The sequence below is a fragment of the Mastigoproctus giganteus genome, chromosome 4 (genome assembly GCF_048544385.1).
Source record: "Mastigoproctus giganteus isolate SK-2022 chromosome 4, ASM4854438v1, whole genome shotgun sequence".
NCBI lineage: Eukaryota > Metazoa > Arthropoda > Arachnida > Uropygi > Thelyphonidae > Mastigoproctus > Mastigoproctus giganteus.
The window spans coordinates 222,820,862-223,091,468 of record NC_143578.1 but is presented as its reverse complement, the minus strand read 5'-3'; the positions used below and the strand labels follow the sequence as shown (position 1 = coordinate 223,091,468).

Below are 270,607 nucleotides of genomic sequence, written 5' to 3'. Positions count from 1 at the left end.
AAATTAGGAAGTACATGAACCTAAGAAATGAGATCAAGGAGATGTGGCATATGCAAGAAGTATCGACCATCCTGATCATCGTGTCAACCACCAGTATGGTACCAAAGACTCTACATAGCAGCAGCAGCAGCCTAGCAGCAATAGGTCTCCCAGAGAACACTTACAAGAACTCCAGAAAGTTGCAATCCTGAACACCTGTAGGATAGTCAGAGATTTCCTCGACCAACAGTAACACCAGACATTACAGGGACCCTGTGTACTTGGTAGCAATACCCGTCACGGAGTGGAATCCCCCAATCAGGAGAAATAATAATAATAATTAATAATAATAAAAGCCTTCCGTTTTTATTGAGGAATTTTTTAATCATCATTGGGAGATGGGAGAAGCATATTTGTGGACTACCTACAGCTTTCTCAGTTTCTCCAATAAGCAGATATTAAAAATTAAAAAAAAAAAAAAATTATTTTAGAGGTTAAAAAATAGAGGTTAAAATTGTTGAAGAGACGATTAAGATTAAGATGTTAGATAATCGAATATCTGATCAATTTCTGCCATTTGAGGCTAGAAAAATTATCCAGTGTGATATAAAAAGCCGAAGAGTTCAAAAGTTTATTAAAAATGAAATTTGTAAAATAATCAGAGAAGTTTACCTCAATATAGTACGCAGAACACTTCCGTATGAGATACTCTCCAGAAAATGTTTTGCAATTTTTTCGTTAAAATTCTTTTAATTAATTTTGCTATTTTTAAATTGATTTTTAATTGTGTTAAATTGATTTTTAATTGTCGTAAATTGAGTTTTATTGGGTTAAATTGATTTTTAATTATTTTTTAATCTAATGTAAGTTTTTCGTTTTATTTTTAATCTAATGTAAGTTTTTCGTTTTATTTTTAATCTAATGTAAGTTTTTCGTTTTATTTTTAATCTAATGTAAGTTTTTCGTTTTAATTTCTGGAGAGTATCATACGGAAGTGTTCTACGTACTATATTGAGGTTAACTTCTCTGATTATTTTACAAATATTGATATCAACGTAGAATGTACTGAGCATTACAGCTCTGGTTCATACTATATAAAAATGAAATTATAGATTTTTTTTATTCGACGGCTAAAAATTATTTAGAAAATTGGTCGAAACCCCTAGAACAATTCCAATTCTTAAACTGGATGCTAATGAAAAACATTCCAAAATAGGAGGATATAGAAAGCAATCATTTGAAAAAAATTGAAATGAAGTTTGATGAAAATTTATTATATGATCAGTTTGGAGTTTTAAAAAAAAATGCCATAAACAAAGTCGAAAATAATAAAGAATGTTCTATACTTTTTGTTCTCAGTTTTTATTCTTCAAAAAGTATAGAACTTGTTCTATACTTTTTTGCTCTATCCACAGAGCTTAAATTTACAATAGCTGGAGCAAGAACTGTTGAATAGAGTAGAGAATATAGAAATAATTAGTTAGCTCCAGGATGGCAATTTGAAGCCAAGCCCGACAAAAACGTTAAAAATAGACGGTACTGAAGCAGAGAATACAATGTACCAGAGGCGTGCAGTCCCGAGGGAGCCATGGACACGGGCACCAACGTTCAAGGGGCGCCTGAAAACCTGAAACTTACATACACATATGAAGAAAATTTTAAGGAGGGCGCCAAACTGTAATTGGCACCCAGGCGCAACATACCATAGGAACGCTCCTGCAATGGACTGATCACTAATGAGCGTAATAGATTAGAGAGAAGTACAGTTAATGCAATTATTACATGTGTTTTTAATTTGAGGGACGTAAACTGCACAGATTTTAAGAACAAAATTAAAAATAACAAAGATCTGTTAAGTGCTCTGCTAAATATATTAATAAAAAAAAGTTTTCATATTTATTGCATAAATTTGTTGTTCAAATTTAAGAATTGTATTCTGTCTTTGTCAATTCTACGTTTTGAAACTAAAAATGAAAAAAAAAAAAAAAAAGTATCTTTTTTATTAAAACAAAATTCCCCCACATTTTTTTTCCGACAGATGGACCCCCCCCCCCCCCCGATAACATCACCATAACGTCAGTGTCTCGGTTTTGTGTTCTTCTAATATGGAAACCCTAATAATAACTCTTAGCTTGGACTTTCATCAGCTCACAAAAGCTCTTACGAAGCTCTTTCTTGCTGAACATAAAGGGAAGTAGCGTTTAGGGGATACAAACTTAAAACAAATTGTTAATAAATAATATTTCACAGTTTCAGTTGTGTGAACAAATTACAGTATTATCATTGTACAAGTAAATCATATGTTTTCTTTGTGTTTTCATATTTTTAACGAGCCAAATGTCCATAACAATACATGTGATAAATAAGTAACAGATCATTTGCACTGAGATATCGTTGACACACCTGTTAGGCACATTGCGAATTCGAGCAGCACGAGCTAGATAAAGGAAAGCCTCCACACTCAAACGTGTAATCGTCATCCAGTGGAGGCTGTTTACGGACTTAGATTAGATTTAGATAATCTGCATCAGAACCATAAGTTGCATGCCAAGATAGCAGTGTGTACAAGGAAAGATTTAAATAAAAACCGAACGAACATATATTTCTTAAAAATCAATTTTTTTAAAAGTACGACACACCGCCCATATATCCAGAGTGATGAGTAAAGAATAACTTTTATCTTATGCACTAATAAAAAATTAAAAATTAGAAAAATTAGAAAGAGTAAAGTCTAATTTATACCTTATGCAAGAAATCTAACATTAGCATTGGCATTTGTAGAGGCACTTGAAGCAAAAGAAAGCAAGCTGATACAGCATCAGCCAAAAAAATAAAAAAAATAAATAAAAAACCCGCTTGCCATTACACCCATCCATTCGCTCTAAAAGTTATTATTGTTATTATTATTATTAGCCATATAGTGCAAGGAAACCTCAGGCATATGTTACACCAGCCAAAAAAAATTTGACTTCTCTGAGAGAGAGAGAGAGAGAGAGAGAGAGAGAGAGAGAGAGAGAGAGAGAGAGAGAGAGAGAGAAGTAGGAGGGAATCACCAAAATTGAGAAGAATGATGATATCCAGCTCAGGGCCCTGGGTGTGCCAAGCCCACACTTGCAAGATGTGAGCCCCTGTAGTTTTTGGTCCAGTTCTTCCTTCAATTTTTTTTTAAAATATGAACTTCCACAACGACAGTTGGAAGTTTGTTCCAGAAATCAACTACCCGCAGCCTAAAGGCAAATTTCCGCACGTCAGTATACGACTGGTTTTCTCAAATTGAATTTATGTCCCCCTCAGATTCGCAATATGAGCAAGAGGAAGAATCCCATTGGCATTGAGCCTACAAAAACCATTCAAGGGCCTATACACCTCAATCAGATCACCTCTGAGGTGTCTAGTCTCTAGACGCTGTAATCTGCAGAACTTAAACCTTTATTGATAAGAGGACTCCTTCGTTCCCCTCACCAATCTTGTAGCCCTTCGTACATGCCCAAGCAACTTTACATCCTTCCTAAAATGAGGCCTCCAGACCTGTATTTAGTACTCAAGGCGTGGCCTGACCATTGTTTTATACAAAGGGATAATCACCTCCTTATCCATGCGAGCAAAATTCCTGTATATCATTGAAAATACCCAATGACCTGCTCTGGCAGCCTGTCTGCACTGCTCTGAAAACTTCATATCTTACTGCACAAATATCCACAAGGCAGTGGCGGGTTGTCCTATAGGCAAAAAAAGACATCTCCTAAGGGCCTCGATCAGATGGGGGGGGGGGCTCAAAAATCATGTTACAAAAATTCATTGATGTTTTTTTACTAATATTTAAAAATTTTTTAAACTTTTTTCTTGGAAACTGAACTTTCTACCTGCCAAGGTCAATGAACTTTACTTGAAGAGTAATTTGGAAAATAACGTTTCTTTCAAAAATGGTTTTACTGATTTTGATGAAATTTTATATTGAGTTCTTATGTCATATAATTTGTTTGTTTTATTGTCACAATAAAATTATATTGAAAATGTTGTTTATTAGATTTTTCTTTACATAGTGCCCCTAAATTCCAAATTGTCTTGGGCGCTATAGATGGGAACCCAACTGGGAAGATATAGATGGGAACCCAAATTCCATTTTGCCTTGAGTCCAATGAAGGTATAACGTGCAAATACCACAATGCCTTTTTCATAATCTATTACCCTGAATGTAGTACCACAAAATTGGTATATTTCTCTGGGGTTATTGCTACAGTATGCAGTACTTTGCATTTGTCAATGTTAAACTTAAGTTGTACCTATCAGCCCATCTGCCCAACTTTTCAAGATCCTATGGCAGTAGCATACTATCATTAGTGTCATTAACAACCCTGCCAACCTTCGTAACATCTGTAAACTTAGATATTAACCCCGATATACCATCATCAATATCATTAATAAATACAGAAAACAACAATGAGGCCAACACTGAAACCTGTGGGACTCCACTAATAACATTACTCCATGAAGGGAAGTGCCCATTGATTAGCACTCCCTGTCTTCTCCCACTCAACCATCCTGGTATCCATTGCACCAACTTGCCCTTAATGACATATTGTTCCAATTTGTACTAGTCTTCCATGTGCAACAGTATCAAAAGCTTTCGTGAAATCAGGAGCGGATTAAGGTCGGTTGAGGCCCCGGGCGCAGAAGAAAATATTGGGCCCCTTAAAAAAAAGAGAGAGACGGGGAAAATAAAAATACATGTTAACCATTTTTTTAAATAAATAAAAAATATTATGTACTATTAATGTTTTATTTCCAATAAAATTTGAATATAATATATGTATAATATAATTAATAATAGCATAATAATAATAATCACAAAGTTTTGAACTAATATGTTCAACTAATTTGTTGAGATTTTGCGTGGGCCCTTCAGAAGTCGGGGCCCAGGGCGCGCGCCCGGTGCGCCCGCCGTTAAATCCGCCTCTGCGTGAAATCCAAGTACTGTACGTAGAACACTTCAGTATGATACTCTCCAGAAATTAAAACGAAAAAAATCGAAAAACTTACATTAGAGTAACAAATAGTTTAAAAAAAAAAATTAAAAATCAATTTAACACAATAACACTCAATTTAACACAATTAAAAATCAATTTAACGCAATTGAAAATAAGAAAATTAATTAAAAGAATTTAACGAAAAAATTGCTAACGATTTTCCTTCCTGAAGTTGCCAACGCTTATCGACCATATCTGTTCAAAAAATCCCCCATAATTATGTGTATCGATAGGTTATACCTGGAGAGAAAGGAAATGAATGAATGAATGAATGAAATAAATAAATAAATAGCTTGTCAGCAAAAAGCATTGTCAGCATCAGGAAGAAAATTCATTAGCAATTTTTTCGTTAAATTCGTTTAATTAATTTTTCTTATTTTTAATTGCGTTAAATTGATTTTTAATTGTGTTAAATTAAGTTTTATTGTGTTAAATTGATTTTTAATTATTTTTAAACTATTTGTTACTCTAATGTAAGTTTTTCGATTTTTTTCATTTTAATTTCTGGAGAGTATCCTACGGAAGCATTCTACGTTCTATATTGAGGTTAACTTCTCTTATAATTTTACAAACCAAATTAAGAAATATTACAAAAAAAAATTAATAGCTCATTAACTTAATAATAAGCGCCATAAGCATCACCTAATTTGAAAAGTAACATAAATGAAAACAGTGTTTACATATAAAAAAAAAAAAAAAAAAATCACGAATATGGAAGAAGCCCAATAAAGACATCAATGCAAAGAACCTCTTTGAGGGAAACTGGTGCTAGTAACCTTAATTTTAATAATTTTCATGTGATGATATACACTGGTTAAAGAAAGTGCATCACCTAGGAATTTCACATTTCTAATCCTTTTTTGCGATGGTTAGTACATTAATATTAGCATCACAAATAGAAATATAAACAAAAGATATTTATTAATAGTTAAGGCAAAGCTAAGTACTATTTGATAGGTGCTCTCAAAATAGGGGCAAAGGTTGATGACGTTGTAGAGCGAATATCATCTTTTAAGGGCACAAAAGGTGATATAGTTGTACACGTTGGCACTAACGATATTAAGAGTAGGAGACCGGCAGAATTACTTAACAAGTACAGGTCACTGTTGAACAAAAGCCGAGAATTAGGGTTGAATTTGAAAGTGTCTGCAATTCTGCCCAGACACGATAGGAGGGAGTACATGATGAGAGCCTTGTCGATCAATTCGGCCCTGGAAAGATTGTGCAAGGCTCAATGGGTAGAATTTTTTTCAGCCTGGACTATACTTGTTAACAGGAGGGATTGCTTCTACAGGGATGGGATACACTTAAATAGAAAGGGTGCAAGAATATTTGCTGATGCTATCGAGGCAGTGTTAGGTGGGTCGGAAAACTGCTAGCTTGGGGGGAGACAAAGACCAATAGATTGACAGTAGCCACTGGCAGAGGTGAAAGAGATTCTTGCACTGCTTCTATTAGAATGAGCAGAAGCCTGAAAAACAAGATGCATGGTATTTCAGAGACTGCTGGGAGCCATTGCGGTACAAGTAAACACATGGGTTGTGTTAGGGTAGCTAAGAATAGAAACAGGTGCAGGTATACTTGCGTGTACACCAATGCTAGGAGTTTAGTAAATAAATTTGATGAATTTGAGGTATTGCTCAAAACATCAAAGGCAGATATTGTTGGGATATCAGAGACGTGGTGTCACACAGATATAAGGGATGCAGAAATGCAATTTGGGGAGTACAACGTCTACAGAAAGGATAGACAGGATAGGAAGGGGGGAGGGGTTATGCTATTAGTTAAGAAACACATAAAAACCAAGGAAGTGAAGCCAGTCGACATCGCTGGACAATACAGTGTTGAGTCAGTTTGTTGTGACATAAGCATTGGGAGATCAAAATTGAGAGTAGGAGTGTGCTATAGGCCTAATGACTCTGATGAGTATAATAAGGAACTGTACAGGGAAATAGAGTGGGCCAGTAAATCAGAGAGTCTTATAATGGGAGATTTTAATTTCCCAGATATTGACTGGAATTTGGTGGCTGGTTACTCACACACTAGCAGGGCTTTTGTGGATTTATTGGATGATTGTTTTCTACATCAGCATGTTCGTGAGGCAACTAGAGGGAGTAATACTCTTGATTTGATTATCAGCAGTGATTCTTCATGCATTAAGAATCTGCAGATAAATGAACCACTAGGTGGCAGTGATCACAGTGTGCTGAAGTGGGATTTACTGAAAGAGGTAACTACCATTAGGGATAAAGGGAAGGGTTATTGCTTCCGTAAAGGCGACTACGATGGACTGAGACAGTATTTAAATTCTATACAGTGGGACCAACTGATGATGTTACCAACAGCAAATTCAAAATGGGAAGCATTCAAAGAACTTATCTTGGAAGCTACTAGGCTTTACATACCAACTAAGAAATATTGTTCAAGGTTTAGGCCAAAACGGATGTCAGATGAACTAATGAGGCATATGGCAGAGAAGAAAAATGCATGGGATACTTACAAATTAACACATGACACAGAAGCCTATGATAGATACAAGTTGATATGCAACCAAGTTACAAAGGAGGTTAGGCAGGCGAAGGCAGATTACGAGAAATCCTTGGCAAGGGATGCAAAGAAAAACAGCAAAGAGTTCTTTACTTATGTAAACTCTAAAAGGAAGGGGATGAATCAGATTGGTCCACTTGATATCGATGGGTCAACTGTTGATGATCCTGCTCAGGTAGCTAACAAACTAAATGAATATTTTGCATCGACATTCACACATGAGGAGTTATTCAGCAAGGGGAATGCCAGAGGTGTATTCAACTCTAGCAGTAAGCTACAGAATCTTGAAATAACTGGGAGTAAAGTGGAGGAGAAACTGTTGAAGATAAACACAAGAAAGGCACCCGGGGTGGATGGGATCTATCCAGTTATATTAAAGGAGGCAGCAGAGGAAGTAAGCAAACCCTTAGCCATAATTATGAGAGCTTCCTTGGACTCAGGGGAGGTACCCATAGACGGGAAATGTGCAAATGTGACCCCAATTCACAAAGGAGGATCAAAGGCTGACACAAGTAATTATAGACCTGTGAGCTTAACTTCTGTTCCAGGAAAATTAATGGAGGCACTGATTAAAGAAGCACTGCAGGATCATTTAGACAAGACTTCAGTTATAGCTCAGACACAGCATGGTTTTGTTAAGGGGAAGTCTTGCCTGACCAACTTGATTGGATACTATGATGCAGTCACAAAAGAACTGGATGCAGGGAATAACTTTGATATTATATACTTAGATCTTAGAAAGGCTTTTGATACTGTTGCACATGGAAGACTGCTGCACAAATTGGAGCAGTGTGACATTGGAGGCAAATTGCTGCTATGGATAAAGGGGTGGTTGAGGTGGAGAAGACAGAGAGTGGTGATCAATGGACACTGCTCATCGTGGACTAATGTTATTAGTGGAGTCCCTCAGGGCTCAGTGTTGGGTCCATTATTGTTTTCTGTATTTATAAATGATATTGATGATGGTATATCAAGCTTAATGTCCAAGTTTGCAGATGATACAAAGGTTGGCAGGGTTGTCAAGGACACTACTGACACTATGCTGCTGCAACAGGATCTGGAAAGGTTGAGCAGATGGGCTGAGAGGTGGCAAATGAAGTTTAACATTGACAAATGTAAAGTACTACACATGGGAAAAAGCAACCCCAGAGCAACGTATCAACTCTGTGGTACTACACTGACAGTGGTAGAGAATGAAAGGGACTTGGGGGTGATTGTGCAGGCAGATATGAAGTTCTCTGAGCAGTGCAGACGGGCTGCAAGAGTAGCTCATGGAGTATTGTCAATGATATACAGGAATTTTTCCAGCAGGGATAAGGAGGTGATTATTCCCTTGTATAAGGCAATGGTCAGGCCACACCTAGAGTACTGTATACAGGTCTGGAGGCCTCATTTCAAGAAGGATGTAGAGCTGCTGGAACGAGTACAGAGAAGGGCAACAAGATTAGTGAATGGAACAAAGGGGTGCTCTTACGAAGAAAGGCTTAAGTTTTGCAAATTACAGTGTCTGGAGACTAGGCACCAACGAGATGATCTGATAGAGGTGTATAAAGCCTTGAATGGTTTAAGCATGCTCAATGCTGATGGGATTCTTCCTCTAGCTCAGAAAAATCACCTGAGAGGGCATAAATTCAAATTGACGAAAGACAGATGTAGGATAGACGTGCGGAAATTTGCCTTTAGCCAGCGGGTGGTTGGTTGGTGGAACAGACTGCCATCCCTTGTGGTGGAGGTTGATAGCCTAAATAAGTTTAAGGCTCAGCTGGACAGGTATTTTGAACGAACAGAGGGGTGAAGTGGAAGTGGGTTTCTTTTTTTTTTGGCTGATGCTGCATAAGCTTGCTTTCTTGCATCAAATGCCTCTACTAATGCTAATGCTAATGTTATTCCAAAATGAGCATTTGCAACCTTTATACAATGGTTTTGGTAAACACAAAAATTATGGTTGAAATCTTATTAGAAGTTCTCAATTTGCTTGTTTATCATTTTAAATGGAAAACAAAATGAAAAGTTCACCAAGTGCAAACTAATATTTAGTTGAACCGCCTCTGGCCCTGATGACAGCAGAACCCCATCGAGGCATATACAAAATCAATTTCTGAAGATAATAAACTGATAGTTCGTGGTTCCAAACACGAATTATGCCTTCGTGAAGTTCATGAAGAGTCTTTCGTTTCTTTCTGGCAACTGCAGATTCCACACGATGCCAACAGTTCTCTATAGGATTCAGGTCCGGGCTGTTTCCTGGCCAGCTAAGAGTTGTAATTTAACTGTTCTTCCAACCATTTTTTTCACCTGTAACAAATGTAAACACATTACTGTCGAACCTCTAATGCAGAAATGAAGCTAAAATAACTACATACTTACACTTTTCACCTGTTGACAAGGAGCAGAGTCGTCCTGAAATGTGCAGTTACTTAGCAGGTTGAAATGGTCTCTAATGGTTGGCAGCAATTTGCCTTTCAATATAGCCATTGGCATTTACGGAACCTTTTAAAAACTGCAGGTGATACGAAACGCACCCTCGTATCATTTGACTGGTAAGGAATTTCACTATAGACACCATACAGTCTGGATGGTATTCTTCATCATGTCTATGGAAAATCGTTTGTCTCCCATCAAGCCAATGGGGGTTGAATTTCTTCTCATCCGAAAAAATAACTGACTTCCACTGCTTGGGAGGGGGGAGCATTTGACATGCTCCTTATACCAAATTAATCGGGCCTTTTTCATTTTTTTTGTGTGAGAAGTGGGCTTCTTCTTAGGACGACGGGCTACAAGTCCAATTTTGAAGAGGCATCTTCTGACTGTTACTGCACTTGCTACCAGTCCTGTATGTTCTTCCCATTCTCTTTTCAGCTCAGAAGAAGCTTTACACTTTTTAAGGCATAAGTTCTTCCAAACGCGGTCCTGTTTTGGTGTAGAGACTCGTTTGCATCCGGTTCTTTTTTTCCTATCAGCAAAACCAGTATTCTTGAGTTTAGAAAGAAATCTACTCACTGTCGACTCATTACAAGACACTATAAGCAATATGATGGGAAGAAAATCCTTCCTCACGAAAAGAAACAATAGCACTCTTTCTTCGCCGCATGAACTGCACGTAACTCCTCGACATCCTGACACAAGCAAGGAATGACTGCAACTCTTGCAGAGCGTGCTTATATAGCTGAAAGTAACAGCCGATGCAGTATTACATCATCACTTACGCGTGTAAATCCTATCTGATGCAATCAGACAATTATAATTTTAAGGGGTGATGCACTTTCTTTGAACACCAGTTTAGCTCCCTTTAAATTGCATATCCAATATCAATAATTCTGTTCAACAAAAAATTCTTTGAATTTGTTTCCTTTCTTAAAACAGGGAAACTTTACTAATTTTGGGTCGAGAAAAACAAATATGACTTCAGACATTTTTTTATTAGCTCTAGATTTTGAGATACAGTATTTTCGTTCTTGTCTAAGAATATAGTTATTTCGGTAGTAGTCGGAGTGAAAAGTAATATTAAAACAATTTCATATTTGCATTTATTTGATACAACATAAATCAGTTGTTTTCAATTAAAATGTAAAAAAAAAAAAAACAAGAACACAAGAAAAGTGCACAGGAACCGAAAGTACCTTCTCAAAATGTGGCCTATTCGTGATAGCACCTTTAGCAATAGCATTAGTAGAAGCATTTGATGCAAGAAAGCAAGCTTATGCAGCATCAGCCAAAAAAAAAAAAAAAAAAAAACCACTTCCACTTCACCCCTCTGTTCGTTCAAAATACCTGTCCAGCTGAGCCTTAAACTTATTTAGGCTATCAACCTCCACCACAAGGGATGGAAGTCTGTTCCAACCAACCAACTACCCGCTGGCTAAAGGCAAATTTCCGCACGTCTATCCTACATCTGTCTTTCCTCAATTTGAATTTATGCCCTCTCAGGTGATTATTCTGAGCTAGAGGAAGAATCCCATCAGCATTGAGCATGCTCAAACCATTCAAGGCTTTATACACCTCTATCAGATCACCTCGCTGGTGCCTAGTCTCCAGACACTGTAATTTGCAAAACTTAAGCCTTTCTTCGTAAGAGCACCCATTTGTTCCATTCACTAATCTTGTTGCCCTTTTCTGTACTCGTTCCAGCAGCTCTACATCCTTCTTGAAATGAGGCCTCCAGACCTGTATACAGTACTCTAGGTGTGGCCTGACCATTGCCTTATACAAGGGAATAATCACCTCCTTATCCCTGCTGGAAAAATTCCTGTATATCATTGACAATACTCCATGAGCTACTCTTGCAGCCCGTCTGCACTGCTCAGAGAACTTCATATCTGCCTGCACAATCACCCCCAAGTCCCTTTCATTCTCTACCACTGTCAGTGTAGTACCACAGAGTTGATACGTTGCTCTGGGGTTGCTTTTTCCCATGTGTAGTACTTTACATTTGTCAATGTTAAACTTCATTTGCCACCTCTCAGCCCATCTGCTCAATCTTTCCAGATCCTGTTGCAGCAGCATAGTGTCAGTAGTGTCCTTGACAACCCTGCCAACCTTTGTATCATCTGCAAACTTGGACATTAAGCTTGATATACCATCATCAATATCATTTATAAATACAGAAAACAATAATGGACCCAACACTGAGCCCTGAGGGACTCCACTAAATAACATTAGTCCACGAGGAGCAGTGTCCATTGATTACCACTCTCTGTCTTCTCCCCCTCAACCACCCCTTTATCCATCTCAGCAATTTGCCTCCAATAGAGAGTTGTTCAGTTGTACGGCTGTGTGTCTTTGTTGCTCCGGTTAATCAGTTAAATTAACAGAATTATGCTCAGGTTTATATGATGATTTTTATGTTGGTGTATTCCTAATTTGATGCTGAACAAGAGGATATCCATTGTGTGGCGACCTGGACATCCAGGTATTTATTATTTATAGTTTTCTTATACTGCAAAATTTGCTGTTTTTTCTACTCACGGCTGACCAGAGATACCTATCGCTTCCGGCTACAGGTCAAGGTCAGGGAAATGCGCTGTGGGTTTGTACTTGCGGTCAAGTGATCATGGCAACACACGTCGTTTACTGCCTCCTAGCAATTATCCACGCCTCGTACAAGCGGATTTCTACATCCAACAGTAACAAGTCTAGCCAACTAAAATAAGCCGTAATTTTTGACTTATTTTGTATCTGATCGGTAAACGTATCACTTGGAATACGATAAGTAGTTAAGGCAACTACTAAACACAATTGTAAACTCTTTTCCAGCCCACTACTCGTAATCCTTTTATCTGCGCCTAAAATCTGAAAATGCCTTTAAAGCAAGATCACCCAAATAATGAAAGCTGTGTAATTTGTGGAATTGTTCCGGACGTAGCTATAAAATGTACTTCCTGTCTCAAGACATACGGAAGCGAATGTCTCGCGTTGGACCTAAAGAGGCTCGGAAAGCAGCGACGGAAAGTTTGGCAGTGTCCCCACTGTAAGGGAGAAAATTATATGCATTCACTCGGAACAACTGGTGAAACTTTTAACGACGTTAACCAAATTTCGGATTCACCTGAGCACAGGACCCAACCCGAACCTGAGGTAGACACGGAAAAATTGACATCGCCAGATGCACATGTGGAATTGACACCCGACTCATTACAGGAAGAACAAGACCATTCAGATCTCATCATGCAAAAATCTAGTAGCTCCCAACAGGATAACACCCTATCAACAGAGATCTCCGCAATAATTAATCAAACATCACTCGAACACAGTCCACTCCTGGTCTCGCTCCTCACAAATATTGAGACAACTCTATGTATAAAGCTGTCGCCAATTCATAATATCCTCGCAGACCTACTGCTAGAAAACAAGCGACTACGAGAACACAATGAATGCATACACAAAACATTGGAGGTGTTGCGGAAAAATTTTGAGGACCTGAAGCAATCGGTTTGTGATCTTGCTGTTCAAACTAACCATCATGAGCAGCAGCCTCCGGACGAACACTTTCACGCGAAACCGAGAGCTCCTACCCAAACCACCCCATCTTTATTACCACTTGACCCCTCTCCAGCCCCCATTCTTACAACATGTGAGTCTGAAGTTGTGTGCCCTGGACGTAGCACTAGACCAGTATATATTGAAATCACAGCAGATGCCAACGGATACTCAGGAAATACTGCCTCACAGAAGACCCAAAGAATTCATCAGGAGCAGAATCTGCCAAATCGCACCTATTCGCGATCACAAAACTCACATATGGGGTCCTCGCGCTCAAAACCGGATAATGCTTTGGCTGCTGAAGTACATCGCAATTGTAGTTCCGCTTCAAACAACGTGAGAGGTAACCATTATGCAGGGACTACGATTGCATCTAATGTAAAGACCCATAGAGACACTACAACGTATGCAATGATTGCAAGCCAACGAACAAAAGAACAAACACTGACCCGTAATCCAACTGTAAAGGAACTGAGCCCCAATCTTAAAGTTATTGGAACCAATTTGCACTTCAGCAAGATGCAAATTGCGAACACTGGAATGATGAGCAAGCGGATCCGTAATGTCTTCATTAGTAGGCTCTCCCCTGCTACCACAGCTGATGATGTGGAACACCTTCTTGCTGCTTTCAAAATGAATGGTAGAGTCACCAAGCTATCCACAAAATATCCCACCTACGCCTCCTTTAAGATCGATGTGGCTGATGCAGATTTTGAAGCACTCTTCAATCCTGAAATCTGGCCTGCTGGAGCTCTTGTTATGCCATATCTCGGGCATAAAGGGCAGCGATATAGAAGTAATGGAAAGGACTCCCACCAATGGTACCCTGATTCATAGCAATCCCAGATCTCGTTACCGCAACTAGAACCACAGACACGGAACACCAATATGCCGATCCCTGTGCTCGTCAGTCCTAGACACACCCCGCTGAATCGAGTCGTGCCATGTCAGAGACCACCTGTCCGTATCAAAGTACCTACAGTACCTGCCTGCACCATATTTTATCAGAATGTGCGTAGTCTTAGGAACAAGCTTGACACTATGGAGCAAATTCTGCTCCCCGGATATTTTGACCTGCTCGCCATCACCGAAACCTGGCTCAATGACGATGAAGAATTCCTAGCAGCAGCTGCCCCAGCTGATTATGGGGTCGTATTCACATCTCGGATTGCACGCAAGGGTGGAGGCGTCGCAATATTTTACAAGAAATCCACTTTCAAGCTATTGGATAATAAATCCAGTAACTCCCCTAACTATGAAGCAATCCTCGTTACGTTAAGATACAACTTCGTGACGTTTGACCTCTGTGTGGTGTACATACCTCCAACGCCTTCCCCGCAAATCATCCTTGAAGTTTCCAACTGGATAATCAATCAGCTGCATCCCACAGCCTCTCACGTAGTTTGTGGTGATTTCAATTTACCTCCTCAGCTATCTAATATGAAAAAGGATCTTCTGGCACACTTGAGATGTGCTGATCTACAACTTATTAATGAAGCTCCAACCAGGGGGAATAACCTCTTAGATCTAGTTCTAGCCTCTATCCCTTGCACCCTTGATTACATTGCAGAAACGTCATTCGACTCTGATCATGTCCCAATACATGTGACTGCATATCTGCCAGCCCCCAAATTAGAAACCAGAAGGACAACAAAAAAGGTTGACATCACTAGCCCCAACTTACTTGACGTAGATAAGTGCATCAGAGCCGCCTCTCTCATTCCCTGGGTGGCCTTAGAGACTTGTGACCCAGAAATAGCTGTGAACATTCTCACAAACTGGATCAACACGGTTGCCAAATATGCCGCCTCTAAAAAAATCACAATCAGTCCATATACAAGACTTTGGTGGAATTCAGAACTCAAAATGAGTTTCCAGCTGAAGCAACAGCTCCATCGCACATGGAAACAGTCGCAAAATGTCAATGATCGCATCGTTTATTCTAGGGCACGGGCTCAATTTAATCGCATGAAATCTGAGGCAATCAAATTATATGTTAACCGAGATCTGGCTAAAGGAAAAATTCCATACAAGAAAGTGAAGGCGCCTCCGTAGCCAGGTGGGAAGGAACAGCAGTGCGTGGCACACGCTTCTTGATTAGACCGGGGTTCGATCCCGTCACCACCAAATACGGAGGATGCGGAAAGGTCATGGAATGACCACCGCATATCCCGGAGCAATATGGCCTTAGTTGCTAATGCTCCTAAAAACCAAATAACAACAACAACAAGAAAGTGAACCTTCATTTTCCTCTGCAATTTGATCCTGAATTGTGGCTCGATTTCGTCACAAGATTTAATCGTAATCCTATGCCAAACTCAGATCTGGCTCTACTAACAGAGCCCACCCAGCAAGAAGTGTTGAGCACCATTCAGATCACAAAACAACAGCTGATCGTCGCCATCAATTCTCTACCTGCCTCGTCAACCGCTGGTTATGATGGAGTTCCCCAATTCATGCTCAAATGCCTAAGTCCGTACATTATTCAGCCACTTTTAATTATTTTCAACCAGTTACTCTCGAACCAGATTTTCCCACAGCAATGGGAAAACTATCTTATCAAACCTTTAGCCAAAGTTCAGTCGCCATCGAAACCTAAACATTTCCGACCCATCTCCAACTCCTCCAGCCTGCTGCTGAAGCTCCTGGAGAAGACCTTACTCCCGATCCTCACCAAGCAGATCATGCCCAGTAATCCAGCCCAAATTCACTACTCCCTTCCAAACAGATCAACGATCACAAATCTGCTAGCCACAACGAATACTATCTTGTCAGCATTCGAGAAAAGGCACGAACTAGCTGTGACTTACTTAGACATTGAGGCTGCATTTGATGCCGTCCAAGTAAACCAACTACTCACTCTCCTGGAATGCCACTTCCAGATCACAGGGAACATATTATGCTTTCTCTCCTCTCTTCTGAATAACAGAGTTATAAAGCTTCATACAGGAGATCGCACCCTTACTAGATCCGTCACCGCAGGAGTCCCACAAGGAGGGGTCCTTTCCGGCCTTCTGTTCTCATCTATTATCTTCCCACTGGTTGCACATTCTCGATGTCTACTGAGCTATGCAGATGATATCAAGATACTGACTCCCATCATCCCTGGTCAAGACCTTAATCTGGTAAAAACGGAAATTAACAACACTCTCACTGCAGTCACATCTTACCTCTGCCAGTTCGGGCTCAAGATCAATCCTGCTAAGTCCGAATTCATGGTGTATTCATTGAAGCAAACTCCTTCTTCTCTCCAGCCTTCGGTCGGCAACATCCTCATCCCAATTGCATCCAGCCATCGTGATCTGGGCGTTGTATTCGACTCCAAACTTCGATTCAACGCCCACATAGACATGCTCCTCACACGTGCTTCAAGACTTCATATCAGAGATAAAAAGACAACCGTGAGGTACATAAGAGCAATCATCTTTCCACCTTTACTCTATGCTGCTGAAATTTGGGCGTCAGCGGCACCATCAATAAAGAAACCACTCTTTGCCACAGAATTCTGGCTCCTAAAGTGGGCCAACAGGAAGCACAACCTTCCAGCTCTGATTCACACCACGCAGCTTGCCAACTCTCTCGGGATTCCACGGCTTCCCACCTTAGTCGAAGACCAACGCCTCCTAGCAACAGTCAAGATGATAACAGGCATAATCGCAACACCTTCATTCTGGGATACCTGTGGCTGGAGGATCCCCCCTGCTGCCCTTAGGGCCAATCCCGAGCTCTACTCGCATTCAGCGCGACTCCATCTCTCGGACAGGTTCCTCCCTCAGCAGATGTTCAAGCAAACCCAGGCACTTGACGCCGACCTGAACAAATTCGCTATTGACCGGACTTACAGGAAAAAAATTATGTCTAGTAGGACTAATCTGCATTGACATGTGTACCTTGCATCTGTTCCTGTCTGATTGAGCTGGTGCTCTTATCTCGATGTTAAGTCAGCTCAATCAGACCTAACTCTCGTAAGGAGTTCTCTCCTTTTTTAAAATATGTTTACTTTTGTAAAATTACCTGTTTTTGTAAATTAATTGTTCTATTTTCCCGGAAGTTTCGGTAAGTTCTACAAATGTAAACCCCTGGCTTTTTGGCCGTGAAGGGCATTAAAGATTATCTCTCTCTCTCTCTCTCTCTCAATGTCACACTGCTCCAATTTGTGTAGCAGTCTTCCATGTGCAATATCAAAAGCCTTTCTAAGATTCAAGTATATAATATCAAAGCTATTCCCTGCATCCAGTTCTTTTGTGACTGCATCATAGTATCCAATAAAATTGGTCAGGTAAGACTTCCAATTAATAAAACCATGCTGTGTCCGAGCTATAACTGAAGTCTTGTCTAAATGATCCTGCAGTGCTTCTTTAACCAGTGCCTCCATTAATTTACATTGGAACAGAAGTTAAGCTCACAGGTCTATAATTACTTCTGTTCCTGGAACAGAAGTTAAGCTCACAGGTCTATAATTACTTGTGTCAGCCTTTGATCCTCCTTTGTGAATTGGGGTCACATTTGCACATTTCCAGTCTATGGGTACCTCTTCTGAGTCCAAGGAAGCTCTCATAATTATGGCTAAGGGTTTGCTTACTTCCTTTGCTGCCTCCTTTAATATAACTGGATAGATCCCATCCACCCCGGGTGCCTTTCTTGTGTTTATCTTCAACAATTTCTCCTCCACTTTACTCCCAGTTATTTCAAGATTCTGTAGCTTACTGCTAGATTTGAATACACCTCTGGCATTCCCCTCGCTGAATAACTCCTCATGTGTGAATGTCGATGCAAAATATTCATTTAGTTTGTTAGCTACCTGAGCAGGATCATCAACAGTTGACCCATCAATATCAAGTGGACCAATCTGATTCATCCCCCTTCCTTGTAGAGTTTACATAAGTAAAGAACACTGTGCTGTTTTTCTTTGCATCCCTTGCCAAGGATTTCTCGTAATCTGCCTTCGCCTGCCTAACCTCCTTTGTAACTTGGTTGCATATCAACTTGTATCTATCATAGGCTTCTGTGGCATGTGTTAATTTGTAAGTATCCCATGCATTTTTCTTCTCTGCCATATGCCTCATTAGTTCATCTGACATCCATTTTGGCCTAAACCTTGAACAATATTTCTTAGTTGGTATGTAAAGCCTAGTAGCTTCCAAGATAAGTTCTTTAAATGCTTTCCTTCGTTTGTCGCTTGTATTCCACTTCCAGTGCATCTCTTGTTACTGTCCAACAGTAGTCAGCAAGCATAGAAGCGTTGCACCTACCCTGATGTCTTCTTTCCATTGCTGAAACGTCTTGGTGGAATCGCTCACCGTGCTCGTCACTCACTGCGCCAGTTGTCAGGGAAGAAGTCCAGATAAGAGTCGAGAAAGTGGATTTTCAGCGACATGTTTTATCAGCCTGGTCTGTGCTTGTTAACAGGAGAGACTGCTTTTGCAGGGATGTGATACACTTAAATAGAATTGGTGCAAGAATATTTGCTGATGCTATCGAGGCAGTGTTAGGTCGGTCGGAAAACCGTTAGCTTTGGGGGCTACACGGACTAATAGATTAACAGTAGCCTCTGGCAGAGGTGAAAGTGATTCTTGCACTGCTTCTATTGGAATCAGCAGCAGGTTGGAAAACAAGATGCAGGGTATTTCAGAGACTGCTGGGAGTCATTGCAGTACAAGTAAACACATGGGTTGTATTAGGGTAGCTAAGAATAGGAACAGGTGCATGTATACTTGCGTATTCAACAATGCTAGGAGAGTTTGGTAAATAAATTTGATGACTTTGAGGTGTTGGTCAAAACATCAAATGCAGATATTGTTGAGATATCAGAAACGTGGTGTCACACTGATATAAGGAATGCAGAACTAGAATTTGGGGAGTACAATGTGTACAGGAAGGATAGACAGGAAGGAGGGGTTATGCTATTAATTAAGAAACACATAAAATCCAAGGAAGTGAAGCCAGTCGACATCGGTGGACAGTGCAGTGTTGAGTCGGTTTGGTGTGACATATGCACTGGGGGATCAAAATTGAGAGTAGGAGTGTGTTATAGGCCTAATGACTCTGATGAGTATAATAAAAAAAACTGTACAGGGAAATAGAGTGGGCCAGAAATCAGAGTGTCTTATAATGGGGGATTTTAATTTCCCAGATATTGACTGGAATTTGTGAGTTGGTCATTCACACATTAGCAAAGCTTTTGTGGATTTATTGGATAACTGTTTTCAACATCAGCATATTTAGGAGGCAACTAGAGGGAGTAATCCTCTTGATATGATTTTCAGTAGTGATTCTTCATGGGGTAGAGGTAGAGGGAAGGGTTTTTGCTTTCGTAAAGGCGACTACGGAGGTCTGAGGCAGTATTTAAATTCTATACGGTGGGACCAACTGATGATGTTATCAACAACAAATTCAAAATGGGAGGCATTCAAAGAATTAATCTTGGAAGCTACTAGGCTTTACACACCAAATAAGAAATATTGTTCTAGGTTTAGGCCTAAATGAATATCAGATGAACAATGAGACATGTGGCAGACAAGAAAAATGCATGGGATACATATAAATTAATGGGTGACATGGAAGCCTATGATAGATATAAGCTGGTCTGTGACCAAGTCACAAAGGAGATTAGGCAGGGAAAGGCAGATTATGAGAAATCTTTAGCAAAGGATGCAAAGAAAAACAGCAAAGAGTTCTTTACGTATGTAAACTCTAGAAGGAAAGGGATGAATCAGATTAGTTCACTGGATATGGATGGTTCAACTATTGATGATCCTGCTCAGGTGGTTAACAAACTAAATGATTATTTTGCATCTACATTCACACATGAGGAGTTATTTAGGGAGGGGAATGCCAAAGGTGAATAAAATAACTGAGTGGAAGGTGGCGGAGATATTGTTAAAAAAGGCACCCGCGGTGGATGGGATCTATCCAGTTATATTAAAGTAAGCAGCAAAGGAAGTAAGCAAACACTTAGCCATAAATATGAGAGCTTCCTTGGACTCAGTGGAGGTACCCATGGGCTGAAGATGTGCAAATTTGATTGGGGTCACATTTGCACATCTCCAGCGCATGGAGATCAAAATGCAACACAAGTAATTATAGATCTGTTAGTTTAACTTCTGTTTCAGGGAAATTAATGGAGGCACTGGTTAAAAAAGGCACTGCAGGATCATCTAGACAAGACTTCAGTTATAGCTTGCACACAGCATGGTTTTGTTAAGGGGAAGTTGTGTGATCAGTTTGATTGGACACTATGATGTAGTCACAAAGGAACTGGATGTAGGGAATAACTTTAATATCATATATTTTATCTTAGAAAGGCTTTTGACACTCTTGCACTTGAAGACTACTGTACAAATTGGAGTAGTGCGGCATTAAGGGCAAATTGCTGCTATGGATAAAGGGATGGTTGAGTGGGAGAAGTCAGAGTGGTAATCAATGGACACTGCTCTTCATGGACTGGTATTAGTAGAGTTCCTCAGGGTTCAGTATTGGGTGCATTGTTGTTTGCTGTATTTATAAAATGATATTGAAGATCACGCTTAATATCCAAGTTTGCAGAGATACAGTTGGCAGAGTTGTTAATGACACTGCCAGTACGCTGCTGCAACAGTATATAGAAAAGTTGAACAGATGGGCTGAGAGGTGGCAAATGAAGTTTAACATTGACAAATGTAAAGTACTACATATGGGAAGCAGTAACTCCAGAGTAACGTTTCAACTCTGTGGTAGAGAATGGAAAGGACCTAGGGGTAAATGTGCAAGCAGATATGAAGTTTTCTGATCAGTGCAAACGGTCTGCAATAGTAGCTCATTGTGTCTTGTCAATGATATACAGGAATTTTCTAGCAGGGATAAGGAGGTGATTATCTCCTTGTATAAGGCAATGGTCATGCTACACCTTGAGTACGGTATATACAGGTCTGGAGGCCTCATTTTAAGGATGTACAGATGTTGGAACGAGTACGGAGAAGGGCAACAAGATTATCGAATGTAAAGAAGGGTTGCTCTTACAACAGAAAGCTTTAGTTTTGCAGATTACAGTGTATGGAGACTAGGCACCTGCGAGGTGATCTGATTAAGCTGTATAAAGCTTTGAACATTCTAAATGCTGATGGGTTTCTTCCTCTTGTTCAGAATAATCACCTGAGAGAGCATAAATTCAAATTGAGGAAAGACAGATGTAGGACAGAAGTGCGGAAGTTTGCCTTGAGCCAGCGGATAGTTGATTGGTGCAACAGACTCCCATCTTTTGTTGTGGAAGTTGAGAGTCTAAATAAATTTAAGGCCGAGCTGATTGATATCAGAGGAGTGAAATGGGAATGTTTTTTTTTTTTTTTTTTGGCTGATGCTGCATAAACTTGCTTTCTTACATCATATACCTTTTCTAATGCTAATGTTGCAGCCTACTTGTTAATTTTCTAATTTGTTCACAGTCTCAACATAGTTAGTAGCTCTTCGGTTTCCCAGCAAGTCATGCACAACACTTTTAAAGGCTTCCCAAGCTGTGTTCTCATTACCCTGGAAGACTCTCTCAAAATTTTATTTTTTTCTTTATGCCAGCTTTTCTTTTATGATAACCAAGTTGGGTACCTGTAAAAAAGTGCAAACCTCTTTGGTGATTAAGCATATAAAGAATGAGACATTATACAGATTTAGGGATTGAAGCCACATTGTTTTATTATTATTGTTTTTTGTTAGGCTCAAAGATTCTCAGCATCTTGCATTATAAGTGCATACAATTGTATTATGATGGAATAGTACTGTATTTTATATCAAAATTATTTTTTGCATTCACTTCCATGGTGTACATATCATAGTACCCAATGAAATTGGTCAGACAAGAATCTCCCCTTAACAAACCTTACTGTGTCTGAATTATTACTGCAGTCATGTCTAGATGATCCTGCAATGCTTCCTTAACCAGTAACTCCATTATTTTCCCTGGAACAAAAGTTGAACTAACAGATCTGTATTTACTCGTGTCAACATGTGATCGCATTTTGTGAAATGGGGATACATTCGCTGGAAATCTCGCCTGTATCCAATTATGCTCTCATAATTATGGTTAAAGGTTTGCTAATTTCCTTTGCCATCTCCTTCATTATAAGCGGATAGATCCCTTCCACCCCACGTTTCTTGTGTTTAACTTCAACAATTTCTCCTCCACTTTGCTCTCATTACAAAATTATTTAGCTCCCTGCCAGAGTTTGATAAACCCCTGTCATTCCCCTCTCCGAAAACCTCCTGATGTGTGAATGTAGAGGCACAATACTCATTCAATTTATCAGCTACCTGAGCAGGATCATCAACAGTCGACCATCGATATCAAGTGGATCAATCTGATTCATCCCCTTCCTTCTAGGGTTTATGTAAGTAAAGAAGTCTTTGATGTTTTTCTTTTCATCTTTTGCCAAAGATTCTGCCTTCTCTTGCCTTGCCTCCTTTGTGACTTGATTAGAGACTAGCATATATTTACCATAGGCTTCTGTGTCGCCTGATAATTTATATGCATCCCATGCATTTTTCTTCTCTGCCACGAGTCTGATTAGCTCATCTGACTTTCATTTAGGCCTAAACGTTCAATGGTATTCCTTATTTGGTATGGAAAGCCTAATAACTTTCAATATTAGTTCCTCGAAAGCTTCCCATTTACAATTTTCTGTTAGCAACGTGATCAGTTGGTTGCACTGTATAGAATTTATGAACAGTCTGAGACCACTGTAGTCACCTTTCCGAAAGAAAAAACCCTTCCCTTTACCTCTGATGGTAGTTACATCTTTAAGTAAATCCCACATCAGTACAATATGACAACTGATGCGGAATTTACTTCGTGTACTGATGTGGGATTCGTTTACTTCCAAATTCTTAATGCATGCATAATCACACCTAATAATTACGTACTTCTTCTCGTCGCCTCTCGGAAATGCTGCTGTGGAAAACAATCATCCAATAAATCTGCAAAAGTCTTGTGAGTGACCAACCCATAAGTTTCAGTCAATATCTGGAAGTTTAAATACCCCGTTATAAGACATTTAGATTTACTGGCGCACACTCTATTTTTCTGTACAATTGTTTGTTGTACTCATCAGAGCCGTTAGGCCTATAACACCCTCCTCCTTTGAATTTTGCTTTCCCAGTGTTTATATCACATTAAACCAACTGAACATTGCACTTTTCTCCTATGGAAACTGGATGCACTTCCTTAGAATTTATGTTTCTTAACTAACAGCATTACCCCTCATTCTTGCCTGTCCTATATATTCTTTATGTACTCCACAAATTCCATTTTTTTTCTGTTTCTATTGGTATGACAACATATCTGATACCCCACAAAATTCGCCTGTACATGTAATTGCTTGACCAGCGCTTCAAATTGATAAAGTTTATTGGTGTACATGCTGGATGCATGTACACCAATGCTAGGAGTTGAATAAATTCTTGTACATGCATCCAGCATATACACCAATGTTTTCATCCAACAAAAGCCTGCTTTTGCCAAATGAAAAACCCTGGGTTCCAGGGTTAACCTTTCTGTCTACGCCTGAGACCGACTAACAGCCATGGCTGTTAGTCGGTCTCAAGCATAGACTTCGAATTCCTATAAAAGGCATAAACCAAAATGCCTATAAAAAGTTCCTTGCGTCAACAGAATTCGAACATTGGCCTTTTTCACCAGGTGTGGGATGGACAGTGATGATACCACTGTGCTACACACGCAGACAAACTGTTTCCATAGTGCTGAGACCACACTGCATGACACATTAAGCCAACGTGCCACCTCCACTTGTGACTGCCCAGCTCCCAGTCGTTCAATGGCCCACCACAGAGCCATGCTGAGGGTGAGGCGAACAAGGCTCTTGCCTCAGATTAAAATCTGAAAGCTAAAGAAAGATTAAATAATTGCCAACGTGCCATGTTTAATGGTAGCAAACAATTTTTCATTCTTGCCTCAGTTACTAAAATGGCTCGGCACGGCCCTGGCCCTCCATGCCAATCATTTAAAACGACGACGAATTGCTATCCTGAGTACTGGAGACATGGTTATCCCACTTAGGAAGCCAATAAACAGAAATGATGTGGTCACAGCTCGTGTTTTTATAGGCGTAATTTCCGTAATGTGCGGCTCTGTATGGTGGTAGATTGATTTTTATTGGGTACTCGAAACTTGCATGGCAGGATGCATATTATATCAAATAATGGCCTTCGGCGACACCATTCAGAATAAAATATTCAGAAAAAAACATTTCTTCTATTAATTTTGCCCATTAGTGTAACATTAGCTTGTACTCACAGAATTTACAGGTGGAAATTGATCATGTTCTATTTATTTTGTGATTGTTGTAATGGAGTTTTATGCACGAGTAATTTAAATCATTTTGCTCCATATCCCAGGTGTGCCAAGCCCATACATCTGGTATGGGCTTGGCACACCTGGGTCCTGAGCTGGATATCATCATTCTTCCTTTTCTTGGTGATTCTCTCTCTTCACGGTAATCCAGAAATTTTTTCTGGTGGTGCAGTGTAAGCCTCAGGCTTCCTTGTACCATACGGCTAATAATAATAATAATAAATAAAGGGGGCACGATGGCCGAGTGAACAAACACGGGTTGAATCACGCCTTGGTGGAAGCGAATGCGGCTCTATTATACGAGAGACCGATATAATTATAATAAAAAAAAAAAAAAAAATCGCGAAAGTTGCTCTATTGGACTTACCTTTCCCAATGGCAGAGTGACGGTTGGCAAGACCTAAAAAAAAACATTGGACATAAGCCGAAGTTAAACAAGTCCATCTCCATAGTTGGGTGATGTCTCGGAGAAATATTAATCATACTGCATCATGTGTGGCGCAGGACAGTCACTTGCGTTCAGGCCTTAGGCATAGGGTCGGTTCGAAAAGTAGGATACGGTTTCCCGAGCAAGACAGTGGAGCAAGTGGCGGCCCCCATATGGCTACCTCAAGAGAAGGGCAAGACCATCCAGACTCACCAACTGGAAGTACTGAGCAACTGTGCCAGTGACCAGACAGGACGATGCCAATGCATGAAGTGGAGAATCGAAATGAATACGTACATTATGCGAGCATACTAGGAAATAACCAGGGTAGAGACCAATGGAACGATTCCTGAATATTCAGGTCACCAAACACGATTAGTGGACCAAAGAAGGACCATCATCACGAGGAACCTAATAGTTCCTGCCAGCTTGGAAAAAATCAAGCAGAATGTGAGCGATCAACTACAAAGAACAAAAAATATGGAACCAGAGGAAAAGCAAGAAATACAACCCACAGTAGCTAAAGTGGAGAGACGAAGTCATGATATCCAGAATAGAAGACGAGTGGAAGGTCCTAACAAAATTCGAAGGATTGGACCCAATAAAAACCCACATACCTAAGTAGAAACCAAATAAAATCCTGTGGAGTTAACAGACCACCCCAATTGGCAAAGAATGCCACATTACTTTGACAATGGTGCAACGCTGGAGGCTGTGTGGATAGCCTCCAGCGTTGCACCATTGTCAAAGTTAGAAATTTGTTGGAAAGGTGAAGAGTATCCTCAAGAGAGACAGCGTCCACAGCAAATTTGAGAACTCGAAGAACTACAAGGTCAATCCGATAGCGACAAACTTCCTAGGAGCAACAATGGGGAAATGGAGTACCACCATTAAGGTCGAGAACATCACAACCAGACCAATCCCCATCAGCAGAGGAATCTTTCAGGGAGATGCTCTGAGCCCACTGTTGTTGTCTAGTACTCAACCCGCTATCCACTATGCTTAACGGCAACAAGTATGGATACAATTTCAAAGGAAGAAAGAACCTGAACACCTTCACCCACCTGATGTATATGGATGACAAGCTCTATGTGGCAACTAAGAAGCAACTCCAGATCACTGAAGAATTCAGCAAGGACATCAGGATGGAATTTGGTCTAGACAAATGCAAGACCTACTCTGCACCACGGAAAATTAGTCGGCCGAAACTACAAGCTACTGACTGGTAAAGAGATCGAAGCTATGACAGGAGAGACCTACAAATACCTAGGGATGATGCAGGCTGAGCAGTTGGACCACAAGGAAATCAAGAAAGTGCGACTGAAAAATATCATCAGAGACTCATAAGCCTGCTGAAAGCAAAATTGAACGGAGGGAACAGAGAGGGTTAAAGCTGTAAACACCTATGCAGCTCCAGTAGACACATTCGGGGTCATAGATTGGACTAACACTGAGCTAGAAGATATCATGCAAAAGACAAGGACAATGATGACCAAGAGTCGCCAACAACCACCCGAAGTCAGCAGAGGAGAGAATAACAATACCTCGGCAAGAGGGAGGAAGGGGCCTGATAGACTTGACAGAACAGAAAACAGCAAGTTAACCTGAAGGATCACTTCAAGAACGCAGCACCACTCCACCAGGAAGATAGATAAGTGGTATACCCCACGCAACCTAAGCAAGGAGCCCCCTGCCCAGACGGTACAAGAAACGAAGCTAGAAAGATGGGCAAAGAAGACACTACGACTTCCATCACGATCACATTGCTTCCAATGCATGGCTCACAAGAGGCACACTCTTTCCCGAGACTGAAGGATTCATGTTGGCCATCCAATACCAGGTAATTAACATCCAGAAATTATAGAAAATACATAGCAAAGGAGCCCGGAATGTCAGATGACACATGGCCTCAGAAACGATCCAACACATCACCACGGGGTCCAAGGTGATCGCCCTGGCTACCTGGTCGTGTCTGCGAGTGTACTCACAGATAGCCGGGATAATACATCAGAAGCTAGCAAGGAAATACCAGTTATTCAAAGAAAGTGTACCGTACAAGTACTGGGATCGTGCCATAACAGATACGACAATTCCGCACAACTACTGGACATAACCCTTGTGGATAAGAAGGAAAAGGCTACCTACATGATTGACATAGCGGTGCCGAACACTAGCAGTGTCCAGAAAACTCGTAAGGAAAAAATTAGCAAGTACACTAACCTGAGATCAAGATGTGGCATATGCAAGAAGAATCAACCATCCCAATCATCATGTCAACCATACGTATGGTGCCAAAGACCCTACATAACAGCCTAGCAGTAATAGGTCTCCCAGCGAACACCTACAAGGAACTCCAGAAATTCGCAATCCTGAACACCTGTAGGATTGTCAAAGTTCCTCGACCAACAGTAACATCATATATAACAACCACCCTGTGTACTTGGTAGCAATACCCATCACGAGGCGGAACCCCCAATCAGGGAGAAATAATATAAGAGCAGTAATTATAATAATAACATCCCTAAAAATTGCAAGTTGTGTGTTCAATTTGTTGGAATAAAGAGCCAAGTTACCTGGAAAAAATACCATGCTACCCTTGCCTGAGTCATGTGGTGAGGGGAAAAAAAACCCGTAAAAATTGCACGTGTTATTGAATTGATTCAAAATTGGTCTTTTCCACTTGTGAGGTGACTATACTATCTGTGCTACCAACATGCATATCATAAGCAGGATTTGGAAGAATACATTTTATAAATGGCATTGTTAATTAGTAAAACACAAAAATTTTAAAGGATACTCTTCTGCTCATCATCAGTCATGACTTTCAAGAAAAAAAGTTTTCCAACATGACACTGCACCATGCCGTACTGCATGTAAAGTTATATTTCCAGCATGACTCTGTACTTTCACGGTTAGCACAGTTTGTGGAAGAACCCGAGTTCAAGTCCTGTCCATGATGTGAGGAATTTTAATGGGCCCGAGTTTGTTGATCTCAATCATGGTTTCCCCTGGAAACTCGGGTTTTTTGTCCAGCAAACAGAAAAGCGACCAAAGAACACAAGCAATTTACAAACTGTATATGATGCAATGTGGCCGTAATCATTGATGCTCCTATAACCTTATTACTATATTTACATAATCGTTTAATATAATTTCTTGCATGCTAGTTAATTTTTTTAAATTCATTTTATTTTTTTTATCTTTAGGTAAAGTTGATGCAAGACTTCAATATCTGACAGTCATCATGGCCAGAAAATTGTCTTGATCTGAACTTAATTGAAAGCTGTTGGGGTATTATGGGGCAAAAAATTGTTACTAAAAAGCCATCAAGAAGATAACATGGTAAGAAATCATTATTCATGCCTGATACTAAGCAGTTACATTAATATTCTCCATGCCGTACAGGTGCAAGCCAGTAATTAAAGCATATGGTGGGCCAACAAAACACTAATATCTGCTTTGGAATATTTAATAGTATCAAACCACATCTGCTGCTGGTATATTTTTTCCCATCTTATTACGGTCACATAGCCTATAGTATACTTCTCTGGTTATTTGTAAATAAATGTCTAAGTAGTTTTTTTATTTTCATATCAATTAAGTGGCAGCCTATTTTTAACCATCACTAAATTTTCTTGCAAAAAGAGCCTTGCAATTGAAATAATTGCCTCTCTCGCATCAAATTACATCAGTGTAGAACAAATTTGAGGCGATAGAGGCAATTATTTCAATTGCAATGCTGTTTTTGCAAAAAAATTATTTAGTGATGGTTAAATAGGCTGCTAGGAGATTCTTCCAATATAAAAGGCAATGGTTAGGCCACATCTTAGTTTACAGGCCACAGCATACAGGCATGGAAGCCTCATTTTTAGGATGTATGAAGTCTGCTAAATAAAGAATGATCATAATTTTTCATGAACTGTACTGCTTGCTGTTTTTGAACTGAGGAATTTAAGGCCAAACCAAGCTGCATCACATAGCAACAGTGAAGTTGACTTGTGAGCAGTGTGTTCTTGGCAATCAGTCAAAGTGTATGCCCATTCAGTTTCAACTACATAACAATAGATGTCACATGCAAGGAAAAGCATGCCACTCTGAAATTTTGTTTGTCTCAAGATCACTGGAAGCATATGAAATTTTTGGAGGCTTATGGTGAATCTACACTTACATATAGCACAGCTCATTGGTGGTTTAGAATGTTTAAAGATGGATGTGATTCAATCACACAGATCAGCGGTGCTGGAGTTCCACCCACTGCTGTCACCACAGAAACCATAAACACTACTTCTGTGGTCATGAGAGAAGATTGTCATATGACATAAGGCAACTGGCAGAGATATTGAGAATATCAGTGGAAAGTTTATGGTAATCTTTTTGAACATTAAAGGAATGGTTTACAAGCATGTTGTGCTCTCATAGGGCTGTTATGGGATCTTACATGAAAACCGTACGGCACTTTGTGGGTTCATATTCATCGCAAATGATCACAACTGCACTCAGGCAGGTGGATGTTGTATCGCAAAAATGCGAAACCTTATATTGCTCATACTGTCATCGAGTACTTAGCGCTAATGTCCTTTTCCCCCTCCACCCTGCAATTTTTTATTTCGTTATTGGAAATAATTTTTTTTTCCTCTCCAATAATGCGAGATAAACAGTTCTATTCATCAGAAGTTGTAGATGATTCTTAAACGAACGTAAAAAAATGGCAGGCTTTTGAATGGGAGAAATGGAGTAACTGAATTTCATCAAATGGGGACTATTTTGAAAAGACCATTAAAATATGAATGATTAAAAAAAGGTATGTTGTGGGAAAAAATTATGATTATTTATTGAACAGCCCTCACCGATCCTTAAAAAGCGATGCAGAGAAGAGTATGTTTAAGTCACGGTCAAAATAGCACTCTTGACGTGACATTCATTAGTAAATTGCATTATCTGGCAGTAGACCTCACTGAAGTTTTAAAAGCTTTAAATTTATTGGGAAAACTAAATACTGATGGCATCTGCATTCTTTGTCAGATAATGCACATAAGTAGACACACAGCTGCTACAGCCGAGTGGTCAGGTACGAAGTTGCATAACCTCGTGCCTGACCCCTTGAGTGGCCAGAGTTGAAGCTCATGACTACTAAATACAGTGCTGTTTCATGTATTCTCTATCTTATGAACTCCCCTGACCGTGTCGTCATCCAGGTGTATAAACAGAAAATTTATTTTATAAATCTGAAAAATTTGGTTGAAAGATGGATGCGAGAAAATTTGCTTTCATCCCGAGAGTAATCAACTGTTAAAACAAACTTCACAGTGTGGAAGTAGGCACTATGAATAAATTTATGGAAGGAAATGATATGGTTAGGATTTTTTTTTTTTTTTTTTTTTTTGGCCAATGCTGTCTAAATTTGCATCATATCACATGTCACTACTAATAGCATAAAGGGCAAACAATCCTCAACTCCACAAACTCCCAAAAGTGAAAAGACGGTGAACATTAATGGACAAGAGAACCATAATTGCATTCTTATTCTAATATAATCTCAACCTAGAAATATTCAAGTTTTAGCATAAATGATATCTAAAATGTTGGAACACTAATTTTAAAACTGATTAATTTAAAATATAAAACTCATAAGAATAAATCTGTTGTAAGATAGAGATGTTGACAGAAGAGCAAATAAAAATGGAATAGATTGGAGAAATGTAAAGCCTAAAATGTATCTTAATTTTTGAATCAGCACATTAAAATCTGAATTAATTCTAAATAAAAAATAATTTTATAAATAAATAATTTTACACTAACTAGTATGACAGAATCAATCAGAAACAGCAAATATGAATTAATCTGAATGTTAAATTATTTTATAATGAAAATAATTTAATTCTAGCAGGATTTACTTACAAACCAAATTAAATAGTATGAAAGAGAGCTGTGATGCCCAATACGTTTTACGTTAATACAATATTTGTAAAATAATAAGAGAAGTTAACCTCAGTATAGTACTGTATTCTAAAAAATGACTATTCAAATAATTCCTTCACAATTTCTCTTTTATTTTTTTAAAATCACAAAAAATGTAAAATTTATTCAATACGAACAACTTGCAAGAGTTTCTGAAATAGTGCTTTTAAATTCTGGAAAACATTATGGGCTATTGATAATGCCATTGATAATATCCCCCATGATAATGCCAGGCAACATACCAATGCCTAACCCAATTATATGTGGACTGACACACTCTAAACAAATGAAAACTGAACTCTCATTTGATGAATTCACCCAAAGCAGAAAATCTCTCAAGTATTACTCCCCCATGATAATGCCAGGCAACATATCAATGTTTGCACTGAGGTTGTTGAAAAATCCAGATATCAGCCAGATCTTCTCTGGTCAGACTATCATCTCTTTGGGTACTTGAAGGAACTGCACTGACATTGTTACAAAAATGCACAAACTAGCAAAGAGGAAGTCTTTCACAGAAAAGAATACTTGCTATTGTTCAATGCAAGAAGAAACTGGTTCAGAAAGATTGGGGCTATATTAAAAAACACAACTCTCAGTACAAATAATTTTTAATCTCGCTTTTTTTAAATTATGTGAAAAAGATTAAGAGACTACTTTCTGATTATCCTTTTACTTCCATCACAATTTCACCATTCTTTCTTTATGATATTAATAATGAGAATATAAAGCAGAAAAAAAACCAATTCCAAGAATCCTTTTTGAACACTGTCATTTATTGTAAAAAATAAATAAAAAAAATGAATAAAATAAAATAAAAAATTCAAATAACTTGACTTTTTATTTTTGCTAACTTGCTCTGACTTGAACAAGTCAGAGTCAAACAATTCTGTTTGCTCAGGAACCATTCACAGTGCTTTCCCACAATTGTTTTCTGCCACACTATCTATTAAAGTTGAGAAGAGTCTACTGATTAAGATAAAAGTATGCCACAAAGTTGGCAATATCTTGTATAAGATTTCAGGTGGATTAAAACAGATCCACACTTAATGTTGTGGCAGCAAACAGTATTTTATTAAAAAAAAAAAAAAAAAAAAAACATGTTTAAATTATCATAACATACTGTAATAGATATTTTTGCTAAGGTCTCACTCTCTCTCTGTATTATCTAACTACAAACAGGCATATTTAATTTCACAAAAATTGGCGTGCTTATATTGCAATGTGAAATAAGATGGCTTTAAACACAGAGAAATGTCTACCTACCACCACTCCAAAGTACAGGAAACTGACAGTCTGTTATCAAGCAGAATAATTGTTGCTGTTTGATCAAGCATATTGAAGCAATTTCACTACAGTTTAAAATATATATGTAAATTCTGTGCATCTGATTATTATTTTTTTTGATAATTAACAAATTAAATGAGATAAAAAAACTTTATTGAATAAATATTGGAAAGAAAAAAAAAAAAAAAGAATCTTTACCAAAAATAAAATTATTTTCATTTATTTCACTTGTATTTTTAAGTTAAAACTACTTCCAACAGTGCTGTATTAATTGAAAAAGTTACCACAGAATTCATTCTTATTTGGACATATCACCTAAAGGTAAAAAGATCTATATACATTCATATAACTATTTAAGGAGTGTTCAAGACACACAAGCAACAGCAAATTAGAAATCATTTCTAAAATGCATATGCTGTGAAAACATGCAGTATACTTTCTAAGTTTCCGAAAAGATGAATTCTGATTAAAATTGCAAATATTCTTAGTTATTACAAAAAATGTTATAAATGCTAATGACTAGAAGCTTTTAAAACTGTTAATAGGTTCAAGATCAATTATATATTTAAATATGAATAAAAATGGTCACTGCATATGTGCTACAATAAGAATGATGGTGATAAAGAAGATTTAATCTATACCAACAGTAATAAAAAATGCAAATGTAAGTTTACACGTGTCTGTGAGTTGATATAAATACACATAAATAAAGACATTTGAAGATAACATCTAAAAAGTACAATCAATTTACCATATTTCCATTTCTCAGCATATGGTATTTTACACTGTCCTTATTCAAACAATAAAAAGTAAAACAAGAAAAATAACACTGCCCAAAAATACCAAATGTACGTTATTACACTGTCTTTCAAATGTAGAAACATCTGACAAAGAGCAAAAAATTTGTACATTCTTATTTATGCAGTAAGTTATTCTGAACTCTAGTGCGAAGACTGTGGATCACACTGTAGTAACCTAACAATTGAGGGATCACTTTTGGCACCTTCAACAAATTCTTCCAAGCTGAGTTTACCATCCATATTCTTATCCATCTGTCGGAATATTTTGTCTGTACGCTTTTCAGGAGTTGATTCATCTTCTGGCATTTTCATAACAGATCCTACCATTTTGTAGATTGCCTAAAAATATATATATCAAATACGGGTAAAGCAATTCTTAAAATAAGAAAACTAATTTATCCAAACATTAATTAAAATTTTGCAGTTTCCTGTGATTTAACATGGCCTTTAATATGGTAGGGTCATTACGCTTTAAAATTTTAAACAATTAAATATAAAAATATTTACAATATAACAAATGGAAAATTTTAGGTTTTATCCTTAACCTCTTTTAGTAGTGTGCACGTGCGTACATACACACTGCTAGAAAGGCAAGTGTGTGAGATGGAAAGGGGGGGGGGTGAGAGAGAGAGAGAGAGAGAGAGAATTGAAAACTCCTACTATATGATGCTCAAAAATATGTATGTTAAGCTGCATAAGGTGTTTCTGATCCGAAAACAAAATAAGCTAAAAGGTTAATCTGAAAACAAAATAAGCTAAAAGGTCATTTGCTGCATTGCTCTGGCTTTCTCCTGGTCAACATCAGAATATTCCAGCATATTTGGCAGTCACGGATCTGTACTGGCTTGCTGCCATTCAGATTAACAAACAGCAGCTGATTATCGAGCTCTCATCCTTGTGGGCTACTGATGTAAAGGCTGTGAACAACCATTTTCGCTTATGAATTGAAAAAATAAATATTATTCCTGGTTTATTAATGAGCACTAGTATGAAGCTTATATTTTAAAAGTAGAGATCCATAAATGTGTTGCAGATACTCAACTTCAGAAATCCCATTAAGCTGATTTTAATACAACTGTCTATAGTTTAACATTAATAGTGTCTCACACACACACACTAGTAACATACAACTGATGTGTTAATTGATTTTTCATAGGTTATAATAATTTGAGAAGTATGCTATCAAGCCAGTGTTAGGTGGGTCGGAGAACTGCTAGCTTGGGGGTGGGAATATACAGACTAACAGATTAACAGCTACAGACAGAGGTGCAAGTGATTCTGCATTTACACTAGTGAAGTTGATGAATTTGAAGCACTAGTTTAGTTATCAAATGTGGAATTGTAGGGATATTGAAAACAAGGTATCACTCAGACATAAGGGAGGCAGGTTTAAATATGCACATGTAAATATGTATTTAAGTACAATGTGCACAGAAAGGATATAGCATATGGTGTTACAGGTCTTGCAGCCCTGAAGGTTCTTCCCAACTCTGCAATGATCTTTTGTGATGCAATACAGACTCTATAAAGGACAGAAAACTGTGCACAGTGTAGTCTGCGTAGTGTAGTGTTGGTCAGTTGTTCATCTGGCCTTTTTGCTGTTGGACCCAATTATCCCTTTATCAACAGCAATAAATTGCCCCCTAATGCCACACTGTTCCAATGTGTACAGTGGTCTCTTATAATATGGTACAGTATTAAAAGTTTTTCTGAAATCTAAGTACATGACATCAGAATTAGTTTTTGCAGCCTTTCCTTTGTTTCTGCATCATAGTATAAAATCTGATTGGCAGGACGAGATTGCCCTTTAAATGCATGTGTGAGTGCATAACTGCATTTCTGTCTATGTGTCATGCATTACTTCTTGACCCAGTGACTCCATTATTTTAACTGGAACTGAAGTCAAACTAATAGGTCTATAATTACTCACTTCACCCTTTGATTCACCCCCCGCCAATGAATGGGATTGACATTTACATATCTCCAATCTACCATCCACTGAATTCATAATAATGGTAAAAGACCTGCTTACCTCTTTGCTGCTTCTCTTAATTGAACTGGATAGATTCCATCAGCTACAGGTGCTTTGTTTAATTTTACTTTCAACAGTTTCTCTTCCACTTTTCCCCCAGTTATTATAAAATAATTGGGCTCATAGTAAGAACTTAATATACTTCTGGCATCCCTATCCCAAAAAAATTCCTTATGTGGGAACATAGGTTTAGCTGGCTTAATCTTTTCTCTTGTAGCCTGTCTAATACTTGGGATAGAAAAATCAGTCCGCCAATAAATCCACAAAAGTACTGCAATTGTGTGAGTAACCAACCCTCAAGTTTTAGTCAATGTCCACGAAGTTAAAAGCCTCCATTATAAGTTATCCTGATTTGCTGGCCCACTTATGTTACACCAAACTGAATGAACACTGCATGGATAACTCATGTGAATTGGATGTACTGCCTTGGATTTTATATTCTCCTTAACTAACGGCACAACTCCTCCTCTCCTTTCTAAACACAGTATTTCCCATATTAAAATTCTGCATCCAATATGATTGAGTGACACCATGTGCCCAATATCCCTACAATGTCTAAATCTGATGACTTGACAGTTCTTCAAATTCATTTACTATATTCCGAGCATTAGTATACAAGCAAGGATATGTTAACTTGTTTTTGCTTTTAGTAACTTTACACATCCCATGTATTTGCCAGGCAGGCCCATGAAGATCCCAACAGATTTTTTGTAATCTGACACCTTACTTTTCGGGATACTGGATGTCTTAATTAGAAATACTGCAAGAATCACTTTCACCTCTGCTTGCAACTGCTGTTATCTATTAATTTGTACCTCCAACGATAGCAGTTTTCCAACCAACCTAACAATGCCTCACTAGCATCAGCAAACATTCTTGCATTCCTTCTATTGAAGGGTATCCCATCCCTGTAAAACCAACTTCTATTAACAAGCACAGAATTGCAGAACTTTGAAATTTAATCCTAACTCATGACTTTCTCAACAGTGCTCTGTACTTGTTTAGAAAATTCTCAGATCTACTCTTAAATATCATTGATGCGTGTACAATAGTGTTTCTCAACCTTTTTTTAATTATCGCCCTTAAAGGGCTTTTTTAGACAATGTTTTTCCTAATTGCCCCCATGAAATTTTAAACAAAAAATACTTTATACTTACTCCTTTTATTCAATGGGCTCCTTGAATCTGATGCTTCTTAGCTTCAATGTTCAGTATGATGTTAGTAAGTTTAATTCTAATGTCTCCTCTTGAACATGTATCAATTCTGTTTATTTCCAGTGTTAATATTTTATGTATTGAACTAAAACCATTTTCAACCATATAAGATGTTGGAAAACAAAGTACTTTGGCAATTTCAGACCACATTGTTGGATAGTTTTTTTTGATCCCACAACAGCCATTCCACCTTTTTCGAATTTATATTTGCATTCTTCGTTACATTTTACTTCAATGAGTGCTTGAATTTCTTCACTAACAAACCCAAAATCACATCCAATTGGATCTAACATCCTGGCTTCACTTCAAAAGAAAATAAATCTGAAAATCTATTTTTCATTTCACCTTTTTAATGAACACAAATGATCTGAATAATTCTCAAGATCATTCTCGGTGAGAGGAGATTCATTGATTTCAGCTTCACAACTGGGTCGTCATGACTGCAATACTAGGGTACCTGCCCACCCACTGATGATAGGCCAATAGCCTTGAAACATGTCTGGGTGGTGGTACTCACTGAGAATAAGTAACAATAGTCTTCTCTATTAGTGAAGCGTTACTTATTTGAGGTAGTGCAGTATCATGGCAACTCGTCGTGAAGGCAGAGCACAATATGAGAAAGAGCAAATAATGCCCACAACAACTACTTTGTAGTTTTTTTAAGAGTGTCTATGGTGTATCTAAACACTGATATTATATAGATACTAAACTCTTAAAGTATTATGCCATGTGCATTTAATTATTTTAAATTGATTTCAGCTAACTCTTGCATACCACGAAATTGTTTTCTCATTAAATTGATTTAAAATATTTCCAGTTTTTCACTGAAGGCTTTTAATATGCATTTGTAGTCAGTCTATCACCATAATTAATTTCCTTTGAAGTTGAAGTGACACTTAAAGTTTTCAAAAAATCCAAGCCATATAGTATAAGTTGTTTTTGTGTTTGCTGATCTCCTTTGCTAAATCTGTCTCCTACATTTTCTAAAAAAACGAATTATCGTACTAAAAGGGTTTACAAATCTTGTTAGACAGTTTCCTTTAGAAAGCCATCTGACTTCTGTATGTAAAAGAAGCCTCACATACAGTTCTTCATTATGAACACTAAATTTTCTGAAAAGGCGATCATATTTGCTATGTGACTATTTTATTGATGGTTTTAATAATTATACTGAGAGATTGATAAAGAAATGGGCTAATATTTTTTGCAACCAGATGATGTCAGTGCACAATGCAGTGTAAGAACTTCACTTCGGGACATACTTCCTTTAGGTGGGCTATAAAACCTTTGTCTTCCAATAGCACCATCATTGGAACAGGATACCTACTTTTCCAATGGTACTTGTTTTTCATCAAACCATGTGTTTACAGCAGCAAAAATGGATGCTCCAGTACAGTCAGATTCTATAGATTTTACAAACAACATCTCTTCTTGCACTGGAAGGGCCTTACCTGTGGATTCATCAATCTGAATAGAAAATTTCCTCCTTTTCAGTTTGTCAATTAGCTGTCCTTCAATGTTAACTTACATCAATTCGTTTTCGAATTGAATCATTGCTCAACAGCAATGCTTTTAAAATACTGGAAGGATTTTGATGCATCACTGTTGAAATTACAATCTAATGCAGGTGGTATAAGTCTCAGCAACTGTATGAGCACTACCAGTTTTTGAAATGATTTCTGCAATTTTATTAAATACAATCATTCCATTGTCATTTGTTTGTGTGTTCTTAAATAAGGAAGTAACAGTGTTACACTGCTCAAAATTCTGTTTTAAATTTTTAAAATATTTGATATGTTTACCAACTCTAACAGGATGTTTCCTTTTTAAGTGATCTTAAAGTCTTGATAGTTTCATAGCCTCATTTGTAAAAGAACAATTACACATAAGATGCATAGGCTATCTTGAGTCAAATGGGCTTTTAATACAACCATAAAATGGATATCTGGATATTCATCCAGATACTGTTGACACTTTCTTTCCAGGACTTGACATAATTGATGATGGGTTGAATAACTATAAAGAATTAAATAATAAAATATAAACTATTTTTATTTAGCGCTCATAGCCCATGTCACTCACAAAAGCACTGTGGATCAAAAATAAACAACTTCCACAAAGAAACAATAAATCAATATTAATTGTCACTTAGAAAGTAGAAACAATAGACTGAAACATTTCTTCATCCCATCCATGCCTTATATAATGACCAATGAAACAAAAGAATATATAAATAAACCACGTTACGCCTGCCATGCTGCTGCTGCTGCCAAGGTCACAGCTGTCAGAAAGGTGCAAAAGGCAAGGATTTCGGAGACATTACCTCTGAAAGCACTTAGGCATTTAATGGCTATGAAAAGCAAAGGTGGCTGAATTTAATCATACCCACTATCTTCCTTTTATCAAAATTTCTCACTCACTGCTAATATATTATACCTATATGTTAAAAATCAGTTGTCTCAGGGGTAAGATATGGAGGTGGCGCGGACACGACGAAGCGGTTGTTTTAAGTGCTCCTGATTGTCACTCGATTTTTTTACTATAAGTGAATGTTTAAAGGTTTTCACATGTTGCAGCGCAACGGCCAAATGGTTCTACCTCTCCCAAGGTGAGTATCTCCCGGATCCGTTTATTCTAACTCTTTCAAATTGTGTGCAAGTTAAATTGAACCAGGCATGTTCTGCAGTGGAAGATCTTCATTTTCAGCAGTTCGGATTTTTGCCTGCTGGATTGCAGCCCCAGTCAAGGTCAGAGAGGAGTGACAATCCCCCCCACCTCAAGTGAAGTCTCTTAAAGTAAACATCATAAAAGAGTCCCGCCGTAGGGTGAAGCGACATACAGCATTAGTCACAAAGCCCTTGCACAGTTCCTAATAGAAAAGGCCCCTTTGTGTTCCTGGGAAGCTCTGACGATCCTCCCCCATACATATTTCTGTCGTCCAAAATGTCAGATTATAGTGCTTCAATAGCCGAGTTGTCTGGAGAATTGACTTTCTCTGAAGTTCCAGACACCAGTTTCAAGGAACCTCTAGCTATGTTGGAAAAAACACTGGAAGACAAATTTCCCCCTATTCAAGGACCTTTAAATTCTACATACATTTAACGATTCTCAAGATTGTGAACAAACTGGTAGTGCAGTTATTCTTGACTATCTTTTTGGATTAAAAGCAAATATGCTTGATGTTTTTATAGAGGGCTCTACTGTGACACCTCTTATGGTGTCACAGTAACCTTTCCATATTGTTCCATATTGGAACAATATGGAAAGGTTAGTGATAGATCTAACTATAGAGAATAAAAAGTTGAGAACAAAATTAAATCTTAATGTTGAGAGGAAACAACAAAATGTCTTGCCAACCGTTTTGGCTCCCACCTATGTGGTGTGGTTGCCTTAGGCACTGGCAAACAATCTCAGAGTGATGTTAACTTACCGGATGTTCAAACAAAGTACGTACTCATAGTTAAAGCAAATGCAGATAGTAATTGTAAAACTAGTGAGGAAGTTAAAGCTGAAATTTCTAAAAGTCTTAAACCTGAATTTAAAAAATTAAAGATTAAATCAATAAGAAAAATAAGAGAAAAGGGAGTTCTAATCGAAACCGATAACAGCAAGGATCTAAATAAGCTTAAATCCTGCCCTAAGTTCAAGGAGTTAAAATTTTCTGTGCATTCTCCTAAAAAATTAAATCCAACTGTCATAATATATGACATACCTAAAGATGTCAATGACTCTGATTTTCTGGAGGACTTATTCAATAAAAACCTTGTGGATCATGGGATATCCCAAGAAGATTTCGAGTCTATTAAGGTTCATTTTAAAATCAGGTCTCGGAACAAAAACAATCAACATTGGGTTCTTGAGATCCCAAATAAAATTAGGAAAGTGTTTTTGGCTTCAAATTTCAAGGTTTTTATTGGATGGTCTTCCATGGTATGAAGGATTTTTTCACAGCATCATGATGTTTTAAATGTCTTAGCTACGGACACGTGGCTAAAAACTGCCACCAATCCGAGTTTACTAGCGAACATTGCAGTGACCTGGGTCATCAAATTCAAGACTGTCCTAAAATGGAGGAATTTGCTGTTTGCTCAAATTGTCAGCTGTCGCATAATTTCTTCCAAACCCTGTTACGGTTGGTGACTGGGGTAATGCCAGGGTTTGGGCTACCCTGGTGGTTGCTGATCCCCTCATTACTGTAACAAAAATTTCTAGTCTTTGCTCCACACATGCTGCATGCGCATGCTTGGAAGGCTGTTTTGGAAAAAAATTATGTGGTTTCTTTGTATGCTCAATGTAGTCAGGCAAGGCAGGCCATAGAGCCATTTCTAAATTACATGGAAGACGTTTTGATCTGTTTATCTGGTTTTCCTGTCATTTTTATGATGGATGCTAATGCTCACTCCCAGCTTTGGAATAGCCCTACTACAGATTCTAAAGGTGAGCTTTTGGAGGAGCTTATTCAGTCCAATAACCTCACTCTGTGGAATACCCCAGGCCATCTGCCTACTCTTGTTTCTTCTCTGGGTCAATCTTATATTGACATTACCCTTTCAAACTCTACTCTTGGTTTTGGCATTTCCAACTGGCTTAGCCATACTTCGTGGTGCTCGAACGACCACAACGTCATCACTTTTATGATCAGTCTAAGCAACAATCCTAGGGTTATCAGGTGCTGTTTTGACTTCCCGCGGTTTAAGACAAAACACATTGATTGGAATATCTTTGATGTAAAGATTCATGAGCTTATTTCAGAAGAAATAATCGTCCAACTTGGCTCGCTTCCTGCTGATATGCAGGTTTCTAAGTTTCAAGAGATTGTAATCACTGTCTGCGAGTCCAATCTAAAAAAGAATGAATAGTGTTTTCATGGTGGACCCCAAATCTCACAATTCTCAGAAGAAACTTAAAAAATGCTCGTTGTAATTTTCAGAGAGCAAAGAGAGCTAACAGGTCCAGAGATGAGATTGACAGACTTGGTGAGTTGTATAAATCCAATAGAAGGAGTTATTTCAATACCATTTTCCAAGAGAAGAAACTTGCTTGGGCAAGGTTTGTTCAGCATAACATAAATGAAGATCCGTGGGGATTATCCTACAAACTTGTTACTAACAAGGTTCATCCCGGCGATGTTCTTTCTTCTATTATTGTAAATGGTAATGAAATCCTGGACTGGAGTTTGTCAATTAATGCCATCTTGGATGGCTTGCTCCATGAGGACACTGCCTCCTGTGAAAACACCATCCAAACTACAATTAGATTAGATCATTTATCATACCAAGGGGCCCAAACCGAAGCTCCTTTTATGAATACTGAGCTGGAATCAGCTATCTCAACCTTAAGGGATGGTAAATGTCCTGAACAGGATCTCCTTGAGGTTTCTGTACTTAAAAAAAGATTTGGGAAAAATTGCCCATTAATTATATTAAATCTTTTAAATGCTTGTCTGTCTTCGAGATTATTCCCACTGGCTTGGAAACAGGCTAGACTTAAACTTCTGCTTAAGTCCTTTGACAAATCCTCCAATGATCCGGCCTCTTACAGGCCCATTGCACTGCTGCCCATTCTTGGCAAAGTCTTGGAAAAATTAATTGTTTCTCGTCTTCTAAATTACTATTTAGACAGAAACCTAAGTTCTCCACTTCAATTTGGCTTTACACATGGAAGGTCTTCTGTTGATGCTATTTGTCAGGTTTTGAGTTCTGTTCAAAATTCCAGTTCTAAATATGTCCTCGGCCTCTTTATTGATTTCAAAGGAGCATTCAACACACTGTTTGGTGGCAGAGTGTCCTGGCGATGTCCAGAGAGGCCGGGGTCTCTGCTCCTACTTACTGTCTCCTTTCAAATTACTTTGATTCTTGCAGCATCACAGTTTCCTCAGGATTCTGCTCTGTCTCCAGATCTGTTTCTAGGGGCTGCCCTCAGGGCTCTGTTCTTGGCCCTGTGTGCTGGAACATGGTCCTTGATAGGTGGCTCTCAGTTGATCAAGACAACATCCTTCAGATAGCTTACACAGATGGCCTTGCTATTCTGATTTTTGGTAATTCCCGCCGAGAGCTAGAGTGCAGAGCAAATGAAGTTCTAGAGGACTTGAATATCTGGTGTCAAACACAAACTTCAAATCTCGACTAATAAAACAAAACAAAAAAAGGGCTCTCTTGATGTGAATAGACCACCTGTTATTAAGTTGAATGGAGAAATGATTAGGAGTACTCGGCAGCATAAATACTTAGGAATTTATTTTGATGACTGTCTTAATTTTAATTACCACGCAAAATACGTTCTTCAGAAAATAAAAGCTATGACCTATAAAATGACTGAAATTACCAGGAGTACGTTTGGTGTAAAGAAATCTTCCATTAAATTACACTACTCTTGTATATTAATACCAACTGTGTGTTATGCGGCTGGGGCCTGGGGATACAGAATCAGTAACTCCCATGTTCAAAAAGATCAACTGAAGCTCAAAGATTTTCTTCTCGCTGTAAGTAAAGCTTGTCGAACTGTCTCTACAGCTGCTCTCCAGGTCCTCAGTCATCGACTGCCAATCCAATATGAAGTAATGTTACACTATCTTTTATATTGTAGAAGAAAAAATGTTCCTGCGATTGTAAATGGAATTACCTCTACTCTGCCTCTACTTTGGGTAGGGAGACCTTTAAGTTTTTTCCCGAGGTCGTTGATTACGACAAGAAAATGGACTGGTTCAATCCTGGCTTATACGTTATGTTTTTATATACTGGTCATGGCAGTCTTAACTTTAAATTGTTCTCACTAGAATTAAGTAACATTCCTCTCTGTAGTTGTGGTGCTCAAGAAACTGTTGAGCACCTCATCTTTCACTGTCCCCTGTACGATGATTTAAGACTGGACTTTCAACTTCTCACAAATGTATTTGACTGCTCTGAACTGCCAAGATTGGTTAACTGTTTGGAATATTATACTGCCTTCTCCACCTATGCAGAGAAATTGTTTAAACAGAGAAAGAATTCTTACTCCTGAGGTTCAGTAAAATGCTAGACTGCTTCTGTTTCTTTGGATTACTCTTACCTGATGTATTGATCAGTCTGCTGGACTCCGAAGCTCAGTATTCATTTATGTATCATCATTGTATATAGTCTTTTTATGTACCATCATTGTATATAGTCTTTTATGTACCATCATTGTATATAGTCTTTTATGTACCATCATTGTATATAGTCTTTTTATGTATAATTAATCATTGTACATAATTATTATAAATTGTACACAATGTATAGACTACTTTTAGTGGCGAATAGGGGAAACCCTGGAGCACGCCAAAAAAATAATAAAATACTTTGACTTTGTCTCAGGGGTAAAGAAAATCCAATGAGAGAAATTAAATATTAAGGAATAAGACGTCGTCAATAAAGGTTGAACTTGAGGGCCACAAACCATTGTAATACCCATGATTTTTTTGCCCCCCAAATCCAAATTTTGTCCCCATTGAGAATCCCTGGACAACAATATCACTTTATGTGCCTGCAAAAGATGGTAGCTGCATTACATCATCATCAACTTTGCTTCCCAACCAGCTCCATTCCTCTATCCTTTTTACACAATATATTTTGTTTTCCTGACAATGGATTCACCAAGAATAGGTTGCTATTCTTGGTGAACCTGCGGGACCAGAGATCTTGACATTGAGAAGAATGTTGTTGTCTGATGTTCAAGTGTTGAGTTGAGCCGCTGAGTGCTTGATGGGGTTCCTCAATTGCATTACTTACTCCAATAAGCAAAGTGGTGAAATCCACCACTTTGTTTATTGGAGGCTTGAAGTGGTGGAACCCATGTTTAGTCTAGAGCTAAGTCCCAGTCAACCCTCCCCTATCTCTTCACAGACATTCTCTCAGATATGCGCCAGACAAGCTGTACTTGCTACCCGGGAGTCTAAAACGCTGATGGAACTGATATTCGGGTGACACTCAAGTCAAGTGGACCCCATTTCGGCGAAGTCCGGACGGTCTGTGACAGCCAAATCCTCTGCTTGAACCTTCACGATGGTGGGACTGTTAGTAATCCTGGGTATAACCTCCATGCACAAGTACATGGTGGGTGACCACCCAGGTGTGAAACAACGTAAGCAGGGGTCGGGGTGTGGCGCCCACACCACATGGAGAAACTCCACCCCTCTATGTTACCAGGCAGTACTAGGTGGTAGATGACTCTCATCACCGGTGAAATCCACCACTTTGCTTATTGGAGGCTTGAAGTGGTGGAACCCATGTTTAGTCTAGAGCTAAGTCCCAGTCAACCCTTCCCTATCTCTTCCATTATGTAGTATGATTGATGACTTTTGAGGTTATGATGAATGGCGTGGCGAGATCCAATATTCCTTACATTTCGAGGGTACAGCTCTAAAACGGTGTTCGCAGGCCGGCCGCTAGTACTATAGTACACCAGACCGAACCTATTGGCAACTCTCTTGGAAGCTTTCGGATCAGCTAGTGTATAATTTTGCTACCTCTACTCTGCCAGATAGTGACTGGAGGGAGTCCGAGTAGTGTGTATGCGGGGAGCATTGTTGAGGCCACGTTATGTCAAGGATCTGGGTATATTCTTACCACGTGTACGCCATATCCAAAAATTTCATTACTTCATACAGCATGTCCCACCCACCTTTTCTTACTATTGAATACACCATGAATTGTCAAAATAATAGAGCAAGCTTATCTGCGAAAAGGTCTAAACCTCCCAAGCACTTCCTAATTCATTTCACAAATATACGTGGTCTCAATTCTAATCTCAACGATATCCATTTCCACTTGCAGTCTGCCAAACCCCATGTACTTTTTCTGACAGAATCTCAGTTATCCAAATTATTCGCTGTATGATTCCTTTCACCTCAAAGATGGTACTTGTGCATATGTCCATTCTGATATTCCCTGTCAGAGGGCAATTTGGAATCTCCTCTGGCTTAAAATCTCTCTACCTCATTGTGTCAAATTCATCTGTTATCTCTACCGTTCTCCCAACTCCACTAATCACTTGGAGCTCTTTGACTTTCTCTCTTTGCAACTTGACTTTCTCCAGTCCAACTTTCCTAACAGTGAGGTAATTTTCCTTGGTGATTTTAATGTCCACAACTCCAGCTGGCTTCCGTTTTCTAGTCACACCGACCCAGCAGGTCGAGATGCTGAGGCTTTTGCAATTACTAATGACCTAGCACAGATTGTTCATTTACCTACAAGAATACCGGATAATCCTAATCACACAGCCAACACGCTTGATCTTTTTCTCACAAACAACCCTTCTAAGTACACGGTTGAAGTGAGAGGTCCTTTAGGCACTTCAGATCACAACTTGATGATTGTCTCTTCTCCAATGGAACCTTTATCTTATGGCTACTCCTAACCTCGTGTTGTTTGGCATTACAAGAATGCAAAATGGGATGACCTGCGAGACTTCTTTTCTTTGGTCAGATTACTGTTTCAAAACTTCTGATGTCAACGTTTGCTCAGATCGTGTCAGTGAAATTATTCTTACAGGAATGGAATCCTTTATCCCACACTACACTTTAAAATCTCGTCCTTTATCTAAACCTTGGTTTTCCAATAATTGTGCTAAGGCTGTTCAAGAGAAGAATGTTGCATATGGTAATTGGCTTGTTTCTAATTCTTCAGTTTCATTTTCTGCCTACACCAAAGCTCGCAACAATTGTAAAGCAGTTATTAATCAGTCCAAACTAGAGTTTGAACAGGCTAAGAGTAGAAAACTTGCTTCTTACCCTAATGGTAGCCGAGCATTCTGGCCTCTTGCCAAAGCTATTGGCCACAACTTTTGCCCATCTCTGATCCCACCTCTGTCCAAACCAGATGGTTCTGTTGTCACTTTAGCCAAGGATAAAGCTGATCTGCTAGCATCCCATTTTTCTTCCAACTCATGTATTAATGATCTTGGTAAAACTCCTCCCACCATTCCCAACACGCTCCATTCAATGCCTCCTGTGGTCTTCCGTCAAAAGGATATCAGAAGGATCCTGAACTTACTCCTATTCTTTGCCGCCCTTTTTCACTTTCTTATTCCAAAGGTGTTTTTCCTTCTGGTTGGAAATTTGCTCATATTCAGCCAGTTCCTAAAAAGGATGACAAATCCCTCCCATCGAATTATCGTCCCATTGCAATTACTTCTACTCTTTCTAAAGTAATGGAGAAATCAATTAACCGCCAACTCTTAAACTACCTAGAAACTTTCCTTCTGATCAACGATCGCCAGTATGGATTCCGCCAATGTCAATTCACTGGTGATATTCTGGCTGATGTTACCCATTTATGGACCAATTCAATGGAAAGGTTCGGTGAAACACAAGTAGTTGCTCTTGACATCTCAAAGGCTTTTGATTGTGTTTGGCATAAAGGTCTTCTAAACAAGCTTCCATCTTTGCCAACTGTTTTTAGTAATTGGTTATCCAGTTTTCTGTCTGATCACTCACTGAGGGTGATGGTAGATGGCTCTCTGTCTTCTAACTTATCCACTAATGCCGGTGTCCCCCAAGGTTCAGTTCTTTCCCCCCACTCTTTTCCCTCTTGTATATTAATGAGCTTCTTCCATTGACTGGAAATCCTATCCATAGTTTTGCCGATGATAGCACATTGCATTCCACTTGTCCTGCTCAATCAGCTTCATCTTCTCGAAAATCTGCTACCAATTCTTTAAATACCGATCTTCAGGTAATTCTCCAGTGGGGCAAAGACAACATAGTTGATTTCAACCCTTCTAAAAGTCAGTCTTGTCTTATATCTCGCAAAAAGGATGCTTATCTTTAGTGACACTCCGATTTCTAGGCAAAATGATATACCTCTTTTGGTGATTACCCTGACTCCTAATCTCTCTTGGCACAAGCCCATTACAAATATTGCTTCCTCTGCATCTAAAAAATTTGGTTTTCTCTTTCGCTCTCGGCGTTACTTTTCTTCCAAACAGCTGCTCACTCTGTATAAATCGCAAATACGCCCTGCCGTGGAATATTGTTCCCACATTTGGGGTGGTGCCCCCAAAACCTCTCTCAGGCTTCTTGATTCCATTCAGAAGAGGGCAGTTAGGTTAATTAATGATTCATCTCTAACAGAGTCTCTCCACTCGCTTTCTCATAGAAGTACTGTTTCTGCTGCATGCCTCTTCTACAGATACTTCCACGGGCACTGTTCTTCTGAATTGGCTTCTATAATTCCCGCTCTCTCTTTCAAAACAGTCCGAACATGTGCCGCCACCAGCCAACATTCATTTACTGTCCAACTTCAAACCCACAGAACCAACTTTTCATCTTCCTCGTTTATTCATTCAACTGCCGTTTTCTGGAATAACCTTCCTTCATACGTATTTCCTGAAAATTACAATCTACAGAAGTTCAAGTCCAATATCAACAAATATCTTCTTTCATCTTCTCAACCTCCAACCCAAGCATGGTACTAAGTACTATAGGTTCTAATACCTCTCGTGTTTGGGGTTCACATAAAAAAAAAAAAAAAAATTCCTTCGAGGGCATCAACCCTGTTCTTCAATCCCTCATGAGCCCATCGGAACATCAAATTTGTGCTTAATCTTCTCTTGCTCATTACAACAAACATACAAAGGCATCCTTTTGTTGTATCATGTGTGGTTCCAAGTAGCTTTCCAAAGAGGCAACAAGCAGAGCACATAAAATCCTGATTTGTTAGAGCAGCATTTCCCAAACTTTTTTTAGTTACGGAACACTTTTCATCTCACTATATATTTATGGAACACAAGCTTAGCGGGAGCCAAAGAACTGTTTGCTAATATTTTATTACACATGATGCATTGTGCATATTTATTTCCAACACGAATAAAGCCGAAATTCAAATAACTGTCATCATACTTTCATTTTGGTCTTTTTTTAATTGGTTCCTGCTTTTTTACTTCAGAATTTTGGGGAACAAAAGGTTATGATTGTTCATCCTCACTTTGAAGTGTGACAATATTGTGTTTTAAAGTTCCTTTTTTCAACCAAAAATCCATTTATTTATTTTAATAATAATATTTCGAAATACTGATAATTATCAAAAAAAAAAATTTTATACAAGGAAGTGAGTTTAGTTATGATATCGGTTTGCTTACCCCTCTCTGTCAATCTGTGTACTCCAGGCTAAATCGCATACGAATGGCATATTAGACCACTACATTGCTACTTTTTCATAGATGTCATTACCTCCATGCAAAGCCCGCCCACATAAAGTGTTCTGCAGTCTGTTTGATTATTAGTCTATGCCAGTATATTTATAATGGAAAAAAAATAATAATATTAAAAATTATAATGATATAAAAGTGGTGAATGCTACAATATGCAAAATTTGTTTATTTTTTATTATTATTATTTTTTTAATTATTAATTACCATTTTTCACAGAACACCACTTGTTCACATCTCACGGAACACAGTTTGGGAAACTGCCGTGTTAGAGAACTGTTGTCAGCAGTTCCTTCCCATGGCAAAGCTTTCCTGCTGCTTACCTTTCACTTGCTGCTCTAGTCTGCGGCATGATTCTAGTCTACATTTAATTTTAGAATACTGCATGAAATTAAGAGATAAAAGAACAGGCAACCCCCGTATAACACAGTACTCTACAACATGGTTTTGCTCTAACACGATAAATAGTGGAAATCCTTGCACAGCACGATACTTATATAACATGGTTTTGCTCTAACATGGTTAGAGAATTTTGGCAAACCTCACATAACATGGTATTCTTGAACATTTGTGTGGAGAAAACCCTACTATTATTATGTTGGATGCAATTTTTCAACTTTTCCATTTTTTTTTCTGAATCCCCACTGTTAAAACTCATTACATCAGAAAATTTACAGTGGATTTTGGAAAAAATTATTCCAAATCTATTGAAGTGATGGAGGCATGGAAACATTTCTCAACCCTGGACTGTATTGGAATCATTACTTTATCGCTCAAAGAAACAAAACCGTCAACATTAAAACCGTGTTGGAAAAACATATGGCTAAGTCGGTAGGAGGGAGAAGGTCTGGTGATATGACTACGAAAGACATTCAAGAGTTACTGGAAGAAAAGAGGCTGGCGAAGCAGATTTGGTGGAAATGGCATTGGAGGTAAACTAAGTCAATTCAGAGGATGAGAGCACAGATTAAAATTCTGAAGTTCCAAATTTTTCATTAAAAAGCATATGGGAAGGCATAAAGTTAGCCGAGCAATTAGAATCTTATTTTCTGAATGCAGATCCTTCGACTGAGAGGAACACAAATTTCAGAAGGGAGCTTCAAAAATGCTTAGCTTCATACCATGCAATTTACAAAGATCAAGCAAAATCAAACAAACCCAGATTACTGATTTTTTAAAGAGAGCAGAAGATCTAGAAAATCTAGATGATGCAGAAGAAAGTTCAGAAGGTGAAGATATTCTGCAACAGAGAAGAGGCAGAAAATTAAATGAACATACATTATGACATATGTTTGTAAGACATTTGTATCAGTTCTTACTATTTTTAATAAAAATTAAGTTTCCAATAGTTATAAATGATGTTTTTACGTTAGCTTTTGGAACGTAATCCCCCCTTTTGTACTGGTGCTTAGTCCCATATAACACAGTTTTGCACCACACGAGATTTTACGGGAACCTAACTACCAAGTTATACAGCGGTTACCTGTATAATAACATTATACTATTTTAAGTTAATGTACTATTAGTGATTAAGTCCACAAACTACTTAATGAAGTTTATGGGCTTAATAAAACACTTATTAATATTACACATAAGACTAAAAATTGTGATTATTTTGTTGTTATATCAATATTATAATTGACTGTATTTATATTGATATTATAACAATGGTGAATATATCATTCTTAAATCGATGCAGTAGCAATGGCAGATTGCAACTTTTACTTTTCAAGAAATTTCGAATACTAAGTAAAGAACAAATTAACCAACTTTATCATATAAACACAAGGCCACTAATAATTTAAAACAAAAATACAACTAAATCAATAATTTTTAAGGAATATAATAAAAAAAATATATCCAGCCCTCAAAAAATAATCTGTTCACTGTAGTGCTACTTGGAGTTTGTCAGATACACAATTGATGTTAGTTTTCAGACTTTTACTTTGAGCATGGTTACTGTGTTGTGCAGCATTATTTAATATGAAAATGTTGCTGGTCATGTTTGGAATTTGAGAAATGTTGTTAAGTATTTACATTATATTATCATCATCATTATTAAAAGTACAGGTCAATGTTGAAAAAAAGCTGTAAATTAGGTTGAATTTGAAAGTGCCTGCAATTCTGCCCAGAAACGATAGGAGGGAGTATACGATGAGAGCCTAGTCGATCAAATCGATGCTGGAGAGATTGTGCAGTCTCAAGGGGAAGAATTTTTCTCAGCCTGGTCTGTACTTGTTAACAGGAGAGACTGCTTCTACAGGGATGGGATAAACTTAAATAGAAAGGGTGCAAGAATATTTGCTGACGTTATTGATGCAGAGTTAGGTGGGTCGGAAAACTGCTAGCTTGGGGGGAATACACGGACTAATAGACTTAAATATCTATTAGTCCGTGACTGCCAGGACTGCTGGGAGTCATAGTGGAACAAATAAATACATGAGCTGTGTTAAGGTAACTAAGAGTAGAAACAGTGCATGTATATTTGCATGTACACCAATGCTAGGAGTATAGTTAATAAATTTGATGTTCTGGAAGTGCTAAGACATCAAAGGCAGATATTGTTGGGATATCAGAGAAGTAGTGTCACACAGACATAAGCAGTGAAGAATTGGAATTTGGGAAGTACAATGTGTACAGAAAGGATAGACAGGACAGGAAGGGAGGAGGAGTTATGCTATTAGTTAAGAAACACATAAAATCTAAGGAAGTGCATCCAATTGATGTTGGTGGACAATGCAATGTTGAGTTTGTTTGGTGTGACATAAGCACTGGAAAAGGAAAAATCAGAGTAGGTGTGTGTTATAGGCCTAATGACTTTGATGAGTATAATAAGGAACTGTACAGGGAAATAGAGTGGGCCAGTAAATCAGAGAGTCTTATAATGGGGGATTTTAATTTCCCAGATATTGACTGGAATTTGTGGGTTGGTCGCACACACACTAGCAAGGCTTTTGGAGATTTATTAGATGACTGTTTTCAACATCAGCATGTTTGGGAGGCAACTAGAGGGAGTAATACTCTTGATCTGATTATCAGTAGTGATTCTTCATGCATTAAGAATCTGCAGATAAAAGAACTGCTAGGTGGCAGTGATCACGGTGTGCTGAAGTGGGATTTACTCAAAGAGGTAACTACCATCAGAGGTAAAGGGAAGGGTTTTTGCTTTTGTAAAAGTGACTATGGTGGTCTGAGAGTATTTAAATTCTATACGATGGGACCAAGTGATGATATTACCAACAGCAAATTCAAAATGGAAGCATTCAAAGAATTAATCTTGGAAGCTACTAGGCTTTTCACACCAACTAAGGAATATTGTTCAAGATTTAGTCCTACATGGATGTTGTAATAGTAGTAGTAGTGGCATGTGATGGAAGAAAGCAAGTGTATATGATGCACTTGCTTTCTCTTGCAGCATCAGCCAAAAAAAATTTACAAAACAATTCCCTCTAAATGTTTGTCCAGTTCCTCCTTAAATTTATTCAACCTATCAACTTCCACAACGACAGATGTTTGTTCCAGTAATTAACCGCTGGCTAAAGGCAATATATATATATATATATAGTTTGTATTATGAATTGTAATTTTGTTTATAGTTATATTATTGTAATAACTATCATATAACATATTTTTTTAATATTAGATATATATGTATATATACAGAGAGAGAATTGGATCTAACAGGCAGAAAATTGAGTAAGGGTGCCACAAAATAAAAGAAATTACTTAGAGGTGCCGCTATTAAAAAAAAGTCAAAAACCACCACCCTAATGGATAAGTGCATAGATAAACAGAAGAATAAGGGAAGGTCCACCCTACAATGGGCCTCTCTCAAATTGGGCTCACTGTTCTGATCATATTTTTCTAGATTTTTTATCCCTTAAATAGGCAATTCTAGTTTCTAGTTTTGTTTCTGTATACTATGGATTATGCAAGTTTAATTCTTTAATTTATGTTTACAGATGCTATGCGACAATGTAATCTAATTTTGGAGTGTATATATATATATATATACTGAAAAGTAAATTGCCCTAATGGATAAGTACATAGTAGTAGTAGACAATGTGATGCAAGAAAGCAAGCGTATGAGTTTATGTAGCATCAGCAAAAAAAAAAAAAAAAAAAAAAACACAATTTCACACATCCATTCCCTCTAAAAGTTTGTCCAGTTCCTCCTTGAATTTATTTAAGATACCAACTTCCACAACGACAGATGGAAATTTGTTCCAGCAATCAACTACCCACTGGCTATAGGCAAATTTCTGCACATCTATTCTACAACTGTCTATTCGTCTGGTTTTCTATTCTACAATAGATAAACAGAAGAATAAGGGAAGGTCCGCCTTGCAATGGGCCCCTCTCAAATTGGGCTCACTGTTCTGACCACATTTTTCTAGTTTTTTTTTTTATCCTTTAAATAGGCAGTTCTAGTTTGTGGGCAAAAAATAAATAAACAAACTAACAGAAATGGGGATATAATAGAGTTGTTGTTGTTGTTGTTGTTATTTGGTTTTTAGGAGCATTAGCAACTAAGGCCATATTGCTCTGGGGATATGCGGTGGTCATTCCCTGACCTTTCTGCATCCTCCCTATTTGGTGGTCACGGGCTCGAACCCCGGTCTAATCAAGAAGTGTGTGCTATGTGCTGCTGCACTGCCCACCTGGCTACGGAGGCACCATATAATAGAATAAGTGGATGGGGGGGGGGATAAAAAAAAAAAAAAAAAAAAAAGCAACAACATACAGGCAGTTCCCACTATACAAGTTTTTGCTTTACGAGTTCCCGGGTTTACAAGTTCTTTGTTTCAAATATCAAGTATCAAAAAAATCGAAAGAATGAACATGAAATGCAATAAATAAATGTTAATGCTAAATTCATAAATACGGCATTTTAAACCACATGCATAGCTGTAAATGCAGTACTACCGTGTGTGCGTTTGATTAGGCAGACAAGCGCGTCTCAATAACTTGCATAACATACAGTTACCACGCTGACGTTACAAAGAGTAGTTATGTTGCTTTTCATTTAGTGCGCAGCACATGCTTCTTGATTAGACCAGGGTTTGAGCCCATCACCACCAAATACGGAGGATGTGGAAAGGTCAGGGAATGACCACCGCATATCCCGGAGCAATATGGCCTTAGTTGCTAATGCTCCTAAAAACCAAATAACAAACAAACAACAGCTTTTCATTTATTCTGTCTTGTAGAGCGCACTAGAAAAGTTACTACAGATTTGAAAAATGCTTATGCATGCTATTGTGAAATTTATAAAGAAAACAGAAGACCATCTTGAAAATAAACTACTCTTGAAGTGCTTCTGAAGAAGAAGACGACCCCTTGTTTCCAACAAAAGAGTGCCGAGCCAACAATGAGTGATGAACCATCAACGAGTGTGCATTTTTATAATTATTATTATTAGCCAAAAAAAAAATTTTCTGAATTACCCTGAGAGAGAGAGAGAGAGAGAGAGAGAGAGAGAGAGAGAGAGAGAGAGAGAGAGAGAGAGAGAGAGAGAGAGAGAGAGAGAGAGAGGAAGAGTCAGAAGTAGAAGGGAATTACCAAAAAAGAGAAAAGAATGATGATATCCAGCTCAGTACCCTGGGGGTGTGCCAAGCCCATACTCACCAGATGTGAGCCCTAGTCGATGATGATGAAGAATAAACATTCTTTAACATTTCTATGACATAAATAATTTCTTTATTATTATAATTTGCTTTAATTTCAAGGTTATTTTTTCATTTATATGGATAAACAAATCATTGTTTAAGCATAAACTATTATTTTGTTGACCTTTATTTAACATTACTATGGTCAAATTTCATTGTTGAGAATGTAACCTGTTTTTAACATTATGTCTATGGGAAATAAACTGCTTTACAAGTGCACGATAGGATTAAATTAACTCTTAGTCAGGAACTGCCTATATATATATATATATATATTAGGGCTTACAATACCGAGATTCTGGGATCCTGGTCATTTTTTTCTAGTATTCAAATTCCAGTATTAATACAAAAATACCGGTTTTTCGGTACTAATTTAAAAAATAATTATCCATGATTTATTCACATAAAGGTTATAAAATCAACAATAAATCATTAATACTGCTGAATTTGCACATGATGGATTGTTATACACAGTACACATGCAACGAAACCTGAAAGCGTCAAGAAACTGTAAGACAAAATCTTACAAATATATTTCTCTTAGTAAGTATAGCATGTGAAAGTAAATACAGAAATATTTCCATTAGTGGCAGTAGGCCTGGTAGTGCAATTAAGGAATATGGTGAACAGTGTTATGGCAGATGCGCAAGGGTTAAAATTAAAAGCTTTTGAAAATAGTTTAATCCCTCTATTACACTGCTACTTGAGGATGCAAGACTCAGTGCATTTTGGGAAAGGGTGTCGGTATGGAGCAGTTCAAAGGTATTGTGATCTTGAGGAAAAAGATGAACGCATTTCGTCGTGTGGGAAAAATATTCTGTTTTTCCCACCAAAGGAAGAAGAGCGAGTTTAAGGAATAACACTGTGATTGGGTCAGGTGTAAATTAGATAGGGGGAGATATGTAAATGCATGCAAACCCTTCTGCGGTTTGCACATAAGCTTGCGTATAAAAAGATAGTACAAGGGGCGATTGCAACTTGCAATCAATTCAATAAATAAATAAACGAGAAGGAAATAAATAAGGAGGGGTTGCAGACTTCCAGTGGTAGTTCTGGGTTCAGTTTGGGTCCAGTTCTGGGAGTGTCCATCTATATAGTGAAGGGTTCCGCTGGGCATGTTTCTGTGCTAGAAGTTAATCCAAAAGTTCAATAATAAGCCAGTCAGATAGTGCCCTGGTTTCTACTACTGCTGTGGTAATTTCCTTCAGTATTAACAGAGAACTGTTCTCGAAATCCTGAAATAAGACAGTACTGGAAGAGCTATACAGCAGAGATGCAGAGTTCAACTAAGAAGAGAGAGAGAGAGAGAGACATCACCGACTCCGTGGAAGGAACCCGCACAAAGGAATCCCACCGTGAAAGAGAAGGAAGACAAGTCCTCTGAACTGTGTTGTTTTGGAAATGGTACTTAGATAAAGTGGGAGATTATTTTAGAGTAAAATAAGAGTTTAGAGATTATCGGAACGAACACGAGAAATAAGGAAATGTTTAGTATTGAGTTGGTTTATTGGTTGAAGTTGTAAAGAAAATTCATACTGCTAAATTAAGAGAGATTACATGGAATTGTTAGCATTAAGTTAGCAACTTATGGATTACTGCTGTCAAGAGAATTGATATTGGTGATTAAGACTGAATTAGTTTAGTGTTTGAAGCTGTAGAGAGAGTTGATGTTAATTGAGAGAAATTTTATGGAAATAATAGCATGTATTAACAGATTAAATGATTTTTTTTTTTTGATTTGGTAGTTGTTGGCGCATCGGCTTCTGTGGCCATATTGCACCTCCCAAGGTTTTTGCAGTACTTTGATCCAAGCCCGAGGCGGGAATCGAACTCGCGACCTTTGGGTTGCCGGGCAGGTACTTTACCCACTCGGCTGAGATTAAATGAGAAAAATGAATAGATTAGATGTAAATGAACACCAGTTATTATATATTGTAAGTATATTTGTATGATAAATGACTTTTGTTTTATATTTGTGTCATTGCTCTTGAGAAACTGACAGCTCACATGTAATATATATACTCGTGTGTGTGGGGGGGGAGAATATCCCCCAGCTCCTGGAAATTCTCATTTTATAATGCAGTCAGGTAGCTTGTGGGGCTTAGTGCTTGAGGGAATTGCTGTACGAAAATCATAACAATGGCCACTGATGACGATACTAAGGTACAAGGAAATAAAAATGAATAAATAAATAAATACTCCCCCCACAACTTAGATTTGGTTTCCTCACCAAGCTTAACTGTTAGACCTTTTCTTTCGTTAATACGGATGTAGTGCCATAAAAAGGCAAAAAGGTAATATATTTTATTTTTGATAAAAAGGGAAAGATTTTTTGAAAATGAGGGAATAAGGGGGGGGGGGTCAGAACTGCAACTCGTTTACGACTATCTCAGTACAAAGCACCAACCAGCACAGAATCCAAAAGGACATTTTCTGCTACTAATTAAATATGTACCAAAATTAGATCCAGTTTAAATGATAACACTATTGAGTTACATAAAAGCTCACTTTATTTATTTATTTTTTGTTTTCAGTATGTTTAATAATTTTTGCTAGAATATTTGTTATTGTAATAAAAGTTCGATTTAAAACAAAGTAATTACTCGTTTTTTCCTTACTTTATCGCACCTAATTGTCATCAAAATTTATTGCGAAAAATGTTTTTTTTTTGGAATGGTTTCATAAATTAAAAATACCAAAATACGGTATTAAGATTTTGACTGGTATTGTGAGCCCTAATATATATATATATATATATCTATAAACAGATACAGTTCAATAAATTTTAAGCAATGAAGAATGGGATAACATGTAAGTCCTAATGAATAAGAGTTTCAATTCAGCAACAAAAATGAAAAGGATAAAAATTAAATTTTATAATAAAAACAAAAATAGATCTCAGAAGTGTCGCATAACAGTTGTGTTCCATTTGGGGCACATGCAACAGAGTTAATTTTCTTTCTACTGAAGATTGGCTATAGGAATAGCCCAAATCATATGAACGTTTTAATTTAAGTTTAATGTTTTATCCAATATTACAAACTGAAACCTTATTTGAAGCTAAGAATGCAGTGAAATGTCCCTCCTTATAGACAGAATTATACCTGCATTAAAAAGTATATTCTTTAATGAAAATTTCAGAAGTTAATCAAAATCATGTCTGACTAAAGTTCATGTAGACTAAATTAGTAATTAAATTCATATTAAAAAAAAAATCCATATTTTAACATAACCAAAAGAAAATTGAGTTTACAATAGCATTTAAATAAAAACTATATTAGAAAATACAAATAAATACTTACAGTTACAATTTCAAGCATTTCCTGCCGTGAAATGTAGCCATTGCCATCTAAGTCATACATGCTGAATGCCCACTTAAGTTTTTGTTCCAGTCTTCCTCGGGAAGTCACACTTAAAGCACATAAGAACTCCCTAAAGTCAATGGTACCATCGCCATTTGCATCAAACGTGCGGAAGACATGCTCAGCAAACTTTGATGCATCACCGTATGGAAAAAAATTTCCATATATTTTTTTGAACTCATCAATGGTAAGATTTCCACTAGGGCAATCCTTTAGGAATCCTTTGTACCATTCTTGTATTTCTGCATCTGTAAATTCTGTATTCTGACGGAGATCTTCTAAAACTTCAGGCTTCAGCTTACTATTCTGTTTGCCCATTTTTTTTTTAAACAAGTGTTGTCAGATCTGTATTTGCAGTTTAGGGCAGCAATATCAATGGCTTTCCATACACTGTAAAAAAAAAAAAAATATATATATATATATATATATTTACAAAAACCAAAAGAAAATGTTATAATAAATTTAGAATTCTGACAAGTTTTAAGTCTACTCTATAAAGAAATGAGCTAGGTAATGAAAATAGTATGTTTATTCAAAATGCTCTCCTTGAAGACTTATTACATCATCCAACTTTCTTATATAAGTCACAAAACATCCTTTTTGTTCTGCACTCCAATTCTATATCAGAGTGAATATTGATTCTTTTCACATATTTTTCCAAAATGTACACTTATTTCTTTAATTTTCCCATCACTGTGTAAGCTTTGTGAGTGCTCATATTGTCCTGGACAAACAGGCTTATTTTGAATGTTCTTCTTCTTTTGTATTTCAATTTTTCCTTCAAACAATCTGCAAAAACACAATCACCTTTTTCCAGATAGCCTTTCATGATTATTACTGGTTTGGGTTTTTTTTTTTTTTTAGAAGCATTAGCAACTAAGGCCATATTGCTCTGGGGATATGCGGTGGTCATTCCGACCTTTCCACATCCTCCGTATTTGGTGGTCATGGGCTCGAACCCCGGTCTAATCAAGAAGCGTGTGCTATGCACTGCTGCTCCTGCCCACATGGCTACGGGCGATGATTATTACTGATTTTAGTATTAAATGATAAGAGCCTTTTGGTGGATCTCAGGACCTTGTAGTTCTTGTGTCACAGTGATCTGCATGTTGTCACTCCACAGAATGTTATTTGGTTTTAGGATTGTAGTTAGGGTGCTAACTTTTATCCAAGTTATAATCTGATTCAGTAAGTAAAAAAGTAAAGTGCAGCCATTATCAACCCACTGCAGGACGGAAGCCTCCTCAACAATTCATGCTGAGGGAAATGGACCATAATCTGCCACACTGGTCCAGTGCAGGTTGGCAGATCGACCGTATTCAGCAGTCAAGGGCTTGAACCCCGGTCTACTCAAAGAGCATGTGCTATTGCACTCCTGCTCCTGACCACTCGGCTACGGAGATCTTTTTACTACAACTCCAAAATAAAATAAAATGGCTTTGGTCACTTCAACCAAAGGAATGATTTTGTTCAGTATTCGAATATTAGGTGCATCACTCAGGAGTTTTCTCATGTCTAAATTATTACAAATGATGCTAAAACCTAGTTCATATCATGCACTATGACAATTGGCACACAGATATTTTTTATAGCTAAATAATGCATATTTAATATTTTTGACATTTCTTTGTATTAGTGATGGATATAATCAATTATATACAAATTATTTGTTTGTATATGTTGTTGTTGTTTGGTTTTTAGGAGCATTAGCAACTAAGGCCATATTGCTCCGGGATATGCGGTGGTCATTCCCTGACCTTTCCACATCCTCCGTATTTGGTGGTGACGGGCTCAAACACCAGTCTAATCAAGAAGCGTGTGCTACGCACTGCTGCTCCTTCCCACCTAGCTATGGAGGCGCCTGTTTGTTGTGTGTGTGTGTGTGTGTGTGTGTGAGGGCTGTTCAATGAAGAATAATGATAATTTTTTTTTTTTTTACAACATAACTCATCTATATGAATGTTTTAATTCATTTTGCTTCTTTTCAAAGCAGTCCCCCAGTTGATGAAATGCACTTACTCCAAAGTTTTTGTCATTTTTCAAACACATGGTGGAAGCCATTTTTTTTTTACATGCATTTGAGAATTGCTTCTGATGCCTTTACAACTTCTGACAACTGGAAATGATTTCGTTGCAGCTCCCACTTTAACTTTGGAAATAATAATAATAATAATAATAAAAAAAAATAAAAAAATCACAGGGTGCAAGGTCAGTGCTGTAGGGTGGAAAAGGAACACATCTGACATTAATACTGGCTAAATACTTTGATGCAGTGTGAGAAATGTGAAGCTGCACTTTGTGTTGATGAAGGTGAGGTGGATGCCTATCTGCCTACCTGCATGCAGTTGTGGCATTTGCAATGAATGTGATCCCACAAAGTTCTGTAGTAAGGTCCCATAACAGTCAGTATGACATGGCATAACATGCTAGTAAACTACTTCTTGAATGTCAAAAAAAAGAGATGACCACAACCCCTTTCCTGCAGAAGCCACAACTTTTTTGGTGTTGGCAATGATATAGACATCCAAACAGAGCTTTGTTGCTTACTCTCTGAGTTGAAATGATAAAGCCACATCTCATCTGCTGTTATCACCTTATGGAAAGCCTCGCCATCTTCAGTAACCATTAATTGCAGCTCATGATAAACCTCCATACAAACTTGCTGTTGCTCAGGTGTGAGTAGTCTTGGAACCCAGTGTGTACAACCATATGCAAATGGTCATGGAGAATATTGTATGTGCTTCTTATTGCCAACTGTCTTACTGTTATACGACTACAGAAGTAGTGTTTATATGACAGCAGTGAGTGGAGCTGCAGAACTGCTAATTCTTATGATTGAATCACGCCCATCTTTAAACATTCTAAACTGCCCGTGAGCCATGCTATATGGAAGCAGAGATTCACCATAAGCCTCTTTTAATATTTCACACTTCAGCTGATGTTTTCTTGAGATGGAAACAAATGATCAAGTTTATGCCTGTTCTGCTTCACCTACATAACAGAGTCCATTGTTATGTAGGTCAAGCCGAGCAAGCATTAACTTGACCAACTGCTAGGGTCACAAATTCAGCTACATAAATATGTGGTGCATCTTGGTTTGGCCTTAAATTCTGCAGCTCAGCTAGATATAGCACGCAGTATGGTTGTTTATGAAAAATTATGACCATTCTTTATTGAACAGCTCTCACATATAGTGCTGTTCAATAAAGTATCATCAGGATGCCACCCCATTTCACCATATATACTGAGATAGTGACATGGGGTGGCACCCTGATGAATACTGTTTCACATATATCAGCCAGTTACCTATAAGTGTAAGATTATTATAAAATTATATTCAAGGATAAGGTTAGTATAAGAAAATATTATTAAACAGTATCAAAAAAGACATGTTATACATACACAAGTACTAACTTTATATTCTTCATTCATATACTCTTCATTTTCCTCCAACTACTTTTTTTCTACACTCTGGGCTATAATAGTTTATGGGGGCTGGACTGTCTATATCTATCCAAATTCCTTACCTAATATTGCTTCTTGTTAGCTAAACTGCTATACCATTGCCTGTGACCCACAATATATATATATACACACACAAAATGAGCATAAATACATAATACTAACAAGATCTGTTTTTGCAGCAAGGTGCAAGATAGAACTAGTAGATATACCCAATAATAGACACCACATATATATACAGAAAAATCTTATATACAGAGAGAGAGAGTATGTGCACACACATGTACTGCCTGAGCAGTAACAGCACTACTTTACCTTTAATTTTAATAACATCAGATAAAGTCCCTCCACTGTCATTTTTTCCCTTCTTCAGTTTTCTTATTTTCTTGTCAGTTAGTAATCATTTGATTATGCTTATCACTATTTGTATAACACAAATTCAATTATTCAAAACTTCAATTGTACAATTATTTTTTCTTTTATATTTTGCTCTTATTCCCCCTTCCAACTTCAATCAAAGAAATTGACATATTTAATACTTAACTGCAAGAAATGAAATTTCTTATAGTTAAATATTATAATACTCAAATGTAAGATAAGTATTATAATAAAATAATGAGTATAATAAAATTATGATTCCACTCATATAAAGCTTTATGGCCACTTTATATAAATCAAATAATTTCACCTATGTTACTTCTGTGCAATATCAACCACGTTGATAAGATGCATAAAAACTTTACTAGAAAAAAGAAGAAAAAAAAAAGCTACAAATTTACCATTACATAATCATCACAAATAAAAATTTATACAGTAGTGTTTTTTGTATATTTCCCCCTCCTGCAAATTCTTTATGCATCACATCAAGTGTGATAGACTTATACAGATCATCTACCCAGCTTGCATGGATTTTTCACATACACATCGAACTTTTGTTTCTTTGATATATCATGTTCTTTAAATATTTATTTGCAGCATCATGCTACATACAAGTCTGGAGGCTTCCATTTAGGAAGGAAACAGAGTTACTGTAACAGGTACACAAAATGGCAATAAAGGGGTTCTCTTATGAAGAAAGCCTTCAGATTTTGCAAATTGCAGTGTCTGGAGACTAGTTACCTGCGAGGTGAACTGATTAAAGTGTGTTTACGGCTTTGAATGGCTCAAACTCAATGTTGATGGGATATTTCCTCTTCTTCAGACTATGCACATGAGGGGGCATAAATTCAAATTGAAGATCATTGCAGAATATATGTGCAAAAGATTGCCTTAAGTCCGAGTGGTTGATTGCTGGAGCAAGCTTCCATCCATTGTTGCAGAAGTGGATAGTTTCAATAAATTCAAAGAATTACTCATTACTTTTGTTTATTTCTAAAGAATTAAATTAGATATTATTACTTTGGCAATTAAATTTACCTCAATGTTTTACTACTGCAAAAAATTAACCCTTTAATCTTTTTATAAATTTATTCTGCTATGGAATTATTCTCTCTGTTTAAAGGTAATGTGATTTATATTATTTGGATGTGAGTAGAATTGCTCCTCAGAATACAAATACAGTTTATGGCATGCATCAGACTCACAATTTATGCACACACAAGTAGCTGGAATGATGATGATGCATCAGCCATTTTAAATCCACTGCAGGATGAAGGCCTCTCCAGCAACTTTCCAGTTCCTTCTGTTTTGTGCAATGACTATCCATTTACTACCCACAAACTCATGAATTTCATCAGTACATCTCCATTGTTGTTTGTTTGTTTGTTATTTGGTTTTTAGGAGCATTAGCAACTAAGGCCATATTGCTCCGGGGATATGCGGTGGACATTCCCTGACCTTTCCGCATCATCCGTATTTGATGGTGACGGGCTCGAACCCCGGTCTAAATCAAGCAGCGTATGCTACGCACTGCTGCTCCTTCCCACCTGGCTACGGAGGCGCCCTCCATTGTTGTCTTCCAGGTTTACTTCTGGCTCCTCTTGGGTACCATTCTGTTATTTTCTTAGTCCATCCGTCATCATGTCTTCGAGCTATGTGTCCTGCCCAAGACCATTTTAGTTCTTTAGTTTTGATAAGAATGTCCTTTATTTGAGTTTGCTGCCTAATCCATGTGTTTCTCTTCTTATCCAACAGTCTGATTCCCAATATAATTCGTTCCATTCTTCGCTGTGTAGTTCTCAGCTTCTCTTTTGGTGAGCGCCCATGTTTCACTTCCATAAGTCATGGTGGGGAGTATAACATTGGTTCATTATTTTACGTTTCAGACAAATTATTATTATTATTATTATTATTATTAACCATATGGTGCAAGGAAGCCTGAGGATTATGCTGCACCAGTCAAAAAAAAAAATTCTGAGTTACCCTGAGAGAGAGAGAGAGAGAGAGAGAGAGAGAGAGAGAGAGAGAGAGAGAGAGAGAAGGAAATCACCAAGAAAAGAGAAGAGAAGAGAAGAATGATGATATCCAGCTCAGGACCCTGGGTGTGCCAAGCCCATACTCACCAGATGTGAGACCCTGGGGTTAAATTGGGATATTGCTCCTCAGTATGCGACTATATTTCCTGAATGCTATGCATCCAAAATTTATTCTCTTGACTTCCAGCCATTTATCATTATTACAGCTAATGACTTGTTCCAGATAAGTATATGACTTCACCTTTTCAATTACTACTCCTTCAATCATTATATCCCTTTCTGTGGCATACTTGTTCATCATTACTTTTGTTTTAGCCATATTCATCTTTAGTCCAAAATCCTTACCAACTCTTCATAACTGATTAAGATTTTCCTCTTATTTCTTTGGGATCATGGTTTATGATCACAATGTCATCTGCAAATCATAAATGGTTTAAGTACTCTCCATTCATATTGACTCCTTTCTGCGACCAGTCTAATCTTATGAAAGTTTCCTCAAGGGCAGCAGTAAAAAACTTCGGAGATATTGTCTCCTTGTCGAACTCCTTTCTCAATTTTAAATTTGCTACTGTCTTGTCTAGTCTAATAAAGGAGGTAGCATTCTCATATATTTTCTTCAAAATCATAATATATGGGGTATCTATGCCTTTTCTTTCCAATGCCTGAAACATTGCCTTATGCTGTATGAAGTCAAATGCCTTTTCATAATCCACAAATGCCAGGCATAATGGTGTTTTATATTCATTTGCTTTCTCCATTAGCTGTGACATTACGTGAAGGTGATCCATAGTTGAGAATCCTGTCCTAAAGCCAGCTTGCTCTTTCAGTTGATTCTCATAAAGTATTCTTTCTAATCGGTTAGTAATGATCCTTGTGAACAACTTGTAGATGTGGCATAACAAGCTAATTATAATTGGTGTATAATTTCCAATTTATCTCCTTTCTTATGCAGCAAAACTATGATTGTGTTATTCCACTCCCTAGGCATCACACCTTTTCTAATGCATTATGTGAAGAGTCTTGCCAGTTTTTGTGTCATGTCTCTTCCTCCCAATTTTAACAACTCTACAGTAACTTCATCTTCCCCCGGGGCTTTCTTGTTCTTTATTTTCTTCAATGCATGTTCTACCTCATCAGGAAGGATATCAGGTAGGTTTTAAGTGTTACTAATTTGTAATCCATCTTCCCCACTGCTAGCATTATTCCCTCATTCCTTGTATAACTCTTTATAGTAGTCTTCTGCTATTTGAATCATGCCTTCTCTGCAATTTATAAGTAACAACATCACTATTCTTCAGTTTCAATGTCATTTGTCTTTCTGTATTACTGTTCATGGCTGCTGATTTAAATCCTTTGTTTTTCCCTTAATGCTTGTTCTACTTTTCTTGTGTTAAATTTTCTTATGTCCTCTCTGAGTCTCTTTCTAACGGCTTTGCATAACTCAGTATACTCAATTTTCTCCTTGTCAGTGTTTTTCTTGCTCTTCATTTGTCGTCTTTGGTTCATCATGACAAGTGTTTCTTGACTAATTTTTTCTTCTTTGGATTTCTTTTTCCCTATAGGTTTCTTGGGCTTTATCACTTTCAGAAAGTTGTAATATTCCTTTCAGAAAGTTGTAATATCTTGGTCCTGAGCAGTCTGCAGCACCTCAAACTTGTTCTTAAGTTCCAGTACATACTGCTTTTTCTCCTCTTCTGTTATCTCAAAGACCTTTGTATTATTTACTCGAGTCAGTTTTTTCTCCTTTCTTTTCTTACATCTATATCGTGTGCATCTTACCATTCTGTGATCATTCCAACATTTACCTTGTTCAGGACAGTAACATCATTCACGATATATCTTCTGTTAGTGAGGATGAAGTCTATTTCATTAGTTGTTAATCCATTTGGGCTCTTCCATGTCCACTTTCTGTTCACCCTTTTTTTTGAAAAAAAGTCTTCATTACTGACATTCCTCGAGATTCTTCAAATTCCACAAGTCTTTCGCCTCTTTCACCAATTTCAAAATTTCCTATAGTTCCCCCTTTCTGTGCTGTTTTGTCTCTTTCCAACCTTAGCATTGAAGTCCCCCATAATGATAGTGTAGCGAGTTTTCTGTTCATATAGCAGACTCTCGATTTCTGTGTACATCTCTTCAACCACTTTATTATCATGGCTCAATGTTGGTGCATAAATCATTATAACGTTTAGCTTATACCTCTTAGAAATCCTGAGTAGTAGTCAGGATTGATGTCAGGATCGATGATATTCCAATTCATATTTTCTAATTCCTTTTCCAGCTCTAATATCCTGTCTTCACCGATGAGTAATCTTATGTTGTAACAGGCCAAGTTCAGTTTCTGTGCATGGCAGCCTGGTCGTACCCAGAGATTCTTAGCACCCTCTGCTTCCACTCTGATCCTCTCGCTGCCGTAAGAGGGGGAGTGAAAGCCGCTGGGGACTGAGGGCCATTTGTTTCATCTTACTGTCATGTGCTGGAGGGTTTGGTCTTTTCCCCTTCATGCTGACCAGGCATCTTGAAGAGAACCACTCTACATGTTCGTTGCCACCTAAGTGATGTAACAGGGCTTACCATCTTATCATCGCGAAGGTGTGCATGAGTGGATTTTAGGGACGCAGGCCAACTGGACTTCTCTTAAATCTTCTGAAATAGAAAGATATTGGATCCATCAGTGTTTTAGACTGAGTGTGTGATAACACACAGAATGCCTGTTCCCCTCTAAGCCCCTTGAAATGATCAATTAACTCCAAGTCAACCATGAATGTTTACATATCTTCTTCTCACTTCATAGAAGACAGAAGATATAGTTCATCAAGTAAACCCTCAGTGCAACAAGCATTACATGATGTAGAGCTCCAGTGCAGACGAAATGACTTGGCCGGAGCTTGCATTAATTCAGTAAGCCACACCACTACAGTCCCACCTCCAGTGATGATGTTGCTTTGTTATGCTACGATACAACTGCATAAAGGAAATCTATAGTTTCTGCCTACATTACCCATAAATTCTTGAAGCTTCCAAGAGTGCATTTGATGGTTTGTAGAGTTAAACAAATGCCAAAAACATCAACAGGAACAGTGAGGATGATCAACCGCAACCAATCCTGGCTCTTTCTTCAGGATGGTGTGGTTTGGATTTTGGTTTTTTATGGTGCAAAAATGCTCTCTTCAAGAACTTTCTGCTGCTGCCTTTCCACAAAAAAAGGAGGGGCTACACCCATCAGATTTCCCAGAACAGCAAGAATACCCTCTCCCACTACCTCAAGAAATGAGGAAAGAGATTTACAACACCAATTATAACCAGCAGACAAGGTAATCTACTCAAAGTGATTCACAAACTGTTCCAGTGACTCATCATCCACCACTTAATAACTAGTACATGTAATATGCCTTTCTAAAATGAGTAAAAGCAGATGCTGACTGTACATTCTATAAGATGCAGTTTTTTCACATAGTTTACAAAACAATGCACAATGCTGTAATGTTAAGAGATAATACAACCCTACCAAACTGTTTAACTATATTCAGTCACTTTTGGCATTTTCATTTGTTGCAAAAATAGAAAATGAATGACTACTGTAGTAAAAGATGATGGCACTAAAGTAACAAATCACCAAGTCAGCTTGACAATGATCAGGAGTATCATTCATCATCAGTCAAGTGGCATGAAATAATGATAAATAAATATAACATTGCATTTGCAAATACTGATAAATAAATACAACATTGCATTTGCAAATACTGATAAATACAACATTCCATTTGCAAATACTGATAAATACAACATTCCATTTGCAAATACTGATAAATAAATACAACTTAATAAATATTACTTAATAAACATAACCTCAAAAAAAAAAATCCTTTTTTTCCCCCCTAGATTTCACTGGAAAATCAGAATGCTGGTTCAAGTATATGAGACAAAAAAATACGCAAAATAATTCAGAAAAAAAGGCATTAAACAATAAAAAAAACAAAACAAAGGACATGTTTTCCAGAAAATATGCATTTATGGCACTTTGTATGAACAACTGAGCTTTAGTAATAGCAGCTTCAGATAACTACTTTTTTAATAATATAATTACAACCAATGAAAGAAACAAAATAGGACCCAAAATGTTTAGGACGTTGATATCGTAGTATCAACATACCAAATTTCTCAAGTTAGTGCAGATTTTCTCTTTTCACAATACACAGTGAAGAGCATCAAGTTCATAGCTATTTCAAAGGAGAGCAATAACAGATCAAGCAGAAACAAGTTCCTTGATTAGTTTCCAAAATGATTTTTTTTAATATATTCAACAAGCAACAAAGCAACAAAAAAATTAATCATAGAAATAAAGGAAACAATAAAGCCAAACAAAAGGGAATCACAAAAAACGAGTTTACATACTCAGAAGATGAATGTGTTGGGAAGTTTACGATGAAGATGGAGTCTGACATTATTTATATATATTGTAGTCAATAACAATTTCACTTAATTACATATCTACAACTTTCAGTAAGTTCTTCCAAATAAATAATGAAAACAATGAATGCACATCATTATGAAATGAAATGAAATAAACTTTATTCAAAAATATGTCATAAGGGGTGGGTGAAATTTCAGTTTCAACTGAGTAGTAGTAGTCTTCTTCACTTTCTTCAGGAAATAAATTCAAATTTTTCTGCATTCTAAAACTGAAACGGGATCAATGTTCTAGTGTTTAATTCTGTAAGCATTAACTCATCTATATTCTGTTAGATATCACCCTCCAAGGCAGGTATGGAAAGTACTTTCTGTGAATGGAAGCCTGCTTATTTCAGCCTATAATAGAGCTTACTGCAATGTATTTCTACTTTATATTAAAGTACACAGATAAAGAACATCATGTCAGTGATTTCATTAAACAATTTATTACACAAAAATAAAGAAAAAAAAAAGTACAAATAAATTAAAGTGATGAAACCAAACATAGGTTGACTAATTTAAAGATAAAAAACATAGTATAAAATATATTTCAACTGTAAATTTTTTCTCCAGTCAATCTGTTGTAAAGCTCATTAGAACTTCAGTGAAAAAAATCATTTAATGAGGTAATTTAAATTACACAATTTTAAAAGAAATTAACTCAAGGCACTACAATTAACATTAGTACAATATATAATTTATTAATAAAGAATATTGTCTTTTAATATATTCTTCATGAGGAAGTAACAAGAAAAAAAAAAGCCATCAATTATACAAGTGAAATGGTGAGCTTGATTAATTCTTATAAAATGAAATGAATATGAGTTTGAATGTAAATCTTATGAAAAACAGCAATAAAAAATGATTACTGTAAAAACATTCTAGGTATGTATTCTAAGTTAATCATTAAAGGTTATGATATAGAATAATCAGTATTAAATAAGAAAAAAAAACTACACATCACACCAAGTTAAAGTTTTAATTGGTGAATGTGACAGAGAAAATGTTCATTCCAAAATAGCAATACTACACTATTACAGATAAGGAATAGATGTGTGTGACAGAGTTGGTAAGGCACTTGTACATGTCACACTGATCCTGACAAGAGAACAAGTAACTTACTCTTAGTACAAGGAATAAACTACAATGCACTATTCTAACTAGGGATCCATTAATTTATAATAACAAATTTCCATTTAAACTCTGTATAGCCACCACAACTTCATTTTAACTATTTTACTACAGACAGACAAACTAGCTACAGTAGTCAACAAGAAGGGCAGACAACTTTTATGGCAGCATGGTCTATATTTCACAATATGCATATCAGTGCTCATGTATATTACCACTAGGACCACCTTTTTACTGCAAAAATATAAGGTGTGCTCACAAAAGTTCAGGGACTGATTTTTACCTTGAAATTGCACTATTGTGGTGAGTTTTGACAAGGTAACATGTTTGTTGACTCATCTAGTTAATAGTAAAGATTGAATCACCCGTTCATCTGCAGTCAGTCTAAATCATCACACATTGAATAGTGGGTATTTTAAGTTTTTCCACATTTTAAAATGAATGATTTCACATCAACTTTTGTTTCAAATTAGAGAAAAGTACAACAGAAATCCAAAGCTTATTAAAAACAGCTTTTGAAGAGGATGTTATATGTCATCTGATGATTACAGCAGTTCATAAAGTTTAAAGAGGGCCAATGAAAAAGATCCTTGCTCTGGCTGCCCTTCAACTTAAAAAACCAAGAATTCAACTGGTCATGTTCATGATCTGCTCAAGAATGATATGTTTAACTATTCTTAAGGGTGGTAGTGAAACTGGTATATCTTATGGAATACGTCAATCAATTTTAACACAAAATTTGGGAATACAACACATTTTAGCCAAGTCTGTGCCTCATCTTCACACGATCATAGAAAGTGTTGAGTTTTTCGACATCAGGATCTTCATCAATGTGCAACTGCTGATCCACACATTTTCTTCCACTACTGAAGTATCGTGGGTGTATACCTGGAAACAAAGGTCCAGTCCTTTCCTTCTCAATGGAAAATACAGTCCCCTCTCTAAGGTCCAAAAAAACAAGACAATCATGATCAAATATGAAGGTCATGCTTATGTTTCCAATTCACATGGCATTGTTCTGCACGGTCACACAATGAACCAGGAATACTACAAAACAGTTCTACAGTGATCGATTGATGTTCAGTGCATTTTAGGGAATTGGTGCATGCATCAGGAAAATGAAATTTCCCCTTGAAAGGTAACAGGTTTGCAACAATTGGGAAAATTGAAAAAATCAGAATGTAACACAAGAACAATTAGTAAATAGCACCTATCAGGCTTCCGGATGTTGCTGAAGAATTGGAATCAATATACAGTGTCAAGGAGAGACTACCTTGGAGCTCTATCCAAATAGAGTGTAAGCTGCATCACTTTCCAAATACCAATCAGTTCAGTCCCTGAACATCTTGTTCACACCTGATGTACATATAACGCTGGAAATAACTCTTTTGCATTACAATTTACATCTTGATGTCTTTTGTAGGTTTAACCAAAATAAAAATTAGACTAAATACACTTACATGCTTGTGGTCACGATGTTCTTTAGAAAACATAAGTATTTCCCCCTTTATGCAGCAGATGGGCACTTTCTGATGCAGGACTGCAGGTAATAGAACAGATTGGCTGCAAGTAAATTTAGTCCAATTTTTTTTTTTTTTTTTTTTCGTTATTCTCCAACCAATATTAATAGGGAAATCTTATCAAGGTTGCTATTTTCTAAATAATAAATTATTTTGTTTATTCTTGAGATGGCTAGAAGGGTTTAAATATTCAGTGATTCGCAGGTAGAACTTGAATGATGAGCAGCTAGAATTTCCTAGCTGTCCTTTTGCATTTTATATATAATTATTTGTAAACTATATGTAAATTACTTCTATAAATTAATAGATCTCTAGTTAATACAAAGCACTATAGTTGATCCCTTCGTGGAAAAAAAGCATGCCCCTCATCTCTCAATTTAAAAATTACTCTCAGTACAAGTTTCAACTGGTAAATATTACACAGAAAATGTAAACTTCAAAACAGATTATTTGCTTATGAAGTTAAAGTACATAAGCAACAAAGTTGGCAAGACACTTTTGCAACAACATTGGTAAGGCACTCATGCAACTAAGATGTATACTACTGGTGCAATATTCCCAGATATCAAGTGTTTTACCACCAAGTCTTCAGGCTGTGTCAAGGCCCCAATTTAAAAGCTCAGACTGTGCTAGCATTTTTCCTATTCCAAATTTCAATATTTATGCTAAGAATAGACTCCCCCAATTCCGATAAGTGGTATTAATACCTGAATTACTTCCAATATGATCCAATAATCTTGATTACTTCAATGGACTCAACCACCCATTATCCTACTATAAAGTACTTAAAATGTGATTGGTTGACAAGGTTAACTCTGTTCTCGACATGCAAGGAGAAAAGAGTTTGCTTCCTTCTTAAACACACAGAATTATTTTCTACAGACACTGTTAAAAATATTATATGAATAGTGGGAATCAACATCTTTCCTGAATCTGTCACTAAGAGAAATAAAGCCGGTGTACCTACCTTCTTTCTTTATTCAGATTACCCAAAATTATATCATATTATCAGTAGTGCCAGTATCTTTACTTCGCCGCATCTAGTGATTAGCTTAATTCTACATGGAGATGGCAGTCCTCTGCACCTTGGATACTTACCTGGACATAGTTTGGCACTAAGAACTACAATACTAACGTGTCTCTCTGCCATTCAGTATTATATTTCTTCCAATATATTGTCCAGTATTATAGTTTATATTTTTTGTATTTTTTTAATATTCTTCAAAGGAAAAAATACTCATCAGAAAAGTCTGACCTTTGTCTAGTATTACACAATTCTCATGAGGACAATGTTTAAACATACAACTTCTTTTTATACTATTATACAAGCAGAAGTGTATACTTGCCATTTGCTGTAATCCTATTTTCCATACTGTTTTGTTTGAAGTAACATTTCAAATTAATATTCATCAGCAAGGAACATTTTTACCCCAAAACACTACAAAATGTTCAAGAACCTTAGATGCGTGGGTGCCTTAACAACTGCTAGCTGTTTATATACTTCTAAATGGTTATGAACAGCAATGTCAATATACAATCACCATTTTGAAGCCAAGTTTTTTTCCAAAATATTTGCCAACTGCAACTTGTAGTCAAAGTATGCTAATTTTATTTCTCTTTTATTGGAAACAAATGTTTAACAGAATTTGTATAGTTTTATATTATATCTAACTTACTATCAAACTTTCTATATGGATGAAAATTCAGACTAAATTAACTACTTATTTTACTTGAGCAAACTTCATTTAATTTCAACAAATGCAGTGTTCTCAACAGTGAAAATAAGATTTAAAAATGTGTAGTAACAGAAAACTTTGTAGTTATAAAAATATATAATAGAAGTTATATAAAGCTAGATCATTCAAACATTAAAAATTTGAGTTAAGATTAACATTTTGCAGTTTTAATTTATAACAACAGATATGATCTAAAGCTATTCAAGTAGCAATCCCTTCTGTTCAAAAAGTAAGAAGGAATTGATAAAACTTTTTATATACAAAAATTTTTAGCAGACATGAACATGAATAAAAATTAGGAATAACTGACATTACCTTCAGAAAACATTTACAAAATTCCAAAAAAGTGATTTTATAAATATTAAGCTGTTATAAGATAACTGCATTTGGTATATGGGTTAAATATTTTAAAAAACTTTGTCAACATTTTTTTTTTTTTTTTTTGTGGGAAATATTCAAAGAAAAGAAAATATTCTGTCTATAATGCAAGCTAGGATAAAAAAAATTCAGGACTGAATTTTTATTTTAAGTATAACATTCAATAATAATAATAATAAAAAAACCCATGGCTATTTACACATTTTTCCATTGGTTATATAATTACAAAAAAAAACAAAAAAAACCCACACTTCTTAAAAGTCTCTTTTTTGACAATTCTTCAACTCTGTTCATTGTAATTGTGCCAATTTCTGCTTCATTGGAAAAGAAAAGTCTCATTAATGAAATCTTTGGTTTGATTAAAAATAAAAACTGGAATGAGGTCATGTAAATAAGGTTGCAAGACAGTTCAGTTGTAGGGTGACTGGAAAGGTATTCAAAATATGTTACAATGCCCCTGCTCAAAATGATGAGCAGGAGCATTGTCATATAATTTTTAATTTTTCCTTGCCCACAGATTAGGTATCCTTTGAAATGCAGCACACAAGCACTTAATGAAGTGAAGCATATAGTCCTATTAAGAGTATGGCCTGCTGATATAAAATGATTTTTATAATCAAAAAATAATTCTAGCATAACTTTATTTTTAGATCTAACACAATCCACTTTTCTTCTTCTTGGGGGAGATGGAAGACTTCTGAGGATTGACGTTTTACCTACTGATTGTAAAGATAATGCTATTTTTTCATCTCTCATTATTTTTTTCAGAAATCTTAACAATAACAAACTTAAACCAGTTCTTTTCCAAGTTCAAATCTTGTTTTTGTCCAACTTGCTTTTAAAAACATGGGGACAAAGTATCTGCATAATCTTTTCATGTTTAAAGTAACAGATATGATGGCAGGGCAACTATCATATATTACAATCTTTCAAGCTGGAATATCATAAGATGGCTAGGAAACTGCCACATGATATTCCAGCTTGACAGACTTATGCCTTCAATTCTTATTTGATTATTGGGCTGAATAATGCATGTGAGACAAATTTGTCATTTTATGACATATAAGGTCTCCTACACCTTGCATCATCCTCAATGATGATCACAGATTTGAATGGTACAAGTGCATCAAAGATGGTACCCATCTTTGATGTACTTGTACCATTCAAATAACTTACCCCTTGATAAAGTTCTTCTTCATATGCTTCACAATAATTGTTTCGATAGTCTACGAGGATGATTTTCTCAACAAAATCAGCATCATAAACTATCATAACACAGTTTTATAAGTCCTTTGCTAATTTTTTTTTTAGGAGCATTAGCAACTAAGGCCATATTGCTCTGGGAATGTGCGCTGGTCATTCCCTGACCTTGCCGCATCCTCTGTATTTCGTGGCTCACAGGCTCAAACCCTGGTCTAATCAAGAAGCGTGTGCTACGCACTGCTGCTCCTGCCCATCTGGCTATGGAGGCACCTTCCTTTGCTAAGAAAACAACATTATAAAAAATTATACAAAATTTGAAATTGTGGCAACAAAAGACAAATCTTTGCACAGGTGCACCTAAAACAACAGGTAATTAAAAATAATAGACATTCTAGACTACAAAATAAAGCTTTTCTTATTTATTCAGAAATTTTTAACAAATTCAGTCCTGGAGTTTTAATCCTACCTTACTACCAAATAAAGTACTACTGTAATACTTTATTTGGTTTTAAAATAACATTCAATTTTACATTTCACACCACCTTGCCAATGCAGCTTGCTTGATTAAAGGCATACATACAGTTCTGCAAAAATGAAGGCGGTATAATTTAAAATTAATCTGTTTAGTAGCAAATAATGAAAATACTAAGGCCCCTGGATTCTAATGCTCAACACCAGGTTGAGTATTAATGCCAAGGTGCCTTGGCAATCATTTATCTTATTATGCAACAATGCTCCTTTTACAGTATCTCTCTCTTTCTTGCATTGCACAGAATGAGGGGGAGAAGAATAGTACAGATTGGTTATGACATGTTGAATTATATCTACCGAATAAGTCACGTACACTTATATTTTCGTTTAATAAAATCGTGACAAATTGGTTTCACTACTGTCCGAAATTTAATAGATGCTGCCAAAGATGTAAAAAGGTGAATCCACTGCACAAACGTATCCCTGCTCCCCTATCTAAGCTTAGTTTGCTTCAGTTTATTGTTGTTTTATGGCACATTGCCCCACCCCATCTAACAAAAGACAGTAAAATAATCCAAATCTTTAAAAGTTATTTTTTATGCTAAAATCAGAAGGTATAGTCTTTCCATGCCTTTATAAAGATTCAGTGGTTGGACGTTAACCAGTGCACATGTACAGCATATTGCCATACTCGATTGTACATGGTGGCTGTACATTTCAGAATTATTTCATAGCAGGCTAGATTTTTTTTATTATTTTTTTTTATTTTGAATTATTTATTTAATATACTAAACTGCAGTTAATATACAGTTTGAATTCATATAGTCACGAAGGTTAGTTTATTTCTGCACTTAGTTAAGTATTTATAAAGCTACACCTTAATAGTTAGAAGGCTTTTATTATTGCTAATTTGATGGGAATTTCGTAACTTCCATTCGGTAATACCTTAAATTTACTTCACTAGTGATTAAAGTTTTGTTAAGAGTTTAATTTCTCTAATAATCAGTTAATTTAAATCCTGTAATATATCGTAAATTTAAAATTTCTAAATATTCGAAAAGCTACAGCTTAATATTCAGATAGTCCCTGTAATCAATATTTTGAAGGGAACTTCATAACTTTCGGTAGCTTCAATATAATTAGGGAAGGACTATATTGTTAAAATACAGTACAGGCAACCCCGAATAACACAGTACTTCTACAACACAGTTTTGCTCTAACACAATTGATAAATTGCAGCAATCCTCGCACAACACTGTACTTAAATAATATGGTTAGAGAATTTCAATAAACCTTGCATAACAGGGTATTTTTGAGCTTTTGTGCGGAGAAAACCCTGCTATTATGTTGGATGTAATTTTTCAACATTGCCACACTTGTTGACTCGCTAGTCAAAAAAAATTGAGAAATCCCTGTATTTATTTTGTTGGGAAATCCCCATGTTACGTTCTATGCAATTGAATTTGTGCTTGTTGAACTTGTGGAAAAATCTAGATTTCAAAGTTTTATTACTATTGGACAGCAACACCAAGCCATCCAAAAAATTTAAGTCATCCAAACGTTGAAGTTATGTTCCTACCACCACAGTTGTACTAAGTTAATACAACTTCTTTCATTCAGCCAAGGCAATTATTGTGAAGCATATGAAGAACTTTATATATCCACCGTTAAAACTCATTACGTAAGAAAATTGTTACAATGGATTTTGGAAAAATTGATTCCAAATATACTGAATTAATGGAGACATGAAAACATTTCTCAATTGTGTACTGTATCAGAATCACAGCTTTAACACTGAAAGAAGTAAAACCGTCAACATTAAATGTGTGTGGAAAAACGTATGACCAGAGTCAGTTCATTCAGGAAATATGGTCGAACCGGCAGAAAACGGAATCAGCGCAATAGTAGAACTTGTGTCAGTAGGAGGGGAAGGTTTTGATGATATGACTACTGAAGATCTCGAGGATAACACAGTTAATAGAATCGCCCTCCTCCCCACACTGGGTGGAAAAGACCCGAGTTCAAATACCATCAATGATGAGAGGAATTTGTATGGGTCGTTTTCACAACATGGCTGAGTTAGTCAGTCTCGGGCGAAGGTAACATGGTTTTTTTCCCTGGAAATTCAGGTTTGGTTTTTTGTCCAGAAAAACAGAAAATTGACCTCAGAACACACGAAATTTATAGAGAATACACACAGAGTAACATGTCGCCCTAGTCGCCTATGCTCTTAAAAAAATAAAAAAAGATATTACTGAAGATGTTCAGGAATTACTGGTAGAAAAAGAGTCTGGTGAAGCAGATTTGGTGGAAATGGCATCAGAGGTAAAACCAAATCAATTCAGAGGATGATAGCACAGATAAATTCTAAATTTAAAAATTTTAGACTAAAAAGCATATGGGAAGGCATAAAGTTATCTGAGCAATTAGAATCTTATTTTTTGAATGCAGATTCTTAAATGAAAGGAGCCCAAAATTCAAAAGGGAGCTTCAAAAATGCTTAGTTCCATACGATGAAATTCACAAAGATTTATCAAGCAAAAGCAAACAAAGTTTGCAGATGATACAAAGGTTGGCAGGGTTGTTAATGACAGTAATGGCAGTGTGCTACTGCAACAGGATCTAGATAATTTGGGCAGATGGGCTAAGAAGTGGCAACTGAAGTTTAACCTTGACAAATGCAAAGTACTGCATATGGGTAGAAGTAACCCCAGAGAAACGTACCAACCGTGTGGTACTACACTTAAGGTGGTAGAAAATGAAAAAGACCTGGGAGTAATTGTGCAGGCAGATATGAAGTTTTCTGAGCAATGCAGACAAGGCTGCCAGGGCAGGTCATGGGGTTTTGTCAATGATATAGAGGAATTTTGCTAGCAGGGAAAAGGAGGTGATTATCCCTCTGTATAAGGCAATGGTCAGGCCACGCCTTGAGTACTGCGTATAGGTCTGGAGGCCTCATTTTAGGAAGGATGTAGATTTACTTGAGCGTGTACAGAGAAGGGCAACAAGATTAGTGAGGGGAATGAAGGGATCCTCTTATCAAGAGAGGCTTAAGTTCTGCAAATTGCAGTGGCTGGAGACTAGGCACCTGCGCGGTGATCTGATTGAGGTGTATAAGGCCTTGAATGGGTTCAGCACGCTGAATTCTGATGGGATCCTTCCACTTGTTCAGATTACGAACCTAAGGGGGCATAAATTCAAATTAAGAAAAGACAGATGTAGATTGGATGTGCGGAAATTTGCCTTTAGCCAGCGGGTGGTTAATTGCTGGAACAAACTTACATCTGTCGTTGTGGAAGTTGATAGGTTGAATAAATTTAAGGAGGAACTGGACAGGCATTTGGAGGGAATGGTGTGATTTTTTTTTTTTTTTTTTTGGCTGATGCTGCATAAGCTCATACATTTGCTTTCTTGCATCACATGCCACTCCTACTACTACCTAGATTATTGATTTTTTAAAGAGTAGAAGACACAAAATCTAGAATCGTGTATTTTTGTTAGCTTTTGGAACGTAACCCCTCCTTTTGTACTTTTTCTTAGTCCCGTATAACAGTTTCACACAACACGACATTTTATAGGAACCTAACTACCATGTTATACGAGGGTTACCTGTATATTATCTTTCTATATATTATTGACTATATATTGTATTTTCTTTCTAAAGTTAAAATTTTACCTTAATAATGGTTGCTACAAGATCCACTTACAATACAAAGTCCAAAGATATCGTGACCCAGACAGAAATGTCTGCAAGCATTTCTGGTGTAAGTTATGAGTTCATCATTTGTATAACCTGTGGAATGTATTCTAAGGTTGGTCAGTGGCAAACCTGGCTTAAATGACGATTCTCTTTGCACCTGATGTCAGGTGGAAATTAGAACTTGGTGCATTATGAGAAGAATTTGAGTCACTGAAGAAACGAGTGCTTACCTTAGAAATAAATGTAACAGAGAGCTTGTCAGGAACTCAAGTAGCTTATGACTTGTCAAGTGATGCACCCTCGATTTAAGTACCATAAATGAATAGTCAAGTTAGTTAGTTAGTTATTTGGTTTTTAGGAGCATTAGCAACTAAGGCTATATTGCTCCGGGGATATGCGGTGGTAATTCCCTGACTTTTCCGCATACTCCGTATTTGGTGGTGACGGGCTCGAACCTGAATAGTCAAGTAGTAAATAGTCAAGAATGTACACTGTTCTGGTTGAAGGTGAGCTAGTTTTATTGGAAAATTCTATTGTCAGGGAAACAGGTAATATTTTTTGTAATAAAGATAGCTGGATCAGAACCAGGGTATGTTTGCTGGGAGTCACAATTGATATTACCAACAGACTGTCAGATTTTAAGGTGGGTAAAGAGAGCATTATTATTCATGTGGAGATTAACAATATTAAATGAACACAACCTGACCATTTCTTGGATAAATATAGGACCATGCTGAAAAAATGCCATGAGTTAGGTCAGAATGCACGTGTCTGCAATTCTGCCCAGACACGATAGTAGGGATTACATGCAGAAAGCCTTGTGGATTAACTCGAGACTTGGGGGAATCTTCAAAATTCTAGGAGGGAAATTTTTTATCAGCATGGCACACACTTGAAAGTAGAAGGAATATATTTTGTAGAGATGGTATTCATTTGAACAAAGGTGGTGTAAGGATTTTTTCCAGTATTATCAAGGATACCTTTATAAGGGTTCAAGGAAACTGATAATTAAGAGTGGGGGAAGGATAATATAGATCTATGTTTATTTGATGATATGGACCAAAGTATTGCTTCCACTCACGTCAAGAATTCTTGTTTGTTGCCACAACAGCTGATGTTGGCACGATGTTCTGAGGGTAGCAACATTTCAAATGAGCAGATGAGAAAGATAGGGGAAATAAGCCTAAATAACTCAAGGGGTGTGCCAGGAAAGTAAACTATTGAAGAATAGAAATTTTACATAATGTCGGGAGTGATGTCAATAAACTGTCTGAATTTGAACTCCTGATTAGGACAACTAATGCTGACATAATACGGCTAACAGAAATGTGGTGCAACCTCAAAATTGGGGACGACAAGCTCCATTATGGTATGTATAATGTATTTAGGAAAGATAAGAGGGTGGTGGTGGTGTCATGCTTCTTATCAAAAGCAAGCAACCTGAGTGTAAAAACAGCTTTTGCTGAGTCTGAAGTTATGTCTGTGAATACAGAATCTGTGTGGTGAGAGTATGCAGGAATTAAGGGTATAATGAGAGTGGGAGTAACCTACAGACCAGAAGATTGAGAAAAATATGCCAAGAGTTTTTACATGCAAATGGAATAGGCAAGCAAGCACAAATGCCTTATTATATATCCTATAACCAATGACTGGAATAAGAGGGAATGAAACACATGTTGGAGAAAAATTTTTCTAATAAACTAATGATTATTATTTGTACCAGCACATCAGAGGTGTGAGAATATTCTTGACCTCATCATTATGTATGGAATATGAAGAAAGATAATGCAGTAATTAAAGATAAAGGCACAGGTTTTAACTTCAGAAGAGGGGATTTTGAGAGTTTAAGGCACTATATGGCATCTATTAACTGGGCAGATTGGAGAGCAAGAACAAATAAGCTTGAATTATGGAATACTTTTAAAGCAGAAATCACAGAAGCCATGAATGCATACACACCATTAAAAATGTCGTGCAGGCTGGTCAAACTGAGCAAAAAAAGTTAGTATGGGACAGTTAAAGAGTGATGAAAAGTACTGAAGCCTACAACAGCTACAAGCTGATTTATAATAGTATCACAGAAAAAGTTAGGGAGACCAAGGAGGTGTATAAAAAGCACTAGCTAAGACTGCAAAGAATGGGGACAAGCAATTTTTCATGTATATGAATACAAGGAAGAAAAAAGCAAATCAGATCAGAACTTTGTGCACTGGGTGTGGAAAAGTTGTTGTTTGTTATTTTGGTTTTTAGGAGCATTAGCAACTAAGGCCATATTGCTCCAGGATATGCGGTGGTCATTCCCTGACCTTTCTGCATCCTCCATATTTGGTGGTCACGAGCTCGAACCCCGGTCTAATCAAGAAGTGTGTGCTACGCACTGCTGCTCCTGCCCACCTGGCTAAGGAGGCGCTGTGTGGAAAAGTCTTGGGTAACCCAGCTGATGTTGCAGATGAATTGAACAGGTACTTCCTTCATGCTGAGAGGAGGCTGTGCAAGTGAGGCTGAGTCATACAAAATTAGTGATTTTCAAATTACAGATAACTGTTTATTAGAAAAACTATTGAGCATAAAGGAAAGTAAGGCTTCTGGAATTGATGGCATATACCCAATAATTTTGAGGTAGGATGCCAGGGAGTTTATTGAACCACTGAGGTTAATTATGAACAGTAGAGGAAGAAAGGGATATGGGAGTTATAATATGGGCAGATATCTGAGCTTTCTGAGCAGTGTAAACAGGAAAACCCATGGGCTTTCCTGTTTACACTGCTCAGAAAACCTACTCAGACATCATGGACTTTTCTAGGCCAGGAAAGCCCATGGTGTCTTATTGATGATTTATCAAACATTATCCTGTAGAGATATGAAGGTCTAGTCCAACTGTATAAGGCAACTGGGAGTTATAATAGTGTTCAAGTACTGCCCAATCTGTCCCATTAATAGATGCCACATAGTGTTCAAACATTTGGAATAGTGTTCAAGTATGGAGACCTAATCTGAAAAAAAGACATTGAGCTTCTTGAAAGTGTCCAAAAATTGGCAACTCGAATAGTGAGATCAGCAGAAGGGTGACCATATGAGGAAAGACTCTGTACCTGTGCTAGAGAGCTTGGGAACTAGGCACCTCAGAGGTGACCTAATTGAGGTTTATAAAGCTCTGAAAGCGGTTAGTAAAATAAACAAAAGCAGAATTTTCAGTTATAGGCAATTTTAGAACTTTGGGGCATAATTTTGAATTACAGGGGAAGAGGTTTATACTAGACTGTAGGAAGTTTTCTTTTAGCCAGCGAGTCATTGATTGTTGTAACAGTTTGCCTTCATAGGTAGTTGAGGCTGACAGTTTGAATAAATTAAATGGTCAAGTGGATATTTACCTATGTGACGAGGAATCAAATAATTTGTATTTTCTTATCTACTCGGTCCCCTCCCAGAAAAAGCCTGTGATTTCCTTGCACTATATGGTTATTACATTTACTATTTAACAATTTTAGTCAGAAATGTATTTTGCAGCCATAATATAAATCAGGAGGTGGTGTGCAAGCTGTTTCCATTCATTCTTAAAGCATAGTTAATTGAAGAAAACATTTATAAAACTGGTAAGGGCTGGTTGAATAGATTTAAAATCTAGGGAGAAGCCGCAAGTTCAGATCAAGGAACCGAAACTTTCAAAAAAGAACTTGTTAAAATTATTGAAGTGGGGTATTGTGTGTTATACTTCTCAACAAGTTTATAACATAGCTGAAGCAGGACTTTTGTGGAAACGAACTTCTAAAAGAAGTTTCATATTGAAAGAAGAAGAAAAAAAACATGCCAGGTTTCAAAGCGGCGAAGGATCGGGTGACTTCATTGTTGGGTGGTAACGCTGCGGGGGATTTAAAATTAATACCCCTTTTAGTTTATTTAGAAGAGAGCCAACCCAAAATCGACACATTTTTCATGATTAAATTCATCAATTAAATTAAATTAATTAAAATCAATTTAGATCAATTAAATTCATGATTTTAATTGGAATTTTAAGTTTAATTTTGATACGTAATATAAGTATGTAATGCAGAATATTTTATATGTACAAATATTTTGACCGACATTTGTGCATCTTTTCACTACTGTTTATTATTGATTAGGAAATATCCTATGGCACCGACTGCAACTTACAAATACATGTTACCTTATGGGAATGCGGCGCTCTCTTAGCGCGGATTCACTTAGCACTCTGTTTTTCCGGAACGAATTATCAGTGTTAAGCGAGGGTCACCTGTACTCTCACAATTTCTGAGAAAACCATGCACACAGCACTAAAAAAACTTGACTCATCAGGCACACTTTAAAAAGAAGAGTGAGGTGGCCGAAGACAAACGTTGAAAGACAGAAACACAGAATTACACCAGATTGTAGAAAATCACATTCGACGATTTCCCAAAGTCAAATCCCATTATTGCGGGGCTAATACAACAAGAGAATATTTACACTCAGATTTGTCAATAAAAAAGATGCACCACATATTAATTAAAGAGCTTAATGTTTCGCCTAACAATGCTCCAAGCTAAACACTTTACAAATCTGTGTTTAAATCTATGAATCTCTCATTTCATCGTCCAAAAAAGGATCAATGTAGCCTTTGTACTACCTTCAGAGATGGTTCCATAGAAACAAAAGATCGCTTAAGAGAGAAAAATGAAAGTCAGATTGCTGAAAAAGAAACAGTTCGAAAATTTAAAAAAAGAAGAAAACAGCTTCAGAACATAATACTCAAATTTGTGCTTCATTTGACTTACAGCAAGTAATAATATTTCTGCCTATTTCTAAAGAAGGAGCAATATTTTACATAAGACGGCTCTCAGTATATAACTTTACTATTTATAATATTGCTTCCCGTGACTGTTATTGCTTTACATGGCCTGAAACAGAGAGCAAACATGGATCAGAGATTGCTACAGCTCTCACCATATACTTAAAAGAATGTGATTAAGCGGAAGCCGACACAGCTAACCTTTATGCCGGCGGATGTGCAGGGCAAAATAAAAATTCCATAGTTGCTTCTGCCCTGTTACATTTTTAATAACTCCTCAAATTTATGAGACATATCATTAAAATTCTTTGCTCCCAACTACTGACAAAATGAAGGAGACTCAGCACATGCCCTAAAAAAGGCCGGTGATGTGTTTCTTCCTACGCAGCTATACCCTATCATGAAAATGGCAAGACCTTCACATCCTTATAATGTCTGACTGTTAGAATACCAAGATTTTAAAGACTTTTCTCGGAAGATAAAAGTACTTTCACTTCGAAAGGATAACGAAACCGATACATCTCTAAACCGGACAGAAAAGGCTGAGTTTAAAGTACGAAAACAAAATCCAAGTACAATTTATTTTAAAATGAGTCACAGAGATGCATCATACAGGTCCATTACCTTAAAAAGAACCGAAACAAAATTCTTAAAAGAAGATGTATCTCCATTAAACCAAAGTCAAATTAAAATTTCCAAACCTAAGTATCAAGATTTACTAAGTCTTTGCTCTAGTCAAACTCCTATTGTAAGGGTCAAGGAATATAAGGAGTTTTATGAAAGACTGCCCCACGATTAAGCTTCATGGAAAAATATTTTCATCTAAGTTTCTTTTTCAATTTAATATTGTTACTTCATTTGAAACGATTCGGCGTAAATATTGTAAGCCTGTTTTTTTAGTAGTACTGCATTAAATAAAGTTTGATTTAGCTTTGTCTTTTTTTAAAGTTATTATTATCTATATCTATACTAATAATAAAACTGTAGCAAGCCGGCAGTCTGTAATTTTTGAATTTCAATTTCTTCTTAAACCGATTTCGATGCAGGGTACCTTAGAGAGCCCCACTTAACATACAGGCTACTTAATATCAATCCACGTAATGAAGGAACTAAGTAACAAGAAAAAAACAGGCAGGCGAAGTTGCGGGTGGTAGCTAGTTTAGTTTATAATTTGTTTTATTCATTAGAAACAATTAGGCGTAACTATATATTCATACCTGAAACCCTGAAATTAGGGCCTCACAAAGAGGCGTATCTGACAATGAAGGCTTTTTTTTCAGTAAAAAGCCTCAAATAAATTAATATTTTTTGGGCTCTTATTAGTCCCTCAACCTTTAGGAATAGTTCTTTATGCGATTTATTAGTATTCATGGCTTCATTACTAGTGCATGTAGTAAAATGAGCAACAATCAGGCAAATAAATTGGTTTTTTTGCTCTCCCGAAAAGTTGCTAATAATGAGATACACCTGTATGTGTTGTAGGCGACGATATGTATATTAATATGTGCAAATCATTTATCCTTTCTCAAACCATTAATCTGAAACACAATCATTTCTAAAATACTCATTCTTTCATTATTTTTAAAATAAATAAATACAGAAGATGTATTATAATTTATATTGCATAAAAATAACACCTTTTCATTATCAGCACAGCCACTATTATTATTATTGGGTATGATAAATTTTATAACTGAATCTGTTACTACAGTAGAACCTCATAAATCCAGCATTCAAAAATCCAGAATTATCAAAAATCAGGTACTTTTCAAAAAGTGCACTTTTAAAACTTTTGCCTTGGTTAGCCTATCCTGTCATTTTTGCTTGAACACACCACTCACTGTTTCCATACAGGAAAAATTACAGCAGTCATTAAGTGTCAGTTTTGAAATACAAACCTTGATTACTTTTGTGGCTTAAATTAATATTTATGCAACTGCTTAAGCAGCAGTATAGTATAGTGAAATGACACACTAATCCTGAATGTGAAAAACTGGATGCTTTGTATTTGCAAGATTTAACTTATATTTAATGAATTTATTAAATATTGAGTCAGTCGAGTCCAAAATTTCTAAAGTCATCAAAAGGCACAAATTCCAGTGAATTTGTCTCTTTTGATGACTTTAGAATCCAATTTGCACACAGTGAATCAAGACACACCCAACTGTCAGCTGACCAGTACATATTGCAGGGGTGGCCAAACCACAGCTCGCAAGCCACATGTGGCTCGTTGACATATAATGTGCAGCTTGCAGAAATATGTTAGCTGAGCTCCTTTTTGCATTATAATTCATATAAAAGGTAAATAAAATATTTTCAAAGCTTTATAATTATTTACCGGGTATAAACTGAGAGTCCAACTGGATTAAATATATTTAAGAATTTAAATCCTAATTTTAATGCTAGATTTGAGTCAGGAAAAAAAAAATTTGGATTAAAGAAATTTTGGATTAGCCAGGATTACAGAGGAATTGTGCTAGAGAATCTCAGTAATCGCACAAGCCGGTGCTGACAATGTTAGTTATAGTGGGCATGGCTTGTGACTGCATGTGTGGCTGTGTATTGCTGGCAGTGAAATTAGCGGGGTGGTAGTGTGATACTGGGTGCTGTATATTTTGGTTGTGTTGCGTGTGTTGAGGCTTATTGCTTCTTTTCACTTTAATTTTTTTAGAAGTGTCTATGAAAATTTTGTGAAGGAAGATGGCGTCATCAAATTGTTAGAAGCGAAAGTATGACGATGAAAACAGAAATTTTAAGCCAGAGTGGGTGGAAGATTTTGAATTCACTATTAAAGGAGGTAAACCTTTGTGCATCATCTGCAATGTGTTACTCAGTCGTTACAAAGCCAGTATGAAACAAATCACAAAACCTTTTTGTCTGATTATCCACCTAAATCAGAATTACGGAAAAACAAGTTAACTGTGTTAAAATCATTACTATATAGCCAGCAGGCACTGTTGACAACGTCAGTAAGGAAGCCGATACAACGACTGAAGCTAGTTTTGTTATGTTATGGAATATTGCTCATGCTAAACACCCATATTCTGATGGCAAATTTGTTAAGAAGAATATAGCTGAAGTTGTTGCAGTGTTAGATCCAAATAACACAAAACTTCAGCAACTAATAGCACAAACACCAGCTTCATCTACACTACACAGAGGCTTATCTCCCTGATCAGTGCTGATGTTGCAGGCAAAATGCAAAATGAATTAAAGAATTCCTTTGCATTCAACTTAGTTTTTGACGAATCTACAGACATACAAGACAAAGCACAACTGGCGGTATTTGTTCATTATGTTTCCTCTGATGTAACTGTAAAAGAATAGATGTTGGACTTAGTGGCACTAAAAGAAAATTTAGTGCCACTAAGTCCATTAATTTGACATTAAAAATGCACTTGACAGAGCCTTAACTTCCACTGAATACACTCAGTGTTGTAACAGATGGAGCACCTGCAATGGTGGGAAAAAATGCAGGATTAATTGCACTTATGAAAAGTGATCCAAGCTTTCCAGAGTTTCTCCCTGTTCATTGCATTATTCATCGTGAACACCCGGAAACCAGATACTTCAAGTATGAAGATATTATGAAATCTGTTCTTGAAATTGTCAATCAATTTGATATGGTCAAATGGGAAGACCCACTGAAAGTTCAAAAATTTTATTGGAGCTTTTTAGATAAACTCAGTGATGTCTCTTTCTATTGTATTGTGAGGTTGATGTCAATTAGTAATGCCTTGAGTAGGTTCATGGATCTGTTGGTGCCTATTATTACTTTTCTTGAAGAAAAGAAAAGTTTCTATCCTCAATTGGAAAATGACGAATTGATGCAAGATCTAATGTTCCTTACTGATATAATGAATCATCTACAAAGTCTCAACTTGGCACTCAGGGGAAGGATAAGATTGTTTCTGATCTTACTCAAACAATTTTCAGCTTTCAGAATAAAATCAAAGAGTTTTTCAACGAGACATATTGTCAAGAAACTTCAGTTACTTTCCCAATCTCAAAAGGAGAGTAAATACATTCCCTGATATTGAAAAAAAAAAAAAAAAAGAAGACCACTAACTGGAGGAATACAAAGATAAATTACAAGGACTGCTTGATAATTTCCTTGACAGGTTTAAGGACTTGCAGAAATTGAAGCCCTGCTTCCCCTTTCTTGTAAATCCATTCATGATTTATGTGATCAATGATGGTTGTCCAATTCTCGAACCTGCTGTGGAAATGGAACTAACAGAATTACAGGAGGACCCGAGTCTAAAGATGATCGGTAAATCCCAGTCTACAATTGAGTTCTGGAAGCAAGTTCCAGAAATAACATATCCTGAACTGAAGAAAACCAGTGTGCAACTCATCTCAATTTTCAGCACAACATACTGCTATGAATCACTGTACCCTGTAATGAAGTTTGTGAAGTCGAAGCATTGTATAATCCTTACAAATCAACACCTGACGGAGCTAATTCATACAGCCTTAACAACATATCAGCCAGAATTTAAATGACTCACAGCCAAGATGGAAACACACAAGACCTCTACTAGCAGTAAATAGCTTGATAATTGTAGCAATGTCTGTTTGTCATAAAAATACTATGATAAGACTATAATTTTGTAAGGTGATATCTGATTAAAATATCTATAATTTTATTGGTTTACATATTTTTCTCCATGTTTTGACTGGATATTTACTAAGACAAATAAATATCATTAAAAATATCTGTTTTTACCGCTTTTATTTTTGGCAATCTCATTTAATGTTAATGATATGCAAATCTGCATATTTTTCTAAGATGTTTCCCTATTAAATACGCTCAATATAGTTAAAACCATAATCAATCAGAATATTGAAAACATTTGGTATATATTGTGTGTACTTTGTGATTACTGAAACTAATACAAATTAACAGTTTAAAAACTACACACATGAATAAATATTATGTACATGTATTTCTTAATATTTATATAAAATTTTTGTAATAAAATGTGCATGTAACATTTGTTCACATCTTGCGGCTCTCAAACATCTGAAGTTTATTGTATGTGGCTCTTACGTTAAGCAAGTTTGGCCACTCTGACATACTGGTTCATGTTACAAATTAGTTTTTACAGTTATGTTCAGTGGGGCTACCAGAAAATCTGGGGACCACAGCAAATAATATGGAGGTTTAATGGATATTTTATATACGTACTTTACAAGCTGAATTAGACATAATTTAAAACTTTTGAAAGTACATTAAAACAGGAACCTCCTTGTACAAATCCTCCGCATGGACTAATATTATTAGTGGAGTCCCACAAGGTTTGGTGTTGTGCCCATTGTTGTTTTGTATATTTATCAATGATATTGATGAATGTATATCAGGCTTAGTGTCAAAATTTGCAGATGATACACAGGTTGGCAGGGTTAATGACAGTAATGGCAGTGTGCTACTGCAACAGGATCTAGAAAATTTGGGCAGATGGGCTGAGAAGTGGCAACTGAAGTTTAACATTGACAAATGCAAAGTACTGCATATGGGTAGTAGTAACCCCAGAGCAACGTACCAATTGTGTGGTACTACACTTAGGGTGGTAGAAACTGAAAACGTTTCTACCACCCTAATAATTGAGGGTGTAATTGTGCAGTCAGATATTAAGTTTTCTGAGCCATGCAGACAGGATGCTACAGCAGGTCATGGGGTTTGTCAATGATATACAGGAATTTTGCTAGCAGGGAAAAGGAGGTTATCATCCCTTTGTATAAGACACTTTGCAATGCTGCTCGTATAACACATGATCAATACAGTTGGAGGAATTTGTTGGTGGCCACAACAGCTCCTCAGAGAGTTATGTGACTGGAAGAAGAAGATAAGGCAATGGTCAGGTCACACATTGAGTATTGCATACAGGTCTGGAGGTCTCATTTTAGGAAGGATGTAGATTCCAAAATTTGGGTTCACAATATTGGTGAGGGAACGAAGGGAGGTCCTCTTACCAAGAGAGGCTTAAGTTCTGCAAATTGCAGTGGCTGTAGCTAGGCACCTGCGAGATGATCAGATTGATGTGTATAAGGCCTTGAATGGGTTGAGCATGCTGAATTCTGATGGGATTCTTCCGCTTGCTCAGATTACGAACCTAAGGGAGCATAAATTCAAATTGAGTAAAGACCTTTCCACACATTTCTGAAATTTCCGCACATCTAATCTACAGATTAGATGTGCAGAAATTTGCCTTTAGCCAGCGGGTGGTTAATTGCTGGAACAAATTTCCACCTGTCATTGTGGAAGTTGATAGCTTAAATAAATTCAAGGAGCAATTGGACAAACGTTTAGAGGGAATAGTTATGTGAATTTTTTTTTTTCTGGCTGATGCTATATGAGCTCATACGCTTACTTTCTTGCATCACATTCCTCTATTACTATTACAATACTGTATTTTGGGGTTGCAAGGTTTACTAGGAAGCCATGAGCAATATTGTATTCAACTTTTATCCAGTTCAAATTCATGGATTGTGTGTGTATTTTTCAGTAGTGTGATAGGTTGTAATTTCATATTGGAACACTTTCAAAAAAGCTGCAAACCCCTCTATATTGCACACTTATCCATTTATATTTCGTTTTTCCATAGAAATAGAAAGTATAAACATTAAATCTCTTTCTACTGAGCAAAAAAAGTAGGCATATTACAAAAACTAAATAGTGGTGCTTCAGTTAAGAGACTTTGTGAAGAATATAGTATAGGCAGTTCTACCGTGTATGACTTGAAGAAGCAAAGAAAGTGAGTTGCTGAAATTTTATATATAAACAGTGACATTCCCAAAGGCTATGAGAAGCTGAAAAACTTTTGACAGAGTATTATTGGAATGGTTTCGACAAAGGAGAAGTGAGAGTGTACTGGTATCAGGCTCTTTACTAATACAGCAAACAAAGAAATTCCACGATGATTTGAAAATCAAAAAAGCTTGTGATAATTTGCAAGGTTGACTATTGCTTTAAGCTTCATCATGGAATACAAAAATTAGCTGTGGTCTGGAGAAAAACTGAATGCCAATTCAGATGCTGCTGAAAAATTTGTAGAGGAGTTTATGAAGTTAAGTTCAGATGAAAATCTTACTACTGAGCAAATATAAAATGCAGATGAAACAGGCTTATTTTGGCAATGTCTTACTTGGAGCAAACTTTCGGCTAGCGATGAGAATAAGGCATTTGGAGTGCAGGAGTCAAAGGAGAAACTGACGGTTCTTGCATGTGCAAATGCTGCAGGTGTACACAAAGCTAGCCATTATTGATAAAAGTGCAAGCTGCATGTTCTAAAGGGCGTAAAGAATTTTCCTGTCCAATGCCAAGCTAATAAATGTGCATGGATAACTTCTCAAATAATACTGGATTGGTTTGTGAATTATTCTGCACTGGAGGCTCATTGTATATCTAAGGAACTAGGTGAAGCCTAAAATAATTCTGACATTACATAACTGTCCTGCCCACACAGACGTATTAATTTTAGTATCAAGTAATGTGTGTGGCTTATTTTCCTCCAAATTCAGCCACTGGCCCAGGGAATATTATGGTCACTAAAATGCTATTACAGACAGCAATTAATGCAAAAATTCCTTTTTGCCTGCAAAGGAGGCCAAGGTGCTGTAGGATTTAAAAAGGAGTTCAACATTAAGGATGTGATTTTGAATCTAAGACATGAAAGGATGTCACAGCAGTAACACTGAACAATAGTAGTAGTAGTAGAGGCAAGTGATGCAAGGTTATGTAGCATAAGCAAATTTGTACAGTAGTCTTCCATGCATAACAGTATCAAATGTTTTCCTGAAATCCAAGTATATGATATCAAAATTACTTTTTGCATTCAGTTCCTTTGTAAACACATCATAGTGTCCAATCAAATTTGTCAGACAAGACTTTCCCTTAACAAACCCACACTGTCTGATTTATTGCTGCAGTCTTGTCTAGATGATTCTGCAATGCATCTTTAACCAGTGACTTCATTACTTTAACCGGAACAGAAGTTAAACTAACAGGCCTTTAATTACTCGTGTCACCCTTTGATCCCCCTTTGTGAATTGGGGATACATTTGCACATCTCCAGTCCTTGGGGACTTGAATCCAAGGATGCTCTCATAATTATGGCTAAGGGTTTGCTTACTTCCTTTGTCACCTCCTTTAATATAACTGGATAGATCCCCTCCCCCTCCCCAAGGTGCCTTTCTTATGTTTAACTTCAACAATTTCTCCTCCATTTTGCTCAGTTATTACAAAATCATAAAGCTTCCTTTTAGAGTTTAATAAGCTTCTGTCCTTCACTTCCCTACAGAATTCTTCATGTGTGAATGTAGATTCAAAATACTCATTCAGTTTGTCAGCTATCTGAGCAGGATCAACAATAGTTGAACCTGGCATAATTTGAAGCCTGCTAGAATGTTTGAAGAATGTGATGAACCACTGCCAGATTTGGTAAGTTACAATGTTAGTGAAAAATGCTTGGTATCAAATTAGGGAATTTGCCTAAAGACTGACACATAACAATTTCATGTAAGGATCTGGAAATAGAAGATATTGAAAACTGGATGGAAACAGACAATAACATACCTGTTGTGAATCAGTTAACTGATGGAGAAGTAGTTAAAGGTATTGGAACCCGAACATGAGAATTATGAAGAAAATGACGATGATCATGAGGCATATACAGACAAGCCTCCAGTAGACCACTGTATAGAATGTCACTGGCACACAATATCAACTTTAGAGTAGTGGTCACGAATTGAATCACAAGATATAATGAATTTGTACAGAAATAAGGATAAATTTGTTAAAGAAAGATCAAAACACACAAAGGAAGCTAATTTGTGTAATATGTTCAAGAAAATTCTAAAGAAAATCATTCAGGAACCCTCCAGTGACTGAAATTTATGAACCAACTGTCCCTGCTTCTGGTGATGCTGCCGACTTCGCAGTCTAGCTATCTCTGGTATAAACAGATAAGTGTGCAATAAGCATGCAGTGTCTTCTTTTCAAATTAGGCCACTTGTTAGTTTGAAAAATTTAGTTATAAACTTTGGATTTTCAAGTTATGCATTTTATCGATTTATGTTTAAGCTGCGATATGGTGTGAAGATGTAGTGGCATAGGCAAGAGGCACATGTTATGTTTATATAATATTTCATGTTTATTTACGTATATTTTGATTTTTAAATATTCTGGTGTATATTGAAATACATGACATAAATTGTCCTGTAATACGAGGATTTGCCTTTGAACACTTAGGCAATGTGCAGCAGCACTTTTCAAAAGAAACTGGCTTGTGCTATTTCCCAAGTGTACTGGATTTATAATGCTTTACTGTATTTTGAAATCATCTGTAGTTCATAATCACCAAATCAGCTACAATTATAGGTAAAATTCTTTAGCATTCCTATAAATTTAAGCTTTATTCTACAGTTTTTGCACAAAAACCCTATCTCAAGAACCCCAGATTCATCACAAAACAGTATCCCATTATCTTTTTAACTATACTAATAAAGCCTTTAAAAAAATAAAATAATATATAAGTAGATAGTGAAAAGTAATGCCAAACAACCCATTCCTTCAACTGCTCAGTAAAATATTAAACTAATATGAGAATGATATAAGTGCTGATTACAAAATTAGTATTTACTGTTAGAACCTATATTCTCATAACAAATTTAAATTTTCTCATATTTTCAACAGTTAAGCCATATTTCAAGCACCTACAATTCATTAAAACATACCCTTACTTATGGCTTTTATAACTACATTAATTACATATAAACACCAAAAAATAATTCCAATGAAACTATCATTTCTTCAAAATCTTACAGTTATATCTGTTTTACTCACATTATTAAGAACACTATTCCAAAAAATTATTTCCCAAACTTATTAAAAATGTATAGTACGGGCTATCTCAATCTCGTAAATATGGTTAATTACAATAATGCACGATGTGACAATGCACAAATTTCTTTTATCAAATCATGAATTTTGGCTTAGGTAATTCTCAAATGCTGTACAACAGCACAAGGAATTTGTCTGTCTCTCTCTGCACGCACGCACACACACACGATTTTTTCTACTACCCATTCCTTCAACTGCTCAATAAAATATTAAATTAATATAGAAATGATAAAGTTGCTGATTACAAAATTAGTATTTATGATTCAGATCTATATTCTCATAAAAAATGTAAATTTTGTCCTCATATTTTAAAGAGTTAATCCATATTCCAAGCACCCACAATTAATTACAACATACCTTTCCTTCTGGCCTTTAGAACTACATGCAAATACCAAAAAACAATTCCATGAAACTCTCATTTCTTCAAAATCTTACAGTTATATCTGTTTTACTCACTCTATTAAGAATACTATCCCAAAAAATTATTTCCCAAACTTATTAAAAATGTACAGTAAGGGTTATCTCAATCTCATAAATGTGGTTAATTACAATAATGCATGACGTGACAATGCACAAATTCCTTTTATAAAATCATAAATTTTGGCTTTAGGTAATTCTTAAATGCTGTATTTACAAAGGCACCAGGAATTTATCTTTCTCTCCTTCTCTCTCTCTCTCTCTCTCTGTACACGTGTGCAGAGAAAGAGAGAGTGTGTGTGTGCACGCACACACAATTTACTGATAAACTATACAGTGAACTACAATTCCACACTATTGTATGAACTTTCCAAGTATCTTTGTGCATCATCTGGATTGATACTCAAAAGTTTACTTATTGTGGTATCCTCCATACATCCAGTAATGAATTCATCCATTGTTAGTTTTCCATCCTCATTGCCATCCATTTTCTCAAACACTTGTTTAGTGCGTTCTTCAGCTGTGTCTTCAGGTAAGTCAGCAGCTCCTGGACCTAACATTTCAAACAGAGCCTGTAAAGTGTAAAATAGCATCCTGTAGTTTTTATAAGTAAGCACTTTATTTTGTTTTTAACATTTTAAGTTTCAAAATCAGACAAACCAAATTAAGAAATTAAGTAAAAATGGAAGTATCAAAATCAGGAAACAAGACTTTCTCAACTGGAGAAAAATCAAGATTTCTCAGTCTACCAATGTCAACTGGATGCACTGCCTTAGATTTTATGTGATTCTTAACTAACAGCATAATCCCCCCTCCTATCCTTTATATACACATTGTACTCCTCAAATTTCAATTCTGCATTTCTTATAGCTGTGTGACACCATGTCTCTGATATCCCAACACTATCCACCTTTAATGTCTTGACCAGCACTTCAAATTCATTAACTATACTCCTAGCATTGGTGTACATGCAAGTAGATATGCACCTTTTCACTTAGTTACCCTAACACAGCCCATGTATTTACTTGTTCCATGATGACTCCCAGCAGTCCTTGTAATCCCCAGTATCCTACTTTCCAGGCTGCTGCTTATTCCAAAAGAAGCAGTGCAAGAATCACTTTCACCTCCGCCTGCGGCTACTGTTAATCTATTAGTCTGCGAATCCACCCAAGCTAGCAGTTTTCCAACCTGCATAACACTGCCTCGATAGCATCAGCAAATATTCTTGCACCCTTTCAATTTAAGTGTATCCCATCCCTGTAGATGCAATCTTTCCTGTTAACAAGCATAGACTATGCTGAAAAAAATACTACCCCATGAGCCTTGCACATTCTCTCCAGGACTGAATTGATTGACAAGGCTCTCATTGTATACTCCCACATATCCTGTGTGGACAGAATTGACACCTTCAAATTTAACCCCAACTTTTAACTTTTTCTCAATATTGATCTGCAGATCTACTCTTAATGTCATTAGTGCCAATGTGTACAACAATATCATCTTTTGTTCCCTTAAAAGATAATATCTGCTCTACATCAACACCTTTTGTTCCCATACCCTGATCCTATTCCACTTATCCTTTTTTGCACAATATATTTCCTGTCTCCCTGACAATAACTAGCTCCTGTTGGACTGGCGCATTCTGCCTTGAATAGACATGATTGACATTATTATTCACCACTAATTCAGTTAATAAATGATTAGTCCAGTGGTTACCACACCAGACCACCAACAATATCATGGACCCAGGTTCGAATTGCACTGCAAAAAAAATTGCTTCATTGGACTAACCTCCTCCAACAGCCAAAGTCACGGCTGAGGCAGAGAAAGTGCCATCTGGTGTCACTCCTAACTATCACCTACCACTGGATGCAAAAGCCAAAGCTAAACAGGTCCACCTCCATAGATGGATGAAGATGACAAATAGAAACATTGAACATACTGCATAGACTGTGGCACAGGATAAAGTCACTCGCATTGGGCCTTGGGCAGAGGAGATAGTGTCAAAAGTTGGAGACAGTCGACCGCAGATGACAGTGGTGTAGGTAGTGCTGTCTCCCATATGGCTACCACAACTGAAGGGCAAGACCACCCAGCCCTAGTTGGGCTGGGTGATCTTGCCCTTTAGTTAGAAAGGTCAGTTGTGCAGGAAGTGCAACTGACCAACCAGGAAGAAAGAAGCCAATGCATGATGTGGGGCATTGAAATGAATACATTCATCATGCAAGCATACTACGAAGTAACGAAGCTAGAGAGAGAGAGAGAGAGAGACATGACAATGTATGGTGTACACGGCAATGTACAGGATGAAACTACACACCTGTTCAGATCACAAAATTGGGTCCTTCTCTGCTCTGCAAACAGAATAGAGAAGGACTATCACAAAGAACCCAACTGCTCCTGTAACCTTGGAAAAAACCAAGCAGGATGTGAGCAACTGACTGCAAAGAACAATAAATATGGACATAAAACCAAACTAGAACTGAAGGATGAACACCAAGTACAAAAACTATAACTGAGCAGTTGAAATGGAAATAGAAGAGATCTCAATACCCAGAATAGAAGAGTGAAAGAAAGCCCTAGCAGAATTTGAGGGAATGAACCCCAAAACACCCACGCTGAAGCAGAGGCCCAACAGAATCTCATGGAAAGTCCCAGACCACTTCACAATTGGTGAATAATACCAGATAACACTAGATACCATTTATTTATTGTTTATTTATTATACATTTATTGTGCTGCTGTAGCACCCACCAAGATGAACAGAAGAGAAACTAGATGCCAACAGAAAATAAAATGCAAAGTCAAAGAACCACCAGCTTGGGAAATGAGGCCGTAGCACAATATAGAAGAGCTAAGAGTGAAGACAGGCCAACTGACCTAATATTATCAGGGTAATAGAAGTAAGAAACTGATCAGATAAATGAAGACCATCCTCAAGAAAGACAAAACCACAGCAGACACGAGACCTATAATCAGAGGATCGAGGGAAAATTGCCCACTCTCAAGTAGAACCTCCTTGCATTCAGCACTGATACGGGGAGAGTGCCCAAAGGAAAACAGATAACCAGTTATTTGATGAAAACCAGAGGGGCCATTTGTAGGAACATCAAACAAGAGAAGGAAGGCAATGGATCCCACAACCAGAAGGCAATTGAGGCATTCTGAGATAACTTATGGAACAGCGAAGTTAGCCATAACAACCATACACCCTGGATAGATCTAGAAAGGAAGTAAATGATAAACGTACAAGAGATGACAGAATGGGAGGAATCAGAGAGTCCCAAGAATAGATAACATCCACAACTACTGGTACAAGAAGGTGAGCTGTACACACGAGCACGTAGTAGGGCAGTTCATCCAGTTAATAAGGTACTCTGACACAATCCCAGAATCTCCTTCAAGGAGTCACCTACCTGAAGGCTAAGTACAAATACACCACATACCCAGCAAAGTAGAGACCAATCACCTGCAAACACCTTCCAACAATGTACAAGATCCTGATGAGCTGCATAACGAAGATATCAGACCACTCGGAGAGCTCAAACTTCATGCACTAGTAGCAAAAAAGTCACAAGGCCTTTCACTCCATGCTCCATAGCTGGCTGATAGAGACACACAGAAGATCTATAAAGTCAACCTGACAATGACAAACTTCCTAGAAGCAACTGTGGCAAAATGGAGGACCACCATCAAGGTTGAGAATATCACAACCAGACTGATCTCCATCAAAAGGGTATCTTCCGTGGAGATGCCCTGAGCCCACTACAGTTCTGTCTAGCACTGAACCCAATGTCCATCATGCTCAATAACAGCAAGTAAGGATATACCCTAAAGGGGAGGAAGAACATGTACATCCTCTACCACCTGATGTACATGAACAACATCAAACTCAATGCCACAACCGAGAATGAACTCCAACAACTACTCTGGATTTTCGATGAGTTCAGCACTAACATCAGAATAGTGCTGAACAATCTAGCCTAGCCAAATGCAAGACCCATGGATTGTATCAAGGACATCCAGTTGACCAAAACTAGTGAACAGCAGTGAAGAGACTGAAGCCATGACAGAGGGAGAGACCTACTAAAACTATCTGGAGATGATGCAGGCTCACCAGTTAGAACACAAGGAGATCAACGTCTGTCTGATTGAGAAATATAAATGGCTAAGAAGCTTGCTAAAATCAAAGCTGAACAGCAGGAACATGGTCACAGCCATAAACACTTATGCTGTCCCAGTACTAATGTATTCCTTTGGGATCAGAGATTGGAACAACAAGCTGGAGGCACTTATGAGATCTACCAAGATGATGACCAAGAGCTGCCAAAACCACCCGAAGTTAGCTGTTGAGAGACTGACCATAGCCTGGAAAGGAGGGAGAGGATGAAATGACCTCACTGAACAAGAGAAGGCAATTAAGAACCTGTCAAATTAATTCCAAGAAAATACCAATTTACCAAGCCAAAAGAAAGCCAGGGGAAACAGCATACAATACTCAACCTTAACAAGGAGACCCCACTCAGACAGAAGACTATGAGAGAAAGATGGGCGAAGAAGGCACTCCAATAACATCTATCAAGATTACATAGATAAGGTGGCCACCAACAAACACATGGCTCACATATGGGAGGCTCTTCTGTGAGACTAAAGGATTCATGCTCGCCATCCAAGACTAGGTAATCAACACAAGGAACTACAAAAATATATTACCAAGGAACCCAGGATAACAGACGACAAAGATTGAAGATGCCACCTGGCCCCCAGAAACAATCCAGCAAACTGTGGGATGCAGTGATCATCCAGACTTCTTTTGAAGCCTTGAAACCTGGCATTGTCCTTTCCTCTTTGGCAATGTTCAATCTGACACTGTTTTCCAATACAGAATAGTCTCATCAACGTTAAAAATTTGCTGCGTTGAATAGCCGCCTTAGTCAACAACTTTTTCCAACACATTACAAAATTTCTCTGCAGCTGCAGAATTGGCACTGGCGACTTCACCGCACACTTTAATGTTTTGGAAACCAGAGCGATGCTTGAACCTATTAAACCACCCGTTGCTTGGCTTGTAGTTCACCGTACTTATCCTTAATATCTTCATAAATACTTCTTGCTTTTGCTTGAATGGCCATTGGATTCAGGGGCACTTGCTTCTGAATCTGATTTTCCATACATATTATTAATATCTGTTCCATCTTCGATATAGCACCTGAACACTGTTTTGTGATCACTGTTGATCTTAAGTGTGTTGTTCCTTTGACATGTTCTTTTGTATGCACACTGTCCTTTAAAATAGTATTCACTGTTGAAGCAGCGAGACCTGATTCCCTTGCAATAGAATACAAACTTTGTCCTGCTTCGTACTTCTTAATCATTTTCATCTTTATTTCTAAATCAATTTTGTTTTGTTTTGTTTCCTAGCACTGCCAGCATTTGCACTTTCTGTTGGTCCCTTTCCCTTCACCATTGTAATAAGTAAATAGGAATAAAGAGAAGTTTCAGAAAATTTGTTTGTTATATAATTGAAGATTTCAGTGAAGGGGAACTCATTTCACCATAATACCGTAACATAAAAACCCACAGAATTCCAGTTATCGGGATTATAGCAAATGCAATAATATAGAGTTTATGTTGTTGTTATGGGGGTTTCATGGCACATAAGCTACTTTGGCTATAATGTGCCTATTCATTTATATTAAAGGAAATGAGAAAGAATCGTACTGTCTGAAATGTCCTTAATCAGAAAAGATTAAAAATTCTAGTTAGCTTCAGAAAACGGAAAAATTCAGATATATTGGCCTTGTCACCAATCAAATTCTCTAGGGTTATTAGTTGTTGAAAGATAACCAGTGATTTTAGGGTTGAAATTCTCTCTTGTTTATAATAGAGGCAGTCAATGAGAATGTGTTTAACAGTCATATTTATATAGCAATGTGGACACTGTGGTGGATCATCTCCTGTGAGTAAATGAAGGTGGGTCAGATAAGTATGACCTATTCTTGCTCTTGAAAGAATTACTTCTTCCCATCTGGATGTCCGGACGCTGGAGAGCCAGATTTTCGGAACCGGTTTAATCTGAAAGAGTTTATTATTCATTTGGAAATGCCATAGTGCTGTCCATTCTGATAGGCATGCAGCATGAATCATTAGTGCATAGTCTGAGGCTGGAACAGGGATATTGGTTAAATCTAAGCTGGTTGGGTTTTTTGCAGCTTTATCAGCCAGTTCATCGCCTAAAATATCAGAATGTGCTGGTATCCAGCAGAAGGTGACCAGTTGGTGGCATTCTTTAATCTTTAGTAATAAGTTTATAATTTCATTTATAACAGGGTGAAATTTATCTGAGGAATTACACATGCCTTCATTGAGCTGAGGGAATCGGTGTAAATTACTGATTTTAAAGAGCAGTCAGGAGAGAGATTTTTTAAAGCTAGTTTAATTGCGAATAATTCAGCTGAAAAGATACTGAATTCAGAAGGAAGGAAGGGCTGCTGATACAATTGTATTTGGAAACACTGCAACTGCTCCAACTTTTGAATTGGATTTAGAGACATCTGTGTAAATTGGTAAAAAATCAATATATTTTTGAATGTGAACTGCATGAACTTGTCTGATATTTGATGCTCGAAAAATAATCTTTCCCCACTGACAGAGGTAAGTGTCACAGGTCGGTATAGGAGGTTGAACCCATGGTGGTTGAGAACAAGTGGCTACTTGTACGGAATGGATGGATATATTCCAAACCTGCAGTAGTTCAAGAAGGCGATGACCAGCTGGTTTTACTATGCTAGGTTTATTTACAGATTTTTCTAATGGTGGATTGAAAAGATATGGCTGAATGGGATGCGAGGCACAACTTTGTATCTTGACAGAATACTTCAGTAATAGCAATTTCCTACGTAAAGATAGTGGTGGCTTGTGAGCATCAATGTAAAGGACATGTGCTGGCGATGTTCTGAATGTGCCAAGTGTAATCCTCAGTGCATTGTGTTGAACTGGATCAAGCCAGCGTAATGCGCTCTTTCTGGCAGAGTCATAAATGGGAGCGCCATAAGATGCGATCTGATTAATGCCCTGTATAATCGAAGAAGGGAGGTATGATCTGCACCCCATGTTTGTGCAGATAAAGCTCTGAGTATGTTTATCTTTTTTAAGCAGGCAGTACGTACTTTTTTAATGTTACTAGTGTCTGGGAGGGAGATATTAGAGATGTGAAGTTCAGGATCCAGATGAAATTTGCGTTGTCTACAAAAATGGATAGCAACTGTATTTTGTATTTTATTTAATGATATCTGAAGCTGTCGTTCAATAGATTTTGGGAATGACAGGAGATGGAAAGGTCGTCTGCATAAAGGTAAGTTTCTACAGTATTTGGAAGTTGTTTAGTGATAGAATCTATTCTTAGGGCAAAAAGAGTGGCACTCAGTACTGATCCCTGTGGAACACCTTCTTCCTGAAAGAAAGTTGCAAAGAGGGCATGTTGGTATCGTACTTGAAACGATCTAGTGTGTAGAAAATGCTTTATAAATATAGGAAGGTTGCCTTGCAGACCAAGAGAGTAAAGATCTCTTAGTATGCCATGCCGCCAGGTGGTATCAAAAGCCTTCTCTATATTTATGGAAACTATTACTAGATGTTCATGCTTAATAAAGGCATTACGAATGGCAAATTCAGCCTTAACCATAAGGTCCAGGCATGACCTGTTTTGGCAAAAGCCATACTGACTATTGCTCATTAACTGTTCTGACTCAATGATCCAGACGAGTCTACAGTGGACAATTTTTTCTAGAATTCTGCTGAGGCAGCTTGAGAGGGATATTGCTCTATAGCTATGGGGATTGGTTGGATCTTTTCCAGGTTTTAGGAATGCCAAAACAGTAGAATGATGCCAACAAGTTGGATAGACATTTTCTACAAAAATACGATTGTAAAAGAGCAGAAGGAGACGCAAAGCTTTGTCATCAAGATGTTGTAGCATGACGTAATAGATTCCATTTGGTCCGGCAGCACCATTGTGGGCTGTTCCGATAGCATGCAAGAGTTCGGAATATTGTAGGGATTTGTTATACGGCAGAAGGAGGGCAGTTTGGAAATTAATAGTGTGCTGTTCTGCAGTGTTTTTAATTCTCTGGAAAGGTGGAGTATAAGCTGCTGCCACTGAGATTTCAGCAAAGTGTGTTGCCCAAAGCATTTGCGATAGCTAAAGGACTAGATAGATCTTGCCCATTACAGGACAGAATTGGTGAAGGTACGGTAGGAAACTTACCAGAAAGCTAATTTTTTTCCATATTATTTTGGTGTCACTGTTTTTGTTAATGCTTGATGCAAAACGGATCCAGGATTCTTTCTTAGCTTGCCTTTGTATGAAACGTGCTTTTGCTTTTGACTTCTTATAATTTATTAGATTGGGTGTTGTTGGATATTGCCGAAACAAATTCCAGGTTTTATTTTTTGCCTTTTGTGCATTGCTCATTCCACCAATAATTATAATGCTTATGAACCAAGGGATTTGATAGTGGTATTGTTTCTTTAGCCACATTTAGGAGATGTGACGTGATGTATTCTGTCACATCATCGATAGGCTGGAGACGGATTTTTTCCTCATCAAAAGATATTGATGACCGGAATTTTGCCCAGTTTGCTTGGGCAAATTTCCATTTTCTGGAGGGTTGAGCTGGAAGAGCCTGTGCTATCAATAGGTTGCATATGATTGGGATGTGATCACTACCCACTATATCATTTAAAACATACCACTCTATGGTCGGGACCAGTAATGGAGAACAAATGGAGAGATCTATGGCTGAGGTATGTCCATTTGGGAGCTGAACGTGAGTGTGTGTGCCAGTATTGAGTATAGTGAGGTTTACTGCCTCTATCTAATTTAGGATCACCCCATAAAGGGTGGTGCCCGTTGAAGTCCCCTAGCATACAGAGAAGTGGAGGTATCTGTATAAGGAGATCTTCAAGATCTTTTAAACAGTAGGTACGGTTTGGCTGTAAGTAGATTGATACTAATGTTATTTCAATATGCAGCGTTATACGCACAGCAACAGCTCCTATTTCAGTTTGAAGTGTAATATATTCAGTTGGGATCTGAATTTATCAGGATTGCTACACCACCATGGGCAGCATTTGTTGTATTACGACCCCTTCGATAAAGTCAATAGTTCTTTATCGAAGGAGAAATTTGCAAAGTTAAGTAAGTTTCCTGAAGACAAAGGGCAACTGGAGAAAATCGATTAATTAGATCTTGGATATCGTCTGTATTGCAATGAAAGCCTCTGCAGTTGCATTGTAAAATACAAGGCATTATTTGTGTTTAGTTGATGGAGCTGATTCTGACTGCTTTTTGAAAGTGACTGGTTTATGGCGTTCCAATTTCTGTTTGTCTTTTTTTTGGAAGACTGGCCAACCAGTGTCCATTTCTTCTTCTTCGGCATGGATTTCTAAAAGAGGATCTTCCTGTACAGATGTGCCATCTGTGTCCATGGTTGTGTCTCGAATATTTTTCATTATATTTGAATTTGTAATACATGGTGTGGTAGCTCTCACTGGAGGAGGAGATTCCGCTGGTATTGTAAGAGGAGTATTATTTGCTTGGTCTGAGAGTTTGGGTTGTTGTTTACATACATTTGGTTTTCCCTCAGAGAGGACAGTTCTAGCCCAATCTGAAATTGAATTATTAGTAGGAACTGTGACATTAGTTTGAGTAGAGACTGTTTGGTATTTTTTAACTGCATTAGCATAGGAAATATTTTTATTCATAGTAGGTGCCACTAGTCTTCTCGCTTCTGGGTAACTGACTTTGTTCTCAACTTTGTATTTTACTATTTGTTTCTCAGTTTTCCATTTTTCACAAGTTCTCGAATAGGCAGGATGATCACCTTTGCAATTTGGACAGGTCATTTTTGTAGTCGTACAGTCGCTTTGTATGTGATCCGAGGAACCACAGTTGGGGCAGACAGGAACTCCTCTGCATACAGTTTGTGAGTGGCCATACTTTTGACATTTAAAACATCTTAAAGGATTGGGAACGTACGGGCGGATATGGCAAAGTAAATAACCTGCTTTTACAGAGGAGGAGGGTAAGTTGGGCGTATTGAACATTAAAATAATGTTTCTGGTTGGATTAAGTTGATCTTCTTTTTTAGTCATTATACGTTTGGCTTGAATTACATTTTGTCTCTGCAGCTCTTGGGTAATTTCTTCCTCTGTGACATTTAACAGGTCCCAATTGGATATGACACGCTTAGATGAATTTAGGGTTGCGTGAGGAGATATTTTTACCGGAATGCCAGCAAAGTTTGTTAACTGTAAGAGTTTCTCCGAATGCCTGTGGTTCGTAGTTTCCACTAGCAGGTCTCCTGATTGCAATCTCTTGACAGTCTTAGGAGATCCTGCAATACCTTCGAGATGTTTTTGTATTACGAAGGGAGACAGTTTGCTCATTGGCTGACTAGTAAGGGAGTGGAAAATTAAAAAGGATGGGCAGGGTTGCTCCATCTGATTAGTCTTCTGTCTCTTTGGATGATCATTTTCTAAGTCGTGATTGGGGTCATGATTAATATAATTGTCTGTTCTTGAGCTCGAAGGCTCTAATGGTGGATGATTGTTTTTATCCATGATGGCTCCTTTTCGCCCTGGGGATTTCTCCTTAGCGCCCAGGTTACCAGCCCTGCCACAGGGAGGAGCAGTGTTGCTTTGTGGCCAAACGTAAAGCTAGTACGGTTAGTAAATCTAATATAGAGTTTACTACCCGTTTATAATAGATGGCACTAACAGAAAAGCCCAATAAACTGGAAAGTGCAAATTGTTTTTGTTTTATGGTAGTGACCTCCAGAAATGTGTTTTAGAAAAATATCACAAAGGCGTTCAAAATTGATTCTAATAATGGAACATACGATAACGATGAAAGTGTAGCATAATTTCCATTATAAAAATGACCTTTTAGAGAGATAAATAGCTTAATAAAAGAGTAAAATTTTCAACTTCCAAGAACTTGGAACGAATTACAAAAAAAAAAAAAGTTTTTGGGTTCATATTACAATATTTTCATGATGCCTCCATTCATCCATACAGATGCAAAATACATTCCCATATTTTTTTCAGTTTGCACCGGCCGGCAAAACTTATGTCAAGTCAAATTTGCGTAAGGCGAGTATTACGTAAGTCTGGGAGTTCCTGTATATACAATTAAAAACAAAGGATCAATAATGCTGATAACTAGTTAAATATATACAAAATGTTATGCAGCAAGGAGCTCTCAATCTCAAGCTCAATCTTAAATGGAACAATTAAAATAACCACGAAATCTTATCACCGGTTTTTAAAATCCTCCGCCACCCAAGTTAAATGGGCTGGCGGTCCCAGGGGCTAATGCCACAAGAGCACAGCATTGAAAGGGTTAAAAATCACCTCAGGTGGTTGTTAACACTTTCAGGTGATATAACTTTGTACAATAAGAGAAAAAATATATAAATCTAGCTAATCAACTTGTCTCGCTTAAGCTCGCACTTATTGCACAAACGATCAGCCCTAGGGCAGAACCAAAGTCACGAACGATGTAATGTTTTATGCTCACACCTGCTACTTACTCTATCGAATCAACGTTTGGAAGAGGTTAGTGAAATCCAAGCCAGTAGCCTAATTACCCATTTGATTGTAGCCATTTATTGAATAGTATGATTAACAATACAAGTATTTGTATTGTTGCAAACCACAATTTTGCACACTGCTATAGCCTTTATTTTCAACAATGCTGAAGTCAAATCCAGAGCACTGTCAAGAGTACCGAGCAAGCTAACATAACAAAATAAAGATGGAGATAGCAACAAGTGTGCGAGAATGACAGACTATTGAGATTGCGTAAAAGAAAATCAAGTGTTGGATTTAGCAGTGCCTTCAACCAGCAATGCCGCTCCATCTAACAATGATGTACCCGAAGTGAGTATTAATTATGTACAACAGAACATTTCTTCAATTGCAGGGCAGATGAGTTAAAATGATCAAGCTCCTTTTCTTTACACCAACTACTATTTACATAAGAATGTGCATCGAGAGTTTGAAAGGATATTTATGAAAAATGATTTCTGTTCTGTCATTTCCATGTACCAAAATCATGACAAATTGGTTTTACTTCAGTCCGAAATTTAGTAGGTGCTGCCAAAGATGTTTTCACACACAAAAAAAAAAAAAAAAAAAACACCCAATCAATTAGATAAAAAAAACCCCACAAATTATATGCTTCCTCACATAGTTATCTCCTCACACACAGGTAAGTATCAGTTGACCTTTGAAATTTATTCAACCTGTCAGCCTCAACTAATTGTGAGGGCAACTTGTTCCAGCTAACAACGGCTTGTTAGCTAAAAGAAAACTTCCTACAATCTAATCTAAACATCAAGTCTTGTAATTTGAATTTATGACTCCTAGTTCTGGAATTCTTTAGAAGAGTGTTTAGTAATAACTGTAAAGTGGCTCTGGAGGTTCCCCCAACTCCATGTCAGGCAGTGTGATGAATACAAACTCTCTAAAGGCCAGATTTATGTAGGTTAGTGAGTGCTTGTGTAGTATTACTGTGGAGTTGTGTTGTTCATCCAGCCTCTTAGCCTAGGGGCCTGTGTTTTCACACAAAAACCTCTAGTTTACAGTCCAGTGCCACGAGGAGTATAAAAGCACTAGTGGGATGAACCTTGTGGTAGCCAAACGGGAAGCATCCAGTAATAATAATAAAGGAAAAAAAAAAAAGTTTGACGACGATAGTGGGAAGACAGGAAGTGGGAGGGGGTTAAAGTGGTAGAGAGAAAGGGGGGACAATTGAGAGAGGGGACAGAAGAGGGTCCCACTGGAGTAGAAAGCCCATCCTGCACAGGGGGGAGACGACAGGTTACCCACCAGGCGAGGGAGGAAAGAGAACAACCGACCCAGGTGGTAGGAATGAAGAATCATAGGGAAAGAGTCCCTATGTTGGAGTGCCTGTGTTAGTGCTCTATCCCACACTGGCCTAGGGCAAACCTTGTTGGCCAGTGTCAGTACCCTTCACGCTGGCTAACTAGCAACGGCATGGTGTTTGCATGGATAGGCAGGGCCAATATGACCATTTGCCCATCATCCATCAGGGGTAGGTTTTATAATTTTTTTCTTACATTTTCTGTTAGGTTATCTTCTGTTATCTTCTTTCTCACACTAGGTGGAATGCAATGGTGTGTAGTGTCTATATTAAATATCAAATAATTAAAATTAAGTGACTAAAGCTAAGGGTTGGTAAATATTTTGATACTTATATTAATCAATATGTGTTTTGCACCATTTCACACTCACAGACATACTGCCCACCCCAGGCACTTCGACTTATTAATACTTTTTGGTTAAAGTGCATCTTCTATTATAAATAAGTGTTCTTGCCCCCTGGGTAGGGGACCAATTTCTGCTATTACGGGTTCTCAGTACATGGTAAATTATACATTCATAGAGAATGTGTGCCCAGCCTTCACTTTTGCTACAGGTACAGTTTGGGTCATCAGTCAGCCCTAAGGAGGTTAATTTCGCCTTTAGAAAGCAGTGACATATCAGTATAAATTCTGGATAATACTTATTAAGTAGATAAGACCAAAAAAAAAAAAAGGGAGGGATCTAAAAATGCAGTAAATAAAATAATTTCTTACTCTTATTTACCCAACTGTGGCTAGTCTATTTGGTATTTCTAGCTGGCATGACAGGTTGTCTTACAACTACATGTTCTCAGAGGCTTCCAAAAATGAAACTACTGCTCCCAAAGCAACAGTTTCATTTTTAGAAACAGCAATTAAACAAGGCAGACTTGACACACTTTCCATGTTTGAGAAAGATGTATAAGGAATAGTCAAAAGAAAACTTTTCAGGTTGAAAAATTCCTGCAATTATCAATGATCTCTGTGCTGAATTCCAGAAGAAATTGTAAATTTTTTCTGAACTTTGGTGGGGGGGGGGGGATTAGTTCTTCAACTATCCATTCAGTATTTACGTAAGCAAAACATAAAGAATAACATAAACAGAAATTCGAAATGCAATGTGATCATCAAATAAACAAATTCACTGAACTGCTTTTGCTGAATTCTATAAATGCATCTGTATTTCTGATTGACACTGCCTTCAAATTGCACCTCCTTGAAATACCTTTGCAATATTTCTCTTTTTCATTAATTAATAATCCTAACTGACAGTTCATATTAAAGTGGTCCCAAGCACAGATACTTATCATGCAATTTTAAATAATGTTATTTAAAAGATAATTAACTGTTATTCATTAATAAAGCATCACTTTTGCATTTATGTAGATAAGGAAAAAAAAGGGGGGGGAACTAAAATTTTAAATATAATAAAAGTACTTTATACCCTCTCATGTACTCACTTGTATATAAATTTTTACACACAAAATATAAGTGGGCTCACAGACAACCATAAACTGAAATGATGCTGGTGAGAAAGAGTGTAACATGGTAGTGGCTGGACTCTGCATGTGTAATAGTGGACAAGGTGCCAAATAAATATCACATAACTTGAAACATGCAATGTAAGATGACACATGCAGGATGAGCTGTACTTAGTGTGGTGTTTTTTTTTTTTTTTTTTTTTTTTAAAGGAACAAGAGAATCTGCATAATATCTAAAATCCAATGTAGCAAGGTGCATTATTTTGAGGTTACACCCTATATTATATAAAATCAGGTACATAATATAATAAAAAAAAACAATGTTATATAAAATAATGCAGCTGACTTACCTTTACAATTTTTGTCATTTCAGGCTTTTCTATCAGTCCATTTCCATCTATATCATACATCTTAAAAGCCCATTTTAAACGATCTTCTGCAGTACCGCTAGAAGTTACTCCAACAGCAAGTAAAAATTCTTTAAAATCAATGTAACCATTTTTATCAAGGTCAAATGTGCGAAACACATGATCACAAAACTTTTCTGGATTTCCTGTTGTAAAAAAAACCTTATAGATATCAAGGAATTTCTCTCGTGTCAGCTTACCAGTTGGGCAGTCTCTCTGAAATAATAAAAAGTAAATAATCATGACTTATAAAGCATTAAAATCAGTTAGCAATCCTTATGCAATTCTTTAAAATTTACTATTTTGCCATAAAAAATTTCAAAACACCCATTTTAAGAATAACTGGAATTATTCAGTTTCACTGAAAGTGAAAGGGGCTACAAAAAGCAGACCTTTACACATATCCTTGTTAATTTAAAAAAGAAAAAAGGATAATCTTATATTCATTTGTCTGATTTCAGAACCCAATTAAGATGGACTTTACTTTTTTCATAAATAGTACAAGAGACATTAATACCAAATTAAAAAAAAAATAAAAACATGCATGCCAAAACAAGAAACTTCTGGTAACCAATGATGAAAAAAAGATAAACATTTCTGATTTTTGTTAATAATATTGCCTGTCACCGAAGTTTAGTGACAAGTGATATGAATCATCCATATATTATAATTGTGGGGAGGTAGTGTTTATGACAAGGCAGGAGGATGGAAAGATTTTAGAACACTAATATCAACAGCTGAAATTGAAATTCAAAATATTTTTAAAATGAATAATAATCTTGAATATCATATTGTAACCCTACAAAGTCTTAAATTTGAATCTAACTGACCAAATACAGAGAAATTTTGGAATGCCAATTTAGATTCAGTTCACTGTCAGTATTCCACAGCAGCAAATAGAAATGCTCATCATAGTCCATCTTCCACCTTATCTTTCATTGAATCTGAAATCTGACACTAGACAGAGAAATGAGAGCTTAGCTGCTGAACTTAACCACAATATTCACATTAGTTAAAAATAAATCTTCTCTGCACTTTTTATGATAATAAGCTTACATGCCCAAGATGACTGCTGTTCCATATCTACATGGCACACAAAACATAAACAGCACTGCAGTTTTCTTGATAGGACATTCTAAAAACAACATTACATATTTATTTGATATCTAAGTTATTATAAACCTTATACCTATTGAACATTGTGTGTGTAACCTATTATACAATGAAAAGGTACGAATGTCATCATCTTTGAACAACTTAAACTAACACATGAACTGACTATAGTACAAAAAGGATGGAACATAGTAGAAAAACAGATGGTAAGCACTTTTATTACCATAAAAATAGTATACGATGAAAAGGTGCGAATGTCATCATCTTTGAACAACTTAAACCAACACATGAACTGACTATAGTACAAAAAGGATGGAACATAGTAGAAAACAGATGGTAAGCACTTTTATTACCATAAAAATAGTATTAAAAAAAAATCCATACAATATAAAATTAATAAGGTGAAAATTTGAAATCCAGATAGAAGTGCTGTCAGGACCTCAGCATTATGCTGTTATAAGTATTGCATCCTTCTCATATTTTTTTAAAAATTAAATTGCTATTGATTTCAATAAGGATATATTAAATTATTCTTTAGTGTATAATTGTGTGAAGTGGCTACCAAAAGCATTTGCTTTTGGTAGCCATTCTCCTGCATTTAGCTGCAAACTTCTGGGATGCACATTTGTATATATGTGCTGGAAATAATTTTAATTCAATTGCTTGAGTTATTTGATCTTCATCTGATTTGTAAAAGATGTAGGTATGTACATTACTTTTTATATGTTATAAACAAAATTCCTAGTTAAATTTTTCGATCAATATTTATGTACATACACATTTAATTTTTACAAGAAATGGAGGCAAAATGAATAGTTAATCTGAATTTTGAAACAAAAATATGGTGTCAAAATGAAGGAAAGGAAATATTTGAAATTAAAGCATATTGCTAATTACTTTAAATGGGAAACAACACAATTTTATTAATGTCTGAAAATCACTGAGGAAAATGCTGATGAAGATGCTTTATCAAAGTTTTAAAAAAAATAAAAATGTATCTAGATTTGCTTTGCTTAATTTATTTAATAAATTAATTTTATTTTTTAATTAATAAAAAAAATTAATTTTTTATATATAAAATTTGGGGACTGTTGTACACTGAAACTGTGAAAGTTGTTTACTGACTAATCTATAGTACTGCATAAATCACCTGTTTATCTACAGTCAGTGTAAATGAATAGGTGTGTTTTCTGCTGCATTTTAAAATGAGTGATTTTAATGAGATTTTGTTTAAAATTACAAAAATCATCAACAGAAATCCACAAAATGTTAAAACATCTAATGGAGAAGATGCTATGCATTGTTCAAACACTTTTCAATGGTTTGCAAAGTTTAAAGAGAGCTGTTAAATTTAGTTTGGTTTATTCAACTTATCTGTCTTTCGAAAATGATCAGAGATCTGGCTGTGCCCTTCAACTTTAAATATCAATTTTAACAAAAGATTTGGAAATTAGATGTGTTTCAGCCATGTTTGATTACAGAGCACTGCAAGTTCTTGCATGTCAGTATCTTTATCAATATGGTACTGCTGACTACACCTTTCCTTTCATGATTACTGGTGACAAACTGTGTGTGTGTGTGTGTGTGTGTGTGTGTGTGTGTGTGTGTGTGTGTGTGTGTGTGTGTGTGTGTGTGTGTGTGTGTGTGGGGAACTGACCCCTGAAACAAAGGCTCAGTTCTCTCAATGAAAGACAAAATCCTCTAGCCTAAAAAAGACAATCTCGATCTAATGTGAAAATCAAGCTCATCTTATTTTTCTTAGGCATTGTTCGTTATGAATTTGTCCTGCATGGTCAAACAGTGAATGAGGACTAAAACACAACAGTTCTACAGACATGATACTCTTTGAAAAAAAAAAAAAAAAAAAAAAAAAAGGCCAGTAAAGTGGCTTTGAGGAATTGGAGTTTGCATTGTGAAAATGCCCTACACCCTTGACACTCTCCTTTCTATTCAAGAAAGTCTTGCAATGTACTCCATTCCCCATACTCAGCAAGATTTAGCTCCTTGTAACTCTGCCCTCACCCACCCAAGCTTAAAGCTTCCTTGAAAGATCACATATTTGCAGTGACATGAAATTATCAACAATGCGATGGAGGAACTATCAGTAACTCCAAAAAAAGTTCTATCAGTGATGTTTCCAGAAGTTAAAGAAGTGTTGGAATTGGTACATACAGTCAAGGAGACTACTCCGGAGGATATCCATTTGAACAGTCTGTAAGCTTCCCTTCCCAAATATCAGCTCAGTCGGTGAACTTTTGATCACATTAAATCTGTAAATAAATTTTAGTGAGTAAACATCAAACTTCAAATTGGCATATTTATTATTGCTGTGTCTTCATGAGCAACTAAACCAATTTATGCTAATTTTTTTTTTTTTTTTTTTTACCAAGAATACATTTTCCAAAAAAAAGGTGTTAATACATGTTACAGACAGTTCTATATTCATTACATTTGCATCATAAAGATACTCTATTAAAGAGTTGCATAGAACTTGTAGTGATGAAATGCTATATTTTGAAATTATCAAAATGATTTAATAAATCATATGAAAAGCTATATTTACATGTAAAATATCTTTAAAAAATAAGGTGTCCAGTACTTATTAAAAATTTTGCAAATCAAGATGCAGTGAAAACCAAAATATACACATAACACAATGCTTACCTTGAAACCTTGATACCACTGCTTTATAGTATCTTCAGTATAAGTAGTGTGACGTATCAAAAATTCTAAGTCATGATCTGTCAATTCCACATGCTTAGTGTTTGAGCAGCCCATTCTTTTATTCTGAAAATAAAAAACTGTTATGAATTGGTATGATTTTATTCTAAATGAAAAATGCACAGGCTAGGAGTGGAGGGGAGAGAAAGGTGTGTTTACTAGAAAAAAGCCCAGGGTGCTGGGTATATTCATAACGAAATAATATTGTACTAACCAGCAAATGTTTAAAAATAACTTTTAATGTGAAAATTTTAATTAAATGTATATAATAAAATTAAAGACCGAGAATTGTATAAATAAAAGTGCCAAAACCTGTATACACTGAACTAAAATAAAATACACAAAACCAATATAGAACGTTATGAGAAGCTTTTCGGGCATTGTGTCGCTTTGTCAATTCAAAAGAAGAAACAACAGTAGGTCAATATATTGGTAGAAGCATAGCCTTGCACATGTGCAGGCATCTTCCAGTGCAGATCTCATGGTTGCAGAAGAAGGAAAGGGGTGGTGATATGTGAAAGAGGAGGACATTACTTGCCAGACCCTGCAATCACAGTCACTTCTCATCACACTATAAAACAACAGCCTCCAAAAATAGGATATATACAAGTTCCACCACTTCGAATAATGGTGGAACCTGCTGTAATTATATGGAGTGCATCCATCCACATGAGATCACAGGAGTCATGAATGCTGTCTAACATCTCAACATTGGAACATGAATTATAATTAAGGTGTCGTTTATTCCAAACGTGCTCCGCAATGGCTGAGCCAGTAATGTTGGCCCCCAGATAGCCACCCCTCATGTTCTTAGATGTGATCATGGAGTCTATGTTTAGTTTTCCTGATGTAATCATACGCCCCTTGCACATAATACAAAAAACCATGCTGGCACAATGCAATAAAGGGATTGTTGGCTTAACTTTAGACAGCTTCAATTGAAATTTTCTGATGTGCTGCCCAGACAGTGGTGGATATAGGCTGTAACAACGCCACCATCCCGAACAGAATGGGAAGCAGACCACCCATGTTCTAGATAAGCCAGTATAACTGACTTATCTAGAATATTGGGGAGTCCCCACATTTTGCCAAATGTTGTGGCTCCCTGATGTAAGAATTCTCCAAGTACTGGTCTACTGGGTCCACTTACTGGTAACATGGAGTACACAGTAAATAGTAGTATGCAATTCCAACAGATCATTAAGGATTTTAATATTTCGGAGGGTGAAGTTTTGGTCTCCATGTTTACATCTATTCCCATTCGGCCTGCGATTGCTTCTGCCAAGCGGTTGCTGGAGAGGGATACCGAGCTGAAGGATAGGACCTCGCTCTCTATTAATGATATATGTAGTGATTTGAATGTTTGTTTATCCAGTAGTGTGATTGTATTTGACAATTTGTGATATATATATACAGGGTGATTCACTACCAGTGCGACAAACTTGCAGGAGGTGTAGGGGGCACAAAGATAAATCGGAATCACATAGCATTGCAAGGTCTGAAATGCCTTCGTCATGCAGTAGAGGACATTGAACGGGAGGTCGCGTGAACAGCGATCCCACTGGAAGTCAGCATTTGCGAACTGGTTCCCGAGGCAGTAGGATGGACGAGTATTCAAACGTTGAACTGGCCGACATGCACCTCATGTATGGAGCTGCGGACTGTAACGGGCGCGCCGCACTGTGCTTGTACCAGGAACATTTCCCGCACAGGTGTGCTCCTCATCATACGATTTTCGCACGTGTGCACAGAAGGTTACGTGAGACTGGTTGTTTCACGAGAGGTACCATGAATCGAGAGCGAACGACAAGGATGCCAGACAATGAGGAGAATGTCCTACGTCTTGCAGAAGGCAATCCGAGTACGAGTACTCGAGCGATAGGCCAATGATTGGGTATTTCCCAATCCACTGTATGGAGAATACTGTCAACAAACCAAATGAGTTCATACCATCTGCAACATGTCCAATCATTGGAGCCTGCGGATTATCCGCTCCGGAGGTTTGTTTGTTTGTTTGTTACTTGGTTTTTAGGAGCATTAGCAACTAAGGCCATATTGCTCAGGGGATATGCGGTGGTCATTCCCTGACCTTTCCGCATCCTCTGTATTTGGTGGTCACGGGCTCGAATCCCGGTCTAATCAAGAAGCGTGTGCTACACACTGCTGCTCCTGCCCACCTGGCTACGGAGGTGCCTCCACTCCAGAGGACTTTTGCTACTTGGTTTCTTCAACAGAAATGGTTCGCAAATGCTGACTTCCAGTGGGATCGCTGTTCACGCGACCTCCTGTTCAACGTCCTCTACCGCATGACGAAGGCATTTCAGACCCTGCAATGCTATGTGATTCCGATTCATCTTTGTGCCCCCTACACCTCCTGCAAGTTTGTTGCACTAGTAGTGAATCACCCTGTATACAAATTCAGGGTACCGCTATGGGTGGTCTGGTCAATGGCCCCATACCCAATATTATGGAGGCTCCGGAGAAGGGCATTTGCAGGTATATGTATTCCCAGACTCTGGCGGAGATATGTGGACAGTGTATTTGCAGTTCTTCCCTGCAGATCAGAGGAGTTGCTCCTTCACTATCTGAACTCTTTATATCACCATACATTTCATTCAGTATGGTCTTTATCACTATACATTTCATTCGCTGTGTGCTCTTCTATTTTTAAATATCTTGGTTTGCTGTAATAGCCAGTGTTTCATCATCTCAGTCTATAGGAAGTCCATGTGCCAGGGGAATTTACCAACTGTAAGTCAGTACATGCCCCAGGATATCTTATTAGCACAGTTGCACAGTATTAGTACAATGGCACCAAGCACAGTTTAACTGTGCTTGGTGCCATTGTACTGATGTTGATGATAGAGAGGCGAAGTTTTTAGGGTTATATCCAGTGGTGGGATTCAGCCAGTTCGCACCGGTTCGGCATAACAGATACCTAATTTTTCGTTGAGTTCGGCGAACCGGTTGTTAAAATGGCACTTGTGATCAGGGTTCTCTCTAAGGTGGACGCCTGGGCAACCACCCAATGTGGAAATCACAAATTTACATTCCTTACTCTTTTTTAACATTCATCTACGCAATAGTGTATTCCAAGTGCCTGTAGTAATGTTCATTCCGTCCATAGGTGAAAAAAATTAGACGGAACTATGCTTGTAATATTTATTTATTCATTTCATAAAACTTATTATACCTTTGATGAAATACCACATTTTTATTCCCTCGCGTTTGTTACTTAAGTAAACAAACACATAACGTAGAGAGAAAAAGTGCCAAATAACCAGGGAGGTGACAAACTGTCATTTGCTTCAGCTTTGTGTTACGCCCTAAATTCACACGAGATATTATAAGTGCGCGTGTTCCCAGATCAATAAAAACAATAGGAAGCTAGGACACAACGAACCAAGAGAAATATAGATTTCAAGGGTTATCTTATCGCCCATTTCGGAAGCTGTGGAAGAATGTTCTTCCATGTTGGAATCCTTAACCAGTGTGCACGTGGTAATTAAGACATTTTTATCACAACTTTCCCGTGGCAAACAGGTTTGTCGTACACATTATTCTATCGTATTTAATCTGCATAGCCTATGCCATTTATTAAATCAGCAAGAGATTTTCTTTTAGTATCGATAAAAGGAAGAAAATGTATGTTCTGACTGATGTTTATCAATGGTATAAGCACAGTGCCTTGTTTATAAAAGTTTATGATATGACCACACGTGGACAGAACCAGTAAAAATATTCAAATATTTTTACTGGTTCCGCTCCTATCCGCACGTATCCGCTCCTGCTCTATAATATATTAAAATAAAACATTTTTAAAATTTTTTGCAGTAGCCCTTAAAATGATGAAAAGGCAACAGAGTTTGACAGATTTTTTTCAATAAGAAACCAAAATCAGAATTTGTTGTATCAGAATTGGCCTTGGATGGTACAAAACAGTCACAAGCACAACCACTCCAACTTGAAGAAAGCAGCAAGTCAATTATTGAAATAAAAAACGATAACTCCAAAATTGAAAATAATCTTCCTGAATGCTGGACAGTGCAACAATATAACAATTTTTAAAAAAGATATGACGGACTGGTAATTTTTAACAAAAAGTTAGGTTGCGAGTATTGTGCAAAATATGACTTTATAAAAGAGAAAAGTGTTCAAGTGTCAAAAGAATGGAAATGTTTTCATATTGAAGCATCAGGGAAAAATAAAGAGGTACAACAAGCTTCTCTAAGGAACAAAATGAAAGAACATTTTTTATCAAAAGCTCATAACATTTGCAAAGAGAACTTAAAACAATGGCAGGATTCAGTAACAAAAGTAATAGATATGATGAATGAAAAATACTTAGTGCTACTTGTAGAGTATTTAATACAGTTTACAGCCTGGCAAAAAGATGTAAACCGTTTTCAGACATAGAAGTGCAAATTAAAAATGGATCAGATATGGGAATAGGATTACATTCTCGGAAAACTGCTGTGAAAGTAGTTGATTTCATTGCGAAGGAAATTAAAAAAATATATTTAATAAAATTATTGAAAATAAACTGAAAATATGTTTGATTATTGATGAAGCTTCAACGATATCCTGCAAACCAGTTATTATACTTTTCTTAAAAGTTGAGGATTCGGTTATATCACCAACAGTTTTCATTGAACTGGTGGAATTGGAAAAACAAGATGCAAAGACAATGTGTTCTTCAGTTATGGAAAGTCTAAATAATGTTGGGCTTACTAAGAACTACCTAGAAAAAAATTTAATAGGATTTCGCTCCGATGGTGCCAGCATTATGCTTGGGAGAAAATCTGGAGTTGAGCACTAGGATTGCAAAAGAGTTTCCAAACATAATAATATGGCACCGTATCATCGCTCTATCTTGTTTTAGATGATTCGATAAAGGAAATAAAGCAAGTAAATCATTTAAAAATATTTATTGATGAGATATATACTATTTTTCATCAATCCAATAAGAACCAAATTGAACTTTCCAAAATATACGAACAACTTGGAATTGAAATTATAAAGATTGGTAGAGTTTTGGGACCAAGATGGGCTGACTGTAGTTTAAGGTCAACCCTAGCTGTGTGGTGTAGTGCTTATCCAGCGCCACACCACTATTTTTATTCAAATAAAAAAGTACTTAGGTATGGCTCCCTGTCTTGAAAATATATATTTTATAACTGATTTGGCAATAATGATTGATATTTTAAACAAAATTTCTCTTCTTTCAAATGCACTGCAAGCAAGAGATTAGACATAATAAAGGCTGAAAAACTCGTGATAAGATCTATTAAAGCATTTCAAATGCTTCGAAAGGAAAACGTCTATATGAAAAAAAAAGCTGATGGATTTTCAGAAAGCTTCAAAAATATAAAATTTGTATAAAATCATCGATTTGTTGGGCTTCCTCGGGAAAGACTTTTAGAAAACATCGTAAATTTGAAAAAAAGACTAATGGATTGTGAACATTTAAAAGCAAGTTGTAGCCAATTTCAAGATAGGAATAAATTACAATTTCTCAATTTTTTGGAGCCAGATTACTGGAATATTGAAGAAGTACTAGTTCCATGGAAAGCAGCTAAAGAACAATTGCTCATATTTAATGACATTTTTAATTACTAAACTGATATTAATGATTATCAACATTTCGTGGAAAACGTTTCAAAAAATTCCCAGAATTATGCAATTCCTAAAAGCGTTCAAAGAGCTAAAAATATTGTCAGAACAATTGCTGTAAGTTCAGCAGAAGCGGAAAGGGGTTTTTCAAAGATGAACATAATATGTTCAGAGAAGAGAAGTCACCTAACTGTTTCTAATATATCAAACACAATGACTATTAGTCTAATCGGCCTACCTTTAAAAGGGATGGGATCCTACAGTGAAACGATGGTTAAGGATAAATCACTCAGCCGATGATGCTCGGATAAAACCGAAGAAAATTGCAAGTGAGGACGCCAATCAAGAAGCAATATGGAAATATCTTAAATAACAGTTTTATTGTTTTTTGTCAGGTATTATTTAATATTTTTCATTAATATTTTAAAACTCTTTCTTATAAAATAATCTAGTTTTTTGGACCTTTTTTATTGTTCTTATTTAAGTATTAACTGCATGAAATAATAAACTACCTTTCGGTATATAGTTTTTTTTATACTTAGAATGGTCATTAGGGCAGCAAACCGGTTGTTAAATTATTTGAATCCCACCACTGGTTATATCTGATTATTTGGCCAGATATGGATAGCCCCCCATGTTATAGATAAGTTTCAGTTCCATGTTCTAGATAAGTTACATGATAGACCTGTTTCACATTCTGGTCAGGATGATGAATGCATTATTACAGCCTATATCCCTCGTATCCGGGTGTGTCAGCATATCTTGCCGGGATATTGCACCAGTACCATATTGGCTGTGTGCAACTTGCTGGCAGAAAATTTCAATTGATGCTTTCTAAAGTTAAGCTAATGATCCCTTTATTGCATCATGCCAATGTGGTTTATTACATGCCCCGGAGTGTAGGATGCATTACATTGGGAAAGCTAAACAAACTCTGTGATTGTATCTAGGAGGGGGCTATCTGGGAAACCGACGTTACTGGCTCAGCTATTGTGGAGACTCTTTGGAATGAACAACATCTTAATTATATTCCATGTTCCAATATTGATATGTTAGACTCCTGCCATCTCATGTCGATGGAAGCTCTCCATGTAGCTGCAGCAAGTTCCACCATTAATCATAGTGGCAGAACCTGCATGCATCCTATTATGGAGGCCATTATTTTATGGTGCGTGAGAAATGGCGGGCTAATCGAATCACCAATTCTTGACGTACTGGGATTGCAGGGTTTGGCAAGTAACGTCCACCTTTTTCACATCCCACCACCCCCTTTCTGTTTCTATTATTCACTTCTGCCAACAACAATCTGCACTGGAAGATGTCTGCGCACGTGCAAGGCTATACTCCTGCAAATATATTCACCTACTGTTGTGTTTCTTCTTTTCAGTTGACAAAGAGGCACAATGCCTTGAAAGTTTCTCATAAGGTTTTATATTGGCTTTGTGTATTTTATTTTAATTCTTTGCATACAGTTTTTAGCACTTTTACTTATACAATTCTGTCTTTAATTTTATTTTATATGTATATATAATTAAAATTCTCGGATTGAAGTTATTTATTTTTAAACAGTTTGCAGGTTGGTAAAATATTATTTCATTATAAAGATGCATATATCTTATTTCGATTGCAGACACAAAAAAGGAAGCAGTTATAGCATGTACTATAAAAATTTATATATGACCATCATTCGTAGCCAATTCATAATGAATTTTTTTTTTAAATCTAATTCTTCCTCTCATACAGTAAATAAACAGCGTAAATGTAAGCTTGTTTCATGAAGAGCATTGGTAAAAGCTTTGGTAAATGGCTGAAGATTCTCCATGCATTAAATTTCATAACGGTTATGAGAAATATTCTTATTCAATCATAGCATAAAATTATAGGTAACAAGGAATTAGTCAGTCCACTCTGAAAGGCATAATATCATATATAAATATGCTAATCTAAATGTAAGCATTACAGCTAACTAGAAACAGGACAGCCGTGAAAAAAAAAAATTCAATGTTTACCAGGAGGCACATTCTTATTGAATATACGTGCCATTACAATCAATAAATGAATTGAACGGGAGTGGCAGAATACACACACAGTAGTTAGAATGATGTCAATCCTTAGTTGTTAATGCTCCTAAAAACTAAATAACAACAAACAACCACCCTAATGTTAAAATAATTTTTTTGCCACCAAATACAACATCACTTTTGCAGACAACGGACCAGGGTGTTATTTCAACCTTTAAAGAATTTTGGAAAGAATTCCATATTTTAGATGCAGTTAAAATAATACAATGATCCTGGGACAAAATTACAGAGAAGAACGTGAAGGGTGTTTGGAATAAACTGTGTCCGCAGATACCGTAAAAAATGAAACAGAAGCAATTGTTACTATTGCTAACCAATTGTAGCTTGACATTTCTACAATTGATGTCACTGATCTGCTTCAAGCACACAATGGGGAGTTCACAAATGAAGACCTCTTTGAAATGTCAAAATGTGAAGAAGGTGAGGAAGAAGATTTAACAGCTGAAACTCCTGTTCATTCCTTCACGTTCAAGGGGCTAGATGAAGCTCTTCAACAAATAGAAAAAGCAATTGAGATCTTTGAGTCACAAGATTCAAATTTGGAGTGTACTATAAAAGTTTCTACAGACTTAAAAAATGCTTATGCATGCTATCAGGAAATTTATGAAGAAAAGAGAAGACTATCTTGGAAACAAATGCCTCTCAACACATTTCTGAAGACGGCAACTCTTGCTTATAACGAGTGCCGGGACAACAATGAACGATCAACGAGTGTGCATTTAGTAGATGACGAAGAATAAACATTCTTTAACACTTGTAATTCATAAATAATTTCTTTATTATTATAAATTTTTTGATTTTACCGGCAATGTTTTCATTTCTTAGGATAAATCAATCATTATTTAAGCATAAACTAATTAGCTAACTAATTTAATTGTTCAGAACGTAACTCCTGTTTTTAATATCACGTCTATGGGAAATAATTCCCGCTTTACGAGGGCGTGCTTGGAACGAATTAACTTGTAAAGTCGAGAACTACCTGTATTTTAGTTTGTACTTTTCCCCCTTTAAATTATTGACCATCATTTTTGAAATACCCCGTATAGGAATTTTGCTAGCAATGACAAGGTAATTATCCCTTTGTATAAGGCAATGGTCAGGTCACACCTGAGTACTATATACAGGTCTGGAGGCCTCATTTTAAGAAGGATGTAGAGTTGCTAGAATGAGTACAGAGAAGGGCAACGAGATTGGTAAGAAGAACAAAGGGCTTACACTTAAGCCTTTCTACGCTTACGAAGAAAGGCTTAAGTTCTGCAAGTTGCAACATCTGGAGACTAGGCACCTGCGAAGTGATCTGATCAAGGTGTATGAGGCCTTAAATGGTTTGAGCAGGCTCAATGCTGATGGGACACTTCTGCTTGCTCAGATTAAGAACATGAGGAGGCATAAATTCAAATTGAGGAAAGACAGTTGTAGAATAGATGTGTGGAAGCTTGCCTTTAGCCAGTGGGTAGTTGATTGTTAGAACAGACTTCCATTTGTTGTTGTGGAAGTTGATAGCTTAAATAAATTTAAGGCTGAACTAGACAAACATTTGGAGTGATCGGATGAGTGAAATGGGAAGGGTTTTTTTTTTGGCTGATGCTATATAAGCTTGCTTTCTTGCATCGTATGCCTCAACTAATGCTAATGCTATTTCTTCAAGAAAGTCATCAATAAATATGAAATTTTCAATGTTTCTGGAAAGCCATACAAAAACAAAGAAAATATTAAAATCAAGAATTTGAACAGAGTTAATTCCCTATTGTAAAACAGTATGATTGGTAGGAGTACAGTCTCAGTACTTTCTTTTATGGAGTAAAAACACCGATAACCATATGAACTGTGTGAAACAAAAGCAGTAATTGGAATGTCGAAATTCTTGACATATAAATAAATTTCCTGTTTATACTGCAGAACAACCCCGATGGTCAGAGGAATTCATAAGGCAGAAAATGCAATGAACGGCTCCATATTTAGCAGTCATGAACCATGTCACTCAAAGCGAGTGTAGTTATGCCACTTTTAATTGACCACTCAGCTATGGTGGCCTTATTGGAGTTCAAGAACAAATCAGAATGTTATTGAATCACTTCCACAGTACATATGTAAAACACGATAAGGCAAAAAAAGGAATAATGTAAACTGAAAAGCTGATTACAATAAACAGTGTTGTAATCAGCCATGGAAATGTTTGAACCTAAAGTTTTGATTTTTTTGTGGGATGTCAGTCAAATAACCATTGGTTACATTGATAAACAACCCATCTAAAATCAAGATCCTTATCACTTAATAGTGATAAGGCTTCAAGTGCAAACATTTCCACGGAACTTTCCAAACAATTGGTGTGGCACACCAATTGTTTGGAAAGTGCCATTCATGGTTTTTTCCAAACAACAACTGTTTGGAAAGTGCCGTTCATGGTTTTTTTTTTTTTGTGCAGTTTGTTGATTTTCTTGGGTTTCTAAATAACATGTGTCTCACATCCTCAATGGTTTCATCACTTGCATGGTCTGCCTGTTTTCTTTGAATGAATCATGCACCCTCTTGTGTTCATGAAATTTCTGTGCCACTGAAGCACAGGTTTTATGCTGGGAGCTCCATAGAGTGAATGCAAAATAGTCTTTGAACTGTTGTTGCTGACTTTGATTCCAAACCAGATGACTTTTTTTTGGCACAAGTAAAATTCACAATTTTGTTGAGCTACTGCAGTGCCATGGAGAAGACACGATTACTGTGTTAAAAAAAAAATTTCTACAGTAATGCTGTTGTTGTTGGGTTTAAGCCCATCAATAACTTAAGCCCTATTGCACCATATATAATATGATGCAAAATGTGTGTTCTGTGATTGATTTATTTGCTGGCTGAAAAACATGAGTTTCTGGGAGAGGAAAAACCATGCTACCCTCATCTGAAAACGACTAACTCAGCCATGTTGTGAAAAAAGACCTATAAAAATTCCTTGCATCACTAATGAGATTCGAATTCAGGCCTTTTAGCATTAGTAGTGGCAAATGATGCAAGAAAGCAAGCTTATACAGAATCAGCAAAAAAAAAAAAAAAAAAAAAAAAATCCATCCCATTTCACCTAACCATTCCCTCCAATAGCTTGTTCCAGCAATCAACCGCTGACTGGGTAAGCAAATTCCCGCACATCCATTCTGCAACCATCTTTCCTTAATTTGAATTTATGTCCCCTCATCTGAGCAAGAGAAAGAATCCCACCAGCATTCAGTTTGCTCAATACATTAAAAGCCTTAAACACTTCATTTAGATCAATTGGCAGGAGCCTAGTTTCCAAATGCTGCAATTTGCAGAACTGAAGCCTTTCTTGGTAAGGCACCTCTGTGTTCCACTTGCCAATCTTTGGCCTCCTCTGTACTCATTCCAGCAGCTCTACATCCTTGCCAAAATGAAGCCTACAGGTGTGGCTTGACCATTGCCTTACACAATAGGATAATCACCTTATCTCAGCTAGAAAAATTCCCATATATCATTAACAAAACCCCAAGCACTGTCCTAGCAGCCTGTCTGCACTACTCAGAGAACTTCATATCTGACTACACAAAATTATCCCAGGTTTTTCCATTTTCCACTACCCCACAGCTGGTATATTACTCTGGGACAGTGGTTTTTGACCTTTTTTTAATAATGGCACCCTTGAGAAATTTATTTTATTTTGTAGCACCCCCTACTCAATTTTCTGTCTATTAGATCCGATTCTGTCTGCGTGTGTTATTAAAAAAATAATTATGTTATATGATAGTTATTATAATAACATAATTATAAACAAAATCATAATACAAATTATATATACTTATATAATAATTTTATTCTTTATATAGAGTTACTGTTTGTTTTTGTTGTTTGGTTTTTTAGGAGCATTAGCGACTAAGGCCACATTGCTCCGGGGATATGTGGTGGTCATTCCCTGACCTTTCCACATCCTCCGTATTTGGTGGTCATGGGCTCGAACCCCGGTCTAATCAAGAAGCGTGTGCTACGCACTGCTGCTCCTGCCCACCTGGCTACGGAGGCGCCTATAGAGTTACTAAATAAACATCAATTATAGATCACCACAAAATTAAAAAGATACCGTACCCCTTTTTATAATGAAATAAATATATGAATTTTAAAAAAAAAGTTTAAGTAACTTAAACCCAAATTATGTGGCACCCCATTTGAAAACCACTGCTCTAGGGTTACTGCTACCCATATGCAGTTCCATTTGTCAAAGTTAAGCTTCAATTGCCATTTCTCGAACATTTCCCAAACTTTTCTAGTCCAGTTGGAGTAGCATACTGTCTTTACTGTCATTAACAACCCTGCCAATGTTTGTATCGTCTGCAAACTTGATCATTAATACCTGATATACCTTCATCAATATCATTGATAAATAAAGAAAACAACAATGGGCCCAACGCCAAACCCTGGAGAACTCCACTAATAACATTTGTCCATGAAGAGCAATGTCCACTGATTACCACTCTTGTCTTCTCTCACTCAACCACCTCTTTATCCAAATCAATGACTTGCCCTTAATGCCATACTGCTCCAATTTGTACAGCAGTCTTTCATGTGCAATAGTATCAAAATCTTTCCTGAAATCCAAGTATATAATATCAAAATTATTTTTTGCATCCAGTTCCTTTGTCACCATATCATCATATCCAACCAAACTGGTCAAACAAGATTTCCCTCAACAAATCAATGCTGTGTCTGATCAGAGTAAAATGCAAAAACTCTGGGAGGTGCATTATGGCCACAGAAGCCGACGCACCAACAACTAACAAAAAAAAAAGGTCTGTAATTACTCGTGTCACCCTTTGTGAAATGGGAATACATTTGCACATCTTCAGTCCACAGGAACCTTGAATATCTCCTGAATCCAAGGATGCTGTTATAATTATGACTAAGGGCTTGTTTACTCCTTCACTGCCTCCCTTAATATAATTGGATAGATCCCAGTTACCTCAGGTGCCTTTCTTATGTTTAACTTCAACAATTTCTGTTCTACTTTCCTCCCAGTTATTACAAAATCTAAATGATTTTGTGATAAGTGGGAGGCTGTTTGAGCTCCTTGTTTGAATCTGATAAACTTCTGAAATCCACTTCCCTAAAGAATTTCTCACATGTGAATGTAGATGCAAAATACTCATTCAGTTTGTCAGCAATGTGAGCTGGACCACCAACCATCAATATCAAGTGGACCAATTTGATTCATCCCCTTCCTGCTGTTTTTCTTTGCATCCTTTACAAAGATTTCTTGTAATCAGCCTTCATTTGCTTAACCTCCTTTGTGACTTGATTACAAACTAGTTTAATCTACTATTTTGTGATATTACATGAATAAGAACACCACACAGCCACAGTCTGATCTAAAAAAAAAAAAAAAAAAAAAAAAATCGCTGTTCCTCCCCCACCCAAAAAAAATGGGCCAAATTTGGGAATTGACATTAGCCTCAGGGTCAGCCCACTGCTGGATTTTGGAATGAGAGCATTTGAAAAATTTTCCCGTTGTTGCATATTACTCCACTTGATTTTACTATGCCATGATACAGTACAGTCAGTTCTGCTATAACATTACATGTGTCTCTAAAAATCATTGCATTATGGTATTTTGTGCATTAAAAACAACATGGCTAGGGGCAGAGCACTCAAAAAAAAAAAAAAAAAAAAAAGTTCAGTGTGGTAAATAATACAACTGAAATCCAATAAAATTGCTAACACAGGTTTAAACGTCTTAAATTTCTAATAAATAAATATTACAGTAAATATAGCCCTTTACCTTAACAACATTGCATGATGGAAGTGGGCATGGTGATGAGTTGTAGCTGGTGAGTTATAGCGAAGAGGCAGAAGGAGGGTTATCGTTCTTAAGGCAAAATGATGTTACACCCGATGTGGAAGGGTGCAACTCACTGTCCTGCTTTTCTTTCTTCTGTGCTGGCATAAAATAGCTATCTAGTTTTTGTTGCTTTTCCTGCATGGTTCCAAATGAGACTAAATACCACGAAGCACTATCCTACTATGTTCAGCATTATAATCATTTTTCTCAATCCACTGCAGGTGCTTTTCAATCCCACTTAAAGCAACTGATAATGCTGCTGTTTTAAGTTCTCATGTGGCAACCTAATGGACTTTGTAGCCATCTTTACTTTCCACTTGGCTGGCTGCAACAAGTTGTTGCAAATCTTCAGTGGATAGATCCTCAGTGTGAGACTCTAGAAGCTCTTCTACATCTTCATTTTCTACTTCCTCAAAATCAACTTCTTTTGCAAGAGCAAAGTCGCTCTTACAAAGAAGTTGATTTAGATGCTCTGAAGGTTCAAAGCCTTCAAAAATCATGAATTAAATGAGGGATAAGTTTCCATCACACACCATGCAAGCAGTCTTTTGTTACATCATTCCAGGCTCCTACAATCATATCAATGGCAACTTCGATGTTAAAATATCTTCCAAAATTCTATAACAGTTTCTGCCTTGTCACCTTCAGTAGCAGCAATTAACACCTTGAATGTTTGCCTTAAATGCTGCCATCACACCTGGTCAAGGGGTTGTAGTAGAGAAGTTGCGTTCAGAGGTAAAATTATGACTGTGATATTCACAGAGTTCAGTAACCGTCTAAAGATGGTTTGGCACATTATCAAGAATTATAAAATCTAAGTTCTTTTTAATGCAATAATTCTTGAAAACATCATGGTAAGCTTCAATTAAAATATCAGTGAAGATTTGTCCAGTCATCCAACCTTTCTTGCTAGACCTATAGTGAACACCAAGGCTGGATTTCATAATTCCTTTTAAAGCACGTGGGTTGGCAGAGTGATAAACCACTACTGGTTTTAACTTCAAGTCTCTACTGGCATTGGCAGCAAACATCACAGTTAAGCAATCTCTTGCAGCTTTAAATCCTGAGGCACGTGCTTCAGAGATGTAGGTCCTTAAAGGCATACATTTTCAACAGAGTCTTATTTCATCAAAATTGAAAATCTGATCCAATGTGTAGCCACCTTCAATTATTTTCTGTACCACAGGTGGAAATGATCTTTGCGGCTTCACCGGACAGCTTAACGCTGTGAAAGGAACAGCGGTGTTTGAAGCCACTAAAAGAAAACACTTCAGCAGGATTTGGTGATTTCTTTTTAAGGTCATCATATATAGCTAGTGCTTTCTTTTTTTTGCTGTGAGAAAGATTGTTCCCAATTTTTTTTTTTTTTGGTTTGAGTTCCTTGACCAAAAGTAATAATAATAACTAGACACAACCAGCCGCCCCATGCACTTGGTACTACCTGTCATGGATGTGGGGGGGGGGACCCTATAAGGAGAAAAAATCCATATGCTTAGCAGTCTTTTCATTTTTCCCATTTCTTTAGGCCTTGTTCTAATTGACTTTTCGGCACTTGAAGTTGTTCCAGCTATATAAGTAGTTTTTATTTTTGCAGTATTGTCTCTGATGATGCGCAATGTGGATTCACTTAAGCCTGTTGCTCTCGAGATATCACATTCTCTCATTTTTTTCAAAATATTTTATTATTCAAGTTTCTCTTCTATACTTAATGCTTTCCCTTTTTACTCACTGCTTGGATTATTGGCACCAGGACACTTACCCATGTCTGGGATGCTGTATGAATACGTTTTATAAAAAAAAGTTAAAAAATGCAGAACAGTCCAAGACACACTTGTAGGATAACACATATGAGTGAACGGGGGTAAAAGATACATGAGGTTCATGTGTGGTGAGCATTTTAGGTTGCTACGTTCAGCTTGATGCTGAGTTTTGTGTTCACCTGGTGTTACTCGCAGATGAAATTGCACATGAGCCAACGCAAAAATTGTATTATACTCGCATTGTTCCCTAATATATCAGTCGCATTGGAGCAAATTCGCATTGCTAAAATGAATGTTATAGCAGTATAAAATTATAAAATAAGCTTCGACATTTGCATTAAACGAAGGTTCAGATGCAGGTATTGAAGGATACTTTATTTTATTTATTTACTTATTTTTTTTTTACGACCACAAGATACAGAGGCATTGATGTAATGGAGACAATGTGACTATTATGCAGTTTGCAGTAATAAAGTATGTTACATGAACTCCAACATGCAGCATGCTTAATTGTTAGCTGTAAACTGACTACCTGGCTGCACTAGTCTTAATAATAATAATAAAAAAAGGAGAAAAAGTTTTTTTATAATAATAATATCAGCACATCACTGTGGGATGCAGGGTGATCACCCAGATGAAATACACTCATAGCCACGACCATATTTACATGTATGAATCTCAGGACGTACTAGAGATCCCTACCCAGAAACCATACTGGGATTGCACCATAATAATGGACAAGATAATTCTGCACAAGACCAGACATAACCCTCATTGACAAGAAGGAAATGATGAGAGCCATGCCGAGGCATTTTAGTACCAGAGGCAAGAATGCAAAATCACTCCCTCCCCTAAAATATTTTTTAAAAAATTAATTAAAAAAATATGACTTATTTAAAATACATTTCTGACGTTTTAATAAAAAGAATTAAAATTGAGGTTATAAAAAGGACGACCAGTGGGATGACAACCGTGATGGCGATCTAGATAGCACTGGCGCACAGAGTTCGGTATCTGTACAGTGGCGTGACAAAGATTTCCGTCTTGCAAAAGCAAGATAATAAATAGATTGGAATAATCAAAACATAAAATCGAAAACGTTGGCAATTATTTAATCTTTCTTTTGGTGTCCCTTTCAGCTTTTAACCTGAGACAAGAGCCTTGCTCGCCTCACCCTCGGCATGGCTCTGGAAATGACTACCTGTCTGATTGACATACCAGTAGACAACACCAGCAACCTCCAGAAAACACACGAAGAAAAGATCAAGTACTCAGACTTAAGACAGGAAATCAAAGATATGTGACATATGAAACAAGTAACGACCATCCTGATTACCATGTCACCCACTGGCATGGTGCGAACTCAGCAGCAATAGGCCTCCCAGAGAACACTTACATGGAACTCCAGAAAGCCACAATCCTGATCATCTGCAGGACAGTCATTGAGTTCCTTGACCAAAAGTAATAATAATAACTAAACACAACCAACCACCCCATGCACTTGGTACTACCCGTCATGGATGGGTAGTACCTGTGGAGGGAACCCTATAAGGAGAAAAAATAAATAAAATGAAATAATATTAATAATAAACGATAAATTCGCTAAATTTATGAATTGGCATTAAACTGAATTTGTGAAATGGTATTAACCTTAATTCCAGCCAAATGCTATATTTCCAACAGAAAGTATTTTGATAATTTTTTAATGTGAAAACATCTTTGGCGGCATGTATTAAATTTTTCGGAGTGAAGTAAAACCAATTGGTAATGAAAATACGAGACGGAAACGCTTATGTCACTCCCAACTAGTCTCTGATCTTGAACTGTATTATCTGCTTCCGTTCCACCTCGCCTTTCCTACCTAAGTCACTAACATTGATTCGGTTGAATAAGTAGTGGGCACAAGCATTAAAGGTTACATCATTCATAACTTCAGTTCTAGCTGTTCGATTTTAAAAATTTAAATGGTTTTGATTTTCTTTCATCATCTACTATCGAATTGTGAAAATACCAAATCTAATTTCAAGTGTTGAAAAAAGTTACAACCTACAAAAGTATTTCGGAGATGGCTAAAACTCCAGCTGAGCAAAATTGAGTGCATTGTGCAAGAATAAAAGCTTCAAAGCCACCGAAGAAGCCTCCTATGTCAATAAAAGAAGAGTTCAAAAACATAGAGGGGAAAAAAAAAAAAAAAGCAGTTTAATGAAATCTGCTTCTCAAAATTTTGATCTACATTGACTTCTCATCAAGAAGCTGGACCATCAACATCACAAAATTATATTCAAGAACTTCCTGAAGATTTTGGTTCAATGACTTACCTAATGATTTTCAACTGATTGAACCAGCTAGACAGAGTACACTGCAACAACCAGCTTCGATTGTATCATCCAAAAAGAAACAAAATTATATTTCGGCTCACCGTATCTTGTTGTAGACCCTCCACAAGTTTCAACAGTAGAAGAGCATGAAATCGTTACAAGAACATCAAACATGGCCGTAACTCTGATAAAGAATTTGAACAAAATTTTCTGAAAAATACATTTGGAGCTGTTTGCAACTGATCATGGTATGAACATGATGTAAAATTGTGCATCCCAGGCAGAGGCGGATTTAACGGCACGCGCCCGCCCTGGGCCCCGACTTCTGAAGGGCCTACGCAAAACACCAACAAATTAGTTGAACTAATATGTTCAACTATTAGTTCAAAACTTTGTGTTTATATTGCTATTATTAATTATATTATACATATATTATATTCAAATTTTATTGGAAATAAAACATTAATAGTACATAATATTTTTTATTTATTTAAAAAAATGGTTAACATGTATTTTTATTTTCCCTGTCTCTCTCTTTTTTTTAAGGGGCCCAATATTTTCTTCTGCGCCCGGGGCCTCAACCCGCTACTGATCCCAGGAAGTTATCAGTTACTTCTCTTAGAATTTCCAATTGCAGACGTAACGACTATGAAGGCTTGTAATACTTGTCGAGCATCTTTCATAAAGATGCTCTTCCAGCATTTTCGAAGAGGAATGGTTTCGTTTATCTGCTATTCCACCTCATCTTCCAACTAAATCCCGACTGGATTTAGTGCGACTCATTTCTCCTCGTATACCACTCATTCAAATTAGAAGACTATAAGATATGGTTTCGGCCAATACAGATTTTCGGGCCTAGTTATAAATATTAAACGTGTTCGGGTTCTTTTCATTCCTAAAACTCTTTAACCTCGTTCAAGCCAAGGATGTTTTCATATAAAATAAAACATCTTTCGTGCGTAAAGGTACACACGCTGTTTTAGAAGAAGTGTCTGAAGAACATATCATGATCGTAAATGGAGAGGACACACCAAGAAAAAAATAAATAATAAATAAGGTGTTCACCTATTTATTTTTCTGTAATAATACTTATTACACTTTATAGTGTAATAAGAACTTGAATATATTTAACTAATGTCTTTATCAGGGTGGAATCATATAATTTAGTTATATTATCATATATATTATTCTCAATACGGCCGAGGCTGTCTAATAAATATATATATATATTTATTAAACAGTTGTCTCATATATATATATATATATGACAATGATCAAGACTAATATGCTGATAAAATCCGCGATGGGCAAGTACAAAGTGAACACATTACTCGTCCTACCTTGTCCTAGTTCTTCACAAATGTCAAGCCGATGGAATTTTCGCTGATAGTCATTGGATTTACTGAATCAACAGGTACCTGTCGGGACCTAGTACGCTTACCTGATGCTTGTGTGGAATTCAGCTTATGTAACTAAAACTGAACGATGTTCCAAAATTAAGCAATTGACGCTTAACTGCAAGGTCAAACTTTTATCTAGAGAATACAGAACGAAGCTTGCAACGTAATTGTGGTGATTATATTTAATAACACGCCTCAATACAGCAGCGTTTCACAGTTAACGCCTTCGACCCACACACTCACAGCTCGTCTACAGACAGTAACTACTATAAGCATGAGAAATCGTTACTTCAGACCAAGATAATTTTCATGTATAATTTGCAGGCTACATAATGTAGATGGCGCTACTCTGAAAAACAACGCTGCTGGTCACAAATTACACAGCAGTACCAAGACATTTTCAAAAATAAAAATGTTTCCAAGACATTTTTTGGAATTTTGCACATCGTGGCCCACCTTTCTTTCTTTCTTCTTCATGTTTTATATATTTTTCCCCCGTAAAAATTATTTCCACTGTTACATTAATCCCTAAACACTTCGGCGCGAAAGGTATTATGTACATTTCTACCAGAACAACAAAGATTATTTAAAGACACTTTTTTTACAGAAATTAACTATTGTTTATCGGTCTAACACTCAAGTGATACAGTGTTTAGTGTCAAACGATACCCTATCTCCGCGTAGTATACATTGTGGGTGTGAAACAAAACACTGTCAATGCCAGAGGTTTAAAGGTATGTGGATTTTGTACTCAGTGGAGGCTAAGAAAAGTAACGGACAATAATCATGTTGGGCAATGCACAAAAATTTAAGGGCTATTTACAAATTATGCATTGCGCGATTTAAAAAAAAAAAAATTTGAACACGCCCCCCGCGGAACAACAACTTTTCCAATACAAATCGCAATCGCATTATTTTCTGACGAGAAAGCCTGATATGAAACATTCGTGCGTCCTGTTACACCATTTGCACTGTCACCCAACTCCCATGTGCTACCTAACTTGAAAATGGCCACTTATGGGTTTGACTGCTGATAAACTCACTGACTAGCTTACTTCCCCCCCCCCCCCCCTTTTTCTCTTGAAACTTTTAGCTTACGAGTAGAGCTACTCGTAAACTATTGAAGAAATCTATATTTTGTTTTTCATGATGAAAATATTCGGGGAAAAAAATTATACGGCTTCTCCTTGTTGTACTAATCATAGAGTACAACTGCGGCTGGTCGATCACTGCATTTGCCCTGCTAAGCACGATGCCGACAGATGGACTGTAATCTCGTCTACGATATATTCAGTTACATTACAACCCAACACAACTGACGATGTTACTTGAGACTAGGTCTATACCAAGAGCCGTGCCGAGGCTCTTGCTTCAGGTTAAAAGCAGAAAGGGGCGCCAACGTTGCCAGAAGGGCGAAAATTTTCATCCTTGCCTCTGGTACTAAAATGGCTCGGCACGGCCCTGTCTATACTACATCACGAATCACAGTTCTTGGACTTGGCCTCGGTACTTCTTTTGGTAACATATAACTCAAAATAAAGTTAGCTTTGCAAGTTATTTCGGTGACCCATCCACTTCTAGCTTTTGAGTTATTTTGAAATTATTATTTTTTTTTCAATGAAAGGAGAGAACTTCCCGAATTCACTAGGATCCAATAGCATCTCTTCACAGTACAGAAATTGTGCATGTCTTATAATAGCGGTTCTATAAACATATAAAATATTTATAAAAAGAGTAACTCCATATACAGTATTACAGAATAAATTTTTGTAAACAAGAACACTTGACATCCTTTCAGGCAATCATCTGAACTATTCTTTTAGGGAGCCCGAAATCTATGATCTTGGATTGTCTATTTTTGGGAAGGGGGAATGAATCCCGAGCATTTTCCCAGGTGCACCCCTGCATCCTTCCCAAGAGTATGAAATAATATTTGTAATAGCAAAACTGAAAGCGGATTAACACAAAGTATATATGAACTACTTACACGCTGTTATTATTGGCTGCAGGTAAGAATTCTCTGCAACCCAGTCACTTCTAGCTTTAGAGGCCTCTAGTCATAATTGGGCAAAACAAAATAGGACACTTTTTTTTTTTATTAGCATATACTTTTCCAGTATTTTTCTGAACAAATACACTAATTATAAAGGAAAAAAACTATTTAAGGTCCAGTCCAAATGACCCCAATCCCCTCCCCCCAGCTGGTATTTGTTCCACATAAATACATAGCGTATTGTTGCTTGTACTGTTCATAGATGAAGGGCACATGTGTGGAAGGGGCGATGGGTTATCCAATAGTCTGGCGTAGACTGTAATCAAGTCACTTGTTTTGAAATGTTTTAGTGAACAAAATTATTTTTGAAAAAAAAAAAAATCTGTAATCTCATGATTACAGATTTTACAGATTGTAATCTCATGATTACAGATGTGTTATACTTCTATTCTTTACTTTTCATCGCAACTTTGACTATTTATCCTGAATTCAAGGTAAATAGCTGTGTATCCTGAAATTTAAAAGGGGTTTCAGAAAGCACAACTGTTTGACTTTGCTTAGAGTCAATGCCTTGCCTCTGCTTGCCGTAAGAAGTATATAATAATTACGTCTTTATTGTTGTTTATGATTTACAGCGGGAGCGGGCAACCTTTCCCACAACATCGTTTAGTTAAAAATAAACAAGGTCTCGAGATCGACCTATCACATTTTTGTATATGCGTGTGTTATCTATATCTACTTTTTAAGAACAAAGAGTGGTAAATAATGCAATATTCTATAAGTACTATACAATTTAATTAACAAACAAATTTTGTAATACAGTAGACGCTGCCTACTGTAATCATTTCGATGAAATGAGAACGCAACTGTTCACTGATGCACAGCGGAAATGTGCACATAAAAAGGTGGATGTGGACAGGAAAAAACTTGAATATCAAGTAATAAAAAAAAAACTTTAACTGTTCACTGCTTTTTCGGGATCATTAATAAAAATTAAACTGTCACAATTTTTCTGGAAATCCATACAAACCATTAAATATTAAAATCAAGAATTAGAAAAGGGTTAATGAACTGTTGTAAAACATTCAGATAGGAGTACAGACACAATACTTTCTTTCACGGAGTAAAGCCGCTGACATCCATACGAATTGTACAAAGCAAAAAAAATTACAATTATTATTAGTACACATCTGGGGAAAAAAAAAAACAGAAGCCTTGATTACAATTATTATTAGTACAAATCTGGATCAGGAATTCATAAATGTGATAACTTTTACTTTAACTGTGATCATAAAACGTGACGTACACTTAAATACAATACTTTTTTTTTTTTTAATGTGCAGATATATTTTTATATATTTACCGACCCGTGAGCATACGTGTTTTCACTGACTGATATGCATGCTGCGCGAGCTGAAAAACACTGAATAACTCTGTGAGGTCCAACACCCCCACCCTCGATCGGCCAACTACAGCTTCAATTGAAGACAGAGTAATATCATACTACTCTGTGATAGAAGAAACTGTTTAAATTGAAGCTGTAGTTCTAAATATGTAATCTGTAAGCTGAATTACTCCAGTTTACAAAGAAATAAAGGGGGGGGGAGCGATCACCAATTGACCTGCATCCGGATCCACGTGATCTAAATATGTCATAATCTACATATAAAGTAATTATTTTAGTTCTGCATTTTATACGGAGTGTAAATATGAAGTGTCTTTTAAAAAATCGATAATATGCTAAACTGACTGCACCTTTCTTTGCTTTCGTGCGCATTCCATAATAAAATGAAGCAAAAACGTGCTATAATATTTACTTAAAGTTTTTATTAGTTTTATGTAGAAAAAGGATCCAGATTACGATAAGTAACGGTTTTTTGTTTTTTTTTTAATGAACGTATGTGGGGGGCGCATGCATAATTTTATTTATATACATAATATATAAGTAGAAATATGTGCACATACACACTTTTTTAATTTTGTGCCTTTAACAATTTTATTAACTGCAAAGAAAGGACTAATACTTTCACGTTTATAACTTTTTTTTTTTTTTAATATTTTGAGCGGAATTAAAAGTGTTTCATTGAAAATTACAAAAAAGTATTCTCGATTTTCAAATTTTTCATTAAAAAAATTGCATATAACAAACAATACAATCCATTAACAAAAGTTAAGGCATTGGTAAACCACAAATGAAATAAAAAAAAATCATTTTCCAGAAGTAAAGAAATTTGGGTGCCCATAATGTGCTACATGGCTGTTTGGTATGATTCGGGCATGACTAATGCCAGGTTAAGGTGGATTATAGTTTGTTGCTTGAAGTTTGTGCTATTAAAACTAAGTATTTGACACACTTATCTTTTATAATACCTTTCGTATCAGCTAGAACTATATCGCTGTGTGATATAGTTCTAGCTGATAAACATGCCCTCTCCCCATGTGCCTTAGTTAAGCCAAGACTCTCCCACAAACCATCAACCAACCTCAGTATCATAGCAATTATCATTAACAGGAGTACCATCACTTCCTTCAAATATTAAACTTTAACTTGCACATAACTGAGAGCTCTTCAATGCATATTTACACAACTGCAGAAAAAATAGAGATGCAAATTTCCAAAAGTGTAAGTAATCGGGAAAAATTCAGATATACATTAAGCTGTTGCACATAAAACTAGGTTTCAGTGTTGAGCCCAATGTTTATAATGAGACTGACAGTATAATACATCTACAACAAGATCTGGAAAAAATTAGTTACACGGGCCAATAAATGGCAAGGGAAGGTGATGTGGGAAGTTTTTGTTGATGATTCTGCTCAGATAGTGAAAAATGAATGAGTATTTTGCATCTACATTCACACATGAGGAGTTATTCCGGAAGGGAAATGCCAGACAGTTATCAAACTCTGGCAGGGAGCTAAATGATTTTGTAATAACTGAGAGAAAGGTGGAAGAGAAATTGCTGAAGTTAAACATAAGGAATGCACCCAGGGTGGATGAGAGCTATCCAGTTACATTAAAGGAGGCAACAAAGGAAGTAGCAGTCCCTTAGCCATGATTATGAGGGCATCCTTGGACTCAGGGGAGATCCCATGGAATGGAGATGTGCAAATGTTTCCCCAATTCACAAAGGGGGGAATCAAAAATTGACAAGAATAATTTTTTTTTTTTTTTTTTTTTATGTGAACCCCAAACACAAGATGTATTAGATCCTATAGTACTTAGTACCGTGCTTGGATTGGAGGCTGAGAAGACGAAAGAAGATATTTGTTGACAATGGACTTGAACTTCTGTAGATTGTAATTTTCAGGAAATACGTATGAAGGAAGGTTGTTCCAGAAAACAGCAGTTGAATGAATAAATGAGGAAGATGAAAAGTTGGTTCTGTGGGTTTGAAGTTGGACAGTAAATGGATGTTGGTTGGTGGCAGCACGTGTTCAGACTGTTTCGAAAGAGAGAGCGGGAATTATAGAAGCCAATTCAGAAGAACAGTGCCCATGGAAGTATCTGTAGAAGAGGCATGCAGCAGAAACAGTACGTCTATGAGAAAGCGAGTGGACTCTGTTAGAGATGAATCATTAATTAACCTAACTGCCCTCTTCTGAATGGAATCAAGAAGCCTGAGAGACGTTTTGGGGGCACCACCCTAGATGTGGGAACAGTATTCCATGGCAGGGCGGATTTGCGATTTATACAGAGTGAGCAGCTGTTTGGAAGAAAAGTAATGCCGAGAGCAAAAGCCAAGTTTTTTAGATGCAGAGGAAGCAATATTTGTAATGTGCTTGTGCCAAGAGAGATTAGAGTCAGGGTAATCCCCAAAAGAGATATATCATTTTGCCTAGAAATCGGAGTGTCACTACAGATAAGCATAGGAGTAGAAGAATCCTTTTTGCGAGATATAAGACAAGACTGAGTTTTAGAAGGGTTGAAATTAACTATGTTGTCTTTGCCCCACTGGAGAATTACCTGAAGATCAGCATTTAAAGATTTTCGAGAAGTTGAAGCTGATTGAGCAGGACAAGGTTTCTCAAAATGGAAAGTGGAACGCAATGTGCTATCATCGGCAAAACTATGGATAGGATTTCCAGTCAATGGAAGAAGGTCTTAATATACAAGAGGAAAAGAGTGGGGGAAAGAACTGAACCTTGGGGGACACTGGCATTAGTGGAGAAGTTAGAAGACAGAGAGACATCTACCATCACCCTCAGTGAGCGATCAGAGAGAAAACTGGATAACCAATTACTAAAAACAGTTGGCAAACCATAAGATGGAAGCTTGTTTAGAAGACCTTTATGCCAAACACGATCAAAAGCCTTTGAGATGTCAAGAGCAACTTGTGTTTCACCAAACTTTTCCATTGAATTAGTCCATAAATGGGTAACATAAGGCAGAATATCACCAGTGGATTGACACTGACGGAATCCATACTGGCGATCATTGATCAGACAGAAGGTTTCTAGGTAGTTTAAGAGTTGGCGGTTAACTGATTTTTCCATTACTTTAGAAAGAGTAGAAGTAATTGGAATGGGACGATAATTGGATGGGAGCGTTTTGTCACCCTTTTTAGGAACTGGCTGGATATGAGCAAATTTCCAAGCAGAAGGAAAAACACCTTTCAAAAGTGAAAAAAGGCGGCAAAGAATAGGAGTAAGTTCAGGAGCACAGGTTTTTGGAACAAGTGGAGAAATACCATCAGGACCTGGAGCTTTCTTAGCATCAAGATTCATCAAAATCATTCTGATATCCTTTTGACGGAAGACCACAGGAGGCACTGAATGGAGTGTGTTGGGAATGGTGGGAGGTGTTTTACCAGATCATTAATACATGAGCTGGAAGAAAAATGGGATGCCAGCAGGTCAGCTTTATCCTTGGCTGAAGTGACAACAGAACCATCTGGTTTGGACAGAGGTGGGAGCAGAGATGGGCAAAAGTTGCGGCCAATAGCTCTGGCAAGAGACCAGAATGCTCGGCTACCATTAGGGCAAGAAGCAAGTTTTCTACTCTTAGCCTGTTCAAACTCTAGTTTGGACTGATTAATAACTGCTTTACAATTGTTGCGAGCTTTGGTGTAGGCAGAAAATGAAACTGAAGAATTAGAAACAAGCCAATTACGATATGCAACATTCTTCTCTTGAACAGCCTTAGCACATTTATTGGAAAACCAAGGTTTAGATAAAGGACGAGATTTTAAAGTGGAGTGTGGGATAAAGGATTCCATTCCTGCAAGAATAATTTCACTGACACGATCTGAGCAAACGTTGACATCAGAAGTTTTGAAACAGTAATCCGACCAAGGAAAAAAAGAAAAGAAGTCATGCAGGTTGTCCCATTTTGCATTCTTGTAATGCCAAACAACACGAGGTTGGGAATAGCCATGAGATAAAGGTTCCACTGGAGAATAGAAAATCACCAAGTTGTGATCTGAAGTGCCTAAAGGACCTCTCACTTCGACCGTTACAGACGGTTAGTTTAACCGTCCTGTTTAAATTACACACCTGTTAGTTTAACTTCTGTTCCAGGGAAAATAATATAGTCACTGGTTAAAGAAGAACTGCAGGATCATCTGGAAAAGACTGTAGTTATAGTTCAGACCAGGGGTGGCTCGTCCGTAGGCACTGCAGCATCCCCCAGTTATTTAAATCTAGATATATACAGTGAACGGAGTTATATAAAATTTTGTGAAGAACAATGCAACAAATGTATATTTTTATTAACAGGACCCGCATATAGTGTTCGCATCCTCTATTTCCAGTAATCATTTCAATAATAAACGAATAAAAACACAAAATCGTTTCCAACTTTGAAGTTTAATTAACTGGCCTCACTGTTTGCCAGGCAGTGACACATTTTGCATTCCAGTGAATATCTGGTAGTTGATTGCCATTGGCAACTTGCCAACATACATTTTTATAGGTGAAAGGAATCAGTCACTGTAAAGCACGCAGTGCAGATTTCATTGTTGACCATGATGGGTGTGTAGCCACAATGTCAGTGTCTTTTTGTTATTTTCCCGAATTCCCATTAAATAACTAAATAATATCAGTGTTAAGTTAATATTCAACATTCAATTACAGACCTGTAATTATGTGATTACAGCTTAATTGCGAATTAAGCTTGAACTTGGTAAGTTGAAGTTATATTACGAGGTGATGTGTAAGTAAAAAGTGATTTCTACGACGTGATTTTGTGAAATTTGATTGGATCATGGCCTCCATGCTTCCCCATGAAGTAAATCGTGTTACAGTGAATAAACTTCAGCAACTTAGTTTTTCACAATTATCTCTCCAAGAAAAAAATGTCATTAAAAAAGAAGGCTGCCCCACACCAAAGATTCAAATTTCTCAGCAAGGAATAAGTAATAATAAGAAATATATTTTAAGAAATAAGATTATGAAAAAGCATATGACAATGTAAACCGGGAAAAACTTTGGCAGGTTCTACGTGAAGAAAATATCCCAACCACCCAACTCCGGAAAGCGATCCAAAGCCTATATAAAAACTCAAGTCTGTATGAAATATTCTAATGGCCAACTATCAGACCCAATTAACACTAATAAAGGAGTCAAACAAGGATGTGGACTATCACCAAATTTATTTAATATCTACACATCAATAAAATTCTTAAAGAATGGAAACAAACAATTAACAACAGGAATAAAATCCAAACTATATTATATTGTTGTTATTGTTATTTGGTTTTTCAGGAGCATTAGCAACTAAGGCCATATTGCTCCGGGATATGCGGTGGTTATTCCCTGACCTTTCCGCATCCTCCGTATTTGGTGGTGACGGGCTCGAACCCTGGTCTAATCAAGAAGCGTGTGCTACGCACTGCTGCTCCTTCCCACCTGGCTACGGAGGCGCCACTATATTATATGCTGACGATCAAGTTATAATTGCAAAATCCGAAGATGAACTACAGATAGCAGCAAATGAACTTAATAAAATAGGTAGAAAGTACGAGATTAAAATCTCCACCTCAAAAACAAAATCAATGGGACTACGTGGAAAAAACATACAAAGAGTCAAAATTGATAATGATGATAAAATAATAGAACAAATATCTGACTTCACCTATTTGGGAAATCTAATATCAAATGAAGGGAAAGACATCCACACTAAACTACAAAAATATAATAAAATGAATGGAACAATTAAATGCCACTTCGGAAAACAAATGACAACCGAAACAAAATTACGACTGCACAACATCACTTCAAAATCAGCCCTCTTCTACAGCTGTGAGACTTGGGTCATAAATAAGAAAGATGCACACAAACTAGAAGCAGCACAAATGAGATTTTTAAGACCATTATTAGGCTTTACAAGACTAGACCACCAAAGAAATTTAGATATCTGCGAGAAATTAAAAGTAGATAACATAGTAAATGACATAAAATGGTATCGGGAAAACTGGATCAGCCACATAGAAAGAATGAACCCAGACCGGATCCCAAAATTAGCCTTTAACTACAAACATACAGGCAAGAGAGATGTTGGTCGACCAAGACAATGATGGCGAGATCAAGAGCTACAACGGAACAGGTCTTAAAAGACCTAAGCCGGACCAAGTTCATGATGATGAAGAAATATATTCGCAATTTTAAAACTGAATGGTACCAAAGGAAAAGTTGGCTTTGTGGTTGTGAAGTTAAAAATGCATTGTTTTGTTTTCCATGTTTACTGTTCTGAGGTGACTTAACATGGATAAAAAGTGGCTTTACAAACATAAACAGAATGAAAGAAAAAACTCTTAAACATGAAAGTTTGAAGAAACATATTGATAATGTGATTTCACTATCGCTTTTAGGAAGTGTAAACATTAAAGAACAGCTTAGTGAAGCCTACAGACTTTCAATCTGCAAACATAAGGAACAGGAAAGTTACCGAGAATCGTGAGGTATTATCTAAAATAATAGACTGCATTAAATCTTGTGGATAGGTTGAAATTCCTTCATATGGACATGACGAAAAAGACGATTCTAAAAATCCAAGAGTATTCGGAGGATTAATAAATTTCGCCTGTACATTAGATTCCAATTTAAAGAACCGTTGAGAAATTAATGCAGCATTTAAAGGCATTTCAAAAACTATTCAGAATGATATTCTTGGCTGTTTGCTGCAGATATGCCGGGATGAAATAAAAAGAGAAATTCAAGAAGCTTCATTCGTATCTGTCGTGGCTGATGACACAACAGATGTTTCAGAACATATACAAATGGTAACTGTTCTGAGATATGAACTGAATGGAGACATTTTTGGGGTTTTTTTCACTCCGGAAAACAAAATGGCAGATGGAATATCGAAGTGCATTCTAGATCAGTTAGACATAATCCTTGAAGGAAATACTCAAAAACTGGTTGCTCAGACATTTGATGGCACAAGTATGATGAAAGGCAAGAAAGGAGGAGTTCAGGCTAAAATAAAAGAAGTGTACAAAAATGCACATTTTATTCACTGCTATGCACACCAATTGAATCTGATGATGAGAAATGTAGCAAGTAGTACCCGAGCTCAAGAATATTCTTTTTGAACCTCGTGTCGATACCAACGTTTTTCTCAAGATCACCATAGCATCTCTCTGTTCTCAGAAAGAATACGCACAGCCATGTTGCTCGACCTTCCCCTACAAGATGGAACTTCAATATACGCACAGTGAACAGCGTTTATGAAAATTTTGAATCCTTAAAAAATTGCATGGAGGAACTACAAGCAACAGCAAATGCAGATAAGATGATTTCAGAATCTTGAGTAATGAAAAATTCCAGTTCTGGTTAGAACTTTTCCATCAGATAATGCCTCACGTGGAAGTTATTTATAATCAAATGCAATCTCAAGAAATTGAGGCAGTTAAAATACATGTATATATAGGAAACTTTAAGAATGCCATTCTAAAAATCAGGAATTCAATGTACAGTCAGTCCTCGTATAACACGTGTTTGCACTACACGAATTCGATCATACACGATTTATAAATAGGGGAATGATATCTTATATAACACGAACCGAATTCGCTTATGCATATTATGGCAGTCGAACGCAGAATCACCCCAACCGAACGCAACACGATAGGAATGAAGAGAAGATTCTGAAAATGTATTTATGTTTTTTATATCAGTGAAGAGGAAACATATTTCATAACGCAATCGGTATAATCGCAAATACAATTAGATCAAGTTTACTACCAGTTTATAACAGATTCCACTAGCAGAAACGCAACTGGAAATTGTTTTTATTGTTTTATGGTAGTAACCCCTAGAAATGTGCTTTAGTAAAATGTGAGGTGTTAATAGTGTATCTCTGCCTTTACGGTGTTGTTTATTCAGTTGCTTTATGTGTATCAAGCGTGCCTCCTTATTTTGTAATTGTGCTTTATTCCCTAAAAATGAGTAAAATACTTAAAAGTGTGAAAAGGAGGCGTCCTGGTGAAGACTGCAGATTCACAGAGAAAAACAAAAGCAATATCGATAAACAGAGGCGGACTGAGTCAAAAATTCTTACCCGGGGAAATTTATAGTGGCCTCATACTATGGTTTATGGCCAAAATCACACTGGCCTCCGGCCCACCGGGGGTTTCCCCGGTAAGGCTTATGGCCAGTCCGCCTCTGTCGATAGAGAAAAAATATGAAATTGTGAAACGCTTTGAGCGAAATGAAAGACCATGTGATATTGCACGTGCTACAGACCTAAATGAGGCAACGCCGAGAATTCCAAAGAATGCAGAGAAAATAAAAACAACTTTCATAGTAGGAACAACTCAAAGTGTAATTAAAATCCATTAGATTAGCATTAGCATTAGCATTAGTAGAGGCATATGATGCAAGAAAGCAAGCTTATGCAGCATCAGCCAAAAAAAAACAAAACACACCACTCCCATTTCACCCCTCCGTTCGCTCGAAATACCTGTCCAGTTGAGCCTTAAATTTGTTTAGGCTATCAACTTCAACAACAAGTGATGGAAGTCGGTTCCACCAACCAACCACCCGCTGGCCAAAGGCAAATTTCCGCACATCTATCCGACATCCGTCCTTCCTCAATTTGAATTTATGCCCTCTGAGGTGATTATTCTGAGCAAGATGATGAAGATTAAGGCACAAAGAATTGGAAGAGATGGAACAGGTGTCATCTGTTTCGATAGAAAATCAAACAAAAAACAAGTTTGATTACGATAGAAGCAAAAGCTTAGCAATATTTTATTACGTAATAGTCGTAATAAAATATGTACGTATTTTATTACGATTATTTATTGTTTGGTAATGTTTTGGTTACAAATGTGTGTGTGTTCAATCTTTGGTGGTCGGCACCTAACCCTATTTTTCCCATAGGGCCTGTTGTTTATATTGCACGATTTTGCATTGCACGAGGGTTTCTAGGAACACAACTATCGTGCTATACGAGGACTGACTGTACTGTGAAAATCCTTCAAAAACACTCATGATTGAAGCAAAGAAAGTATGCAACTATATAAGTGTTGCATACATCCGAACGCTGCCATTCAACATTAAAAAGAATAAAAATATTTTTAAGGAGCACTATGAATCAGGAAAGGCCAAATGCTCAAGCAATGCTCTCAATAGAGAAAAGCTTGGTCAACCGTGCACCAAACTTCAATGAAAAAGTTATTAATCTATTTTCAACAAATAAAAACCAAAGAATGGATGTTGTTTTTAAATAAAAGTTCAAGTCTGTTAATGGTAAATGCCTAAACCATTTATGATTTGCAGATGATATTGTGGTCATAAGCCAAGATCCCAAAGAATTAGAGGAAAATCTTAATCAGTTATGCAGAGTTAGTAAGGATTTTGTACTAAAGATGAATATGGCTAAAACAAATGTAATGATGAACAAATATTCCATAGAAAGGGATATAATGTTTGAAGGAGCAATAATTGAAAAGGTGGAGTATATACTGATCTGGGACATGTCATCAGCTGTAATAATGATAAATGGCTGGAAGTCATGAGAAGAATAAATTTTGGATGGATAGCATTCAGGAAATATAGTCACATACTGAGGAGCAATATCCCAATTTGTCTGAAACATAAAATAATGAACCAATGTATACTACACACCATAACTTACGGAAGTGAAACTTGGACACTCACCAAAAAAATGGAAGAGAAGCTGAGAACAACACGGTGAGGAATGGAACAAATTATATTGAGAATCAGACTGTTAGATAAGAAGAGAAACATACGGATCAGGCAGCAAACTCAAGTAAAGGACATTCTTATCAAAACTAAAGAACTAAAATGGTCTTGGGCAGGACACACAGCTCGAAGACATGATGACAGATGGACTAAGAGAATAACAGAATGGTACCCAAGAGGAGCCAGAAGAAAACCTGGAAGACAACGACGGAGAGGGACAGATGAAATTCATGAGTCTGTGGGTAGTAAATGGATGGCCATTGCACAAAACAGAAGGAACTGGAAAGTTGCTGGAGAGGCCTTCAATCTGTAGTGAATTGATAATGGCTGATGATGAATGATGAATGAATGGTAAATGTCTAGTTAATGTTTTGTAGTATTTTTAACTTGCTTATTATTATTACTGTGTATGTCTACATGTCTTATAACCAAGGCAATTTAATGTAACTTTAAGCCACAGCACCCCTAAACGTCAGAGTCACGAGCCACCACAGGTTCAGACACAGCATAGTCTTGTCTGACCAATTTGATTGTATACTATGATGTGATCACAAAAAAACTGGATGAAAAAAATAATTTTGATATCATATACTTGGATTTTAGGAAAGCTTTTGATACTGTTGCACATGGAAGACTACTGTACAAATCTGAGCAGTGTGGCATTAAGGGCAAGTTGGAGCAAAGGATAAAAGGATGGTTGAGTGAGAGAAGACGGAGAGTGGTAATCAAAGAACACTGCTCTTCGTGGACTAATGTTATTAGTGGGGTTCTCCATCAGTCTGTGTTGGGCCCATTGTTGTTTTATATATTTATCAAAGATACTGATGAAGGTATAACAGGCTTAACGTCCAAGTTTGCAAACAATATGAAGGTTGGTAGGGTTGTTAATGACAGTACGGATGGTACACGACTACAACAGGATCTAGAAAAGTTGAGGAGATGGGCTGAGAGGTGGCATTTGAAGTTTAACATTGACAAATGCAAAATATTGCATATGGGTAGCAGGAACTGCAGAGTAACATACCCACTGTGTGTGGTACTACACTAAGGATAGTGGATAATGAAAAAGACCTGGGTGTAGTTGTGCAGTCAGATATGAAGTTTTCTGAGCAGTGCAGACAGGCTGCAAGGGTAGCTCATGGGATCTCGTCAATGATATATAGGAAATTTGCTAGCATGGATAAGGAGGTGATTATACCCTTGTACACAGATATAGTCGGGCCACACCTTGAGTACTGCACACAGGCCCGGAGGCCTCACTGTATAAAAGATGTAGAGCTGCTAGAAGGAGTACAGAGAAGGTCAACGAGATTAGCGAGTGGAACAAAGTTTTGCTGTTACAACGATAGGCTTAAGTTCTGCACATTGCTGTCTGGAGACTAGGCACCTGTGAGGTGATCTGATTGAGGTGTATAAGGCTTTGAATGGTTTGAGCAAGCTCAATGCTGATGGGATTCTTCCTCTTGCTCAGATTTCACACCTGATGGGGCATCAATTTAAATTGAAGAAAGACAGTTGTAGAATAGATGTGCAGAAATTGTTCTTTAGCCAGCGGGTGGTTGATTGCTGGAACAAACTTCCATCTGTCGTTGTGGAAGTTGACAGCTTAAATAAATTCAAGGCTGAACTAGGCAAACTTTTGGAGTGAATGGATGGGTGATATGGGAAGGGTTTTTTTTTTTTTGGCTGGTGCTAAATAAGCTTGCTTTCTTGCATCATATGCCTCTACTAATGCTAATAACCATTTAAGAAATGCTTGTATATTGAGGCCTGGGTGCACTGCATCCAGCACATCTCCATTTGAATGGCTCTGATTATAAATACCATACCAGCTTGGTGTGAGGATACTAACAGCCATGCAAGTGCAGTTTAGTGAACGTTATAACTGGAATCCTCCTAGCAAATCATTTGTGTATGAATGGGACAGAAGTTTTTTGTGAACTGGATGTACACAATTGACTAGCATTATAGCCAAAGTAGCTTATGCGCCATCAAACCTCCATATCAACAACAATTGACTGGCAAGCATGGAGCAAGTGATGTTACAGAACTAGTAAATGTCAGGGACAGCACCCAAGCTAACATCATTTTGTTTATTTTTACGGTACTATAAAATAAGAGCAACAATGACTCAATATGTCCTATGTTTTAATCAAATTTTAAAAACACAAAAGTGTTACCTCAATTTTTTCTTCATAGGATTCCTTCTCTACACAACTCTCCAAACCAGACTTATTTTAGACACGATTTTAAAGTGATTTAAAATTATATAAATTAAAATACTATTAAATGTGTTCAATCCTCTTAGTCCATGAATGATTGGACACCCCCCCCACCAAAATCACAGTCAAAAGCCCAACTCAACTCCAGACCTATCCAATCCCCCGCAATCTCGAATGACTGAAGACATTATGTCAAAAATTAAAAATAAACGTTGCTAAAATTATCATGGAATATACTAAAAAACTATGATCATAAAAATAAATAAGTTATGATGAAACAATTTCCTAAAAAACTTCCTTCCTTCCTTAAGGGGGACCAAACTTTTCGACATATTGTCATGTTCACAGGAAAGAATCCAAATGCACGATGTGAGTATTGTTACTATACTTGTTACTACGTACGCACGTAAAAGTCCACGAATGCGAGATGAGAAATGGTTAACATATATTAATTGAGTTACTTAGTATTGGCATTTCTAAGGTTTCTGCAATTAAAAACTCTGTGTAATTGTGTTGAACGCTCAAAACCTTACCATCATCAAACAGGAAAATGTGATCCTCGTTTATGGCATGGAATAAAAGTTCAGATGCCGTGGTCCTTACTGCCCTAACCGACGCAGCATGTTGTTTCCACGTACGAGGAATCGCAATTTCCACATGGAATATTATATACTACATTGTGCATATCTATGGGGGAAGTGTGGAGTACAGAACGATTTTTTAATATGGATTGCATTGGACATGATATGGGACCTATTCAATAATAACACAGTTAATATAAATCAGACCAAATTTCCAGAAATAGAAATTTTTAATTGAGTTAAAGTTTTAGTTCAAGCAAATTACATCTCCTTCCAGAATAAAGTGTATAGACAAATATTCGAGTTACCTATCGGATTAAGTCTGAGTGGTCTTATTGCTGAAATATATTTAAATAAAATTGAACAAATATATCTGTCACCATTTTTACTTTAGATTACATTTTATGAGAGATATTTAGATGACATTCTCAACAATGTACATACACAGTTAAAATTCACATCGGAGAATGAAGATATACAGACAAATACGATTAATTTTTAAATTTTTACGTTAACAAGAGAGAAAGACAAATTACAGTTCAAAATCTACCTTAAGCCTACAAATACAGGGATGTTTTTACACTATACTAATTATCATCCTTTCACCTATAAACATTCCATTATGACTATGTATATAAAGTGCTTAGCATCATAATACACAGCCATTTCTGTATAAACAGAAAATTTTTAAGGTGGCATCGTTTTAGGTTATATCTCATATTGTGAATACCTTCACAACGAGTTGCCATGATATTGCACTACTTCGAATAAGTAACGCTTCACCTAAGGAGAAGACTAGTGTTACTTATTCTCAGATAGGTACCACCACCCAGACAGCACTGTTTCAGGGCTATTTGGCCCTTCGTCAGTGAGTGGGTAGGTACCCAAGTGATGCAATGATGGCAAAAACAGTTATGAAGTATAACTCCACAATATGAGAGATGCCTGATGGTGTATGATGTATTTAGACTAAGGCGCATTTAGGGCTAGAGCCTCAAGCTGCGAACAAATTTAGACTATGTATATAAAGTGCTTAGCATCATAATACACAGCCATTTCTGTATAAACAGAAAATTTTTAAGGTGGCATCGTTTTAGGTTATATCTCATATTGTGAATACCTTCACAACGAGTTGCCATAATATTGCACTACTTCGAATAAGTAACGCTTCACCTAAGGAGAAGACACAATATGAGATATAACCTAAAACGATGCCACCTTAAAAATTTTCTGTTTATACAGAAATGGCTGTGTATTATGATGCTAAGCACTTTATATACATAGTCTAAATTCGTTCGCAGCTTGAGGCTCTAGCCCTAAATGCGCCTTAGTCTAAATACATTCCATTATGTTAAATCAGTTTACAAATGCATATAAATATTCAACAACTCAGACTGCATTTGATAATGAAATTGATGAGATCACACAGGTTTTTAAACGAGATATTGGCTTTATACCATTAGCAATATTAAGCTACAGGCCAAAGAAAGGTTAGATAATACAGGTAATAGCAATGCAATTAGAAAAAAACACTTTATTACAATTCCATACATTCAGCAAAATGAACACAGAAATTTCATTCCATATTAAAAAATCGTTCTGTACTCCCCTCTTCCCCCATAGATATGCACAATGTAGTATATAATATTCCATGTGGAAATTGCGATTCCTCGTACATGGAATCATCCTTTTAGATATGCATCTTAAACAACATGCTGCATAGGTTAGGGCAATAAGGACCACTGCATCTGAACTTTTATTCCATGCCATAAACGAGGATCACATTTTCCTGTTTGATGATGCTAAAGTTTTGAGCGTTCAACACAATTACACAAAGTTTTTATTTGCGGAAACCTTAGAAATGCCAATACTAAGTAACTCAATTAACATGTGTTGACCATTTCTCATCTCACATTCGTGGACTTTTACATGCATAGGTAGTAACAAGTAGGGAATACTCACATTGCACATTTAGATTCTTTCCTGTGAACACGACGATATCTTAGAAAGTCTGGTTCCCTTAAGGAAGGAAGGAGGTTTTTAGGAAATTGTTTCATCGTAATTTATTTATTTTCATCATTGTAGTTTTTTAGTATATTCCGTGATAATTTTACCAATGTTATTTTTAATTTTTGACATAATGCCTTCAGTCACTCGAGGTCATCAGGGGATTGGATATGTCTGGGGTCGGGTTGGGGCTTTCAACTATGATCCTGGGGGTGTCTGATCATTCAAGGACTATGAGATTGAACACATTTAATAGTATTTTAATGAAGTTTATGTAATTTTAAATCATTTTAAAAAATCGTGTCTGAAATAAGTTGGGTTTGGAGAGCATGTAGAGAAGGAATCCTATGGAGAAAAGGTTCAGTAACTCTTTTGTGTTTTTAAAATTTTTACAGTACAAAGTTTCTGTATTATTGAACAATTACTACTATCTTTCACAATTCTATAAAGAATGCAATTTCTCCTTGCTTTATTAAAATTTACATGTTTACTTGTCAACTGAATATCTCAAATGATGGTTCATTAGAATAAATGTAAGCAAAAATATTCCAGATTTGTTGATGGTCTGTTCAACCATTTCAAGATGAGGATACATGTACTGTGAATTCATATTCACGCCACCAGGGATGAATTCTTAGGCAACCAAACATAGCCAATAAAGACTTAGACTGCCCTACCATCAATATCCAGATATTCCTCCGTTGATAATCAGTCACATCCTATCTATGTGGCAGGTGTCAGACAGTTATAAATATGCCTGTAGGCCTTTGAGGAAACAGCAGAACAACAATTAGTCTGTCTCTGTGTGATGTTTTAATGACATGTCCCTAGGTTGACAAGTTGTTGATATGATTTACAAATGGAAACAGAGTAGTGCTGAACCCATTACAAAACGACCTGTAAAACCTCTGAAGATGATAGAATGTGATAAGAAAGCCCTACAAAGAATCGTCTGCTCAGAACGGGTTGACACACAAACACACCAGTCCTCAGTGACCCAACTGGGACACTGTATTGCTGCAGTATTACACTGCAGCAATACAGTGATGCTGATATGTACTGCATGATATGGGTTACTCTGGTTGTACATCCATCCACAAGCCACTAATTACCCCAAATAATGCCAGATACAATCTAGCTTGGTGTGAAGTCTACCATTCTTGAACCACAGACAAATAAAAAGCTTTGCTTTGGAGTGAACAGTCATGATACGTGGTCTACCAACCTAATGGTTGTGTCTGGGTATGGTGGATGCATGAAGAAAGTTACCTGCTGGACTGTATCGTCCCAACAATGAAGTCTGGCAGAGTCTGGGGCTGTTTTTCATGGTCTGGCCTGGGACCACTGATTGTTTTTGACATCAACACGAGCATCAAGGCGTATCTAGATGTATTGGACAATAATGCATTATGTACTTGTATGTTATGGCAGCATGTTGGGAAAAGTCCATACCTGTATTAACAGGGAAATGCTCCATGTCATACTACTTACGTTGATGGACTGGTTTGAGGAAATGAGCATCAAAAAGTTTAACTGGCCAACCCAGAGCCCCAACCCCATAGAGAACCTCTGATATGAACTGGATTGTTAGAAGCATGTGAGGAGAAACTGCCCAAAAAACAAAGCTGAGCTGCTGACTGCTTTAAAGGCCAAATGCATATCTACAAATAGGGCAGTGGATCACAGGTAAAGCACAACACTATTTGAATTAACTGTGGCAATGCTAATTGCTATTGTTGTTTAGGAGCATAAGGGCCTATAACCAAACTGTGCCTGTCACATATCCTAACAGATATTTAATATAAATTAGAAAAATTGATAGAGCAAACCCTCAATTTTGCAGAGTAATGGGGAATGGTGGTGTCCATTACTGCTGAATGTACATTAAACTGAAAGATGGTTGTGGACTAATTGTGAAAGGCCAGCGACCTGTTATTGTTGAATTTGACGTTAAATTGAAGGATGATCTCAAAAAAAAAAAAAAAAATTTCTTTTTACTTTTTTTAAAAACTCTGTACCTCACATAATTGAAAATTTAAGCAGTTACGCTGTGTGTGTGTGTGTGTGTGTGTTAGAAACACTAAAATAAAAGTGACCATTAAAAAGCAATTTTCATTTCCTTTGAGTTTATTGGTTGATACATAGTACACAACAGAAGATAATTTACCGTAACTGTATAGTGGCGCCTGGAAAAACTTTGTTCAGAGTCAGTCAAAATCTTCAGAATGAGATTCCTTAAAAACTCCTCAAGTGTAATCTTGCTATCTGACTGTTTTTACATGTCATATTCCTCACAGATGTGGAGGAAAAAGACTTATGAGTCTAACTTCTCTAACAGCTTCTATTTCTGAGCAACATATGTATATAATTTCTCTTTTCGCAGGGACCACAATGACAGGCTGTAAGTGAGGTTATAATAAAGAAACAGGGCAAAGACAAGCACTTAATGATATGATACCGAATTCGTAGTTTTCCTTATTTCATGAGCACATTCAACATGTGTTCTGTTACTAGCATCATTTTTTTGTATGTTAAATCCAAAGACCATAAAACAGAAGGTTTACTGTTTAGATAAAATCTGAGGATCAGTTAATTAATTAATTTCAGAAAATAAAAAAATTCACCATATTTAATTTCTTTTCTAATAATGTGCTGTAATATCAATAATGCAGGCATTTAAGCTCATATTTTATAAATTGTTCACATCTGGTGGGATAAAATCCATCCTCAAAGTAGCATGAGGACAAGAACAGTAATTTCTAGTTAATAGATACAGATGTGTAAGGTAAATATATTCCATATATGCCACGGCAAGGGCAATTTCACATCTGTTTGAACAAGTGCTAGAGGTTCAAAATAGAGGATCACGTTTGGTCTGTAAGTACATTATTTGATTGTCACATTTCTTTCCACTCCATGTGATATGCAGAGGAGTGAGGCAGTAAGTGGGATTGAAAAATGAGTCAGGTCAGGATCAATTGGAATTTTGGGAGCCTGATTATCAAGTTCATTCCATAAGATCCCTGAATGTGCTGGGATGCATCAAAAGAATACAAACTGGTGGCTTTCTTGAGCTTGGTATAACTGAGATCTGATATGATTCAGATATCAGTGTTAACTGTATTAATAGAAAAATGGATTAATAATGAGCACTTACATAAATTAGTAAGATTCAGATGTTTTGAAACAGGAGTAATGTCCAAATTTAAGTGATAATGAAATGCACATAGTTCTGCAGTAAGATTGCTGCATTACACTGGAAGATAGGCTGAGATGGCTGTATCAGGAAAGAGAGCTGCTATGCCAACTACTATATCACATTTTGAACCATCATTGTAAATATGTTAGTTTAACTTCTGTTCCGGGTAAAATAATGGAGTCGCTGGTTATAGATGCATTGCAGGATCATCTAGACAAGACTGCAGCAATAATTCAGACACAGCATGGGTTTGTTAAGGGAAAGTCTTGTCTGACAAATCTGATAGGATATTATGATGTGGTTACAAAGGAACTGGATGCAAAAAATAATTTTGATATCATATATTTGGATTTCAGGAAAGCTTTTGACACTGTTGCGCATGGAAGACTATTGTACAAATTGGAGCAGCATCTCCGCTAGGGGGATGATTGTGTCCGGCTGTCTGTATGATATGCTCCGTAAACTTTTCTTGTTTTGTGTGTTTTTTATTTAAAGTATTAAGTTCCTATTAGTGCCACCACATAAGGATAGGCCCTTGGACTGCCAGGTGCAAGTACTGTATTATTTGAACGGACAACAGATAAGTATTAAATGAATTTCTGCCTGTTCATTCCGCTACTCCATACAAGCGCTTTCAGCCATTATCTTGTAGTTCAACTTATACATGTGTCCAACAGACACTTGACCTTGACCAGGCATTAGAGCTTTGCCTAGCCGCTCTGTTCTTCCCTCCCTACTTAGTCCCCTGCTCCCTGTGGATTTCACTGCAGGGCAACTAAGGCGACCGGCTGGTCACAGTGCCTATTGCTTGCTAAACCACAACTGTGGTGATATTAAATTATCTAGTAAAACTACAGTAACTGAATTCAATATGACAAATACTACCTCCTGTCAAAATTCTAACGTCTGCACCATCTGTGGGACCAGCTCTGACCCCATTGTCCAATGTATTGAGTGCAAACAATTAATATGCAATGACTGTACACATTCTGACCTGAAAAAATTAAATAAAAGTCGGCGGAAATCATTCTGTTGTGATAGATGTCGACTCAGAAATTCTCAGAAAAGCCCTATAACTGTTGCAACGCCAAACAGCACGTAACCTGAGTCACTTTCCTCCTCTTCGGCTAACAAAGTTGAAATGCCGTACTCTAGTACATTTGAGACAAATATCATGCCAATAACTAGAAATACCGACTCTGAATCGTACATGGATGAAGCCTCTAATCCTTCTTTGTTGTCGCATCAAATCTCAGATGCATCAACTCAAACATCTGTGCTGTCAGAAGATCTCAGCGCTAACTCCTTCCCTACGGAAACTCTGAATCCAACCTTTGGTATTCTGCAATCAACTGAATTCCAGGAACTACTCTTTAACACTATGCAGAAAATCCTCATTCAAACTCATCTAATCAGTGCACCTCATACTGCAAACTCTGAAATTCTCCTGGATTCTAATACACTCAATGAAGGAAACAGCGAGCTATACACGGAGATTTGTGGTATAAAAACAATATTAGCAAATCAACAGGCTGAAATTTCTGACATTAACGCCCAAATTAAAAATCTCACATCAGTTATGTCTTGCCACTTAAGGGAAGCTAGGAAGAATTCTGAACCTACTCTCGACACCAATGGGCTCAAAGTGAATACGAATTCTTCATTAACTGACGATGCCCTCAGTACTGAGACCAGATCTTCACCTTCCACCGGCCTCAATAGTTCTACTGCTGCAAATATTAACTTGCCCAAGCCTGCTAACATTCATGATTCAAGTCATTCAACTGAGCAATTTATTGCCAAACAGACTCTGTTAGATGATTCTTCTGATGTAAATAGAACCACTCCTCCCACCTACTCTCCTCTGCGGAACAGTTCTGTCTGTACTTCTATTTCACAAGCTCAGAGTCACCAAGCGGAATCCTCTTCAACATCAGTTAAGGCAACATATGCAAAAATAACTGCTGCCACATCTAATGAGGTCTGCAAACCTGTCTGTAGATCTGCCGCCACAGTGAGTAAACCTGTTTCTAATTGCCAGTCTCAAATATCGCACCAAAGATCAAAACAGAACAAACCGTCAGAAAATATTAAAGCATCTATATCTCAAGGTACTTTCTCCAAGCTTCCAGCCATAACTCATCAAACACAGAATGTAACTACTGCAGAAAAATCTCAGTTACTCAAACACAAGTATAATATCACAATTATTCCCACAAAAGACCGAATTTTTCTTTCTAGACTTGGACCCTCCACTAAATCTGAAGATCTTATCAACCTAATTAAAGAAGAATATGGTTTCGGAGTAGATGTCCGTTCTCTGAAGACACGATGTCCCGCCTACTCATCTTTTATAATAACCTGCCTTCCATCACAAACAGAAAAAGTGTTGAATCTAAGATCCCTTTTATCAGGGGCTCTAGTAAAACGCTTCACGGACAGACCATCAAGGGAGTCCAAAATCTCCTCTCCACCGGCATAGCAATCAGATACCCTGCTATCTACACATACTACGTTCTCCTCTCGTCATAGAATCCCCAGATCCCAACTGTTCAGTGTTTACCTTCAGAATTGCAGGAGTATAATTAGCAACCTAAACCACTTCAGAGCAATCCAAGGCTCACATATTTACGATATTTACCTGCTCACTGAAACCTGGCTCTCCATAAATATTGATGATCAGGAGATTATAGATGGACAATATACAATCCATAGAAAGGACAGAGGATCTCGTGGAGGCGGAGTAGCTATTATACATTCTAACCATATACTCTGTGAAACTGCATCAAATTTCACAAATATTGAATCAGTATACTGCCTTCTTCATCTTGGCAAGTTAAAGGTTTTAATAGTATTGCTTTATTTTCCACCTCCTTTAACTAATATAGACCTCCAGTACTTAGAAAGCTCGCTGGAATCAATCTTCCCACTAATTCAATCTGCCGACATAGCAATGGTTTTGGGTGACTTTAACTGTCAAATGGCCAATTTAGAATCTTCTTCTCCATCACTGCAGACTAGGGCTCTCTTTAATATGCTTCACAGCTATGGTCTGGAACAAATTTGCAACTTTCCAACCAGAGAAAATGCCTACCTCGACCTAATATTTTCCTCTACTCATATAGATATTCACACCGACAACCCCATATTTCACTCGGATCATTCACCAATTACTTTTGACATCACAGTGACTTCTCATAACTTCAAATGCAGCTCCCGTACTCCTCGATTCAATTTCAGAAAGACTGACTGGCCTCTGCTCAACCTAGCTCTAAGAAACGTAGACAAGCAGCTCGCTGACGCTATGGATGACATCGATGTGCTCACCAACAACCTGATTAACTGTGTCCATTCAGTTATATCTGACATTGTTCCTCAATCCCATCTTACCGCACGCTCTACCTACCCGCACTGGTATAATAGTGAACTAATACGTAAAATTAAATCCAAAGAATTCTACAGAAACAAATATAAGCAAACAGGTGACAGTCAATACTATGAAATATTCAGCCAACTCCGCAAAGAAGTGAAAACTCTCATATTAAACTCCTACAACATGTATACAGAGTCAGTTCAGGATAGTCTGCTTACTCACAGAGATATCAAACCATTCTGGAATTTCATGAAGCATAAGAACATAACCAGTAGAAAGTTACAACTCCGAAACGCAGATGGAATTCTCTTATCTGACGAATTCAGTATTGCTCAAGAGTTTGCCAAACACTTTTCTAGAATTCAAACAAATGATACATTGAGACCTGCCTCATTTCCTGACTTCACACCTGTTAAAGATGATATCCTCATTAATCTCTTTATCACTGATGAAGATTTAAACTCGGCATTAAAAAGCATGAAAAATGACTATACTAGAGGCCCAGATGACATTCCAGGCCTATTTTGGAAAAGGACTGTCACTACATTGAAACCCCTCATACTGCGGATCTTCAACCTGTCTCTCAGGCTGGGGAAGTATCCTAATCACTTTAAGCAGGTCAATATAGTTCCTATTTTCAAAAAAGGTGATAAAAATGACGTATGCGATTACAGACCCATAACCTTGCAAAACAGCCTGGCTAAACTCTTCGACACAGCAGTGCACAAACATCTCTTCGAATTCTTCAAGCCTTTTATCGATCAGAATCAACATGGTTTCTGCAGTGGCAAGTCAGTAGTCACAAATTTACTTCCTTTCTGGCAATACACCTCTGAAGCTCTTGATAACCACCTACAAGTTGATGCAGTCTACACAGACATATCTAAGGCATTTGATAAAGTCCCGCACGAACAACTTCTGGAAAAACTTAAGCTGTATGGCATCCGTGACCCTTTGCTCTCATGGCTACGCAGCTACATTACGCATCGTTCCTTGAGCGTTATCATCGATCAAGTGAACTCAGACTGTTTTATACCACTAAGTGGAGTACCACAAGGCTCTCCCTTAGGTCCTCTTCTCTTCATTGTTTTCATAAATGATCTTCCTTCTTTCATCTACACCTCCAATGTTCAAGTTGCTCTCTATGCAGATGATCTTAAGATCTACTCAGCAGTGAAGGAGACTACCGATTCTCAACAACTTCAATGTGCTCTCAATAAATTCTCTCTGTGGCTATCTCTGAATGGCTTGTCTGCTAACCCCTCGAAGTGCAAAGTTATCTCTTTCTCATCTTGCAGATCTCCACAACTAATGAATACGGAGTATAGTATTAACTCTGTGATCATCGAAAGGTGTGACCAAGTTAACGACTTAGGGATTCTCTTTTCCAGCAGTGCTAAATTCGATGCCCATGTCCTTAAAATCACCAGCAAAGCATTCAAAACACTGGGATTCATCAAACGGAACACATACAAATTCAAAAACTACAGATATGCGGTTATCCTTTATAAAACTATTGTACTGCCAATCCTTGAATTCAGTTCACCCATCTGGAATCCTCACACAAAGACTTTAACTAACAAAATTGAAGCAGTCCAAAAAAACTTTATCCGTTACCTTACGTACCGCAATCCTCTATTCTATCACTCAGTGTATTATGAATCGCTGTGTGATTACTTTCATCTGAGGCCTCTGTGCACTAGAAGAGTTACTGCTGACATCGCCCTCCTAGCCAAAGTAATCACTGGAATTTATGAAGCATCTGATATCCTGAGTAAAATAAACTTCAATGCTCCCTGTAGACAAGTCAGGAACCTTACACCGTTTCGCCTTGACTCTGCCAACACGGACTTAATGAAGTTCAGTCCACTGAACAGAATCAGCAAATCAGCAAATGACTCTCGCATTGACTTCTTTGACAACTCCCAATCACTGATGAACTCCATCCACAAGTTTGCCTCTTCACTTAAACTGCAAAGTGACTAGCTCACATCTAATTATTGTAGCTTATTATTTGTTATATTATTTTTCTATTCTCTAACGGATTAATTATTACTTGTTTTACCGGTAACTTAACTTAATACAATCCTCTTCTGTACATATGCTTTATTGTTTGAATTTGTATCAATGTTTATCGTCCTGTAGGATTTCACATTATTGTTATTATGTTTATTGATCTGATCTCAGATACACTGTTAATGGTTACCTGTTGTGTATCTTTTTCTTAATAAAATAAAATAAAATAAAATAAAAAGAATGGTATTAAGGGTAAGATGCTACAATGGATAAAAGGATGGTTAAGTGGGAGAAGACAGAGGGTGGTAATCAATGGGTGCTGCTCTTCTTGAACTAATGTTATTAGTGGAGTCCCACATGGTTCGGTGTTGGGTCCACTGTTGTTTTGTTTATTTATCAATGATATTGATGAAGGTATATCAGACTTAGTGTCGAAGTTTGCAGATGATACAAAGGTTAGCAGGGTTGTTAATGACAGTAATGGCAGTGTGCTACTGCAACAGGATCTAGATAATTGGGGCAGTGGGCTAAGAAGAGGCAACTGAAGTTTAACCTTGACAAATGCAAAGTACTGCATATGGGTAGAAGTAACCCCAGAGAAACGTACTAACTGTGTGGTACTACACTTAAGGTGGTAGAAAATGAAAAAGACCTGGGAGTAATTGTGCAGTCAGATATGAAGTTTTCTGAGCAATGCAGGCAGGTCATGGGGTTTTATCAATGATATATAGGAATTTTGCTAGCAGGGAAAAGGAGGTGATTATCCCTCTGTATAAGGCAATGGTCAGGCCACTCCTTGAGTACTGCGTACAGGTCTGGACGCCTCATTTTAGGAAGGATGTAGATTTACTTGAGCGTGTACAGAGAAGGGCAACAAGATTGGTGAGGGGAATGAAGGGATCCTCTTATCAAGAGAGGCTTAAGTTCTGCAAATTGCAGTGGCTGAAAACTAGGCACCTGCGCGGTTATCTGATTGAGGTGTATAAGGCCTTGAATGGGTTCAGCACGCTGAATTCTGATGGGATCCTTCCACTTGTTCAGATTACAAACCTAAGGGGGCATAAATTCAAATTAAGAAAAGACAGATGTAGATTAGATGTGCAGAAATTTGCCTTTAGCCAGCGGGTGGTTAATTGCTGGAACAAACTTCCATCTGTCGTTGTGGAAGTTGATAGATTGAATAAATTTAAGGAGGAACTGGACAGGCATTTGGAGGGAATGGTGTGATTTTTTTTTTTTTTTTTTTTTTGGCTGATGCTGCATAAGCTCATACATTTGCTTTCTTGCGTCACTTGGCACTACTACTACTACTACTATGTGTGAAATGCACATAATTGTGAAGATGCACTACAGAAGTTGTTGAATGTTAAAATTTAACAGATTTCTATATCAACTGACAAAAACAGTTACCTCAGGCTGGCCTAGCAGATGAAAGATTATGGAGGGTCAACATTACCAGTCTCTTTTTGAATTCTGGTTAGATCAACATTCTAACTTTGTGTAAAATTAAGTAGCCTAAATCCAACTGGCCTTGTTGCTTTAGGTTTGTTACAGTAAATTTTCCACTATGATTCAGAGGCACTATATCTTCAAATTCCATACTGCAATAATTAGACTCAAACACCAGCCACACAAAAATTTTACTAGAAAATAAAATATAATAAAATACTATGATACAATATCGGGAGACTAAACTATTACAATCAAATAAATAAATTACGATAAAACAATTAAAAACAATACTAAAATCGTTAAAATTTGCTAAAATACTGGAGCTTTTGGAGACTGCTGTCTCCTTCTTCAACAGTGTACTATTACTGCAGTGACACATCCTTAAGTTTGTTTTTGTTTGTTATTTGGTTTTTAGGAGCATGAGCAACTAAGGCCATATTGCTCCGGGAATATGCGGTGGTCATTCCCTGACCTTTCCGCATCCTCCGTATTTGGTGGTGACGGGCTCGAACCCCGGTCTAATCAAGAAGAGTGTGCTACGCACTACTGCTCCTTCCCACCTGGCTACGGAGGCGGCACATCCTTAAGTAGCAGGCCCATGGCACTCAAGCACGTGATTCACCAGGCACATGGTCGGCATTCCCCACATGCACATCGGAGACGGAAGTGGCTTGGGAGCGTGTCGAACGGAACCGGTCTGAGGACAACCGCCTCAAACAGCGAGTGTAGTAGTAGTGGCATGTGATGCAAGAAAGCAAGTGCACGAGCCTATGCAGCATCAGCCAAAAAAAAAAAAAAAAAAAAAAACACACCATTCCCTCCAGATGCCTGTCCAGTTCCTCCTTAAATTTATTCAACCTATCAATTTCCACAACGACAGATGGAAGTTTGTTCCAGCAATTAACCACCCGCTGGCTAAAGGCAAATTTCCGCACATCTATTCTACATCTGTCCTTTCTTAATTTGAATTTATGCCCCCTTAGGTTCGTAATCTGAACAAGTGGAAGGATCCCATCAGAATTCAGCGTGCTCAACCCATTCAAGGCCTTATACACCTCAATCAGATCAACGCGCAGGTACCTAGTCTCCAGCCACTCCAATTTGCAGAACTTAGGCCTCTCTTTGTAAGAGGATCCCTTCATTCCCCTCACCAATCTTGTTTCCCTTCTCTGTACACGCTCAAGCACACCTACATCCTTCCTAAAATGAGGCCTCCAGGCCTGTATGCAGTACTCAAGGCGTGGCCTGACCACTGCCTTATACAGAGGACAATCACCTCCTTTTCTCTGCTAACAAAATTCCTATATATCATTGACAAAACCCCATGACCTGCCCTGGTAGCCTGTCTGCATTGCTCAGAAAACTTCATATCTGACTGCACAATTACTCCCAGTTCTTTTTCATTTTCTACCACCTTAAGTGTAGTACCACACAGTTGGTACGTTTCTTGGGGTTACTTCTACCCATATGCAGTACTTTGCATTTGTCAAGGTTAATCTTAAGTTGCCACTTCTTAGCCCATCTGCCCAAATTATCTAGATCCTGTTGCAGTAGCACACTGCAATTGCCGTCATTAACAACCCTGCCAACCTTTGTATCATCTGCAAACTTCGACATTAAGCCTGATATACCTTCATCAATATCATTGATAAATAAACAAAACAACAGTGGACCCAACACCGAACCATGTGGGACTCCACAAATAACATTAGTTCACGAAGAGCGGCACCCATTGATTACCACCCTCTGTCTTCTCCCACTTAACCATCCTTTTGTACATTGTAGCAACTTACCCTTAATACCATTCTGCTCCAATTTGTACAATAGTCTTCCTTGCGCAACAGTGTCAAAAGATTTCCTGAAATCCAAATATATGATATCAAAATTATTTTTTGCATCCAGTTCCTTTGTAACCACATCATAATATCCTATCAAATTTGTCAGACAAGACTTTCCCTTAACAAACCCATGCTGTGTCTGAATTATTGCTACAGTCTTGTCTAGATGATCCTGCAATGCATCTTTAACCAGTGACTCCATTATTTTACTTGGAACGGAAGTTAACTAACTGGTCTGTAATTACTCGTGTCACCCTTCGATCCCCATTTGTGAATTGGCGATACATTTGCACATCTCCAGTCCGTGGAAACCTCCCCTGAGTCCAAGGATACTCTCATAATTATGGCTAAGGGTTTGCTTAGTTGCTTTGCCGCCTCCTTTAATATAACCGGTTAGATCCCGTCCACCCCAGGTGCTTTTCTTATGTTTAACTTCAACAATTTCTCCTCCACTTTGCTCTCAGTTATTACAAAAACATTAAGTATCCTTCTGCCATTTTCAAACCTTAATAATTCCTCATGTGTGAATGTAGATGCAAAATACTCATTCAGTTTGTTTGCTATCTGAGCAGGATCATCAACAGTCGAACCATCAATGTCAAGTGGACCAATCAGATTCATCCCTTTCCTTTTAGAGTTTATATAAGTAAAGAAATCCTTGCTGTTTTTCTTAGCATCTTTTGCCAAGGATTTCTCATAATCTGCCTTCGCCTACCCCTGCCCCCGTTAATAGTATTATGACTGGATGAACTGATTCGCAAGCTCTCGAGCCACTTGCGTTCCCAAAATCCATGGGCACGGTCAGTAATGATCGCGTCCTCAGGGGAGATCCGATGTTGCTTCTCCCAGAAATGCTCTGCCACAGCAGACCTCGCATAGTTTGCAGTCTTAATAGCGGTCATGTGCTCCCCCAGACGATCTTTTAAACGCCACCCCGTGTCCCCCACATAATACTCCTCACAATCCGGGCACTAGATCTCATAGACCACACTACTAGTAGAGGTTTGGGCTACGGGATCTTTGACTTGAGACACAACTGTGTGCAACCTCCGTCCTGGAAGCTGCACACGGTGAGTCTTTTCAAACACCGCCCCATCTCCCCTACATAACACTCCTCACAATCTGGACACTTGATCTCATAGACCATACTACTAGTAGAGTCTTGGGCTATGGGATCTTTGACTTGAGACACCACTGTGTGCAACCTCCGTCCCGGAAGCTGCACACAGCGGGTCTCTTGGGCTACGGGATCTTTGACTAATTATTGCAGCTTCCTGGGACGGAGGTTGCACACAGTGGTGTCTCAAGTCAAAGATCCCGTAGCCCAAGACTCTACTAGTAGGGTGGTCTATGAGATCAAGTGCCCAGATTGTGAGGAGTGTTATGTAGGGGAGACAGGGTGGCATTTAAATGACCATCTGGGGAAGCACATGACTGCTATTAAGACTGTAAACTATGCGATGTCTGCTGTGGCAGAGCATTTCTGGGAGAAGCAACATCGGATCTCCCCTGAGGACTCGGTCATTACTGACCGTGACCATGGATTTTGGGAACGCAAGTGGCTTGAGAGCTTGCAAATCGGTTCATCCAGTCATAATACTATTAACAGGAACAGGGGTATGCATTTACACCCCCTGTTTGAGGCAGTTGTCCTCAGACGGGATGACCGGTTCTGTTTGACACGCTCCCGAGCCACTTCCGTCTCCGATGTGCATGTGGGGAATGCCAACCATGTGCCTGGTGAATCACGTGTTTGAGTGCCATGGGCCTGCTACTTAAGGATGTCTCACTGCAGTAATAGTACACTGTTGAAGAAGGAAATCATCATCATCATCATCAGCCATTTTCAATCCACTGCAGGATGAAGGCCTCTCCAGCAACTTTCCAGTTCCTTCTGTTTTGAGCACTGGCCATCCATTTACTACTCAAAAACTCATGAATTTCATCTATCCATCTCCGCCTTTGTCTTCCAGGTTTTCTTCTAGCTCCTCTTGGGTACCATTCTGTTATTTTCTTAGTCCATTATCATGTCTTCGAGCTATGTGTCCTGCCCAAGACCATTTTAGTTCTTTAGTTTTGATAAGAATGTCCTTTACTTGAGTTTGCTGCCTAATCCATGTGTTTCTATTCTTATCTAACAGTCTGATTCCCAATATAATTCGTTCCATTCTTCGCTGTGTAGTTCTTAGCTTCTCTTCCATTCTTTTGGTGAGTGCCCAAGTTTCACTTCCATAAGTCATGGTGGGGAGTATACATTAATTCATTATTTTACGTTTCAGACAAACTGGGATATTGCTCTTCAGTATGTGACTATATTTCCTGAATGCTATCCATTCAAAATTTATTCTCCTCTTGACTTCCAGCCATTTATCATTATTACAGCTAATAACTTGTCCCAGATAAGTATATGACTCTACCTTTTCAATTACTGCTCCTTCAATCATTATTTCCCTTTCCGTGGCATACTTGTTCATCATTACTTTTGTTTTAGCCATATTCATCTTTAGTCCAAAATCCTTACTAACTGTGCATAACTGATTAAGATTTTCCTCTAATTCTTTGGGATCGTGGCTTATGACCACAATGTCATCTGCAAATCGTAAATGGTTTAGGTACTCTCCGTTCACATTGACTCCTTTCTGCGACCAGTCTAATTTTCTGAAAGCTTCCTCGAGGGCAGCAGTAAACAGCTTCGGAGATATTGTGTCTCCTTGTCGAACTCCTTTCTCGATTTTAAATTTGCTACTGTCTTTGTCTAGTCTAATAAAGGATGTAGCACTCTCATATATTTTCTTCAAAATCATAATATATGGAGTATCTATGCCTTGTCTTTCCAGTGCCCGAAACATTGCCTTATGCTGTATGGAGTCAAATACCTTTTCATAATCCACAAATGCCAGGCATAATGGTGTTTTATATTCATTTGCTTTCTCCATTAGCTGTGATATTACGTGAAGGTGATCCATAGTTGAGAATCCTGTCCTAAAGCCAGCTTGCTCTTTCGGTTGATTCTCATCAAGTATTCTTTCTAATCTGTTAGTAATGACCCTTGTGAACAACTTGTAGATGTGGGATAACAAGCTAATTGGTCTATAATTTCCAATTTCTGATTTATCTCCTTTCTTATGCAGCAAAACTATGATTGCATTATTCCACTGCTTAGGCGTCACACCTTTTCTAATGCACTTTGTGAAGAGCCTTGCCAGTTTTTGTGTTATGTGTCTTCCTCCCAATTTTAACAACTCTACAGTAACTTCATCTTCCCCCGGGGATTTTCGATTCTTCATTTTCTTCAATGCATGTTCTACCTCATCAGGAAGAATATCGGGTATGTCGTATGTGTTGCTACTTTGCAATCCATCTTCCCCACTGATGGTATCATTCCCTCGCTCCTTGTATAATTCTCTATAGTAGTCTTCTGCTATTTGAATTATGCCTTCTCTGCTGTTTATAAGTACACCATCGGTATTCTTCAGTTTCAGTATCATTTGTCTTTCTGTATTACTGCTCATGGCTGCTGATTAAATCCTTTGTTTTCCCTTAATGCTTGTTCTACTTTTCTTGTGTTAAATCTTCTTATGTCCTCTCTGAGTCTCTTTCTAATGGCTTTGCATAACTCAGTATACTCAATTTTCTCCCTGTCAGTGTTTTTCTTGCTCTTCATTTGTCATGTTCTATTCATCATGACAAGTGTTTCCTGACTAATGTTTTCTACTTTGGATTTCTTTTTCCCTATAGGTTTCTTGGGCTTTATCACTTCCAGAAAGTTGTGATATTCCTCGTCGATATCTTGGTCCTGAGCAGTCTGCAGAAGCTCAAACTTGTTCTTAAGTTCCAGTACATACTGCCTTTTCTCATCTTCTGTTATCTCAAAGTTCTTTGTATTATTTACTCGAGTCAGTTTTTTCTCCTTTCTTTTCTTACATCTATATCAAGTGTACATCTTACCATTCTGTGATCACTTCCAACATTTACCTTATTCAGGACGGTAACATCATTCACAATATATCTTCTGTTAGTGAGGATGAAGTCGATTTCATTAGTTGTTAATCCATTTGGACTCTTCCATGTCCACTTTCTGTTCACCCTTTTCTTGAAAAAAGTGTTCATTACTGACATTCCTTGAGATTCTGCAAATTCCACAAGTCTTTCACCTCTTTTATTTCTTTCACCAATTCCAAAATTTCCTATAGTTCCTCTTTCTGCGCTGTTTTGCCTTTTTCCAACCTTAGCATTGAAGTCCCCCATAATAATAGTGTAGTGGGTTTTCTGCTCATCTAGAAGACTCTCAATTTCAGTGTACATTTCTTCAACCTCTTCATCATCATGGCTCGATGTTGGTGCATAAATCATTATAATCTTTAGCTTGTACCTCTTAGAAATCTTGAGTATTAGTCTTGACACCCTTGGTGATGTACTTTTGAATTCCAAAATGTTGTTTTTAAAATTTTTATGGACCAGAAATCCAACTCCACCTTCACTCCTTTCACTGTTTCCATTGGTGTACAGCAGATTTCCACTTGATAAACTTATAAGTGATTCATTTCTTCTTCTTGTTTCAGCCAAACCGGTGATATTCCAATTCACATTTTCTAATTCCTTTTCCAGCTCTAGCAGTCTCCAAAAGCTCCAGTATTTTAGCAAATTTTAAAGATTTTATTATTGTTTTTAATTGTTTTATCATAATTTATTTATTTTATTGTAATAGTTTAGTCTCCCGATATTGTATCATAGTATTTTATTATATTTTATTTTATAGTAAAATTTTTAATCGCTTGGCTGGTGTTTGAGTCTAATTATTGCAGTATTCAGAGGCATTTCTAAATGGAGTGAGAGATATGACTTTGTATTTTGGAAGCAAAAGCAAGTAACTTGTGAACCCATGTCTGGAAAACTGTTTTTGGACAGACATGCATGGAATATGATTGTACTACATATCTTTCATGATCAGGTGGTTTGTACTGTTCCTCTGCAACATTTCAACATGATTTTGGAGGAGATACAAACTTGCTGAGGTAATCTTCAACACCTGATACTCCAAAGGTTAATCAAATGAATGGCTACTTGACAAGGACTTGGAAAATAAACAAAATAAAAAATACCTCCAGCTTATAATAAAATTAATAAGGTTAGATTATGCCTTGGATTTGGAACGAATTGTCAGTGAAAAGGATGTAGTGTGTTCTGCAAAGGGCATGCTTATATGTGGGTAGACAATAAACAGAAAAAAACAACTTCACGTGTAGAAGGCTTCCTCTAACATCCTTCCAACATTAGCATTAGCAAAGGCACTAATTTTGGCTGATGCTATATAAACTTGCAAGAAAGCAAGTTTATATAGCATCAGCCAAAAAAAACCCCTTATTTCACCCATACACTCACTCCAAATGTTTGTCAAGTTCTGCCTTGAATCTATTTAAGCTATCAACTTCTACGATGATAGATAGAAGTTTGTTCCAGCAATCAACCACCCGCTGGCTAAAGGCAAACTTCCACACATCTATCCTACAACCATCTTTCCTCGATTTGAATTTATACCCTCTCAAACGATTATTCTGAGCAAGAGAAAGAATCCCATCAGCCTTGAGCATGCTCAAACCATTCAAGGCTTTATACACCCAATCAGATCACTTCGCAGGTGCCTAGTCTCCACACATTGTAATTTGCAAAACTTAAGCCTTTCTTCATAAGAGCAACCCTTTGTTCCATTCACTAATCTTGTTGCCCTTCTCTGTACTCGTTCCAATAGCTCTGTACTCGTTCCAATAGCTCTGCATCCTTCTTAAAATGAGGCCTCCATACCTGTATACAATACTCAAGATGTGGTCTGACCATTACTTTATACAAGAGGATAATCACCTCCTTATCCCTGTTAGAAAAATTCCTGTATATCATTAACAAGACACCATGAGCTACTCTTGCAGACCATCTGCACAGCTCAGAAAACTGCATATGTGCCTGCACAATTACCCCCAGGTCTTTTTCATTCTCTACCACTGTCAGTGTGGTACCACAGAGTTGATATGTTACTCTGGGATTACTGCTTCCCATATGTAGTACTTTACATTTGCCAATGTTAAACTTCATTTGCCACCTCTCAGCCCATCTGCTCAACTTTTCTAGATCCTGTTGCAGCAGTGTACTGTCATTAGTGTCATTAACAACCCTGCCAATCGTATAGTCTTCAAACTTGGACATTAAGCCTCATATATACCATCATCAATATCATTTATAAATACAGAAAACAACAATGGACCCAACACTGAACCCTGAGGAACTCCAATAATAACATTAGTCCACGAAGAGCAGTGTCCATTGATTTCCACTCGCTGTCTTCTCCCACTCAACCATCCCTTTATCCATAGCAGCAATTTACCTCCAATGCCACACTGCTCCAATTTGTGCAGCAGTCTTCCATGTGCAACAGTATCAAAGGCTTTTCTAAGATCCAAATATATGATATCAAAGTTATTCTTTGCATCCAGTTCCTTTGTGACTACATCATAGTATCCAATCAAATTAGTCAGACAAGACTTCCTCTTAACAAACCCATGATGTGTCCAAGCTATAACTGAGATCTTTAGCATTAGAATTAGTAGAGGCATTTGATGCAAGAAAGCAAGCTTATGCAGCATCAGCCAAAAAAAAAAAAAAAACCCCCACTTCCACTTCACCCCTCTGTTCGTTCAAAATACCTGTCCAGCTGAGCCTTAAACTTATTTAGGCTATCAACCTCCACCACAAGGGATGGAAGTCTGTTCCACCAACCAACCACCCGCTGGCTAAAGGCAAATTCCCGCACATCTATCCTACATCTGTCTTTCCTCAATTTGAATTTATGCCCTCTCAGGTGATTTTTCTGAGCTAGAGGAAGAATCCCATCAGCATTGAGCATGCTTAAACCATTCAAGGCTTTATACACCTCTATCAGATCACCTCACTGGTGCCTAGTCTCCAGACACTGTAATTTGCAAAACTTAAGCCTTTCTTCGTAATAGCACCCCTTTGTTCCATTCACTAATCTTGTTGCCCTTCTCTGTACTCGTTCCAGCAGCTCTACATCCTTCTTGAAATGAGGCCTCCAGACCTGTATACAGTACTCTAGGTGTGGCCTGACCATTGCCTTATACAATGGAATAATCACCTCCTTATCCCTGCTGGAAAAATTCCTGTATATCATTGACAATACTCCTTGAGCTACTCTTGCAGCCCATCTGCACTGCTCAGAGAACTTCATATCTGCCTGCACAACCACCCCCAAGTCCCTTTCATTCTCTACCACTGTCAGTGTAGTACCACAGAGTTGATACGTTGCTCTTGGGTTGCTGTTTCCCATGTGTAGTACTTTACATTTGTCAATGTTAAACTTCATTTGCCACCTCTCAGCCCATCTGCTCAACCTTTCCAGATCCTGTTGCAGCAGCATAGTGTCTATAGTGTCCTTGACAACCCTGCCAACCTTTGTATCGTCTGCAAACTTGGACATTAAGCTTGATATACCATCATCAATATCATTTATAAATACAGAAAACAATAATGGACCCAACACTGAGCCCTGAGGGACTCCACTAATAACATTAGTCCACGATGAGCAGTGTCCATTGATTACCACTCTCTGTCTTCTCCCCCTCAACCACCCCTTTATCCATAGCAGCAATTTGCCTCCAATGTCACACTGCTCCAATTTGTGTAGCAGTCTTCCATGTGCAACAGTATCAAAAGCCTTTCTAAGATCCAAGTATATAATATCAAAGTTATTCCCTGCATCCAGTTCTTTTGTGACTGCATCATAGTATCCAATCAAGTTGGTCAGGCAAGACTTCCCCTTAACAAAACCATGCTGTGTCTGAGCTATAACTGAAGTCTTGTCTAAATGATCCTGCAGTGCTTCTTTAACCAGTGCCTCCATTAATTTTCCTGGAACAGAAGTTAAGCTCACAGGTGTATAATTGCTTGTGTCAGCCTTTGATCCTCCTTTGTGAATTGGGGTAACATTTGCACATTTCCAGTCTATGGGTACCTCCCCTGAGTCCAAGGAAGCTCTCAAAATTATGGCTAAGGGTTTGCTTACTTCCTTTGCTGCCTCCTTTAATATAACTGGATAGATCCCATCCACCCCTGGTGCCTTTCTTATGTTTATCTTCAACAGTTTCTCCTCCACTTTACTCCCAGTTATTTCAAGTATAGCTTACTGCTAGAGTTGAATACACCTCTGGCATTCCCCTTGCTGAATAACTCCTCATGTGTGAATGTCGATGCAAAATATTCATTTAGTTTGTTAGCTACCTGAGCAGGATCATCAACAGTTGACCCATCAATATCAAGTGGACCAATCTGATTCAACCCCTTCCTTCTAGAGTTTACATAAGTAAAGAACTCTTTGCTGTTTTTCTTTGCATCCCTTGCCAAGGATTTCTCGTAATCTGCCTTCGCCTGCCTAACCTCCTTTGTAACTTGGTTGCATATCAACTTGTATCTATCATAAGCTTCTGTGTCATGTGTTAATTTGTAAGTATTGTAGTAGTAGTAGTAGTAGTAGTGGCACATGATGCAAGAAAGCAAGTGTAGGAGCTTATGCAGCATCAGCCAAAAAAAAAAAAAAAAAAAAAAAAAATCACACCATACCCTCCAATTGCCTGTCCAGTTCCTCCTTAAATTTATTTAACCTATCAACTTCCACAACGACAGATGGAAGTTTGTTCCAGCAATTAACCACCCGCTGGCTAAAGGCAAATTTCCGCACATCTATTCTACATCTATCCTTTCTTAATTTGAACTTATGTCCCTGTAGGTTCGTATTCTGAACAAGTGGGAGGATCCCATCAGAATTCAGCGTGCTCAACCCATTCAAGGCCTTATAGACCTCAATCAGATCACCGCGCAGGTGCCTAGTCTCCAGCCACTGCAATTTGCAGAACTTAAGCCTCTCTTGGTAAGAGGATCCCTTCATTCCCCTCACCAATCGTGTTGCTCTTCTCTGTACACGCTCAAGCAAATCTACATCCTTCCTAAAATGAGGCCTCCAGACCTGTACGCAGTACTCAAGGCGTGGCCTGACCATTGCCTTATAAAGAGGGACAATCACCTCCTTTTCCCTGCTAGCAAAATTCCTATATATCATTGACAAAACCCCATGACCTGCCCTAGCAGCCTGTCTACATTGCTCAGAAAACTTCATATCTGACTGCACAATTACTCCCAGGTCTTTTTCATTTTCTACCACCTTAAGTGTAGTACCACACAGTTGGTACGTTTCTCTGGGGTTACTTCTACCCATATGCAGTACTTTGCATTTGTCAAGGTTAAACTTCAGTTGCCACTTCTTAGCCCATCTGCCCAAATTATCTAGATCCTGTTGCAGTAGCACACTGCCATTACTGTCATTAACAACCCTGCCAACCTTCGTGTCATCTGCAAACTTCGACATTAAGCCTGATATACCTTCATCAATATCATTGATAAATATACAAAACAACAGTGGACCCAACACCGAACCCTGTGGGACTCCACTAATAACATTAGTCCACGAAGAGCAGCACCCATTGATTACCACCCCCTCTGTCTTCTCCCACTTAACCATCCTTTTATCCATTGTAGCAACTTACCCTTAATACCATTCTGCTCCAATTTGTACAGTAGTCTTCCATGCGCAACAGTGTCAAAAGCTTTCCTGAAATCCAAGTATATGATATCAAAATTATTTTTTGCATCCAGTTCCTTTGTGACCACATCATAAGTATCCCATGCATTAGTCAGACAAGAAATTAGTCAGACAAGACTTCCTCTTAACAAACCCATGATGTGTCCGAGCTATAACTGAGATCTTGTCTGGATGATCCTGCAATGCTTCTTTAAAAAGTGCCTCCATTAATTTCCCTAGAACAGAAGTTAAACTAACAGGATTGTAATTACCTGTGTCTCCCTTTGATCCTCCTTTGTGGATTGGGGTCACATTTGCACATCTCTAGTCCATGGGTAATTCCCCTGAGTCCAGGGTGGCTCTCATAATTTTGGCTAAGTGTTTGCTTACTTCCTTTGCCGCCTCCTTTAATATAACTGGATAGATTCCATCCACCCCAGGTGCCTTTCTTGTGTTTATCTTCAACAATTTCTCCTCCACTTTACTCCTAGCAATCCATCTTCCCCACTGCTGGCATCATTCCTTCGCTCCTTGTATAATTCTCTATAGTAGTCTTCTGCTATTTGAATTATGCCTTCTCTGCTGTTTATAAGTACACCAGCGCTATTCTTCAGTTTCAGTATCATTTGTCTTTCTGTATTTCTGCTCATGGCTGCTGATTTAAATCCTTTGTTTTCCCTTAATGCTTCTCTACTTTTCTTGTGTTAAATCATCTTATGTCCTCTCTGAGTCTCTTTGGCTTTGCATAACTCAGTATACTCAATTTTCTCCCTGTGAGTGTTTTTCTTGCTCTTCATTTGTCATCTTCTATTCATCATGACAAGTGTTTCCTGACTAATGTTTTCTACTTTGGATTTCTTTTTCCCTATAGGTTTCTTGGGCTTTATCACTTCCAGAAAGTTGTGATATTCCTCGTCGATATCTTGGTCCTGAGCAGTCTGCAGAAGCTCAAACTTGTTCTTAAGTTCCAGTACATACTGCCTTTTCTCATCTTCTGTTATCTCAAAGTTCTTTGTATTATTTACTCGAGTCAGTTTTTTCTCCTTTCATTTCTTACATCTATATCAAGTGTACATCTTACCATTCTGTGATCACTTCCAACATTTACATTATTCAGGACGGTAACATCATTCACAATATATCTTCTGTTAGTGAGGATTAAGTCGATTTCATTAGTTGTTAATCCATTTGGACTCTTCCATGTCCACTTTCTGTTCACCCTTTTCTTGAAAAAAGTGTTCATTACTGACAGTCCTTGAGATTCTGCAAATTCCACAAGTCTTTCACCTCTTTCATTTCTTTCACCAATTCCAAAATTTCCTATAGTCCCCCTTTCTGCGCTGTTTTGTATTTTTCCAACCTTAGCATTGAAGTTAATAATAGTGTAGTGGGTTTTCTGCTCATCTAGAAGACTCTCAATTTCAGTGTACATTTCTTCAACCTCTTCATCATCATGGCTCGATGTTGGTACATAAATCATTATAACCTTTAGCTTATACCTCTTAGAAATCTTGAGTATTAGTCTTGACACCCTTGGTGATGTACTTTTGAATTCCAAAATGTTGTTTTTAAAATCTTTATGGACCAGAAACCCAACTCCACTTGCACTCCTTTCACGGTTTCCATTGGTGTACAGCAGATTTCCACTTGATAAACTTATAAGTGATTCACTTCTTCTTCTTGTTTCAGCCAAACCGATGATATTCCAATTCACATTTTCTAATTCCTTTTCCAGCTCTAATATCCTGTCTTCACCGATGAGTGATCGTACGTTATAACAGGCCAAGTTCAGTTTTCGTGCATGGCAGCCTGGTCGTACCCAGAGATTCTTAGCACCCTCTGCTTCCACTCTGATCCTCTCGCTGCCGTAAGAGGGAGAGTGAAAGCTGCTGGGGACTGAGGGCCATTTGTATTGTTGTGCTGTCATATGCTGGAGGGTTTGGTCTTTTCCTCTTCATGCTGACCAGGCGTCTTGAAGAGAACCACTCTACACGTTCGTTGCCACCTAAGTGACGTAACAGGGCTTACCATCGAGAAGGTGTGCATGAGTGGATTTTAGGGAGGCAGGCCAACCGGACTTCTCCTAAATCTTCTGTAATAGAGAGTTATTGGATCCATCAGTGTTTCAGGCTGAGTGTCTGATAACACACAGGATACCTGTTCCCCTCTAGCATCTGACATCCATTTAGGCCTAAATCTTGAATTTAGGCCTAAATCTTACATCTATATCAAGTGTGCATCTTACCATTCTGATTCTCATGATCACTTCCAACATTTACCTTATTCAGGACGGTAACATCATTCACAATATATCTTCTGTTAGTGAGGATGAAGTCAATTTCATTAGTTGTTAATCCATTTGGACTCTTCCATGTCCACTTTCTGTTCACCCTTTTCTTGAAAAAAGTGTTCATTACTGACAGTCCTTGAGATTCTGCAAATTCCACAAGTCTTTCACCTCTTTCATTTCTTTCACCAATTCCAAAATTTCCTATAGTCCCCCCTTTCTGTGCTGTTTTGTATTTTTCCAACCTTAGCATTGAAGTTGTTGGTATGAAAAACCTAGTAGCTGCCAAGATTAATCCTTTGAATGCTTCCCATTTTGAATTTGCTGTTGGTAACATCATCAGTTGGTTTTTGATTTGATTTTGATTTTATTGGCGCAAAAACGACTGTGATTATACTGCGCCAAGAAAAGTCATCGGTTGGTTCCACCATATAGAATTTAAATACTGTCTCAGACCACTGTAGTCACCTTTACGAAAGCAAAAACCCTTCCCTTTACCCTTGATGGTAGTTACCTCTTTGAGTAAATCCCACTTCACCACACTGTGATCACTGCCACCTAGTGGTTCCTTTATCTGCAGGGTCTTAATGCATGAAGAATCACTGCTGATAATCAAATCCAGAGTATTACTCCCTCTAGTTGCCTCCCGAACATGCTGATGTAGAAAACAATCATCCAATAAATCCACAAAAGCCTTGCTAGTGTGTGAGTGACCAACCCACAAATTCAGTCAATATCCAGGAAATTAAAATCCCCCATTATAAGACATTCTAATTTATTGTCCCACTCTATTTCTCTGCACAATTGCCGACTGGGCTAGCCGAGTGGGTAAAGTACCTGCCCGGCAACCCAAAGGTCGCGGGTTCGATTCCTGCCTCGGGCTTGGATCAAAGTGGATGGTATATCGGGATTAATGTCCAAGTTTGCAGACGATACAAAGGTTGGCAGGGTTGTCAAGGACACTACTGACACTATGCTTCTGCAACAGGATCTGGAAAGGTTGAGCAGATGGGCTGAGAGGTGGCAAATGAAGTTTAACATTGACAAATGTAAAGTACTACACATGGGAAACAGCAACCCCAGAGCAACGTATCAACTCTATGGTACAACACTGACAGTGGTAGAGAATGAAAGGGACTTGGGGGTGGTTGTGCAGGCAGATATGAAGTTCTCTGAGCAGTGCAGACGGGCTGCAAGAGTAGCTCATGGAGTATTGTCAATGATATACAGGAATTTTTCCAGCAGGGATAAGGAGGTGATTATTCCATTGTATAAGGTGATGGTCAGGCCACACCTAGAGTACTGTATACAGGTCTGGAGGCCTCATTTCAAGAAGGATGTAGAGCTGCTGGAACGAGTACAGAGAAGGGCAACAAGATTAGTGAATGGAACAAAGGGGTGCTCTTACGAAGAAAGGCTTAAGTTTTGCAAATTACAGTGTCTGGAGACTAGGCACCAGCGAGGTGATCTGATAGAGGTGTATAAAGCCTTGAATGGTTTAAGCATGCTCAATGCTGATGGGATTCTTCCTCTAGCTCAGAATAATCACCTGAGAGGGCATAAATTCAAATTGAAGAAAGACAGATGTAGGATAGACGTGCGGAAATTTGCCTTTAGCCAGCGGGTGGTTGGTTGGTGGAACAGACTTCCATCCCTTGTGGTGGAGATTGATAGCCTAAATAAGTTTAAGGCTCAGCTGGACAGGTATTTTGAACGAACAGAGGGGTGAAGTGGAAGTGGTTTTTTTTTTTTTTTTTGGCTGATGCTGCATAAGCTTGCTTTCTTGCATCAAATGCCTCTACTAATGCTAATGCTAATGCTAAAGTACTGCAAAAACCTTGGGAGGTGCAATATGGCCACAGAAGCCGATGCGCCAACAACTACCAAATCAATCAATCAATCAATCTGCACAATTGCTCATTATACTCCTCAGATTCATTAGGACTAAAACATACACCTACTCCCATTTTTCCTTTCCCAGTGCTTATGTCACACAAAACAGACTCAACATTGCATTGTCCACCAACATCAATTGGATGCACTTCCTTAGATTTTATGTGTTTCTTAACTAACAGCATAACCCCTCCGTCCTTCCTGTCCTGTCTATCCTTTCTGTACACATTGTACTCCCCAAATTCCAGTGCAGAACAGGAATTTAGGGAGTACAATTACTATGCCTCGATAGCATCAGCAAAAATTCTTGCATCCTTTCTATTTAAGTTTATCCCATCCCTGTAGAAGCAGTCACTCCTGTTAACAAGCACAGACCAGGCTGAGAAAAATTCTACCCCTTGAGCCTTGCACAATCTCTCCAGGGCCTAATTGATCAACAAGACTCTCTCATCATATACTCCCTCCTATCGTGTCTAGGAAGAGCAACTGCAGACACTTTCAAATTAAACCCTAACTCACAGTTGTTTTTCAGCACTGTCTGGTACTTGTTAAGTAATTCTGCTGGTCTCCTACTCTTAATATCATTATTGCCAACGGGTACAACAATATCATCCTTTGTGCCCTTAAAGGATGATATCTACCCTGAAACGTCATCAACCTTTGCCCCTGGCAGACATACCCTGGTCCTGTTCCATCTATCCTTTTTTGCACAATATGTTCCCCGTTTCCCTGACAATAGGCTGAACTGCAGCCACCACATAATCTTTCAACCAAGAACAACTTAGCTTGTCCAATAAACACCCTGTTTGGATAATAATCTATGTCTTAGAATTCCTTATCATTCATTGTTTTTCCCACTTGATATCAGTGTAGCTTCATAGGTCAGTGAGTTGTAAATATCTCAAATCTGCTGGTGAATTTACACATCACATAACTTCAAAAATTAAAATGTAACTGTAAACATTCTAATCTTCTCATGCTTCAGGATGAATATGATACATAAAAAAAATAATATATAGTTTAATTCATATATTTTTCAATCTGATTGTATGAGAAACCATTAATTTAAATATTTTAACTCTGCTATGCAGTGAAGTGTTGTGTCATTATGAACAAGATACAGTGAAGTTTGGATAATTTGAAATTTCTCAATTTGAAATATTGGTTATTTTGAATTTTTTTTCTGCCTGTTGAAACTAGTGTTCTATTAAAAAAAGAATTATTTAATTCAAAGTTTAGATAATGCAAAATCATTTTGATGTCCCTTTCAGCCAGTGGTGTAGTTAAGTTTTTTGAGCTCTTAGGCAAAAAAACAGTTTGGGCCCCCTATTTTTATTAAAATAAATTTTAATTAGGTATAATATAAAAAAAAATGTTGACTCATTTTAATAACATAAATATGTATTTTATTTATGATTTCTTTATAATTTTAAAAACATGAAAATTAATATTACAATATGATACTACTTATTAAATACAATTTGACAAATATAAAAATTATAACTAATAAATTTATGAAAAAAGTTAAAATGTTACTTTTTGCACTTTTACATTTGTGAAATCATTAATAATATCTTTTAAATCCATTTTACTGGCATATTTATGCTCAAAAGCCAACATTGCAAGATTGCACAGTCTACTTTGACCAATAGCATTTCTTTTATAATTTTTTATTATTTGTAATTTACTAAATGATCTTTCAGCCGAGGCAGCTGACACAGGCAGGGTAAAAAATAACATAAAGTAAAAATTTCTGAAAAGTCACTTTTTAGGGCACTATATTTTGAAATTAACAAATAAAAAAATTGTCTGATAGAGATGTTTGCTGGTAAATCTTGTTTAATAAGTGTGATTAAATTACAATATTGAATTGGCAGTTGGGGAGACAGTACAGATACAGTATAGTACTTTTTATAAGATTTTCACACTCACTTGATATATCAGCATTTGACATACTAATTATTTTTTTCGGTTCTAGTATTGCAAAATAATTTTTTACTAACTTCATACTTTTGAAACGATTTTTAATTTGTATTATGATTTTGTCTAAAACATAGTAAAAAACACTGATTTTAAAAAACTGATCTCTATTATCAAACAAAATGTCTGAAACTAATTCATCGTACTGTCTTTTAGTTCTATGTTGTCGTCTGTCTTCAAATTTGGGATCTATCCCAAACTCCTTGGCAATTTTCTCAGATTCATATTTAATTTGTTCGTATGAATTTCAAATGTTTTGTAAATTTTTACTGACTAGATCCAATACAGAAGTACATTCACCAAGATCTGTAAAATGCTTCTGTAGAGTTTTTGAAGCATAATTAATTTTGCACATCACATTATTCAAAAATATACAAATGAAAATAAAATCAAATGTCATCATTTGCTTCATTATTCTAAGTGCTTTGTCTCGGTCTGCTTTTTTTAGTCGATTAATTTCTGTCAAAGCTTTTATAATATCCGCAAAATGAACTTTCACAGCTGTTATAGACTTTAATCTACCAGATTAGCTAGTAGGGTTGAGTGTTTTTTTAATGTAACTTCTGATTCCCCAGTAAATTTAGAAAGAAGATCCCATCTTTTTGTACTATTTCCAAAAAAATTATACAAATTTTAAAGAATGTCAAAAAAATGATGAAACATTATTACAACAATTTACACTATCATTAATAACTAAATTTAAATTGTGACTTGCACAATGAATGTACTCTGCATTTGATTGGATCCTTTTAATGTGTGACTGCACGCCATTATAAACCCCACTCATGGCATTAGGCCCTTCATCATAACTCTGACCATAACATTTTTCAATGGGAATATTTAATTTGTGTAATATTTTCATTATATTATCCGTCATCATTTCTGCTGAATGATCATTCATGTCATAAAATCCTAAAAACGTTTCACAAATTTCAAAATCTTTGGATTTTTCATTTTTGTCACAAATTATGTGAACATGTCATACAATAACACTTAACTGATTTTTTTTGTGAGATCTTGAGTAGTATCTAAAATTAGTGAATAGAATGGTGCTGAATTAATTTTGAGTGTTAATTCTTTTGCTAATTTGGTATCTAAACATTCTATTAACTCGTTTTGGATACTGGGGCTTAAATAAATTACTGAATGAGATGGCTTATTAATAATTTGTTTCATTACATCATCATAGTAGGAAAGTAAATGGACTTGCTATAAAAAATTTCTGTTGTAGTAATAATCTTCTGAAAATCCTTCCCGATGACTGTAAAATGCTAAAGAATTTTTAGCCAACATAAGCATTATCTGAAATAACTGTTCTAGTCCCATTTTCCAAAATGAGGATCTGTATCTTACTTGTTCCTCAAGATCTTTTTCAGTCATTGCATTCTTTTGCCATATTTCATGTATAGCACATGCCTCAATATGATGTTGAGAAACACCGAGTTTTTATCCAAAACGATAGATTTTTCCAATCTTGTAGTCCGGAATGCCGCTGACTTTTAATATTTGAAAACAGCCAGCATAGTTGGCAATATGCAGCATCTAAAATTCGTGAGTAGCACAGCCACAAATGAGGAACTAGACCATACGTTGAAGTAGAATAGTAGTACGTGTCACTAAAACTTCTATTTTGTTGTTCAGTATCCCTTGGAAATGGTCCTTTAGGTCTCTGAGGTGACGAACTCATAATGTTTCTTTTTCTTTCATCGGAAACGTTGATGGCCACATAAACTTTATATTTTAAATACAAACAGCAATAATAAACAAATATTTCTGTATGTCAATTGCTGTTTTGATAATGACTTGAACTTGAATTGAAATTAACCAACTAACAACTTTTGACCACCATATATGGCTAAATATATATACGTGGGGCCTATCACCCCTGTCCTCTCAAGTTGGGGAATCCTGAACACCATATGATATGACACATACATATACAGTAACTGAATGGGTGTCTGATCACTATACAAAGTTGCATTTGTAAAAGCAAAATAAAGACTGCTGCCACCTGGGTTTGTTATGTTTTGGCAATAAGATATAAGAAGAATTCCTTCCTTATTCTAGATGTATCACATTGTTGAAGAGCCCAGTGAGAAAAATATTTTCATTACATGTTGCATCTGTCTATAGGCCCTAGCATAGTAGGGGCGGCCCCTACTTGCATCTGTTTATGGGCCCTGGTGAAGTAGGGCCCCTAGTCTTTGCCTACTTTTGCTATATGGTAGCTATGCCCCTGCTTTCAGCTTCGAGTTATCCAAGCTCTACTGTATAAGTTTTGCGCTACAATTTTGTTACTTTTTTTTTGGTGAAATTGCAACAAAATTGGCTATCTCGTATCAGTTTTTTTTATCAGTAAAGGCAATGCACACAAGACTCATGGTTACTATGGATGCTTCGGTACCTATTACACAGATATAAAATGGAAAGTGTAATTTGCTACAAGTATTCAAAATCAACTAGTACTGACCTCAGCCGCAAGGTCAATCCACTTCATCAATTTTTTAATTTTGATAAAAATAAAAAAATTGATAAAGAATCAATGCAGTTTATACCCAGGGTTACTAACAGTCTTGTGGTTTGGCGAAAGCAAGTCTGCAACAACTGTACAGTAGTGTTTTCGATGAGCATATGGTAAACAACAACCCGAGCATAAGACCATCATCATATTACAAACGTACAGATAAGAAACAAGGTATGTTATGTTCAGTGAGGTATAAAGTTTTCATATTAACTATTTCAGTTTACAGCATTTCCTGTTGTTGGTCTGAAAAGTTGATTGATGAAGACAGCTCAACAATTTAACTTCTGCAGAAGTTGTATCATTTATCAACATGTTGCTAAAACAATATCACACTGGTAGATGACTTTCATCAAACGGTGAAATACCACCACTTTGCTTATTGGAGACTTGAAGTGGTTAAACCCATGTTTAGTCTCTAGAGCAAAGTTTCCGGCATCCCCCCCCTCCCCCCATACTTCTCCTTCAACCCATGCACGGTACTAAGTACTATAGGTTTTGATACCTTTCATGTTTGGGGGGTTTTCATAAAAAAAAAAAAAAAAACATTGATATTGTTGAAAACAAATGTGGTAGTGAAAAGTGAGTATCTTTTGTGCAATCAGTGAAAGAAAAATTTACAAGACATTTTTTTTTCTTGAGAATATTGTAATAGGAATGGCATACTTAGATATGCTGCAGCTGTTTCTTGTGGCTCAAGAGCAGGATGCTGATTTGTGTGGGAGAGGTCTCATCTTCAACAAGATGGAGCCCATCCTATTATCATTTAGCATAGTGCTCCATACTAATGGGACACCATGTTTGTTGTTTGTTATTTGGTTTTTAGCAACTAAGGCCATATTGCTCCAGGAATATGCGGTGGTCATTCCCTGACCTTTCTGCATCCTCCGTATTTGGTGGTGACGGGCTCGAACCCCGGTCTAATCAAGAAGCGTGTGCTATGCACTGCTGCTCCTTCCCACCTGGCTACGAAGGCAGCATGGGACACCATCCAAAATGACAATGAGGCACCACTGGGAACTGCTTCAACATGGCATTCCCTAATGCTTGGATCAGTCTTGCAGGGCCATTAACCCCACCAGTTTTCTTTCTGTAGGGAAGGATCATCAGGAAGGATCATAGGTGTTCCTATCCCATCTGCTGACCTCCACAGAGGAACCAGAATTGTTGCAGCTGTTGCTGAGGCGCCACCATAGCCAGGTGGGCAGGAGCAGCAGTGCGTAGCACACGCTTCTTGATTAGACCGGGGTTCAAGCCCGGTACTAAGTGACCATCAAATACTGAGGATGAGGAAAGGTCGGGGAATGACCACCGCATATCCCCGGAACAATATGGCCTTAGTTGCTAATGCTCCTAAAGAAAAAAAACCAACCAAACCAAACCAGCTGTTGCTGATGTGGATGCAAATACACTCACATGTGTGGACCAAGTGGGATACAGATGCAACATCTGTTGCATGACTCGTAGCAGCCACATTGAGCATTTGTAAATTGTCAAGAAAATTTAAGGCTGCTTCAATAAAACATGATTTGAAGTATATTATATGAAGCATGATTTGGTTTTAAGTATATGTTTTTCTTTCTTCAAATTGGGACCTAATTTAGAATCTTCTGTATAATAAGTTGGAGATATTATGAATGTTTTCACTTTAAAAAAAAAAAAAACTAAAGCATTGCAGATATGAATATATTTATATTTATAATGAAATGTCAGTATAATGAATTTGAGTGGGCAACCAAAATATATCTGTTGTAATAAAATTTTATTACACTGAAATGCAAAAAAATTATCACAAATCTGAAAACAACAGAAACTTACTATGCAATTTTATATTTTTTAATGAAAAGTTTAAAAATGTATGTTTTCTACACTTATTATTCAAAAATATTCGCAATAAATTTTGGGAACTTTTTCTATAAAGAAAAATATTCTTTCGGTGCTTCAAACATTTTTAATATTCTCTCTACTGCATTATACAAACTACAAACTTAAACAGCGAATTTTTGAATGGGTCAATAACTTTTCATACTGCATATCTAATAGAGAACAAACATTTTTCAGTCATTCAATATGTACTGCATAAGTTGAAAAGTACGAGTATTTTTACCATGACCATTTTTATGTCACAGGATAATCTCTCAGGTCCCACTCTGCATAATGTAATACACATACTTTGCACTGCATTATGCAAAGTATGTGCAGCACATCCAACGTCTAGTAAATCAAGATTAATTTTATTCCGCAATTTACAAAAGACAGTGCCTTTTCTTAATGGTTCCCCAAAATTTGTGTTAGTGTTATCTGAATGTAGATGTCATACATCTTCCAGTCAATAGAAGAAAATCATTAATATATATGGGACGTTACTGTTAGTTTAACAGCATATCAGAATATTAGGTAATACTGTGCCATTTATGCCAGTGTGTTATGTCTTAAAAGTGCAAGTTAATGGGCTGCTCTACATGTTGTGCTGGCTAAAAATCTCAGAATAACTCATAAGAAAAAATTCTACTCCACCATCCAAGGCTAGCTGCAACTCCAACTGAAAGGCTCACACCTTTCCAGAGAAGTGGCAAAATCACTATTTGGCATCGACAGAATCCATATTGCATGATATAAAGGTAAGTGAAAAAAGAGAACCTTATGGAACTTCAGAACTAATTGAGAAGTTAGAAGGCAAAGTAGTGACCAATATGTGTAATGTGTGTGTGTGTGTGTGTGTGTGTGTGTGTGTGTGTGTGTGTGTGTGTGTGTGTGTGTGTGTGTGTGTGTCAAAGGAAAGTAGGTACCAAAACTTCAAAATGCCTGATCAAAAAGCTTTAGAGATTTCAGGGGAAAATGCTTTAGTTCCTCCAAACCTTTCCATCGAATCTATCCAAACATGAATAACTCAAGCCAAAATATCCCCAGTGGATTGACACAATGAAATTCATATTGGTAATTATTAAGGCTTAAAGGTATTGTAGATTGACAGATAATAGATTTCTCCGTTACTCTGGAAAGGGTTGAAGTAGAGTAACAGGAAGGCAGGAATTTGCCAATTTTTCTTAGGAAAATTGGATGGCTGGACTGGATATGACCAAATTTACATGCAAGTAAAGGAATATCAGTGACTTAAGACCCTGATATTCCTTTTTTTGATATTCCTATAAAAAGGCAACATAAAGTAGGAATTAATCCTGGATCAAAATTTTAATTCATTGACAGTTGCATGAAGTCACATTTGAGATATTGCCAACTTAATATCATATTTTTACCATAACTGTGCCAAAAAGTTAACTTTTTAATTTTAATTCCACATTAATTAAGAGTTAAAAAAGTTTTAATTAAGAGTTATCCACTGACAGTTACATGAATTCAAATACAAGACTTTGCCAACTTGTATCATATTTTGACCATATCTAATAGACTTTCAAATTTTCAGAGAAACTGTGGCAAAAAAAAAAGTTAATTTGAAAGCACTGTGAGCTAATCCAGAGTGAACAAAATGGCTTTCCAGTGAAGTCAAAGAAGAGATGGATGAAATTTGGAGCCAAAATGATCTCCACACACCCACCAACAGATTAAAACCAAGAGTAGAGATATCATCAGGATCTGGAGACTTCTGGGCATAAACAATGTTCAAAATTCTTCAGATCTCTTTCTTCCAGAAAATAAACAACGATATTGAGTAGACTATGTCTGGTATCATAGGTCACCAAGGCCACTGGCACAAGATTTAGAGGAAAGTAATATGCTAACAAGTCAATTTTATCTTTAGAGTTGTTATTTGGTTTTTAGGAGCATTAGCAACTAAGGCCATATTGCTCCGGGGATATGCGGTGGTCATTCCCTGACCTTGCCGCATCCTCCGTATTTCGTGGCTCACGGGCTCGAACCCCGGTCTAATCAAGAAGCGTGTGCTACGCACTGCTGCTCCTGCCCACCTGGCTACAGAGGTGCCGCTTTATCTTTAGATGAGCATACAATGGAACTATTGGGTATGGACACTGTGGCCAAATAGTTTAAGCAAGAGACCAGAAGACCTCTTGGTCACCTGGTAGTCACTAACAGACAGGTGGAAAAGAGGATAGTTTCCTATTCTTATTATTTTTGAAAGAGTGAATTTATTAATAACATGCTTACTTTTTTCACATAATCACAAGACTAACATCTATCCTTAAATTTGCAAGTATGTATGTAGATATATGTTTTGAAGGTCACTTCAAACAATATGTCCAATAATATACAAATTCCTTTATGCCAACTTTTGAAAATTTTTCACCACTTGCTGCAGTCTCTTAAGTGTGTTTCCAGCTAAATGTAAACACAGTTTATAACAGATGGCAGCAAGAAAATAGCTTTGAAAATTCAAGGAGGAAATTGCATCTGTTAGTTTTAGTTGTCTGATTCAGCTATTTGTGAATTTCATGACATCCAAGCATACAGTACCAATACTCACCATGAGCAGGCAGTAATATAAAACTGCATGTATATGTGTTACATATATAATGTAACATAAATATATTAAAAGAAAGAATAAAGCACATTTTACCTTTGTGAGTTCTAGTTAACTGTTTATTTCAAGTTGTAAAAATTATATATAGATGGAACTGAGATGTTTCGATAATTTTATGTTCCTACCACTTCATCAGTGATCACTGTTGTTGCTATTTCACTGTTACAAGAACAGAATGGCCAACGATCTGACATACATGATCTGCAAGATCATGTATGATAGTGAACTAACAATAACAGAAATCATTGAAGAAGTGATAAGGACATATTAAAAACATCCAACTGATTTCCAACAGGAAATAAACACATATTTAGACCTTAAATTGTTTAAAAGTGCTTTATTCTTTCTTTTAATGTTTGTGAGTGTTTCAAGTTTTGATTTTTCTGTTACAATTTTATGACAAGGTGGGTAAAGAAAATTAAACCTCTCTCTCTCTCTCTCTCTCTCTCTCTCTCTCCCCCCCAACAGAATAAAATGTAAGCAAAATTTTTAAAATTTTTGGGATAAAAAAAATAAAACTTACCTTGAGCAGAGTCCTCTTGCTTTCGTTGATAGTTATACCACAAAGCAAATTCCAATATACAGTTTGCTTTTGGTGACTTAATTTTTACTGCAATGCTCCACAAGTCATGTGCCAATTACTAAATTACAGGAAAGAACAAAGACTATGGTAAATTGTGCTTCCTCTTGTGAAAAGAAACTGATCCAAGATGGCATTGTGAACACTGAATTCTCAGTCACAAGAAAAAGTTCTGTGAAACTGTTAATTAATGAAGTATTCTCTACTTCAGTCAGAGTAGTCCTTTTTTATTTTTAAACAAATAAAATTTTCTGAAATTAAATTGGCAATGCACATATTTGATATTCATGCACATTTAAAACCATTTTACCAGATTTCATTGGATTATTTACTACTTTTGTGACTGCCACAAGAATTAAAAAGTAATAATAAATAAATAAATATATATATATATTTTTTTATTAAAGAGAGAAGAATGATTTTAAAAAAAAAAAATTACCCAGAATATGGTAGGCAACCCATCTTCCATATTATTTTGGAAGATCTGCAAATTCCTAAGATTCAAAATTCAAGCATCAGGTAGGTATATAAGGTTGGTTTAGATAAAAGGGGCCAACCTATTTTAAAGAGCATTTTCCCTAACAATATTTGAGGATGAAAATAAGGGATACAGAGATTGGATTTTGGACAGTGACATTCCCATCTAAATGGGAACTTTTTTTTTTAATGGGGATAACTTACTAGTTGATAACCATGTTTAAATTATGCTACTAAAGCAAACTGAAAGGGAAAAAGATATTTAAATAATAATAACAACCAAATAAATAAAAGCAAAACATATTCAAATATCTACTTTTTTTTTTACAATCCTTAAGAGATGGTTGATATGTTATTTAGTAGAATAATGGGTTGTTATTAAAGCCAAATAGAAATTCATGGATTAAGACAAAAATTTGTTAGTTAAAATCTATCAAATGTTTTAGTAAAAAATGTTTTAGAAAATGCATATGTTTTTGGAAATAAATAGTTCAGCTAAATTTGCTTTGTCTCCTATAAATTGGGTAATGTTAAAAGTTCCTATATCTTGGAAATAAAACCAAAAAATTCTAAAAAAATTTTCTCAACACATGCACTGCATTCTTTACTTTATAAAAGTAAAGAATGCCAGTGCACATGAGGGAGACCTTACCCCATTAGTACAAGGCCTGTTCAATAAAGAATGATCATAATTTTATGTTTTGCAACATACCTTTATTAATCATCCATATTTTGACAGTCCTTTTCAAAGTAGTCCCCATTTGATGAAATGCACTTACTCCAATGTTTCTGCCATTTTTCAAAAACATGGTGGAAGCCATTTTTGACATGCATTTGAGACTTTCCTCCAATGTCTTTACAACTTCTTCTGACAACTGGAAACATTTACCTAGCAGCTCCTGCTTTAACTTTGGAAATTAAAAAAAAAAAAAAAAAAAAAACATGCTGTAGGGCAGACAAGGAACACATTTGATATTAATGCTGGCTAAGTACTCAACGACAGTATAAGCAACGTGAGATCTCGCATTGCCATTATACAGCATCCACCCACCTGTGCGCAGTACAGTTCTGTAGTAAGGTTCCATAACAGTCATATGACATGGCACAACATCCTGGTAAACTATTCCTTGAATATCAGAAAAAAAAAAGATGATCACATAACCTTTCCTGCAGAAGCCACAACTTTTGCTTTTTTCAGTGTTGGCAGTGATGTAGACTTCCAAACAGCTTTGTTGCTTACTCTCTAGGTCGAAATGATGAAGTTATGTCTCATCCACTGTTATCACCTTGTGCAGAACCTCACCATCTTCAGTAACAAATCCACTGCAGCTCCTGACAAACCTCCAAGCGAATTTGCTGTTGCTCAGGTGTGAGTAGTCTCGGAACCCAGCATACACAAACATGTGTCACACGCAAATGGTCATGGAGAATACTGTGTGTGTGTGTGTGTGTGTGTGTGTGTGTGTGTGTGTGTGTGTGTGTGTGTGTGTGTGTGTGTGTTTTCCACTGATATTCTCAATATCTCTGTCAGTTGCCTTATGTCATATGATGATCCCTCATGATTACAGTTAGTTAATTATTTAGTTTTTAGGAGTATTAGCAACTGGTCTTGAACAGACATTCTCTCAGATATGCCAGACAAGCTGTACTTGCTACCTGGGAGTCTAAAACGCTGATGGAACTGATATTCGGGTGACACTCAAGTCAAGTGGACCCCATTTCGGCGAAGTCCGGACGGTCTGTGACAGCCAAATCCTCTGCTTGAACCTTCACGATGGTGGGACTGTTAGTAATCCTGGGTATAACCTCCATGCACAAGTACATGGTGGGTGACCACCCAGGTGTGAACTAACGTAAGCAGGGGTCGAGGTGTGGCACCCACACCACATGGAGGAACACCGCCCCTCTATGTTACCAGGCAGTACTAGGTTGTAGATGACTTTCATCAACCGGTGAAATACCACCACTTTGCTTATTGGAGGCTTGAAGTGTGGAACCCATATTAGTCTCTAGAGCTAAGTTCCAGTCAACCCTTCCCTATCTCTTCCATCATGCAGTATGATTGATGACTTTTGAGGTTATGATGAACGTCGTGGTGAGATCCAATATTCCTTACATTTCGAGGGTACAGCTCTAAAACGGTGTTCGCAGGCCGGGCGCTAGTTAGTACACCGGACCGAACCAATTGGTAACTCTCTAGGAGGCTTCCGGATCAGCAATTGTATAATCTTGCTACCTCTACTCTGCCAGATAGTGACTGGAGGGAGTCCGAGTAGTGTGTATGCGGGGAGCATTGTCGAGACCACATTATGTCAAGGATCTGGGTATATTCTTACCACGTGTACGCCATATATCCAAAAATTTCATTACTTCATACAGCATGTCCCACCCACTTTTCTTACTATTGAATACACCATGAATTGTCAAACTAATAGAGCAAGCTTATCTGCGAAAAGATCTAAACCTCATTCACTTCCTAATTCATTTCACAAATATACGTGGTCTCAATTCTAATCTCAACGATGTCCATTTCCACTTGCAGTCTGCCAAACCCCATGTACTTTTTCTGACAGAATCTCAGTTATCGGTTGATTCAACTACTGCTCATCTCAGATGCCCAAATTATTCGCTGTATGATTCCTTTCGCCTCAAAGGTGGTACTTGTGCATATGTCCGTTCTGATATTCCCTGTCAGAGACTTGACAATTTGGAATCTCCTCTCTTTGATCTTCTCTGGCTTAAAATCTCTCTACCTCATTGTGTCAAATTCATCTGTTGTCTCTACCGTTCTCCCAACTCCACTAATCACTTGGAGCTCTTTGACTTCCTCTCTTTGCAACTTGACTTTCTCCAGTCCAACTTTCATAACAGTGAGGTAATTTTCCTTGGTAATTTTAATGTTCACAACTCCAGCTGGCTTCCGTTTTCTGGTCACACCGACCCAGCAGGTCGAAATGCTGAGGCTTTTACAATTACTAATGACCTAGCACAGATTGTTCATTTACCTACAAGAATACCGGACAATCCTAATCATACAGCCAATAAGCTTGATCTTTTTCTCACAAACAACCCTTCTAAGTACAAGGTCGAAGTGAGAGGTCCTTTAGGCACTTCAGATCACAACTTGGTGATTGTCTCTTCTCCAATGGAACCTTTATCTCATGGCTATTCCCAACCTCGTGTTGTTTGACATTAAAAGAATGCAAAATGGGATGACCTGCGAGGCTTCTTTTCCTTGGTCTGATTACTGTTTCAAAACTTCTGATGTCAACGTTTGCTCAGATCGTGTCAGTGAAATTATTCTTGCAGGAATGGAATCCTTTATCCCACACTCCACTTTAAAATCTCGTCCTTTATCTAAACCTTGGTTTTCCAATAAATGTGCTAAGGCTGTTCAAGAGAAGAATGTTGCATATTGTAATTGGTTTGTTTCTATTCTTCAGTTTCACTTTCTGCCTACACCAAAGCTCGCAACAATTATAAAGCAGTTATTAATCAGTCCAAACTAGAGTTTAACGGGCTAAGAGTAGAAAACTTGCTTCTTGCCCTAATGGTACCAAGCATTCTGGTCTACTTTTGCCCATCTCTGCTCCCACCTCTATCTAAACCAGATGGTTCTGCTGTCACTTCAGCCAAGGATAAAGCTGACCTGCTAGAATCCCATTTTTCTTCCAGCTCATGTATTAATGATCTTGGTAAAACACCTCCCACCATTCCCAACACGCTCCATTCAATGCCTCCTGTGGTCTTCCGTCAAAAGGATATCAGAAGGATTTTGATGAATCTTGATGCTAAGAAGGCTCCAGGTCCTGATGGTATTTCTCCACTTGTTTCAAAAACCTGTGCTCCTGAACTTACTCCTATTCTTTGCCGCCTTTTTTTCACTTTCTTATTCCAAAGGTAAAAACACCTTTGGAATAAGGTGTTTTTGCTCATATCCAGCCAGTTCCTAAAAAGGGTGACAAATCCTTCCCATCCAATTATCGTCCCATTGCAATTAATTCTACTCTTTCTAAAGTAATGGAGAAATCAATTAACCGCCAACCTTAAACTACCTAGAAACCTTCCGTCTGATCAACGATCGCCAGTATGGATTCCGCCAATGTCAATCCACTGGTGATATTCTGGCTTGTGTTACCCATTTATGGACTAATTCAATAGAAAGGTTCGGTGAAACACAAGTAGTTGTTCTTGACATTTGAAAGGCTTTTGATCGTGTTTGGCATAAAGGTCTTCTACACAAGCTTCCATCTTATGGTTTGCCAACTGTTTTTAGTAATTGGTTATCCAGTTTTCTCTCTGATCGCTCACTGAGGGTGATGGTAGATGGCTCTCTGTCTTCTAACTTATCCACTAATGCCGGTGTCCCCCAAGGTTCAGTTCTTTCCCCCACTCTTTTCCTCTTGTATATTAATGACCTTCTTCCATTGACTGGAAATCCTATCCATAGTTTTGCCTATGATAGCACACTGCATTCCACTTTCCATTTTGATTGTCCTGCTCAATCAGCTTCAACTTCTCGAAAATCTGCTACCAATTCCTTAAATGCCGATCTTCAGGTAATTCTCCAGTGGGGCAAAGACAACTTAGTTGATTTCAACCCTTCTAAAACTCTGTCTTGTCTTATATCTCGCAAAAAGGATTCTTCTGCTCCTATGCTTATCTTTAGTGACACTCCGATTTCTAGACAAAATGATATATCTCTTTTGGGGATTACCCTGACTTCTAATCTCTCTTGGCACAAGCACATTACAAATATTGCTTCCTCTGCATCTAAAAAACTTGGTTTTTGCTCTCGGTGTTACTTTTCTTCCAAAATTTATACACAGCTGCTCACTCTGTATAAATCGCAAATCCGCCCTGCCATGGAATATTGTTCTCACATCTGGGGTGGTGCCCCCAAAACGTCTCTCAGGCTTCTTGATTCCATTCAGAAGAGGGCAGTTAGGTTAATTAATGATTCATCTCTAACAGAGTCTCTCCACTCGCTTTCTCATAGACGTACTGTTTCTGCTGCATGCCTCTTCTACAGATACTTCCATGGGCACTGTTCTTCTGAATTGGCTTCTGTAATTCCCGCTCTCTCTTTCAAAACAGTCCGAACATGTGCCGCCACCAGCCAACATCCATTTACTGTCCAACTTCAAACCCACAGAACCAACTTTTCATCTTCCTCATTTATTCATTCAACTGCTGTTTTCTGGAACAACCTTCCTTCATACGTATTTCCTGAAAATTACAATCTACAGAAGTTCAAGTCCAATGTCAACAAATATCTTCTTTCGTCTTCTCAACCTCCAACCCAAGCACGGTACTAAGTACTATAGGTTCTAATACCTCTCTCGTGTTTGGGGTTCACATAAAAAAAAAAAAAAAAGAAAAAAAGGCCATATTGCTTCGGGATATGCGGTGTTCATTCCCTGACCTTTCCGCATCCTCTGTATTTGGTGGTGATGGCATGATTACAGAAGCAGTTTATGGTTTCTGTGTTGACAGCAATGGTTGAAGCTCCAGGACCACTAATCTTTTGATTGAATCATGTCCATCTTTAAACATTCTAAACCTCCTACAAGCTGTGCAATATGGAAGTGTAGATTCACCATAAGCCTCTTTTTAACATTTCATAATGTCTTCTTGAGACAAACAAAATTTGAGAGTAGTATACTTTTCCTTGCATGTGACATCCATTGTTAAGTAGGTGAAACTGAATAGGCATAAACTTGACTGACAACCAAGGTCACACTGTGCACACAAGTCAAATGCATAGTTGCCATGCGATGCAGTTTGGTTTGGTCTTAAATTGCACAGCAGCTATAAATAGCAAGCAGTATGGTTGTTCATGTAAAATTATGAACATTATTGAACAGCTCTCATAGATAAAGATGTGCAAGATGAGTGTGTCTAATATGTGCACTAGCTTTTGTTTAGTTAGTTGTTAAATACTCACTAGCACATCGATGCTATGACTGAAGTGTTCCTAAATTCTGGTTCGCATAAAGTTAAACGTTACACTTGCATTTTGTAATGGTTTATTTTAAGAAGGCTTTTTGTGAACACTCTGGCACTCTATGATACACTTTTTTTTATAACAATTTATTAATTTTAAAATCTCTGTTAGTTAAAATGTAACAAATATTGCATAAGTTCTAAAAAAATAAACATCTAATAGAAGAAAAATCTTGAAAGGAATGTTGTTGTCTTTACAATATTTTTCAACCTCAGAAATGAAACAGCATTTAAACCAATCCTCAAAGAAAGATATTGTCTTCTATAAAATGGATGTAGTGTTAAAGGTTTAGAAAATGTAAGACATCAATGGCTGGATCTACTGCCTAATATTAATTGTGGTGAAATGGCATCTTGTGTTCTGAATAACATTCTAAAGGCTACCTGGAACTCTCTTGTAAATTTTTGGCAGTTAAGTATAATATTTCAGCTTTGTCTCCCTGAGAACTGGCACAACAGGAGATAGAAAGAAGAGAGGGAAAGGCTGATCCATTCTCACCTCTCTGAGTAAATTAATGCCAATATTTATTTATGCCCCTATATACTTAGAGAGGTGAGAATGGGCCAGTCCCCCTTCCCTTCTTAATTATTGCAAGAGTAATGTGATAACTGGAAGCCCATGTGCCTATGACACATGGATTTCCAGATACCATATTAATATTGCATTAATCATCTTTTCCAAAATCTTTCCTTAAGCAACCAGTTTGAACAATGGATGGTAGTGAGTTAGATTTGTAGGATCATTACTGAGCTTTGGAAAAGCAGGAGCTATAGTGTAATTCCATTTATCCAGAAATTCTTTTTCATATACTGTATGTTCTGTTGTATAACAATATAAAGTAAGCTAATGATTTCTTCTAAGTGTATCATAGTATTAGTATCGTATAGAGTATCATAGTATTAGTATCATATACAGTATCATAGTATTAGTATCAGAAAAATGTAAGACATCAATGGCTGGATCTACTGTAATGATGCAAAGAAGCAAGTTTTGATTGCAGCATCATCGAATGTGTGTGTGTGTGTGGGGGGGGGGGGGGACACTTCCTTTATTTTCTTATTTCTGCTAAAAATTTACCCAATGCTTCTTTAAATTTATTCAGACTACCCCACTTCCACAAACACCAGGTGGAGATTTGTTCAAACAATCAATTACTTTCGGCAGAAAGCAAATTTTCACGCATCTGTCCTGTAACCAGATACCACATTAATCTTACATTAATCATCTTTTCCACCATGGCAACCATCCCTTCCCAATTTAAATTTATATCCTCTTGTATGTGTCTTCAGAAAAAGAGTAAAGTTGCCATCAGTATTTAGTTAATTAACCTATTTAAAGTTTGAAACACATCACTCAGGTCTCCTCACAGGTTCTTAGTTTAGAGATGCTGCAATTTCCAGAAATTAAATCTTTGGTGGCGTTTTTTTTTTGTGCCCCTGACTAACTTTGCTTCTCTTCTCTACGCCCATCCCAAAAGAGCTACATTCTTCTTAAAATGAGGCTTCCAAACCTGTATATAGTTCCTGAGATGTGGCCTAACTGCCTTAAAAAATATATGATAATCACCTGTCTCTGGTAACAGGATTCCTATATATATATATCAACAGAACCCCCATAATATGAGCTGTTCTAGCAGTTGTCTGCACTGCTCAGAGAGCTTCATGTCAGACTACAACTACTCCTTAGTCTTTCTCATTCTTAATTATACATCAGTTAGTTGGTATCCACCTTGAGTGGGGATACCAACTAACTGATGTATAATTCAGTAGCTGATGCATCAGAGAAACCCAAAGCAAACAGCCTAATTTATCTGGGTCTTGCTGAGGTAGCCCCCAAATCACTGTCTTTTTTTTTTTTTTTTTTTGATTTGGTAGTTGTTGGCGCATCGGCTTCTGTGGCCATATTGCACCTCCCAAGGTTTTTGCAGTACTTTGATCCAAGCCCGAGGTGGGAATCGAACCCGCGACCTTTGGGTTGCCGGGCAGGTACTTTACCCACTCGGCTAGCCCGGTCGGCTTAAATCACTGTCATTAACCATCCTGACCACCTCTGTATCATCAGCAAACTTAGACATTAAACTTCATGTCTTCAACAATATCATTAATAAATATCAAAAACAGTAAGGGGGGCCTAGCACTCAACAGTGAGGTTATTTGTTGTTATTTATTTGTTATTTTAGTTTTTAGTAGCATTAGCAACTAAGGCCATATTGCTCCGGGGATACGCGGTGGTCATTTCCTGACCTTTCCGCATCCTCCGTATTTGGTGGTCACAGGCTCGAACCCCGGTCTGATCAAGAAGCGTGTGTTACACACTGCTGCTCCTGCCCACTTGGCTATGGAGGCGCCTCAACAGTGAGGGATTCTACTAATAACATCAGTCCATGAAGGCGGTGGCCATTAATAACCACAATGTTTACTGTCACTAAACATCTACTTACCACAGCAGTAAATCACCCCTAATGCCACAAGACTAATTTATACAGCACATTCATGTGTGGAACAGTACCAAAAACTTTACTGGAATCTATGTATATGATGTCAATTTTTTTTTTTTTGCATCTACTTCCTTCTTTACTGCATCATTCGTATCCAATCAGATTGTCACACAAGGTTGCCCCCCCTTAGCAAATTCATGTTGTGAATGACATAAAACTATATTCCTGTCTAGATGGTTCTGGGTCTGAAATTACTTACTTTGCCCTTTGATTCACCTTTGAAAATAGGATGGAAATTTGCACACCTTCCTCTGAATCAAAGAACTCTCTTATAATTGTGGGTAAAGTGTTTGTTCATCTCTTTTGTTGATTCTTTTAATATAAAACTCAACTGGATAAATTCCATCAGCCTCAGGTGCCTTATTTACTTTTATCTTCAACAATTTCTTTTCTATTTTCCTCTTAGTTATCCTAAAAGCATTCATTTTCAGCACAGAGAATATGGCAAATTCCCAAAACTAGAAACTTACAGGGCAGCTGTCAACAGATATTTAAAATTTTTTTTCATGGTGAAATACATACAGCTTAGAAAGAGAAACCATAACAACATTGTTTTTAAAAATTTGTTTTGGCAGAACTAGAGGGCAACTGAATACAGCATTTTATGTTCTGCCATTAAATAACTAGTGTTTTACAGCCATGAATGTGGAAGATGCTAATTGATAGACAATTGCTGTTCATATAATAGCAGCTGATTTAAGAAAGATGTAAATTACCTTTTGGAAACTAAAAATGGCTTTGAAGGTTTCATCATATTATAAATTAATTTACAACTTTTTCAAGAATTACGCTTAGCAGCACTTCTAATTTGGCCTACAATCTGAAAATGTTTTTTTTTTTTTTTTTTAGGAGCATTAGCAACTAAGGCCATATTGCTCCAGGAATATGTGGTGGTCATTCCCTGACCTTTCCGCATCCTTCGTATTTGGTGGTGAGGGGCTCGAACCCCAGTCTAATCAAGAAGCGTGTGCTACGCACTGCTGCTCCTTCCCACCTGGCTACGGAGGCACCCTAACTGAAAATGCTAGATGCCTCTAGCACCTACTAACATAACTCTCAACATGCTTGAACTGAATAAGGAGAAATAAGGATGTTATCTGAGGAAACAGTGCAATTGTGGAGAAAGTTAGGAATGCTATATCAAATCAGTCCCAATCAAATCACACTACATAGGAGAATAATAGCATAAGTAAACTGCACCCAAACTACATAGTCAAATGATGATGTGCAAAGATGTTCCCTACCTGAGGCTGGTCACTTTAGATGTTTTTAATATGAGTTCAACTAATCACTTCACATATCAGTATTACAAAACTGTTTTAAGAGTACTTCAGACTTTGTCCATTTCATTCTACAGTGTCAAATCAGTTCCTGATACTTTCCGAGAACATATCTCAATAAAGGATTGATGTTAAAATATTTTTATTAATAAATTCCACTGATTTATGTATAGCCATGTAATTTGTATTGTACTATACACTCAGTGATCACTGAATTATGACTACCCCATCCGTAATGGACTATGCTGTATAGTTGCAGTAAGCAGAACTGCTTTATATGCTTGAGCAGAGGTAATTTGCAACTGGTCATACAAGTCAAAGTGATAAAGAAGCAGTTATGGGACGTAATAAAGATATCACGGAGTTTCAAAAGAGTATGATTGTAGGTGATTGTGCATCAAGGTGTTTCCATATTGGAGATGATATATTTCGTCAGTTGCTCATGACCACTGTGATTAAGGTGTACAAAGAATGGTGTTGAATGGAATAAACAACCCCCTGCCAACAGAACTGTAAAGTATTACACAAGGTGGAGTTTTGTGATGAGCTCGTTGTACAGGCTCAACATCAGGTCACTGTGTGACAGCAGACATCACAATACAATATGAGGAATGCAAGAACACTATCTCAAATGATGATGTGCTGCACACTCAGACATATGGGATTTCACAGAAGACAACCCAGGAGACACCTCTCTCCTCACCACTGATTATCGTCAATGACGAATTCTGTGGTGTCAATAACATGATGGTTGGACAAGTCCAAATACCTAGTGCAACATGCCTTTGTGTGTGTGGCACAAGCAATGTCGAGTCCATGGACCCATTGTGCATGGAACTCACTCTCCAGGCAGATGGCACTGGTTTCTTTATCGGAACATGTTTTTCTGGCAAGAATTAGGACCTCTAGTGCGTATGGACCACCGTTTCTCTGTTGAGGTCCACTGGCAGTTCTTAGGAGGCCATGTGCACCCTGCCATGTTGCATTTTTTCCTGGACAGAAACAGGATCTCCCAAGACAATAATGCGGCGTGTCATCGTGCCCGCACTGTACATAAGTGGTTTGAGGAACACAGTGAAGATATCATCCACCTTGAATTTGCCTGACCTCAATCCAATTGAACATCTGTGGGATGTTTTGGAATGGAAAATGAGTTGTATGGACACACAACCATCATCTATTCTGACACTGTGGAAGGCCTTGAGGGCAGCATGGTGGCAGATCCCTACAGGCATCTTTATACCTCTAGTAGAGTCAATGCCTAGGTGAATAGTGGTGTTTTCCATGCGAACAGTGACCCAACATGATATTAGGTAGGTAGTCATAACTCAGTGATCATTCCATTACACAATAATAAACTGGTTAACATACAGGCTAGCTCCAAGTATGATTAATACTTTTCAAGCTATCACTGAGAACTGGTAATAGGGCTTGTGAGAGGTGCTTTTGTGGATGATGATTCAAACTAAATATATAAGTTGGGAAGGTTATGGGACTCCACTTATTAGTGGAGTCCCACAGGGTTCGGTGTTGAGTCCTCTGTTGTTTTGTATATTTATCAATGATATTGATGAAGGTATATCAGGCTTAGTGTCAAAGTTTGCAAATGATACAAAGATTGGCAGGGTTGTTAATGACAGCAATGGCAGTGTGCTACTGCAACAGGATCTAGATAATTTGGGCAGATGGGCTAAGAAGTGGCAACTGAAGTTTAACTTTGACAAATGCAAAGTACTGCGTATGGGTAGAAGTAACCCCAAGAAACGTACTAACTGTGTGGTACTACACTTAAAATGGTAGAAAATGAAAAAGACCTGGGAGTAATTGTGCAGTCAGATATGAAGTTTTCTGAGCAATGCAGACATTGAGTTTTGTCAATGATATATAGGAATTTTGCTAGCAGGGAAAAGGAGGTGATTGTCCCTCTGTATAAGGCAATGGTCAGGCCACACCTTGAGTACTGTGTACAGGTCTGGACGCCTCATTTTAGGAAGGATGTAGATTTGCTTGAGCGTGTACAGAGAAGGACAACAAGATTGGTGAGGGGAATGAAGGGATCCTCTTACCAAGAGAGGCTTAAGTTCTGCAAATTGCAGTGGCTGGAGACTAGACACCTGCGTGGTGATCTGACTGAGGTGTATAAGGCCTTGAATGGGTTGAGCACGCTGAATTCTGATGGGATCCTTCACACTTGTTCAGATTATGAACCTAAGGGGGCATAAATTGAAATTGAGGAACGACAGATGTAGAATAGATGTGCAGAAATTTGCCTTTAGCCAGCAGGTGGTTAATTGCTGGAACAAACTTCAATTTGTCATTGTGGAAGTTGATAGGTTAAATAAATTTAAGGAGGAATTGGACAGGCATTTGGAGGGAATAGTGTGATTTGCTGCATAAGCTCATACACTTGCTTTCTTGCTCATACACTACATACTACTACTACTACATGTTTGCTGTCAATAATGCATATACACATAAAAACAGCACCCAAGTAATGGTTATGATGCAGTTAAACAGTTTTTAAAACTGCAGTTAAACAGTTGCAGTTTTTAAGGGCTCAAGAAACAAGTGCTATATGCAGTAATGCTTGGTTTTTCTGTTTATAGATGTGATAAGTTTTATCTATCCTTTGCTTGTGTTCAAGTTAGTTTACATACACAGAATAAACTTTTGATAAAATTTTTTAGTTTGTTCTGATTTACAGCTGAATCCAAAAGTAAGTATTCATTTATGGCTACAAATTCCAGACACTTACTTTCCAACCATTATTTATTTTTAGGCAGATATTAAAGGGAACTGTTTCTCAACGTTCTGAAAATTACAATGCATGGAATATGCTCTCTCAAATACAGACAGCAGTGAATGTGTTAAGTTCACTTATATATATATATATATATTTTTGGTGAGATTCTAGTTTCTGGAAATAATTACATTATCCCAAACTGCCCTTACTGTCCTTACTGTAATATTTATAAATGAGGTCTCTTCAACATGTACTGATGACTGACCATTATTGTATTATAAAAATGAGGCACATACACATATATTGGTGCTCCATGGCATGGATCACCAATTTGGAAGATCTGATTTCTTTGATGCATGTTGATGTACAATTTCATACCAATCTGTAATTACAGCATGAAATAATGTTTACCCACATTTAACTGTGAACATGATCTCTCTCTCTCTCTCTCTCTCTCTCTCTCTCTCTCTTGTTTTTATGCATTAAGTTCAGCCTTTTCTCAAGCTGGGATCTGTAGACCAGTTTCAGAGGGTCTACGAAACATTCAGAAAGTATCAAGTAATATGTGTTTATTTTCTTAAAAATATCTGATAGAACCACAACAAATTTCGCTATAGAACATTACTTATTTTCAATACAATTAGTATATATAACTCTATACATATTTCAAATTATTCATTTTATGTATAGCAAACTGATGATAAATAAAATTATTATATACCTTATAAAAATAAGAATAAAGTTGAGTTGTTTCACATATAAAAACTTTGAATTTTCTTTCCAGAAAACCAGTGTTAATTCACATATATATATATATATATATATATATATATGTGGGGATCCACAAAGTTTTTTGAGGGGGTCTGCAAACTTGCCTTGATTTTTGAAGAGGTATGTAAATTTCAGTAGTTTGAGAACTGCTGCATTAGTTAACTATATTAAAGGCCTGAAAATTATTTTATTGTTAGTACAATATTTTGAAGTGACTAAAAGACAATGCTACTATTTGATATATGGTAAACAAAGAAACATTACCTGCAAGGTATTAATTGTACATGGATTGCTTTGGAATCTGTTTAGCTTGAGCTTGGATTCTCTTTATGGAATATAATGGGTATCCCTTCTGCAAGAAACAAAAGGTTGGTAATGATAATTTATATTGAAGATCTGATTCAAGAGATAAATATGTATACATTTAAAAATTGCACAAATGGCTTATTTTTTATAATTAAACAAATAACTATGGTAACTGATATATAAATTAGTATTAATGATCTACAGCTGAGGTTCCCAAAGTGTAAGGCAGACTTGGTTTTTTTGAGGGCACATGTTGTTTTTATAAAGCTTTTTTAACAAAATATGGATAAACCATCCTACTAATACAGATTCAAAACATATTGAAGTATACACTGAGTGATCACTGAATTATGACCACCCCTATGAAAACTGAATGCAACCCGTTGACCACATGAGGTACGAGAGTGTGCAGTTAGTCGGTCTACGTAACATTGATAAGGTGTCAGTAGTTCAGTAGGTAGTAAAATTCCAAGCGTGATGGGTAAATGGAAGGATTTATCGGATTTTGATAAAGGACAGATTGTGGGAGCTCAACACGCTGATGCCGTGATTTCCCAAATGGCTGGTGGGAGCCACCATTGCTAAAGTGTACCAGGATTGCCATCAAAATGGTCAAACAATGACCAACGGCAAAACTGCAAAGGTCAGTGAAAGGTTGATGTTAGAGGTGAGCGCTGGGTCCGACTACTCGTACAGGCGAACAGGCTTGAAGCGTTGACTACCCAATACAACATGGGCCAACACAGAACAATATCTGGCATGACCATGCATCGCACGTCGCACATATGGACTATACCAGTAGACGACCCCTGCGGCATCCTCTCCTAACCAAGATTCATCGGCATAAAAGACTCGCCTGGTGCAAAGAGCATGCAAGTTGGACGTTAGAAGACTGGAAGGTGTGCTGGTCAGATGAGTCACGTTATTTACTCCACACTAAAATACAGTGTAATATACACTCAGTGTATATTACACTGGTCAACATGCAAAATGTTATGAAAACACCCAATCTTGACTAATTTTATGTTGCTGAACATGAAAATCACATTAAAATTTGTCGATTGACTTTTGTTTTCAAATTACAGTTGGGGTCTCATATTAGAAAGTTACTCTACATCATCAACTACAGCTCTCGGCAAAATGCATGGCAACACCACAGTTTCAGAATCACAACGCTCTTATCACGTGATTCGCAACTGTCACCTTGCAACTGTCACGTGTTAAGTTGTTGTTGCTTCATATGCATCTTTAACTCTGTTGCAGTTATCCTCCAATACAGCTAGCTACTGGGTGATTTGTTCTCTGTGAGACTCCTACTTTTTGCACAGTATTTGTGTCGTGTAAGATTAATATGCCCTGTAATTGTGTGCATATCTGGATTCTGTTACGTATGTGGAGAAGTCACATTAGCTTCAAGAAAGCATCCCTTAACTCAAGCCATAAAAAAGCTGTGTCGTCTTCATGCTCTGCTAACTGACCACTTTACACACCCTAGAATTTGGAATGTTCTGAAAATTGCAGTCAGAGTTGCGATTTGTGACTTCAGCAGGGTGGGAGTCAACAACAACAACAACAAATCATTTAATTAAAAAAAAAAATAAATTAATTAATTAAATATAAAATATAAAAGGGTGACATCACCTAGAACAGACAACTTCTTAAGAGGTTGCATATATAACACATCTAGATAAAGCACATAAACAGATAAAGACTGCAGATTTTTATTAAAGCTAGCTGAATTGCATACAGTTCAGCTGTCAGTATGCTACATTCCAGAGGTAGTGAAACACTGCCTGTAAATAAAGGAAAAACAACTGCTGCACCTACATGGTTTCCAGATTTCAGCCCCTTGATGTATACTGTGCATTTATGGAAATTTTCTGTATGAGCAGCATGCAGTTCTTGGAAACTATGAGCTGGCAAATTATTCTCTCCCCCATTGTGTAGAGTCATCGCAGTGAAGAAAAAGAGTCTCCGCAGTGGATCAGGCAAGTAAGTATCCTGATGGATGTTGCTGAAATAAAATTTCCAGTTAAACAGTTGTTGTTTCAGGTAAAGTTCTGCAGGTCAAGGCTCTGTAAGCTTTACCTCATAGAAAGGGAACTACTGAGGATCAAAGAGATAATTCCAGCTTGGATGAGCAGGAAAGATTTGTATCTTTGCTGCATATAGACATAGGAGTGTTTACCTTCTAAGAGATAACGGGGGCTCTTTAGCTTCAATATATAAACTGTGCACTGGGGAGGTTATAAAAGCTCCAAGAGCTGGCCGAAGAGCACTATGCTGAATGGTGTTAAGTCATTGCAAAACACTTTTCCAGGCAGAGGCAAACACCAGAGATCCATAATCAAGTCAGGATCTAATTAAGCCTTATTAACTTTACTGCCTTTCACACAGAGAAAGACAGTAAAGCTGATTTTTAATGTCTTCATAACACATGATGCACTTTTTTCTCTAGAAAATATTGTCTATAATTCCTGTGTCTGCAGTGGAATTTTATCATTAGCCAAAAGAGAAAATACAGTCAAAATGTCCAGGTGGCCTTCTGAAAAAAAAAAAAAAGTTAGCTCTTTTAGTGTGACCAGTTAGATCACATGTGTAACATAATAAAGGACATATAGAACATAATAAAGGACAGTTACTAAAAATAAATAAATGAGCTCCAATTTCATGAGGACTTAACCAATTACATCCATTGGGTCTCAACTAAGACACCCTTTCAGACATTCATGCATGAGGAGTAAACCAAATTGATGAGGGAATCACAATTCAATACCAACAAGATGAATATAGCATCAATTTTTGAGGCTTACAAATTAAAAATTTGTGAATTTTTTCAAGAAATATGTAATCAGTGCCCCAGATGGAATGAAAGTGATACATTATCTTGAAGAAACTGAAATTCAGAACAAAATATTAGTAATAATGATTGTGATATTCTACAATGAGTAAAGGCTTTGTTTGATGCTGATGTTATATTTAGTAAGTGCTTGTGAAGCTGTTTCAAAAATATGTAATAAAATATTTTTTAAAAATTGTGTTATAAACTGTGAGCGTCACATGATGCACTTTTTTTCATCTGGAAAACAGTGTACTGTTATAAATTAATCATCAAAGGAACTAAAAAGCCATAAAAAACACGTAAATATTCAAAATAAGAATTAAAAACAGGTTGGATCCACAACTCCAGAAAAGGTAATTTTTAAAAAAAAAATAGTTATATATATAAAATATTATCACAGCATTCCTAATGAACAAAAGATTAAATTTTAAACTAAACTTATAGTTAATAGTAATAGAGGCATGTGATGCAAGAAAGCAAGCATATTAGCTCATGTAGCATCAGCCAAAAAAATTCACACAACCATTCCCTATAAATGTTTGTCTAGCTACTCCTTGAATTTATTTAAGCTATCAACTTCCATGACAGATGGAAGTCTGTTCCAGCAATTAACCACCCGCTGGCTAAAGGCAAAGTTCCGCACACATCTATTCTACAACTGTCTTTCCTCAATTTGAATTTATGTCCCCTTGCATGCTCAATACACCTCAATCAGATCACCTCACAGATGCCTAGTCTCCAGCTGCTGCAATTTGCAGAACTTAAGCCTCTTTTGGTAAGAAGATTCCTTCACCAATCTTGTTGCCCTTCTCTGCACACGCTCAAGCAAATCTACATCCTTCCTAAAATGAGGCCTCCAGACCTGTACACAGTGCTCAAGGCAAGGCCTCACCACTGTCTTATACAAAGGGATAATCACCTCCTTTTCCCTGCTAGCAAAATTTCTGTATATCATTGACAAAACCCCATGACCTGCTCTTGCAACCTGTCTGCATTGCTCAGAAAACTTCATATCTGAATGCACAATTACTCCCAGGTCTTTTTCATTTTCTACCACCCTAAGTGTAGTACCACACAGTTGGTACATTCCTCTGGAGTTACTGCTACCCATATGCAGTACTTTTCATTTGTCAATGTTAAACTTCAGTTGCCACTTCTCAGCCTATCTGCCCAAATTTTCTAGATTCTGTTGCAGTAACACACTGCCATTACTGTCATTAACAACCCTGCAACCTTTGTATCATCTGAAAACTTCGATACTAAGCCTGATATACCTTCATCAATATCATTGATAAACATACAAAATAACAGTGGACCCAACACCGAACCTTGTGGGACTCCACTAATAACATAGGTCCACGAAGAGCAGCACCCACTGATTACCATGCTTTGTCTTCTCCCACTCAACCACCCTTTTATCCATTGTAGTAACTTACACTTAATATCATTCTGCTCCAATTTGTACTGTAATCTTCCATGCACAACAGTGTCAAAAGCTTTCCTGAAATCCAAGTATATGATATTAAAATTATTTTTTGCATCCATAGTATCCAATCAAATTTGTCAGACCAGACTTTCTCTTAACAAACCCATGCTGTGTCTGAATTATTGCTGCAGTCTTGTCTAGATGATCCTACAATGAATCTTTAACCAGTGACTCCAATCTTTTACCCAGAACAGAAGTTAAACTAACTGCTCTGTAATTACTCGTCACCCTTCGATCCCCTTTGTGAATTGGGGATACATTGGCACATCTCCAGTACATGGGGGACCCTCCCCTGAGTCCAAGGATGCTCTCATAATTATGGCTAAGGGTTTGCTTAGTTCCTTTGCCACCTCCTTTAATATAACTGGATAGATCCCATCCACCCCAGGACAGTTCTTATGTTTAACTTCAACAATTTCTCCTCCAATTTGCTCTCAGTTATTACAAAATCATTAAGCACCCTGCTACAATTTAATAACCTTCTGGCATTTTCCTTCCTTAACTCCTCATGTGTGAATGTAGATGCAAAATACTCATTCAGTTTGTTTTTTGCTATCTGAGCAGGATCATCAACAGTCAAACCATCGATATCAAGTGAACCAATCTAATTCATCCCCTTTCTTTTAGAGTTTATATAAATAAAGAAATCCTTGCTGTTTTTCTTAGCATCCTTTGCCAAAGATTTCTCGTAATCTGCCTTCGCTTGCCTAATCTCCTTTGTGACTTGATTACAGACTAGTTTATATTTGCCATATCTGCAATTGAAGATATCTTCCATATTTGCAATTGATAGGTAGTAATATGCATAATATGCAAACTGAGGCAATTATTTTTCATGAAGCTTGGGCCTACGCTTAAGATTCACTACTGAACGGGTCAGCATCTTTGCACCATGTTTTGTTCATAGTGAACTGTCCAAGTCGATAATTGGCATCTTTTTAATTGTATCTCATATTGTGGATACCTTCATGAGTGGCAGAGATATTGCACTGCTTTGAATAAGTAACACTTCACCAGTGGAGAAGACTAAAGTTACTTTTTCTCGGCCGATACCACCACTCATATGGCACTGTTTCGAAGCTTGTTGTCTTACCCAAGGTAGGTGGGAAGGTACCTGCTCACCGATGAGTAAGCCAATGATGAGGTGGGCAGGTAATATGAGATACAATTAAAACAATGCCAATTATCAACTTGGACAGTTCACTACAAACAAAACATGGTGCAAAGGCACCAAACCATTCAATAGTGAATCTTAAGCCTAGTCCCATTTTTCATGTAAAATAACTGCCTTAGTGACTTTTTTTTTGCGCACTTCCTTAGATTTTATGTGTTTCTTAACTAACAGCATAACGCCTCCTCCCTTCCTATCCTTCCTATACACATTGTATTCCCCAAATTCCAACTCTGCACTGCCTATATCTGTGTGACACGTCTCTGTTATCCCAACAATATTTGCCTTTAATGTCTTGACTTGCACTTCACTTTACTTCACATCTTATTGTGGATACTTTCACGAGTAGCCGAGGTATTGTACTGCTTTGAATAAGTAACGCTTCACCAGTGGAGAAAACTAATGTTACTTATTCTCGGCAGATACCACCACCCAGATGGCACCATTTTGAAGCTTGTTGGATTACTCATTGGTGAGTGGACAGGTACCCTGTTGTTGCAATAGTGACAACCCACTTATGAAGTATAAGTCCACAATATGAGAGATCACAATCCGCAGATCTCCAATGATTTTAATTTCTGAGTTTAAACCTTATCTTTCAGGTATCTCCATGCAAAAAAATCTAAGAGACAGCTTTGAAAACCCTTGTAGGCCATTTAAAATTCATTGTTCATGAAATTCCCTGTCCAGATAGTCACAAAAAGTGTGGAAATGCACTTTCTTGCTGAAGAAACATCACTGTATCTGAAAATACTGCTATAGCAAATATAGCAGAATTTGATGATGTATAAAGAAACTTTATTCAATACGATATGATGTATAAAGAAACTTTATTCAAAAATATGGCAATGGTATTTTGTTTGATAATAGAATTTTTTTAGAAATATTATTTTATTAATTTACAAAAATAAAATTAAGAGTTTAATTTTAAAGAGATTAAAGATTTTATTAAGTTACAAAAACTAAATCAATGAAATCAATAAAAAGAAATATTTTGTTCATATTTGAGTGACTCAACTCCGTCCAAATCATTAATCTAATACAGAACAACTATCACTGTGATTCTATTATTGCTTTCAGAATTAATACTGCATCCTCCAACATCAATAACTAATATTTCAATTTCATTTTGTCAATGAAATCAGCTTCCAGTATTTGCCTTTCTAAGTTTATAACATGGTTACAGAATCATTGCCACTCATTTCTTTATTATTTCCATATGCTTCAAATAATAAGTAATTAAGCATCTCACAGCATGGATTTGTGCTAAGGAGAGATCTTCTCTGACCAATCTGATTAGCTATTATAAAACAGTAACAAAGAAACTGGATGCAAAAAATAATTTTGACATCACATACTTCAATTCTAATAAAGCTTTTCATGCTGTTCCATGAAAAACCACTGCACAAATTGAAGAAGTGGGGCATTACAGGCAAGTTACTAATATGGATAAAGGGATAGTCGAGTGGAAAAAGATAAAAGGTGATTATTAATAAGCACAGCACTTCTTGGACTAATGTTATTAGTGGAATCCCTCAAGTACTAGGTCTCCTTACTTTTCAATATTTATTAATGATAGTGATGAAGGCATATCAGGCTTACTGTCCATGCTTGCAGATGATACAGAGGTGAGAAAGGTAGTTAATGACAGGAATAAAGGAATAATACTGCAAAATGACAAAGAAAAATTGGACAGAGAGGAGAAGTGCCAACTGAAGTTTAATTGATAAATGCAAGGTATTGCACGTGAGTAATTGCAGATTCCACAGTAACATACCAAATGAGTGGTACTACACTCAAAGTACAATGGAAAAAGACCTAGGTGTAATTGTACAGTCCATGATGTTGTCCAAGTAGTGCAAAGAGGTTGCTAGAGGCTGTGTGGGGCTCTGTTGGTGATATACAGGAATTTTGCCAGCAATGGCAAAGGTTAAGCTGCCACTTGAGTATTGCATGCAGATCTGGAACTCTTGTTTTAGATAGAATGTGGATCTGTTGGAAAGGGTGAAAAGAAGTGCAACAAGGTTAGTCAGGGACACAAAAGGATTCTCCAGTTCTGCATATTGGAATCTAGAAATCGGGCACCTATGAGGATATCTAATTGAAGTGTTTATTGAGGTTTTAAATGGATTGCGTAAACTAATGGTGATGACCTTACTCTTTCTCTGATGATACACTGAGGGACACAAATTTAAACTGGGGGAGGGAAAAAAGTTGCAGGACAGATGTACAAAAATTTGCTTTCAGCCAGAGAGTGATTGTTGGCACAAACTTCCATCTAATGTTTTGGAGTCGGTAGTTAGAAATTATTAGAGGGGATGGACAGATCATATGTATACAGGCAACCCTCATATAACATGGTACTTCTACAACATGGTTTGAGAATTGTGGCAATCCTCGCACAACACAGCACTTATATAACATGGTTTAGGACGGTTTGAGTATTGAGGGAAATCTCTCATAACATGGTATTTTTGAGCTTTTGTGCTGGGAAAACCCTGCTATTATTATGTTAGATGTAATTTTCAAAGTTTCCATTCCTTTTTGTGAATCCCTGCTGTTGACTCACTAGTCATTATCGCCTTTTGTGATATTTTTCTAAAGAACATTTCTGGAGGTCACTACCATAAAACAATAAAAACAATTTGCAGTTTCTGGTTTATTAGGCTTTTCTGTTAGTGTAATCAATTATAAATGGGTAGTAAACTCGATCTTCTTCCATTTGCTATAGTACAGATAGCTGGAATTCTGTGGGTTTTCACATTATTATGTGAAATGTGTTTCCCCTTCCATGAAATATTCAATCATAAAAAACATAAATAAATTTCAGAAACTCATTACAGTACTCCTTATCTCACTACCCATTTACTACCCATTTATAATTGATTACACTAACAGAAAAGCCTAATAAACCGGAAACTGCAAATTGTTTTTATTGTTTTATGGTATTGTGTTTGTTGCAACTTGTGCATGTGAGCTCTTTGTTATAATTGCTTATCATTTTTATTGTTTTAAATTTTACAACCAAAATAAAAAAAAAATTCAGTGAACAGAAATATCAATTATTTAGTATGTACATATTAGAATACATATTAATTAAGCTATGTACGTAATCGGAAATTTATTTTTATTTTGCTAACCGGAAAATATTCTTCCGATTTTCACGCATCATTTAACTTTGTTAATTGGCAAGGTAATAAATTTAAATTTGTGCTTTTTATCTTTAAAGTCGGGGGGAGGGGGGTTCACTGTATTTTGTTGGGAGATCCCTGGGTTAGGGTCTGTGCCATTGAACTTGCGCTTGTTTGAGACCATAAAAAATTTACTTTGAAGCGTGCAGACTGACTTTTAAAGAGCAGAAGGTACACGAAATCTAGATGCTGTAGTAGAGATTGTGCTTAGCAGCGATGAAGAGGAAGAAAATTAAATGAACATTCATTACCTGGCATATAAGTATCATAGTTTGTATGGTAAGATGTTGTTTGTTCAGTTATTACTATTTAAGTTAATACTATTATAAAAATAAAGTTAAAATATTAAGTTATTACTACTATAAAAATTAAGTTTCCGATAGATATAAAAAAAAAAATTGTGTATTTTTGTTAGCTTTTGGAATGTAACCCCACGTTTTGTACCGGTTCTTAGTCCCGCATAACACTGTTTCACATTACACAAGATTTTGTAGGAACCAAACTACCATGTTATACGAGGGTTACCTGTAGTTTTTTTTTTTTTTGGCTTTTTTTTATGAAACCCCCAAGCACGAGCTTGCTTGCTTCCTTACATCATTTGACATTATTAATACTGATTTCAGAAATACCCAAATATATTCAACTGTTTAAATAACAATGACAAAGTCACAATCTTATTATATCATAGCCATGGTTGACTGAGTGGTGGCTTCCACAGGTTGCAACTATGAGGACTATCCTATTCACCAACCATTATAACATTGTCTTTTTGGTCACATATTTTGATGGTACAGGATAATCAAATGTGGCATGATATTACACATTACAAAAATAAATAGGGAATTTGGAGGAATGTCTGACAAAAGTTCCTCCCTGATCTACTTTTTAAAATTTTCATGGTTCATTTTCCCAGGATAATCACAAGTGAACTGGTACGGACAACTACTAGGTTCCTGCATTTGATGCTACTGGAATTCCAAATTTGCCTGTATTAAGGCAAAAAAATAAAAAAATTATTCAGTGTTAGGAGTTAAAGTATATTATAACCTTTGTTATGTGTTCAACTGAAAGTTTCCCTTATGTACACTGGCTGCTTAGACTCAGTATGTTATTTACAAGGCTGCATTTATCACCCATAAGCTGATAAGACAATCAGTAAGTTTTAAAACAGCTATAACTATGGAGTCCTGAGACAACATGGTGACACTTCTTTCAAGAAGATACACCTTTTTAATTACACTATTGGTATAAAATTAAGTAATGGAACACAGCTATATTTCAATGCAGAGACATGTTTATTTATCAAAATGAAATTAGCAATTTAGATTGATACATGGAATAATTATGTCATCTTGAATGTTTAGTTTTCTTGACAGAAAGTTGATCTTTTTAAGTATAGGGGCAAGAGCCACCCAGAGCTACAAACCACTGCAGAAATGTGTACAATTCTTACAATAGCAAAACTTTGGAACCTCGACCAATGGGTGGGTGGGGGGGGAAGTTAATCATCATGATCCAGTAATTCAGTCTTGTGACTGGTCTGTTCCTCTGATGAACCATCTCCATCTCTCTCTCCCTCCTATGCCGTTTGTTTATGTTCTTCAAAATTTCAGTCCTGCACATTCAGTAACATCCTGATGAAGGTATTTTTTGGTCTTCCCCTCTACACTCCCCTCCATAGGTAACAGCCTGTATGTTATTTTATCCTATTTTAACATCCTACTTTTGCTTTCAAGTGCTCCTTTATTAACAGTTTGGCAAAAGCATTGAACAATCCAGGTGAAAGTAGACACCCATGACTTACTCCCTTTTTAACTTTAGCTTTTTCAGTCAGTTCTCCTCTCACTCTTATCCTCACATTTTGTCTTCCGTATAGGTCAAAGATCAATCCAATAATCTTCTTGCATCCAATTTTCCTAAGTAATGGGAACAGTTCTCTCCAGATTACTCTCTCGAATGCCTTCTTGTAATCTACAAAACACACATAACGGTTTCTTCCCTTGTTATACATTTTCTCACCCAACACTCTCAAAGTTCTGATAGCATCTCTCGTTGAACTGCCTCTGCGAAAACTGTATTGTGAGTCATCCAGGTATTGTTCAATATATATCTCAATATGGAGTTTAATAACTTTCAGCAGAATCTTGGATGTATGAATAATAAGACTTATAGTTCTGTAGTCTTGGCATAATGTTGGTGTCATCTTTTTGGGTATAGGGATTATGATTGTTGTGCAGAATTCCTCTGGCCACCATTCTTCCCCGAACATCTTCTTTATCAGTTCAAATAGAGATTTCTTCATATTTTCTCCACTGTACTTTAAAAGCTCTGCAGTTATGTTGTCGATTCCTGGTGCTTTGTTATTGCTAAGACATTGGGGCTGCACTGAAATCTTCTGTAAATATTTCTTCATCCACATTGCCTTGTTCTTCTAAAGCCATATTCTTCCATGTGTATGTGCGTGAGTCGTCAAAGAATTCTTCCATATATCTCCCCCAACTTAAAGGGCTCACATCTGGTGGGTATGGGCTTGGCACACCCAGGGTCCTGAGCTGAATATCATCATTGTTCTTTCTTGGTGATTTCCTTTTACTTCTGACTCTTTTTCTTTCTCTCTCTCTCTCTGAGTAACTCAGAAATTTTTTGTTTGGCTGGTGCTGCAAAAGTTTCAGGCTTCCTTGCACCATATGGCTAATTATAATAATAATAATATAATAACTTTCCTTTTGTTCTTTGACATTCGGTACCGTCATTCCCTTTTCATCCCTTATTGCTCTCATTTGTATTCTGCTGTACTTTCTCGTTAACTCTCTGATTTTTTTGTCCGTCCATCCATCCCTGTTGTTCAAGTGTTTCAATCTCCTGACAGTTCTCTGCCCACCACTGTTCTTTTGCCTTCCTACATTCTCTATCGATTTCATTCTTCAATCTTTGATCCTCTTCATTATTTCGATCTTTCAGTCTTCTCCTCTCATCCATTTTCTGCGGAATAACATCAGTGATTCCAGGCTTCTTCTTCTTCCAAATTTTTTCACTCTTCCCCAGTGCCTCTGATGCAGCTTTACATGTCATCTCCTTGATTAAAGGCTAGGTTTACTCTAAAATCGATTGTTGTCTCCTCAGTAGCAATATCATTGGTCAGATCTCGAAATACATTTTTTGTTCTCTCCTCTCTTAAGTTTCTCAAGTTCCATCGCATGAATTTCAATGCAATGAAAATTATGTTTCAATTTTAGTTCCACATTCATCTTCACAAGCGAGTGGTCTGAATCTCCGTCTGCTCCCGGAAAGGACATTGCTTCCTTCAGTTGGTTATGGTATCTCTGCTTTACTAAAATGTAATCAATTTGATACCTTCGTGAGTCATCAGGATTCTTCCATGTATGTCTTCTGTGTAATGGAACCTTAAACCATGTATTTGCAACCATTAGACTCTCTTCTTTACAAAACTCCACTAAGTGTTATCCTCAGGTGTTTCTCACTCCTAGCCCAAAGACCCCACAGTCTTTTCTTCCCTTCTCTCTCCAACCACCGCATTCCAGGCTCCCATGATTATCACATTGTCTCTTGATCTAGTTTTCTGTATTAATTCTTTCAACTGTTCATATGTCTCCTCAACTAATTCATCAGCACTACAAAGGGTACTAGGAAAGTTTTGCAATATGACGCAACAATGAATCACAGGAAGCTGCTTGTTGCTGCATGTTGAGACATGTTCATACGTGCATAGTAGCCGCCGCGCCAAGTCAATAGGTTCAGAGTGTAAAGTGCTTGCGATGGCATCGTGGTCATGAAATGAGATAAGGACAGTTTTGCGGTATAATTTCGTGCGTGGTTTAACCATAGACCAGTGCTTAGAAGAAATGACTCTTGCACTAGATGATGATTGTCCACATCGTACAACGATATTCAGGTGGTATAGAGAATTCCAAGGGGAAATTTCACTCTGGAGGATTCTGAGAGGCCGGGAAGGCCACGAACGTCAGTTACGGAGGAAAACGTTACTGTTGTGAGGAAAATGCTTGACGAAAACAGGCGAGTGACCTACCAACAGATAGAGGATACTTTGGGCCTAAATGCACCAGCAATTCGTTCGATTCTGCAAGATCATTTGCACATGAAGAAACTTTGTTCTCTCTGGGTGCCGCATCAACTGACTGAAGAGCAAATGACACGACGTGTGACTTGGTGCTGGGAGATGTTAAAAAAGTTTGATAAGGGACAATCTCGGTATGTGAACAACATCGTGACAGGTGACGAGACTTGGCTGTACTATTACGATCTGCCGACCAAGGCTCAAAACAAAGTTTGGGTCTTTGATGATGACGACACACCCGTAATTGTCAGAAAATCCCGATCTGTAAAGAAGAAAATGATAGCTGTATTTTTCAAATCGAGTGGAATTGTGGAACGTGTCGTTTTGGACACGCAGAAGACAGTCACAGCTAAGTGGTATACTGAACAATGCCTGCCTAAAGTCATTGGATCTATGAAGAACCTGCGGCCAAAGTCAAGAATGGACACCTGGTACCTCCATCACGATAATGCTCCAGCTCACCGCGCCAAAGCCTGCACCGAATATTTGACCACGACAGGACTGAAACTTCTCGAGCACCCTCCCTACAGTCTAGACCTTGCTCCCTGCGACTTTGCACTGTTCCCGCATGTGAAAATGAAGCTAAAAGGGAGGCGGTTTTCCAGTGATGAGGACCTTCTACGGGCTTGGGACAACAAGTGTGCTTTACTCCCTAGTGAAACTTGGCAGAACTGGTTTAAAGATTGGTTTCGGAGGATGGAGAGGTGTATTGAATGTAGAGGAAATTACTTTGAAAAAATTAAATAAACAAAGCTGTATTGCAAAACTTTCCTAGTACCCTTTGTATTTGAGGTTGACATATATACTTGTATAATCACCATGTCTACCAGTTTTGCCGCAAATCTGACCATGATGAGTCCATGTCCCAATGATTCCACCAGAAAACTGAAGCCAAGTGAACAACTGTGGAGATTAAAACTGCCAATGAAAACTGCTGTTAGGAAAGTTATATGGAAGAAATGAAGTTTCGAATTAAAAAACTTCTAAGGGATATGTGGAGTTGATTGGAGTGACAGAGGCAACAAATGGATCTGGCAGAATGAAATAAAGAGATTATTAGCTAAAGGATGCCTCCTATATTCCAGATTAAGGAAGTCTGACAAGAAATATCACAGAGCATATATATGCATAGGTATCATCCTGAAGGAAGAAGGAATCACTGAGCAAATAATTAGGGCAAATGAAATGAGTGGCAGGCAAAGCAAATAATAATTGAGGAAAGTGTTATCAGATTACAAATAGAAATGGACTTCAATAAAATTAGAAAATGAAAACTGAAAATGAAATTGGATATGAGAGTTTTAAAAAGTAACTGGAAGTTATGAGATTTAGTTCTTTCTGCAGATAAGTTTTCCCTTTAGTCTGACTAATGATGCTGATATATCCAGCTCTGTAACATAAAAGTGTCTTACACATACTCTTCTTGAACTCCTCCCAATCACTCTGTTAATTAAGCTGAGAAGAATCAGTAAAATTATATGCCAGCTGATCTGTATATTTCCTAGAGCATTACCATTAGGCTCACTCTAATGTTTTATTTAGCAGCTATCCTGAGAAAATCATTTTTAAGCTGTACTCTTGACATGTAAGAGATGACTCTTGCTGTGATGCCATTTTAATAACCTAAAGGACATGACTCACACTGAATGACAGAAGATCAGGAGACATTGGAGCTTATCTTTGCTCTAAAAGTCATGTGGTTTTTGCCACTTCAAGATTTTAAGAAATATGGTGGTGTTGCTGCTGTCCTGAGTGGTGAGGGTAATCTCCTACTTATTATTGCCTAAATCAGGGAGAAAAACAGATGACTCAAGGCTTGCCACTCCATACTAATTCTACAGAAGAGAAGGCCTAGTGAGTGACTTTGGGCTGCTTGTTTTTCTCCTTGCTATACTGTAAAGGAGTTTGGCCATTTCTTTGTGTGGTGTGGATGCCAAACCTAGACTGCTACTATGTTGGTTCACCCCTGGATGGTCAACTCCAACATACTAGACAATTCTGGTATTTTTAGATTTTCATATGGGGATATCCAGAGTTACTAACAGTACCAACAGTGCTAGGATGCAAGCAAAGTGCATGGTTGTTGCAGAATCACTGGACTTTACCAAAATTTGAATCATTTGACTCACAAATGGGAGTCCTAAATATCAGCTCCATTAGCACATCCAAGTGGTAGTTGTTCTATCACTACTAGAAAAATGTCCACAATAATGTTCAGGGATCAAACCAAATAATTAAATAAATATAAAAATATAATAAATTTTATGATGAAAAAGTGTGCAATGAATTAATGATATGCCTACTTTCATTCTGTAATTGCAAGATCTAATATTTCAAACTGACACAGCAATCCTAACTCAGTGCTAAGTTGTATGGGGCACTTTTAAAATCCTACCACACTCCCCAGAAAAATGAAATGTGATAAATGTAAATGAAGAAAAAATTCAGTAGAAACAGTTACGTAATAAGGGTGTCCAACTGTGTGTGTGTGTGTGCCCATTTTCATAACACAAAACATGCACCTACAAGTGCAATGAAAATCAATGCAACACTGCCAAAGTAATGGCATCAGATAGCTAATTTTAATTCTGAATTGTGTAGTAACACCTGTGTACCACTTTCTGTATAATGAACCTGAAAATTCACTGTACATATAATAGGTATGGACTCTGAGACAGCCAATGAAGAGGGACAAATAGAATCTGTGAAGCTATATATATTACATTTGTTGAAGAATTACTCACAGTGATGGCAAAATGAACCAGTTCTCTGGCTTACTGAAACCCCAGCTCAATATATTCTCCCAATATATGTACAAACCATTTCTGTAAATTATTGAGGTAATTTTGTTTAGTTGACCAAAGAAATATGCACTGAGTATGCAGATGGCAAACATTGCAGTCCAATCACTTCCTCAAAGAAATGTAAGTTCTTCCTCTAGAAAGATCTCACAATTGTACTAAAGAAATTCCAGACTAATTGGAGAACATTATTTTTCTGCATGTAGCAGTCATTGGAAAACACTTCCAGTAAAATTTCATAAACTTCATATCATTTTTACATATCCACGTTGTCAAATACATAAACAATTCAAGGACAAATGACAAGATGTGATGTTTCATTGTGGACAGCATGTTCCTTGTGACTATTTCCAAAGTGATTTCTTTAGTGAAAGATATTAAAATACACTCTCATCTGCATGTTATTTGACTTTCATCAATAGTCTTCCCGATTATGGTCTTTCTTCAATGGAACCCATTTCAAAGAACTTATTTTCCCAACACAAAATATAGCATTCTCTGGTAGTGCTGCCTCAAAATTCTATACATCTGTGCTCATTACTATTTTTTCCTCCACTCCAGAGCATAAGTGGACTGATCAGACATTGCTTGCATGGCTTTATAATACCTAGAACAGACAACTTCTTAAGAGGTTGCATCAACACCAGGGGCTCGCATCTGGTGAGTATGGGCTTGGCACACCCAGGGTCCTGAGTTAGATATCATTATTCTTCTCTTTCTTGGTGATTCCCTTCTCTCTCTCTCAGGGTAATTTATAAATTTTTTTTTTTTTTTTTTTGCTTGGTGTAGCAAAAGCCTCAGGCTTCCTTGCACCATATGGCTGATATATATAACACATCTAGATAAAGTACATATGGATAACATTATATTTATCACAAATAAATCTTTATGCACATGGTGATAGGCCTTTCCTAAACACCTTGTACAATGGGAGAAGGCAGTTTCCTTCATACTTCAATAGAGCCACACTATGAAAAGTGAAGCTAGGTTTGGTTTGTTTGTATTTTATTGGCGCATCAGCAACTGAGGCTATAATGCGCCAAGAACAGGTAACATAAAAATTTAAGCTCTCGGTGACCTAATTGGTTGGGCCACCACGTCACGGTATATAATAACAAATAAAAAATAAATCAATAAATAAATAACAATAACGTATGCATTTTAGATACAATTAAAAACTTTTATTAATTTAAAATAGCTAAAAACAGCAGACACATGGTCATTGTCAGATAAAATCTGACTGAGTGTATAAGGCTCAGTCAGATGATTAAAAGTGGTAAAACGGATATTCCTAAAATTTGGACAATCAATTAAAAGGTGTCTGATAGTTAAAACTGTGCCACAGGACTCACACATAGGAGGGTCATCAGCCCTCAGCAAAAACGAATGAGTCAAATGACTGCGTCCTATGCGGGTCCGGGCAAGAACAACTTCCTCCTTACGATTCCTGCGCAGACTAGACTGCCACGGTTCAATAACAGGCTTTATACGATATAATTTATTCGCAGTCTGTCTATTCCACGAGTCCTGCCATTGGGAATATATCTTTTGGTGTATTATTTCCCTGTAGTCTGTATAGGGGACTGACAGGCAGTGGTTATTATTGGGAATTGCTGATTTGGCTGCGGCGTCAGCCAAATCGTTTCCCCTAATCCCAATGTGGCTGGGAATCCAGCAGAAGCGGATATCATATTCACGTCCGAGGAGGAAGTGAATCTTCTGCTGAATACTAGACAAAACTGGATGAGGATTATATCTCACAGATATTAAAGCCTGTAACACGCTGAGAGAATCGGAATATAAAATGAACCGTTGGTATTGGCATTCACTAATGTGATCCAAGGCTAACTCTATAGCATGCAGCTCTGCAGTAAATATACTGCATTCAGAGGGAATCTGCTCCGATGTAGTGCTGTCTGTAAAGACAGCAGCAGATCCCACATATGATTCCGACTTCGAACCGTCTGTGTAAACTGGCACGAAATCAGAATGTTCAGCTCGGTGCGCTGAATAGAGCTGCAGGTAGACAGACGATGGAGTGTCCGACTTTCCTCAATTTCTAAGGGACAAGTCACATGTTGGTACATGAGCATGCCAGGGTGGAAAGGGTTGCTTTGGTGTTTGGGCAACCTTGTCTACCTTAATATTAAGTTCTTTGAGTAGCTCTTGGATACGAATACCAAAAGGACGATTGGCAGTCTTACGGGTGGTGTACAAATTTTTCCATCGTGGCTCAAAAACGAATGGCCACGTAGGATGGTCTGGCAGGGATTTCAATTTTAAGGCGTACTTTAGAGACAACTGCTTACGTCGAAGTGATAACGGTGGTTCGTTTGCTTCGACGTATAAGCTCTGGACAGGAGATGTTCGAAATGCTCCAATAGCGATACGGAGAGCCTGATGATGGACAGGATCCAGCCATCGAAGTACACTGTCTCTGGCCAAATTGTATACTAGGGACCCGTAATCTAGTCTGGATCGTACAAGTGCACGATAGATGCGTAGTAGGGTGCATCGATCCGCACCCCAAGATGTTGAGGAAAGAGAGCGCAGAATATTCAGCCCTCTTGTGCACTTTGTGCAGAGTTGACGGATGTGATCCAGAAAGGTCAGCTTTTTATCGAATACGAGTCCCAAGAATTTTGTGTCCGCTGCTACTGGAATTGCATTTTGTCCGAGCTTTAATTCAGGTTCAGGATGAAGATTACGCTTACGACAAAAGTGTATGCAAACGGTCTTCTCCGGCGAGAACCTGAAGCCATTAGCAAGAGCCCAGGAGTTGAGGCGATCAATAGCTTTCTGCAGTTGTCTTTCAATAACCCTCATGTTGCATGACTGACAAAATATGCTAAAGTCATCAACATAGAGGGCACTGTTTACAGTTGGAGGAAGTTGTTCTGTGATGGAATTTACTTTGATGGCAAAAAGCGTGACACTTAATACTGATCCTTATGGTACTCCCTCCTCTTGACTGAAGGAACGAGAGAGTGAGGATCCCACACGAACTTGGAAAGATCGATTGGCTAAAAAGTTTTTAATAAAAATGGGGAGTTGCCCCCTAAGGCCAAGGCTATGCAGATCTTTTAAGATGCCAAATCTCCAAGTTGTGTCATACGCTTTCTCCATGTCAAAGAACACCGACACCAAGTGTTCGCGTTTTAGGAAAGCATCCCGGATGGATGTTTCCAGTCTAATAAGATGGTCCAAAGTGGACCGGTTCCTTCGGAAGCCGCACTGGATTTTGGAGAGAAGGTCGTTTGATTCTAAGTACCATATTAAACGGGAATTAACCATTCTCGCCAGGATTTTGCACAGACAGCTAGTCAGAGCAATAGGACGATAATTGGTAGTGACTTTTGGATCCTTTCCTGGCTTGGGAAAGGCAAGAACAATTGCCTTTCGCCAGGAGTCCGGAAACTGCTCTTCAGTAAAGATTCTGTTATACAGAAGGAGCAGACAATCCATAGATTTTGATGAAAGATGTTTAATCATTTCATAATGGATGCCATCTGGTCCAACGGCACTTGCTTTGGAAAGAGCTAGGGCTCTTTTCAGTTCCAGAATAGTGAAATCCCCGTTGTAGGGATAAATGCTCTTAGATTTAAAGTTAAGTGCCTGTTTTTCAATTTTATATTTCAGGACCAGGAACTCTGGGGAATACGAAGATGTTGCAGAGATATTAGAGAATGTTTCCCCAAGAGAATTGGCTATTGCAGTTGGATCTGCAATAGCACATCCATTATAATCTAGGATTGCAGAAGGGTGGGATGTATATTTTCCCTTCATTTTCCGGATTTTATCCCAGACTACCTTAGAATTGGTAGCCTGGTTAATAGATGATGTAAAACGGATCCACGATTCCTTTTGACTCTGACGGCGGATATATCGTGCTTTGGCTCGTGCACGTTTAAAGGCTATAAGGTTGGTCGTGGTAGGATATCGGCGGAATATCCCCCACGCTTTGTTTTGAGCCTTTTCTGCTGCTGTGCATTGTGAATTCCACCAAGGTTTGGGAAATGGTGGAAACCGGGCAGATGTTTTTGGAACAGCATTTGCAGCTGCTTGGACAATATTTTCTGTGAAGTACTTAACTACATCATTGATAGGCTCTTGACTGACTGTGCTAGGATCAAAATTTGCCTGATGTTGGAAGGCAGTCCAGTCAGCCTGATCAATCTTCCACCGTGGTAACCTAAAAGGAAGACATGGGCTCCCATTGTGTAACAAGGTTATCACAGGGAAGTGATCACTTCCGTATGGATTCTCCTCCACTTCCCAAGTGAATGAAGGGAGTAGAGAAGGGGAGCAGATAGAGAGATCAATGGCAGAAAAAGTACGGGTAGGCATGTGGAAGAAGGTGTTTGTTCCAGTATTTAGAAGGGAAAGGTCATTGAGCATACGCTCTATGGCTCGTCCCCTTCTGTTGATGTTAGCACTACCCCACAGGGTGTTATGTCCGTTAAAATCCCCGAGAAGTAAGAAAGGGGGAGGCAGCTGCGTTAGAAGATCATCAAGGTCTGCCTGGGAGATGTCAGTCCCAGGTGGCAAATAAATAGAGCACACAGTTAATAAAAATCCCACTGAAAGGCGAATTGCAACAGCCTCTATGATGGTTGTAATTAGCAAGGGCTGCACTGGGGTCTGGTTACCCACAAGGATAGCCACTCCCCCATGTACAGAGCCATCCGCAATTCTATCCTTTCGAAAAACTGTGATGTTGTGCATGGTGGGATCATCATTTGCCTTTAGATATGTCTCCTGCAAGCAAAAGCAAACTGGCTCGTGCTTTTGCAGGAGGGCCTTGATGTCATCAATATTTCGCCAGAATCCACGACAATTCCATTGTAGGAATTTAGCCATTATTTTGGCTTGGTGGGTCCATCAGGCGGCTTCCGAGGTGCTGAGGGCTTACTTTTATCAGTCTTGGATTTATCTCTTTTGGGGAAGAATGGACGCTGTCCCATGTCCATTTCCTCCTCCGCAAAGAGTTCCAAGACTGAATCTTCGGGTACCTCCTGCTCGACATCCATCTTTTCTTGGGTACTAGGGGGGACTTCCCCTTTCTTATTCTTTTCTTTCATAATTACCTTTGTTACTTGTGGAGCATTAGGAGGTACCGATATAGGAGTGGCAGCTGATTGGTCCTTTTGTGCAGGTTTTTGAGAACTTAAGAGATACCGCGCGATGGGAGTGAAACTCCTCTGGAGAAATGGTCATGTCCGTCTGAGTTCTGACGAAACATCTCCCTGCTACCTTCTGGGCGTAGGTAGGTTTGTTGATATTCAGGGGTTTGACCGATTTCCTTGCCTCCTGGTATGATATATTTAGCTCTGCCTTCAGCCGTTGAATTTCTTTTTCTTCTTTCCACCTCTGGCATGCTCGTGAGTAGGCCGGGTGTTCGCCTTCACAGTTAATACAGGTGGGTTTTGCGGCTGAACATGCTGTTGTTTCGTGGTCCTTTGCACCGCATCGAGCGCATGCAAGGACTCCACGGCAGGCCATTTGAGAATGTCCATACTTCTGGCATTTAAAACACCGTAAAGGGTTCGGAACGTATGGACGCACTGAACAGTTGATGTATCCAGCTTTAATCTCGTCAGGAGGTTTAGGAGAGTTAAAAGTCAGGATAACGCTCCTGGTTTTAACAAGTTTTCCATCCCTTCGCGCAGTGATTCTCTTGACGGCAATGACTCCCTGTGGTTTTAATTCGGAGCAGATTTCCTCCTCGGTTACGTCGAGAAGGTCCCACTCCGAAATGACACCTCTCGATGAATTGAGTGTTCTGTGTGGTGTCACTGTTATAGGGATTCCTCCGATTGATGTTGTTCGGAGTAGATGTTCTGATTGCCTGTCATTTTTAGTTTCAATTAAAAGGTCTCCAGAACGAAGCCTTTTAACTGATTTAGGTGAACCTACTAACCCATCTAACCCTTTTTGAATAAAAAAGGGCGACATTTTACCAATTGGTTTTTCTCCGGTGGAGTGTATGATTAGGAACCTTGGAACAGGCCCTGATGGTACTTCGGTTCGCTGCCTTTTTTTTAGCAATAATGATATCTGGATTGTTGTCTATGTTTTCAGATAGGGACCGGGTTGGGGCCCCTGAAGAAGTGAGTTTATCAGGATTCATGGAGTTTTTTAAATTGTTCAGTGCCCGGGCTCCCCACCCACCACGGAGCCCAAAGGGATGCCCACTACCTGGCATGCAATAAATGCGCTCGGGAGTGGGACGCCAGGGCTACCCAGACACTATACCCGCACCGCCGCCAGCCTGAATCCTGTCCCTCGGACCATGAGGGTAGGGGCATGGCATTGACACGGTTGACCCTTGCAGGCGAGCCTACTAGCCGATTGATCCTAGCCGGGCCTTCCAGGACCACCTGTCTTGTCGAAGCAGGAGCCAAAGTGGTGTATTGAAGCTGGGCCCCTCAACCACCAGGATCTCCCTTTCTGAATTTCCACGGGTCGCAGCGCACGGCAAACACGCCGGATTCCATTGATGTAAGCCTGGAACCTGGGCTGTGGGCGTTGGATCCCAGTGATGCTAGTCTGGAAGTCCAGCAGCGTCACTGGGAGGTCCCCTCACTACGTACAGGTGCCCACGTCGAGGGGAAAAAAAAAAGTGAAGCTAACTTCACTGTAACTGTTTTTATGGCACCAAATATACAGTGGTCAGTTAACAATACACCATACTTTTTTTTTTGTGATGTACAGATCTGATCAACATAAGTACTGGTGATGATATAAACTACCCCAAGCAACATCCATCCATTTTGTTTTCATGTAGTGCATTACTGCTAAACACTGGTGGTTACAGGGGATTTTCTAAAGTGGGGGGGGGGACTAAAGCAATGTTCCAAGGGAATCATCAAGCCTTAATCATTATGTAGCAGTAAAAAGAATCCACATCATTTTATCATGGGAAGTACAGCCCCTTTAGCCTCTACCTGGAACCAGACTGCTACTACATACTTTAGTCCTAAGGGCACAAGAGGTCCTAGCAGTGCCAGGATGAGGGTGCCACAACTGATGTACTTGTTTTGGGCAAATCTGAAAGGAGCACACAGGAAGAAGTTAAGGAATTCAGTACAAGTTCATATGATATACAGTTAGTTAGGAAGCAGATATGCACTTCTGAATAGTTATCCTGGATGCAAAATGGGCATTTTTTGAAGAGCGTCCTCGAATGCAGCTTGAAATAGTTGCCTTGGGAACAGATATAGATTATTCAAACTCTGGTTCACTGTATGCAAAATACTGTGTTATCCTCTCACTATATATTAAGGCTCTATTTGTTGATTTGGTATTCACTTTTCTTGCAAAAAAAAAAAAAAGAAGAAGTCCAATCCTTATTTTGTGTTACTTCTGATGTACCAGCTATATTAAATTTATGTTCACATCAATCCTGTGTAGTTGATCCTGATAATAAATACCCTGCCTGAAGATGGGGCTGCAGACTGTGGATACAAGCTTATACAGTGACTTTCCATTGCCTTCATGCCCATACATCCTGATCTGTAGCTGCATGTCTTCAAGAGTTCTGCGCAAGGGAAAATCTTGCCCCTCTGCTTGAGACTGCCTAATCCATGTGAAAAGTCATCCCTCTAGTCTCAGGTGGGACTCAAACCCAACTTTCTCAAGCAGGTACCAAATGACTATGCTATACTAAGCTCTTGAGTTTGTCAGTGATTAAAGCTAAAATACATGTTTAGTTTGTTAGTGACAAATCACTAAAGATTGTCTCTACTGCAAGTCAATCACTACTGGTCATTTCATGCACTTCCAGCATGCTCAAGGTTAAAGAGGAAACCCTACTACCTATTCTGACTGAACAGCTTCTGTTAGACAGTCCTCAGCAAATTCACCAGGTAATACAAAAGTGTTCTATTAAAACCAACTTCCACTCAATTACAGCTAGTTTTCAGTGCATTCCAAGACAATGCCAAAAGTGCCATCACACTTACCACAAATCTGCTTTTAACTGTTAATGTGGTTACACCTTCTACTATGTCAGAGGTATTTCCACTTTTCTGGCATCAAGCTCTCATTTTTGAATATTTATAAATGGATGCTCTTTCTAAATTGGAGAAATCAGACCTTCACCCAACATGTTAGCACAGGTGTCCCACAATGTGGAGTATAATTAAGCCTATTATTTACTAATCTGCTTGTTCCTCAAGTAAATGAGAGGCACGATGTAATAAGCTATATAGATGATAAAGTTAATTATGCATATTAGCTCTACAGGTAATATAAATTATATTATCAGAGCCAGTCTTTCTGCCAAATTAAATGATGTTTCAGTATACCTGATTTAAGTTTATCAATTTGGGCTATATCAATTTAATCCAAAAATTCAGCCAAAATTACCTTTAACCTCAACCCAGCACTGTCCATAATTCCAACGTTCATAATGCCATTCATAATCCCAGTGTTCACTTACACTGATCTTAGAGTCAATTTTATCCTATGATTAGCTTTCATAATCATTTAGATGCTCTTCACTTCAAAATGACCAAACTTAGACAGCAAGCTATGCAGCATTATGAGGAGGTTTATCACAACAACTGTTACTCAGCATGTATGGGTTTCTGTATGAAGCTTAAACATGGACTTCTGTGGTCCTCACAACTCAAACAACTGTATGCTTCAAAATACTGACCGCTCCAGTGAGTAGCTAATAGACATGGTTTGCTCCTTACTAGAGATACCACAGATCTGGTGCAATCCTTAAAAATTCCAAAACTCTGCAGCTCAGTTTCTGAGAGAAAACTTATTTATTTGGTCCTTCCTCATTGTCATCATAAATATGCTCCCAGGATATCTTGCAGCTACTGTTCTGGTTTCTGCCTACCCTCAATATGGATTGTTCAGGAATACAGTTTGTATTCATTGTGGTTATCCAGCATTATTAGTATTAGTAGTGGCAAATGATGCAAAGAAGTGAGCAACTGTCCAAGCAAATACTGTATAGCCAAGTGGTGTAATGCAAGGGTGCATAATATACATGTTTTGAGTGACCATGGTTCAAGCTCATGCGACTACTAAATGAAGTGCTGTTTCTTCTATTCTCTCAATCTTGTAAACTACTCTAGGATGACTGCGTGGTCATCCTAGAATATAAACAGAAAAATTTATTTGTTTATTTATCTAGTCCCTTAAATTTATTCAAACTATCCACTTCCACATCAGATGGAAGTTTTTTCCAACAATCAATTACTCTCCAGCTGAGGGCAAAATTTTACATATCTACCTGCAGCCATCCTTTTTTCACTTTAAGTTTATATTTCCTTATATGTTGTTTGAAAAAAGAATATGGTTGGTATCAGAACTTAGTTTACTCAATCCATTTGAAGCCTTAAATACTTCAATGTCTCCTAACAGGTGCTGGTTTCCAAGTGCTGCAATTTGCAGAACTGAATTATATTCGTAAACTGCTGTTACTGTTTATTAGGCAGCCTGGCTATTGATGCCAAATGCTGTTTGCTCTACAAATTCAATAAATTTCTAATGTATATATTTTAAACACTGTAAATGTTAGGGGGTCAATTGCAGAGCGTGCTTAAAATATCTACAGTCAGTACTTCTATAATGCGGTATGTGTTCCTAAAAATCTCCGCGTTATGGTATTTCGCACATTAAAAACAACAGGGCTTATGGGAAAAAGAGGGATAAGGGCAGAGCACTCAAAAAAATGTTCATTCTGGTAAGTAAAACACTAAAAAAAGTTAGAAACCCAATAATATTGCTAACACAGGTTTAAACATCTTAAATTTCTAATAAATAAATATTACAGTAAATATAGCACTTTACCTCGACAAGGTATGAAGTTTGTTTGATTGATATTTCTGTTCACTGACATTTTCTTTTTCTTTTTTTTTGGATTGTTAAATTTAAAACAGTAAAAAAGATAAGCAATCAATAACAACGAATGCAGGACACACAAATTGCACAAGTGAGACAAGTTTACAATGCTTAAAAAATAGGAATGAAGAGAAGATTCTGAAAATTTATTTGTTTTTTATATTACTGAAGATTTCATGCAAGGGGAAATACATTTTACCATAATAACATAAAAACCTATAGAACTCCAGCAATTATTGCAAATGCAGTAAGATCGATTTTACTACCCATTTATAATTAGATTGCATTAACAGAAAAGCCCAATAAACAGGGAACTGCAAATTGTTTTTATTGTTTTATGGTAGTGATCTCAAAAAATGTGCTCCTCTGCTCACGCTATCTTGCCTCACGAAAAATTTCTGTTCGAACAGAAAAATGTGAGCTCCTGAAAACATGAACCGGCCTACAATATCACGTGTTATCTTGTGAATACAGCAAATGACAACAGTGGGTCTCCGACCAATACAACTACAGTAAATGGGAAATATAGCTCTCACACATTTGAAGTTTGACATTTTTTAAGCTTCGTAAACTCATATGTTTTGCTGTGCAGGTCACTACATTCGGCTTGGTGCTTTTTGCATTCACCTGGTGTTACTCGCAGATGAAATTGCGCATGAGCCAATGCAAAAATCGTGTTATACTCGCATCATTCCCTAATATATCAGTCGCATCGGGGCAAATCTGCATTGCAAAAATGCGAATTATAGCAGAACTGACTCTATGTAGAAAATATTTGATGTCTACAGTATTTCTATAAATTATACCGCTTTTGATGGAATTATTGACTAAGTAACTGAATCTGCATTGCCAACTAAGAACAGATATTGTTTACCCATGTAAATCTGTCATTACTGTCAATTTTTCTAACTCATAACTAATGTGCACAAATAAAATGTGCTAAATTCTAACAATTTCTAATGGGGAAAATACTGGATATCTCACTATCATCTTCCTCCTTGACAGTAATTTGTGTATTATGTTAATCCCTTGGCTACATACCTGGCCATGTAGGGAACAATCTGTGATTATAGGTAATTCACTGTATGTACAGTTCTGGCCAAAAAGATTTATTTAAATTAAACCTGCAGTGAATATTTATGAGCTGACAGTTGTATATTTCTGGTTCTGCATAAAATTACAATTTTAACATGCATTTATAGTTTCTTCACTAGTTAAATTCATTGAGGGAAAAAAAAAAAACAACATGATTACTTAAATAATAACTGGAAGCTCAGCATCTCTTGATATCTTTCCTGTTATCATCAAATGCCATTTAGCTACTTAATTCATTAGCTGGCATAGTATCTACTAAAATTACATCAGTATGAATTTTATTATTCCTCCAGTATGATATTCACTTTCAATTTCCATCATTACTTATTTTTTTATTGAAAAGGTTTTGCTGTAAAAAAAATCTTTACAGCACCATGAATATCAAAGAATATCCATTACTGTAATATATTACAGTAATGGATATTTGCCCAAGATTTGGATGCAGTTAGTCAGGAAATATATATATTTTTTTTTTTGAACAAGGCTGTTGTTTCTAATGGCTCTTTTTTTTTAATATGTTATGTCAAAATTAAGAATAAATTTTTAAACTATTCCTTTTTTCAAAAAAAAAAAAACTGATTGGTAACATAAAGGCACCATGCACCTGCTGTTGATGGTTTTTTGCATGCTCACTGGATGGATAAAAAGAAAAAAAAATCCATTTATATCACAGGACATAAATCCATTTATATCACAGGACGACTACAGTCACAGGGTACCACAGGAGTCCTCAACTTTAAAGTAATTGCTATACAGGTACTCTAAGGAATGAACAGCTAATTGCTAGAAACTATCTATAAAATATTGTACATACCATGAATGTACACTTTTTTGTGATAGGCTAAATCGCACATGTTTCTCTAACATAACAGCAACCAATGTATACTCCCCACCATGACTTATGGAAGTGAAACTTGGGCACACACCAAAAGAATCAAAGAGAAGCTGAAAACTACACAGCGAAGAATGGAACAAATTATATTAGGAATCAGACTTTTTTTTTTTTTTTTTTTATGAAAACCCCAAACATGAAAGGTATCAAAACCTATAGTACTTAGTACAGTGCATGGGTTGAAGGAGAAGTATGGGAGGAGGGGGATGCCGGAAACTTTGCTCTAGATAAACATGGGTTTCACCACTTCAAGTCTCCAATAAGCAAAGTTGTGGTATTTCACCACTTTGCTTATTGTGGTGGTATTTCACTGGTTGATGAAAGTCATCTACCACCTATGACTGTTAGATAAGAAGAGAAACACATGAATTAGACAGCAAACTCAAGTAAAGGACATTCCTATCAAAACTAAAGAACTAAAATGGTCTTGTGCAAGACACATAGCTCGAAGAGATGATGACAGATGGACTAAGAAAATAACAGAATGGTACCCAAGAGGAGCTAGAAGAAAACCTGGAAGACAACGAAGATGGACATATGAAATTCACAAGTTTGTGGGTAGTAAATGGATGTCCACTGCACAAAACAGAAGGAACTGGAAAGTTGCTGGAGAGGCCGTCATCCTGCAGTGGATTGAAAATGGATGATGATGAACAGCAAGCACTAATAACAAATTTCTGTTTAACCTCTATATGGCAAGAAGAATTTACATCTTCATTGTAACTGTTTTAATACATTAAAAATGAGTTGCATATTTTCTGTGGCAGCATTCAGGCTACATCTTGCAGTGGTCAAGTCAGTGTTTGCATACAACTCAAAATAGTGGTTATTAATATTGAAAAAGTGATGCAAGGAAGCAAAACCCACACAGCATCAACCATAAAAAAAAAAAAAAATACTCATTTTATTTTGTCTGTTTCTTCAAATAATTTGTCCAACCTCCTTTAATTTTTTATTTTTATTTTTTTGCAAAGCTGTCCATTTTGATTAATCGAACCAATTATATTAAGAGAAACTGCAACAGACACAGCCAAACCTTTGCTCATAATGAGAGCATCCTCATTATTATGGACATGTTTTTACATCAACTATTATGTCAAAAAACTGTTACTTATACTATTTTCATTATGTAGCACAGAACAGAAAAGAAAGTAAATAAATGAGTTGCAGTTAAACTACAAAATATTTAGCATTAGTTTAATGTTAAACATTAAACCTAAAATAACGAGTTGTAGTTAAACTAGGTTTAATGTTTAACATTAAACCTAGTTTAACTACAACTTGTTATTTTACTTTCTGTTCCGCTCTGTGTTACTTAATGAAAATAGTATAATGAATCTGGAGCATGTAGGCCTTTTTACCTATATTCAAACTGTTACTTAGATTTCAGTAGAGTCTTTGATACTGAACAACATATACAACAGTTGTATAAATTGTAGCAATGTGGCATTAGGGAGAAGTTGCTGTTGTTGTTATTATTTGGTTTTTAGGAGCATTAGCAACTAAGGCCATATTGCTACAGGGATATGCGGTGATCATTCCCTGACCTTTGCACACCCTCCGCATTTGGTGGTCACAGGCTTGAACCCCGGTCTAATCAAGAAGCATGTGCTATGCACTGCTGCTCCTGCCCAACTGGCTACGGAGGTGCCTAGGAGAAGTTGCTATTCTGTAACTAATTTAGTGGAAGGGGACAAAAGTAATAGGAGACAATAGTTGTAGCAGACACAGTAGTTAATGACACTCTGGGTATAGTACTTAAAGAGAATCTCGATAAACTCTGCCAATAGGCTGGAAAATGACAACTGAGGTTTAACAGCGAAAAATGCATGGAATAAATTGGGTAGCTGTGATTCCAGAATGACATACCATTTCAGTGGTACCAAACTCAATAAGGAGTATAAAAGTGATCAAGGGAGGGGGGGGGATAATTGCACAGTCTCATATTAAATTCTCTCAGCACTGCAAACAAGCTGGTAGAACATTTCAGAGTTCTGTCAATGATATACAGGTAGTTTGCCTGAAGGGGCAAAGAAGTGATAATGACATCGTACAAGCAATGATTGGGCCACATGTGGAATACTGCATACAGGTTTGGAAAATCATTGCATGAAGGGCATGTTTCTGCTGGAAAGGGTGCAAGGACAACAAAAGGATACCCTTACTAAAAAGGACTTGGTTTCTGTAAATTCAGTCTCTGGAAACTAGGCATCTGTAGGGTGATCTGATGGAAGTGCATATGGCTTATTGGGTTACTTGAACCAAATGCTAATGGCATCTTTACTCATTATGAATGATACACATAATGAGGCAAAAATTTTAACTGGAAAAGGTTTGCTGTATAATAGCTGTGCAGAAATTTGCATTCAGCCAAAGATTAACCAATTGTTGGTTTAAATTTATTCAAACTACCCATCCTTGTGGAGGTGAACTGTTTGGATAAATTTAAGGATAGTTTGGACTAATTGTTGGAAGGAATGAATGAATGGGCTAATGTTTTTTTTTTCTTTTCTTGTTGGTGTTCCTTGCTATTTGCTAATACTATTTTGTCACTGGGTTGTTCAGGTCTTTACAATGCCTACCTGCCCACCAATATGATCCCAAAATGGTTCAAAATCTTGATGGTTTATGAATATTTTGGGATTTAAAGTATATGCCACTTTAAAAGAGTCCAGTATGCTTTAAATAAAATGCAATATACTTCTCCAGTTGTGCAGTGCTTTTCACCTAAAGCAGTGTTTCCCAAACTGGGGTCCATGAGCCCCTGGGGGTCAATAAACCATTTCTAGGGGGCTCCATTTCACAGATCCCCCTGGAACTGGTCAAATTATTCATTCTATGTATATTGCAAATTGATGATACATAAAGTTATTATTACATATTTATAATAAAGATTTATATATATATATATATAATAAAGTTTATTATATTTATTATATATGTGATAAAGTTTATTTTTATATATAACCACTGGCCTAGTGTGGTAAACTCTAGGTATCTACGTACTTTTGCACCTTACAATAAAGTTCATATTTATTATTAGCCATATGGTGCAAGGAAGCCTGAGGCTTATGCTGCATCAGCCAAAAAAAAAAAAAAAAAAAAAAAATTTTTGAGTCACCCTGAGAGAGAGAGAGAAGTAGAAGGGAATCATCAAGAAAAAGAATGATGATATCCAGCTCAGGACCCTGGGTGTGCCAAGCCCATACTCGCCAGATGTGGGCCCGTGGGTATACAAACTTTTTTTGTTTTCTGAAGGGGTCCATAAACATTTTTTGATTTTTGAAGGGGTCTGTAGATCTCAATAGTTTGGGAACCACTGATCTAGAGTAATGCAATACTAAGGTAACTAGTGATAAATTATGTCAAAATTATTCTTTTCAACCAGAGTGCTCTTACATTTTTTACGAGCATACGTAATGTCATCTACACACTGTTCATGGAGTGTTCCAGTTAGTAAAAATGGTAAAAATTTCCATTCCGACCTCTGGATCTATGTAGTTACAAATAAAAATGTTAAAAATTAAATTTTATTACTTAAATTACATTCTTTACTATCCAAAATGATTCGATCTTGTGGGAGAAAATGCTCATACAAATTGGAATCATTTAAGATAGTAAAGATTGGCATGGCCCGGGGCATTCAGGGTATCGGTGTACGAGAATTAACGATGGGGAAAAGGGTCAACGAGAACTTTTCCTAGCTTGGATTGAAAGGAGGGGGGCGCTCTTGTTGGAATTTGGGACCATTCTCAGTCCAGGGATCGGGTGCATTGAGCTCAAGCACCCTTCCCTAAAGACCGGCTGTGGACATTAGCATTTCTACTAAACAAATATAATAATTACCTCTGTCAACATCCCGGATAGTTACACTTCTAATATAAAATTATAAGGTAACACTGATTACAAAGGATGTGAGAATTTTCAAGAAGCTTAGAACAGAGATGCTGTTCTATTTAATATAAAACATCCAAAACAGAATCGCGAAATATGTAAAATCCAAAAATGTGAAGAAAATTCTACTCCCACATTAAATTACACGTTAACTAAAGGCACACTGAAGCTAACGGATACAAGCTGCATACGAAAAATTACAGATGGCGCGGCTTGCTCCCTCTAGTCTCTTTTAATCCTCAGAGTGGTTGTCGTTGATGTGAAAGGCCAGAAGTGAGGAATATTTTTGCATTGGAAGCTCATACTGTATTTTATTTAATCAAGATACAATTAGGCCGCATGCTGAGAATTAAATATATACAAAAAAAAAAAGAAAAAATTTGCAGGCATATTTACAATTTTAATTACAGTATTTTATTCTATGAAGAAATTAAACAAAAAAAAATCAGCGAAGACATTTTTTTTGTCTTCGAAGATTTGCTTAGCAAAGATTATAATAAAACTAAAAAATGGACGCACTTAGACAACAAATCATTTAATTTAATGCCTTTTTATAGTGCTTAATGCCAGATAGTAGTCTGATATTTGATTCCAACATCGTTGAGCGTAGTTTTAATTGGTCCTCCAAGTGAATATCCGTCATCTGAGATTTCAAGCTTGTTTTAATTTGTGTCATATGTGAAAACGTTAATTCACAACAGTAGGTCGTGCCAAAACAAGACAGCATTCGACGAACATGTTGACGTACACGTGGGTATTCAACAGCATTTTTCCATATATGAAGAGGATCCTTCTTCGCGCCAAATAGAGACTTTAGAATATTATCTTCTGAGAGCTCAATTAATTCCATCTGTAAGACATCAGGTGCTTTGGAGACCTCAGTCATGTGTGGCTGTAAAGCTAGTTTCAGTGTGAGATCATGTTTCTCAAAATGAGCAAACCTTTCATTGTATTCTTCAATCAGGGAGTCTAGAACAGCTGTGTATCTGGGTATAGTACTTAAAGAGAATCTCGATAAACTCTATCAATAGTCTGGAAAGTGACAATTGAGGTTTAACAGTGAAAAATGCATGGTATTACATTGTTGCATGTGATTCCAGAATAACATACCATTTCAGTGGTACCAAACTCAATAAGGAGTATGAAAAAGATGAAGGGGGTAATTGTACAGTCTCATATTCTCTCTGCGACAAATTATTAAGGAAATGCGACATTTCTTGCCGCATTTCCTTAATAATTTGTTTGTATCCTGCTCATTAATTACTTTTCTCAGTTCAGGAAAATATTCAGTGAATGTTCTGATTAGTTAAGCAAGGTTTTGAAAAAGTTCAGCTTTTCCGAAATGCCTGTATTTTAAGTCACATATAGATTTGGTTTTACCTTGCAAAAATATTCAGATCATTTTGCTTTGACATTATATCACACAAAAATGCAATATCCCTGCAGACGGGGCCATCGCAAGTGGGTAGGCGAGGCAGGCATCGCTTACGGGCGACAGTTCAAGAGGGCGCTTAAATTTTTTCGATATTGTTTCTGATTGGTTAACGTTTATCAGTATCCAACATTTAGGGCGGCAAATCTTATTTTGCTTACTGGCGGCACATAGGAACGTAGAGTTACTCTGCATAATTCAACTTTTGGCAATTCACACTGTTGATTCAGTTCCTCAAAAAAGCTTGTGATTTGTTTTCGCAAAGATAAAAGTTTTACAAGTATTTATCCTTCGGACAACCAGCGCACTTTAGAATAATACGGCGGATCCACGCTGAATGTTTCATCGTCAAGCTGAAGCACGTTGCGAAATTGGCGATGTCGTGATGTATTTCCGCTAATGTAGTTTACAATAACTATAACTTTATTTAAGGTGTCACTTAAAACAGTAGATTTGCCACACAGGTTCTGCTGATGAAGAATGCAGTCTATAGTAACGCAACAAATTCTTCATATTTTCTAATCATGGAAGGTGCTCCATCTGTGCATACACGTACTAAATTACATAAATTCAGTTTCGCTTCACGGCATTTTTCTTTGAAGATGGTGAAGATGTCAGTTCCACGTGTCCTGGCAGTAAGGGTACCCAAAATCAGTAACCCCTCATGACAATGAAAATCCGCAATTATAACACGAATAAAAAAATTACACCTGCGCTGAGTCAGCAACGTCAGTGGATTTATCCAAGGTGATCGAATAATAAATGTCTTTGCTTTGGCATATCGTATGAAGTTGTTTTGTTATATTACGAGCTAATTCATGTTGCCATCAGTTATGGTCTCCTTCAAAGAGGAGGGCCATAAGTCCATAACCATATGCTACTTTATGCATATTTAGGATGACCATATGCTACTTTATACATATTTAGGATGCATAGATTATACATATTTATGCATATTTAGGATGACCATATGCTACTTTATATGCTACCATAAAGGTAGCATATAAAGTAGCATATTTATACTATATGTCGCTTCAGTGAAGCAACATATAGTATAAAATAGCATATATACTTGGAAGAAGAGATAAGCCATTTAACGATGTGAAAATCATAAAAGAATGCTTTGTTGAAGTTTTGGAATGTTTAGATTCAGCTTCTTAAATTTAGCTGAATCTAAACATCCCACAACTTCAACAATGCATTCTATTATGATTTTCACATTCCTAAATGGCTTACCTCTTCTTCAAAGTATATATGCTACTTTATACGTTGCTTCAGTGTTGTCAGTCCGTTGTCCTGACATAGTTTTGAATACTTTTTGCTGCTGCTTTCCGTCTTTCATTTTCTTAAGTGCAGACTTTCGAGGTTCTCCTTCTAGTTTAGCATATTTGTTGTCCTTATGAGTAGCATATTGCTGATATACATTGTATTTCTTCACTGTTGCCAATGTGACTCGCAGAGCAAATACATCATTTTATCTTTCACTGCAACAACGCAATACTGCAATTCCCATTCTTCATTGAATATGCTCTTTTCTTCCTTTAATGCTGTTTTCTTATTTCTTGTCATAATCGGGTTTCCAGTAAAAATTAAAAAATAAATACAGAGATTGATTGAAGATTTAGTTTTAAAGGAAACAAGCATTGAAAACCGATGGCACTGGGGGAAAATGACCGGAATGTCAACTTATACTAATAGCAGTCAGCGAGATGAGTCATCGGTGATCAGTAAGGCAATGTTGCCAAATGAAGTTCAGTTTCAAGTGGAACGGATGCCATATCATCTATATGGGAAACAATAATATTCTGTAAAGATTAGTGAATTAGAATAAATGCTTTATTTTGTATTTACTTTAATATATAATTTATTATTATTTTCCTTAACTAGAAAAGGCAATGCATACATTTTATTTAATTCTATAAAATATCGGTGTAAATACACCACAGTTAGCTCATAAAAATAAACTACAATCGTAGTGTAAAGGCATAGATTTAATTGTATCATGTGTTTAACAACACATGATACAATTCCCTTCACCTTCCACCTTCCTTTCACAACGAGTTACCATGTATTACACTACCTCGAATAAGTAACACTTCACTAATAGCGAAGACTATTGTTACTTATTTTCAGCGGGCACCACCACCCAGACGGCGCCGTTTCAAGGCTTGTTGGCCTGTCGTCCGTGGGTGGACAGGTGCCCTGGTGTTGCATTTATGCCAATGCCAACCCGGTTGTAAAGTTAATTCTACAATATAAGAGATGCCAAAAGGTGTAAAAAATCAATTTTAAATTAATATTTTGCTTTGAGCATTTAAAATTTATTTAAGTATGATTTTATTTAACACATACATTTATTTTAACATGTTACAGTTCTAACTTAAGAAGCTCTCAGGCCTGTGACAGAATCACTGGGTGGTTGCCAGTTCGTCAATTACCGAGTTGCCTTTGACAGGCCTCTCGCTACCTACTCATATATCAATATAAATAATTTTACTTCTGTTGACAAGCCAACCAGTCACCCCCCCCCTTTATCCTAATATGTAGTTATTACAGCAACTATCGATTCATAAGTGTCATTATTCAAATTTAAAACATATCTTTACCTATTTAAACTCAAGAAGGAAAGGGATGAATCAGATTGGTCCACTGGATATTGATGGTTCAACAGTTGAGGATCCTGCTCAGGTGGCTAACAATCTAAACGAGTATTTTGCATCTACATTCACGCAAGAGGAGTTATTCAGGAAGGAGAATGACGTAGGTAAAGTAAACATTGGCAGTGAGCTAGATGATTTTGTAATAACTGAGAGGAAAGTGGAGGAGAGATTGTTGAGGATAAACATAAAAAAGGCACCTGGGGCGGATGGGATCTATCCAGTTATATTAAAGGAGGCAGCAAAGGAAGTAAGCAAACCCCTAGCCATAATTACGAGAGCTTCGTTGGAGGTACCCATAGACTGCAGATGTGCAAATGTAACCCCAATTCACGAAGGAGGATCAAAGGCTGACACAAGTAATTATAGACCTGTTAGTTTAACTTCTGTTCCTGGAAAATTAATGGAGGCACTGGTTAAAGAAGCACTGCAGGATCATCTAGACAAGAATTCAGTTATAGCTCAGACGCAGCATGGTTTTGTTAATGGCAGGTCTTGCCTGACCAATTTGATTGGATACTATGATGTAGTCACAAAAGAACTGGATGCAGGGAATAACTTTGATATTATATATTTGGATCTTAGAAAGGCTTTTGATACTGTTGCACATGGAAGACTGCTGCACAAATTGGAGCAATGTGGCACTGGAGGCAAATTGCTGCTATGGATAAGGGGATGGTTGAGTGGCAGAAGACAGAGAGTGGTAATCAATGGACACTGCTCAACGTGGACTAATGTTATTAGTGGAGTTCCTCAGGGTTCGGTGTTGGGTACGTTGTTGTTTTCGGTGTTTATGAATGATATTGATGATGGTATATCAAGTTTAATGTCCAAGTTTGCAGATGATACAAAGGTTGGCAGGGTTGTTAAGGACACTACTGACGCTATGCTGCTGCAACAGGATCTGGAAAGGTTGAACAGATGGGCTGAGAGGTGGCAAATGAAGTTTAACATTGACAAATGTAAAGTACTACATATGGGAAACAGTAACCACAGAGCAACGTATCAACTCTGCGGTACTACACTGACAGTGGTGGAGAATGAAATGGACCTGGGGGTAATTGTGCAGGCAGATATGAAATTCTCTGAACAGTGCAGACGAGCTGCAAGAGTAGCTCATGGTGTCTTGTCAATGATATACAGGAATTTTTCTAGCAGGGATAAGGAGGTGATTATTCCCTTGTATAAGGCAATGGTTAGGCCACATCTTGAGTACTGTATACAGGTCTGGAGGCCTCATTTCAAGAAGGATGTAGAGCTGCTGGTAGGATGTAGGATGCTCAAGAAGGATGTAGAGCTGCTAACAAGATTAGTGAATGGAACAAAGGGTTGCTCTTACGAAGAAAGGCTTAAGTTTTGCAAATTACAGAGTCTGGAGACTAGGCACCGGCGAGGTGATCTGATAGAGGTGTATAAGGCTTTGAATGGTTTGAGCATGCTCAATGCCAATGGGATTCTTCCTCTTGCTCAGAATAATCACCTCAGAGGGCATAAATTCAAATTGAGGAAGGACGGATGTCGGATAGATGTGTGGAAATTTCCCTTTGGCCAGCGGGTGGTTGGTTGGTGGAACCGACTTCCATCACTTGTTGTTGAAGTTGATAGCCTAAACAAATTTAAGGCTCAACTGGACAGGTATTTCGAAAGAACGAAGGGGTGAAATGGGAGTGGTGTGTTTTTTTTTTTTTTTTTTTGGCTGATGCTGAATAAGCTTGCTTTCTTGCATCATATGCCTCTACTAATGCTAATGCTAATGCTAATATTCCCAATCTGTTAAAGACTTGTGTTACCGCACATTGTCTAATCGCAAGTTTTGTGTTTCCTGCTATAGAAGGTAATCTTTTTCAGAAACATTAAATCCGCCACAAGTCTATACTTTCCTTAGTGTTAGAGTCAAGGAGACACCCAGTAATTCCTGGTCATTACCAAGTCTGAAACATAACTGAACGCATAACTGAATATTGTTTATACACCAGGGAATCACATTAAGAATGGAGATCGGTTTGACAAAGAAGGGGAACGTATATGGATAGCACTCTCAAAAGGGAGCGAATTAATATTTTATTAGTTGGGGATTTAATTATAAGAGAGTCTAAAGGCATTATGCGTTAACAGTGTTATTCAGAAATTTCATTAGACAGAAAAAGCTTTGCTACAAAAGTAAAGGCAAATCTATAAGAATACGAAAAGAAAGTTGAGTCACCGGTCTCACCCACATCCTGGTTCCTGTCACAGATAATGTTATCAACAGTACCAGATGGTGAATGCTGCAGTGGTAAGCGAGAAAGGAAATCGAGTTTATGGGCACAGCATTTACACAAGGCTGCAGCTATAGTTGGCCTGCAAGTCACCAGGATGGAAGTAGATGCCCAGCCAGCATGTGCGTAGTTGCGTGCACCAAGACCTGGAAAGGTCCCACCAGAGGGCTGTTGAAATTGTCTCTAGATCATAATCCTTACTGGACGACAAGGTCGCCCCAGGAATTTAGTGTCCAATCCGAAACTCCTTTATGTTTGTGAAGTTATGAAAAAGGGAAGGCGCGGAGCTGGAAAGAAGAAGAAGCCAGGTCGTTAACGTAGGCCTAAGTGAACGTCTCACCCCCCTACCCATAGTGCGGCTGCCACTTCCAAGGTGGACACGAGTCCTCAAAATTCGCCGGCATCAGCATTCTCCCCAGTTCTCCTTAGAAACTACTGACGTTGAAGTACACAAAAGTCCGTGAAGTTGATCGGTAAGTGCTCCTTCTTCAAATTGTTTGCTTATTTAGGCACCCCGGGCTCGTGACACCGCCCCCCCCCCCCCACACACACACATACCCACTCCACACGGATCAGTACACCCCCTTTTAGGTAGACCGCTCCCGAACCGAATTCCAACAATGTTAGGGTTAAAGAATTATGTAATGTCGTGAATCATCTAATGTCATGATATTGATCATTGAATCAACTTAGTAAAAGCTAATAAGGTAATGTAGCACTACTCAGTTGTCTAAGGGCCCACTCTAAAGTGGTCATTCTAAGGTGTATGGCCAATAACTCTGTTGTCTTGACTCTTGCCCATAACCAACATATGTGGAATAGTTGTATTGTTAATAATCCTGTTGTTTATTAACATGTTTATCTATTAGTCTATAAATGTGTCCATGGTCCTTTTATTTACTTGGGGGTATAAACTGAACTAAGAGACATATATAAATAGATAAGTGAACAGACATATATATAGAGAGAGAAATCTAGTTAGAGCAAGAAGCCTCTAGATAAAACAAAACCAATAACAAGCATAAAGGTGGGAATAATCAGCTAAGTAATATCATCTTAATAAGGGGTTATTGCGGCTCTAGGTTGGAAAGGAAGACCCAACCTGGAAAACCTAGGGTATCACACAACGCACTCTAAAGGTCTGACCCTGCAAGTGAAAACAAACCCTTTTCACGATGGGGGGCGGATTCGTCCTAGACTCTTCTTTGAGTTGAAAACCACTAGTCCCCAGTTGGAGATTTAATCGCCAAGTGAGCATTAACTAAAGATTCCATTTAATGTTGTGATTATAAAGCCAGGGGATTAGACCTCACAACACCTCTTCACTTTGTTTTGTCCTCATTCAATCTACCCAATTTTTTTATGCCGTTTATGTTTCTTTTGGTAATGTACGGCATAACTGTAAACTGAATTATATAAGGAGGAATAACGATATATATATAAAAAAAAGAGAATAAATAAAATTTGCCTTAAAAATATATTGAGTTTGGTGTTATGCCAATCTGCGCGGTAGCACAGTGCTATTGTCATCGTCCTCCCCACACCGGCTGGAAAAGGCCGCGGTTCGAATCCCGTCAATGACACGAGGAATTTAATGGGCTTTTTTCACTCCGTGGCTGAGTTAGTCGGTCTCAAGCGTAAACAGCAAGGTTTTCCCCCCAAAAACTGGGTTTTTTTCGTCCAGCAAAACAGGGAAATCGACCAGAGAACACGCAATTTACAGACATAATATATAAACGAATATGTGTAAGAATTACGGGTGGCACTATTATAATAATTTGAATTTGGTGTTGTCATGAAAAAAAACAGATTTTTACATTTGAGAAAAATCGACAAAAGACCGCAGGTTTCCCAGCCCTGGCTTATGCACAAGAACTTTTTAGGGATAAGCCATATTGTGTTTTTCAAGTTATTGATTCCAGAGGGGCAAGCTGATCAAAAATGGAAGAACATGCTTATATTCTTTATATAAGAGAAGAAACATCCAGATGTGCTTTATTTCCCACAATATGCGTCAGTGTCATTGGTTTTTGCAAGCTGATAATGATTTTCTACAATTCTGCTGATAACAGGGAGAGTCAAATAAATTATTTCGCCGTAAGACAGTATAGCATTGAATACACCCTGGGTGAATCTTTGCATTTGATAAAGTTGAGTTACATGAATTTGTCCAACGTGCTCTAACAAAAACTGCTCATTAAAATGCATGGTACTACATTGGGTTTATTATTATTATTATTATTATTATTATTATTATTATTAGCCACATGGTGCAAGGAAGCCTGAGGCTTATGCTGCACCGGCCAAAAAAAAAAATTTCCCTATTACCCTGAGAGAGAGAGAGAGAGAGAGAGAGAGAGAGAGAGAGAGAGAGAGAGAGAGAGAGAGAGAGAGAGAGAGGAATCACCAAGAAAGAGAAGAATGATGATATCCAGCTCAGGACCCTGGGTGTGCCAAGCCCATACTCACTTGTTGTTGTATTCCAGAATAACGTACTATTTTCGGTGGTACAAAACTAAACAAGGAGTATGAAATTACATTTGAATTTATTAGCTGTTTTGCTGAAGGACCAGTTTTTTAGCTATTGAGGTTGTTGTTGGTTTGTTGTTTAATCGCACAAGGCTGCTAAGGCCATACTGCGCCTGATTCTATTTACTACTGCAGTTGAAATGTTAAAATCTGTTTAATAATTGTCTGCTTCAAGAACGCAAAAAACTCAGCTAGATTTGCATTGTCTCCAATCAGATGAGATAATGTTAAAGGTTCTTGCAGATCTGAAAATTGTGTTTCTAGCATTAATGTAATGGGCACAATTTAGTAGGATATGCTTCACCGTAAGTGCAGTCCTGAAAATATGTACAATATGTAATGTTGAAAATATGTAATGTTAAAGGTTCTTGCAGATCTGAAAATTGTGTTTCTAGCATTAATGTAATGGGCACAATTTAGTAGGATATGCTTCACCGTAAGTGCAGTCCTGAAAATATGTACAAATAGGCGGATCTTCTCCCATGAGCAGATAAATATGGATTAGATGCGTGTGCCCAATACGAGTCCTAACCAGGATCACCTCCTCTTAACTGAGGTTCCCGTTTGAATTGCAGCAGCTTATTACCGCCCTGAGCCAAGATCTACAACCATTGTTCTTCACAGACGTTTTTTATGATTGATTTGTAGTCTGTATACTGAACTTGGTAGTTAGGAGAGCACTCAATGGTCGGATGTTTAGAGCCTTGATCTGCATGCTCATTTCCTTTGATGCCTACATGACCTGGTATCCAAACGAAAGTGACTGATTGGTTAGCAGCATGGAACACATTTCCTTTGATGCCTACATGACCTGGTATCCAAACGAAAGTGACTGATTGGTTAGCAGCATGGAACACAATTATCTGTGATCTGATTTGCTTCCAGACAGGGTGGATTGGGTCGGATGAACTTTTTAATGCTGTTATTGCACTCAAAGAGTCCGAATAGATCATTGTTTGCTTACAAGACAGATCAGTTACGGGATTTAGAGCTATCTTTATAGCAAAACGTTCGGCAGTATACATACGGCATTCCTTCGGAAGGGACACAGAACTAGAAAAGACAGTAGAAACTGCCGTTGCACCTACTGTTGTACTTGCTTTTGAGCCATCGGTATATATATGAAAATATTGAGAGTTTTTATCTACATACACTAGCCGCATGGAATTTCCTGATGGTGGGATCTGCGACTTGTTTTTTCTGCCAATGTTGGAAAGAAAGAGATCACAGACCGGTATATAACTAGACCATGGAGGTTCATAAGTGTTTGTGTCCTGAAAGATATTATTTATATGTAAGTTCCAGCATTCTATTAACTGTAGTAGCCTTATTCCAATTGGCTTGTTTTCATTAGGTTTGTTGTCATAAAAGGTGGTCCACTGGGGCTCGAATAAGTATGGCCAGGTAGGATGAAAAAGAAGACTCCGTATTTTTGCTGCATAGTTCAGTAGCAACATTTTTCTCAGAAGATGGAGTGGAGGTTCATGCGCTTCTATATATAGACTATGTACAGGGGATGTTCTGAATTCTCCTAAAGCACCTTAGAGCACTGTGATGGATAGTGTCTAGCCGAAGTGCACTTTTCCTGGCCGAGTCATAGATTGGAGTCCGTAATCCAAGCGAGATGTAATTAAAACCTTGTATAATCGAAGCAGAGTGTAACGGTCAGTACCCCACGCTGATGAAGATGGTACTCTGAGGATATTTAATTTTTTTAAGCAAATGGTTCTCAGATATGTGATCTGCTGTATGAAGTTTAATTTATTGTCCAGGATTAGACCAAGAAATCTGAAACCATTGGAAAGAGGTAGGGTAAAATTTTTAAGTTGTAATTTAGGCTCGGGATGGATCTTACGCTTTTTACAGAAATGAATACAGTTTGATTTTTGTGCTGATAAGCGGTAGCCATTGCGAGACATCCACAGCTCTATTTTATTAATTGAGATCTGAGGCTGTCTCTCGATAGAATTCATATTTTTCTCTTTGCACGAGATCATGAGATCGTCTGCATAGTGATATAATTCAACTGTGCGTGGAATATCATGGATGACGTTGTTTATTTTAATTAAAAATAGCATAGGACTCAAAATAGATCCCTCAGGAACGCCTTCCTCCTGTATATGGATGTTAGAAAGAACATTTTGATTATGAACCTGAAAGGTTCTGCCCTGGAGAAAGCTTCCGAATAAACAAGGGAAGTCTGCCTCGTAGTCCAAAGGTGTGAAGATTCCGTAGAACACTGAAACGACACGTTGTATCAAAGGCCTTTTCTAAGTCAAAACTTACCATAATTAGGTGGTCATTTCTGAAAAAAGCATTTCTGATGTTTGATTCTGCTTTAGTCATCATATCAAAAGCAGATCTGTTTTGCCGAAAGCCACACTGATTTTTATGCAGGATATTGTGTAACTCTAAAAACCAGGTGAGGCGTTTGAGAACCAATTTTTCCAGTGTTTTTCCTAAACAACTAATTAAGGAAATTGGACGACAGTTAACCGGATTAGAGATATCTTTTCCTGGTTTTGGTATGGCTAATACAAGTGAATGTCTCCAAGAGCGAGGATAAATATTTTCCTGAAAAATTCTGTTAAAATAATATATTAGTAGAGTTTGTAAAGCTATGTCATTCAAGTGTTTCAGCGTAATATAAAATAAACCATCCGGGCAATCCGCGCTTTTGGGTACTCTGTTAAGAGTTTCCTTTAACTCTGATATTGTAAAAGGCTGATTATATGGAAGAGAGACAGGTGTTGAAATTTAACTTGCGCTTTTCTGCTGCCTCTTTAATTTTCTGGAATGGAATATCATATGAATGTGCTACTGAAGAATTAGCAAAACCTTCAGCAAAAGGGTTTGCTATGTCTTTGGGGGAAGACGGTTCCTGTCCATTACAGATAGGAGAGGATGAAAGTGGATATCTGCCATTTAGATATTTTTATTCATTTTTAATTAATTAATTTATTTATTTATTATTTTATTTATTTATTTATTTATTTTATTTATTTATTATTTTTATTTTATTTATTTATTATTTTTATTTTATTTATTTATTTATTTTTTGTCCTCGCCTTTTCCCCATTATATATATGAGGTCAGCGTTCTTACTGTTTTCACATGAAATTTTTATGGACGGATGCCCTTCCTGATGCCAACCCTCACCCATTATCTGGGCTAGAGCTATGCGATGGTCATTCCCTGACCTTCCGCATCTTCCATATTTGGTGGTTACGGGCTCCACTCGGGCTAATCAGGAAGCGTGTGCTACGCACTGCTGTTCCTTCCCACCTGACTACGGCGGCACCACCACATGAAATTAATAATATAGTTAAAATAGATAATATAATCATCAGAGTCTGCTGCTGACACACTTCTCTTGTCGATGCACCCAGAAACCTGATGAGAATTCTGGGACATCCGCAAGAGGAGTCTGTCAACAGCATAGTCTGATGATAGGTTTCGCTAAGATACCTGAAACGTCACCTTAATACGTAATAATTTAGCTTAATAAAATATATTATTAATTTCACGTGGTATAAGAGTGGTATTAAATATAGCAATAATCTTAATGGAAAACAACTACATAATGTCCTTCCCTAACTATATTAGACCCGGATCTAGATTATGATTTTTAACATAAATCTATGGCGGTAGAATTTTATTTTATCATTAACAGGACCATACATAGCCGCATTAGGCGCTAGCTTCGGGCCTCACGATAGAGGGAGCTTCTGTAATCGGAAATTTTTAAAGCGATTTCTTTTTTTAACGGACTGATCTAACCTAGAGCCCACTTGTACCTACCATGTTTACATTGTAAACAGAGACAGGCGAAATTTACTGAAAAGTTTGGATGACTCATTTCTTCGGAAGAACAGATTAATTTCCAAAATAGAGGAAAATCGCTCTCGCTTAATTCTATAATTATTATTATTAGCCATAATTTCCAAGGAAGCCTGAGGCTTATGCTGCACCAGCGTAAAAAAAATTTCTGAATTACCCTGAAGAGAGAGAGAGAGAGAGAGAGAACAATGATAGGGTGTAACAATAAAACAAAAGCTAACCATACTTAGTGAAAGGTCGGCCTACAGAATATCCACTTTCAGCACTTGTACTCTGTGCAGAAGGACCAGACTTAAGGGTTGCAATTGTAGTGTGTAATAAGGATATAGATATTACTATTATAAATTCGTTGTGCTCTTCACAGATGGTGTGAATAAGGGTAAAGTCAGATCTTGCATCATTCTATCTATGTTGTATGTATTGTCATCACTCAACAGATATTTTCTACATCAGGTACATTGAACTGGTTCAAAAATCGCTTGAGTAGTAATTCAGTAATATTTGCGATGGATTCTAACGCAAGATCAGCATCGTGGTTTGATAGAATACCAAATGATCGTGGTCGTCAATTAGATGAATTCTTGACTTGTTGTGGATTGTTTATACAAAATCTACCAAGTTCAGATAGTACTTTCTTCACTGTTAATGGAGAATCAAATATTGACTTGATAATCTGTAACGTAAAGGCAGCTGGTGTCGTGGACGATTGGCGATTAAAAGCAGACTGGGTCTGCTCTGATCATTGTATTTTCTGAAAGGGACATAACAAAACTAGCTCCGTCTTAGGAACAGTTACGACGATTTGCTATCGAAAATGCAAAGTGGAATAGGTTTGACGAATATATTCATATCCGACTTCGGATTCTGGGTATTTGGGCATTCAGTCAGATGTCTGAAGAGAATGCAAGGAGTGTCAGTGCTCTCTCTCTCTCTCTCTCTCTCTCTCTCTCTCTATGAGGCTTCCAGCACATGAAGCAAAAGAACTGTAATAGGATTCCAGTTAAATGGTGGTCTGGTGAGTTAAGGCAACTTCGGAAGCATGTTCATAAAGCGCGGAAAAGGTACCAAAGAAGTAAGTGTAACAATGGGGGGAGGAAGCTAATGTACTTAAAGTAAAGTATCAGAGGATACGGAGTGCATACGTGCGTATGATATCTAAATCAAAATTAACTGCCTGGAGAACAGTGGGCAATGAGAACCCATGGGGAATTGTATATATGCTATGTACTGGCAAGACTAAAATATATAAAGGAGATGCAGCATACTCTATTGGAGGTGTTGACCAGGAAAGTACGAGTTGGAGAGAAAGTATGTCTCCGATTTACCTAATTAGCCTGATTGAACTCTGTGATGCAGTACAACGCATAAGGAACAATAAATGCCCAGGGATGGACCTCATTGAAGGAGAGGTCATTAAACGGGCTCATCGATTGATACTAGGGATCCTTATTGAAGCTTTTAATAGCCGCCTGCGTGACGGGGCCTTTCCATCACCATGGAAGGATGCGCTATTAAAACTGATATTGAAGGGACCATCTAGGCCAAAGAATGATCCACGATCTTATCGACCTATTTCCCTCTTCCCTGGATTAGGAAAGGTGTTTGAAAGGATGCTGGCGAGACGGATTACTGACTATACTGAAAAAAAACTTAGGTTGGTCTGGCAGACAATATGATTTTACTCCAGGTCGTGGAACAGAAGATGCGCTTCGGGCATTGCGAAACAATATATTAGGCTCGAACGGTAAGTATGTCCTTGGAATCTTTATTGACTTTGAGGGAGCTTTTGACCTCATTCAATGGGGCAGCGTTCTTATGATGTTGGGACTTGCAGGCTGTTCAACTAAGATATTTAGGGTGGTAAAGGACTACTTCATGCAGTGTACAGTGACTGTTAAGTCGTCGGTTGATTCTGTTGTACGAGAGGTGACCAGAGGATGCCCACAAGGATCTGTTTTTGGACCACTAATGTGGAACCTAGTTTTGGAGGACTAGTTGCGTAGGGACATCGAGCATACAGAGATGGTGGCATATGCCGATGATCTTGTGTTGCTTATTGAAGGATATACACAGATGCAACTAGAAACCAGGTCACAGCAGGTTTTGTTTGAACTTAATAACTGGTGTAGGTTACATAAACTGACTGTATCAGGAACCAAAACAAGGACAATGGTCTTTAAGGAGCAATTTTCGAGTAGAAGAACCCCGGTTGTTAGAATGAATGAGTCGAGCCTAAAATCGGCAAGGCAATTAAAATATCTAGGCATTATGTTTGACGGATCTTTGACTTTCAACTCACATGTAACTTATCTATCAGAAAATGTGAGGAAATTGGATGATTACTCGAATCACTAGAGTTGGCTGGGGAATAAAAGGTAAGACGCTGAACTTGTTATATGAATGTGTATTTATCCCCATGGTAACGTATAGTGAATTTCTGCTCTCGGCAGGTCCTGGCGCTGGTATTTCTCTTCTCGGCAGCTCCAAGCGCTGCTGGCTTTCCAATAGACTGTGAACAGATGCAGATCTCTTCAATGAAATTTGGACTTTGTTTGAAATTTAATTATGTGTATTTTTCATTCCACCAATTTCGTTAGAACGTGTAAGTGGAAAAGTATTTACTAGAAAGCTCAGTTTCATTCAAAGAGTAATGCTCCTTAGAATGTGCATGGCATGCAGAACTGTGTTGACCACAGCTTTGCAGATTGTGATTGGAAAATTGCCTGTCAATCTGCATTTATTGTATTATGCATTGGCTTACTTCATTCGCCATGGCATTCCCCGTTCTTTTCTGAATATACAGGTGGACATTTTTGCAGATCCCAGGAAGGAAAGGACAAGAATCTAGGATGCTCTGGTAAAAGTCGGGCAAGAGCGTTGGAGTGTTTGTGATAAAGGGCAGATTGCACAAAATTTTTTTCCCATATTTAAGAAATGCAGCCTCAATAAAATTCAAATGGTTTGCACCAAACTTATTATTATTAGCCAAATGGTGCAAGGAGGCCTGAGGCTTATGCTGCACCAGCCAAAAAAAAATTCTGTTACCATGAGTGTGAGAGAGAGAGAGAGAGAGAGAGAGAGAGAGAGAGAGAGAGAGAGAGAGAGAGAGAGAGAGAGAGAGAGAAGGGAATAACCAAGACAGAGAAGAATGATGATATCCAGCAAAAGACCCTGGGTGTGCCAAGCCCATACTCGCCAGATGTGAGCCCCTGGGGTTAATTTACAAGCTATGTATCTTATTAACTGGTCATGGTTCGATTAATGCAAAGTTGCATGATTTAGGAATTAATGAGAGATCTAGTTGCCATTATGATGAAAGAAAATCATGGGAATATATTATGTACAACTGTGAGGAGTACTCCGATCTAGGAATTGAATTGGTATCTCGGGTTAGTAATCTCAATCTTATGGCAGAAGGCTGAGAGACAATTCTAGTTGATAAACAGGAGAACTTCTTGGCTTTCCAAGCCTTTGCAACTGCAATATTTCTTAGACAGAAGACTCTTCTGCATCTGGAAGCCATGGATTTGTAATGCGGTATGGTGTATGCCGAATTACTTAGAATTCTGTGAAATCGTGGAGGCTTGAGTCTACTATATCCACTGCAATTCCAGCTCCTTGTGCTCAATTACCTAAAGTTCTGTGAAATCGTGGAGGCTTGAATCTGCTATATCCACTGCAACTCCAGCTTCTTGTGCTGGAATTTCTGCTCTCGGCAGGTCCTGGCGCTGGTATTTCTCTTCTCGGCAGCTCCAAGCGCTGCTGGCTTTCCAATAGACTGTGAACAGATGCAGATCTTTTCAATGAAATTTGGACTTTGTTTGAAATTAATTATGTGTATCTTTTATTTTTTATGTAATATGATTATTTTTCAATTTGTTCATATCAATCTTTTTTTGGTCATGGCAGATTTTTTCGCTCCCTGTACTTGGGCAAACAGGAGAGGAAGTATATGAAAATGCAACCATTTTCACTTATGACGGGACGTTCATGAAGAGAACAAGCGCCCCATACTTTTGTCACTATGCTGTATATTTAGAGCAACACCTGCTCGCGGGGAGAAGGCGGAAATATTTCTGGTCCCCGCACGTGCAGTGAAAGTCACCCCGTGGTGCGTCAGCCCTCCGCCGGTCGCCTGTTATCTAACAGCCAGAGGTCATTTGTCCGAGCCGAGTGGACAGGCGTCCGGGAGCATTTGTTGACAAAAACAGCAAAGGAACGTGACTCTTGTGTGGAGATGCGAGGGTACATCTTCCAAATGACACTTTTGGGGTAAACAGAATAAGACGTCCACTGGAGGTTTGTGTTTTTTGAAAGTCTTGTGTGAGGAAGTGAACGAACTGATGGGCATCAGGCCTTTGTCCAGTCTGAAGGCACAAACCCTACCAAAATAAAGTTTCCTCCGCACCACCTCCATAAATCCAATATTTTATGTGAGTAGAGCTCCAAAATCGACAGTCCCAAAGTTGTTGTTGAACCGTTGAAATTAACCAGAACAAATACGCAGGGGTAGGCAAAAGAGGAGGGGGAGAGATATATACGAATCTAGGGGAAAAACACGGGGAGTTCGCAGTTCGGAGTTCTGAGTTAGTTTTGTTGGAGCGAAGTCTGAGAGTGGCAGAGAAATTGTGAACGAGAGCAAAAGTGAGAAGGTGTTTGCATCTCTGGAGTAAAGTAGAGAATCCTGTTCGGCGAGAACGCAGACAAATAGGAAGAGCAGATCCAATCACGAAGACAAAAGTAGCAGAAATGCCCCAGGTTGACGATCTCTCCAGAGTTTCGACTTCTGAAGATATGCAGATTGAATCTGGTAAGTCAACTTTCCATGCCTCATTAAACAACTGAACTAGATAGTGTAAAAGGCGATCCTATTTTCCCTTACATAGACTTCTCTCCTCATAATAACTTATCTTGTTAAGAATAGAGAATAAGCGACATTTTTGAACTTAAGGAATACACACCCCATTATAAGTTTAACATTATAATCGTTTTATAATTGTACTGCTACAAACGTCATTAGTGTCTTATATGAACCACTGAGATGTTTTTGCCTCGACGGAATGTACTTGGAGTTGCCCACAACAGACAGCAAGCACACGAAACTACACGAAGAACAACACTACCACTACTATTCAGCTGGTAAATTTTACATTAAGAGGCTAATTATATATTAACGTAAAGAGGAGTAAGCCAAATGTTACATGCCCTATTCTGACAACTATACTTGTTTACTAAGTGTACATCTTATTTGTCTCGTGAAATAAACCATGTTTTGTTTATCAACCTTTGCCTCGTGATTACTCTCTGTTGACACATGATTTCTTGAATGGATTACTGATAAAGAACTATGTTAAGGCGGCGCTTTTGGTTCCAATCAAATAGAACGGAGTCAAAGGTGAAAATCACAGCGCAATCTTTGATGTTGCAGACTGGCTCAACGTCCATCTGAGTTAGTTTTCAGAACACGGGATTTGTCCTAATTAACTGCTAGACGATTACATGAAAGCCAGGTTTCTCCGGATGTAAATATTAGTGTAACTCTTGCAAAGAACATTTAATTCCTAACTGACACATCACACCATAACTGAGAATTTTTGGAACACTAGCAGGCATGTACTCTAACGGAGAAAAAGACCTGCGCAACAAGTATATAAGAGTACTGCTAGATGATGTGTAACTGACAGCAGGGTTGCCACTGGTTGGCTGGGAGTAATAAATATCAATCAAATATCAAACAATCAATAGAACAAAAGCTGACGACGGCATATTATCCGCGTCGGGAATATGCCTTAATTTTTTCCACTGGCTATGAACACAAAAAAAGCAATGACCAGCATAAATTATTTTATTTTTTATTTTATTTATTTATTTATTTTTGTATAATTTTTTTCTTTTCCCTCTTCTATTTCCTTTAGCCATAAAGGCTAGAGAGAATAGAAGGAAGTCTGGGGCAACAGGTTTTTATTTTTTATTATTTTTTTTATTTATCTTGTTTCATTTATCTTTTTATTTTATATTTACAATCATTACTTATTTTTTTTTGTTTCTTTTTATTCTGTTTTTCTTACTTTTATTTATAATTTTTTTATTTTTTAAAATTTATTTTTATTTTATTTTACTTCTTTCTTTTCTTTTTTAATACTGTTTTATTTCATTTTTATTTAATTTATATAATTTTAAAATTTTCTTTTCTACTCTTATCTATAAATTTTTATCTTATTTTATTTTATTAATTTTTTTTCTACTCTTATCTATACATTTTTATCTTATTTTATTTATTAATTTTTCTCTATGCTCGTACCCTAAGTTCAGGTAAATGTGGGTACAGGTTTTGCTGGCACCCTCTGGTTGTGGCCCGCCTCCTCGTAGTGTAGACGTGCACCGGGCACGCTTTCCAGGAGATCGCCTGCCCGGTGGCAAAGAAGCCCGAGACAAATAAACAACAACACATAATATACACAAACATAACACTACACGTTTCTGGCCATTTCACAGAGTTTTGTATCATCACAGAGTAACATGGCGGAGATGAACTTATGTTCCTGGAGCATAAGTTCATCTCCGCTACTAGACATGTATAGTACAGAAGATACTATACATGTCTACATTTAGATGTTGGATTTTCCTCCAGATTAATCTAGTACCGGTTTTTTTCTTGTGATAGTGGACGCGAACAGTATCCATGAATCTTGTTTGACCTTTCTTCTTATTTCCCTTGCTTTAGCATTGAGTTTCTTATAGTTTATAAGAAATGAAGAACTAATGGGATGCTTGCGGAAAACATTCCAAGCTTTATTCTTTTCCTTTTTTGCTCTATTACATTTTTCATTCCACCAGCAGTTTTTGCGCCTGTGTGGATGAGTAGACGACCGAGGAATAGCTTTATCGGCTGCTGCTAGTATTTGTTTTGTGATATGGTCAGTGGCTTCTGTGTGTAGTGTTTATCTAAAGTTCTTAAGGAAAACGTTATCCAGTTTGTCTTTGACTCACATCTGATGAGTATGGGCTTGGCACACCCAGGGTCCTGATCTGGATATCATTCTTCTCTTTCTTGATTCCTCTCTCTCTCAGGTAACTCGAGAATTTTTATTTTTTTATTTTCTTGACTGGTACAGCATAAGCCTCAGGTTTCCTTGCACCATATAGCTAATAATAATAATTTCCACCTTCTACGAATTTTCGGATGGTTACAGATAATTTGAAATTTGCAACTAATTGGGAGATGATCACTATTATGTGAATTTTCCAATACTGCCCAATGTATACTTGGGTACCGAGCGATGGAGCAGATAGATAGATAGATCTATGTCAGAAGTATTTCCTGTGGGAAAATGCACGAGTATGTGCACCTGTGTTCAGCAGAGTTAGATTGTGTGTGTGTGTGTGTGTGTGTGTGTCCAGTAATGTTTCTATCAGCTGCCCACTTTTATCCATATTTAGACTTACCCAAAAAAGGGTGATGTTTCCGTTAAAGTCACCCATCAAACAAATAGGATGTGGTATCTGGGCAACGAGATCAAATTTTCTGAGTATAAATGTTTGATTAGGGGGAAGATAAATAGAAACAAGTGATAAAATTATTCCAAGTTCTATGCGGACAGCAACAACTTCTAAATTAGTTTGCAAGAGGATTTGCCTAGATGGAGTATTAACGAATACTAAAACCGCTACACCTCCATGCACTGCTGTTGCTGCATTCCAGTCACTCTGTACAAAGCATATATATTTTTTTTCATAAAGGATGTAATTTGTGGAGTTAAAAAAAATTTCCTGTAAGCAGTCCTCTATGTTCATTTCTGCCGTAAGTCCGAATTCATGGTGTATTCATTGAAGCAAACTCCTTCTTCTCTCCACCCTTCGGTCGGCAACACCCTCATCCCAATTGTGTCCAGCCATCGTGATCTGGGCGTTGTATTCGACCCAAAACTTCGATTCAACGCCCACATGGATATGCTCCTCACACGTGTTTCAAGACTCAGGTGGAGAGCAAAACAACATCTCCTTCATATCACAGATAAAAAGATAAATGTGAGGTACATAAGAACAGTTATCTTTCCACCTTTACTCTATCCTACTGACATTTCGGCGTCAGCGGCACCGTCAATAAAGAAGCCACTCTTTGCCACAGAATTCTGGCTCCTAAAGTGGGCAAACAGGAAGCACAACCTTCCAGCTCTGATTCGTATCACACAGCTTGCCAGCTCTCTCGGAATTCCACGGCTTCCCACCTTAGTTGACGACCAACACCTCCTAGCAATAGTCAAGATGATAACAGGCATAATGGCAACACCTTCATTCTGGGATACCTGTGGCTGGAGGATCCCCCTGCTGCCCTTAGGGCCAATCCCGGGCTCTACTCGCATTCAGCACGACTCCATCTCTCGGACAGGTTCCTTCCTCAGCAGATGCTCAAAAAAACCCAGGCACTGGACGCCGACCTCAACAAATTCGCTGCTGACCGGACTTACCGGAAAAAAATTATGACGAGTAGGACTAATCAACAATGACTGATGTATACCTTGCATCTGTTCCTGTCTGATTGAGCTGGTGCTCTTATCTCGATATTAAGCCAGCTCAATCAGATTTAACTCTCGTAAGGAGTTCTCTCCTTTGTATTATATGTTTTCTTTGTAAAATTACCTTTTTGTAAATAATTGTTCAATTTTCCCAGAAGTTTGGGAAACTGTAAGCCCCTGCCTTTATGGCCGTGAAGGGTAATAAAGATTATCTCTCTCTCTCTCTCTCTATTAGTTTGGTTCTTAGCAGAAGATTCAGCTTTTCCCACCCTGGTCTCATTTTGGGACGATGCCACTAGTAGAGGGGATGGAAATGGCAGTATTACATGTTTCATCTTTATTGTTTTGCTTCACAGTCGCCTAAGGAACTGAAAACATAGTTCTAACCCATTGAGCAAGCGATTGGTCAGATGGAATTGAGTCGCAACCGACCGACATTTCTTTATAACATTAGCATATGTACGTACTGAAGTATCTTTCACTATTTGTCGTCTAGCTTCTTGATAAGTCACCGTATGTTCGACTTTAAACAGTGTGCTACCACTTTATTAGGTACACCCCTGCTGTGTAAACAAATGGTTTGTTCCACAATGTTGCAAGTCACATGACCACAGTTGTGGATATAAATGCAGCAGAACAATTTTTCTAGTATCAGCTAAGCGTACAAACCGTAGCAAGAATGGGGACAAGGAGTCATATAACGGACTCCGAACGACGCATGGTAGTAAGTGCAAGTCGTGCTGGACAAAGCATCTCTAAAACGCAGTTCTCCTGAACGTTTCACGCACCACAGTTTCAGTTACCCTGAGAGAGAGAGAGAGAGAGAGAGAGAGAGAGAGAGGGGGGGGGAATGATGATATCCAGCTCAGGACCCTGGGTGTGCCAAGACCATTCTCACCAGATGTGAGCTCCTGGATAGGTCAGAGGAGGAGGGCTAGAATTGTGCGAGCAAATAGACAGGCCACAATGTCGTACATCACGTCAGAATACAACCTTGGGGCGCAGAATAAAATATCGCAACAGACAACTAGTTGCACTTTGTCGCGAATGAGCTATAACAACCAACGGCCACATCGCGTACCTTTGTTATCAATGAAGAACAAGAGAGCACGCCTCCTGTGGGCACAGCAACATCAGCACTGGACTACGAGGACTGGAAAACAGTTGCTTGGTCTGTCGAGCCGAAGTTCCAGGTGCATCATGTTAATGGAAGGCTCAGAATTTGGTGAAAACAACATGAATGCATGGACCCGTCATGTCTGACGACTACTATGCAAGGTGGTGGGGACAGTGTTATGGTGTGGGAATGTTTTCTTGGCACACGTTGGGTCCATTGATACCCACAGATTAACGTCTGAATGCCACATCGTACCTAAACAGTGTTGCTGACCAAGGGCATCCATTCATGTTGACAGTTTATCCTCAGTCAGATGGTTACTTTCAGCAGGATAATGTACCGTGGCACAACGCCCAAATCACTATGGAATGGTTCCAAGAACGTGACAATGGCTTTTCTTTGCTGCAGTGGCCCGCTCAGTTCACGGATCTAAATCCTATTGAACATCTTTGGGATGAGCTGGAAAAGGCTGTTCGTTGCAGGCCTACACCTCCATCGAATCTCAGGAACTGCGTGACACACCGATGTCTGCATGGTACTCCGTTCATGCACGTTTTCAGCATCTTAAATCCTTGACTAGACTAATTCAGGCTGTTTTGAAGGTTAAGGAGGCTCAACATGCTACTAGGTAGGTGTACCTAATAAAGTGGCAGAACAGTGTATTTCTGTAGTTTTTCCAAGCTTCCATAAATCGCAGTTTTTCGAATATGCAGGATGATCCCCTTTGCAATTTCGGCAAACTGGAGATGCTACAGTACAATCTTTTTGCGCGTGTTCTTGGGAACCACATTTTGGGCATACATTGTTTCCTCGACACGTTATTATTATTAGCCACATGGTGTAAGGAAGCCTGAGGCTTATTTATGCTGCACTAGCCAAAAAAAAAAAAAGAAAAAAATTCCGCACATCCCTGAGAGAGAGAAGTAGTAGAAGGGAATCAAGAAAGAGAAGAATGATGATATTCAGCTCAGGACACTGGGTTTGCCAAGCCCATACTCACCAGATGAGAGCCCGTGATTGTGCTGGCTGCCGATCGAAGTACACTTCCGGTCTTGTAAGGTCGCTCCTGGTCAACAAAAGCAGATCGTCAGCGAACAGTTTGATCCCACTCTTTGTTTCAAGTCAGTAATTAGTAGTAGTATATGTCGATACTCAGTGGGTTCTTAGCGTATTGATCCATACAGTAGGCATTGTTATTCTCAGGATGCAATTTTAAGTAAAAGGTTTTGAAGTTGGTGGTTTCAATTCCGTGTCTCTCATCGGAAGCATCAGTATTTTGTCAGTTCGTTCAAATGGTTTGTCAATTTCTGGTCAGTTTAGAATATAGCCATATAGTCAGTTCCATGGCGTGCATTTAAAAGTTCCGTGAGCTAACAGTTTCAAGTCCAGGGTTGTAAAGTGGGGTGATGTCATTTTTCAGTTGCCCTTCATTAGATATATTTATTTTGTTGGTCATTTATGTCAAGTCAGTTTGTCCCTTTCCGATCAGTTTAGTCGTATAGTCAATTCCATGGCATTCACCAGTAAGGTCCATGCTAGTGGTCTCTGTGGATGGCAAAACGTTCCTGTGCGTACTTAGTAAAAGCGCTGTACTCTTCTTGAGTCTAGATGATTCCAGATTCTGTGGGAAGTGAGTGATTGTTGTCATTAACCGGCAGCAAAGGTCCTCATAATGGGTACAGTCAAACAATGCGATTCCAGGTCTCATCCCCCCCCCATGGGTCCTCAACGATCCCAAAGTTGGTTAATTTTGCATTGAATGACGTGGCTGGTCAGGAAGTAAATTGTGAATAGTCCGGGATGGAACCAAGTTAGGGGATTTGAATACACCCTGTCAATACTGGGTAGGTAAGAACTTTTTTTGTGATTTCACCTTTTGCTGATGCATTCCATCGATCTTGCCAAGCCTGCTTGTAGATGCCTTTGGAGTCGTTTTCTCTGCCTTCTGATTTATTGTTCGGTTTATGGTGAAATTCAAAAAGGTGCAGGGCAGTGTAATAAGCCATACCGCAGCGGATTATCTCAAGGTCCATAGGGAGGTCTTCAGCAAGGACCTAGAGGGGGTGTGTAATTGTTGTACGGCAGGCATGGTTGATTGTGCCTAGAATCGACCGTTAGATTGTGTCCAATGTTTTTCGGTTTTCTGCTGTTGCAGCTTTATGGAACCAAACAGAAGCGCAAGTTATTGAGGGTAGGAATGAAGTCTTATAATAGTGACAGGGTGCACTTATTGAGGCCCCAATCCCATCTTTTGATTCTGGCAGCCAGTGCAGAATAAATCTTATAATTCTTTGTTATGGGTATAAAATGGTGTTGAAATGATAGATTAGGGTTCAAGATGATGCCAAGATATTTTAGCTGGTTTATCAGTTTGATAGATATATTATCAACTTTTATCTGTGGTGGTCTTTGTAGGTTTAGGGTTCCCTTAAGTAAGATGGAGGATGTCTTGGTTTATGAGATTTTTAAGAAGTGTTTTTGTGCTGTCTTGTAGGATCCTCAATGGCTGGTTTTCCATGGTTTCAAGCTGGGCCCTGTTGTTTGCAGCGTTCGTCAAAATTAAGTCATCAGCAAAAGCCTGGGAGGTGACATCACCAAGATCCATAGCCAGGAATTCATCTAAAATGATGTTCTACAGGAGCATCCTCAGAAGTACCCTGGGGTCAGCCCTGCAAACCAGTTTGTTCAGCATTTTGCAGTGTAACATTTTTCTCTGCAAGAGGTAGAACTTGTTAGGTAATGGTTAACTGGGGTGTGGGCACAACTTAGCCTGGCCAGGGTACTACACTGACAAGTGGTAGAGAGTGAAAAGGACCTGGGGATAATTGTGCAGTTTAGAAGTTTTTTGAACAGTGCAGACGGTCTGCAAGAGTAGCTCATGTCAATGTGTCTTGTCAATGATATACAGGAATTTTTCTAGCAGGGATAAGGTGATTATCCCCTTGTATAAGGTAATGGTCAGGCCTCACCTTGTGAGTACTGTATACAGGTCTGGAGGCTTCATTTTAGGAAGGATATGGAACAAACAGTTGGTCTTACAAAAGTTTACACTTTGCAAATTAGTGTCTGGAGACTAGGCACCTACGAGGATCTGATTAAGTTGTATGGTTTGAGCATGCTGAATGCTGGTGGGATTCTTCCACTTGCTCAGAATAATCAGAATAATGCTGCCGACCAAGATCTATGACTCCTGAAGTAGAGGGGTAAACCAACTGCCTGGCCTCCACACTCACTGATTTAAACCCACTAGATTTCTTCTTGTGGGGCCATTTAAAGTCATTGCTGTATTCAACTCTGGTAGCTGATGTGGAAACTCTCCGCAATCAAATTATGGCAGGTTGTGAGACAATACGAAACATGCCAGGAATTTGGCATAGACTTCGACAGTCCATGAGATGTCAATGTGAGGCCTGTATTCAGGCAGAAGGTGGACATTTTGAACAATTACTATAAGGTGATGTGAACAGTTAAGTGCCATAGACAGACCTTCAAAACTCGGAAACCAAGCATTTCCAGAACTATGTTGATATAAAGTATTTTTATTGTCTACATACGAAGTTATTCCGTGTATTTTTGAGACACTCTATATAATATTGGTGTAAATACACCATAGTTTACCCATATATTTGATCTATACAGGGTGTTTCAGTTAAACGTTTCAGAACTTCTAAGAGGGGTAGGGTACATCCTGACAACTCGAAATCATATAGCAATGTGGGGTCGGAAATGCTTTCCTGAAGCGGTGTTGTACACAGAAGCACCATAAAAAGAAAAGAGACCGTAAGTGAGAAATCGTTTTAATAATACATGAAAAGAAGCAAAAGGTACATGGATTAAAGTAAGTGTTCGAAGTTTCTTCAACCTCGTATTGCTTTCGCACAGTGGTACCTTGGAAAATGTGCTACAAATCCCCTTTTTCCTGCTGAAGTGTTGTTTTCCGATGAGGCATCCTGCACAAGGGAAGGAATTTTCAACACGCATAACGACCATATCTGGGCGGTCGAGAACCCGCATGCAATAGGACGTCGTGCAGCACAGATTAGATTTTCGGTCAATGTATGGGCCGGTATTATGGGAGATCACCTCATCGGACCTTACCTGTTACCGTGTCGTCTAACCGGACTTATCTACTTGATCTTTCTGCAGCAAGTACTGCCACAACTTTTGAGAGATGAACAGATTTCTGCATCGACGCAACAGACAATGTGGTTCCAACACGATGGAGCTCCTGCCCATTATAGCGGAGATGTTCGTAACTACCTGGATGTCACATTTGGTCAACAGTGGATAGGACGTGGTGGTCCCGTGCGTTGGCCTGCTCGGTCACCCGACCTATCATGTCTTGATTTTTATTTCTGGGGTCATATGAAATCGCTAGTTTATGACACCCCTGTTGACAATGCTGAGGAGCTGGTTGCAAGAATCGCAGTAGCTGCCGAAGAAATTCGAAATTCGCCTGGAGTATTCCAGAATGTTCGGATGTCCATGCGTCGGAGATGGTGAGGCGTGCATTGTAGCCCGTGGAAGAAACTTCGAACACTTACTTTAATCCATGTACCGTTTGCTTCTTTTCATGTATTATTAAAACGATTTCTCACTTATGGTCTCTTTTCTTTACGGTGCTTCTGTGTACAACACCGCTTCAGGAAAGCATTTCCGACCCCACATTGCTATATGATTTCGAGTTGTCAGGATGTACCCTACCCCTCTTAGAAGTTCTGAAACGTTTAACTGAAACACCCTGTATATGTAGTGTAAAGGCATTGTTTTAACTGTACCTACACCATTTGGTAATAAATAGACACTGCTTTTCATGGACTAATGTCATTAATGGAGTCCCCCAGGGTTCGGTGTTTTGCCCATTGTTGTATTGGGTATTTATCAATGATATCAATGAAGGTATATCAGACAATGCCCAAGTTTGCAGATGATACAAAGGTTCGCAGGGTTGTTAATGATAGTAAAGACAGAATGCTACTGCAACAGAATCTAGAAAAGTTAGGCAGATGGGCTGAGAAGTGGCAACTGAAATTTAATATTGACAAATGCAAAGTACTGCATATGGGTAGGTAGCAGTAACCCAAGAGAAATGTACCAAGTGTGTGGTACAACACAGGAAAGTGCAGAATGAAGTTCTCTGAGCAGTGCAGACCATGGCAGGTCATGGAGTCTTATCAATGATATATAAGAATTTTGCAAGCGCTGATCTGGCTAGCCGGGTGGGTAAAGTGCCTGCCTGGCAACCCAAAGGTAGCAGGTTCGAATCCCCCTTGGGATTGGATCAAAGTACTGCAAAAAAAACCTTGGGAGGTGCATTATGGCCACAGAAGCCGATGCACCAACTACCAAAAAAAAAAAAAAAAAAAAATTTTGCAAGCTAAGACAAGGAGATGATTATCCCCTTATATAAGGCAATGGTCAGCCCACACCATGAGCCGGGTGGGTAAAGTGCCTGCCCGGCAACCCAAAGGTCACGGGTTCGAATCCCGCCTCGGGCTTGGATCAAAGTACTGCAAAAAAACCTTGGGAGGTGCACATTATGGCCACAGAAGCCGATGCGCCAACAACTACCAAAAAAAAAAATTTTGCAAACCAAGACAAGGAGATTATCCCCTTATATAAGGCAATGGTCAGCCCACACCGTGAGTATTGCATTCAGGTCTGGAGGCCTCATTTTAGGAAATGTAGAGTCGCTAGAATGAGTACAAAGAAGGGCAATAAGATTGGAGAAAGGAAAAAAGAGGTGTTCTTACCAAGAAAGGCTTAAGTTCTGCTTGCTAGGCACCTACGAAGCGATCTGATTGAGATTTATTAAGTTTTGAATAGTTTGAGCAGGCTCAATGTAATCGGATTCGTCGGCTTGCTCAGATTACGAACCTGATGGGCTATAGCTTTAAATTGAGGAAAGACTTGTGGACTAGATGTGCGGAAATTTGCCTTTAGCCAGTGGGTATTTGATTGCTGAAACAGACTTCAATCTGTTGTTGTGGGAATTGATAGCTTAAATAAATTTAAGATGGAACTAGACAAACATTTGGAGTGACGAGATAGGCAAAATGGGAATAGTTTTTTTTTTTTTTTTTTTAAGGCTGATGCAGTATAAGCTTGCTTTCTTACATCATATGCCTCAGCTAGTTCTAAAAGAAGGCTGATTTGGTCAGTTTTGACCGAATTATCAAATTTAGGCAAAATTATGCCTATTTAAGGAAGTTTTTCTTCTATTACCATAACAGTTCCGAATATTTCACTAGACTCTTCATTAAAGAAATATAGGCCAATCAAAACTTGCAATTTAAAGTCATACGAACATAGTAACTTTTTAAGAAGGAAGAGAAGTTTCAAGATTTGAGTGGGGGGGGGGGGAGGACAAAATAATACATGTTAAGTGCCGTGAAGGAAGAAATAAGCATTTTTTTTTTGTCCACCTTACATTGATTATCCAACTTACTTTCATCCAATTTTGATAAACAAATGTTAACAAGATTTATCCTGCAAATGTAACCTCAATTCACAAAGGAGGATCACAGGGCGACAAGTATTTACAGACCTGTTAGGTTAACTTCTGTTCCAGGATCATCTAGAAAAGACTTCAGTTATAGTTTGGACACATCATGATTTTGTTAAGGGGTAGTCTTGTCTGACCAATTTGATTGGATACGATGTGTGGTCCTTTATGTGATTGGATCCTTTATATTATCATAAAGGAACTGGATGCAGGGAATAACTTTGATATCATATATTTGGATCTTAGAAAGACTTTTGATACTGTTGCACATGGAAGACTCTGCACAAATTGGAGCAGTGTGGCATTGGAGGCAAATTGCTGCTATGGATAAAGGGATGGTTGAGTAGGAGAAGACAGAGTGGTAATCAATGAACACTGCTCTTCGTGGACTAATGTTATTAGTGGAGTCCCTCAGAGTTCAGTGTTAAGTCCATTGTTGTTTTCTGTTTTTATTAATGATATTGATGATAGTATATCAGGCTTAATGTCCAAGTTTGCAGATGATATGAAGGTCGGCCGGGTTGTTAATGACACCAATGGCAGTATGCTGCTGAAACAGGAGCTAGAAAAGTTGAGGTGGCAACTGAAATTTAACATTGACAAATGTAAAGTACTGCATATGGGAAGCAGTAACCCAAGAGTAACGTATCAACTGTGTGGTACTACACTGACAGTGGTGGAGAATGAAAAGGACCTGGGGGTAATTGTGCAGGCAGATATGAAGTTTTCTGAGCAGTGCAGATGGTCTGTAAGAGTAGCTCATGGTGTCTTGTCAATGATATACAGGAATTTTTCTAGCAGGGATAAAGGAGGTGATTATCCACTTGTATAAGGCAATGGTTAGGCCATACCTTTAGTACTATATACAGGTCTGGAGGCCTCATTTTAGGAAGTATGTAGAGCTGCTGGGGTGAGTGCAGAGAGGAACAACAAGATTAGTGAATGGAACAAAGGGCTGTTCTTACGAAGAAAGGCTTAAATTTTGTAAATTACACTGTCTCGAGACTAGGCACCTGCAAGGTGATTTGAATGAGGTGTATAAAGCCTTGAATGGTTTGAGCATGCTCAATGATGATGGGATTCTTCCTTTTTTTTTTTTTTTTATGAGAACCCCAAAGACGAGAGGTATTAGAACCTATAGTACTTAGTACCGTGCTTGGGTTGGAGGTTGAGAAGACGAAAGAAGATATTTGTTGATATTGGACTTGAACTTCTGTAGATTGTAATTTTCAGGAAATACGTATGAAGGAAGGTTGTTCCAGAAAACGGCAGTTGAATGAATAAATGAGGAAGATGAAAAGTTGGTTCTGTGGGTTTGAAGTAGGACAGTAAATGGATGTTGGCTGGTGGCGGCACGTGTTCGGACTGTTTTGAAAGAGAGAGCGGGAATTATAGAAGCCAATTCAGAAGAACAGTGCCCAGGGAAGTATCTGTAGAAGAGGCATGCAGCAGAAACAGTGCGTCTATGAGAAAGCGAGTGGAGAGACTCTGTTAGAGATGAATCATTAATTAACCTAACTGCCCTCTTCTGAATGGAATCAAGAAGCCTGAGAGAGGTTTTGGGGGCACCACCTCAGATGTGGGAACAATAATCCATGGCAGGGCGGATTTGCGATTTATACAGAGTGAGCAGCTGTTTAGGAGAAAAGTAATGCCGAGAGCGAAAGAGAAAACCAAGTTTTTTAGATGCAGAGGAAGCAATATTTGTAATGTGCTTGTGCCAAGAGAGATTAGAAGTCAGGGTAATCCCCAAAAGAGATATTTCTTGCTCAGAATAATCTCCTGAGAGGGCATAAATTCAAATTGAGGAAAGACAGCTGTGCAGAAGTTTGCCTTTAGCCAGCGTGTGGTTGATTACTGCAACAAACTTCTATCTGTTGTTGTAGAAATTGGTAGTTTAAATACATTGAAGGCAGAACTAGACAAACATTTGGATCGAGTGGATGGGTGAAATTAGATTTATTATTTTTTTTTTTTTTTGGCTGATGCTACATAAGCTTGCTTTCTTGCATCACATGCCTTTACTTTAATGGTAATATACTCAATACACCTTGAGTACTGTATCTGGAGGCCTCATGTTAAGAAGGATGTAGAGTTATTGGAACAAAGGGTTGCTCTTACAAAGAAAGGCTTCAATTTTGCAAATTACAGTGTGTCTGGAGACTAGGCACCTGCGGGGTGATCTGATTGAGGTGTATAAAACCTTGAATAGTTTGAGCATGCTCAATGCTGATGGGATTCTTCCCCTTGCTCAGAATAATCACCTGAGAGGGCATAAATTCAAATTGAGGAAAGACAGATGTAAGATAGATGTGTGAAAGTTGATAGCCTTAATAAATTTAAGGCTGAGCTGAACAGATATTTGGAATGAATGGAGGGGTGAAATGGGAGCAGTTTTTTTTTTTTTGGCTAATGCTGCATAAGCTTGCTTTCTTGCATCATATGCCTCTCCTAATGCTAATAAGCATTATGCGGAGGCATATGATGCAAGAAAGGACGCTTACACAGGAACAGCTAAAAAAAAAAGAAAAAAACCAACACTTCTGCCCACCCTGGGAATTAAAAATCCCCATTATAAGACAACCTGATTTACTGGCATACTGTATTTTTCTGTACAGTTGTTCATTGTACTCATCAGGGTCATTAGGCCTATAACACACTCCCACTCTCAATTTTGCTTTCCCAGTGCTTATGTCACACCAACCTGACTCAATATTGTCCACCCATGTCATCAATTGGATGCTGTAACTTAGATTTTGTGCATTTCTTAATTAACAGCATAAACCTTCCTCCCTTCCTATCCTTTCTGTATTGTACTCCCGAAATTCCAACTCTGCACTCCCTATATCTCTGTGACAATCACATCTCTGATATCCAAAAACATCTGCCTTTGATGTTTTGACCAGCATCTGAAATTCAAATTTAATTACTAAATTCCTATCATTGGTGCACATTGCAAGAATACATGCACCTGTTCTTATTCTTAGTTACCGTAACACAGCCACAATGACTCCGAGCAGTCCTTGAAATTCCCAGCACTTCGTTTTCCAGGCTGCTGCTCATTCCATTAGAAGCAGTGCAAGAATCACTTTCACCTCTTCCAGTGGCTACTGTTAATCTATCAGTCTTTGTATCCCCTCAAGCAAGCAGTTTTCCCATCTGCTGATGTTATCAAGGCAGTCACTCGGTCTCAATAGCATCAGGAAATATTCTTGCACTCTTTGTATTTTAAGTGTATCCCTTCCTTTAGAAGCAGTCTCTCCTGTTAACAGACACAGAACACGCTGAGAAAAATTCTAACCCACGAGCCTTGCACAGCCTCTCCAGGACTGGGTTGATCGACAAGGCTCTTATCATATATTTCCTCATATTGTGTCCTGGCAGAATTGCAGACACTTTCAAATTCAACCCTAACTCATGACCTTTTATATCAACATTGACTTGTACTTGTTAAGTAATTCTGCAGTTCTCCTACAAGCCTGAAACCGAAGTATACGATATCAAAATTATTTTTTATGCCCAGTTCCTTCATCTTACCCCACAGTATCCAATTGAATTGGTCATACAAGAATTCCCCTTAACAAACCCATGCTGTGTCTGTATTATTACTGCAGTCTTGTCTAAATGATCCTGCAATGCTTCTGTAACCAATGACTCAATTATTTTCCCCAGAACAGAAGTTAAACTAACAAGTCTGTAATTACTCGTGTCACCCTTTATAAATTGTAGATACATTTGCACATCTCCAATCCGAGGGGATCTCCCCCGAGTCCAAGGATGCTCTCGTAATTATGGCTGAGGGTTTGCTTACTTCCTTGGATTTATTGACTGAATAGATCCAAATATATGAGTGTAGCATTACTATTAGCCTCATGTCTTTGAAAACTGTGCTATCCAGAATATGTCAGGAAGAAATATCCTTAGCAATGTGAATTCCTTCAAGTTGTTTAGAAACAACTTGATGCTGAAGTTGTCTAAAATCTTGAGCTGTGTTTCACATATTATACATATGAAATTACACAATACTGTTACACAACTGTAGCTTTATTCCCTTTTGTGAAAATTGATATATACATCCAATACAGGATTGAATACAAAATAAAAATTATATCAAGATATTTCTGAACATATGAGAGAAACTATGCACCTGGCATTTTTACTAATGGCAAATTATTCTCTTTTAACTTGATAACAATAAATGAAAATCAATGTTAAAAAATAAATAAATATATATATATCTATATTATTCAAAAAAATACTTGTACAAAGCATTTGCTAAAAATAACAAGAATTGACAGTATTAAAGAGAAATGATATTTTTGTAATTCTGAAAATAAAAAACACTTTTGTTGAAAAAAATTGTAATACTTCACTGATCTTATACTTGCTTGAGTATATTCTTAAGAGAAAATAATGAAAAGATCATTAGGAATCACTGTTGCATATAGGTATATTTTATATTAACAATGAAGCAGAAAGCTTTTAAATTTTGCAAACATATTTTAACAAAAAATATTTTAATAAAAAAAAAAGCCTATCCAATTAGACTAATTTGCAACACTGAAAAGCAGATAATTAGCCTTTATTTATAGGACACTAGAAATGAACATAAGGAGCAGAAATTCTGGGATTAGAATTTAGAGCATTTAGCATCAGACAATTTATAGATTAGCAAACCTGTCTTTACAGAATTTTTTAAACTAAATAATAATGCAGTGTTATTAAGGCCTCTGGACATTTTGAGTAGGACAGAAGAAGAGCAAAACATTAGATTACCTATGGGCACAAATTATGAAATATAACTATTCAAAATACAAGATGAATAACTGGTATTTTCATTTAATATACCAGTCCAGCTGTATCTACTTGTGAATTATGTACATATATAGTTCCCTAGTTGTAATTGTACCAACTACTAATGATAATGCATATTAAACATTGTTTATTAAACTTGGTCCCCATTATTACTGAGAAACTTAGAAACTATCTAAAATATTCACAGTAAGTTATACTTAGTATGATTAAATGCATTTTTAAATTGTAACTAAATTATTAACTTTTAAAATTTTCAAAATTCACAAACACTGAAAATTAAGGACAAACACATTTAAGCATTATGTTATTCACATTCCAAAGTCACTCAAAAGATATAAAAAGATAATGAACTGCACTAACAGCAATGAATTCTGATTGTGAAATGCTAGCCTTCTTTCAAAATAGAAATAGGGATTATACTGAAATACAAGATTAAGGGATAGAAATTCTCTATTCTAATATAAAATTACATAAATTATAAACATTACAAGTTTATTTTCTGAAAATGAGTAAGTGAGATTATAACATGTTTAATATGTATATAAAAGAATATATATAAACTATCTTAATGATCACAGACATTGAGCAAATTTTCTTGGAAATCTTGGGGGGGAAAAAAAAAACCCTGCATAAAGAAGCATCATGAAGCAGAAGTTTGAAAAGATTTTCACACTTTTGAGAAACAGATCCATGTTTTTAAATCATAAAATAATTCTCAATATCCAAATTTATAAGCAGAAATTTAAGCTGAAGAATTTAAATTTTTTCAATTTTTTAAAAACAATATCACAATTTTAAAAAATATATCACCTTATACCATATTCTAAATGAATGGTAGTGAAATATTAAAGAATTTTCTTTTCATTATTTGTAAATATCATAAAGAAGGTGTTTGAATATAAATAGTTTTACTAAAGAAAAAAACATGCAGCAAATTACAGTCACATGCTAGAAAGAGAGGAAGAAATCTCAATTTACTGAAATTAAATAAATTTAACAGTATTTAGAGATAGCATTAGACATCGCAGAGAAGCCTCTAATATTAATCTGCCTCATAATAATATGAGAGGAATCTCTCTAATGCACAGAAGGACACTTAGTGTACTTTTTTACATTCATTTTTCAAAATCTACTATATAAAACTGCAAAATTAGCATATCTGAATCAGTAACAATCTCTAACAATCAGTAACAATCTCTAAAGATGGTGCAACATTAGACCTATCATTAAAATTAAAAAAAAGTGTGAATTTTTTAATGCCATGTATAATTAGAATTTAAATAAGTCAAAAATTATCAATGGCAGTTTTAAGAATGATAATTTTGTGTAAATGTTTCATAATTATTATAACTCAAATATTTTAGAATAATACAATATTTTTTGAGTTAGCCATCCAATAATTAAAATTGAAAAAAAAAAAAAATAAAAAATAATTAGTGCACAGTTTCCAATTTAAATTTATTGCACCAAAAACAATTTAACAAAATAAAATCTGTCTAAGAAAGTAAAAAAAAATCAAATTATTTTATTTCTGATTCTTATTTGAAAGGTGTCAAAAAATAACAGAACCCAAACAGAATTATTATATTGATCTTTGGAATAAAAAAGTAACACAGATAAAACTCAACAACAATAAAATGATGACTCAAAATGGGGAAAAAAAAACCCAATATGAATAACATGAATTGAAATAATGAGATTGTGATTTTATTTCATAATAAACTATAGAATTTATGACTAGAAACAACTAATTCATTCACATACTAAACACTATGCATTTAAATTTTATTCTCCAATGTTTTTGAAGGAAAAGCAACTCACTTGCTTTTCTGGAAGTCTTATAAATATTTGTTTATTATTTTACGAAACAAAAAGGAGAATTCTTACTAAACGTTGAAGCTAAATAATCTAAAGGATTCAGTATATATATTTTAAAAGAAATGTACAAAGTAAATACCTAAACTTATGTTTAGGTATTTACTTTGTACATTTGCACATTTACTTTGTACATTTGTACTGTTGCAAAATGAATTCAATCAATGAAAAAAAACAATACTTCTGATGGACTTAATATATAAAATAAAGAAGACAAATAAGAAAAATACCAGCTGAAGAGGGCAGAGGAAGGATTAAATAGCTGTCTTTTCCTTAAATTATGGAAAAAAATCTATGAAAAAAAAAAAGTACTCTTATTAAAAGATTCAAAATTTGGAAAATTCCATCATAAGTGTTTTTCATGTGAAGAACCTCATGAAAGGTTCAGACATTATCTGCATCCAAATTTTTAATTAAAAATTGGTTGGGTCTGGAAATGAACAAACCAACAAAATAATCACTATTATTTAAATAGTATTACTTTCCGTAAAGGCACCACTTTAATTGGCAAAAAGGTTACCAATTTGAAGAGAAGTTACATAATAAAATGCTAATCAATGACACTTCAAATATAAGCCTGTTATAAAAATGATTGCTTGCTTCAGTGAGGCTATCTATGATAAACCAAGAAGTAGAATGTAATACATGCTGGCTTTTAAATCACAGTTAATATTCACATTATTTTAATGTATTTCAAAGGTCCAGTGGAGGGGCATATGAGAATCCCTGAAAGGCATTATCAGCATCTTGTACACTTGCACTCATTCCCCGAGCTCTTCCAACAGATGCTACAAAAAATTGAATGTGCATTTAGTTACAGATGGCGATCTAAAATGCAAAAATCTGAATAAAAGTATAGTACTGGAACACTTAAACATATGATAATAAAAATGCCAAATCTCATATTATGCTAATTTGTGCTATAAATTAAAACGAAAAGAGTTAATATTTGTAGCAAGTGTGGCATACCTTGGTCACCTGCATGGTCTCCAAAGTGAATTTTAAACACCTGATAATATTGGATAACAAATTTGAATTTCTCATACGATACAAGGACTGTTCACAATAAAGAATAATCATTTTTCATGAGCTGTAAAATTTAAGACCAAACCATGCTGCATTACATGGCAACTGTGCGGCTGAATAATGCGCATGGTGTGGCCTTGGTGGTCAGTCGGTTTATGCCTGTTCAGTTTAGCTTATGTAACAGAAATAGACTGACCATTATGCCCCATCTCAACAGAGGACCACAAGGCCAATAATGGTCAGGGAATCGCTAGACAAATTGATCGAAAGATCAGTCCACCATCCGATCCCCAGATCGAACCGCCAATGCAGAGGATAGCGGTGGTCCTGATGCAGCGAAAATTAAAAAGTCCTCTGCATTGGTGCCTGTGCTGCCATCCATAGTTCACGTTTTGCCTATATAATCTGGTTAAGATTACTTTTGTCAGTGGTGTGGCTTTGCATTGAGTGCTTGTATCTGTCCTTTTTTTAATTTTCGTTGCATCAGGGCCACCGCTATTCAAGTCCTCTGCATTGGTGGTTCGATCTGGGGATCAGATGGTGGACTGATCTTTCGATCGATTTGCCTTTGCAGTGATTTGTCTAGCGATCGAAATGCAGCGATTCCCTGATCATTATTGGCCTTGTGGTCCTCTGTTGAGATGGGGCATAATGGTCAGTCTATTTCTGTTTTATTGTAGTTGTTCACATATCTGCTCGTGATATTTAACATAAATTTGGACCTGGTGCCCGTCAGAGGGGGCACCGTTAAATTTCATTTAATTGGCTATTCAAAATTTAATTGATTATATTTTATTATCGCTGTATTTAGACTTTCTAAATTATTTTCGAGAGTTTTGGCTGCAATAATTTTATTCTCTTCCCTCCCTGTTTGGTTTCATTGTTACGTATAATTTCACAATTTTCACTCTTCTGTCTTGCCATGCTGCTGGCAATTTATTTATTTATTTTTTATATTTTTTATTATTTTTTTAATAATTATTATTCTCACTTAAGTTTATATATATATATATATATGCGTTATGTGATTGTATTGGCTGTTTTTCATTCTAATATTTTATACAACCTAATGTTTATTGTCTAGGTTATAATGTACAAATGTATATAGGCATCCCCTAGCTGAAGACTGTTCAGGGAGGAAGCATATGCAATAAATTGAGTTAATAATATTCTCCATGACAATTTGCATATCACACTTGTTTGTGCATGCTGGGTTCTAAGCCTACTCACATATTAGCAACAGTAAGTTCACATTGAGGCTTTCAAGAGCTGCAATGGATGGTTACTGAAGATGGTGAGGTTCTACAAAAGTGATAATGGTGAAAGAGACATGGCCTCATTTCAAATCAGAAAGTAAGCACAAATTGTCAACACCAAAAAAAAACAAAAGTTGTGTTTTGCAGGAAAGGTTACGGTCATCTCTTTTTTTGACATTCAAGGGATGGCTTACCATCAAGTTGTGTGCCACTGTTATGGGACCTTACTACAGAACTGTACTGTACACTTTGTGAGATCACATTCTTTGCAAATGATCACAATTGCACATAGGTTGGTGGATGCTGCATCATGACAATACAAGGCCTCACATTGCTCATAATGTCATTGAGTACTTAGTCAGCATTAATGCAAATATGTTCCTCATCTGGCCTACAGCCCTGACTTTGCATCTTGCAATTTTTTTTGGCAAAGGTAAAGAAAGTCAACACGAGAACCACGGGAAACCTTTAGCGGTCAAACATGTTTCCAGGTACCGCAGCTTCCCCCTGCATTCTCGATCAACAGATGGTGCATGTTATCGGTAATGGCAGTAGAAGTCGATAATGATGTATTGATTAGTTTTTTTCTCATTATTAAAAGCAGATTATTGGAGTTCATGAGTGTAAAGCCTTCGCAGCTGAAATTTACTTATGGGTACACCCTCCAGACTGCCTGTGTTAGGGTGTTTATTCCCCCTTCCTATGTTTTAACCCAATAGGAAAATGACTTCTACTGCAACTACTGATAACACGCACCATCTGTAGAAGTTGTTTTTGTATCGAGTTAAAACAGTGGGTGGGGGGATAAACAATAAGTTCAGATTGTGTTGATCTAGGACTAATTCAATAATCTTCCCTCTGTAATCCATGTGGGGAGATCCTAATAATAGATGGTGTGTGTTAAAACTAGTCAATTAACAGAAAGGGGGTAGTATTTGTGCTATGAGTTCAAGAACTTGAGTACTACTACTGACATAATTCAGTGAAGGTATACTAATAAAATATTAGAGTAATTCCAAGGATGACAGCAATCACTTTTAGAGAGGTTTGTATTGGAATGTATTTTTATGAGATTCTTGTGTGTATCAAGAGTGCCATCCCTCTGTGTGCAGAGAATGTTGGATTTCTGCTTTTTTGGTATATATTTTGTAATTTTTGATCTTGGAAGCAACCTGCGGGCTTAAGTTTGTTTCTAGCATGCAAATCACTATGGGATTGTATAGGGAAATCAGATCTCAAATATTATAGGTATCACTAATAAACCTCTGCAAATTCCACTAAAGGATGTACTACATTACTTGGTTTTCATATAAGAAGAGAGTTCTGTCTGTTTTTTTTTTTTTTTTTATTAGTTGCTCACTTGTAACAGTCAAATTTAGTCCTTTCTTTTCTAGAAAAAAAGAGGGATTTCTAGAATCTTTCTTACTTGTATCTGTATTAAGGTACAACAACGAATAAGACATCCCACCTCCACATGGTGGAGGTGGGATGTCTTCAGCATGCAGATCAAGTACTATTTCAACTTCAATGACATTCTTGTCTGTATTCATACTACTTGTATGGTGTTTCACACCAATGGTATCTGAGTTGTGTGGGTTTTTATTGAAGTATTGTTTACTTTACTATCAGATGTGACTTAGATGAATGTTGGTTTATGAGTACTGATTGAGCAAATTCTGCAATAAACCTGGTAGGATTGACACATCTGTTTAAGTTGTGACTGAGTTTGGGTGATAGCAGTAGTATTGGTAAAGGTATATCATGCAAGAAAGCAAGCTTATACAGCATCAGGGAAAAAAAAAAAAAAACCCAAAAAACTTCATTTCACCCATTCATGCGCTCCAAAAGTTTTTTGTCCAGTTCTATCTTAAATTTCTTTAGGCTATCAAATTCCACAACACAAGATGGAAGTTTGTTCCAGAAATCAATTATCTGCTGACTAAAAAGGCAGAAGATAAAAGCAAATTTCTGGACATTTATTCTACAATGTCTTTCCTCAATCTGAGTTTATGCCAACATTAGGTTCTTAATCTGAGCAAGAGGAAGAATCCCTTCAGCATTTAGCTGACTCAAACCAGTCAAGGTTTGAGTTGGCTAAATGCTCCTTTCTTGATAAGAGCACCTGTTTGTTCCCCCTCACCAATCCCTTTGCCCATCTCTGTACTCGTAGAAACTCTACATCCTTCCTAAAACAACGATCTCCAGACCTGTATGCAGTACTCAAGGTGTGGTCTGACCATTGCCTTATACAAGGGGATAATCACCTCCTTATACCCGCAGGGAAAAAAAAAAAAAATTCCAGTATATCATTTACAGACCCAATGACCTCTGGCAGCCTGTTTGCCTGCACTACTCAGAAAACTTCACATCTGACTGCACAATTACCCCCAGGTCTTTTTAATTCTCCACTATCCTGAGTGTAGCACCACACAGTTGGTACATTTCTCTACGGTTACTGTTACCCATATGCAGTAATTTGCATTTGACAATGTTAAACTTCAGTTGCCACTTTTCAGCTCACCTGCCCAACTTTTCTAGATCCTGTTGCAGTAGCATACTGTCCTTACTGTCATTAACAACCCTGCCAGCCATTTCATCTGCAAACTTGGGCATTAAGCTTGATATACCCTCATTAATATCATTGATAAATACAGAAAACAACAATTGCCCAAACATCAAACTTTGAGGGACTCCACTAATAACATTAGTCCATGAAGAGCAGTGTCCACTGTTTACTACTGCCTGTCTTCTCCCACTCAACCATTGCTTTATCCACAGCAGCAACGTGCCCTTAATGCCAAATTTCTCCAATTTGTATAGCAGTCTTTTATACGAAACAGTATCAAAAGCTTTCATGAAATCAAGTATATGATAACAAAACTTATTTATTTTTTGCATCCAGTTCCTTTGCGACCACATTGTAGTATCCAATCTAATTGGTCAGACAATTTCCACTTAACAAACCCATGCTGTCTGAACTATAACTGCAGTCTTGTCTAAATGATCCTGCAATGCTTCTTTAACCAGTGGCTCCATTATTTTCCCAAGAACGGAAGTTAAACCAACAGGTCTGTAATTATTCGTGTCACCTTTTCATCACCATTTTGTGAATTGTGGATACATTTACACATCTCCAGT

At 37.4% G+C, this 270,607-nt stretch overlaps 3 protein-coding genes across 8 annotated transcripts in view; all 3 read right to left on the bottom strand.

Annotated features, from left to right (window-relative positions):
- Nucleotides 1-33,130: 33,130 nt before the first annotated feature.
- LOC150087433 (neurocalcin homolog) lies at nt 33,131-198,359 on the bottom strand. 2 transcript variants are annotated; one of them, XM_090371182.1, is made up of 4 exons: nt 198,270-198,346; nt 61,556-61,660; nt 57,719-58,168; nt 33,131-33,678 (listed from the first exon to the last, which is right to left on the bottom strand). In XM_090371182.1, the coding sequence occupies exons 3-4, from the start codon at nt 58,094-58,096 to the stop codon at nt 33,481-33,483; spliced, it is 576 nt and encodes a 191-aa protein (XP_090227308.1). In that variant the 5' UTR covers nt 58,097-58,168; nt 61,556-61,660; nt 198,270-198,346; the 3' UTR covers nt 33,131-33,480. The 2 variants fall into 2 exon arrangements, with proteins under 2 accessions (XP_090227308.1, XP_090227309.1); XM_090371183.1 differs by lacking the exon at nt 61,556-61,660 and having other exon boundaries at nt 198,270-198,359.
- Nucleotides 93,603-198,359, bottom strand: LOC150087432 (neuronal calcium sensor 2). Of its 4 annotated transcripts, XM_090371178.1 has the most exons (5): nt 198,270-198,359; nt 184,174-184,291; nt 111,944-112,066; nt 108,110-108,382; nt 93,603-93,921 (listed from the first exon to the last, which is right to left on the bottom strand). In XM_090371178.1, exons 3-5 carry the CDS (start codon nt 112,055-112,057, stop codon nt 93,691-93,693), a joined length of 618 nt encoding a protein of 205 aa, XP_090227304.1. In that variant the 5' UTR covers nt 112,058-112,066; nt 184,174-184,291; nt 198,270-198,359; the 3' UTR covers nt 93,603-93,690. The 4 variants fall into 4 exon arrangements, with proteins under 4 accessions (XP_090227304.1, XP_090227305.1, XP_090227307.1 ...); XM_090371179.1 differs by lacking the exon at nt 184,174-184,291; XM_090371181.1 differs by lacking the exons at nt 184,174-184,291; nt 198,270-198,359 and adding an exon at nt 131,044-131,228.
- A 67,355-nt stretch (nt 198,360-265,714) lies between these two features.
- The window catches only part of LOC150087431 (serine/threonine-protein kinase Sgk2-like), a 268,124-nt gene continuing 263,231 nt past the window's right edge, over nt 265,715-270,607 (bottom strand). For both annotated transcript variants that reach the window (XM_090372067.1, XM_090372068.1), the window contains exon 16: nt 265,715-265,975. In XM_090372067.1, the coding sequence (XP_090228193.1) occupies nt 265,881-265,975 (95 nt within the window). In that variant the 3' untranslated portion in view covers nt 265,715-265,880. The remainder of the gene's footprint in view (nt 265,976-270,607) is intronic.

Bases quoted from the DNA above. Each gene is read 5' to 3' on its own strand.
- LOC150087433 (XM_090371183.1), bottom strand. From the start codon at position 58,096: ATGGGCAAACAGAATAGTAAGCTGAAGCCTGAAGTTTTAGAAGATCTC. The intron at 33,679-57,718 runs GTAAGTATTTAT...ATATATTTTTAG, and splicing joins AAATGCTTGAAATTGTAACT to GCAATCTACAAAATGGTAGG.
- LOC150087432 (XM_090371178.1), bottom strand. From the start codon at position 112,057: ATGGGCTGCTCAAACACTAAGCATGTGGAATTGACAGATCATGACTTA. The intron at 108,383-111,943 runs GTAAGCATTGTG...TTATTATTTCAG, and splicing joins AGTGGTATCAAGGTTTCAAG to AGAGACTGCCCAACTGGTAA. The intron at 93,922-108,109 runs GTAAGTCAGCTG...TACACTTTACAG, and splicing joins AAATGACAAAAATTGTAAAG to GCTCTGTTTGAAATGTTAGG.